General features: G+C 40.7%; 2 protein-coding genes and 1 long non-coding RNA gene across 13 annotated transcripts; 2 read left to right on the top strand and 1 right to left on the bottom strand.

Moving 5' to 3' along the window:
- The first annotated feature begins 55,342 nt into the window (after positions 1-55,342).
- LOC102081861 (uncharacterized) lies at positions 55,343-90,535 on the top strand. The gene is made up of 4 exons (XR_269320.4): positions 55,343-55,454; positions 55,547-55,617; positions 56,420-56,554; positions 90,150-90,535. It is a non-coding gene; the product is annotated as an uncharacterized LOC102081861 (long non-coding RNA).
- A 22,867-nt stretch (positions 90,536-113,402) lies between these two features.
- Positions 113,403-285,887, bottom strand: sorcs1 (sortilin-related VPS10 domain containing receptor 1). 10 transcript variants are annotated; one of them, XM_013277139.3, is made up of 28 exons: positions 285,004-285,887; positions 212,984-213,051; positions 189,763-189,862; positions 171,858-172,016; positions 163,945-164,018; positions 161,177-161,241; positions 159,317-159,435; positions 159,040-159,129; positions 155,941-156,120; positions 154,776-154,922; positions 152,606-152,708; positions 149,294-149,370; positions 147,876-147,970; positions 147,426-147,533; positions 143,443-143,560; positions 141,844-141,977; positions 137,419-137,532; positions 132,851-133,022; positions 131,067-131,253; positions 130,290-130,423; positions 127,214-127,340; positions 125,842-125,954; positions 123,120-123,254; positions 119,936-120,035; positions 119,402-119,507; positions 118,659-118,813; positions 118,467-118,536; positions 113,403-117,227 (listed from the first exon to the last, which is right to left on the bottom strand). In XM_013277139.3, the coding sequence occupies exons 1-27, from the start codon at positions 285,694-285,696 to the stop codon at positions 118,508-118,510; spliced, it is 3,702 nt and encodes a 1,233-aa protein (XP_013132593.1). In that variant the 5' UTR covers positions 285,697-285,887; the 3' UTR covers positions 113,403-117,227; positions 118,467-118,507. The 10 variants fall into 10 exon arrangements, 6 of the variants coding, with proteins under 6 accessions (XP_013132593.1, XP_019215029.1, XP_019215027.1 ...); XR_002062292.2 differs by lacking the exon at positions 118,467-118,536 and having other exon boundaries at positions 118,659-118,809; positions 285,004-285,886; XM_019359484.2 differs by lacking the exon at positions 118,467-118,536 and having other exon boundaries at positions 127,214-127,337.
- On the top strand, positions 193,322-194,374 carry LOC112847143 (collagen alpha chain CG42342-like). Of its 2 annotated transcripts, none has more exons than XM_025908121.1 (2): positions 193,322-193,383; positions 193,657-194,374. In XM_025908121.1, the coding sequence occupies exons 1-2, from the start codon at positions 193,345-193,347 to the stop codon at positions 194,140-194,142; spliced, it is 525 nt and encodes a 174-aa protein (XP_025763906.1). In that variant the 5' UTR covers positions 193,322-193,344; the 3' UTR covers positions 194,143-194,374. The 2 variants fall into 2 exon arrangements, 1 of the variants encoding a protein (XP_025763906.1); XR_003220517.1 differs by lacking the exon at positions 193,322-193,383 and adding an exon at positions 193,449-193,476.
- Positions 285,888-288,358: the final 2,471 nt, after the last annotated feature.

Here is a 288,358-nt window from a genome sequence, read left to right as displayed (position 1 = left end):
TTGTGAACCCAAGGGTGCAAAGAAAATGATGTTCGCTGAGCATTACACTGTTTGCCTGATGACTCAGTGCACCAACCTCCAGTGCAGAAGCACAAAGCGAGGTCGGAAAAGCACCAGCAGTGTTGTCGGCCTTGTGTCTGGCCTGCAATCGCGGTCAGTGTCACCAAACCGTCACGGCACGGTGTCAGCTCTCACAGTCTGTCAAACTAATGGAATAAACACACAAGTGAGGAAAAATGCACAGAGACAACAGCTCGAGCACATTGTTTCCAGTAATAAAAAAGATGGACGCAATGAAAAACACTTTAAATCTAATCAGGTTTTACTGCATGCCTCTATTGCATATGTAGATATGCAACAGTGGCTGATCAAACTCCAAAAAGCTGAGCCAGTGAGCCAAAGTAAAACTGCTGGAAATCCAAACAATTAACAGAACCCCTAAAACCTGAAAATCACGTTGATGAACTTTGTAAAATCCTTTGACAGATGAAATAGTGTGATGAAACCGGAAATGTGCCATTAGATTCCAAAAGCAAAATATTTTTGGTTTATAGGGCTTCTTTTTTATTTACCCCTTACACAGGAAGTTCATTTTAATTCTGCATTGTTAGTTTTGAAAACAAATGCCCTCGCCTATCAGTGACAGTCATTATAACAGGAAGTCACATGGCCCGTTTACTACATGATTGGAAATAAAACAGAAACCAAACATAAGAAACTTGCAAAACATTTTATTGAACTTTTTTTTTACCTTTGCTCTGCCATCTTCCATTAAACCCCACTAGACCTTTTAATCATAGCTTTAGCTCTCACCGAGGTCTGGACCTGTATAAAGATAGTAAAAATTGGCACAAATCAACACGTGACACTCTATATGGGAATTCTAAGGGAAGGTTTTAGGTTTAAAAAAAAAAAAAAAAAACAACCCACAGAACCAGGTTCAGTTGAAATCCTGAGCCTGGTTCTGCCGGAGGTTTCTTCCTGTTAAAAGGGAGTTTTTCCTTCCCACTGTCGCCAAAGTGCTTGCTCATAGGGGGTCATATGATTGTTGGGTTTTTCTCTGTATGTATTATTGTAGGGTCTACCTTACAGTATAAATCGCCTTGAGGCGACTGTTGATGTGATTTGGAGCTTTGTAAATAACATTGAATTGAAATTTTTAAGGGGGTTAGGTTAAAACATGACTCATTGATTTTGGCACTAGTAGTGAAGGCACAATAGGGGAAGAGCCACTAAATAAGTACGTTTTCCCCGTATGCTATTTTAATTTCAAGTGAAAGAATCATTTTTTTTACTAATTTTGTTCTATACATTTCATTTTTATACACATAACACACATATTGCATATTTCCATATACACAGTTGCTCCTGCACAAAATAAAGCCCTTTACAGTTTTATGGGTTTTTTAGTGTAAATGACTTCACTGTATTATAGGACCTTGTCTGCTGAAAAGTGTAGACTTTTCTGTTGGACACTGGAGTAAAGATGCTACACCTTATGTTGCAGTAAGAGAAACATTTATGAGCCTCACTAATTTCCAAACCTGCTTATGTCAGACATTAAAACAACAGTAATTACTACAGTGAGCTTTTCTTTCAAGTGATGCTTATTTAATCCACAAAACAATTACAACTTAATCAAAAATAATTATTTGAATTAACTAAAAAAAAATTAAAAAAAAAATCAAGAAAATTCTAAAAATACTTAAAAATATATGAAGTTTACAGAGTTGAATCTATTTAATTACAGTGAGCTTTTGGGTTTACTGTGTGGAACTTCAGGTTCTGTTCCATAATTAAGAAATCCTCATTTAAAATTGCCTCAACATTTTTAATGATTCAGAGAGTTAAAACTCCAGTCTTCAAACTTCCTTAACCAAATTTTGTGTTTCTGACTCACACATGGAAAGATTGCTGTGGAATAAATTTATCAGTTTATTCAATATTTTCTTTCCGCTGGTGGTGATGTGAAAAACATAATTTTCCTAATATAAATCTGAATCTTAAAATAAGAACAAAGAATTATGAATGGTCCTGACAGCTCTACTAGCCAGATGGCCCCACTCCGTGCATTAGCAAAGGAAGGCTGTTGCTTTTTGTTTGGTGATTATTAAAAGGTTCTCAGCCCGAGCTGCCCAATAAATTGTTTTTGTGCCACTACTCGTTTCCCCAATTCTCTGCAACAGAAATCATGCTAGCCACATTAATGGGATTAATTATATTTTAAATCCTAATAAAATGAATCCAGTCAGAGCAGATTTTAAATAGTGGAGTGTTAACCTACATCTATTTCTAAGTGAGTAGTCTAATGTTATATTTATGAATGAATCTAAGCTTGCTGCCATAGTAATAATAATGTATACTTTATTGATCCCCAGTGGGGAAATTACTTGTTTTTCCTCTGCATTTCACCTATTCACTCAGTAGGCAGCCACTAAGCAGGCGACCGGGGAGCAGTGAGTAGGGACGGTACTTTGCTCAGGGGTAGCTCAGGGTAGCCGTTCAGTGGATTCGAACCCCCAACCTTCCGATCATGGGGCGACCACTCTGCCTACTGAGCTATCCCTGCCCCCAGAGGTAACAGTCATAATATAAAATTCTGTGGAAAAAAAACAAAAACAACCACAGCTAAAGTTGTGGTGCCATTTTATCATCAACACAAGAACAAGAGCTTTCTGAGACCAGTTTGTCCCAGAAGGTTTTATCCTTCCGCAAATGAACTATTCATCTATTATAGATAGCTAGAATTTTATTTTCGAACATGCAAATATATTTCAAATTTCATTGCTTACCAATCCATATCCAGGATTCGACATTATTTGATCGTATATGTTTCTAACACACTGAACATACACAAATAAAACCATTTTCAGCATGTAACCAGAACAACAACAAACTACATTTTTACATTAACTAACCTGTCTTTAACACTCGCTTAATCTCTGAGCTTATTTTATATCTATGTGACAAACACCTTAATGAACACTTAAGCTTGGGGTACTCAGGCCTCGACGTATAAAAAATGAGGACATAATGAGACGACTCAGTCACTGAGAGGAAGATTTCCTATATTCATGCAATTTATTGTTTTTGAACAATCGTGTGAATTTTTGTATTGATGTACTTGTCTTGATTTCATCTGTACAGATGTTCCACACACTAACTCCTCTGACTGTAATGCTCTGATATTTACATTTGTCCTTACTACTGGCTTGCTGAACATAAGGATTCCTCTCAGGTCAGGAGTATTTGGTCTTATTTGGAACTTATTTGGCAGTTCTGAATGTTGTGGGGCAAAGATTTATTTGTTGCTTTGTACATTGTTTTCGCAGTTCAAGAGAACCATCAAATCCACTTTTTATCAAATTAAATATTCTCAGATTTAAAGATTTGGTCTTTAAATCTGAGAATATTTAATTTGATAAAAAGTGGATTTGATGGTTCTCTTGAAGTAGCTTTATTTATTATCCTTATTGCTCTTTTTTGCAGAATGTATATTGGATAAGTGTGTTTTATACATGTTTCCCCACACTTCCACACAGTATGTCATGTACGGCAGTATAATAGAACAATAGAGAGTATATAATGATATTTGATTAATGAGATCCTTAACCTTGGGGGCGATCGTGGCTCAAGAGTTGGGAGTTCGCCTTGTAATCGGAAGGTTGCCGGTTCGAGCCCCGGCTCGGACAGTCTTGGTCGTTGTGTCCTTGGGCAAGACACTTCACCCGTTACCTACTGGTGGTGGTCAGAGGGCCCGGTGGCGCCAGTGTCCGGCAGCCTCGCCTCTGTCAGTGCGCCCCAGGGTGGCTGTGGCTACAACATAGCTTGCCATCACCAGTGTGTGAATGTGTGCGTGAAAGGGTGGATGTCTGGATATGTAAAGCGCTTTGGGGTCTTTAGGGACTAGTAAAGCGCTATATAAATACAGGCCATTTACCATTTGTAGAGAATTGCCAGAGACTTCGATATTTTGCTTTTGATATGATTAATGTGGGGAATCCAGGATAGTTTGTGATGTATTATCACACCAAGGAATTTTATCTCAGATACTCTAATTCAGTGTTATTTATTGTCAGTTTACTATTAGTAGAATATGTGCGATTCCCAAATATTATGAATTTTGTTTTGCTCAGGTTCAATGTTAATTTATTATGGTCAAACCAGGTCTTCAGATTATTTAATTCATTTTGTAGTTCATTCAGAAGTTGTTCCAAGTTACTTCCACAGCACAGTAAGTTTGTATCATCCGCAAATAATATTATTTTCAAAGACTTTGAAATTGCACATATCTCATTAATGTACAATATGAAAAGCAGCGGCCCCAAAACTGATCCTTGGGGAACCCCCCACACAACAGGTTTCAGTTCTGAATTTACCCAAATAATGCCATTTATTTGGGTAAATTGTTTACGGATTTTAAGGTAACTGTTAACCCATGATAATGCCACCCCTCTGACCCCATATGTACATAGTTTGTCAAGTAAAAGGTTGTGATCAACTATATCGAATGCTTTCTTCTCTCTTCTCTAAAAAACTCCGACAGCATATTCTTTGTTTTCAATAGCAGTTGTTACTGTATCTATAAACTCCATTAAGGCATGCGCTGTGGTCTTTTTGGGTCTAAATCCATACTGCTGTTCATATAGTACATTGTTTTTTATGATAAAGTCATATAATCTATTGTAAAATATTCTTTCCAGTATGTTAGAGAACTGTGGTAGTAGAGAGATGGGCCGATAGCTTGTGAGACGATGTTTATCTCCAGCTTTATATATTGGAACTACCTTTGCAATTTTCATCTTATCAGGAAATAAACCACTTTGTAATGACAGTTTACAAATGTAGGTAAATGGTTTCACACTACATCCAAAAATATCTTTAATTAAGTGCATATAAATGCCATCACAGTCAATTGATTTCTTGGAGTTAAAGGATGTAACTACATCCATAATTTCCTCTTCATCTACTCCCTCATAAACATTGAGTTTGCTACATTAATAGTTTTAGTTTTAAGAGGGTGCCCAGTTTTTACAATTTCTTTAGCCAAGTCAGGACCAACATCAAGAAAAAAGTCATTAAACCAATTTGCAATTTGTTTTATGTCACTAGTTGTTGTATTTTGTATTTGAAAGTTATTTGGATATTCCAATCCTTTAGTTCCTTTATTTACAATATTATTTAGTACTGTCCACATGTTTTTCATATTTTTTTTATTTTCATCTAAAAGTTTACTGTAGTAATTTCTTTTGCTGCTTCTCATGATCCCTGTCAATTTATTCTTATACCTCTTATAAGTTTGTTCAGCTTCTATTGTTCTTTTCTTTAAAAATGTCTCATACAACAGATTCTTTTTCTTGCATGCGTTCAGTATCCCCTTTGTTAGCCATGGTTTTTTTCCTGAGTTTTCAGTTTTCTTTGTTTTAAAGAACTTAAAGAAGTTCAATATTTTTTCCCCCCTAACTTTCTTAAATTAATCTATTGGCGTCTCTTTATGAACGCCTGCCTGTATTCAGTCAGGATACAGTGTGGAAGGTTTATGGGTGGTCTTTATTGTAAAGTATGTTTATGAGGAGTAAGTTTTGAACGCCATTTCTGCTGCTGATGATGATGACATTATTTTTATCAAATCAATTATTGATGTCTGTATTAAGCTGCTGTGGTTTAAACTTTTAAAAAGTGTAAATTTTAAAGATTTTGAGATATTAGCAACAATCAACTTGAGCTCTGTCAAAATGATTAAACATTAAATCGTCATCAGTATTTTATGCCAGTTTAAACCTTTGAATTATAAATTATTTATTTAAAAAAAGAAAAAAAACTTTCCATGTAATAAATGGTGCGAGGGACAGGCCATTGTTGGTGATTAAAGTCTTGGACATGTCAAAGATCTGCAACAAAACTGATTTGTTTTTATTAGTATTTTTTGTGTAGTGTCACATACTTCCTCTCCACACCTTCATGGCCAAAAATAGCTCATTCACTTTTATTAAAAGTAATAATTTTTTTTTTCAATATCTCTGCCCTTGCAGTATGAAACTGCATTCTGCAATGTCACCATTTCATTTTGAAGAAATGGAGGGATGTTTGAAATTTTGTATTCCACCAGATTCGACCATTTGATTTGTTTGTATGTGTGTGCGAAATATTTTTTAAATCAAAATCTGATTCATCAACGTGAACATTTAGTCATGTTTATTGACTGAAGACTTGTGGTTTTGGTGTCAGACCGCACCGAAACCCTAGACTCTTTTTTGGTTGCAGTTTGCATTTATTGTGCAAACTGCAACATCTTTGAAAACTTCAACACAATAGAACATATGAAATATTTACAAATTTGAAACTAATTCAAACAGTCATGCTTTAAATATGCACACCTTTTTACTTTGTCCTATAAATTTGAACATCTTACTAAATATATAATATATATTCTACATTACATTGTAGGAAACAGTTATACATTACATGCTATAATGTGATATTCCTGTTGTTCTCATGTCATGTATTCATAGTTTCAGGTATGAAAATAGATCTTTTTTGAACAATGTAAAGTCCAAAAAATTAATGAATTTTTAGAGAAATATTCAGACTGGTGATAATTTTTTTTAAATTTTTTTTTTAATATCCGTCGTCTCTCAGTTGTCATCAATGCCAAAAGCAGGACACATTTCCTTCTTGTCACCAAGTGACATTTCAGCAACTTTAAGGGCTCACTGATCCACGAAAGTATTAAAATGATGAGCAACGAATTTTGTTCCTGAATGTGGTGGTGACCTAAAAATGAGCTCAAAGAAAAGTCTGACTCACTTTTACCAGCTGGTGCGCAGCATGTGAACGGTTTGACAGAAAGTACCAGAAACTACTGAATAAGTTACTGTAGTGCATTATTGTTACCATGTGAGCCACTCTGAGTGTAAAAACTGTTCTGTCACAGAAGTCAGATTTTACCTATTTAAAAATGCATCATGCAGAGGTGGCTGAGACACAGAATAAAACAGAGCCAGCCTCCACAGCTCCCAAGCAGCCACACAAACAACTTGTTCAAAGTGAAATATGTTGTTTAAAAGTTAAAGAAGCTGCCGGAGTTGAAATCAGCTTCAGGGTGAGTAACGGCTAGAATAACAAATAAATGTATCTAAAGAATTGTGACGAAGATAAAATAAGAAAAATAAAAATATAACAACTTAGTAATTATACTATTTAAATCCTTAATAACAAAACAAAGACTCCTGCACCATATCAAAAGAAGTCCTGAAGCTTTATAGTGTTATTAGGTGTCATAAAACAGAGGAGCCATCACTGCTTGTCAATGCAATACAGAAAACACTGGTCATGCATCTGACCTGTCTACTGAAAGGTTAAAAAAAAGAAAGATTTGTTCTACAATATAAAAGCAAAGTAAGATAGCACAGTGTCGTCTCACATAGATACTGTGACAGTTAAATGGAGGATGTCTAAAGTGGTACAAAAGTGGTAAAAAAGCACAAAAGCAATGATCAAGTACTTCTGTTTGAAGGAGAAAATATCGGCCTGCATTGCACCCTTCATGAACATGTCAGCAAGTGTCGAAAACTACTTTATGTCTATGATTATGTTGTTTTGAAGAATGAGAGGATGCGGCAAAACTTCAGCTGCTGATAAACTCTGTCAAAATGACAAAGATATAAAACCGCTCCATTAACTGTATTAATCCAATTACATTTAATTTAGTTTTATTATGTTTTATTTATTTACCTCACAAAGGTCGCCTCAAGGTTCTTTATAATGTAGGGTAGACACTTTAAAATTAGAGAGAAAAATCCCACCAATCAGACAATCTTGGAGACAGCAGGAAGGAAGAATTCCTTTTAACAGGAAAATGCCTCCAGCAGCACCGAACCCAGGGAGAGGGAGCGCTCTGCCATGATTGGTTTGGGGTAAGAGGGAAGAACAGGAGCAGGCTCCTCATTCTGGTTGAATAAAAATGTTTTATATTTTTGCTTACTAGAAAAAGAAAATAGAAAATTATACATTGTACAATGCACAAAAAGCTCTTTATAAACATGCATTTACTTTAATTATTTGCTATAAGAAAATCTTTCATGTAAAAGAAATCGCAGTGAGACTTTTTCCTAAATAAAGGTTAAATGAATGAAGCAACAGAGGATGAGTGTGGACTCTGTGTGGGCTGGAGGTCTCATCGCTCTCATTGCTGGGTCATTACTGTCAGTCTTCCAATTAAAGTTAGTTCTCTGGGTTCATCAGTCACTAAGTAACTTTACAGGCAATTACAGCTGTGTTTTCTCAGGCATAAGGGACGGTAGAAAACAAAAGCATACAAAAATAAACCACGACATTAAAACCGCTGCAAAGAAATGTTCTGCTGCTTTGACACACCCTGCAACACTGTAACATCACTCAAGAATGAAAGGCCAAGGCACAGATTTTAACTTATTGAGGATATGCAGGATATGCCCCCAAATCGAAGAGGATAGAATTTTTTAACTAATAAAAAGGTGAAAAAATTCAAATAGCTCTTCAGTTCTATTTATTAGCAAAACCACTTTTGATAAATTGTACATGGACGCACAGGATTTCATATTGTTTGTGCTTTTTAGGGGAATCAAATAACAAAAGAGTTCTCTGTGACAGAAAAGAGTTTTGGAAAGACCCAAGGTTGCACTTATGCATTAACGCTTTGGTGTCATCAGCTGATCGGGTTTAGGGTCACATGGCGACATGACTGGTGCAGCCCATTTAACTGACCTCAGCAACTTCAAAACCGCACCAGTGATTTGAGAGTGCGAGAGTGGGGCTGCGAGGGCCAATGGAGCAATTATCGTGATTATTGATTGGGGCTTTAATCATCACCACAGTGAATCTATGACATCACGGTGGGACAATTTGATCTGTGCGTCTCGTCATCCTGACAAGTTACATCTTTAATGTGACAGCACCTATGCCAGACCCCTGCATGCAAATCTCCAGTCATCTCAGAGCAAAGTGATTGGAAGCGAGATATTTGTTGTGCTCGATGACAGACTGTTTTCCAGAGAGAGGACAGCATTGTCATCTCGTCTCCCTCTCCCTGCTTCCACCCACCCGCCCCCCCGGGATTGCTTCCACTAGAGTATGAAAATACCCTGTCACTTAATAAAAGCCTCCCTCAATTACAGTTTATTTCACTTTTTTGTTGTTTTCTCCGCTGTGGCAGATGAGACTTGGGCATGAAATGGAATTATTGGAGTTATCAATGCAAGATGGCAAAGCTGGCACAAACAAAAGCCATTTGTCTTTATTCACCGGGGAAGTCTGAGAGCAGCCTCATTATACTGTGGCTCGAATTAATCTTGGGCCCCTGTCTCTCCCTTTCACCTTGGGAGCCTGATACAATGTATTGCGTGCTTCTTAAAATCCCGAACACATACTCTAACCCTTGGTGCAGGTTACTGATAGACTTTTGTGTCAGGTGGAGGACAGGGAAACAGAGGCGGTGCAAGCCTAATGTGAAAAAACAGGAAAAGGTTGAATTCCTTTCTCTGTTTCAGATTCCGCAGTGTTACATTTTTGACACAGCAGAAGGAAAATCAGATGGGGAAGGACTATAGCCATACATATTTATATTCAGTGTCACAAACCGTCTTTGGAAACAGTATAGAACTACTTTGATTTGGGCTCAGATTTTTGTGACACATTTTTACAAGCCCCGTCAGTGAACCTGGTGTTGTTCTCACCTTGTAAGTCTGTCTGTCTGGGTGCAGACAGATTTTGTCGATGTGAAAGCATCACAACCGTCTGAGATGCATTCAGGAAACTCCACAGATATGCAGTTGAGATAAAAATCAAGGCCAAGATCAGAGATGGGTGTATTCAGACTGGATGACTACCAAAGGGTGCCAAATGTAAAATGGGTGAGAAGACTGTAGGTCCTACATGTTTCATGGCTGACTCTCATTTTTTTAATAATACATCATAATCACTGTAAAATCTGGTCTTGAAGACGCTATAGCAGAAACTACCACAGAGATCATTCAGAGTCAAAGAAGACTGTTATTGCCATCTTCTTTAGTGATCCCATATGTGTCAGGAGTATGGGAGCAGTTGAGATTAGTTTTTTTCTAAAACTGCATCTCTCTGGCTTTTAAACCGCAAAGATTGGGTCCCCCAGCACAAACAAAGTAATATACTGTATGCTGTTAAGTGCCAGGAGGAGTGCCGTGAATTATACATAAGGGAAACCAAACAACCTCTGGCACAACACAGAAGAGCAACCTCATCAGGCCAGGACTCTGCAGTCTATTCACACCTACAGGCCAGTGGACACTCTTTCAATGATGAGGATGTGCACATCCTGGACAGGGAGGAACGCTGGTTTGAGTGCGGACTCAAGGAAAAGGGAAAGACCATCTCTGAATCGAGGAGGGGGCCTAAGGGTCCATCTGTCACCATCTTACAATGCTGTGATTGCAGCCATTCCCCAACTCTCTGTGAATGGTACTCATGGCCATTGATCAGTGGTTGTTGATCAATGGTCATGGCAATTTGCATATTAATGATCAAGGAACTGACCTCACAGCTCAATGTTCATTTAGTGAGCTAGTTTTAGACTGAAGAAGTCACTTGGACCAGAAGCAATTCTCGTTTGGCTCTCAGCGAAGGCGGTCGCACTTTTCTCCTCTCTTCCTTCCCCTATCTTCCCTGCTTAGCCGCTTATGTCCTTGTCTTGTCTCGTGTTTTTCTTACTTCCCTGGAACACTGTCTCACAGTCTGTGTCTAAAACCTAAAGAGAACTATGGATTTGATCAACTGGTCTCTGAATGCTATTGACACCCTCTTCTCAACGAGAAGTTTGGGCTCGGGAGAGCCTGAGTGCCCTGGTGGGACTTTCCCTGCTGGTTACACGATGGACGGGTGGCAGAAATGGAGGGTCGTGTGCCTGGCGGGACTGTCGATCGAGGACGCTGAAGATATCTACCTATTCGGAACCATGATAACAGGGTTCCTGCTGATCGGAGCTGGCTTGGCCCTGGCTTATCGGAGAATTAAGACAGCGGTACCGGCTGCTCAAACCCCCACAAAGCTGCCCGCTGAGATTGAATTGACGGGACGAGGCGCGGCTTCTCAGAAAGGGCTCACAGACGAGGACATGGTCAAGAGCTTGGAGGCTATTGCGGCTGCAGTGAATACTCAGAATAACATCTCTGAGCGGATACTGGGTCACATCAGGGAAGAATCAGCTCAAATCAACAACTATGGGCGGAAGCTGGAATACATCACGGATCAGTTGGCTGCAGTCGTGAGGTCTCAGAATCTGCTCTGTGAGCAAAAGATTGACAAGACCACGAAATTGAAGGTAAATAACATCATGGAGAAACTGGCGGCTATCCAACGGGAGATGGAGAGACCAGTGTCGGAGTGCTAAAGCAAAAACAGCTCGAAATTCTCATGAGTTGTTGGAAAGAAATCACCATCTTAATGCGGCTACCCCTCCGGCGCCAGCTGTGGGCTCAAGGCTGGAGCCGAACAAAACAATCCCTGATAACGACTATGTTGACACTGTTCCTCCCCATTCCATGCAAGGCCACCTGGGTTGGCTGGTAGACTGTTTACTTAGCCTGGTAGGGCGAAGGACACTGTCTCCGCTGAACTATGGACACCCAAACACATACACTTACACTGATATGCAGACAATCACCCCCCTCCCTGTCCAAACGCCTTCCACGTTTGTTTCCTCTGGGGGAGCACGGCGGGTCTACGTGTGGCGCTGGATAAGATAGCGACGTGCGAGGCGGCTGCTGGGTTCGCTTCAGATTACTGCTGACCCATCACCCTACTGTGTGGCTGGTTATGTCTTCACAACGTTGTGCTGTGGACATTTATGTGCTTTTTGTGCAGAGGAGTTTTTTTGCTTCCTGTTCCCATGCTGTTCCACCATGGAATCACAGCATGAGAAGGGGTCTCTTTTTTTCCTCTTGTACTTTCCCGTTGTAATGTACATTTCAATGTTTTTCTCCAATGCTACCAATCTCCGACCTGTATCCCCATGTAATGTCTGTGTGTATATGTAAGGTCGGGGGGGGGGGGTTCCATTTCACCGCAGGGCAACCTGCATGTGACAAATAAAGCCTTGATTGATTGATTGATTGATTGATTGATTGATTGATTGATTGATTGATTGATTGATTGATTGGATGAGTGACAAAACGTTTCTCCCACTGAAAACGTCCAGATGAACAGAATCAACCTTTTGGGATTTCCATTTACAGTAACTGATCTTGGTTCTATTGCTTCTGGTCTTGTGAGGGTACACCTGTCTGCTCCTCCATGTGCATACACTGAAACCCAAAGAAGGGAAAATCAATTCAACTTACTTCAGTTTAAGTGTATTTATATAGCCCGTTGCACAGGGGTAACAACTCTGATAGGTTCAGGGCAGATATTTTGGTGGGGCTTACCATTACGATATACACAGCATTTCATATTCTCTGTCTCACTTACACACACACACTGTAACTGCAAAATAATAGCATATAGCAATAATCAATAATATCAATAGCATGATTCAGGTGTTTGATCAGCACCATGGACAGCAACTGCAGCCAGCGGTCAGGGGAACAGACACATATTTCTAAGGTTCTGCTATAAACTCACACCATCTTCTTCAGGTAGGCCCTAAACACAACCACAAGCCCCAAACAGACTGAGCTTCATTAAAGTAACATAAAGGCCCCTGACAGACTGACTCCATGACATCACAGCACCACACTCGTTTATGGAATTCCTCATCTAACAGTCATTTCCAGACATGTGCCTCTCACACACACACACACACACACACATTATAATTTATCAAAACACAAAGACAAACCACTCACTTCTCAGAGGTGAGTAGCTTCATCTTTCAGGCCTTGTCCTGGACAAAGCCACTAACAACACTGCTCAGATTCAAAGTCCTGGTGATATTCTCATCCTGTTCTCTTCGCTCTTACTTTTTTTGAGCACCGCTTTTTTGCATTGTCTTGCTAAACATAATTCAATATGCAGCCGCGCCGACTAACTACTCTATAAGACACTGGATGAAAATCAAACGGTTGCACTGGTGAGGTCAGGGGCAATTTCCACAAATGACAAGGTTAAAAAGTACAAGTAATATATTTCCCAGCATGCCTTTCCGCTATTAAAATGTCTTCAGAAAAGGTGCCTATTTTAGTCAGTGAAGTGTAAAATTACTGAGTAAATATTTCCAGGGCTAAAATTGAATCCATAAAGAACATGTATACTGCATAAAAAAGTTGGGCTTTGGTTCAGAAGATCAAACCATAACTTAAATCTAGAGAAGAACTCTTATAATCTGTCCAGTTTTCCATAAAACTGGGAATATGAGCCTCTTACCTTCAGCGCTGTCTTTGTATAGTTGCCTATACAAAGGCAACAGCAGCAGCATAACGGATGGATGGTTCAAGGTCACCTGATCCAGTCCTAGCAATGTTTTATCCAGAATTTTTTTTTTCTTTTTCGAAGCAAGACATAAGCAAATAAAGGTGAGCTTAAGACTTGTTAAATGTCTTGTCTTCATTGCCTCGAGCCAGAACAGGACAGGTCAGAAGAATGAAAATACCCAGGAGCCTCTGACTTTGTCTCTGTAGATGTCACTGTGAAAAACAATTTTCAAAGGGGAAACATTTCATATTCCAAAACATATTCAGACAATTCTGAATTCAGACAATATCTTTTGTTTTTAAATGAGAAAATACTTCAGGGATTAACACTGACTGGTTGGCTGGGGAAATGCAAGTCTGGTCAACTCCAGAACCTCTGATAAAGAGCAGCAAGGAGCTGCTTTAATAAACCTTTCTTTGGGAGCCATCTGGGTCCCATCTGTCTCCCACACCAAGCTCGAGACACACAGTTGCTTTGGATCCTATTAAAGGAGCTTTTGCCTCCACCACTTCAAGCTATTGCCGTAAATGTGGATCAAGCATCATCAGCAAGATCAAAAAATGTCCGTGCTTTTTGAAGGTACCCCAGAAAGAAAGCTATTAAATTGAGGGGAAGCACTTATTTAAATACTAAGATGTTAGTTCAATACGTAAAAGTGAGAGCTTCATATCCCATTTTTAACACCTGCTCACTATAAGCCAACTCCTGCAGAAAGCTGACCTGGCTGTCAGAGTTTCAGCTCAAGGAGTGTAATTATACACACATGAGATATATGTTCGAGGGCATACAGAAAACAGCTTCAGGGAAGACCACAGCACCAGCACAGTAGTAGTCGCTTAAGATATTCAGCTTTTTACCATCATACAGGCATCAAAGTCATTCCAGACAGTTCATAGACACTGTATCTTACTTTGAACATGAACACATTTGTGTGGTATGATGGTCAAGGACTTTAGGCAGTTAACAACAAGAGAAAATATCACGAATAAAGAAGAATCGTGTACATTTTCATGTTCTTGATCGAGTCAGCTTGGTAAGAGTTTTCATGCATCATGTTTAAAATCTTCTTTAAAATGCCTTAGGCCTCAATGAATGCAATAATATGTTAGTGTTGACTCTGGTGAGTCATCTGAAGTCAATACAGAGATTTTTGTTTTGACACCAGAAGATCATAAATGCAAAAACTGTCAGTATCAAGATTTACACCATCTTTTTTTAACATTTTCAATCAAAAATAAATAAAGAAAGAAAAATAATATTAAGAATGTAAAAAAAAAAAATCTGTAAACTTTTGGCAGGGCAATTTTTTTTAATACACCCTCTCACAGGGTTGTTTTTGGCATGACCGTAGAAGAATGTCCTCACAAAGATAAAACCAAAAAAATACCTGCGTGTATGTTTAGGCAGAATATGAGAGACAGAATACACTCTCCAAGTTTGAGTTGGATCCAGTGAGCTGGATGCTCAATCATCCAGGAAAGGAAATCCCGAAAAGTTGATTCCGTCCAGATGAACAGAATCAACTTTTTGGCACTTGTGGAGACGTGTGAAGAACAGGTGTATGGATGGATGGAGATACAGAGATACGTTGAATGTTGAGGAGAAAATGCTGTTACCCTAAAATGCAGCTGAGATTGCTGTTTAGCTAAACAGCGAATGTAAGGGGAGCATCCTCAGCACTTTTGCTGAACAAGCCGTGTAATGAATTTGCCATGCTTGTCACTTTACCCAATTTTCTGTATAAGCACATATGACTGGATCATGATTTCCTGCAATTTCTTTCTCGTTTTGTTTTTTTATCATGGGGTAATCAGAGTTGAACTAATTTTTAATTACTTTCAATCTAATTACCGAGCGTGTTTAACCAGCTCTCACAGCTGCAGGACAAAATATCATTCAATCATTTTATCTTTACAAAACCGCATACATTTCACATGTAGAAACAGCAACGTTTGATTAGCTATAAACAGCATATCCAGTCAATCTTGCCAAATGTTCCTGTTGAATTGCTTTAAGATAATGTAGAAATTATTAAACATGTCAGTGGCTCCAGTATCTACATTTGCCTGAAACTGATGGACATGGTCTGTTGGAGCTGCTTATTCAGATGAACATAAACTCAACATCTTTCAGAATCTGTAACATAATGAACAAAGTTATAAGATAGGCATAACACTTGTGTTTCCTAAAGCCCTGATGAAAAGTATGAGGACTCTTAATATGTCATGTTATCCATGAATGCCTCGAGGCCCACTAGCTGAAAGTATGCATATTCAATTATTGTAGTAATAATAATAATAATAAAGATCAATTTATTAAGTGTACCACCAAATCACATTTGGAGGGCAAAGTGCATTACACAAACAGAAGCACTCAGTGAGATCAAAGTCTCTTTACTCATTCAGGAGATTTGCCAGCACTTAGCCACCGAGGCAGCCACACTGACCTTTCTAATGCTGTCATTAAAAAAAGCAGGCTTCATACTCAATTAAGTACACCAGGCTTCACAGAGAGGAAACTTTGCCTCTCTCCGCATCAGTTACCATATGAATAACATATGAGCAATGATCCTCTGCTGAACAAATTTTAATTTTCTCTCTTATTTATTCACACAATTATGTAATCGTTATTCATACCACTTGGACAAAGACAACAGGAGTGATCTCTGCATCCCAGCGCTGCTTCCGAAAAACTATTGAGATCTGCAGGAAATGTGGATGCATAAACTTCCCCTTTGAAAAAAAAAGAAGATGTTTCATTATTTATGATTTTATACTCACAGATGGAAATCATAAATATGCATCATCTACCTCGTGTCAGAGCTGTTAGAGAGGCTGGCATTTTTGATCAGTCAGAACGGCAAGCTCAGAGCTATTTGTCATTAATTCAAAGCCAGAATATTTATTATTGTTTAGTACCGGGCAACACCGCGCCAAAGGACGGCTGTCACTGTGATCGCCATTTAGGCCCGGTTCGAAAACATCAAGGATAACTCTTACTTACCTTTGACTAAAACAGGGCAGATTAACATTCCCACCAACATATTCTAGATTTCATGTTCATGACAGTCGCCAAGAAATGACAAAGTAAATACAGAAAACCATATTCCACTCGTTCCACCCACAATTTAGCTCCCAGTGCTCATCTCAAAAGTTTCTTCACCTGCAAAGAAATGCATAACAGCGAGTAAGAGTTAAAGAAAGTCCCAGAAAAGCATTAACACATGGTGCTTCATATTGTAAAGACCCTACAATAAATACAGAGAAAACCAAAACAAGCCTCTTTGAACAAGCACTTGGCAACAGTGGGAAGGAAAAACTCTCTTTCAACAGGAAGAACCAAGTTCAGGGAGGGGCAGGGATTTGCCGTGACTGGTTGGGGTGAGCGGAGGAAGGCGGGAAAAAGACATGCTATGGAAGAGAGACAGAGATTAATAATAACTAATGATTAATGCAGAGAGATGTGAAAAGAACACAAACACGGTGAGTGAAGAAGAAACACTCCCAGCAGCACAGGCCTATTGTAGCATAACTGAGGGAGGATTCAGGGTCACCTGATCCAGCACTAACTATATGCTTTATCGGAAAAGGAACGATATAGCCTACTCTATGTAGAAAAGGTGTCTGTCTCCCAATTTTGAAACTGGGAACTGCCTCCCATTCTACTTTTAAATACTATAGGAAGAACGAGTAAGCCTGCAGTGTGAGAGCGAAGTGCTCTAATAGGCTGATATGGTACTACAAGGTCATTAAGATAAGATGGGGCCTGATTATTTAAGACCTTGTATGTGAGGAGCAGGATTTTGAATTCTGGATTTAACAGGAAGCCAATGAAGGGAAGCCAAAACAGGAAAAATCTGCTCTCTCTTTCTAGTCCCTGTCAGGACTCTTGCTGCAGCATTTTGGATTAACTGAAGGCTTTCAGGGAGTTTTTAGGACATCCTGATGTCTAACTATGATCAACACAACTGGGACATGCCTCTCCGTGACCCTGAATTTGGTGGATGGACAGATGGACACAATGGCATTCTAGGCAGAAACAAAATATTCTTGTAAAAATCAGCTTTAAATAATCCTATCTTTTGACAGCAATTACTACATGCGTTCTCTTTTCATTTTTATTAATTTATTTTTTCCAGTCAGTAATATTGATCCCAAAAGGGGAAACCCGGTTAGACAAGATACATCCACAAATGTTAAACTACTGCAGTGTGAAGTCATAGTTACTGCATAAATGTGACACCAAGTTTAGAGCAGAGTAAGTAAAGGATAATAAATACCACTGGGATTAAAATGTCATAAAACAACATGTCTTGTTGCAAATAATTAGTTTCATCTCTTTGGCGAAGCCTCAGAGCGGGATCCGCTTCTATGAATAGAAGGTCACGGAGGCCAATTAGAGGGTTCAGCATGGCTGCAGAGATAGATGAGGCAGATACATCAGATGCAGAGACTTACATCAATATGATCGCTGCATCTTGATAATAATTTAGATATTTGGATTAGCACTTCCCATTAAAATAACCCATTAAAAGATAAGTATAAGGGATACTGAGGCATTTGCTAAGTTTGATTACTTTTAAGAGGGCTAAATGGATTGAAACTTATTAAAGTCTTTAATCATAAAGTACTTCATAAAGAAGATTATCTATCTGAAAGTGAAAAACACTTCAGAGGTGCTTTAGCCAGCCATATCTTTTCATATTTGACTGACATATGAAATGTGATGAATTTGGCTGCCATAAAAACAGGGATGATGCACTAAGTGAAGCTGTCAGAAGGTGCCTCTCCGAAGCAACACTAGTCACAGACTCGTTGCCACATTCTGACAGTTCTAAGACTCTTTGTTGAATCGTGATCCCCGATGTATTGCGACAGCATCTGTGCTTTCATTTCCAATTTTACCGGTTCCAACGGCCCATATGGAGACTGTCTGAAGTTATTGTGTCAATGTGTATGCAGATCTTTTAGGTCTTCATGCTGCTGCTTGAGTTTCAATCTTTGCATCTTGTGTTTGGTTGCAGATTCATTAGCATTTTACCTTAAATCCTTTATTTTTCCAGGATTAAAAAAAAACTGTTGGCTGTAGGTCTATTTTGTGTTGTCAACAAACTGGAGATAATTTCCAATACAGTGAAATACACTGTAATCCCATTCACCCAGGTCGCTCAAGATAAACACTGAAAGACTTTCCTTGACGTTTATTTATTCCCCCTTAAACTCTGAGTTTAAAGGCAGCAACAACAATCAAGTAAGCACAGAGCCTGGCTTCTTTGGGAGTGTGCACCTCTGCAGTGAGAAAAACCTTGAAATAAGGTTACACCCACCAGTGCAGACTCTGCATAGCAACGCATGGGAGAGATCCAGTTCTTTGTTTTTTAAAGCTGTGTTGGTAACAAATAATTTGATGCTCTTTTTTTATTTTTAAAGCAGGGAGTTTATTTCTAAACTGTGGTGTTAAACAATGATGACTTCATCCCTCATGGGTCTTAACAGCCTGTTTACTGTCCCATTAAAATAGTCCTAATAACAATCCCAGCAAATCTCAGCAGTTACTTTGGTGACTAAAGTACTGAAGTCCTGAATGATCAGACCGTCATGAACAATCTTAGAATCTCATATCTCGGTCTGCAGGCGTACTTCTGGTTCCAAAAGTGTCTTAAAGTAGAACGAGGGGGAGAGCCTTCAGCTGTCGGGCCCAGTTTTGGTTCAGCAGACAGACACCCTCAATATTATTGAGATTAGGCTTCAAACTTTCCTTTTTGGTAAAGCTTATAGTTTTGGATGGATCAGGTGAGCTCAAAGAGTCCATCCATCCATCATTTTATTTTCTTCTGCTTATCCAGGGCTGGGATGTGGGGGCAACAGCCAGCCACCCTTTGGAGAAAGCTCATTTCTGAAGCTTGTATGCATGATCTCATTCATTCTCTTAGTTGTGCTGCTGTAGGGTCGGGCTGCTGCTGGACTTCCCATCATGCACATAGCACACCTCCTTCCTTTTAGTCCTTCTAGTCTCCATGTTCTTATATATTACCACCACCACTACCACTACCACTACTACTACTACTACTTAACCTTTGCCTCCTCTCTCCTGTTTTTTCCTACCACTGTGTCTTTCTGGGCTTCTTTTTTCTCCTCTTTGGTTCTCACGTCACATCCGGGCACAGCAGATGGCTACACCACCCCACCCCACCCCTGGTTTTATCAGAGGTGTACCTGTTAAAAGGGACTTTGTTTTTTCCTTCACTGAGATCAGCACATGCCTGCGTGCATGTGCAGCTTTAATTATGGCTCAGTCCAGAGGGCTGAACATTGTGGATGCAGTAACGGAAGAAATTCTGCCTTATCCAGACGTGCAATATATGATTCAATAACGTGCAAGATTTTTAATACTGTAGTCATTTAAGTGTAATATGGAAATTACTTGACTTTACTTGAAATATTGTCCCCTTACTTTTCCTTAGTGTGCACTTTGTTTTATATTTGCATATATATTTGTATTTATTTGGCTTTAACTCTAAACCTTCTGTTCCCAGACCCACTGCATGCATCCAAATTACTTTTATCTTTATCTAAAAGCTCATTTTCATTTACTTATTTAGAAGAAAACAAAAACAAACCATGGTTACGTACCATTTTGAGTATGGCAAGAAGTACAGAGATATGTCGCCACACAGCTGAAACTGTGGTGAACTGTAGTTTGTCAGTGCAACAGTCCTGTGTTTTCCAGAGGGGATCTCTCTTTTCATGGTTGATCGAATGATAGGTCTTCTACTTAAATTATGTCTATGGTGTTACGAAGATGGCTTTCTAATGACAAGACTGTTTTAGGACCAAAGTCCATTAAGAACTGAGTCTACATTTCTCTGATAATGGAATCTAATGTGCTTTTTAAAAAAAAACCCACACAAACAAACAAACAAAACTGCTGACCACGGACTAAAGATGAAAGTGAAACGTTTTTGTTTGAAGATTCTGAGCAAAACAAAAAAGCAGCAATCATACAAAACAGCTGACCTGCAGAGTCGTGTACAGTTTATTCGTCAGTGTGGCTGTAATTACATGCTTGTCAGGTCAGGCTTGTTTAAGAACTTCAAATGTTATTTGTTTCCTTCCTTCCAAATATCTCAAGGCTTTATGTAACTCCAGTAAATGTCAGCTATTAATGCCTCTGATCCCTTTGAAAAACCAGAAGACTCGAGAATCAAGCATCTGGGAATTCGTCTACATCAATGTATCTGTGAGAAATCAAGGTGTGAATAAGGTTATTTCCACTGGAATCGTTTTGAACTTTGATTCCAATTGACATGTTTTTGTTTGCCATGTTGTTCTAGTCCTGCAATGATATTCTGTCAGAGTGGAAATGTGTGTCTGACGCCTGCTTGCGCCTGTAAATGGGCAAAGACAGCTGGAGTTTCCTCTTCTTCATTGTGTAAGTTATGCACTCTTTAGGATCGGGCCAACTATGTCTTTTCGCCTTGTGATTTCTCATTTTCAATATTTTTTTTCAAAGGCTGTTTATTTGCTTTTTGATGAAATGATTTACATAAATAACAAACAGTGTGAGAAGAGTGCAGATGCTGTGTGCTACAGAATTACATGAAAGAATAATGATGAAAGCCATCAAGTCCTAATGAGGCATCTGGAAATGCATATAAAAAGGCAACCTGGTGTATTCCTTCACTCCCTGGGAAATTGGTGCTTGTCCTTGTTGCCTTGAGCCTCACTGCAAGACTGAATTGCTGTGATTTGGTTGCCAACTGGAAAGATTATTTTTTCCCTTTTTGAGCCCTATTTGATAGTTTTCCTGTAAATGGTCGACGTCTTCGATGACTTCAAAGTACAAAGAATTCAGACCACACCAAGATATGTAACTGTGAACAGAAACTAAATTACGACTCATCATGAAACACATTGGCAATGAGATTTGTTCCGCCCAAATACCAAGAGACCCTCACTGAGATTGGCTTTTATGCAGCTGGCTGTAGAAAACAACCGAGGCACCAACAACTGTCTACAGCGTGTGATTGAGAGTGGATGCCGCTTTTAGAGTCTGCGTTGGTTATTTACGGCGACTCGAACAGACAGCAAGCAACAGGGTTAGAGCTCCTCCAACGCACAGGCTGCACTCTGGCAAAGATTAAATATCAGTTTAAAGGTCAATTAAGCCTGATTTTCACTCGTGCGCAGAACAAAACGTGTCTCTCAGGAGCTTAGGAGGCAGTTGAATTAATTACCAAAAAGGTCTTGCAGATGAAACTGCTCCTCAGATGAAAGGGCCACTTGAATGGATTAGCCAAAATCATCGCATAAAACTCTTAGAACCATAGTCTCTCTTATTCCGTCCATCCAACTACAGCATGATATCTCAATATAAGTCTGATTGGTGTGTGTGTGTGTGTGTGTGTGTGTGTGTGTGTGTGAGATCATGGTCCTCAGAGGATCATTTGTGTTACTGACCTCTCAGCTGGGGCTTCCAGCACCAACATTAGTCTTCAATGATCACCAAGATTACAGCTGTGTTATTGTGGTGCTTGTTGTGTTGTTGTTGTTTGGTTTTTGCCCAGTGCACACTGGACAATACCGTAGTTTACGGGTCATAAGCCGCTACTTTTTTCCCCACACTGTGAACACTGCGGCTTATATGGACGTGCGGCTAATGCATATTTTTTTTTCATATGGCCAAAAACACTTTGCCTGGTAACAATACACCAATAAAATTGATAAGTAGTATATACACGGTATATATTTTTACCGGTTGTTAAGAGACATTGTAATGTTGTTTGTGCACTGTTCCGTAAAAAAACCATAAGCAACGTAATTTGTGTGTTACCGATACGTACGTATACTTAAAGGTAGCCGTGTTACAGGCGCTGTTCGAGGAAAAAAAAGCATTTGCAGTATGTATTTTTGTATGTTACCATAACGTTTACGTTACCATGTTTATGTTACCTTACGGATTAAATTAAACGTTGAAAATCCTCACGTGTAATATTTCTGTGTAAATATCTCATATTACAAGTGAAACGCATATGGCTTAAAATGCGGTGCAGCCTGTACAAGTACAAAATTGATTTTCTTTCTACAATTAGAGCATGCGGCTTTTAATCAGGTGCACTCTGTAGTCCGGGATTTACGGTACTTTCCATGAATACTCACGTCTCACCGAGATACTGCCCGCATTACTTTTGAGCTGGACAAAAACAGGTGCTGCTTCAATTTACTGGTTGTGAAATATTTTGTTCCCATTCATTTTAAGGAAAATGTTGTATAGACAAAAGTGAACTGGTGGTGAATGGTTTTAAAAACCCAGTAAACTTTCTTCCATACATAATGTAGCTGTCACGGTGCTGGGTCTGCGACCCAATATTTGTGTTTCAGGTTCTGAATTACTATTCTTTGATTATTGTCATCTTTATTTTTTAGGCTCTGAGTGATCGTAGTTCTCCCTCCCTCAGAGTTTATCCCGATGTATAATCTCTGTCTTCGGGTTTTTCTCTGTGCCTTGTCTGTGTTCCTCGTTTCATGTCGAGCCACCCTCGTCTCTATGTTCATGCATCTCTTCTGTCTCCCCAGTCTGGTCGCAGTTTGTCACTCGTGTCTGTGCTCCATGTTCGCTCTGTCTTCCCTGTCAGCCGTGTCTCTTGTTTCCTGTTTTACTTTGATAGTCTTGCGTCCTTTGTTTTCAGTTTTGCTTCCTTCCCGTCTCATTATCTCCTGTTTCCCATTCCCTCGTTACTCCCTGGTGTATTTAAGCCCTGTTTTTTTCCTCTGTGCTCCTGGCAAATTCCTAGTTCTCTGTTCTGGGTTAGTTTTCTAGTTTGAGTTTCATGTTTCTTTAGTGTTAGAGTTTTTCCCAGCAAATATAGCTGCTACTTTGAGTTTACCTTTCCATGTACAAATTCTGCATTTGGGTCCTTCATTCTGCCTGCCACAGCATCAAACCATGACAGTATCATCATGAAAACACAGGCTGTGTCCAAATTCAGGGTAGCATCCTTCGAAGGTCGCATTTCAGATTCAGATGAATTTATTTATCCCCAAGGGGCAATTAAGAGACTGATTGTAGGCAATGACGTAACAGCAATCCGATGAAGGCTGTCCAAATTCGAAGAGTCCTCCAAATGTGTCTAAAAATGTGTCCTACTTCACCCAGATTTAAAGGATGGGTCGGGTGAATCCTTTGTGGCCTACCATACCCCAGGATTCATTGCGGGTCATACAGAAGAATGTTTCACATAAATTTAGAAGAAGAAGAATTCTTCGCATAACAATGGCGGACGAATCGGTAGTGACACCGGGAGAGGAATACACATTCAAGTACATGAAAATCTGGTGGTACAAAAGTTAAACTTTTGTAGCGGTTGTGTTGTTAGGCTTTGGGCTACACTTATGGTTATCTTTTAATTTAAATAATCTCCCTAAAATTGCCCGTAAACTAGCTTGTTTGGTGGCTCCAGCGGTTTTTCATGTATTGCCGCGTACATGAAGTTAACTTTGATTTTTTTTAATTAATCTTTTTTGATATGTTTTAGGGAACAAACAGCAGATTTATCAAAATGTGAGGAGAAAATGATCACCTCTTCACTGGGGTGAAGAATTCTGTCACTGTGGCATGGAGTGTAAATGAACTTTAAATTTGGCAATATTTTCACATATTTGTTTTAAAAATATTTCTTTTATTTTGATGTTCATGCTTTTATTTTGAAACAGGAAACTAGCGCAAAGAACAAGATAAAGGCTTGTTAGTAATGTGTGCTTTACAATAAGGTAAAGGTTTTCCTTAAGGAGGAAAATATGTATGGCTGTGCTAATTAGTACCTGGCTGACAGTAGCATAAGCTTTGTTAATGTTTCCTTTAATGTAATAAGTTATGTGCAATCAAAATGTTGTTTAATAGAGTTTGTGTAATTGTAAGCTAGTGATGTAATATAGTGAATTTATTGATGTAACTTACTGCATGCTATAGTTCATATGTGAGCAGGAGAAATTTGTGCTTCCTTGATATTTTAATTTTATGGCAGTAATATTTTTGTTTTTGGTTTTGCTCCTAGCTCTGTCTTCACTAAATGTTTCAGTGAACAACATCTCTAATACTTCCAAGCTGGACTACTGTAATTCTTTATTATCAGGATGTCCTAAAAACTCCCTGAAAAGCCTTCAGTTAATCCAAAATGCTGCAGCAAGAGTCCTGACAGGGACTAGAAAGAGAGAGCAGATTTCTCCTGTATTGGCTTCCCTTCATTGGCTTCCTGTTAAATCCAGAATTGAATTCAAAATCCTGCTCCTCACACACAAGGTCTTAAATAATCAGGCCCCATCTTATCTTAATGACCTTGTAGTACCATATCACCCTATTAGAGCACTTCGCTCTCACACTGCAGGCCTACTTGTTGTTCCTAGAGTATTTAAAAGTAGAATGGGAGGCAGAGCCTTCAGTTTTCAGGCCCCTCTTCTGTGGAACCAGCTTCCAGTTTGGATTCAGGAGACAGACACTATCTCTACTTTCAAGATTAGGCTTCAAACTTTCCTTTTTGCTAAAGCATATAGTTAGGGCTGGACCAGGTGACCCTGAATCCTCCCTTAGTTATGCTGCAATAGACGTAGGCTGCCGGGGATTCCCATGATGCATTGAGTTTTTCCTTTCCAGTCACCTTTCTCACTCACTATGTGTTAATAGACCTCTCTGCATCGAATCATATCTGTTATTAATCTCTGTCTCTCTTCCACAGCATGTCTTTATCCTGCTTTCCTTCTCTCACCCCAACCGGTCGCAGCAGATGGCCCCGCCCCTCCCTGAGCCTGGTTCTGCTGGAGGTTTCTTCCTGTTAAAAGGGAGTTTTTCCTTCCCACTGTCGCCAAAGTGCTTGCTCATAGGGGGTCATATGATTGTTGGGTTTTTCTCTGTATTTATTATTGTGCGATCTATTGTACAATATAAAGCGCCTTGAGGCGACTTCTGTTGTGATTTGGCGCTATATAAATAAAATTGAATTGAATTGAATTAATAAAATTCTGAAGCAACAGTATAAGAGACCATCATTCAGCCAGGGATGCTACATGGAGGTACAAGAATAAATCAAGTTACACATATTCATATGAGTATGGTTTTATTAACCTTCATGCTGTACAGAACTTCTGATGTCCAGACGGTATTTCTCTTGTGTTCTGCTCTGAAAACATTTGGATTTAGGGATTGACATAGTTGCCATGGTTTCTGTCTTCTCTTATTTTTTGGGTGTGATCAGGACAATTCTGGAGAAGATGGGCCTGCAGGGGAAAGTCGCCCCCTTGCAGGACAGAAAGAAATGGGATAACAAACAATGTTGTTATCAAGAACAGGGTTCGTACGGGTGCTTGAAATCCTTGAAAATGCTTGAATTCTAATGTCGTCTTTTCAAGGTTTGAAAAGTGCTTGAATTTCAGATGTGGTGCTTAAAAGTGCTTAAAAATGTAACTGTATTTCATTCACAGTAAATAGCTATCTGATTGAATTGTTTTCTTATCAGATAGAGAAATAAAATGAGTCGCATAAAGCAAAAGCAAAATTTCCCGCCTGGGCTGCCTTGCGTCTGTTTCAATGAGTGTTTGATGGAAAACAACAATGGTGGAGTTTGCGTTCTCCAGTCGCATGATAGGTGAGTGCTAGTAAATAATTTTCCAGTACGTGTACGTTACACATGCTATTTTTTTAAATTATGGTTATTATTTTGCTAGCTATCAAACTCGCTGGAGAAATGATTGAAATGCACTGAGTGTGATGCAGTATGGCAGCGCTATTACGGAATATGCTGTGAACTTAGCTAACATTACTTAGCAGTAATATGAGTTAATTTACTCAAGTGAAAGCTTTAAACATTAGCCCGATACATAACTAGCTAACATAAGGCTTTCTGATTAACCCTCTGGGGTCGACGGACCCAGAGTCTCCATTTCAACTTGGGTCAAACGTGCGGACTTCAAGCTATATACCAGTTTTTAAATTGTGTTGATAGGTCACGTAAAACCGATGTTTTTGGGGGTATATTCTGAATAAAACAGTGGCGTTTACTACAGGAAGAAACGGTAAAAACGGCGTTTTTTATGGCGAGCGCTACCAAACACGTTTTGCTTGTGAGTGAAAAAAGAAAAAACGCTCCTTCCCTATTGGTGGAAAAATGTACCATGTCAACCAATCAAAAAATGATAAGGCAACATGTGGTATTTGGTTGTTGGGAAGAGAGAGAGAGCGAGTGAGCGAAAAAGAGAGAGAGAGTTTTGATACGTGAGAGATTTGTGACGTTTATCATGTTTGGAGTCTCAAGTTAGTGTGTTGTCTTGTGTAGTTAGTGTGTAGTGTAGTCGTTTTGTTTTGTTTTGTGTGTCAGTTCTACTAGTGAACGTCACAGTTGCTGCAACTGTGTGCTGGAAAAGCTTAAAAAGGGACCTTGAAAGTGCTTAAAAAGTGCTTGAATTTGACCCTGAAAAAAGCGTACGAACCCTGCAAGAAGATAATTCTTAAGGACACGAGTTAATAAATGTACATTTACTAAGAGTTGTGTTGTTATCATTTGTCAACTGTCATTTTTGATTTCCTCCGCCTTCAGGATTGCAAGTATCCAGCGTCAGGAGAGGGAGTCAGTGGAAAGTCCACTGCTACTTGGCCCTGGTTTCCCCTCATGGATGAGGTGATAGGACAGAGCCCTTCCATTAGGCCTTCTGTCCTAATACAGCAGTGGGTGACCAAAATGAAAGGGAAGAGGACACTGATGAGGAAGCTAGTCAGCTACCTACAACAGGGAGGAAGAGGAGAAGGGATAGGGACGATGAGCTACTCGACCTCATCAAAGAGGATATGAGGCATCAAAGGGAGGCCAAGGAGAGGATGGACCGACTTTTCTCCATTCTTGAAAGATTAGTCCCAAAGTGACAGATTCGTTCATTTGAATAAATTTGTTAGATTATTATATTTTTTTGTAAGTTAAAACAGGTTTGATGCCTGGAAGATTTCCTAAATGACAGATGTATTGGAATATTTGTTACATTGTTATTTGTTTTGTGAGTGTAAACATTTTATGTTATCAATAAATTGATTGAAACAAACAGTAATTTTCACTGAACCCATTTTATTAACATGTATGAATATAATGCTAAATCTTGACAATTTTATGGATATTTAGTCAATGACATTAAAGTAAATGTCAATACTAATAAAAAAAAGAATATTTGTAATACACCAACAATATTTGAAGACGGGGAAAAAAAGAATCTTTGCAGCCATTTCCAGGTGTTCACACAGGATTAACCTGAGATGGTGGATGCTATTGTCAGGGTCCTGGGTCTCCTGACCCAGCGTTTTTAGTTCTTTGTGATTTTTGTGTTATTGTACTTGTGTGATTTATTCTATGGTTTCTAGTTTTGATCCCTTGCCCTTCATGTCTCTCTGTGTCCCCTCTGTTCTGTGCAAGTCTGTGTCTGCATGTTTGAGTTTCCCTCTGTGTCTTTTGGTTCGTCGAGTCCTCTGCCTTACTGGTTATGTCTCTGTGTTTCTTAGTTGCTGTCTCCACCATGTCAAGTTCACGTCTCTGTGTCATACTTCCTGTTTTACTTTGAAGGTCCGTGTCTTATGTGAATGTGTTCAGTTTACACTTCCTTGTCTCGTCAGTTCTGATTTCCCCCAGCTGTGCTCTCCTTCTGTGTCTCATTCCCCTCGTTACCTCCCAGTGTATTTAAACCCTGTGTTTCTCTGAGTCAGTGTCGTGTTGTACCCTCAACAAGCTGTGTGTTCTGCTTCCGTGTTTCTAGTGTTTAGTCACCTGCTCAGGTTTAGTATTTATTTTCCAGTGTTTTAGTCCTCAGTTCCTCTGTTCAGACTTTTGTTTGTCTTTTGGTGAGTTTAGTTAGTATGAGGTTTTTCCCCAGCAATAAAGCTGCGCTGTAAGTTGTACTTCCGTGTCTGAGTCCTGCATTTTGGATCCACCACTCCTGCTTGCCTGCCTGCCACACTGCCAACCGTGACAGCTATATTACTACTAGTATAATACGTGTAACTTTTTAGCAGACTGTCAAATACTGTGTGCAGGCAGGAATGGTGGACTGGAGGGGGTGAAACAGTGCAGGCGAAATACACAGACCAAAGAAAACAGGGCTTAAATATACAGAGGGAGCAATCAGGGAATGGGAGACAGGAGGGAAACACAGCTTTGACAAATCAGGCTTAACGAGACAAGGGAACAAGACATACTGCACACAGGACAGGGACTATCAAAATAAAACAAAATCCCTTACATTACTTGTTACTCGAAAAAAAGTACTCGAATTACACCCTGGAATCGTGCACCAGGCCAGCCCACGTACGTGTCGATGAAGCGGCCCTGATGGTCACAAGTGGTGATAGTTTATATAGTTGTGGTCTCTGGCCTGCTGCAGAGGAGGGGTGATGCAGTGAGCTCACAGAGCACGTGGAGGCGGGAAGAACAGGTGTGCCTGCTTTTTTGATAGTGACAGCCGGGCAGGAGAGGAGTGTGTGGCAACGAGCCAGGAGTGTCTGCGTCCTGAGCTGATCAAGGCTAAAAACCGCAGTTGCATTGCTATAAATAAAAAGGATTGTTACTCCAACCTGAAGCCTGTGTGTGTGTGTGTGTGTGTTCCAGGTGTCCTGTGTCACAATATTTTATATAATAGAGTAAATGTGTACGAATGACCAGCAATCATTCAGTCATTGAAATTATCCATGAAACTAGCTAGGTAATTCCTAAATGCGTGTAGATTAGGGTAGATTATTATACCTGGATATGACTGGCTCTGATGAGCCTAAGGTATCAAACATACAGGTGACGTTGATACAGGTTTTGTAGCTCCTCGGAAAATAAGACAGTACACAACACATGGAGCAACATTTCTTGGTCCATTTTACAGTTTCCACGCTGTGGCGCTAGCGACTGGAAAAAACCCCCCAATAAAAACACGGAAGTGAGGGCGGACTTGAACGTAGGCTGGAAGGCTGTCCAGTTTCACAGCCGCTCACTTCCGGCTTACCTGGTCCACGTAGGGCGGGTCCTTCAAAACATGCTACCCCTGAATTTGGACACAGCCTGAATCTCCTCATTTTGTTCGTCATTGTCTCATTTGCATGTTCTTAAATTTGTGCTTCTTCAGTAAAGCTCATAAATGTACTATTTTTATGTTACACACAGAGTAGATTCAACCCTCCTCAGTTTGAATGTTATGTGCTTTTCCTGCTGGCAGCAGGTGTAATCAGAACCTGAAAGGTCTGTTTAAGGAAATGGCTCCTGACATGAAAGTGCTGCTGAAATGGATTCACCTAAACCATCCTATAAACTCTGAAGCCATTGAAATGTCCCTTATTTCACTCTTCTCTGTGCATATGTGTTTATGTGCCACAGTGATTGCTGCTGTCTGTGGTTTCACATTAGTGCCATGAAATCCATTGAATGGACAATTTAACTCATTAATTTAATTTGCAACTTTTTTTTAAATATAATTGTGTTGAAATGTGGCTCTTCACCTGACATATGCAGACTTCAGCTTAAATTAGTGACAGGACAGGAACTCAACTTTAGATCCTGTTTAAAGAAGAATTACTTATTGTTACAGCTGGGCGGGCCGATGTGTTTGAGGTGTGGACGCAAAGGCAGACACAGGAGAGAGAAAACTAAGGTGTAACAAAAAGTGAGCAGTTTATTAAGGCTGATAACAAAAACAAGGCGAACTGGGGAAAAAGTTACCTAATCTGGGAAAAACTAAAACATGAAAACTAAGACATAAACGTGGCCTGAACATAAACACTATGACGTGAGATCATCAAAACACGAAGAAGAATCTGAACAGGAGCATGAGGAAAACCTGAGACCTGAAGAGCTGAGACTCACAGAACATGTAGCAAGACAAACAGGCAACCTGACACAGAGGGCTTAAATACACAGAAGGGTAATGAGGGAAGTGGAAACACAGCTGACACAAATGAACCTGAACGCCACAGGGGAAGCAAAACTAAACACACAGAACATGGAAACACAAGGCTTTCAAAAGAAAAAAAAAGAACATAATGTGACGTAGACATGACAACACGAGCTTTACAACATGGGACACGCAGACATGAAACACAGGACACATTGGGGAAACAGAATACCAAGAGAGACACAAGAGACAGATAAGAGAGGTGAAAGCACTGACAAAACTAAAAGTAAAACAGAGGACAAGACAGACTCATGAATAAGGAGAGAGAGAAGAAAACAAACTAGGCTAAAACGCAACTAAGACAAATTAATAATAATATTAGAACTTAACATTATCTCAATATAACAAGCAAATACAACAGTCAACAAGGCTGGGTCACAGACCCCGCCCCCTGACACTTATTGTCATATTTCAAATTATCTCAAAAGTTTGGACTGTATTTTGGATATTTTCAATTTTATTAAGATTGGTTGACCTTGAGTTGTCTTTAGTTGTGTGAAGTTTTTGCTCTTCTCCCAGTGTACACCCAGTAATACCGAACATGGCTGGATAAGTAAGCTTATCAAACGGGACATTGGGAAACCAGTCAGCAGCCAGGAAGTGGGGAAACCAGTCAGCAGCCAGGAAGTGGAGCCACAGGTGGAGCCAAGTATTTGTACCATCTGCAAAGATGCCAGAGAGGAGGAAGAAGGAGGGAAACGTCAGTCCAGAAGCTCTGCTGCCTCTGCCTGCCCTGTTGCTACCTCATCTGTCAAGCCTGTTGGACGCCAGTCAAGATGAGAGCGGCCTGGAATTAGTATCTATAGGAGAATTCTACAGTTACTGGGCAGAGACTGGAGCCTGCCTGCCTTCTGAGTAACGGGAGTCCGGTACCAGGTAGATATACTAGTGTCGGGTTAGCAGGAGTTCGAGAGGAATAAATTAAGTGATTAGTAGCAGCTGGGTCAGCCATGGAGGTGACAACAGTGAGTGGAGTGGGAAGTAGTGTCGGGAGGGAGCTGCTATTCTGGAGGAGATGGGCTGCTGGCTGTCGGTCAGCTGTTTGGTTGTCACCAAAGCAAGAGTTTAGGAACGGATCACGCTGAAAGAACCTGTTTGAAAGCTGTTTTTGGTTTGGACTATAAATACTTAGAAGACACTATTAAAATCCTGAAAGCACTCAGAGATTAAATTGAAACTTGGTGTGGCGTTCATACTCCTCAGTGGATTCCTCATCTTCAATGGACCATTCCTACTGGTTTTATGACCCGCTGACCACTGCTCCACCACTTTATCTGTCATGTGTCAAATAATGTATCATAATGAAAAACACAGGTTACCAGATAATCTGCACTTTTGCTTCAGTCATGTGCTCTGAGTTTATACTAGAGATGGACCGATCCGATATTACGTATCGGTATCGGTCCGATACTGACCTAAATTACTGGATCGGATATCGGCGAGAAATAAAAAATGTAATCCGATCCATTAAATATCAAAAAAACACCTTACAAAACTTGCGACACGGCGTAACTCGGCTCATAACCGTTGCACATCGGAGCAGTGTGCATCATGTGATAGACAGGCTGTGTGTATTTGTAGCCTGGCTACCAAACCAGCATTTCATCTCCGAGGAAGTTATCCCAAAGAGAAGTAAAGCAAGTGTGCAAGTTCATCTCTGAATGTTTGTAAAGCGTTCCCGCGTTAAGCTTAACAACCGATATATGGAGCGACTGCCTCCCTCTCTCTCTCCCTCTCCTGCTGCTACTTCAATGTGAAACTGATCAATGATCAGCTGATCGGCTTTTCTGTCGCGAGTCCGTCTCTCTTCTTTGTTTTTGGCCCACTTTGCACCAGAAGAGGAAACCAGCGACTGAACAACAGCAGCACGTTTAACCTTGATAAGCTGTTGTTAGAATGTATTTAATATTACTTTCTACACCAGGATCCTTTTCTACGTAGCTGACGGCTGGTAACTGTGCAGGGGCGGATCTAGCAAAGTTTAGCCAGGGGGGCCGATAGGGCATTAACAGGGAAAAGGGGGCACAAAGACATACTTTTCTTTCTTATTCTCATTTAAAATGTCTAGCTTTTAATAAATAATTATCTGAATCTTACACCCAAAGTTTTAATCTGATGTAAAATGTATAGAAGTCCATTACTGTATATAGTAACTGTTAAGTCTATATACCCTAGTAAGCTATAGTACTTTTTCCTTTGGGAAGGTACCATCTGTGCAGTCTGCAATTCTGTTGAAGGAAGATGTTGAATCTATTTAATTATTCTTGAAAAATAATTTATTTCTGTGCATTTTTTTTCACACTGCATCAAATTAAAGTTGATTACATCGATTAAGCATCATGAGGTGGAGGGTGGGGGGTGGTTCCCTATTTTTTTTTGCTGGGAGTTTGCAACCCTATTAGTTAGGTTGCTTAATATTTCTGCTAAGTACTCTTTAAAATACCAGAATAGGGAGGATGGAGCAGGTTTAAGTTTATTAGATTGATCAGTGTTGCTGAACTATGAAATATTTTGGGTGCAGTGTATTTTTTACATACAGGTATAACAGAATAGCTTTAGTGTTGTTGTTTATTTAAACTTGAGTATGAACTTATACAAAATGCAGCAAGATATTAAAAAAACAGTTTTATTGATTAAAAAACACACTATATCGGATTAATATCGGTATCAGCAGATATCCAAATTTATGATATCGGTATCGATATCGGACATAAAAAAGTGGTATCGTGCCATCTCTAGTTTATACTGCTCTTTAAATGGAAAGGAAAGATGAAATGGTGCAAGATATGTTACTACAGGGAAAATTCCCCAAAAGTTTGGTGTGGCTGTACATCATTCTTTGCCTTTCATGACCTTTTCATCAGCTACACCATTATCCTCCTACTCAAAATTTATCATTATGAAAAAACAGAGACAAAAAGAAACATTTCCATTTTTGTTCTCTAATATGAACTTTTTTATTTCCCACATGCTGAAACTGCAACATGTAGGGACTGAAAAAAAAATTGATACAGAAAAAAAAGAAAAAAAAAAGAACATTTTCCTCTCGATCACAACAACATGTCAAGGGCAACAAAAAGCTGGAAATGTAAATGGAACTACAAGGAAACAGCAGGAGGAACATTTTGTAACTAATCAGGTTAATTGGCAGCAGGTCAGTAATATGACTGAGTATAAAAAGAGAGATGGCGCTTCTCAGAAGTAAATATGAGCAGAGGTTCACCAATCTGGAAACAACTATAACTATTGTGGAATAATTTTAGAATAGTGTATCTCATTATCTATGGTACATAATATTACCAAAATCGCCGTGTGCAAAGGACAAGGCTGAAAATCAATATTAGATGCTCATGCTCTTCACATCCTCAGGCAGCGTAGCATTAAAACATGCTTGATTCTGTCAAGGAAATCATTGCATGGGCTCAGGAACACTTTCAGAAATGTTTCTCTTTGAACACTGTTCACCCTGCAAGCAGCAAATGTAGGTTCAGTGTGTCTATAGAACCAGCACACCTGGAAAAGCACCATGACTGTTAATGATGATGGAAATGCATGTACTGACATATGGTCCCATCTCAACATCACATTTTTCAGGAAGAGCCTTGCATATTTGAACAAGACGATGCTAAACTGCACGCCACAGCTATTACAACAGCTCGGGTTCCTCGTGGAAGAGTCCTGTGTGAAAGTTGCCTGCCTGCTGCCAGCACGAGACAAATACTGTACTTGTTTTTATTGTTTTATAGATCTTTGTTTGCTTTTATGTTAACAATAAAAACATCAAAGCAACCATATTAAGTTTAAATTGCTTTCAGTGCATTTATTCATTTCTGTGTGCAGCACTTTGTATTTGCTGTGGTTTTCTTTAAAGAAGCCTAAAATTTAAATTTAAATTCAAGATGTCTCAAAAAAAACCAAACAAGCAGACTGTGTTGAAATTTGCACTTGGCACAATCTCAGCCTGTTAGATTTCAAGTTTTTTTAAAGTGTTTAAAGCACATAACTTTAGAGTTGAAAGTGTTGTCAAAGTCTTTTGCCAATATAACGATGCATTTCCACCTACACAGCATGCATTTGCACTGTGGAAGGGTCACTGGGTCAAGTAGGATCAAATAAGCCAACAGAACTAATCAAACAGCCGAGAAACAGTTTCTAAACCCTGACATGCAAGTACAGTATGGGTTATAAAGGCCAAAGGTGCGATTATTTTTAACCTTCGAGGTCCCAGGCTATTTGGCATCCCCCAATTCACTTGACAACTGCTTCACAACTGTAGGACCAAAATGAAAACCTTCTGACTGTATAAAAAAATAAGTTCCGTCACCAGACCAGAGTATAATTTTATACACTTGAAATGAAAAACAAATGAATAAACTGTTCTTGAATTCAACATCTGAGCTATCAGATCTGATGAAGCAGGACTAAAGCGCAGCCACGTTGTATCAGTTTTACTGACAGCAGCACTACACAGCCTCTTCATTTCACCACACTTCTAAAAATAACAGTGGGTTACCTTTTAATTAAGCTACAGGAACATCCAGGGTGAAACCTAGCGCAGAGGCTGGAGGCAATATTTAAAAACCCTGTAATTACCTGTAAAATTACAAATTTAAATGTGTGCGCCTATTGTGCAAAAAACATGTTCTTTAGTTAAGAAAAATCCACTATCTTAATGCTAAGCTAATAATAGCGGACTGTGTTCTAGTGTTCTCTGGAGAAAATTCATCAGACATTGATCAGAAATGTAAGAAGTGTTCATTTATGCACGCTGACGGTGAATGTGAGCCAGTGATAAAAAATATTGCATTTCTTTCATTTGGAATTTTATTTGTTTTATTTTATAATTGAGAATCATCACAGCAGTGTGAAACTATACAATCCTCAGTACGTTTACTGTTACAAGCTTACGATTTGTGTCATTAAAGATAAGATAGATCGTCATTGTCACTGTTACCAGAACAATGAAACACAGTTTGGCATCTCTCCAAATGAGCTGTGGGTTACTGCTGGCACCGTCATCTCATGTGAGGGCCACTTTAGTGTTCAAGTAGTAAAAAAAGAAAAAGAAAAAAACAAGAAACCACCACAAAAATATTTCCTAAAGTGTAGTGTTTTGTTTGTTTTTAAAAATTTTACATATTGTATAACAAGACAAAACTGCAAACGTGAATGCATTTTTTTTCTCACTCTTAACAAACTGAAGCCTTTCATTGAACTACCTAATAAACACATAGGTCTTCTCTTTCTGCACAGACATGTGGCAGCACTTCTGCTATCAATTTGTTCATATTTAACAAAATAAAAATGCAGACATTAGTTTTTGACTCTCTCACTGAACTAACACAGCCACTCCCTCAGCATGTTTGTACTCTCTGCTCATATCGCCTTCATGTTAAATCATTTTTTGGCTTTTTAAAGAACTTATTTTAACATTGCACTCAACAGCAAACAAAAAAAAATTAACTTCAAGAGCTAAACTGAGTTATATTTCTTCACGTCAGCATATGGGCCACAAGTAGGGGTGACATTGGCTGCAATTGGCCCCCGGGCCGCGAGTTTGAGACCCCTGCATGAAACCGATATTAGTGACAGTAGAGTGGAATCAGGCTTGCTGTTTAAAGCACAAGAAGGCAAGTTTAATTTTCTTCGTCTTAGTACCTCACCATTTTTTTTCATCGTATAAAATCAATACAAATCACTTTTACTGCAAAAAATACAACGTAGCCTCTGTGATCATCTGTCTGTAAAGCTTCATAATGAGTTTCCTATAGTCTTCACTTACTGGTGACCTCATGATTTTTGAAGGGATAATTTATCCAAAGCAGTGTAAATTTAGGTTGAGTTAAAAGTTTGCACTTTAACTGGAATTGCTAAATTCTGAATACATTAAGTAAGGGTTCAAGTAATGCATGGATAAAGTAGGAAAACAAATGTACAGCTCCTCTATGCTATCATTTGTAAAATCTGAATCGGCCTAACATTTCATGATTAATAGAGAATGCTGTGCGCAGCCATGTTTTTAATCTCAGTAAAGCCTAAATGTTGGTTCCCCATTAAAGCGAAGCCTCGTATTTATTGACATTATTTTCTTTTTAGGTGATCCTGAATCCAGACAGAATATTCACCTCACATGAAAACTGCATGTGTGACACTGCTCACCCTTCTGCTTTGTCAGCAGTGCGAGAGTTAATGTCTGTGACGAGAGCTGCTGTCTTTAATTCAGCCACGGAAATTTAAATGACATGCAAATGCTGCAAGACCCCTTCATATGAGAAAGAGCACCGTGACAAGGAGTCTCAGGCAAGTTTTACAGTGAGACACTTTTATCCAGTTAATATCAAATCTGAAAGGTGGTTATTTTTCACTGAATATAGTTAATAGAAATTTGGCAGTGGGTCCTGACAGACAGCTGCCTCTCAGTGAGCCAGGATCCACTGGAGGTCTCTTCCTGTTAAAGGGGATTTCTTCCTCACCGCTGAGGTGACTTGCCACATGATGCATCTACAGATGAGTGTTTCTGGGAGCTTGTGCCACAAAAACAAAATTGGACTGGAGTAGAAGGCCTGCAGGTTAAACGGCATCGCCATCACCTGCCAAAGTTGTGATTTAGTGTCTGATTTACAGTTTTGATTAGGTTCAAGCAAGAATGACATTTATTTTGAAATCTCATTTTGGCCTGGAGATTAAGAGATGGAGTCTGATTTCAGAACTACAATAAAGAGCCTGTGGTTGTGCAGTTCAGTCTCACAGGCGTGACGCTGTTACTGACTGAGGAGAGGATGTTTTTTTCCTTTTCTTTAGGTGGAAACTTCAAAACATAGCCTAAGGCTTAAGGGGTTAAAACTAGATTACACTCTGCTGAGTGCTTGGTCAGGCTTGTCTGCTGACAGCTGGAGCTGAAAAATAGATTGAATACCTCACTGAAACAAATCCAGACCTGTTACCTTGAAAGAAGTGTAATAACCAAGTGGTGCTTGACAAGATATGTTGTCTTTTATGAAAAAAAAAAAGATTTTATCATCCTAAATTAGAATATCATTTCCTCTTTACAATCAAGAAAATGTCTTTGGAGCATGATTTCTCAGATTTGATGTGTTACCAATTAACTGCTCATCTCCAAATTAAAGAATCACAACTTTAACTGGTGGTTAAACTCACTGTGCCCAGGTTCAGCTTTATGCAGTGGGGATGGTGACTGGCTGAATCATGTTTTCTCCTCAGGGTTTACCTTGTTACGGAGGCTCTTCCGTACTGCAAAACCATAAACTCGACTTGACCTGATTTGATCCAGTTAAGCTGAAAAATACCAAAGAGACCACTTGGGGGCTTTTGGGCTCAACGGATTCATTCATGTACCAGATTCAGTCGGCACACCTAAAACCCCTGTTAGCCTGTGAAAATGATTACTGCTCTATGCTTGTATTTCATAAAAATGTCCTAATAAATCCTAATCTAATTGTCTCTTTATGTTATGACACAAGATACAAATGAGTAACAGACATATGTCAGTTTACTATAGAAAATCTCAGTGTAGGTAAAAAGAAATCTGGATTTAAGTTGCATCAGCTCTACGAAACAGACCTTCAGATCTCTCTAAAACAGCAAGACCTTTAACAAAAACATGGGAAAAGTCCAAAAAATGTGAATATACCATTTGGCCCAAGTATATGAATAAAAAATGTTTTGTTTTTTTTTGTTTGGCTGAAGACAAGGTAAGAATAGCAACTAAATTTAGTATTATTAAGTAGCCTATATTTGATGGTAGTGTACAGTTTTGGGTGGGTGGAGTAAATACTGCCATTTACAGATATTGTACAGTATAATAATTTTGACCTGTAAGGGTGACAGTCTGGGGGAATTTTGCTGTTTCGGCTCTCAAGTGACCCGTAGTGCCTGCAGGAGGGGAGGAAATGGAAACGCAGACAGGCTGGAGGTCCAAGATGATTTTTCCCGCCTGCCTCTTCACACTGGAGTAGCATCATATCCTGCAGGGGGACACCAATGACCTTCTGAAAATCCTCACTGTCTGTCGTACTCTGTTACTTTGCTGTCAGGTGACAGAAGACCACACAGGGGTTGAAAAGAGGAGATCCTAAAAGAGGTTGACTTTTTGAACTGCTGCCCCTCCCTCTAGAGGTGTGGGGTGTGCTGTACCACCATAGGTACAGATGATCTGTAGATGAGGCCTGCACTGTTTGAAAGCTTGCAATATCGTAATGTCAGTTTTACTCGTATAGCACATTTCATTATACATAAACCCGACGTGCTTAGCACAGAAGATAAAAACGTAAACATCCATGTAGGTTTTACGATGCCTTCAGGCAGTGAAAAAGCAAAATAAAATATAAAACTGCAGCTCCTGAGTGTAAGCATGTGAACAAAAAGAGTTTGAGTCTGTTTTTGAATGTTGGCACAGATGCAGCTGATCTCAGGTCAGCAGGCAGCTTGTTCTAAAGAACAGAGCAGTAGTCACTGAAAGGACGTCATCCATCACTGCAATCAGTGATTTGTTTTGCTCAGCACATACAACGATTTAGCTGATATTGTGACTTCCTAACACTTTTTCATAATAACACTTTATATTAGCAATAATTAGAAGCTTATATTGATCTAATAATGTCCACTATCGGCTACATAATGTGGGCCTTAATTTTTTGTGCCGATGTCTCACACTGTAAGTGTAACACACATGCAGCTCTGTTCAGAACCATAGACTGTGTATATAAATGTTGTCACCATGTGATTTGTGGGTTCAGCTTTAAGGGTGTGAGGGTGGAGTGCTGATTTACTTAGCTAGCAAGCTTAGTTATAGAGTCAGTGTGTTCATAGCACAGATAGCTGTATTATATATAATACAATAGAGTCATTATGATGGGAAACGTTAACTATAGAGACCTGATTAGGTTTTTGTATCAGAACCTAAATAAGCTGGGCATTGTAACAGGGGAGTCTATGCGATTGGCTCCATATTGTAGTGGTTAATGCATCTGCATTAATATGCAAAAGATTCCCAGTATCAAATATCCTGCAGTGGTGACACCATATGAAGGGGTCAGCTGAAAGAAGCCTTTAGTTTATAGGATTTATTTGGATTTGGATCCAGTCTCAAATGGCTATTCTTCCGTTTATTGTACTTCACCCCTGAATTCACTTTTTAATTCCAGCTGTTGGTCTGAAAACTGCTGGCATCCTAAATTAATTTTATGTAATCAGGATAAATCATAAGGAGAAGGACATGGCTGCACCAACATGCGTATCCAGGACCAATTGTTGTGGAAGTTGTGACACGATTTAAAATAAAAAGGCGAGTTATGCCAAATATGAAGGTGCTGCTCAGCTTCATGTTGTTTTTAACTGATTGTAATATCAAAAAGCAAAAAGTGCACGGGCCTAAAGACAATGTGACTGACAGCAGTCACCAGAAAATAATGCAAATAAAATTGTAGCTGGAAGGTTTAACGGTAAGATCAAATTAGAAATGCATATGTAATAATGCTCGTTTCATTATAAGCCACGCCTTTGTTGTTGTTGTAAAATATTAGTATATATGAGAGAAAATCAAAACACATCAGTGATGTTAGTCCGCCTTGAACCATGTCAGCACTTTTTGACTATTAGTGCCCTAAAAATGATTTAAAATGAACATTAATTAGTGTTGCAAATTATCACTGGGACTGTATCAATGAGGAGGACACAGGCCTGAATTGGTCATTCCTGTCAGTGCTTGAACGATGCTGCTGGGTCAGCATTCCCATTTCCATTTCATCAATAGGGTGTCTCACACATTTTACAAGGTGATTTGTTCATTAAAATGAGAATGGGCTGCAGCTTTCAGGAGGTAAGTACCCACTTCAAAGCACCTGGAGACACATATCGAGATGAACAGCAGAGATAAACATAAAACTTCCCCAGCTTTTTCAGTCACACCGGGAAGAAGACAACACTTGAGAAAAGCAGTTTGGTGCAATAATTTGTATGCCTGGTTACCTGCAGACTGCTAAACAGAGCCGAGGCTTTGAAGCTCCTTCGCACTCGCTTTCCCTGCACTTATGGGAATAGACGGAACATTTATTGAGTTCATTTCAGAATATTTTGGATTTAAAACCATCTCACTGCTGTCACATGTTTAAAAAAAGCATCATCAAGGAAACTCGGCGGCGAGGCTGGGTGAATATTTCCGTCTCTACGTCACAGTTTTCCCTACTCCCTTCCACCTCTGCTAAATGACTATAGATTCTTGGTCACTTCATCAACCTCTATTAACATACAAGGAGAATTCTTAATGGGACTTGAATTACTCCAACTCCAATGCATAGCAGGTCACACTACTCACAGGGCACAGTGAATTAAAAATTCAATATCTAGTCCTCTCCTCCAATTATTCCCCCAGTAGAGCCAGATCGCCACAACAACAACCGAGGAAGGAATATTCCAATCATTATCTGCTGTGCGTCCTCATGAATCTTCTCTCAATTAGCATTTAATGATAGCTGTAATCTACTCAAATAAAATGCCCCTAGACTTAATAGGCAGGGCAGTCAAACAGAGCTGTGAACGACGCTATCGATGATCAGGAAAAATAGACGCATGACTGAGTGAACAGACAGCGCGGGGCGTGTGATCGCTCATCAGCTGAAACAAAAGTTTTTTTACTATAACAGCATGAATTCAGACAGCCGGGTGCACTGCGGACACGATGTTAATTACTGTTAAAAGCTAAGACTGTTTCTACAGAGTTCATGTGGAAAACTTTCTTTTCTTCCTCTTTGAAAAATGAGTTTTAATGTGCATAAAAATAAGTTTTCTAGTTACGAATGTGAGGAAAAAAATCTGCTTCTTGGCTTGAACTTGGAGACAATCTATTTTTAATAGCTGGATACTAAAAAAGCTAAAAGAGCAGAGGTGAACATTCTGCAATGCGTTTCTTTCCCTTGCATAGTAATTTCATCCATTGTTAATACAAAAATACGAACGGCCTAACTTAACTGATGGCTAGTCATGATTTTATCTGTGGTGGTTGTGCAGTTTCCTTTTTCTAATACGGTTTCTTTCTGTCTGGATAGATTTTTCGACATCTCTCTCAAAGCCAGCGTTGAATATGCCAAGTACTTTTGTACATGACTGAGTTGGCAGTGACTGTATGTACAACTGAATGATCATTGCTTCTTGAATTTTTACCCAAAGAAGTGCCTAAGTCAAAGCAAAGTTATTTGTTTGGAACCAAAACGTGAGCTAATTCCATTTCTGAGTGCCAGGCCGGATCTGGATACGTTTTTGGTGGTGGGATAATTTGGGCTCCAGTCAGCAGGACATGCGTCAACTTTGCCCTCCCCGGAATGGGCCCATTGTGTCACATATACAATGGATATTCTGGCAAGTCATTCACACAGTCTTTGTTGTGTCCAGCAATCTGGCATACCCAAAGTCAGCTGCCGTTGGGATACAGCATTTTGGTGCAAGCTAGGAAGCTTTTAAGACTGTAGTTATAAGAAGTTTTAGAGACATTCCCACCTCCGGGACTTGGACTGTTTTATACATTTACTACAAAGTCCCACTCACTATGGCACTGAATATTAAAGAGATTATATTAAAAACACAGAAGGACCGACAATTGCTACAATACATTTCATACAGAGCCCAAGAATGAGGCCAGTGCATGAGCAGGTGGCGTGGAGGCAACATTAATACAGACGATGTCAGCCCTCAGTCACAAAATGATGGAAGAGCACACTGAGAATAGAAAATGCTTTTGAATGTGAGCAGAGCTGCAGGAAGAGATTACGTTGGTGGGATATTAGGCAAATTCATTTCATGGGAGTGAATGTTTTAGCAGATACAATATCACTAGAAAATTCAACATTCGGAAAACAGACATTTCTCCTACGAGAGAACCCGGGTATATATTATTTAGGACTTTGGGATACAGTACAAATCATTTGATGTAACAGTTTCTGCTCTCTCAAATGACTGTATGCTGAATTTCATAAAGGAAATCTACTTCTCTTTCCCCGTCACGGGATTCCTGCTCTGTGGGAGGCAGTTTTACTCGAGCTTCCATGACAGATGTACTTTTCCAAACTGGGATTTTACACCCCTCCCCTGCACATTCTCTTCCCCAAGGGACAACCTGGCTGAGCTCTGAAGTGTGACAGCAGGAATAGCAAATGGACTGCAATGGAAGATGTTTGTCACAGAAACAACACTGAAACACTGATATCTGCGAGGTTATTGTGTAGATGGCCTCATTATCTCGAGCAGTTCAATGAGCTTTTTTTTTAAACTTTCTTTCTGTTGTGATTCTTTTTTAAACCAGGAAATCCCTAAAAGATCAAGTTAAAGAGTCCACAGACTGTCCAGATCAAAAATGACACCATCTTTCTGTTGTTTATTTTAGGATCATCACCCCACTTTTGTCTGAAAAAGTAAATTGTAAAATTACAGTCTTTATATAGCTAAAAGCCTGTAGTTTGATTCGTTAATTTGTGCCATTGCTTCAACAGCTGGACTCTCTGGTAAGACTGTTGTCAGTTGATTCCATATAAATAACATTGAATTAAATGGAATTAAATTGAATTAAATTTCAGGTGTTCTCATGTTAAAGAACTGGCTAATATAGAAGGTAAACACATTCTATATTACATAACATAAATTTCTTTTCTATTTGCCATTTTGAATTTTGAATGGTTGAGTCATACCATAAACACACATTAAAGCAAAGTCAGCAATGATACTTTTACTAGCAAAAAGGAGGCGACACACACAGAACTGGTGATGAGAGAGATTCTGATACAGAAGCTGTGTTATGATGAACTGATGTGATGTGTGTAGTATTTTCCAGGGTGTTTTTGGTTTAATTTTTGATTGGTTTTACTGCGCCCAGCCCTCATTAGTATCACCTGTGTTTAACCAATTAGCCAGTCAGTCTTTCCAGGGATTGTCTTTCACCTCCCACTTGGCAGATTTTAGAATCTTAGAAGTCTGGCTCTCCAGCAGTTCCTGGCATTCTTGTGGTTTTATTCATTTATTTTTCTCATGTTTTTTGGTAATAATTGGTTGCATCTCCAAAGTCCTCTACATGGAAGTGGATTGATGCTGAAGAGATTTAAAAACAAATAACAGAACTTTAAAAAGGATGCTAAAATGTACAGGTAGCCATTGGAGTGAAATTAAAATGGGGTAATGCGCTCAGACTTTTTTATTCCAGTTAAAAGACGTGCTGCAGCATTTTGCACAACCTGTAGATGCCTAATGGATGCATCACTAACCCCACAATAAAGTGTGTTACAATAATCCAGGCTAGATGTAACAAAGGTGTGGGTTACTGTCTGAAAAAGCTGCTTTGATAAGATGAGCTTTATTTTGGCTAACTGCCTTACAAAAGCTCAAGTTTAAGATCTGCCTCCATTTTAACTCCCAGATTAGTGATGATTGGTTTAACATACTGTGCAAAGAAACCCAGATCCATAGTAGTGATCTCAGAAATGCCACCAAAAATCATCACTTCTGTCTTCTGCTCATTAAAATGTAAAAAGCTCAAAAAGGCCCTTATATCATCAAGACATCTGAGAAACCATTTATCTTTTTGAGAGGGAAATAGTCTTCGGCATAACAGTGGAAAGAAATCCCATGTTTCCTAAAAATAGAGCCAAGGGGTAGCAGATATAGGGAGAAAAGAAGTGGGCCTAAAACTGAACCCTGTGGGACCCCACGTTGAAGAGAAGCAGCAGAGGATACAAACTCACCAAGTTTCACAGAGAAAGTTCGCTCTGTCAAATAAGAACTGAACCACTGCAGTGCGGTACTCCTAACACCCACCAACTGCTCTAAATGAGAAATAAAAATGTTATGATGCGCTGTATCAAAGGCAGCCGTTAAATCTAAAAGCACGACAATAACACCGTCACCTGAGTCAGTTGCTAAAAACACATTAAAAACTCTTCAAAATGGCAGATTCGGTACTGTTTAAAGCTTTAAAATCAGATTGAAAAACCTCTAAAATATCATGTTCTGCTAAAAAAGACATTAATTGTTTGTAAACCACCTTTTCAAGAATTTTTAAAATAAAAGGCAGTTTGGAAATAGGCCTGTAATTTGCAACAATATCAGGATCAAGAGCGGGTTTCTTGAGTAGAGCCTGAATTACTGAATTGAGAAGGTGCACCAAAGGTTACCAAGGAGGTTTAATGAAGTACTATAAATAAAGCAGTGAGGTCAGGATAAAAAAAACAAAACTCTATTTATTATTTTCTAACTTATCTTAGTTAATTGTTTATTTACTTGTGTCAAGGGAACTTGCAAAGTAAGAATTTTATTGCTCAGTGTAACCATTTGTGTTGTGCGGTGTATATGACTTCTTGACTCTTGTTAATCTGTAGCCTACTGTACATAATGAATCAGCATATTCAGGATTAATGGAAAAGGGGTGTATTTTTGGTTATGCAGAATTTTTTGCATTGCAACAATTACTATTATAAGAAAAGTCATTAAAGATGATCTGGTCTCATTTTATTTATGACCCATTTTGGAATGGATGTTCAAATTAATGATACATTTGGAACATTTCCGTTCTGACTGAAGTAATTTAAACCACTTTTGATCAGTGTGGTTTTGTTAAAGTCACCAACAGTCCTGGCAGAGACGCATCCTCGCAGCAGATAAAGTACGTTCTGAATGTGTTTAAAGGAAAAACTGGTTATTCAAGCTTTAGAAATGCAGTTGATGCTTCTACATCTTCAACACATTTTACTTCAAGCACTGCACACGGCTGAGTGGTATTCAGCCAGTGTAAAGGAAAAGTATTGATCAGAGGATTAAAAAGACACCAGTTAAGAATCAAGGTGCTTAATTTTCTTTTAAAGCTCGATATTTGTGAATCCTCTTAAATCTGTCAAACACGATTCATGATTCCCCAGGAGGACAGGTTTGGACAAAGACACCAGGATTAATGTGAAGGTGAAACTCTGGTTGTTACAATACAAAGAGCTGAAGGAGAACACATGCATACTGTCCACTGAACACTATCATTCAAGAAAATGTGAAAGGGAACTTAGTGATGATGTGACCTTGAGTCTACCTTTGATTCTTACACCTTCATTCAGTGAAATAGCATGGTACACATCACTCATCACCCACTTTGACTATTATGTGCTCAGTGAATGACCATCATCGGTTACGACCACTCCCACAGATTTAATGAGCGTACGCTCTCATTCACCTACTCATGATCGGCGATAAACAGAAAAAACAAATCTCAAATTCAAATTTTTATTTGTCACATGCACAATCATACAACATGCAGTGAAATGCTTGTTGCTGTGCAATGCCTGACCATAAAACTACAGTAAAAATGTACAGAAAAAAAAACAGAAATAAGAGATACATAATAGATAAAAAATGAACATCAAAGTAAGGTCTAAAGGATGTAAAGAATAATTTTAGAATTTAACTCAGGAAGTAAAGTCTGAACTATGAATTAAAGTTAAATTTTAAAATAAAATGTGCAAATAAACACATTTAAGAAATTATTAAAAGTGTGCAAAGTTACAGTTTACAGTGGAATAAACAAGTTACTGAGGTTTATGTCTTGATGCATGCTCAATCATTTGGGCAAGTAAATCCCAAAAGGTTGATTCTGTTCACCTGGACGTATCTATTATTAATTAATCTATTAATTATACTACATTCTAATAAAAAAAAATAAAAGGCACAGCAGATATACTAGAGGCCTTGTTTTTTTTATTTGTGACCTTTAATTCCAGTTGTTCACGTGGAGAAATTGAAACACTGTTCTTCCTATCTACTTGTCACTACTCTTGTGAAATCACCTCACCGATGGGCAAGAACAGGCCTTCATTTGGTGACAAATTAACCTAGGGTCTCTATTATTGTTCTTAATGCTCACCTTCCTCTCCATCCACATAAATCTATGTACCCACTTACATACCTGTAAATGCAGCATGTACACATACCGTTAAACCAAAAAAACCCCATAAAGAAATATTTACAGGAGTATCGCAGCAGGCGTTTTTTATTATTTCTCTCCACAGTCATTTGGTCCACGGTGGATTTCCTAACCTTATTCATTATATTTCTGTACCTTACATTACAAATAGAAGCAACCTGAAAATAAACAACGATGCAAAAACCACATATAACGAATCTTCCTATTTGGAGAGGAAAGGATGTCAGGCCAGCATCTGAAATGGCCACATTAAGTACCCAGCCTATCCATCCATCCCCTCTCCATACTCTTCTGCTGACCGCCAGACCATCCCGAGTTAAAAATTGGCTCCTGGATAACTATCCACTTGTATTTTTCAGTTTCTAAACGGCAGCACTGTTCACATTAGAATCACCCAAAAACACTACAGGCTCATTCGAGCTCGATGATATGTTGGCGTATGCCACGCAATCGGCCTGACCTCCACATCACCCTCACCCCCCCAGACTCCACCTCAGCCTGCAACAAACCCAAGCGGGGAAGTCCCCCGACCGTGCGCTGGCCCTGTGGCTTGTAGTTCATTATTTACACTCACGTTTAAGTTACAATTAAAATTTAAATAGTGGGGATCTGGGCGGTCCAGTGAGTCGCTGCTCATATTGACCACCTGGTCCCGATGCTCTGGGACCTCTATCATCATTTCCCCTACTTCTTTTCTACCTGTCTCAGTTGTTGTTTTGATTTTTAGGCGCTTTTGCTATAGCTGTGGGCCTACCCTCAGCGGAAAGGTACCGCCGCTGATCCGCACAACAGAGGAGAACATGGAGGAGCCAACCGAGGACGCACCAAAGTGGGAGTCACGTCCAGTCTTGTTCTGAGACTGAAGAAGTCACTTGTATGAGTGACGAAATGTTCCTCCCACTCAAAACGCTATGTCCAGATGAATAAAATCAGCCTTTTGGGATTTACTGAGGTATAGTAATGAGGTACATTATTGTTATTAGAGTGCATTTGCAGTGATGTATGAGAAAGTCCAGTCCTATACCTGGTTCAGAGACCGACTAGCCTGAGGGAAGAAGCTCCTCCTCATTCTCTCTGTTTTGGCCTCAAGGGAATGGGAGTGCTTCCCAGACCTCAACAGTGAGAAGAGTCGGGATAGGAGAGATCTTTCATAATCTTCCTGGCTTTGGTCTTGGACTGCTTAGTGTAGACTCAGGTCAGGAAGCTCAGACCTCTTTGAAGATCTTGTCAGTCCTGCTTGGTGCTGTTCCCATACCAGGTGCAGATGTGTCCCGTCAGGATGCTCTCAGTGCAGGAGTAAAAGTTCTTAAGCACCCTCAGTGGTAAATAGAAGTCTCTAAGTTGTCTGAGGAAGAAGAGATGCTGACGAACTTTCTTGACCAGGGTGTTAATGTGACCCTGATAGGTCCTGAGTGATGTGGACACCAAGGCACTGGAAGCTGTCCACTCTCTCCACTCCTAATTCCTAACCTGCTTTGTACTGAAGTCCTCAATCAGCTCCTTAGTTTGGAAAAATGTGCATTTTTCTGTATAATTCTGACATAATGACTGACTCGATGAGTTAAAATAAAGATGGACTGCTGTTTCTTTTAGCTGAATGGTTCTTGAATGGTGTTGATTACTACTGTAGTTAAAGGTGCCATTACTTATATTTATACACACACAGACAAAAGATGGCAAGAAGTTCCAACAAATTAATCGATGACCTGATAAAGCTAGTTTATATTTTTCCAAAATATTACCACCGAGGCAAACAGTGGCTACACTGAAGTAGACCTGCTTGCCTTCAGGCATGAATTCACTGTTCAGTTTGTTCAGATATGATAAAGTCAATATTAACCTCTCACTCACAGACATTCCTCTTCTCTCCAGAGCTTATCTCCACCTCTCTGGGCTCTCAGCTGAGTATCATCTGTGAACATCATCACCCATGGACAGTCCTGCCTGACCTCATCTGTCAGTCTGTCCATCACCGGTGCAACAATGAGTGGCTCCATGAACCACCTGTCACTCCTACTGCACACCTCACCACTGTCTTGTTGTCCTGTCACCCTATCATATACTTTCTCTTTAGAAACAGAGCCAGCTGTCTCAGACCTTAGCTATACTTTTGTATCAACACTCTTAAATACAACATTTTCCAATGCAGATGCTCGTTTAAGACTAAGAGAACCACAGCGTTGTCCAGTGAAGTAGCAGACACCCTGAGTCTCTTTCCAGAGACAAAGAGGAGTTGAAAAGGGTGCAGAGAGAGCTTAGGGGACTGATAAGGAATGGGAAGGACAGCTACAGGCAGAAGATGGAGAACCAGCTTCAGCAAAACAATGTTGGTGAAGTCTGGAGAGGCCTCAGAACCATCTCAGGCCACAAACATCAGAACTCTCTGCCTGGGAGGGATGTGAGGTGGGCAAATGAACTGAATCATTTCTTCAACAGATTTGATTCAGCCATGAGGCAGTCTCCAACATCGGCTGCAGACTCACCCACCCCCACTGCTGCTGTTCCACCTCTGACACCTCAGACACTTCACACCTCCTCTATTCACCCTGCTCACTCCTCCCCACCCCCAACAACAGCATCCAATACACACTCAACACAAGGCTCCAGCCTGTCTCTCTCAACCACCCAGGTTAGGAGGGAACTGAGGAGGATTAAAGCCAAGAAGGCAGCGGGTCCAGATGGCATCAGCTCGAGGGTCGTCAGGTCCTGCGCGGACCAACTGTGTGGTGTGATGGAGCACCTCTTCAACCTGAGCCTGAGGCTGGGAAGAGTCCCACAGCTCTGGAAAACCTCCTGTGTTGTTCCAGTGCCAAAGACTTCACGCCCCAAGGACCTCAACAGCTACAGGCTGGTGGCTCTGACATCCCACCTGATGAAGACCCTGGAGCGGCTGGTCCTGGCTCAGCTTCGGCGCCTTGTGAGCTCATCACTGGACCCACTTCAGTTTGCCTATCAGCCTGGCATTGGAGCGGATGATGCCATCATTCACCTCCTACATCGTTCCCTCGCTCACCTGGAGACCGCTGGGAGCACTGTGAGAATCATGTTCTTTGATTTCTCCAGTGCCTTCAACACCATTCTTCCCTCGGTTCTGAAGGACAAGCTGGAGAACTCTGGAGTGGACCATCACCTCACTACCTGGATTTTGGACTACCTCACCGACCGACCACAGTATGTGAGGACTCAGGGCTGTGTGTCGGACAGGGTCGTCTGCAGTACGGGGGCCCCACAGGGAACGGTTCTGGCTCCGTTCCTCTTCACCATCTACACTGCAGACTTCTCCCACAACTCCACCCAGTGCTTCCTGCAGAAGTTCTCTGATGACTCTGCAATAGTCGGCCTGATCACTGATGGGGACGACAAGGAGTACAGAGGACTGACTCAGGACTTTGTGGACTGGTGCCAGCTGAACTACCTCCAGATCAACGCCAGTAAAACCAAGGAGCTGGTGGTAGACTTCCGCAGGCACAAACATCCTCCACTGCAACCACTGAACATCCAAGGTATGGACATCGAGGCTGTGGACAGCTACAGGTACCTTGGTGTTCATCTGAACAACAAACTGGACTGGACTCATAACTCAGACGCCCTCTACAGGAAAGGGCAGAGCAGGCTGTACCTGCTTCGGAGACTCAGGTCGTTTGGAGTGGAGGGCCCACTCCTGAAGACCTTCTATGACTCTGTGGTGGCCTCAGCCATCTTTTATGGTGTGGTCTGCTGGGGGGGCAGCATCTCTGCTGGGGACAGGAAGAGACTGAACAGGCTGATCCGAAGGGCCAGCTCTGTTCTAGGATGCCCTCTGGACCCAGTGGAGGTGGTGAGTGACAGGAGAATGGTGGCTAAGCTGTCATCCCTGTTGGACAACATCTCCCACCCCATGCATGAGACTGTGAAGGCACTGAGCAGCTCCTTCAGTGGGAGACTGCGGCACCCACGGTGTGGGACGGAGAGATTTCGCAGGTCTTTCCTCCCCACTGCTGTCAGACTCTACAATAAAGACTTTTGCAGCTGATCAAACACACAAACCCACACATGTGCAATAAGACTGCTATACGTGCAATTCTTCTTCTGACGAAGTTGTGTTTTTGTATTTTCCTACTCAGTTGTATATAGTATTTGTATTTCTATTTTATTCTATTGTATATATTATTCTATTCTATTTTATTCTATTGTATATAGTATTTTATTTTATTTTATTGTATTTTATTGCATTCCAGTGTTTTCTAATTTCTGCTACATAACTTTGCACTTTTGCTGTAACAAAACAAATTTCCCACCTGTGGGACTAATAAAGGCCATCTTATCTTATCTTATCTTAAATGGGAGTGATGTTACCCCAAAGTTAATGCGTTCCAGTAGGAAAACCAGAAATGTGAGAAAAAGCAGGATATGTTTTGCAAGATAGACTCATTCAGAGTCCTTTATCACAAGCAACAGAATGTTTTTAATTAGTGTTAACGCTGTAGCACATTCATAGCTGGAGACTGATCAATGATCAGCATATGGCCTGTTTAGTGAGTCACAAATATGCAACAATGACAAGACAGACAACGTTTTATTGCTTGACTACTGTTTATGTCCACTGCCGCCATCTTGGATTATTAATTCGGGTAGGTGGGGCTGCTTTAACTGTCTGAGTGTGAAATCTGAGTTGAGGGAAAATACCGACTGGCAACTCAGAAATCTAATCTGAAATTTAATCTTAAATGCATAGAACGGTGTGATGCTCTTCCCGGGTAGGAAGTAAACTACACACACTGCCTTTAACAGGTTCATAGCAATGAGTTGTTGAAGTTTTCTTAAAGTTTTGTGAATTTCATGATGTTTTGTCTGTTTTGTCGTAAACAGTAAATTTACAATGAACCATTAGGTATTTAAACATTTTAAAACATTGTGTTCCTTTTACTATTCACTCAGCTGACATGTTATACTGGGTTACACAATCTTAAACATGACATGACAGCTCATGGCTGCCAACTGGCGAAGCAATATCACACAATTTCTGGCTTGTGAGCTTACAGGTACAAAGTAAAAAAAATGTTGTTACATTCGCATGAAGCCCATTTTTACTGTCCTCTATAAAAAAAGAAAAAACAGAAAAAGGCTCTCCATAAACCACTACAAAGCATACAGGCCACCCCTTCCAAAACACAATAATCTGATAGCCGACAATACACATGCTGCTCGACTCTCCTGCTCTCTCTTTTCCAGTGTACTTGGCATATGTTGGTCCACAGCTCCTAATACAGCGTCAACTCATGCAAGAAAGGATCGTAACTCACATTAAATAATACCTAGCCCTGATTAAATGTAAAATCTTTAGATATTCCCTAAAACACCAGAAATATTTAGCAGCACTATTCTGAATAACCTACTGTCAGCTATTATTTTTCATAGCAAGGCTGTGTTTGGGTGTGTTGGGGGGGAGGAGGAGGAGGGTGGGGGATACATTCCCAACTGAAAGGAAGGATCAGAGGGATGAAGCAGATGTCTTTGTGCAGGTGAGATCAACGGGGAGGCTCACCATCTGTGTCGCCCGGATCCACACAAACTGTTCTGTGTGTTTCACAGGTTTAGTGAGAAGTTTTTGTTTTTTGTTGGTTTTATGGGTCAACCAGCATGGCCTGAAAGATCCCAACCTCAGAATTCAGTAACATCACAAAACACCTCAAAAACCACAAACTTTACTCCCATTCAGTGTGCATATGAAATAAGTAAAGTACCGAGCAAGATTTGGGGAGCCTTGAACTTCTTAAACACTTCATTTAATGCTTGAAATATTACTGGTTAAAGGTTTGAGTGATGACAACGTGATGCCAAGGAATCCATTATAAGTATTCATAAGTAGCAAGTTCTCGAACAGTGTCACTACTGCCATAAATAACCTGCATCACTGCACCAAAGCCGAAAGACACGCTGTGCATATCTCTGAGACCTCAGCAGTTTTTATCACACAGCAATATGTGACACCAAGAATGAGAAAAAAGTGGTCGGCTTGGCCCCTGCAGATAAGGTTGAGAAGGGTTACACTTACATGGAGTCCATGCACCATAAAAACACTCCAGTCAGTATAAACGGGCCCAAACTTATTTATTTATGTGGCAGTATAATAATGCTAATCCAGCAAATTGGATACCCCAACATGTTATCTAATCTACTGTGCAGTTATGTATAAAGTGATATGAAATGGGATGCATTATGGATAGAAATAGATTAAAAGTTTTTTGATTGCAGATTGCAAAATACCTCGAGTGGTTCAGTCGGAGTGTTTCACGAGACGGAGTAAATGCTAAACTGCATGACTGATTGCATTAATATGTACGTGAAGGGAAAAAAAGACACTCCACATGCATCCCAATAATGCGGAGCACTAATGTACATGCAAGTGAACTAGCAGCAAACTTTACAGTCGGATGAGGTCTTCATTTAGGTCTGGGTTTTTTGGAAGTTTATGTTTGATCTTTGAGGATAAGAGGAACTTATTCAAACTATTGACTTCAACCATTAAAGTTTTTTCCAAGTTATGTAATCCCCCCAAAATGTAACTCAGAGACTTTGTGAGAGACGTTCAACCTTTAAATGTCATACTCAGTAGTGGAGAACATAATGCAGAAATGCATTCTAAAGAATGGAGCTAGGTGGTGCGAGGATCAGGTAAAAATCCCACATAAAGGGGTAAATGTGAACCCATTTGCATAACTTAAAGGGATATCTTACAACAGAACAACTCTAACACCAAGATGCATGCAAGAGACTTGATTTAAAAGGCTCCATCTTCTAGAGTCCTTTCAAATAATCCAAAAAAGTTACCTCCTATCTCCTTTTCCTTTTTGACCTCAGTGGAAAACGCCATGAGGTCTAGGAAAGGTATGAAGGAGAATTCAAAGGACTTAAGAAAAGAGAAGCGAAAAGCACAATCTGTCCACTCTTAATAATTTGTTGCCAGATGTCTGCTTTTGAAACTATAAAGGCAACAAGATGGACTCGAAAAAGCACATCTTCCCTGCAACGTGTTCTTACTCTGCTCTGGGTTCCTTTAAGTGAATCAAAGAAAGCAAAGCCTGACATTAGACATTATATTTAATGCATGAATATATATTTTTGAAAAATAAATCTGTTTGAATGTTATTAAAAACATTTTTGAGAGATGAAAAAACCCCTCACAATACTACAGTCTGCTCTCATTAATTCTGATCAGTAAAGGGCACTGTGACTCTGACCTTAATCATTTTAAAGAAATAACAAATAGAGAATGCCTCTCGCTGTCTATCTCGTGTTCTTCAGATATCCATATTTTGGTGGGAAGCAAAACAATGGCTATCAAACAGAAATGCAACAGCTCAGGAAACTGTACTCTGATTACTGGAACCCATCACACAGTCAAACATTTACTTCAGTTTTCTTCTTCATCCTCTCTATGGAGGTTTCCACAGCAGATGGTCTGCCTTCATCTCACCCAGTCTATCACTCGTACTGCACACCTCATAACCGTCTTGTTGTCCTCCTACATGTCCTGCACCACCCTCACATACTTTTCTGCCACTCCTGACTCCTCATGCAGTACCACAGTCTCTGTCTTAGCACCCTATGCTTGCAAGGACACTTTGCAGCTCCTTCTGATCTTTTCTATACTTCTCCATCAGGACTCTGAAAGCAAACATCGCATCTTTCTAGGCAGGAAGCCACAACTGCTGCTCATTGATTGTCACCTCTCTTCTTAATGCCACTTCTTTCCTATTTCTTCATTACCTTTATCCCTCTGTAGTTACTAGAGCTCTGCACATCACCCCCGTTCCTAAAGATGTTGATTGATTGATTGATTATACTTTATTCATCCCGAGGGAAATTGGGTTAAGGCTGCCAGCCGTGCCAGTGCCGTCTTACCCTTCCGACCATACATACATTACACAAACATCACATGGGGAAGACAGGTCAGAGGGGTACAACATGGAAAAAGCACAACATGAGGAAAGATAAGGAGAAAGAAATTACTAATACCCCTCTTCTCTATTCCTCAGAGACCATCTTCCTCTCGCTTTAATTTTCTTCATTCATGAGCACTCCTTCCAGTTTCTTAGCAAAATCTCTTCACTCGTTAGTATATTTGCATCTTGATTGTTAATAACCCCAACCTACTGCACATCCTTTCTAGCGCAATCTCTCCGCCTAAGCAATCGATAAAAGTTTTTTTCTCTGTGCCCCACGTAGAATTTACTATAAGCCTTTTCCTTTGCCATCTCTCTCTTTGCTGTATGCCTCCTTTGCTATATGCATAGATATATAAAATCAAGCAACTAGGCAACCTGGATTGGAGATCGGTCAATTCCAGTTTGGTACTGTGATTGGAAGTCAAGTGTAGAGTTTGTTAGAGGGGATTATGGTGTGGGATTGTTTTTCAGGAGTTGGGCTTGGCACCTTAGTCCAAGTGTGTCATATACTGGCTGTGTGCGAGGCAGAGTGAGGACCCAAATGCAGGACTCAACAAAAGCAGCTTTATTGTTGAACAGACTAGGAGCAGGATACAAAACAAAAGCAGATCCGGAGCTGGAACGAGAAACGAGGAATGAGGGACAAAGAAACAGAGCACAGAGTGTGAGGGAAGAGACAACGACGTGACAAGGAACAGAGGAAAACTGAGGAATTAAATAGAAGGGATAACGAGAGGATGGGCCACCAGTGGAACAAACCTGACTAACGAAACAGGGGAAGCAAAACAGAACATAAGTGTAACCCAGTTCCTAAAATAATTTCAAACAAAAGAGAAGAAAAAGTAAAACATTTTATGTTCATTGTTCCTGTTCTTACTGTCCTTGTTTAATGAAAGTGAAACGAGATCAAAATATTTATTTAAACATAGAAGGGACGCAGATTATATATGATATGCTCTGGTCAAACAAGGGTTAAGTTTCTCCGAGGGTTGATGAGCTCTGATGAGAGTTCATCAGAGTTCATCAGATGAGAGTTCATCAGGGTCATGAGAGGAGCTCCACTCCTCTCATGTCAGCCAATCGGTGAAGCTCTAGGCAGCTCTTGTCCCTCCTTAGTGCCAGCTCCCAAGTTTTCAGTCTCTTGCTTCTACAGCCGAACAGAGCAGGCAGACTAAAACTTTGTTATCGGTAAGCTGGAGAAATTAATCTCTAACGAGTTTAAAAAATACCATGTAAACTGATATTGTTCACAAAGTATGGTTTTGCACTTGTTGTCGTAGAGGGCAGAGCGAAACCGGAAGGTTTACTGAGCTGTGGCTTCATGTAAACGCTGAGCATCCATTCCACGGAGGTAAGCTAAATGTGGCTAATCAGACACGTGATGTGCAGAGTGTGGGTACAGTTGTTGGGTGTCTCTGAAACGCACTGTTGTTATGCTAGTTAGATTGTTAACCAAGTCATTAACATGTGAAAAGCTGTAAATGGTTAAAGCAGCTGAAAATAAGTTTATGAGAGATAATTGTAAGCAGACTTTATCCTGCTTCCTGCTTAATTTTTTGATGTCAATCAGTTGTTTTACAATACTCAGTATTGAATACTTGGAGGTAATTTTTAGTGTGTTTCCACTTGTACTAGTAGGTATACAAGCGGGATTAAGCACGTCTATTTTAATACTCCTATTTGTGGACTGAGTCCTTGTATTTACATGTTATTGAAATTATTTGCACTTTGTTCAGTTTCTGATAAGCATTTGTGTATTGCTCCATTTCTTAAAAGGGGTAATATACTTATTTATTTGTGATTAGATATATATGTACAGTGAGTTTATTTTGATGGATGTAATTAATGTTTACAATGAAAGTGAATTATATGGTGACTATAATTCCTGAATGTTTGAAACCTTGTAGATAATCTTTAATGTTACTGCAGGTTACAAACAAGTATTGAACCTTGATACTGTGAAATTTTGGATATTGATACTTTGAACTTTGAAACTTGATATTTTAATGTTGTACAACATGACTGAACTGATGATGATTGAATTGATGATAGCTGATCTGAATAGTAGTTACTGCACTGTGACACTACTTTAGTTTAATTTGTGAAAGTTATTCTTAAAGTGGACATGACATATATTTGACCATTGTTTATAGGTCAGGTTTTTTATATGGGATGAATCCAAAGACCAGGTCAGCGATTCCAGAACCCAGAGTGTTCCAGGGTTCACTGGATGGCGAGCCGACCCAAGATCCTAGGAGACGATAATCCTCTACTGTACAAGTAGTACGGTAGGACAGACAATCACACACACACTCTTACCATTGGGCGGACTCGGATGCAATACACCCGTTTGTCATGGGCCCCACCGGTATCATTTGGACTTATAAAACACTAATTCTTTTACTTGTGCACAATTTTATTTTATTCTATTTTTTTTGCTACTTTGGGGGAAATTTTTATACTTGAAGTTCTGTTAAAACCTGTTGTAATTCAGTGTTGGTTACAAAATTCTTTTAAAAGGCTTAACATCACTAAAGTGCTTTTAAGCCACACAACTGTTTGTCTGGTTTCTGTGTCATTCATATACCAGAGCTCTAAGAGTTGTTCTTAATCTTCTGATACTAGCCCAAATTACTCATTACCTTGGTTATTATCCATTGGTACTGTATATAACTCCACGTAAGTGCTACATAAGGCACAAAGGACAAGAGACTATCACAATAAGACAGGAAGTAACACACACTGAGACCCAGGCTAGGATATGTGCACTAGACACTAGGGCTGGGGATAAACAGGCATGGAGATGCAAGAGGCTGGGGAGACAGAACACAGACCAGCCCGGGATATGACTGAGCTGAGAGAGAGAGACAAAAAAAAACTAGACACAGACAAGACCGACTACACACAGGAAACACAGAGGAAGACGCACAGAGGAGAGACTAAGACGGACTTGACATGAAAAGGGGAACAGACATGAAAACAAGCTTCAGCATACCAAACTGACAATTTTTAAGTCAAGTCAAGTAGTTTTATTTTCAACCCAACAATATACACTCAAGTATACAGTGGGATGAAATATCGTCCTCCTGGATCAAACTGTAAAAATAAAATGAAAAAATTCAAATATACAACTATACAGAAATAAGATACACTAAGAATCAGTATAACAGCATTGTACTTGAATAGACATAGAAAAGAATGAGAATAAATAAATACAATAGCACACAGACAGAGTCGAATAGTGCAAGTGAGAGGAGAGTGTTATGTACACTGTTAAGTAGTCCAAGAAGTGTGTGGAGAGGAGAGTCCGGTGTGGAGGAGTGCAGCATGGTGTTCAGGCAGGGGCGTAACTTCCAGGGGGGTTAGGGGGGTTATGACCCCCCCAATAATCAGACTCAACCAATATAACCCCCCCTAATAAAATTATGAATTATCTTGCATAAATAGGCTGTTGATTTTCTTTACTCATTTCAGGTATTACCAGCAAAATAGTTGCATGTTTAATCATCTGGGAATTTACCCAGATTTATTTATTTATTTAGACAGAGATCTGAATAGAGAGGTCAGAGAGCCCTGACCTCAGCTCCTGTTCTAATTCAACCCAAAGGAGTTGAATTACACCAGAGACTGCAAGCCAGGCCTTCTAGTCCGACTTGAGCCCTTACAAATACACTTCTGGAACAATGGTCAACTTTCCCATAAACACACACTCCTAAACCTCGTGGAAAGTCTTCCCAGTTGAAGCTGTTAAAGCTGCAAAGGGTGATGGTTGTTGTTAACCTGTGCCCAAACCAATCAAATATGGAGATATCATTCCCAATGATCTGCATGTTTAATTTGGCAAATATTTACTTAGAACAGCCTTCCTGAAGCATCCCTCCCCATTTATCTGGGCTTGGGACTGCAATCAAGTTCTGTTCTGTCTTTGCAATTTTTGCACACTTACACTTTTTCTAGTCCTGTGTTGATTGTCTGTCATAAGTAGCACTATGGTCTTGGAGGAACATGGTCTCATTTCTCTGTATACTGTACCGCTGCACATGGATGGAAGGACAATAAAGCCACTTAAGTAGAATGTCATGTCAAGTTTTGTCAAGTCTTTATTGGAAAAAAAACATTGCAACTTGCAATGTCATGACAAGGGCATAATATTTAGATTTTTTCATTATAATCAGGGAGATAAAGTGGGGGCAGAAATATTGTTTATTACATAATTGCAAAGTGTAAATAAATATTATTCTTCCCATCAACAGGCTGGTGACATTCAAAAAACTCAAGCAAAAACTGCAGTTTTTCTTCCACCTAATCAAAACTGTGAGAGTAAATAACAGCTACGACAGTTAATTGACATAGAAGACAATTCTTAACTGCAAATCCTGGTCAGCCTGGTCAGCCTGGTCATGGTACAGGGATGTCTGTGGTGGAAAGGGACATAATTACAAGTGTCTGCAATGTAAATGATAAGCAATATGAATATAATAGCTAACAAAAGAAGCTTTGCTGTGATGAGATTATTATGATTGTTGTCATAATCGTAATGCAGTGTCACAAAAAAGGAAGTATCTAAGAGCTTTACAGGTTCTTGGTTGCAGCCACAATACGTATTGTAACAGTGCTACAAATAATTGGAAATGACTTTGGACCAAAATGACTGGGCGCTAATCCAATTCAATCAAGTCAAGAAGTGAGAAGGCATACATATTCATGGCTTTCCTTTGTTTGTTTTCTCAGTCGCTGAACAGTAAAGACAAAACCACAGTAATTGTTTTTGTGCTGAGATGTATTTGAAAACAATAACACTGTTTGCAAATGTGCTAAACATTAGCTGCAGTCTACAAGTCGTTTCTGTAAACACTCGGTCTCAAAGCCCCGAATTATTGTCAGGTTAAGAAGTGTAAAGTCAAACTCTGCCATCCGCTAGGAAGTTTCCACCAGGGCTTCAGAGATTAATAACAAGAATGGTTATAGATGTCCTGCAGAGGACCCATGAAGCCATTCCAGCAACAATCTGTTTCCTCGCTGTCAGGTGGAAATATTAAATTGAAGAGATTTATCTCATGTTGTCTGCTGCACTCAGGTTTTGGCCACCTGGTTTGTTTTATGACCACAATGCTACGAGCAGCAAATATATTTATTTAAATGTCTAGTCTATCATGTGACTTCTGAACCTGTATTTTAATGTGTGATGCCATTATAACCGGGTGTCAGGAGCCAACAATACTGTTCATATGCAGATATATATATATACAGATTACAGCAGACTATTTGCACCAAAACACACATTTTCTGACATGATTTTAGATTTAAAAAAAACTGTAAAGGTTTGGGCAGCCAGATTGCTGGATGTGAATCCAGAATGACAGTATAACACATGGATGTAGCCACAATGGTATTCACTGGTTAAGCATAAACTTCCTGAACCATATTATTGTCGGAGAATTTATTCAATAATGCTTGAAATGGCATCAACAGCACAAACACTACAGATGGATTCGGTTTGATGACTCCAAACATGTTTCTGACTTTTTTAAAAGTTGGTTTTTAACCTGGGGATTAATTTGCTTTTGGACTGAAGCTCAAGATGTCTGCAGTTTTTGGTATTTCCAGCTGTTGGCTGCCCACTTTAGCTTTGGGAAAAAGTGAATTTGTCCCCAAAACTAAAAACAACATAAATGTTTTAGAGCCTGAACTGCCCTAGTAATGTCAGTATGGTTAAATTCAGAACATAAACTAGGCAACTTGTAAATCATGTATAACAATGGATGACATGGCAATTACTTAAATCATAAGCCAAATTTAAAATTACATGACACATGAACCCTTTTAAACACATTTCATTCATCCTTTTCTAGAAACTTAGAACTGGTTTTATTGTGGTTTGTTCACCAATTGATATATTCTGAGCGTTTCTTTTGTCTTATCTTTCTTCCCTGATCCAAAGCCAAACATGACAGATGGCCCCGCCCCTCCCTGAGCCTGGTTCTGATGGAGGTTTCTTCCTGTTAAAAGGGAGTTTTTCCTTCCCCCTGTCTCCAAGTACTTGCTTATAGCGGGTCAACTCATTGTTGGGGTTTTCTCTGTATGTATATATATATATATATATGTCTTTACCTTACAATATAAAGCACCTTAAGGCAAATGTTGTTGGGATTTAGAGCTAATAAATAAAATTGAATTGAATTACACATTATTGAACTATTGTTAAATAATGTGATCAGTATGCAATACAAAAAAGGGCCGTGTTGTGCTACTGCAGAACCCTTATTTAGCTGTTCTGAAACATTCATAAGGGGATTTGAATCATTCTGTGAAATCATGTTCACTACATGGACTGTCGCACAAAGTCATTTTCCACCAGCACCTCTCAAGGATCTCGTTACAGAGGCAGCAGTCTTACCGAGCCTGTCTATGTATCCCAATCCTGATCCAATTCATCTGCACTTAGGCATTCAAAGATATTTCAAGGAGGATATATCTCTTCAGCTTATGGATTTGCTGTGTGTTCTCTGCCTGGATTTACACAGTAACATACTCAGAAGGCATCTAAGTGAAAACCTGGTCCCCACACCGACACACTGAAACCACCATACTGTAACAATGTCCCTGTTTTCAGTAAGATCCTCTTTCTGTTCCTCTGTCCATATAAAGATTTCCCAAGAAGCTAGAAGATCGCTATAGCATGTTGTGACATAACTGAGGGAGCCTTCATTTTTTGCTGCTGGCTCGTATCCTGAACACTCACAACATGACCTTGGTTGAGGTGAAATAGTCTGCAGTTACTTGGATGTTGTGCTTGGCTCCTTTGTGCATCCTGGGAAAGCTGTTGTACTGCTCTTGGTTGGCGACTCCAGAGAAGGCTCACTACTGTGCCAAGTATTTTCCATTTAGTTAATACGTCTCTTTTTCTATCTGTGTGATTCTTTGGAGTCACAGAGCCTTTGGAAATATATTTGTGACCCTTTTTTCCCCACATCTTTTTCTATGAATGTAGCATAGTGTGCTCCTGGCTCAGACCTTTAAGGTAACGTCATGTAGCGAAAGGAGTTCTATTAAAGTGATTTTTGAATTGAATTGGACATAAAGGGAAAATATGTTTTATACACACGTCCTCTGTGTTTTGGTGCATTTCTGTGAGCCGTTTTGCTAAACTCTATGCAAGGAAACAATTTTCAGGCTACGATACAAAAACTGGAGAAATGTAGATGGAGGAAAATACATTTTGTCAACACTGAAATGAATTAGCCTAAAAGCTTTGGAAGATTTTTATATAACAGTGCACCTGTGCTGTTAGCCAAAATCACACTAGAGCGATGTGTCCCATCTGCACTAATGCAGGATCTGTAGATCTGCCACTTTTATACAAAACATAGTCACATGTTCAGAAGACAAGGCTGCAGAAAGCCTTGTTAAATCTCCAGCACTGGTTCCAACAGCCCTGCCCAACAAAACATAAAGGGTTAAGGTTCATGTATTTCACAGAGAATAAGTAATAAAAATACATCTCATAAAATGTACATTGTGTATATCTTGTATCATATTTGCCCTTTTAAAATTAAATAACTAAAAAAAAATATATTATTCGATGAAAGTGTAATTATGTCAGAAATAGGCAGGTTAAATATGTATTTAACCTTGGCAAAACCAATACTCCTTATCCAAACAGTAACCACAAATACCATCAAAGCCAAAAAAACTCAGCCATTAGCATAAAGCCCGAGGACACTAATTTCCAGGTGTGTACGATGTAGAACCATTATAGCACAGCTGCTATGAACCGACTGTTTTAGGAGTGAGAAATTTCCAGTGTACAAAATGTCCTGATAATAAGGACATCTAAAGATTACACAGTTAAATTCACAGCCAAAGAAAGAGCATTGGACTAGAAAATAATAATATGTTTGGAAAACTAGTCTTACCTGCATGTGCTAAGAGCGTCATTAGGTCACGTGCAGTTCCCTGCTGTCCTGATCGTAAAAAGTTAGCTGACTTACTCATCCTGCGTACTCAGGTTCCAATGATTTGCTAGCTTTTGCCTTTTTTTAAATATTGTATATTTGAGCACCTGTCAACAACAAGTGTGATGACTACACTGTGGTCAGGGATGCAAGTGACTACAGAGATGTCATCTGTTAGCACCGTTTCCCTAACAGGAAGAACCCTCCTGGCTCGAGACGTTTGCATGTTCACCCTGTGCCTGCCTGGGTAGTCCAGAGTCTGCTGGGCTTACTGGTGATTCTAAACTGGCCGTGAATGCGAGTTTTTTTGTACAGAATAAAGCACTGTGTGAATGCATGGTTTGCCTTGAGTAGTCACGAAGACTAAAAGATAGTTCTATACACTAAGTGTGAGCACATTACATATGGATTAAACTTGACATCCACTATTAACAGCACGTGCAGGTCATCTACCAACTGCCAGAGGATGCTGCAGCGGTGCCTGTGCTTCCCACGGCCCTGATGGATTGTAAAAAATGTTTAGACAGTTAAGCCACAATGAACTGTAATGATGGTAAACCATTAGTTTCTACTCTCCTGCTATATTTACATTTGTTCGGATTTAAAAATAATTGCAAAACAAATGAGCGTTTTTGGACTAATCAGTAATTTGTTTAACTCTAATAGCAAAAAGTTTAGCAGGCATTGCAGTGCACAAAGCACAGAAGACAAAGCCACCACAGAGAACACAAACTGTTGTGTGTTGGTTGTCAAATATGCGACTGACAAATCGCACACATTTTAAAATGGGAAAAACAGGACTGAATATAGGATGGGGCTTATACATAACACTGGGGTTAATTTGAGCTGGATTTCACCAGAGAGGCGCTCCACTCCCTGATATTCAAATGCTGCTCTGTCGGAGTTCTGTTCCGTCTCCTTCATTATCACATCATTACCAACTCACACGCAACTCTTGTTTTCTGCTTTCAGACTCATGCCAAATAAACAAATGTACCATGTCTTGTGTTCTTTGAATTTATTAAACAGCTGCACCAGGATGAGACGGTCTCCAAACTTAGAGCGAAGCTGTGCGCAATTTACACAGGTGGCACAGCAGCCGTATCTTCAATGATTATTTACGTCCTCTGATGTGTCGTTGTGATCTTGGGTAGCTTTATTAAGGAAAACTCTTCACTGCACAGTAAAGCTCTGAGCTGCTATAATTTCTTCAGTGAAATCATCGAGAACAAAGTGATCAGGATGGATCCAAAAATATCGGAGCTGTGGCCACTATAAAATTTTCACCAAAGGGCCAAAGATCAGTGTTTTGGTTTTTTACAGTTTTCAGATTTTCTGCTTACCAATTATCACCAGAATAAAACTTACTAAACTAATATTCTGGTGTATAAAAAATATCTAATAATAATATAGCTCATAATGCTGAACCTATGAATTACTAGAAACTGAAGATGGATGTTGTTGGTGTTGAAGATAAATCTTTATGTTCAAATTATATAAAAAAAGAAAGGGAGCGAAACACGCATGGCAGACCTGACCACTCGTTCATGCTTTTCAGCATATACTTTATTCACTTGGTTGCTGTTTCAACACTACTCGGCTGTAGCTTTGCAGCTCCCAGCCACACACACCACCAACAACCACAACAGTCAGTCAGCACAGACTTTAAGGCGGCGAGGCGGGATTGCGGATGCCGTGCAGGTGCGACACGGCAGACCGCGCCACGCACCAGTTTAATGTCTGACAATATTTTCATCGACCGGCCTTTAAGGTGTCGCGGATAAATACAACAAAATAAAATGATACAACCGAGACAAAAACGGTGGTATTTTGTAAATATAATAATAAACGTGAATTCACTGTAATTGTGTAACTTTATTAGCAGCGTCCTCCTGAAATGCGCCAACAACATTGAGAGTAACATCCTCCTCTCTGCCCCTTAACGCTCTCTGGTCGCTATGGTAACGGGTAAATATTTCTTTCAAAATAAGACACACAGCTACAACACAGGAAAAAACTGAGTTAACGATAAAAACCCTGAAAACCATAAATTTCACACCCGAGCCTCAACTTTTGCGGCCCGGTACCAAACGACTCCGGTCCGTGGCCCGGGGGTTGGGGACCACTGATCTAGGGTTTACCCCGTTGGGAAAGGTTCCAGCCATCCCACGACGAGAAGGATAAACGGAAGAGAATGGGTGGATGGATGGCAGACATAACAATGTTAATTTAATTATATGTTAAAATTCTTCATAGAAATTCCTTTTGGTTTTCCTTTTTTACAAATGCTATTAAAAATCCAGATTCAAACATGAGTGTAAAATGTAACCTTTTGCAACCATCCAGTGTGGTTTCAAACAGGCTACATGTCAATGACAGTGACAGTTTTAAGTTGTTGGACACTGTGACCAGCGGTAAGGAGAGCTAGTCTTTCCCACCAAAACAAACCCTAACACATTTAATCTTAACCTAAAGTGAGTCTGTTTATACAGTGACTAGCTAAGTTAGCATTAGCAAACTAACTTGATGTCCAATAATGTTGACAGCACTGAGAACAAACACATATTACAAGTTGGATAACTTACCTTATTGTTCTTGAAAAGAGAAAAATAACTGAATGTCTGTAAATTATTATTTTCCATTTTAATGTGTGCAGACAGTCCACACCATAGCCCGATGCAGGGATCAGGCTATGGTGTGGAGAAAGAAGCTGCATTTTTCACATTTACTCTCTGAGCAAACCGACCAGAGCTTGCATCCTGTGCATTGGATGACTGTGTTAATAGTGATTTAAATGTATAATAAGCTAAAAAACCATTAGGCAAAGGCAAAATGAATTTATCTGTATACCACTACATTTCATACACATTGGAGGAAAGTTGTTGCTGGGATAGGCTCCAGCCCCCCACCTGTGACCCTGATACGGAAAAGCGGAAGAGAACGGATGGAGGAAATTCAGAGTTGTTAAAAAAAGAAGATCACTGCATACCTACTGCAGAGTCAATTGTGCATCGTGTTGTTGTGATGATATCTTCTTCTGGCACATATTCTGGCTGCTGAACACATGCACACAAACACAACGATGCCCCATACTGCGCTGCCCTATATTTGCATTACAAAAGAACTGCAAAGCTGATTGCGGTTTAAAAATGTTTAAATAAAATACACCGATTACGTGTACAATAGAAAAACTCCAGTGTCTGTTGACTGGAGTGTAAACACTTGTGGTTACAGTGGTGGACTGCGACTACATTTCCAAAGACGTAACAGAATCGCTTTTCTCCACTATAAATTATACTAGTACTTTTAATTAAGGACAGATTATGATGGTGGATTAATCAAGAGAAATGCCACATAATATACAAAGTGTGTGCAGCGGTGTTGATATGTTGATGTTTGGGTGGGAGCTGCAGATGAAAAGATTTGCCCCATAATTGAACACAGGTCCAGACCTGCCGCTGGGGAGTGACGACAGGTGACTGTCAGGGTGATAAGAAGTAACAAGTGATAAAATAAATAGAAATACACCGATGGCGCAGATTGCAGAGACAGAAGCACCATTCATGTTCTCAGTGGTTTATGTTCACTTGTGTTTCTTGCTGAGCACACCATCTGGATGGCAGAGAATAACAGTTACACCTGCCCAGTACCTGGCATACTTTCCAAACATCTGGCACCGTGTGGATTCTTTCACGCTCTTCACTGGAACAAAACAGACAGTCAGTGAAATCTGACCTCATGCTTTCTTTTAATACAATCTTATCTTTAAATATAATCTTATCTAAAGTTTCTGTTTTTGTGTGTTTGTTTTTCTTTGAATTGCAGTGTCTAAATTCGCCTCCTCACAAAAATTCTTTGTCCGACCAATGATTAACTAACCTTTATTGTTTCCAATACAATACGACACAATAAACAAAAACATCTTTCTCCACTAAGCGAGATAAATTAGATCAGATTAAAACATCTAAAACATACCATTTGTGCTTCCTGTCTGCACTCTACATGGACATCTTCACCTTTCTGCGCTCCTTCCTGGCTGAAGAACTGGAAAATAATATTCCTTCTATAGTTAAATAAATACCTACTACTATTTTCACACAACTCCTTTAGGAAAATGAATAATAAAAGGCTTCACATAAAACTATATTATGAAAAGTAAAAAGAATGACTCTGCAGAAAAATGTTACAGTGTTAAATTGATTAATATCACTGCTGCATATGTTTAAGTTAAGCTCATTTTTAATACTCTATACTCTGTTTAATGTCCACTATCACATTCTATAAATCATATGTTTGCAGTGGCTGAAAGTACTGCTGAGCCTGCACCTGCTCAGCTTGTCTGTTTTATTATAGACCAGACACGTCAGAGCTGCTGTCCCCTCTCCAAGGTCATCAAAGTTTTCTTTGCCAGTGTACTGAAGGAGTTATTAACTACTTTATCTCTGCATCACACATGTTAACCCTGAGGAAACTCATCTATTATGATGCTAAATTACCGAGGCTCATTCCCTTGCTAATGCTAGCTGTCTTTTCATACAAAGCACAGGTTGTAACTGATCTCAGAACTGCACAAGGTGAGCCCGCGGCAGCTTGCACTCTGCGGCCGACCAGCAGTTTATCCACAATGCACATGTCCAAACCACGAGAAACACGCTGCTGGCCTCTCAGCTTGCTCAGCTCCAGTCAGAGTTGATGGGAGACGGAAACACTCTCAAAACTTAGAGAGCTGCAGTTTTCTATGAGATTGAAATGAACGCAGTTTACACAATAGTTGACTGCAACCACAAGATGGCAGTAATGTAAAGGATGGATGCACATGTGACCTTGCTGTCTGAGATGAACGGAGAGAAAATGCTTTACTTTGGCACTGCTTGCCTTGCTTGTCCAGAAGGAACGCCGGTGCCATATCCAATCAACAAGATGAACCAAGAGGCTGCACCGAGACAAAAAATCAGAAACACATAGATTGTTTTCAACTGTGGATCATTCTAAGCTAATCTAGTAGAGATCGAAGATAAAACTGTGTTGGAAAGAAGACCAATAGGTAGGGCTGCACGATTAATCGTTAGAAAATCGCGATCTCGATTCATACTTATGTGCGATCTCATTTCCAAATGACAACGATTTAAAAAAAAAAAAAAAAGACGACAACGATTGTACCGCATTTTGATCCGGGACGTAATCTGCATGAAAACAAGCGCTCCCTCTTCCTGCTCAACAAATGACAAGGGCGGAGCCTTATACCACGTGATACAGAAGCTGTGCCGTGATGCTCAAATTGGCAGGGAAAAAACAACGGAGAACACGTCAGGGATGACGAGAAAATGACAGGAGAAAATCCGTCCCGGTCAACCACCCAAACATCAATAACAGGAACCTTATACAGCGCTTTCCTATACACGTCGAACTCCCGCAGGCACAAAGAAATTACGGAGGCTATCACTTATCACCTGACCAAAGATATATCAACACTGTGCAAAACGATCGAGGGATTTAGGAAAATGATCAACACCCTAGACAAACGCTACACAGTGCCGTCCCGCAACTATTTTTCTGTTGTTGCACTACCTGTTCTATACACGCAGTGTCCAGCAACGGTGGAGACAGAATTTCAAGCAGTACAACATTTTGCGGCAACCACAAAATTTGAGGCATTTATTGTTTTTATGTTTATTTATTGTTTTTATGTACAGTCTCAACTGTTACGAAGTTGATGTGCAGTTAATAAGTGCAATAAATATTTATACTGGTAAAGAAAATCGTGAGAGAATCGTGATCTCAATTCTAAGCAAAAAAATCGTGATTCTCATTTTATGCAAAATCGTGCAGCCCTACCAATAGGTCTCCATTAGCTGCTGCAATTTGTCAGTTAGCGGGGTTCCAAATGTTAAAAATGTTCATACCAATAAAGGTGTAGACTTTAATATTTATAGCAGATAATCTATCAATATTTAACTTTAATTTGTGAAAGAAAAGACATTTTGAAAGAAGTGACCAGGCTTCAGCACTCCTGGTGCAGAACCTTTAATAGGTAAAACTCAAGTAAACAAAGTGGAAAATCCCAGTGTTCATCTCACAGAGATCACTGTATTACTACAGAGTCGAACAAACAGTGTAATGACTGTATAAAAATCCTCAATGACGTGTTTTCTCAATCTAATGAAAGTCAACTTAGATCTCGCTCCCATCTCGTCAGTGCTGTAACTGCAAGCAAGACGGAACACAACTGTGCTATAAATGCGCCGGGTAATTGGTGCACCATTTTGTCATCGTATGAATTATTCATTTTTGGTTGTTGCTTCTCCATGTTGTAGTTACCTCGTCTAAAACGGTCCAAGGAGAGATTTGTCACTTTGCCTGCTGTCAGATGAGAATATATTAAAGTGAGGTTTGTGGATCGTTTCTGAGATAAATGCCATATTTATAATGCCCTAGGAGAGATGATGGCAGCTGATAATTTGCCTTCTTGATATCTGCCCCTATATGCTGACTTTGACTACGGTTTGCTCGGAGATAGATGTATTTAAAAAAAGGGTAAAAGTCTACCAGCGGAGCATGGGTGATTGTAAATGAATAATGGAGGTGAAATTCCACTGTGACAGGAGGATATATTGTTTAGGATCTGAACAAAGCAGGCGAGATGCATTTAGTGACTCCAAAAAAAAAAAAAGAAAGAAAAAAAATCCAAAGAAAGCAATGAGACATTTATTAAGTCATTTGTGCTTTCATTTGTCACCGCTGTCTCACAGACGTGGACTTCTTGTTCACCTAAAGGGCACGAGAGTTGAATTTGTGGTGACTAATGAACTGTAATAAAGCTGAAGTTTGGTGAGAAGTAAGAACTTGTGTTATCTTGTGCTGTGCTAAATTTAATTCATTAAAGTGGCAGGGGCATCTATTTTCAGATGAGGGTGTTGTTTTCCTTCCAGCAGAGCTTTGCTGCTATGTGAGAATTTCATAACCTTTAGATGGAACCTAATGGCTTTGATTCTTTCAGAAATGCCAAAGTGAGACTCACTGACCTGTTTGTTTTTGACAGTGCTCTGGTCAGATGCCCTTTTGTGTCCACTCATGGCTAATGACAGAGTGTCAACTTTAAAACCTGGCTTAGGTTTTTTTTTCTTTATATTCTGGCATTTAACCTATCACACTGACGGACCAGAATCTTTTTCTGCCCTCTTCACTCTGACTAATACATATATATATATACACACACACGCACACACACACACATTAAAAAAAAAAAAAAAAACCCCTTTCACCCCTGCGGACGCTCTGCCCTTCAAGCTCGGGTCCTCGGCTAGAGGCCTGGGAGTGTGAGGGTGTTCCTAGGACTGCACTCTTCTGGACAGAGATCTCGGATGTTGTTCCTGGGATCTGCTGGAGCTACTTGCCTAGCTTGCGGTCACTGCACCGAGTGCTTCTCCTATTCATGTAACCTCTTCCACCGGGGTTACATGAATAGTAGCATTCTGACAGTGCCCTATTTTCGCCTCTTGTCCACCGATGCTGTCTTGTTCTCATCAGGGTGTCCTGGTTCGTCAACACTTGATGCGAATCTTGTTTATCCGGGTGATGTCCTAGCCAGTATAGCTTCATATTTATGTCTCTCACTCATGTCTAAGGTAAGCTTGGTTAGCATGGGGGGTCTAACCTATGACCCTTACTGGATACAGACGCCCCAGTCAGAATCCAACCTATGACTCCCGTCTTCCAAGTACCGACGGACAAGCAGAAGATGGCCGCAGTGAAAGATGTAGCGATACCAAATGAAAGCAACATCAGGAAGAAGGAACACAAGAAGCTTGAGAAGTACCAAGGGCTCTGAGAAGAGCTCGAGAAGATGTGGTAACAGTGGTCCCAGTCAGCGGTTGGAGGCGAGGTGACCCCCAAGCTAGTCGAGTGGCTCGAGCAGAATTATTAGTTTCAGGGTCATGTCGACTTTCACAATAAAGAAACTTTTTGTCTTTAAATAAACAGCTGAATCACATCACATGATTATTTACCAACTTGCTTCACATGCAAGTAATACCAATCAGTATAACCAGCTTAATTAAATGTGTGTGTATTTTATCCCCATTATTCCTCTGTAATAATTATCTGTTTATATGCAGAAATGCCTTAAAGCTGCATTTCCTCTCATAGCATCAAGATAGAATCTCCTGTTTGCAGATAACCTGCTGTTGCAGAATTCAGTGGAAAATTCGGTTTCTCGATAAGCTAAACTCCTACAATGATGTAGCCGCTGTGATCTCAGTTAGTGGCCGGTGTCAGTCTTTTAAAAGTGGCCAAGATTTTAACATTTCACTCATTTCTTTCTCAAGCACCAGTTAAATTTCCTAGACCCACTGAGGAAATGAAGATAACTGAGCTTCTGCAGTTTCGTTACACATAGACGGGTTTGACTTTTCTTATTTGTTATGAGCAGTTTGTATCTATCAACCTTCCTGTGAGGGGACATGTTCCCAAAGCTGATAATGAATTAAAATCACTCTGTGCTGATGATTATGACATGCTTGTTTATTTGTCGGGTTTTCCTCTGGGATGATTTACAGTGGCAGTGTTCAAAATGGCTGCTCGCATAAATCATATTAGTGAAATGAAACCTCATTACTATAAACAGTCACATCTCAGACTGATAAGAGTGAAGACTAGGTGAGCTATTACGTGGCATGGGATACTTTTCCTTTCAGTTACAGGGAGGTGTGGAGGTGTGTGGGAGTCATGCTCAGCTGTTTTTTTTCTGTGTGTGTTTTAACTATATCTCCTGTGTATCTCATGTTTCCTGATCCGAGCGATTCTCGGTGCAAAAAAGCTACATTTTGAGCTACAGTTCCTCTTAAGGGGCTGAAGGAAAGTAGCAGTAGCTTTTCTTTTTGCTGATGTGGAACGGGCCTCGTTGGCTTGCCTCCTACAACATTAATTAACACTACCGCTCATGATGGATGACCTCAGCTTTAGCTACCTAGCTCCCATTCATCACAACACGTAGGAGGATGGGACTCTGAATCTTTTATTTCACTCTTTTCTTTGTTCCCACAACACAAGCAAAGTCACGCTGTGTTTTTTTCCCCTCGTAATCACAACGTAAAGATGATCTTCTGTCAGAATTTCAACAAATAAGGTAGCTGCTTAACATTTATGGGGTGTATCATGAGACATTTGATCTATTACCAGCTATAAATCTTCTTCAGTAATAAATGCTGTGAAGTTCATACTTTTAAAACTTGTTTTTTTTTCACTGTTGAAGAATTATCTCTGACAAGTCTGGCATGAAGAATAATGTAACATGAAATTATTATTTTTTTTTAAAAACAACTGTGGGAACACTTTGGATAGGTTCCCCCTTTTAAAGAGTGTAAGTAATCACTTTATTAATGTTTAATTAATCATTATTGCTAATGTATCTTTATGTAAGTCAACTTTTAACCGGGTCACGACTCATGTCGGATTTTTATAACCATAATAAAGCCACCTAACATGAATTAAAGAACATCACTTAGGTGTGATTTTAGTTATATTTATATGTAAAATGACCACTAAGTGAGAAAATTAGAAGCAGAGAAGGTCTTTTACTTTTTTGAGTGCTGCTGCCCTCTGAAGCCTCGCTGCTCGCTCACAGCAGTGAGAGAGAAAAAGAACTGAAAATGGAATTGTTCCATGAATTATCAGAATAGTTAAAGCAGTGAATACATTTATGGTCAATTCATTTTTAGATTATTTTAATTACCTACATCGGTTAACTGTGCAAGTCTGTGCAAAGCCCAGCAAACCTTGTCGTCTCAGCATAAACTGGTCATTTGCCAGGAATGGACACGTTAGTAAAGTTTAGTTTTCATTTGCTTGACTGAGCTTTGAATACAGCTCATGCACAAAATGCCCAAACTTAGACAAAGCTATGACAGCAGTCCTAACACTTCTATAGAAAGCATATCATTTCAGATATGACACCAGATTTCCCTTCGATAACGGCACGAGTGAGCCGTCAGTGAGTTTTGTTTTTAATTTAATGACTTAAAGGTATTCCTGAAACAACAAATTACATCGAGTACATGTAAAAGACAGCATTAAATCGTTACATTACAAAACGTGCATCCCTCTCCTGCCTACATTGTTCACACTTCAGTGAGGACAGATTGTGCACAAGTTCCAGATCCATGAGTGGGTAAGCAGACTACTCTCGAACACTCCATAACCAACCGACTGTGTGTCATTTTTAACCTGTAAAGTTTCAAACACCATCTGCAGCGTTCTCTGAAAATAAGCACGACACGGTGAAATTGCATGCGCCTTGGATTCAGCAGCACAGACACCACGCTGAGCGGAATGTCAGTTACTTCGGTCCCTGACTGACATCCTGGCACCGACTTTCAGAGAGGCTCTGCAGGAAGTGTGTTTTTAAATGGTTCTCATGATGCAAACAACTTACAGATAGCTTCCATAAACAAGTGCTCTCACATCAGTTTGCATTTGTCTTCATGTTTTTGTTGAAGATCAACTTGAGAATGTGTGTTTAATTCAGTGGTTCCCAAACTTTTTTTTGCCAGGCCCCCCTTTTTTACAAGAAAAATGTTCGCCCCCCCCGCACAAGCACATCCTCCAAACACACACACCCATATTTTGTTTACAAACTCCATTGCGGTTTATTTCACACCTCAAACATTTAGTAAACAATTAAGCAAATACAAGTAAACGGCAATAAATTACAGGTAGTAATAAAATAAACTACTAACTCTTTTACGTTGTTTTTTTTCCTGTGTAATAATATTCAACATTGCTGTCAACACATTTTTCAAAACATGCCTCTCTGTGCAAAATGGGTTTAAACACATAAACAGCTGTGGGATACTGTTTGTCCGTGATTTGAACCAGGGGAACAAATTACAGCAGGATCAGCCTGATATTATTTGTATCCCGCTGTAACTTTACTGCATAAAGAGCTAACATGTCCAAAATGTCAGGAGTAGTTAGTTATTACAAGAAGTGTTTGTGAACTAAAAATCAAGAATGTGGGATCCTGTTTGTCCGTGATTTGGAGAGCCCAGCGCTGCTCCCGACGCAGGGAAACTAATTTTGCAGGGGAGACCTACCTTGGCACTTGTGCAGGTGAAGCCAAAGGGAAGATATGCTTCACCATATTTTCTAGTGTTTGGCTTGGAAGGAAGTTGGTTTGGAAACATATTCAGCCATGCTTCATCTCCTGCTTTGCGTTTGTGTGGGAGCCCCGTCAAAAACCTGTCCACAGTGTCCAAGCGCTGTTTCTTTTTTTCTTTTTTTCTTTTCATACCGCGCCCCCCCTGCAATGGCTCTGCGCCCCCCCTAGGGGGCGGGCCCCACACTTTGGGAACCTCTGGTTTAATTCATCATGCTTGAAATAACATATTACTTTGCAAAATAGGCTAAATCACCTTTATCACAATAACTGTTTATTATTAAAGTGGTAGTGAACAGCTGCGTGTGCTGGACTGCAATAAGCTGTGAAGCATTCATTCTAAAGACATTTCTTTTGTTTCATTGTGAAAAATGCCGATGTCACGACAATTTAAATATTTATTCACGTCCTTCGTAACTACTGCTTGATTGCCAAACTGTCAAACAATCAGGATTTATGTGGTTGCTGTATAGCTATATTCATTTTCTTATTTCATTGTTGAGAACATTTCCCTTTTCTCTCATTCTCTGTAATTGCTGCAAATCAGAAATGAAAAATTAGCTTGTAAACATTCACATAAACGTGCTGTGGGGTCATGATGACTGAGCTTAACAAAGAATGACTCAGCAGTGAAGACATTCACATTGTGGATATAACAGATATATTCTTGACTAAATTAAGAATGCAAACTGCACCAACATTTACATTTTAATACATTTAGAATGAATTTGCTAAATTTCATCGTGTACGTTTTTACTACTCGTTTCCATCTTTGGCCTCCAAAATATTTGGGCAAATATAGATCATGTAATTTATTATGACATGGATATATATATGCTTTACTATTCTGGAAGTAAAGCCGTAAGTAATCCTTTGTCTTCAGCTCTACAGCTGTAAGCAGTGGAAGTAATTAAGTAAGTGGAAACCATTAGGTACTGACAAGCTTAAGACTGTCAAATGAATATATCAAAAAATGATTCTCTTTCATTCACTGCACACACACTAATTTAAAGATAGGAAAAATATAATGTGTAGTTTATTCCTTTTTATTGGTTGTTTGTTTGCCTTTAATTACCTTTTCAATTTCTAACTTGCAACAGTTTTACTAACTTTGTCTTTGTGAGACAATTGCTGATGCGTATGACATGAACAACATGTTTATATAAGGCATCTTTAATTCTAATACCACTAATAATGTCATAAAAATAAATTAGTTGGGGTCTAAAGGAGTCTCTTTCAGAGTGCTGGGCTGCTGCCATGGTTCAATGACAGCTGACCCCCAGGAAAATGAAGATGGTTCTTTTAATCATAACGCTTGGATGACACCTCTAATGATTACCTGTTACTTCTGCCAGTGAGAGATAGATTGAGCTGGCTCCAGAGATGCTTAAGGTGTATCATTCTGGAATTTGTGTTTCAAGTTACGATGGCATATGTGGTTCCAAGAAGCCAAAGGGTGGACGTATGCAATCTGTATCCAGCTTCTGAGGTAGAACAGACTTCTTTAGAAGAGGTGAGAGCCCAGTAGGGCCTTAGGAATGCTGAATTATTTAAAGCATCCATGCAAAAAGATGTTCAGGATGTTCTTTCCTTATCTTAGTTGTTATACATAAAAAATGTCAAATTCCAAATGATGCACTTATGAAAGGATCCCTACTTAAAAACATGAAACTGGCACTACCTCTCTGTAAAGTGCTCCAATAGAAAAAGGCAGCATTCAAAATAAGAGTATTTACATTTTATCATAAAAAGGGTATTGTAATGGATATGTTGGTGAATTTCATTTTGCTGTATTTCCGATTTCTTGACCCGTTGTGCTACACCTCTGTGTTACAGTAGAGTACAGTATAGCCAAAAATAAACCCAAACTGCTTCCCGCAGTGTGCAAATGAATTATTAAGTGTTTGAGTTCAAGTATTAATGAAAGTAAAAACAGAACCACCTGATATGTTTGCTTACTCGCTGTTTGATAAACTCCACAGTTTCGCATTCATCAACTTTACGCCAAGTTAAAATCAACCAGAATGATCCTTCAAAGCAGAATCTTTTCATATAATGACGACTGAAAGGTACATCCGGAAATTTCAGCATCAACTCCTCCCATGTTCCTGCTGCAGTTACATACTCCCTGGAAGCCCTGTGCCACAATTTCAACCTAAACCCTAAATTTAGATTGAATATATTATGTCCACATTATGGGTCAGTCTGTTATGATGAAGAGTGAGGTGAGGTGAAAGTGAAATGTTGATTCCTACTTGGCCACAAGCTGTGGATGGTGCCCCCAAGAGTGAGACTGAAGCTCCACATAGTGGAAATGAGATTTCGATTTGATGGGTGTTTGTGCGTAACCGTTCTCAGATGTGCTCGGCCTGCACTGCTTGTGGTGAACGCTGGGAAAAGTAGTATCAGCATGGGAGTCAAACACTCATCGTGGTGGGGATCTTTATGGTAAGCAAATACTTTAACATACATGACTTTTACAGAAAGGCAAGTAAAGACAATTTACTTAAAGATAATGGCCACAAAGGCAGTAATGTAAAGGATGGATGCAAACAGGTGAGGAGTTTACGACAGCGTTGTCTGGGATTAAAGGAGAGAGACTGTTTTTAGAAGTGACAAAGCAAACACTGCATAGATGGCGTAAAAGGAGAAAAATCTATGCATACTTGGACCATCATTCCATAGGGGGTGTGGCTTATGACATAAACTGTCACCTACAATCCTGTTTTGGAATCCCCTCCCAAGTGCCTCAGCCACCACTCATTTCTTGTGTCAGGTGACCTCTATAAGGCTATAATTCCTAGAGTATTTAAAAGTAGAATGGGAGGCAGAGCCTTCAGTTTTCAGGCCCCTCTTCTGTGGAACCAGCTTCCAGTTTGGATTCAGGAGACAGACACTATCTCTACTTTCAAGATTAGGCTTCAAACTTTCCTTTTTGCTAAAGCATATAGTTAGGGCTGGACCAGGTGACCCTGAATCCTCCCTTAGTTATGCTGCAATAGACGTAGACTGCTGGGGGATTCCCATGATGCACTGGGTGTTTCTTCTTCACTCACTATGTGTTAACAGACCTCTCTGCATCGAGTCATATCTGTTATTAATCTCTGTCTCTCTTCCACAGCATGTCTTTATCCTGTTTTCCTTCTTTCACCCCAACCGGTCGCAGCAGATGGCCCCGCCCCTCCCTGAGCCTGGTTCTGCCGGAGGTTTCTTCCTGTTAAAAGGGAGTTTTTCCTTCCCACTGTCGCCAAAGTGCTTGTTCATAGGGAGTCATATGATTGTTGGGTTTTTCTCTGTATGTATTATTGTAGGGTCTACCTTACAATATAAAGAACCTTAAGGCGACTGTTGTTGTGATTTGGCGCTGTATAAATAAAATTGAATTGAATAGAATTATAAGTCACCTGATAGGATGAATGTCTCACAGTGGTTTCAGCCGAAACCTCTGATGATAAAGGCCTTTTTTTGTGATGAGGCACATGATTAATAGTGTTTCAACGACTGTCTCAAGGAGTTACCCAAACTTGGCTATAAATAATTGGTAATCTTGACCATTTGGATTTTGAACTAAACAACCCTCTGAAACATCCAGTCACCTTCTTTCCAAGCTCCTTTGTGAATCACTTAAAAGAACCTTAGAAAAATGTGTTCATTGGATCGGCCCTGTCTGTATTGCAAAGAGATTTTTCTTCCTATTTTTTTTTCATTCATTTCTTTTGAAAATTGAAAGAGAGCAAAGTTACAGAGGTTTCATTAGAGACATAGCTAAGTGGTTTGCAATTGGGCTCCATCTGTGGAAGCTGAACATTTCTGAAGTATTGAACAGCAGAAATTAGGCTTTCTTGTCAGAGATCATTTTTCCAAAACCAAAAATTAAGAAAGGTGAGAGCAGCACTGTACGATAGGCTGCTGTGCTGCATAATGCATCTGTCAGTAAACAAGGATACTCACAGGGGCAGTGAGGTTCAACAGGTTAAATACATATCAAGAAACCATCTCATGCATATCATATAAAAGGGCACATTTGTAATGTTTTTAATACAGCAGCCAATGATGTCACAATGATGCAGACGTCAGCACGTTGCAATAAAAACATAAAAAATCATTAATATCTCTCTTATCTTCAGAGGGAGCAGCGCTCTCCGAGTGCTCTGTTTTTCTTTGTTTTTTCGTTTTTCTTAATAACAAAGACTTTCAAGTCAGTGACACAATACACAGACGACTGAACGGCCAGTACCAGACTGCAAAGAGTGCAGCTGTCTGTGCTGCATGCTGTGCAGAAAGCCCAAGATTCAGTTTGTTCTGTAAACGGTTTACGTCAGGCAGAATGGATCCTGTTATGTCACATTTTGACCCTGCTCACCACTTTGAGAAAAAGTGTCTGTTGTACCATGAAATGATTTTCTGTTTTTCTATCGAACATATTTGACCCACTGAAACCTCGTTGAGCTTAATGCGGTCTAGGAAGTCAGAGATACCAGGACAGCAGCAGTGCAGCTCCCAGCGGATGCTGTTAAGACGCTATGAAAAGAGAAATTGCATCAATAAGGAATGGAGGGATATGATAGCAAGTAACTGTATATGATTTTGGTCACTAAAATGAAAAATTATAAACGCAGTATAATAAATGTTTGACGGGCAACAATTCATTTCATCAGTGTCAAACACTGCAAATCCATCTGATGGAAATATGATTATTGTGAATGAACCTTTCCCAGCACATCATCGACTCCATGTGCCGACTACACCAATGTTCATTTAGCCTGCAGGATGCATGTTAGGCACGTCATAATGATCATACCAGTTTGTCAAGTATTCATATTAAAATAATTTCTTCATAATCATTTCTACGACACGATCACAGTTTCAGAGTTCAGGCCTGTAGTGAGCCCTCCTTTGACTTTCCCGTGGTTGATGGGTTTGTTGCTCTGAGGTCATCACATTTGTTCTTTGCTTCAGTCTGTGATGCGTTCTGAATCCTTTTACCAAAACTTCCCACTATGTTCCAACGTTAACCACCAAAAACAGTTTTAACGACGTGAAGGGCTCTTGAAGATGAATGAAATAAATAATTTATTTATTATTATAATTATATTATTATTGTAGCCTTTACCTTTACCTTACAATATAACAAAAGCCCAGCCTTTATATTTTATGTCGTATTTTTTTTTTTGTCATTAAATCAATTGATACAATTGTATCAATCAATTCTTTGCCGATCGATACAGCAAAGAACAACAACAACAACAAAGACAAACACTTCTGGACAAGATAATAAACTGATGATTGCTAATTAGCTGTATTAAAAATAAAAAATGTAATGGTGTAGTAAAACCCAAATTAATTATCTGTATTTTTGTAGTTGTAAGAAGAAGACATTTTATGAGAGCAGTAGTTCCTTATATTTGACTAAAAACTCACATCTGCATGAAGGATATTTGGAAAGTTGAAGACGGGCTGGATTTCCAGTTGCTCGGTTAATCTGAAAGCTAGTTTTGAAATAAAAAAAATCCTTCTTTGAAGTGCAATTTAAACATGAATTCACAAAATCATTTTTACAAGGGGCTGAAGTGAGCAAGATGGGATGCAATTCTGCCAAAATGTTTTTGTAAGAGAAAGCTTTTGTGAAGAGATGTGGGAAATGTGGTTAATACAGCAAAACAAAAAGCAGGGATAGATTAAAGAACAATAAAAAAAAAAAAGGTATGGAAGGTTTTACTTGTCTGCAAAAGCACCCACTCCCAGTTTCCTGCTTGAGAATAGTGATTATGCCTCAAGGGCCAAAGCCTAAATTCCTGCAGAAAACATGTTACATTTTTTTTTTTTTTTTTAAAAAAGCTAAATCCATTGATGTCACTGGGAAATGACATAATGTTCAAGACATGGATTTAGACCATACTAAAATAAATAAAATCTCTCTGAGATCTTTATTGTTTAATCCATATTGAAAAAGTTTGGCCCTTATTTATCAATTGTATTCATTTCATAGTTTCACCGTCTGCTGTTGTTAAATGAAAACTTGCTGCTAATCAGGCAGCGTGAAGTCAGGCTGTTCTTTGGTACCAAGGGGCTGCACCACATGAGCAGCAGGGAGCGGTGTTCCTGTACCTACTAACATTCTGGTAAACAGCCTATACAGTGTATTTTTAGCCCACATGTCACCATGTGTCCTCTGTGTGTCAGCAGGGTTTCTCATTTATTTATATATTCTTTTGCCTGTGTTTTTGTCACCCCCGCTCTACCCTGGGCAGGTAGTAGGGTCCATGTAAGTGCTGGTGAGAAGGCATAAGGTTAACTAGAGGGAGAAAGGGGTGTGGTAGCTTTCTGTGAGGGTGAATTCTGATTGGTACTTTTTCCCCACTTTGGGGGAAACGCACCTGGATTTATTTAATTGGTTATCAATTAGTCTTTTAACCAAATATTTACTGGAAAATGATGTTAACCATGGAGCTCCCAGTACATTCATAATTGTAGTGAAAGCGAACAAGAAGAAGAAACTACCAACCCCACCACTTGATATCATGAACACATCAGGCACTATGTTCATATCATCCTGCTGTTGTAGTTCCTTCTTCACCCTTCTCTGATGTTCAAGAAACTGGCCCCTGTAGAGTCTTCCGTTACTAAGGTTACTTCCAGGTGAGTTTCTAAGGCTTTTATCTGAAACTTTTTGTGATGTTTTAGTGTGAATTAATAAAAAATAAAATAAACTATTTGGAAAAGTCCATGAACTGCTTGACTCAGCTGACACATCTAATGTCGTTGGTGGCCCCTCAGTTTAAATGAGTTCAATAACGGTTGGGTAATTTAGTAAAGCGAGCTGCTTAACAGCTCAGATGTGAGTGGAATCATGACATAACTGAAGTAATGTTCTCTTATAAGCTAACTATGTCTGCAGTTTGTGCAGGAGTGACAAAGTGAGAAAAGAAGGAAATGGGAGAGCAGCAAATATCTTTACCACCACAACCTAATGCTCCTTACAGACCAGCAGGAGAGCAGCCACAGAGCATGAGGACAAAGAATTTACATAACAAGAAGTGGAGATTAATATAATTCTCAGTCAAAAAACATTCTTAAATATTCTTTACTTTGTGTTCTTAACACTTTACAGCTGGGATATCTGCTAAACTCTCAGCTTTGATTGGGAGAAAGTAGAAGTAGCTATAATTACTTTTACTGCAATTTCCCATAAAGTAACAAAAAGACAAAAACCAGTCTGTGTGTTTTGAATGCTTTTTGACATTTTCTCTGCACAGCATCAGTGTATCAGTGCTCATAGTTTAAACGTTACCACTGTGTGGCTGGCTGCTCAGGTTCATTAATTTTGGCAAGTAAGCAGAGCAGTTGCATAGTGTTGTTTATCCTATCAGCAGAGTTGTCCCATTTCATCAACGCGGAAACCTGACTTTCTCATGGCATAGTTAGACTTCATGTTATACACCCCTGGAAATGGGACACCTGAGTTCAAAGATTAGGAGGTGTGGCCCAATACGTTTGTCCATATAGTGTATATATGAAACCAACAGGAAGTTAAACTTAAATTCAACTGTATCCCTGTTTTTTCAACAATCATGTAGGAAAATTACACATACTTACAATCAGTGTTGGTCAAGTTACTTGAAAAAAGTAGTTACTAATTACTGATTGCTTCTCCAAGAAAAGTAATCCCATTACTTTACTGATTAGTTATTTTCAAAAGTAATTAGTTACTTTTTAAAAACATGAATAAATAAAGCAGTAGACTGTCACAGTCTGGCTGAGGCAGACTGTATGGAGTGAGGAGTGGACCCAAAATGCAGACACGAATGACCATGAAGCAAAACTTGATATAAACAAAAAGGGAGCTTTTTATTGAGGGCCAGCAAAAAACTACAAACAAAGAGGGCAAGGGCAAAACTGAAACCTAAACTGGGTGAACTAAAGCACTATATGAAAGACCCTAACATGAACACAGATAATCTTGGACATGAATACCTGAGACGTAAAAACACAGAAACCTAGGAGCATGGCACGGAAAACAACAGACGACCTGACAAAGACTGAATGACTAAATACACACAGGAGGCTAATGAGGGAAGTAGGAACACATGGGAAAACAGCTGAAACAAATGAACATAACGACGTCACAGGGGAAGTGTAAAACTAAACACAATGAACACAGGAACACAGGACCTCTTCAAAATAAAACAGGAAACATAATGAAACGCAAACATGACAACAAGAACTTGACAACGAAAGACATGCAGACATGAAACACATAAAGGACAAAGGAGATTTAACACAGGGGTTGAAAACACAAAGGGAATCTAATAAACAAATGAACTTAGCTAGCCTAAAGAACTTAAACATAAACATCCAAATAAACTAAAACTTAAAACGCTGGGTCAACAGACCCAGGAACGTGACATAGACCTGCCAGCCCAATTAAATTATATGCAACAGTCTCTGACTTGAAGAAATCCTTTACCATTTAAACCTATTTCCTGCAAAATCCAGCATATAAGATAAAATCATGTTTTGTGTTTACACTCACTCTTTCAAATAGATGCAAGTAAAACAGCAGAAAATAAGTAAAATCAAAGATTCAGCAGCACTGAGTCCTGTCACTCTTAAATCTATTGTCACCTGTTTAGCAGGAGTGGGGCGGGTGGAGGTTTGCCCAGTGCCACAGAGGTCATTTCAGTGGGGGGATCCGGGGGTTTCTCTGGGAATGTCACATTCCCGTGGCAGCGTGCTCGGTCTTTGCTCAGATTTGAAATTTAATTTTTCACAGTAGAAAGAAGTTTTCTTCCCACGCGAGTGTACAGCAGACGCTAATGTTTTTGTCCCTTTTACGGAGTCAGTACTTCCACGCTTTAAACGCTGCACGGTCATACTCTCTCCTGCACTCTATCCATTGTTGATCTGCACACGTCTGTTACCACGGAAGTCGCACACACTTACATCATTGTCATGAGACACTCTCACAAGCAAAATCACAGTTTAGTAACGCAGTTACGCAGCGTGCTTACGGGAAAGTAACAGTAATCTAATTACTTTTTTGCAATAGTAATCCCTAAAATTACTCATTACTTGAAAAAAGTAATTGGATTACCGCTTTACTGCCCATCTCTGCTTACAATATATACTAGAGATGGACCGATCCGATATTACATATCGGTATCGGTGCGATACTGACCTAAATTACTGGATCGGATATCGGAGAGAAATAAAAAAATGTAATCCGATCCATTAAATATCAAAAAAGCACCTCACAAAACTTGCGACACGGCGTAACTCGGCTCATAACCGTAGCACATCGGAGCAGTGTGCTCATGTGATAGAGCGGCTGTGTGTATTTGGAGCCTCGCTACCAAACCAGCATTTCATCTCCGAGGAAGTTATCCCAGAGAGAAGTAAAGCAAGTGTGTAAGTTCATCTCTGAATGTTTGTAAAGCGTTCCCACGTTAAGCTTAACAACCGATATATGGAGCGACTGCCTGTCTCTCTCTCACCTTCCTGCTGCTACTTCAATCGTGAAACTGATCAATGATCAGCTGATCGGCTTTTCTGTCGCGAGTCCGTCTCTCTTCTTTGTTTTTGTTCCACTTTGCACCAGAAAGAGGAAACCAGCGGCGGAACAACAGCAGCACGTTTAACCTTGATAAGCTGTTGTTAGAATGTATTTAATATTACTTTCTACACCAGGATCCTTTTCTACGTAGCTGACGGCTGGTAACTGTGCAGGGGCGGATCTAGCAAAGTTTAGCCAGGGGGGCCGATAGGGCATGAACAGGGAAAAGGGGGCACAAAGACATACTTTTCTTTCTTATTCTCATTTAAAATGTCTCGCTTTTAATAAATAATTATCTGAATCTTACACCCAAAGTTTTAATCTGATGTAAAATGTATAGAAGTCCATTACTGTATATAGTAACTGTTAAGTCTAATATACCCTAGTAAGCTATAGTACTTTTTCCTTTGGGAAGGTACCATCTGTGAATTCTGCAATTCTGTTGAAGAAAGATGTTGAATCTATTTAATTATTCTTCAAAAATAATTTGTTTCTGTGCATTTTTTTTTCACACTGCATCAAATTAAAGTTGATTAGTCGATTAAGCATCATGAGGTGGAGGGTGGGGGGTGGTTCCCTATTTTTTTTTTTTGCTGGGAGTTTGCAACCCTATTAGTTAGGTTGCTTAATATTTCTGCTAAGTACTCTTTAAAATACCAGAACAGGGAGGATGGAGCAGGTTTAAGTTTATTAGATTGATCAGTGTTGCTGAACTATGAAATATTTTGGGCAAGGTGTATTTTTTACATACAGGTATAACAGAATAGCTTTAGTGTTGTTGTTTATTTAAACTTGAGTATGAACTTATACAAAATGCAGCAAGATATTAAAAAAAACAGTTTTATTGATTAAAACACACTATATCGGATTAATATCGGTATCGGCAGATATCCAAATTTATGATATCGGTATCGGGCATAAAAAAGTGGTATCGTGCCATCTCTAACATATACTATACATACTATACATGTACCATAGGTTTTTCTGATGCTCTTTGCTAAGTGTTTTCTTTTTTTAATTGGCTTTTAAGGGAAAAAATAATTAGACGGGTGGAATCACAAAAATATAAAATGAAAACTAACATGCAAAACTGTTTATTAAAAACAATAAGTGCACGAAATATGTAGCAAAACCATGAAACTAATGAAGAATGAACCAAAAGGAAATAACATGGCAGACAGCCAGGACAGCAGTAAATATAGTTTGGGAACACTGGACCAGGTGAGGCAGAGAAGTCAGCTGACAAAGGGAAACTGAGAATGGAGAGCAGGGGGCCGTTGCAACAGCGAATGAGGGTGACTGAAAGCAATGACCAGGAATGAAAACACAATCCTAAAGAGTAATGTGTTAAATTATGTGAAGGAGAAAACCACAACTTCACCCGAAGCAGCCAGCAATCGAGGTAAAAATCCATTTTTGCCAAGGAAGAGTAATTAAGTTGCACTAGGTTCAGATTATGGATGTGTTAGCTCGATGAAGTGATGATAAGGTGCAGCGTGGGTTCTGGAGGTGAGTGGGCCGAGGCAGTACGGAGCCTCATTGTTTAATCCTCCTCCGTAAAAAGAGATCTGGTTTCCCTCAAAACCAGATTAGTTTAAGACAAATCTGACTCGTGACTACTTTGTATATAAAACTTTGCAGGGATGTGGAGCAGGAGAGTACAGCATCAGCTGACTGCATGGCCAATAAAGAGAATATTGGATGAATGAACACAGGGAATGTTATTGCCACAGTAATTGTTTGAGAACCAGGAAGGAGAAACAAGGAAATGAGATGCGCACTTTGCATCTAATATGCATTTGAGTGCCTGGGGAAGGAACATTTTCATTCAGCTTGCAAATGGTCTTTTAATGTTTAAGACTGGTTTGAAATCCTTCAAGGAATCCAAATAGTTTTGGTAAATGGGGTATGCACCCCGTCTCCCTTTTTTTTTTTCCTTTCATTTTTTTGTAATAATAATATAATTTAGATTTGTACAGCACATTTCAAGGAAGTCGAGAATGCTTTACAAAAGAGTAAAAATAAACAAGGTTGAAGAGGTGAGTTTTGAGAAGTTTCTGAAAAGGGTCCGTTGATGGGGCATTGCAAAGCTCAAATGGGAGAGTTCCAGAGGGTGGGGGCTACACTGAAGGCTCTGTCCCCAAAGGTATGAAGGTTGGAGCGGGGGAAGGAAAGCAGGTCCCTGGCTGAGGACCGTAGCATTCAAGACTGTAACTGTGCAGCAGGTCAGACTGAGGGCCCAGAGCACTGAAGGATTTGTGAGTGAGAAAAAGGGTCTTGTAAGTAATATGTGACTTGACTGGGAGCCAGTGGAGGTTTATGAGGGTGGGGGTGATGCATATATATTTTTTCAGTTCTAATATTAATTCCCAGTTCTTTTGTGGACATGTAGTGCTAGAGGTACATGGGTGTAAGCCAGTTTCAGGGAACATGGTCCACCTGACTGATCCTACAACTCTTCCTCAAAAGTGTGAGTTTTTCTGCCTCTTAAAGATTCGCACTAGAGGAACCCAAAATTCAGTTCTAACCCTCACTGCATATTGTACCCAGACTCAGACTAGCAGCCACATTAAATACAATGACAGGGCCAAAACAAAAAGAATACGCAAAATTTAAATCATTAGTTTTAACACTGATTGTCTTTATTGCCATTTTGCAGCTTGTGCAACCTGTTCCCATTTTAGGTTTATGGTCCTTGACATAAATCGAAAACTCAGGTGTAATCATCATCGAGGCTGTGCCTACAGTTACCACCTGCTAGTGGAGTAAAAGACCCAAACCAGAATCACCCTGCTCAGTGCTATATGGTTACCAGATACTGCTGATTGATGTCATAAATTAATTGTCAGTAATTACTAAACCAAAACATTGCAGAGACTAGAGTCAGGTAATATGGTGCGCTGCAGAGATAATTAGAAATACCCAAGGAGTAAAAGTCACTCTTTATTAGTTCATTCGGGAACACAAAGTTAAAACTGTTATCAGGAAAAACAAGTAATTACCATTATGCAAAAAAGTTGTACTTCCAATAAGAAACTTATTTGATTCAGAGTTGAACATCATACGACAACATATGATGTTTGCAGAAAATATTGTTATACAAAAATGCATGGCAAAATTATGTGCATGTGCAAAATATCCACTAATTTAAGTTGAAATCAGAGACATTGCATCAGATATTGACTTGCATGTAGTTCAGAACTTGATTTATAGCCTCCCAGTGGTGGCTGTAAACATATGACAGAGCTATCTACTGGTGATCCAGAAAGATGCTTTTTCTATACAAAAACACAAAGCTTATATATTACAGCAGCAGTGGGTGTCGATGCTGTTTGTCACAAGCAGCGAATAGACTAAAGCTCATGCAGGGATATTTCAAAATTTTGGCGCCTAATACCAAAACTTCCTTCATGGTTCAATAACTAACTACAACGGGCATTAACCAGCTGTTCTGTTAGTACAATGGAGGACACAAACGTGTCTGTTATTGTGAACATATTTATTTAGAGATGTACTTTTAAGGGGAGAAAATAATGAAACAATGCTCATTGCCTGAGCTTCCTCTTTTAAAGTGCTTCGGCTAATGGTTTGTAACTGTAAATTGATATTAAATGCACTTGTATGAACATAAAACCCATAAATCTGCCAGTCAAAAAACTGCATAGAAATGCTAACTGACCCAGGTCTGATAGAAGTGATTAAATGATAAAGAACTCTCCTTATGTTGTGCTGATGGAGGTATTAGGCCTGGGGGAAGAAGCAAGGAGACCTCAGCAACTTCAATTAGATGCAGACTCGCAGTCTGCTACCTTCTAAGCTCATTTACACATCTCCAATCCCATCTCTCATCACCTGTGGCTGCTTTTTAATAGAATGAAATAGAATATGGCTCCCAGTATTCACATAACTGCGTGGTTGCAGCACCAGTCCAGTGCTTCTCATCAAACTGGTTAACAAGGTTAAAAGGATGTACAGCAGCCCTGTTTTCAATTTACCTTCTCAAACAACTAAATGCAATCTTGAAGTAAAACATAGTTGCTTGATGTGTTATAATTGGGTTTCAAATTAACTTATCGCCACAATTTATTGTCTTACTTTGTAATAAGGTCAGTTTCAACCAACCCACAGTTTTCTCAATGCTAACACAAATGCAAATGGAAAAGTGATAATTCAAAGGTTCTCAAAAATCCCATCCCTGGAATTTTATCCAGTCTCCTGAATGATGGTCCAGAATTTGTCTTGTGTCATCACTGCTCCATAAGGATTGTTTTTACCTTTCTTATGACATCATAGTGGAAGTGACTTCATAGTGTTTCAGTTTGCTCATTTGCCCAACAATTCGAAGATCCATTGTTTCATGATCCTTTGGAGTTGCATCAGAAAAGGTGTAAAAATCTGGGTAAAAATCTGCAAAAACCAATATTTAGAGCTTCCCAGGTGGTGAAGAGCTACCCCTGTTCAATCATAGGTGAGGGTAGGTACATGGGTAGACTACTAGATCAACAGCTTTGCAAGTACAAGTAAAATAGGTGCAGGCTCTGAAATGTGTAAGAAGGTAAAAAGCAGCTCTTTGGAGGAGGTTTCCTTTTTTGTACAAAGTGAACTGAACCTTAGTGACAAAATAATATCAGTAGATGGGAATACAATCATATTTTTTTTCCTTCTTTTTCTTCACATTAATTAAGTGAAGAAATTAGTTTAATTAATTAATTAAGAAGAAGTTAGACTACAGTTAGACTACAGTTAGACTAACGATGACTCACAATAATTTCTACTGAGAGCTCCGGTAGAGTTTCTTAGTGTACAGGCTGTGATCAGCTGACTTGCTGCTCTTTTTGGATGTATACAACTGAATTCAACCAGATGTGAGCAGATGTTTCTTGAGTTGTCCTGGCTGATTTCATCCTCTACACTGACACTACACTGTTTATGCTGTCTGTTTTCTACATGGTATAAAGTTGGTATGAAGGTGGAATTCAGTGAATGAATCTCTGCTACACTTGATGTAAGCTAGCCAGTTACTAGTTATTTACTTTAAACCCCTCACAGTGTAGCAACCTAACCTGTTTATCCTGCTCTAACCTGCAGAGGATTTTTATGCAGCATAAATACCACAGTTAGTCTGCCTCAGTTTGATTAGCAGCAGGTTTCACAAAATGAAAAAACATAATGTCACATATACAGACCCAATATGTGATTTAAAAACATGAGGACTTACATGTAAGCTTTAAATGTGCATCCTCCCCTTTAACTCTAAGCTCTCTTCTTCCCCTCGTGTCTTTCTTATATTTCTCCATCTCTGAGTGAAGCCTCTCCTTCTTTTCTCTCCCTGTGAAATAAGCAGCTGGACCTTTAGCTGCAACACACTGTGTGACAAACTGCACACAAACAGTTTGTGTGTTTGCTGATGTTTGTTGAACTGATAGGAACATTTAGTTTGAAACTACCTGAAACTCATAAAACCTCATTCCTTTCATGCTCGCTCCTCTTCAGTCGGGCGAGCTAGATCATGAAGTACCGCAACCAGAACTTGCAAACACCTGCCCACCCACTCTAACTCCCAAGTATAAACGCTACAGGTGATTCCTGAACCCTATGAACAAGCACTCTGAATGGACAAAAAGGAGATGGGACAAAAAACATTCTGTGGAAGAGAGCCAGAGATTAATAATAACTAATGATTAAAGGCAGAGAGGTGTATAAACACATGGTGAGTGAAGAAGAAACACCCAGCAGCCTACACCTATTGCAGCATAACTAAGGGAGGATTCAGGGTCACCTGGTCCAGCCCTAACTATATGCTTCATCAAAAAGGAAAGTTTGAAGCCTAATCTTGAAAGTAGAGATAGTGTCTGTCTCCCGAATCCAAACTGGAAGCTGGTTCCACAGAAGAGGGGCCTGAAAACTAAAGGCTCTGCCTCCCATTCTACTTTTAAATACTCTAGGAACAACAAGTAGGCCTGCAGTGTGAGAGCGAAGTGCTCTAATAGGGTGATATGGTACTACAAGGTCATTAAGATAAGATGGGGCCTGATTATTTAAGAGCAGGATTTTACATTTGATCCTGGTTTTAAAAGAGAGTCAAAGAAGAGAAGTATGGGCAAAATCTGCTCTCTCTTTCTAGTCCCTGTCAGTACGATCACTGCAGCATTTTGGATCAATTGAAGGCTTTTCAGGGAGTTTTTAGGACAGTCAGCGTTTATTTAGTAGTTGAAGAAGTAAATGGTAAATGGTAAATGGCCTGTATTTATATAGCGCTTTTCTGGTCCCTAAGGACCCCAAAGCGCTTTACATATCCAGTCATCCACCCATTCACACACACATTCACACACTGGTGATGGTAAGCTACATTGTAGCCACAGCCACCCTGGGGCGCACTGACAGAGGCGAGGCTGCCGGACACTGGCGCCACCGGGCCCTCTGACCTGAAGTAATTATTTCTCCGGGATGCAGAATACCTACAATTAAACTTTGCAGCTATTACAATGATGTGATATGATCTTAATCCTGGAGTGGGAAAAAAAACCCTTTATTTTCTTGAACTCACAAAAAGCCAATGTCAGAAGAGTTTGACAACTATCAGGCTACGAGTATATCGCCCGTCACCTGAGACAGTCAGTGTTTATACCTCAGTGGTGGTTTTCATACTCAGCTCTGACTCATGGTGAAACCTCAATGATGTACAACTGGTTCCCCTGAAAGATAATTACTCCAAGTCCCATAGTGTAGGACAATCACTCTGGCTCAAAGTCTTTTTATTCTGCCTACTGTGAAAGCAGCCAGGCTTCATCACCTTGAAAGTGCAAAATAAATACAAAGATGTTACCCACTTGTCTTCAAACTAAAAGCAAAAGGTCCTGCTTCTTGTGTGCGATCAGTGCTTTGATGGAAAAGATGAGAGGCGGGATGTTTGTGTGCATTTTAATGCATCCCAAATGCTGTTCTTCTTCATTTTGCAGCATGGATGCAAATTAAGCACCTAAGCTGACACATCTAAATACAACTGTTTATATTTGCATGCATATATAGTGTGTGAGCATTTTATGACAGAAAGTGTGGCACGCTCCTATGGGAGATGCTGAGAGGTAATGGCTCATGGCCAGCAAATTTACAAGGAAAATGTAACCGACTACACCAGCATGTCAAGTAATTAATCCTTTGTTTTTATGATGGTGTAATGTGAATGTTTTTATTTCTTTCTTTCTTTGCTTTTTCTTTTAAAGATGCCAGACGCAGAGCATATGGAAGCCTTCCCATACTAATCCAGTCTTCAGAAGCTAACAGGGAGCAGTAAGAAGGAGCTGAATCAACATTTGGTTGCATTATTTTGTCAATGAATTTTAAATAAGATGCTGAACTTCAGAAGAAGCTCTGTTTTTGATGTCTTAATTTCACTGTTGTGCTCTGCTGGCCTTATTCATTTTTACCCAGTGAACAATAACCAGATATGTGAGACATTACATTTTCGATATGATAATAAGATCCTTTATATGATTTCTGACAAGCCAACCGTGGTTATATTAAGACTTTTATAACGATATCTCTGTGATAAAAGATACAAAGCCTCTGCTGAATTAAATATCTTTGACTGATATGAGCGAATTATGCATTTCTGATGTCTGGACCATTTTTTGCAACTTCCATCATTCTTTAATATCCCTTGAAAATCTAAAAATAATAATAATAAAAAACATTTCTGAGATGCATTATCAACAAATTCAGCTGCTCCACAAACTAGTTTGGATAGGCTTTGTTAAGCTGCCCACTCCACCGATGATGTGTGTTTGTGTGAAGCGGCTGCACAAACAGATGGAGCCAATGATATGCGGATGAACTCTTATTTTGAGCATATGAAGTCTGGGGCAGTACCACAGATGTATTGAACAGGAAGCCACAGCTTTATTATTCTCAAGACAAGTATTCCGTGGAATCTCTGAACTCGCACCACCTGTTTTCAGTCCTTTGAAATGTACACGTCTTTTTTTTTCCACTGAATGCTAAAAGCAGCGACTCGATTTCTCTATCTTTATTCATGAGTGTGCAACCACAGGCGCCGGTTACTTGACAGACCTCGTTTATAAAGCATAATCGAGACCAAGCTATGCATAACATAAAAGTAATTTTCATTATTTTTTTTTATTACAAGTATGAATTTTAGTCATGTATATTTGCAGAAGGTAGACAGAGTCATGAGTACTCTATATGTAAAAATATATGTATGTAAATATGTATTTAGCTTGTCCATCAAATCCCCCCCAAAATCACTCTGTTCATGTGGACGTTTTTAGTCGGGGAAAATGAACGAAACTATCACCACCGATCAAACACGATTTCATGTGTCAGTTTAGAAGAAATGCACAATGTAGAGACTGAAAGGATCAGTTCACCCGTGTTACATCATGAACTACAGAGTCCTCATAAAGGGCAGCGTTCAGGTTTCATCTCTCAAGGTGGTTTCTTTTAAAACCTGAGGATCAGTGACAATCTGAAGCCCAAACTTCATGTGGCCTTCAGATTAGCTCAAGAACATTGCATAGAGAGCTTCATGGGAAGGGTTCAAATGATTGAAAAATACACTCTATTGCCAGGGACATCCCATTCTTAATCCACAGGGTTTAATGTGAAGTTGGCACAACTTTGTAGCTATAAGAGCTTCAACTCTTCTGGGAATGCTTTCCACAAGGAATGTGTTTATGGGAATTTCTGGCCATTCTTCGGAAGCACATTTGTGGAGTCAGACACTGATGTTGGAGGAGAAGGCCTGGCTCACAGTCTCCGATGTTCTGTCAGGCTGAGGTCAGGACTGTGTGCAGTCGAGTTATTTCTGAAGCATTAGGAGTTCCTTTCAATGGAACTGAGGGGCTGAGTCCAACACCTGAAAAACAGCCCCACATCAAAAGTACTGGAAGCTGCCAAATTTAGATGGAGAACTGTGATTCATCACTCCAGAGAACACATCTCCATTGCTCTAAAGTCCACTGGTATTTTACACCATTGTGTTTGCATTGCACTTGGTAATGTAAGGCGTGGAGGCCACTGCTTGGAAACCTAATCCATGAAGCTCTCTATGCCCTTTTCTCGAGCTAATCTGAAGGCCACGTGATGTTTGGAGGTCTGTAATGACTGACTCTGCAGAAAGTTTTGACCTCTGTGCACTATGCTCAGCATCCACTGATCCCACTCTGCGATTTTACAGGGCCTAGAACTTTGTGGCTGAATTGATGTGATTCCCAATTGCTTCCACTTTGTCATAATCCCACTAACATTTGGCTGTGGAATATTTAGTACTGAGGAAATTTCACGACTGGACTTGTTCCTACCATGGTACCACCCTGGAATACACTGAGCTCCTGAGAGTGACCCACAAATGTTTTTGGAAGCAGTCTGCACACCTAGGTGGTGAACTTTATACACCTATGGCCAGGAAGTGGTTTGAACACCTAAAATCACTTTTTTGGATGGGTGAGTAAATACTTTTGACAAGATAGTAAATATCAAGTGTAAACATACCATAAAATGTGACACAATCAGGATGGGAGTCACCAGTTGGCACCAGTATCTAATTTCTATTATAAGAAGTTGCTTACTGCCCCTGCTTTAGGATGATCACTTTAACTTTTTCAGCATTGATTAAAGGCACAGTAAATAATGTCTTTTTCAGCTTGTTGCTAATTTTGGGGCTAGTATTGATCGTCGATACTTCAGGCTTTGATCCACCCGCCTCTGAACACATGTCCACTAAGCTGAGCTATCAGCACAGTTGGATGCAGTGTTTGAAAGAGAGCCTGCACTAACTGGTCTCAAGTGTGACCTATTTGATTTTTTGCCAACAGGAGAGGTTGTTTCTGTTCATATCAAATCCAAAAATGAGATGCAAGGACTCTGAGGACTTTCTATTAGCTGATTAAAAAGATGCAACTTCCTGCGTTAGCCAAAGTGCACTATCCCGAGCAAATAACCGAGCTATTAAAGGTCTTATGGTCCACACCCAGGACAAGCACCCTAACCCACTTATCATAGCAACAGGATATTTCAAGATTAAAATCAGAATAATCATGCATTGCCTTTAGTTGTGTCTTTTATTGGTTTTATTTTTGAGAAAATAACATACTATTAATATCCAGACTAGAATCTGGTCTCTTTGCTGTTTCTGATCAGTTTCTGTGAGGTGGTGGGATGGTTATACTGCATACACTGGATACATAGCTGTGTTTCTTCAACTCGCAGATGAGGAGGAAGGCTTCTTCTTCTGCTTCCTGTACATCTTGACATGGCTTCCATTTAGAATGGAGCTGCTGCATATTTTTAGCAGCATGTTAAGAGCTGCAGTACATCCAGTTGAATCCTAAGTAGTGCACCGGTGGCCTGGTGTCATGTGTCAAAGTCACGTCCCGTGAACAGAACAATGAACTGCTATGAGATGATCAGTGTTATTCAGTTCACCTGTTACAGTTTTAATATTGTTGCTAACTGGTGTATCATGTATGAAACAAACAGCATTTTAATATTTGTGAAGATTTTACCTTCCATATGGACTCCATGAAACTGTGGATACAAAAACAGACCGAACAACAGATGTCCAAACGTCATAATACACGCGGAAACATACTGGCCAGCTTCTAGTTAGGCATACTGGGACTTTTCTGCCTTAGCTAGATAACATAAAAGGTCATTGAGGAAATATGATTTTGTTTTTTGTCATTTGGGTGGACTGACCCTTTGAAGCCATAAACTTGGCCATAACTCAGCCTGGATGGACCGTGGGCTGGTGGCCCAGCTGCACTGCATAGCATTGGACAAAGCAGCTTTACTGTGGTGCCAAACAGGTGTGCTGAGCCAGGCTGACATTTTATTCAACTCCTGGATTAGCTGGCCAGCACAGTGTTCAAGTTAGACTTGGCTTTTACAGGACATTGGTTTCCAAGACTTGACTTTTATCACCTGGCCGTAAGCCAACGAGGGCTCAGCACCTGGTTCTGGCAGGGACCCCTGGCTAATTCACTCTCTGAGTGTAGTGTCATCTTCTGTGACCTTTGCTGACTCAACCAAGCTTCTGTATGTATTACACTGTCTCGCACTAAGATACTGGATGGGGAGCAAATTACTCTGTGTGGATTTGTGCAGTCCATTTTAGACCTGTTCTGAGAGCAGCAAAGACTGCCTGATGGGGTGAAGTCTAAATACAAAGCACTGTGTCAATAAGTGATCATATTGGATGTTTGTGTGCTTTGATCCAGCCACAGTGTTTAAGAGGCCTTTCACAGGCATGTGCACAGTGCCATCTAGTGCCGGAAACTGAAATGCCTCTGCAACTGTGAAAAGCCAATGTGTGGTGGATGATTACACATGCAGAAAGAAACGTGGCCTAACTTGGCAAAGATACAAATGGATAGCGTCACTTTGTGTTGAAAATGGTCAGGGAGCAGGTAACAGATACAAATCAGTTTTTACTTTTCTTTAATTATATTTTTGGTGCTTTTTAGGATCCAACTTGAAACTCATACTGAATCTAAATTTAGTCCTAATCATATCTCAGCTAAACCTTCAGGGCAACATCAAAACAGATAAAAACACATCCGCTGCCATAAGAGCCAATGATGTCAAGCTTCATCACTCAGTTTGATTTTTGGGGCACCAAATAATTAATGTCTGACCTGCGAGTTGTATCGCCCACTTTTTGTTCTGCATCACTGAGAAGCAGCTCATAATCTTCAGTGCGTCACTTTGCAGTGGTAATTTTAACCCAATTCAAAAAGGAAAAGTGGCAGAAGGATGAGTCACGGAGGCCATGCTGCCTGTCTGACCCGCTGGTCGTTTCATCTGGCTTGTTTCTGCTCACAGCAGATGAAAGCTATGAACATCAGCACAGCGATATTCTTGTCATCCTCTCCTCTTTTTTTGCCATCCACAGAGAGCTGCAGTGGTTGTCTGAAGCACGTTGTCATGGAGCAATGTAAACTGCACACAAGGAGAAAATTGCGTTGTTGTACTTTTCTGTTAGTCGTCTACATCTTTAAATCGGTTATGGTGTTTATGAGCCTGTAGACACGCAGGCATGCAGTACTGCTTGTTGCGTGGGTGCACAGTGGTCGTAGCTGGATTTCAAAACTGCACAACTTATGCAGGAGTGATAGCCACAGGGGTGAGAGCATATTATGGAATGAAACAGCTGATTTTGAAACCTGAAACAGTAACTATTAAAGCCACTGCTGCAGCAATATTAATACAAATATGCAATTTTCTCTACACTAGTCACTTAAGCCAATGTCACTGAGGTGAAATGGACATAACTGCTTTTGCTAGTCCAATTTCTGAAGACTAACACATCACTGCAGGCTTTAATAGACCTGCCTACAAAAATTCTTAATTCTAATTGGATGGATGTAGTTGATAAACTTTCATTTAGCAGGACTATTATCATGGAGGTGAAGACAGCAACAAGAAGAGACAGCTAAATGGTTTAGCTGGTGAGTTTTCTGAAACCAAATAAAAGACAAACTAAAAATAAGACCTTGAGAGCACGGGCTCGTTAACTGTAATTTACTACATATGGGTCTGTAGAGACATAGGTGTAAAGGAATTTCAACATTTGTATGTTATGTGGTGTATTTGGATTCTACTGGTTGCGAGGCTCATTAGAAGCCCATGACAGGGTGCCAAGAGAGGAACTGTGGTCCTGAACGGGGACGTCAGGAGTGGCACAGAAGTGTGTGTGGGAGGTGCAGGACAGGCTGTTTGCAGAAAATACTGTGATCTATAATGAGAGTAGGAAGCAGGTGGCTGAGGACTTGGTGAAGTGGAGGTATGTTCTGGAGAGAAGAGGAACAAAAGTTATAACTGTGAAGAATAAGAATCAGTTGGGACCTCAGGTAAAAAACTGCTAGCAAAATTTCAGGGCGCTGGCAAGACGGACTTTTGGCCATTTATAACAAAAAATGTGCTTAGCAAGGCTCATTCTATTGGTAATTGCTTGAACCATCCACTTCACAGTGAGTTTGACGTGTTGCCCTCTGGTCGCCGTTTTAGAGTTCCTGTGAGGAAAACCAAAACACTCCAGGTTTCTTTTATCCCTGCTGCAACCCATCTCCTTAATGGCAAATAACTGTCTTGTGGCTTTTTATTACAATTATTGTTATTTTTATTATTAATATTATTGTTTTCTTTACTCTTATTGTTGCCTTGCTGCAAAACTGCAAAAACACCCACAGGTCTGTACTGTTCACTTCTGTTAAGTACTAATTGTGGATGATGGCAGTGTTTACTATTCTTATATTCCTCTTGGCCTTTTTGGACCCTCGGATAAGCAATTGCATATGGACACATAGCAGGGGAACCTCTGAAAATTATCTTTATCTGCAAGAGAATTCTGAAAAAGGCACATGTTCTATAATGTTGCAAAAAACTGAGCAGTTACCAACTCAGTTGGATTATGACATTAGTTTCATGCCTGTTTTGCCCAGAGACTTCCCTAAACTTCAGTCTACTATGGCCTTGCATACTTATTTCATTTGCCCATTTAATGGAGGCTTCAGCTCAGGTTCAACATATCAAAGTTCTGAACCCAAATCAAAGGTGAAACAGAGGTTGTTGATTGTCTTGCTTCTATTTTTGTCAGGAAATGTGCAACCAAATCCTGGCCCTGAACTGCAATATTCCCAGACTCCTTCTGATTTTAAAATAATGTCTGGTGTCAAATATATTCATCTTAATGTGCGCAGCCTACTACCGAAGATGGACATGGTCAAAATTTGGGTTAAATCTACAGATGCAGATGTTGTTATAATTTCTGAAACTTGGTTAACTAAATCTATTACTAATGAAGACATTAACATATATGGGTACAATGTATATCGTACTGATAGACCAAAAAAAGGAGGCGGTGTTGCTATTTATGTCAAATCAAGATTTAATGCTTCGATTGTTCTGTCCCAATCGATATGCAAACAAATTGAGTTTTTGGCCTTGAATGTAGATATTGCTAATACTCTTTCGATAACCATTGTTGGGTGTTACAGGCCCCCATCTGCTTCAAATGAGGCATTATCTTCATTAAAGCACCTTTTGGCTAAATTAAATTACACTGAACTACTAATGGCTGGAGATTTGAACTGGGACTGGCTAAATGCAACTTCTGGTGAATTTAAAGAATTTTGCGATTCAGTTAATCTTACCCAGCTAGTCTATCTTCCTACCAGGCCAAATCTTAAATGCCCTGAAAAGTCCACATTAATTGATTTGGTTTTAACAAATGTACCTTATAAATTCTCTTCGCTTGGTGTCTTTTGTAATGACCTAAGTGATCACTGTGTTGTTGCTGTTTGTAGAAATGCTAAAATTCCAAAATGTAAGCCGCGCATAGTGTGTAAAAGGAATCTTAAACAATTCAAGGAACAGGCTTTTCATCATGATTTGTCAGTGGTTAATTGGGAAAAAATCGGACTATTACCAGATGTAGAGCTAGCTTGGACATATTTTAAGGAAAGTTTTATGGAAATTGTTAATAAACATGCCCCCTTACGGAAAGTTAGAATTAAGGGTCGAGAAAATCCCTGGTTTTCGCAGACACTCGCAGATAACATACACAAGCGTAACAGAGCATGGGACAAGGCGAAGCAAACAGATACTTCCACTGATTGGTCTGTTTTCAAACAGCTTAGAAATAAATGCACTTCTCTTATTAAAAAGGCCAAATCCGAATACTTTTTGTCTGTCACCACTGAGAATCTCAACGATCCACAGAAATTTTGGAAAGTAATCAAGTCTTTTTCTGCCAATAAAATGACTCAAACCTTTCCTAAATTTGTTGTAAAAGATTCAGTCTCAATTAATGATAAAACTGAAATTTTGAATTGCTTTAATGAGCACTTTTTATCAGTGGGTTCCTTGTTTGATTCTGCAGAAACTTTTTTTAACAAATTCTTGCCCAGAATTCTCTATGTTTTCTGGAGACCGTTTTAACTTTGTACCTTTTAGTGTTTATGAAGTGCATAAAGCTTTAAAGGCTTTGGATCACAGAAAACCTCCTGGTCCAGACTTGATGGAACCTTATTTTTTGAAGTTGGCAGCGGATTTTATTGCAGAACCACTTTCAATTCTATTTAATTTTTCAATTAAAACCAAAGAAATTCCATCGGTTTGGAAATCAGCTTTTGTTTTGCCTTTACTGAAAGGAGGTGATCCATCGGTGTTGACTAATTATAGGCCAATATCAAATTTGTGTATTTTATCCAAAATCATGGAATCTCTAGTTTGTGACCAGTTGAAGGAGTTTTTGTACTCTAATGATATTGTTTCCAAATTTCAGTCAGGCTTCAGGAAAAAACACAGTACTAACACTGCCACTATGAAAGTGATAAATGATATTATTATGGCATTTGATAAGAAATTGTACTGTGTGTCACTCTTTATTGACCTCTCAAAAGCTTTTGACACTGTTGATCATGCTGTCCTAAAAAACAGACTGCTCAGCCTTGGATTGTCAGAACATGCAATAGCGTGATTCTCAAATTATCTGAATAATAGAACCCAGTGCATTAAACTTGAAGGTCCTTGTTCTAAATTTGTTGCTGTCCACAAGGGGGTGCCACAGGGCTCAGTTTTGGGTCCCCTTCTGTTTCTTTTATATATCAATGACTTGGGTCAAAATGTCTCAGACACAAATGTGCATTTTTATGCTGACGATACAGTTATTTACTGTTATGGATCATCTCTTGCTCAGGCCATTGAAACCTTACAGAAAGCCTTTGTTGCTTTCCAGCATTCACTTATCCAGCTAAAATTAGTTCTCAATGCTGACAAGACTAAGCTAATGTTGTTCTCTAAGTCAAAGAAGGTCCCGGAGCCTATTCCAGTGGTGTCCACCCTTGAAGGAAATGTCATAGAGATAGTTCATGAATATAAATACCTTGGTGTCTGGATAGATGACTCCTTTACCTTTAAACCACATATAGAGAGACTTGTAAAGAAACTGAGGCTGAAACTTCTTTTTTTTTTTTTCCGTAATAAACAGTGTTTTTCTTTTGCAGTAAAAAAACATCTTGTCACTGCAACCTTTTTATCTGTGTTAGATTATGGTGACATTCAGTATATGAACGCTTCTTCTTCATGTCTTCTAATGTTGGACACGATGTATCATGCTTCCTTGAGGTTTATCACCAACTGTAGATATCTGACCCATCATTGTGACTTGTACTTAAGAGTAAAATGGCCTTCTTTGGCCATTAGAAGACAGGGGCATTGGTACACTTTTATTTACAAAGCTATGCTTGGATTGCTGCCTCCTTATATTTGTACTTTGGTCACAAGGACAAATAGTGGTTCTTACTCCTTGCGTTCAAATGATCAGCTGCTGCTGTTGTTCCCCTTGTCCGCACAGAGTTGGGTAAGAAAGCCTTTGTCCACTCTGCGCCTTTTTCGTGGAACCTGTTACAGAAAGACTGGAAACTGACTGAACTGTTGTCTTTAAATGTTTTTAAAACTAAACTCAAAGGCCTACAGACTGCCTCAATAATGTGTAATTGTTTTGTGTAATTTTTAACTTTGTTTGTTTGTATGTATTTGTTTGGAAATGTGCTGCCTCTTGGCCAGGACTCCCTTGAAAAAGAGGTTTTTAATCTCAATGGGACATTCCTCGTTAAATAAAGGTTAAATAAAAAATAAATTAAAAAAACTAATTTGCCTTTCTGGGACAATAAAGAATTTGAATTGAATCAGTAAAAAAAAGATAGAATACACTTGTCTGAATGAGAGATGAGAGGGAGACAGTTGTAGTGAAGGTGTCTCATCCCTTGGATGCCTTTTGTTTTTTCTTTTTTGTTTGTTTGTTTTTTAAAGAGGCAGGTAATTTCTAATGAAAATGTTTAAACAAAGATGACCAAACACACACATTGTTGTTTTTTTTAATGAATTTATTTTACTGTCATTTAACCAGGAAGATCCCATTAAGATTAAAAACCTCCTTTTCAAGAAAGACCAGGCCAAGATACCCGCGCAATGTTTCAAAAGTGTGTTTCCTAGCTAATGTATAATAGCCGAATTTCCCAAGGAGAGAAAAAAATGTTAATGCATAACATACAGCAATGAAGAAAGACAAAGGAAAGGAAAGGTGAGGACTGTTCACAACTTATAAAATAAAAACTTAAAGCTTGCATGTATTGTCTTACTTCATATTAGAGTTTCTAAATCAGGTATTGGAGTTATACATGAAATAAGCTAACTGTAACTATAGCAAGTATGCTAACTGTGCTACTAAGTTCATTCATTGTGTGATTTTCAAAGGCTGCGTGGCAGTTTGATGCAGGCTAAACTGGTTAGTTTATAATATGGTGCTGAGGTTCACAGTGATCACAGTGATGTTGGGTTGGTGGAGAGCAGGCTGTACGATTACATCACAGGCAGCACATGTCAGTTTACATTTAAACTCATGACGCTGATTAGATTCACTCACTGAACCTTTTGTACCATCTTTATAGTGTCTAGAGGATGGAAATCAGCCGTGACAGCTCATTAAACGTCTGCTTACATTCAGTTGGCTAAATCCTCAAAGAGCTGTGAATACCAGCAGGTCAGCTGATCGCAGCCTGGAGCTCACAAAACAAGTTATTGTGCCACTATATAAGTCATGTTTCTGACATTTTGGTCTGCCTCTTTTTACACATACTTGTTGATCGTATTACTGTAATTGTGTGAAGTGAGTTGTATCCAGTCAACTCCTTCCTGTTTTTCTATTTCTTTTTTAACCGACTATGATGTGGTTCCAGCTCCTGCTGCTGATCTTTCTCAGGCTGCCAGTGTGCCGTCTGTTATCTGTCACATCTTTGAGCTTTTTGACCGTGGCAGATAAAAGCTTTGAGGTTTCTGCTATTTTGATTTAACAAAAGATTGGCCGACTTTGTAGAGACAACAGCGCTTGACCTCTTCTTTGAGCTCACTCCACTCATCTTGGCTATTTCTGTATTTGCTTTTAGCTAACCAGTTAAGTAGTTTATCAAAGTAAATCACTTTGAAGTTAAGATAGATATGCCAAACATAGAAACTACACCTACTCTTCATTAGAGTAATTTTTGGGGCATTTATTTTATTTATAGTTTGACCCACCAAGTAAATTTTGAGGCCACTGTTTAGTATTTAAATCAAATGTTAACACCTAACTGGATCATTGGAAATTAAATGTTAAATCTGGCAATAAATAAATATAAATAAAAAAATAGTACCTTGTAGTCTGAAAAGCCTGTTTGTTCACTTTTCATGGTACCTTCTGGTCTTACAGGAATGTAGAAATGTATTTCCCTTGTGACACATCAGCCATTGGAGAATGAGGTCAGGGCTTTTCTCATGTGTAGCATCTCACAATGAGTGAGACGTCCGACGAGTCTCAGTAGTGGAACTATACCTCTTGATTTACGCAGTGTGTGGATGAGGCGTGTAACACACGCTTGTTTGTGGTGAATTTTCCAAGTAGTATCTCTGTTCTCGCTCAGACGTCTGACAGTCTTTGTACTTGGTAGCTGACAGCGCTAACATCAATTTACAGTTAGAAAACCTTTCAATATTTAATAACCAGCAACTGTCTTTACTTGATATCTAGTCTTGTTTGGAAAAAACATTTCCACAGTGAAAGTTGTACTGCTATCAGAGATATAACCTCCCCCGTCTGCTGGGTATCCTTCTAAAACACTGCCCATATGTCCTTCTTGGATTCGAAGGAAAGTATATTTACAAGACATTTTGTATATTATCCTGTTATCAGAAGGAAACGAAACAAAGAAAATATTATCTCTTCTCTATAAAGACAGGAAAAACCTAATCTGCCACAAGATTCGGCTGCCATAGGAGACTTTAACTCTTGCTCTGGAGACTGAGCCTACTCAGTAAAACTAACACACACAAGGTGTATGCAAACAGCCTGAAGCTGGTGGCTGGGGGACTTGAACTGACCGTCCAATTAATTGTAAATCAAATGTAATAAAATTGTGGATCTTCTTTCTAATGATCTCGGTGATATTTCTGACTTTGTAAGCAACACTCTGGAGTGTTTAAGGAGCAGGTTTTTTGCCATCTTACTGGGACCATTTTGGATGGTGGAAATCTTCTGTGATACATCTCTGCCTGGTAATGTCTGCAGTCTGTGTATGAAAACTCCTTTTGACATCACTGTTGAGTTCTGAACATCACCAATCAGACTTTCAAACCCAAGACTTCAACAGAAAACTTCAGCTTGGTATTAAGCTACTTTCCAAGTTTCTTAGAAGATTTTCAAGCTTCTGCTGCTGGGAAGAAGCTCGCTACAAGCTTTTCAGAAGTCTTTAAAGCCAGCAGGAGGTTAGTGTTTGATGCTAAAACAGATCTGAGATGAAGTACTCTTCCACCAAAGTCAAAATAGATGCATCAGACTGGTTTGGAACAGGTCGTGTTGTCTGTGGCTCTTGTAAAATGAGACATAAAAGACTAATAATCACGGTTATTGGTAAATCTGAGCATAGTCGTGGAACATGAGAAAAAAGCACAGAAGTGAAGTGTGCGGGGCAGGTGGGAGAGAAGAATGATGAATTAAGTGACTTCGCTGAATTGTACAGGAAGTGACGAGAGCTCAAATGCTCACTGATGACTGCGTCTTTGACCACTGAGGCACTTAGATATAAATATCCCTCTGAGATGTTGACATAGATTTTCCTCAGGTCATGGTCCATTTCAGTTATTTGCTATGCTGGGCTCATTGAAGCATGTGTTCTGTGCGAGCACTGCAAGCGGCTAACATGCCATGGCTTTAGCTGAAGCAATTAACCTTGCTGCTCTCATTTGACATGTGACCCAGCATGTCACGAGATGTGCACGCTCAGTTTCATAATATCCAGTGGACCCTAGGAGCTAACGCTGCCTACCCAAGACATATATTTTCTAAGTCTCCTATAACTGCAGCATAAGCTGAAGGCACGCAGAATCAGTTTTTCCCTGTTTAGACAACCATGATGAACTCCCGGTCCGTATGCACTCAGTCAGTGGAAGTGACAGACTGCGGGGAGTGACACATTGCTACGAAAAGCCTATTAAATAACATAAAAACAGCAAGTTCAAACCAGATCAGCAGCCTGCGGGTGGTGTGGCAGGACGGCTGCACTCATCACTGTCTGGGAGCCGAGGTGTCTCGACAAGGTGCGCGTTTCACTGACGCGGGGCTGAGGCAAACATGACAGAACCACATCTCCCCCTGTTGAGGGAAAAGTATACTGCTTGTCAAAACTCTGCATGCGATGCCACACACTTTGGCTGATGCAGGTGGAGCTGGATGGTTGTTGTGTTTGGTTCACAGAAACAAACCCAGTGAGATAAGTCATGCACTTACTGGCAACGCAGTTAGGTGAATGCAATCAAATACAACATGTCAGCCATAAATCCTGCTTTTAATAAAGATTCATTTACACTTAGCTGAAAGAGGAGATTTTACTTTGTTGATTAGTGAGGTTGTAGTAGCTGGGGATGGTAAAATACTGCATTGTATTACAAGAAATAGCATTTGTGATATTTTGCCTTCCTCTCATATGTTTATGTGGTATAAATAGAGTTCATGGCAATGCATTTACTTGTTTAAAGAAGTGGATATTTACAATAATGTAGTAACGCATGTGTATATTCTCATATGGATTACCTGATTAAACAGTCATTCACTCAGGTGAGTTGTCTACTTGTTAATGGATAGACTAGAATAGAAACAGCAATATTCAGCTATTTTAAATTGAGATTAGCAGGGAGATAGAACGCTGTCAGAATCATGGTGTGACTCGTCTGCTAACATACAAAGCACCACTGCACATGACTGAAGGTGACACTACGGTCCAGTTCCACTGCACTTCCACAGACTTAATGTGCTACAAAATCAGATATGCAGCACATTAAGCCAACAACAGGTTCCTGCCAGGAACTCAGTGGGTAGCTCCATAGCTCATTTTCCATAGGATTTGGTTAATCCTTTAGGGTCTATTTCTTATGTAAGGAATAATGACATCTTGAAATTCTACATTTGCGTGCAGGTGAAGTGACCTTTGAGCAAAAGAGTTTGAGGCCCATCATTGTTGGGGTAGAGTGAGCTCTGCAGATTTTTCTCATATGCAATAAGCATCTCGTGGACTTATCAAATACACTTGCGTGCTGTCTCATTGTGTCTGTTTCTGTCATCGAGGGACTCACTTTGAATTCCTTTGGACTTCAATGCAAATTTAAAAATTACACTAAAGGGGTGCCTAGTGTGTGGCAATGTGAAGCCAACCGTGTGTCATGATGTGACAAGCTGGAAAGTGGGATTTGGCCTGTCAGTTTTGACACATGAAATAACTCATTCAACCTGTGCAAGCAGGTTCCGGTCAGCTGACACGGAGCCACTTTACTTTCAGAGTGTCAAATTTAAATTGAGACAAGGCAAAAAAAAATAGTACAACGCAATTATACAATGCAAGAAAAACATAAATTGTGACAAAACAATCATATTTTGTAGCTGCTATTAAATGCAACAGTGGATTCTGCAACACATGCCCTCACAAGTATAAACTTACACCCTATTCACAAACCCAAATCACACTGCCTGCACCTCTGATGGGGATTTTAATGAAACATTGTCTGTTTGCATTGTTTACACCACCAGTCACGTCCCGACGGGAAACAAAAGCAGGCTGAATAAAGTGCTTCAAATGAAAGACGTGTGTGTGTGTGTGTGTGTGTGTGTGTGTGTGTGTGTGGGCGTGTGTGCGTGTCCTGGAACAGTGACAGGAATTAATGGCAGAAGCCTCTGAGGAATTCCAAGTTCATCAGTCGGTGTTCTGTGCAGTCCAGTAATCTACCGAGTAAGTCTGTTGAGCTCCAGATTTAACTCGCTGAGTTTCATTTGAAGAAGACCATTAAGATAAGCCTGCTTCGAGCCTCGGTACTGTATGCTAATGTTCTTGGGTGGAGGTCAAAACCTAAGACAGACTAAGCGTGGTCTGTATAACCTACACATGCATGTGATTACACACTGAGTGCTGCATGTCCGTGTCATAAGACGCTTCATGCATGTGCAGCATACGTGTACTTGTGCTCACACACACGTTTATGCAAATCAGCCCGTGGTGACACAATAGCGGTGCTGCTTCTCGTTCGTAGCCAATTGCAAATTCTCCTGCAAGCTATATTTTATTGTCAGCTCCTATTTGTGCTAAGGCCAGGGGACAAATATGCCCTTTGCAGTCAAAACAAAAGATCCTTCAGAGCCAAAACAAAAGATGCAGAGAAAACCTCAGCTATGAATTAAGGAGTGATCAGCAGAATGCAAATGTTCGGCTGATACAGTGTGCTTGGGCTGCATTTCCATATCAAACAACATGATCAATTCTTTAACCTTGTCTGAATGCTAAATTTGTTGTGTGCGTATCTGCAATAGTTTAATCTGATGAAAACTTGAATGGAGCTCAGTGGAAGCAAATCATTTATTAAACACGTGTACGGTTCACAGTTTGTGCGCCGTACGTGTGTATTCCTGAATACGTCTACAACGCTTTTGCTATAAATCTTTCATATGCAGGAGCTATTGTGTCAGTTATCTGTGGAAAAAAACACATGTAAAAATGTGCAAACAAACTCCAGAGACTGAGAGTGTGAGTGTGCGTGCGTGAGCAGTATTGACTGCCGCCTTTCAACATAACAAGGTTAGGCACAAAGACGCCGCTCCCTCCTTTTCAGCAGCAGTGAGCCGTGCTTTCCCGCTGGGACTCCCCCCTCTTTAATCAAATCAAGCATTTCCAATAGCAATTAATATTAGAGCATGCAAATTGCCCAGGAGAACAGCGTTCCCTCGATGGACTCCCAGGCTTCAGCTCTATCTGTCCTCTCTGTGCCCCCTGTCCTCAGGGGACAGTGGAAGTGGAAGGCTGTCTTGTTAGCTGTGGCCTTTCTCTGTAGCTTTGCTTTCACCATAAATAGAAGCTGCACGGTCCCTGCTGTCCACGCTGCCCTTCACTGCTAAAACGACTGCTAAAATCTTCATGGGACTCATGCAACAAAATCTGGCATTAACTGGACCTTAAATTCAGGCTGGTCTAAAAACAAATCTTTAACCACTAAAAACCGTGCATCCAATATCCAGTTACCATTATATTTACCTCTATGTAATTTTTTTTAAACATTACTAGTCCCTTTACAGTTTGTCCTCACCAGGTCGGTTGAGTTCATAGTTCATATTAGTAAATGAAAAACACAAAGGCTGTGAGTAAGCAGTGCGTGTAAGTACATCCCAGCTGTGTCTAAAATGAGCACAGAAATTCTAGATATACTGAACTGACATTTATTGAAGTAACATAGAGAAAAAAATGTCACTATACTCATTTCAGAAATACTGTGAAAAAGAATTTCATTTTCACAGTATTTTCATTCCATTTACTGTTTAAGGTGCCTGGATGGAAAGGCACATATTCCAATGTACTGACAGGACGTATAGAACAGCAGCAGAACCTCAGTGGGAGCTAAACTATCAAGGTAAAATGCATAGACGGTAAGATGCAGGCAACTTTATGAAACTCTGCAAACTACTGTATATGACTGCATAGCATTTCTCCAGCTGCTGTGACGTCTCCCAACAGTAAAAATGGATGTTCAGGTTCTTAATGCATCCACTAACATGTTTGTTAAAGGGGACCTGCAGGCTCCTGTGACAGATTTCTGTGGATTTGTCACTGTAAGCAATGTTTCACTTGGGTGATTGTTTATCAGCCGATTCAATGGTCCTTATCTATCCCACACATATAACCCGTAGGTGGCCTCATCTGTCTGTTGTTAGTTGTTAAAACCACATTCATTAATGAATGTTTCACTCTTCTTAATGAACTTGAACTTCCATTCAGCAGGCCAAAGTTACGACTTGTAAGTTTTTGCAGCATATTCGCTTTGTACCCTACACAGAACACCGATCATTGCGACAAGTAACCAAAGCATTAGACAACACTTGCAGTCCAGCCACTCTGGACAGCCCTAGTTGTACCTGCTATTCTGTAGTCAACTTAAAATTGTTTTTGAAAAGTAAAGTTTGTCGGTGATACAGAAGAACAGACAAATATTTTTCTAAGCTGAAGTAACAGGCTGTCAGTTTGTTTCAGCAAAGCAAAAGTGTACACTTGGACAGACACACACACACACACACACACACACACACAATGCATGCACTCACGTAACCCTGAGCTAAAGTAACAGGCTGTCCTCTGCCTGCCCTTCCCTCTCAGACTCTCCCTCTTGGAGCAATTATGTCCGTTTCCTGCAGCGCTCGGGTCCTCGTCATTAAGTTCAGTCTTTAATTGAGTATGACGTCACGGGCCTTTGAATCTGACACTATGAGGTGTGTCCAGAGAAATATTTCAGGACATTAAACTGACTCTGTGTTCATTGTAAGCAGAAGGGATCTACCAGTCGATCAGCGAAACATCCAGGTTACAGCTGTTCACAAGTATTTTGATTTAAATATTTTAAAGGAGAAGTTCAGTGCTAAAACATTCTGATCTATTCAGACATTTGAGCTGATTTTAAATGTAGAGAATATAGAAATGCACCACTCAGCATTTAGTGAGGATTTCATCAGGAAACTCCAACTCCACCCAATCGACGCAGACCTTATTAGATGACCCTGGTGCAACACTCATCAACATAATAAGGTGGAACACATTATTCACGAAGTACAAAGTAGCTTAAAAAAAGTTCAAATCCCTTATACTTAGTTTCAAATTCAAATCTTCACTTTTATGAGGCAGGCAGCTCAGGTGTATGAATGGTTACTTGGATACTTTGGTTACTGACTGCAGACTGGGTTTATATTGAAATCACATAAAATCTACAAAAATATTTACACCTGAATTTATGACTGTACAAGGCTGTACGATGACGGAAATGTGTGTTGCAACATTTGGTCAATATGTCATCATTGTGAAAAAACATTGTGCTAATGCAGTAATGACGACTATTATGAACTCATGAGCTTCAATGTGTCTGTTTGACCCCGTTCTTAGAAGACTGTTCAAATATGTCTTCTCTTTTGAAATCACATTAATTTATCTCTGTTAATAGATTATATACCACAGACCTTTAATTTGATTCTTTAATGTAAACCCATTACTTAAAAACAACCTTTCAGTGATCCTGTTGAATCCAGGATCCTTCTTCTTACATACAGTCTTGAATAAACACACCCCTCAAAGAGCTAGTACCATATTCCTCCAATAGAACATTTTGCTCTCAATCTTGGGGTTTCTAGAGTTTCTAAAGGTAGTATGGAAACGTTCATCTATCATTGTCTTCTCCTATGGAACCAGCTTCAAGTTTGGATTTGGAGACTTACGGCCTCTTACACCAGGTGTGTTTAACACTATTGCATGTAATTATGTTCTTCTCTTCCCCCTCAACCTCCAACAGGTAGATGGGTGCTCCTCCATGAGTATAGTTCTGCTGGAGACATCCCTCTGTTAAAGGAGAGTTATTCCTTCCCACTGTTGGCAAGTGCTGGTCACGGGGGGGGGGGGGGGGGGGGGGGGTCATGTGATTATTGGAGTTTTGCCTCTAATGTTGTAACATATTGCAGAGACAGCTTTAAGGGGTCTGTTGTTGGGCACTGGTGCTATATAAATGAAAAATTAAATAAAAATAAAAAATGTTTTGGTGTACAATAAAAACTGGGAGACTGCTGAACTTGATGCAATCTGCTGATGGCTTTACAAGGAAAGACGCCTACCTCTGGAGAGTCATGTGACCATGCACAGCGCACGCTCCATTGCTTAAACAGAGGCTGTTCACTCTTTATTATAGGTTTGGAGCATAAGCAGACTGCACACACACTGAGAGTAGGTTGTCACATTTACAACAACACATCAGAGGCATTTCCTGGATTCTTTTAAATAAGGACGGTTCAAAGGGGGACTAAGAACAAAGCAGCTGATCCACATAAAATCAGAACATTTGATCAGAGCTGAAGAATGTGTAGAAACTAAGTATGGGACATGCTGGCTAAGCAACGCTGTGCTTTCATGTGATGTTATTACATGAAAATTGGCTTCTTCAACAGTGGCTGTGACTTTTTTTTTAACTTATAATCCCACTAAGATGTACTTATGCAGCATCATAAAGATTATATTTTTACATTAAATGTTAATATTACTGTAATAGAACCCACCTTGTTTTCAGGCTGTGCCTGATGTACCTGATGCCTGATGTTTTCATTGATACCAGCTGTTATGTCCTGACGTCATGGCTCCCCTGCTTCCAGTGTATGCACAAATATCATGGAGCCAATTATACAGTATATTACTGCAGGTGAGAATAGCAACAATTTATAATTTGTAGTCCTGGCTCACACAGAGTTGCTGACTTCTCTTTCCATAACTCGTGTTTACAAAAGTCAAAGTATCTGCAATACCTGAACCAACATGTTTCCTCACTGATGAACAGCGTGACATGAGGATAAAAACCCAGGAAATGGTGTTAAAGTGGACTTGAAGATTATTTTGGTTTGAAAACTTTTTTTTTCTTTTTGCAGCTTTAAATTAGCGTAGTCAGGCAGTTCCACCCTCGTTACACTTTAACATTTTATGTAATCCTCTAGCTATTAACTCTTACCAAAAGCCTCCCCTGGCCTTTCTCGAAGTCCCCTTCACAGTAAATCTGCAGTAATGCCAGCCTGTATTGGCAGCTGTGTCCCAGGGGGGCACCGCGGCGCACTACCTTGAGATGTCAGCAGAGCCAGCCATGTGCTGGAATTGATCTCTTGGTAATCTTCTCTCTCCCCTGGGCACCCCAGCCTCCTCTGGCAAAGAACGATTAAAGAGTGCCTCGACCACACCAACGCTGCCCTTACATCTTCCCTCCTCCTCCGTTCCCAGCCACTTTGTCTGGACCTCCCCCTCGACTCATGCGCATCAGTGATGACACGTTCCTGTGGCCTGTCTCTCTTTTGTTAAGGACGACGAAAGCCTTTGGATATGTGCATCATTTGAACTATGAGTAACGCACTCATCATCATTGTTATTCAGATCATAGATGCTCCTCGACTCCCGCAGCTCTGATAAGTACTGTGTACTGGCAGCAATGCTATGGTACAGTCAAACAATGATTCTTTATAAGCTTTGCTTTTTGCTGTTGCCACCATCATTATCACCAGCACCGCTCCAACCACAGCTATTTTGGGAAGCGCATAAATAAGCGTAAGAGAGCCGGCAATAATTACTCCCATCCTTTATGCACAATCGCTCACTTCAGCATCATTATATTCTGCACTGGAACGTTAAGGTTACATCCATGCTGAAATTAACATCCTCATCTTTAATGACTCTCTTCCTCATTTATGAGAGTATCCTGTGCTTGACAAACTGGTCTAAATTACCCTCAGCAGAGGAGTGAAGGAGGAGCACCCGGATTTTTTTTAGAGTGAAATTACTGTCAAGTTTCTCTCAAGTAAGTTTTCTGTATAATAAGGAAAATACTAATCGTCTTATTAAAAGTGGCTGAGACTTTAAAGTATTTAGATTTTCTTACACTGGGTTTTGTTGCCGATAAGAACATAATTATTATTTTACTTTTTTCAAATTTTTATGTTTTCTGAATGTTATTACTGACAGTTATTGATTTTTAACTATTTCAATTCAGGGATGTAGGTGCTGGAGCTCATCCTAGCAGTCATAGGGTGAGTGGTGGGGTACGCCCTGAACACGTTGCCAGCCTATCACAGGGTAAAATAATCCTACTGTCATTTTTTAAAATTCATTATATCATCATGTTGCATTTTTTTACATCTTAAAGCCTTTTTTTCTAATATGCCACCATTGCTGTCATGTTAAATTGGAAATAATTACAAAGTCTTTCAAAAGCCCATAAAGAAGCTGAGTAGTGCAACAAGTTCTAAATCACTTCAACTGATCCAGTTTCCAACAAAATAGTCATGTAGACCAAAAGTTAGCCAGGTTTCACAATGAGCTCACCCGAAACCCTGGCTGATTGTGACCCACACCCATTTTCACACCTTGGCTCATGTGATTAGGTAGAGGATCATCAGGGGGTCCTTTGTCCCTCTTTGGGGGAAACGGGTGTGGGTCACAATCAGCCAGGGTTTCGGGTGAGCTCATTGTGAAACCTGGCCCCACCCTATCATGTGATTTCCTGAGGTCAGATGGCCCAGGATGTGAGTGGGCGTTAAGGCGTCTGGGAAGGATCTCAAAACTGGATTATAGATGGCAGACAGTTGGTGTCTGCCATCATCAGGGGGTCCTTTGTCCCTCTTTGGGGGGAAGCTCCCACTGGGTTTAAATCTCGGACTCTCCACCATTCGACCCTTAGAACTGAAGAAGCTTCTCGGATGAGAGGTGAAACGTCTTCAAGCAACTTAAAGAAGTCCAGACGCTTTTCTTTGCAAACTCCTTTGACTACGATGACCTGGATGACTGAGAACCTTCACAGACATTGAGATAGTTCAATTCAGTTTTATCTGTACAGCTCCAAAACACAACAACAGTCGCCTCAAGGCGCTTTATATTGTAAGGTAGACCCTACAATAATGCATACAGAGAAAAAACCCAACAATCATATGACCCCTATGAGCAAGCACTTTGGTGACAGTGGGAAGGAAAAACTCCCTTTTAACAGGAAGAAACCTCCGGCAGAACCAGGCTCAGGGAGGGGCGGGCCAATTTTCATAAAGAAGGAAAAAATCATCACCAATCATCATCATCATCATCATCTCTGTGTTATTGTAGGGTCTAGCCACAATCACTTGGTGGCGAGTACAGCAGTCTTAACCACCATGCCAAAAACCTTTAGTTTTCGTGTTCAGTAACTGAAATGTGCTCTACTGGGCAAAGAACAGATGACTGACTTGGCCACTGAAGAACATCCCATTTCTTTGCGTTAAGAAACTGTTGGCTTTCTTTTGCAGTTTATTTTGGGTCTTTATCCATTCTCAGTTTTGCAGAATTTACCAAAAGTAAAAAACACTCATGAGCAGATGCGACATGCTTTGGATCATGAGCTCTTTATCTCCTTCTCAATGTTTTTTTCTTGCCATCATTGTGGTACATATTAATCTTGAGTTCTTGAATTCATCTGACAAAAACTATATAAATAAAAATCAATCAGAGGTCTGTAGGCTCTTTTAAAAGTTTTCTGACGAAGGCTAATCTGCCCTTGTTCTTGAATGTAATCAGTGGTTTGCACCTTGTTCTAAACTTTTATTTAACCATACTTCCTTTCATGAACGTGTCTCTTTATTGTAGACTTTGACATTCATACGCCTACCTCCAAGTCAAGTGTATTCTTCAGTCACTTAGATGTTGTGAAGTTGTTTTTCTTTAGCACGGAAACAATACAGCAATCATCCACTTGAGTCGTCTTCTGTGACCTTTCAGGCCTTTTGATGTTGCTGATCTGGTCAGTGCATCCTTCCCTTTAACAATGGCCACAAGCAGAGGGATATGTCTTGATTAGACTCCGATAACTCATCATCCCAGTAATGAATTCACAACAGGACCCCTCAGAGACTAGACTTTGGTGAAGATGGAGGCTCAGATGTGTTCTGAGTGACTGGGGGGGGGGGCAGAGACAGACTGACAGTCAGAATGACAGAGGTACATTGAGATGTAAAGCACACAGGATGTAGGCTGATTGGCTCACTGAAGGTAGGGAAGAAAATGATTGGACTATCATAATGATGTCAGTATTGAAAGTGGAAGTGATGTAAAAAACAGACCAACAGTCAAAAATGAAGAAAAGCAAGCAGATGAGTACTTAAAGATCATCATTACTGAAGATATAACCTTAGTTTCATTACTCGGAATCCTCTTAATTTGTCATGGAATAACGAAGGAACCGGCCACACCTGGCCATGAAACTACTTTTCAGTCGATTTTCCAATAACTTCTGAGCCTCTGAATATGTGGAATGTTGATTGCAATGTTTTGGTTAAACCTCTTTAGTTAAAGCTGAAAGTCTGCAGATTGGATTCAAAATCCAGCGCAGTGGGGTAGAGAGAAAATTCACTGTCCACATACTTATGGACTGAACTATATAAACACTTCAAAGTGGATGGAGTCTGTTTTACAAAGAATCACTGTCAGATATTAGTGGCAAAAATATGAATGTGAATGTAGTGAGACAGTGAAACACTGGAAATATTAAAGTGTACTGCACCGGAGTTGGAAATCTCACTTGGATCAAATCCAGCCTAACCAAGTAGAAACAGCACTTATTTATCTTCATGGAGGAGGCTTCGTACTGGAGCCAGGTAATGAGCTCAACACTTTTTGGAACATTGTCCTATCATTCCATGCTGGGATAACTTGGGCAATCAAGTATGAAAAAGCCCGTGGCATCCATGCATGCTGATAATTTCATTTAGAATGAAAGATTTAAAGCCATTAAATTCAAAATGTCTCCGACTCGTGAACCCGGTGTATTTACGGTATGTGTGCAGAAGAAAGAACCAACACGTGCTTGTCTTGTTTTCTTTATAGGTTGATTATTACTTTTGCAAATACATAGTATTTCTTTACAAATATTGTAAGAAAATGAGAACACAGTTAACAGACTTCTTTCCATTTAATAAATATGATTGTAAATGCATAAAACAATTACACACAGCACAGTTGAGGTCGAACAAAAACACTGGAACACCTTACCGTCTGTTCTTATACAAAAGCTGTACAGTAGTAAAACTCTTTTTTTTAATCATTATTATTATTTCTCTACAAAAATAATAATCTTGCTAATTCTGCAGGGCGGAGGAGATGGGGAGAAGGAGAGAGAGAGCTCAGAGTTAGGCTACAACTTGATTTTCCGCACCCTTGGGTCCTGTCACATCACAGCTCGCCCTAACCAGGAGGCCAGAGATCCACCTTGTTAACATGGCTTCCAGGCTGTTCGACCTGTCTTTCTCCCTGTGAAACTCACAGGCAGGAGGTGCTGTTATTATGACGGCCTTGCTGATCTTGTCGGGTCAGAGTCATTTCCTGTTCCCTGGAGCTAAGGTTCAGATTAGAGCCCTGCTGTTTCTGAGCACAGGCCTGTGGTTACAGGCTGCTGTAAAGTATCTCCCTCAAGCTATGCAAAACCAGAGCCAGACAGAGAGATGGATATTAATGCTCTCAAACACAAACTAAGTAATTCGTAAGTAATCCCAGCACACCTACGTTACATTCTTTACATTGAAACACTAGTAAGATACTCTTTCAGGGGGGCGATGATGCTCATTTTCAGCTCCACAGCTTTAATCTTGGACTCTACTAGAGTAGCTTTGCATGAGTTGGTGTTAAATAATACTTTTTTATTGGACCCTGGGTTTACCTTCCATCTGAAACAAGCTGATTTGGCACCATTCGCCCTGTCTTTAAGACAACTTCTGATTATGAAGAGTTGAATGTCAGGTAGATGGGTCTTCTGCACTTACAGCCATAGATTTGCACCTGAAATGACCATAATGGGGATGTCTGCACTCACTGAGCCAAGATTAGAAAACGTATGAAACTGAGCAGTCTGAGCTTTTAGCTAACAAAGATTACTTATACATATTCTGACCGCTTTCTTTGAAACCTTGGCCATGTCTGAATAAGCAAACACCAAAAAAGGCCCCTCAAAATGTCTTAATATATTGAAACACTGCATTTACAAAACCCCAATCACCAGTTTGTAAAACTACCCATGTACACTGTGCACAACTCCATAAACCGAGCTCATGGCTGAGTACAAACACACAGAGCCACAAGACAGATGAAGATGTAAGCTGACTTGTTCCCCAAATCATGTTTGCATGCAGCTCTGAAATATAAACACTTCCTCTTGAACAGACCTACGACAACTGAAAATATCACTGGTGTTTGTCTGTGCACTTTTCAGTTTCAGGGCAGGACACACTGGCTGCATACCAACACATTCATGGCCCGATGTCTGCATGCATCATTTCCCTGTTAAGTATATGGATTCAAACACTTCAAGTGCGATAGGGTGCCAATAAGTGTGACATGGATCTCAAAACACATGCAGATGTAGCCCACGGCCACTCGAAAATCCAGAGGCACCCAGCAATGCAAAGAAAGGAGGGTGAGGAATATTCACATCTTCAGACATGTGATAGCATCAACCTGGCTATAACCCTGTGTGCTTGAATTACAGCACTGTCTGTAACTCTTCCATTCAACAGCTACAGATAAAGCTGATGATTACAGCCAATTACTTTCAAGTTTTCTGTGCTAAAAAACTATCAGCACTTGAACACCACTAACCAATTTTGCTCCAGTATCGGAGCACAACAACAACCTGTGCTGCAAAACTACCTGCTGCTTTTACAATTTGCATAAGTTGGTGACAGAACCCTTGATTCATATCTGTTTGCACATGTAACCTTAACACCTCATTACACGAAGAACCCCAGAGTTCTGAACAGATAGACCTTTACAAGGGCAAATTATCCCGACTTATATAATGGCTCACTTACACTCGAGTAAAAATAGGATGGCACCCTCCCTGCGACTAAGAAAAATCAGTGCTTTCCTGCTGATTCCACTTTTGGAAAGTCGCTGCGATGACCATCTTTGCCCAGAGGCCGAACAAGGAACACCCACAACCTCTGGTGAGCCATTGGCAATCTGCAAATAATTGTTTTTGGAAAATATTAGTGCCTCAGTCAACAGCATGGAGATTTGGACCAAAATTGGAATCGTCCAATCATTAGCTGTTCATCAGTTTCCCCAGTCACTCAATTTACAGTCAAATGAAACGATGCTGCACAGTTTACATCCCATAACTCTGAATTTTGGCACATTTGCAGGAAAGATGATGCAAAGCTAACAGAAGCAACTTCCTCTGTGCTGTATTTCTCCATCCCGCCGAAGTAAAAAAGAGAAAAGAACATCTTAAAAGTTGCCTCAGAAGATATGAAAGGCATCAATCAGGCATTTACATCTGTCAGATTTCACACACACAGAGTACCAGAGGGCTTGACAGTCCTCTGAGGCTAACCATCCATGTAGCCTGGTAGCATCTGCGCTCTACTTCTCCTGCTCCTACAGCATGAAATAATGAGCTGGGATGAAGACGGGTGCTACTTCAGAGCAGGTTGGGATATTACCCTAAATGTGTAACCAACCTTAGCCAGCCTTGAGCTTGACAGGCCACATTAAGTATTCAAGAAGTCAACCTCTTCTTATTCTGTCCAATAGAACGCCCTTAATGCGTCGTGTCCGCTAAAAGCCGTCTTCAATCTCTCTCAACCTCTCTCTGTCTGTCTCTCTCTTTCTCACTGCCATGCTCTTTGGATTCTCCCACAAAGTAGCTGTATCCCATTCCAAGTGCCACCTTAAATCTGACCCGCGATAAGTTGTTCTCTGCATCTTGTAGTAGCTCCTAGACTGTGGCCATGAATGACCTTTCTTTGTGGGATCATTGCCAGGTCATCATCTGTTGTATCTTGTAAAGGTCTAAAAGGTCCGGTGATATTTGGAGGTCACCCGCAGATGGATGGTGCCTCAGCCATCAAGTGATGTTCTGAAGCACAAAACATTTTACAAACTGGCGTGTATCATAAATAGTACCAGAAGCATTAGATTAACAGCAAGGTTTAAATTATTCCAGAGATTCACACCCTGTTGTTGTTCGGTTGTTAATAAATTAAAATTGGGAAAAAAATTAATACTTTTGTAGAAAATGTGTATTGTGCCATAAATCAGCTTTCTGAGAGACAATGGACCAAAAGCTTTGAGGTGCCCTATTCATATTTTATAACAGCATCTCTTTTTAGTATGACATTTGTTATTAAAATACACAAATTATTTCTAACATAGACATTCATGATTTACAAAATAAATGTGTAATTCACTTCAATAACATACTTCATGTATATTCATGAATAAATAATACACTACTGCTGTTAACTTCATAGAACAGCAAACCAATCTCAGATGTGTAACCAAATCCAAAACACTGCTGCTTGTTACACATTCCCTCCTCTCCGGTTCACGCTGCCAATCCTTCTCCATTATGGATGCGACTCGTATAAATAAACGGGACTTTTTTCTAAATGTTTAATTTATCGGAGACGTGTTAAAATAAATTGAAAACCTGTACACAGTTTCTTCTGGTTTGAACAGAGCACAGTATGTGTCAGCGGGGTCCAACATGCACAGGTATAAAGCTCAAAACCATTGTGTCCCAAATGGTAAAAAATATCCATGACAGAGCTGGAACAGTAATCCAGTCCAGAGTTTAGACGATGTACGTGGGGAGTTCTGTGGAAAATTTCACATGTACATGAGGTTTCATACATCCTGATGGAGAAAAGAAAGAAACGTGTCAGCGCTTATTTGGTACAAGCGGATTACACGAGCAACAGTATCGATCATTAAATACTCTAAATACGTGTTAGGAACAGTCTGGACATCTACGAGCATAATGCCTTCAATTGGAGTTTTATTTTGAAAACCCCATGAATTAAAGTCCTGCATTTGAGCTCCTTTCCCTTGTTTATTGTTCCCCACCAAGCACCTGAGGACTCCTTTATCAAAGCAGTGCTGGCACTTCAGACATGCATGGATGCATCTGGAAAAAAATTGAGTCTAAAACATACAGCGAAAACCCCAACGTTTAGATGACCCTGTTGGAGCAGACACTTGGCAACAGTGGGGAGGAAAAACTCCCTTTTAACAGGAAGTAAGCTCTGGCAGAACCAGCCATCTGCTGTGACCAGTTGGGGAAGGAGACAGGACAAAAGACGCATTTAGATGGGGAATCAAAGCCTTTCACATTATAGTCGTTTTGACTCATAATCTCACCGAGCCCAGGTGTCAGTTAGACATCATGAGGTCAGACAATATATGATTTTTAAACAGCAATGAATAAGCCTACAAGTGACAATTACAACATAATGATTAATGACAAGAAGCTGTTTAAATGCGTGAGTGAGATGACATGCAGCTACACAACAACAGAGCAGAAGCTCGCTAAGACTAGCTGACGTACACAACTGATAACACCAGTGCCAGGAATTCTGGGAACAATGAATTTATTCTGATCTATTTATTTTCATTTATTCATTTATTTTGCCAAAAGTGGACACTTTAAACTTTAAATATACCACCAACATTCAGAGGGATCCACAAAAAGATAAGAAACTACATCTCCCACCCCAGCGAAAGGCTTGTTATGTGTTAACATGTTAGACAAGCAAATGTTGTCTCAGGATGTACATATGGGTGACAAATTGGAAGAAAAGCTGAATGAATGAGACATGAAATGAAAAATGAATTAAAAAAATGGTATGAATCATCTTATAGTCTTCACATCACTAAACTCGGCTGGGCCGATGCATTTTCTTGACAAGTGTAATAAATTTCAAGCTGCATGTTGAAATTAAAGGTGCTATTTGAGTAAAGTAGAGCAGAACAGTTATAGATGTTCCTGAGCAACTTCTTCTGCAGGCTGGTTTTCTTTTCTTTCATTTGCCACCCATCAATATTCTGAGGGGATTAAAGAGGGACATGAAAAGAAAGAAAATGTGTTAATTGTACCACTGAGAGGCAATTCCACTGTTTGTCATACTCATTTTTGTTTAGTTGTTCTGCTGACTGGACCATTTCACTGAGAAACACACAGCACAGTGTCATGAAACAACGCGTGAACATGATGGTGTGAAATAAACAACAGCGTAAAAGAAAAAAATACTGAAAGTGAGCTGAGAAGAAAAACCAACGGATGTTTACCGATGGGCCGCGAGTTAAACTCTGTGTCCAGAATCTCCAAAGAATGCACCAAGTCCTGCTGAGAGCTGGGCGTGGCCACCGTTGGATTCGCTGGACTCATTTCTTGTTCTTTTTCGTTCTGCATCTGCGCATAGACGTTGAGGCCTGGGATCTTCCTTGAGGAAAGATTTACAGTGAGGCAGAGGAATAAAGAGCACGGCCTAAACTAAAACAGTGCCAGCAGTTTGCAGCAGTGCTGTTTTGATCATTCGCATCTGCAGTTCTATTTATTTTGAGCCATCTGGCGATGTTTGCGTGCGAATAGGCAGGAACATTAGAAATGATATGGTCTGTAAATGTGAAGTTTGATTCTGTCTCTGCTTGTCTCACCATGACTCTTTACATCATTTTCCCTTGGAACTGCTTCTTGGCGAGGAGACATAATTTAACATTTGAGAAAGGTCAACTGCCAGTGTTCAAAGGGCTTAATATTGATAGCAGCTGAAGACTAACTGACATTTCTTTTGTAAAGACTGACCTGATAAAAGAATTCTGCAGGTGTGTGTGTGTGTGTGTGTGTGTGTGTGAGGGGAAAAGCCAATTCTCCACCCAGGAGCACTGGGTACGGCGGGGTAGACATTTGACAGGCACCTATCAACCTTCTCTTAGCCCCGCCGACAGCTTTTGTTTACCAAGCTGTCAGGATGACTCGACAACTCCCTATCGCGCACAATGTGACGACTATATAGACGTGAACACTTTACCTCTTGAATTTGTAGATGACAAATACAGCTAAACCCACAACCACTACTGATAGCAGCATTAGCATGGCAGAGCCACTGTGGTTCTCGCTGGTGTCCACTAGGGGCGCTGCAGAGATAGGGGAGACAGGAACCCCAGAGCGTAAGCATCACATCACCAACACCACCCGTATTTCCACCCAGCTGAATCATGCAATGAGCAGTCTACACACATGAAGCCTATGTGAATCAAAGATGAATCATTTTAATATACAGTAGTATGGACTTCTCTTACTCTTTATCTTATTAGCCCCTTTAGGACAGTAGCAGCATCCCCAATAGGAAGAGGCACACATACTTGTAACGATGTTCACTCTCTGAATGTCTCTGTGTAGCTACATGGTGGGAGCCAATCAGACACAGAGTTGGTGTTGTTAGTTAAGTAATAAAATACACCTGACTGACTGCTGTTTCTATGTTTTGTCCCGCTTGCTACAGAAGGTACAAAGGCCGTTCTGGGCAGCTGTGAATGCACACACATGCAGGGGGGTTTGTTACCTGCTGATAAGTGCGCCGCATACACGGTGACTTGGACCCCGGGCCGCAACGTGAACTGGACGAGATTTTGATTGAGTGCGCTGAGCAAAAGCTCGGAAAGCTGTTGAGACAAAGACGGAGACGAGCTTCAATTCCCTTTGTTGCAAATCAAATAAATAAAAAAGGAAAATGTTACAAGTCAAAAAACAGGTAAAGTCAAGATCATCACACTACAGTCTCATCCATCTTTCGTATTGACTTGTCATTTATTATCTGTGTTTTGACATTTAAGAGCAAATGTGGTCAAAGTCACGATCAGTCCTTTGATGCCAGGTTGAATAATTGAGTCCAAAACTCGCTTGCCTTTGACAGCATTTCTAAAAGTTTCAGAGTCTGCTCAGTGAGTTTGTAAATGATAGCAAAAAACAACCAAAGTGAATTATGAAAGACGACTTATCTTAAGTTAAGATACTGACGGGGCTCAGGACAAGATATATATATATATATATATTTTTTTTTTAATTTTTTTTTGTTCTACTTAAAAGCCTAAAATGATTTGTCACGAGCAGCAACCTCCGCAGCTGAAAAAGGAAGCCAAAGTAAAGAGCCCATAACTGCAGTTCCTCGAATGACCACTTGAGGCTGGCGCTGAAATCGAGTCGGCCCCCTTAGACTCTGATGTCAAAATACCCGACTCAAAAGCAGAAATATCCTGTCTTCCTTCTCTCAGCCCAACCGGTTGCAGCAGATGGCCCCGCCCCTCCCTGAGCCTGGTTCTGCCGGAGGTTTCTTCCTGTTAAAAGGGAGTTTTTCCTTCCCACTGTCACCAAAATACTTGCTCATAGGGGGTCATATGATTGTTGGGTGTTTTTTCTGTATGTATTATTGTAGGGTCTACCTTACAACATAACGTGCCTTGAGGCGACTGTTGTTGTGATTTGGCGCTGTATAAATAAAACTGAATAGACATTTGCAGCCTTTGTAAAATAAATAGAAATAAATACAAACCCTACAGCAATGTTATGCACGACGGCGTAGTGGATAAGATAACACACATAGCAGGTGAACGCTAAAGAGGTTAATTTTATTCACTGAATAGGATAACCTTTGTGGTGCAGAGGCCTCGTGGAGCATTTTGCATGATTATCTGCAGTTAATTGTATGTTTAAAGCATTTGTTGTATCTGCATCTATACGATGCATGGATGCAGCTCACTGATCAAACTTGACACAATTTTTATGGCTCAAAAAAGTCAAGAGATGGCCAAGAGGATTCATAAACCATTGGGTGAAATTGGTGATGTCACCGTGGTTACTGCCATCCTCTAAAGGTCGTCTGTGCATAAGACCCACTAAAACTACCAAAAACACAGCAGTGACATACAGTTCTTATCAGTTTAATACACTGGTTTGAGAACAGGTACATACTGGGCAGGTGTTGCGCTGAGTTTATCTGAGCTAATTTTTGGAGATTTTTGCTACATGATGCAGCTAGAAAAGTGTTCCAGAGTGAAATTTTTGGGGCAGAAATAAAAAGGTGGTGTAGTTCAGCAGCTGGGTGATAATTATCTGTGGTTTTGTCCATTTGAGAGACACTTTATGATCGATGTTTGATTTGTTTCCAACATAAAAATATTGACTAATGCAACTTTAGCTTGCCTGTGAAAGATAAATGGAAGCAGTTACATGCGCACCTGACCTGAAGTAGGTTATCACTGCATGCAAATTACCACCAAACTGAATATACTTTAAATACCAAACTTTCTAAATGTAATGCTTTTTGCAAGGCTGCTGCATTATTTGTAAGCGCCCATGACCCGAAGAAACCTCCCTGCCACCACCAACAACCCCATCCGAGCTTTCTTCTGTTTACGTAAGAGCCTTTGTCTGTGGGACCTTTCCAGTGTAATGCATAATGCATACCATGCAGTCTCACTTGATCTCTGCTTTCCAGACAGGCGAGTAACCTTCTGCATTGAGAAGATCTGACTCTGATATAAATTGAGCAGATTATCATGACCCAAAGGTAAACTATAGCAAGCAGGAGGAAGTCTTACTTTCCTCACACAGATCTTTTCATTTCCATGAATCTCTGTCTCAGGGCTCCAATTCTCAGTCAAATGAGCCTCTTTATAAATGACATTTCACTATCATTAATCTGTTTTTTCTCATTTATGAAATCAGCATATATACTGCTGCATTACTCTGCAGAGCCAAACTAAACAAAATTCTCCATTTTCTCCCTGCAGCAGCCTTTTCCCTCTGTAGAGGCTTCATCTATCTTATCTGCCTCATTTGCCAAATTAATTGTGATATGAGTAATTTCTGTAGTCCTTCATCCTCGCCTTTATACTTCTTAGCTGTTTAAATTTAGACTATGCTTTGACTAATTACTTTTTCCCACTGTATACCAGGGTCAGTAAATCTATTATACATTCTAATAAGCGGAGCTTGCGCTACACTTTAAAGATGCCAACCTTGAATGAAGATTTATCACCGGCTTGTAGGGCAGAGGAACTTTCCAGGCGATCAACCAGGTGTGAGCGGGGAGGGAAGAGGAAAATCAAATTGATTCTGTTCCCAGCTTCCTTCTCTGCACATGCCGTGGAACGTTTCCCACAGAGAGCACGGCCAACATTATCAGTCATTATCTAATACGTGAAGCTGAGGGCTATTTGAGTTCATGTTGATATGCTGGTGATTTAGTGACTGATCGACCACGACAATTTTCCTTGTGTGGCCTTTTAGGCTCTTACAAGATGCTGCCACCCTCAGCCCCCCCCCCGCACCCCACAGGATGTGACTTAAGTAAGTATAAAAGTCATTCCCCCCGATAACTTGTTAATACTTGTCAGGCTTATTGATGAGTCTATTGCAAAGATATTCCTCAAGCTTATTCCAGAATTAGACTTTTGGAGAAGAAAAAACTGGACATGCTTGAGTAGGTTAATACTGACATCTGCTGGAGGAAAGAGCAACTTGAAATGATTTTTCAGGGAGCAATTACAGGCGAAGCTGCTGCTGCTAGGAGAAGAAAAATTCCTCTATGAGTCATAAAGCAGAAACGGGGGAACAATGCTTCAAACCTGGTACAGTTCGAGGGAGGATAACAAGGTGAAATCCATCCACCTACACTGTGGAGCTGGGGAAAAGCAGCGAGTCTGGAGGACATGCATCAGGTCAGAAAGCAGGTGTTGTTGCCTCACCTGATCTAAATGAGCTGAGCTCTTCTCTGGTTTCCCCTCAGTTATCTGTTTGTCAGGCAGGAGGAAAAACTCTGCTGCTGTGGGTAAACCTGGGAGGACAGTGACCAGGAGCTGATCCTCTCTCACGCCTGTAGCCTAGAGGAGGACAGTAGAGTGGATCGGGTCAGACTGAACTGCAGCAGTCAGCTCACAGAAATGAAACCTTGACACCAAGTACAAAAAAGCTCTGACAGTCAACGTTCGCTCAGATATTTTTGGTCCTTTGTTGACCAGAATTTAGCCGGATTCAGGCTGCAACCATTTATCATTCGAGCTTAAAGATTTACTGCAGTCTGAGGTTTTTGGAAATGTTCTCACTTACTCACGTGAGAAGATCAGTACAACTCTTACCTCTCCAGCAAGAACAGAATGGGAAAACAACAAAGAAATGAGGACTAAAGGAAACTAAGTTTCTAAAACATCAAACTACTGCAAAACATGAACACAAATATCCCTCAAGGTAACAAATTCCATCCATCCATCCATTTTCTTCCACTTATCCAATTCAGGGTCACAGGAGGAAACAAACTGATTAAAAAAAAAGTGATTACACCATTTTTAATCATAATTTTAAATGTGACACACAGTACATTTGATTAGAGGATGTCTGCTACTCCTGAACCCGACTGGAGTCCAAGCTGCATTTAACTTCACTCCTGTTTTGAACAGTGCTGCGTCAGCCGCCATCTGCTGGATTAAATGTGCATTGCAGTCCAAAACGAACCTATGAATATAATTTTCAAAGTGCTGTTTCTGAGTGATGAGCAGTTTTGCAGGAGAAAGATTATAAAAGCTTAAAGCATAAAATTACAATTCCACAATTACATCAAAAATGATCATTTCCCGTATCAAAGTAATTAAAATGTATTAATTATACCAATGAGCTTTATTTGTTTTTTCAATAAAAACAGGGTTAAAATAAATGAATCACAGATGATTTAATCAGGTCTCCTTTAAATGTCCTTACTGTTACTGTGTTCATTCAAAGGTGCTGGAGTTAATGTTGTATACCCTGAGAGGTCTGGACACGTGTCCGTGATTGTATTCCATCCTGCAGTAAACTCACCACAGTGGGAAACAGATTGTTTTGATGCCATATTGGAAAATATTTTGTTTAAAAAATTAAGTAGTTTGTGTTTTTTTGCTGTCATAATGACGGCTGGACTGCAAGGCAAGACTAAAGGATATTGTTATTGACGTGTTCTAGTGAACATTGTTTTCATTGAAAAGCACATATTAATCATACTTCTTATTAATCTGTCTCTCTTCCACAGCATGTCTTTATCCTGTCTTCCTTCTCTCATCCCAACCAGTCACAGCAGATGGCCCCGCCCCTCCCTGAGCCTGGTTCTGCCGGAGGTTTCTTCCTGTTAAAAGGGAGTTTTTCCTTCCCACTGTCGCCAAAGTGCTTGCTCATAGGGGGTCATATGATTGTTGGGTTTTTCTCTGTATGTATTATTGTAGGGTCTACCTTACAATATAAAGCACCTTGAGGCGACTGTTGTTGTGATTTGGCGCTGTATAAATAAAACTGAATTGAATTATAATACGATACAGCAAAAATATTATTTTTTCTAAATAGATAGTATTTTTTTGTCATAATATCTGTTTTTTCCATGTGACAGGCTTGAAAGATGCAAACAGCGTGGCCCGGCTTTAAGAAAATATAACCCCACCGCAGGTTTTACATTTTAGGCTTTTCTTACACTGATGCTTTATTTTGCATGCTGGCTCGTACAGAATCTCGTATGTAATTTGGAAAGAGGGACGTCAGGGTTCACCTTTGAGAGAAGTTTTTCATATCGAGCATGAATGAAATCTTAAAGGTCAGGTGTGGTTTTCAACCAATGGCGGCCCTTCACTTGGAGCTCACTTTCAGATCGGCGTTTAAAGAAAGTCAAAATGATGAGCTGGGTTGGGAGGACTGGTGTAATAAAAAAAATGAATTTATGGATCTTATTGATTCCAGTTGAGGCTGCCAGCTTTTCCTTGTTGGGTTTTCCTCCCGACGCGCTGGGTTTTAACCAGTGTGTCGTGTTTTTGTCTGAAAGTTGTTGTTGTTTTTTCGGCATGCGTTCTGGCCTCCGGGCTGTGGATGTCATGGAAAAAAAAGATGTCAATAGCGAACTGACGTGTTCAGTGAAGACTGAAGACAGGCTGTATATTTTTAGCATCCGTTTTGATTTGCAAGATCAAAAAGTGTGAAAATATGATGGAAAGCTCAGATTGCTTCCTCCTCTGCTTCAGAAAACATATTGACACTCCGAGGATGCTGGAAGAAATAACGGCACGTTAATGAGGCAAACTCTGTACCTAACATGTCATGTGTGGGTTTGAATCATGTCGTCCGTTTGACGGATCGCAAAGCACTCGTCTCCGAGCGCTCCTTCGGGTCAGCGCAGAACACGCATTAGACCCGCGCTGACGTTTATTCTTCTGTACACAACCTCGTTACTGTACGGCCCTGAACTCGGAGGGTGTGCGAGCCACAGCAATCAGCCAGCTCTTGAACTATATTTTTCCCCTCTTCTCCCTCTTGCCTTGTCATTTATCATCATAAAAGTCAGATTCATTTCTCCAAGCCTCAGGGAGGTCACGCAGCACTCAGAGGTCCAGCTGAGCGCTGACAGTATTTACCAAAGGAAGGCGACGGTTGCCACAAAAGAGCCAGAGAGAACTTTACCTGGATCAGAGAGTTCTTAATGACTCGGCTCACATCCAGCCTCCATTCTGCAATATCGGGGTTGTGCTCATCCAGGTTTGATGAAAAGGCGAGCAGATGAGATCGGAAATATTCTGCAGGAAGAAAAGTAAATGTGTGAGGGGAGCTTATGCCTTTCATCTGTCATTAAATGCAAAGTTTGAATTTTAGATTCAGTTCGTGTACGTGTGCTTTTTGCTAAATTCTGGTTTTATTTTCAGGTTCTGCCTCCATTCAGATCTTACAAGGGGAGCAAAAGCTGCAGAATGAGAACATTAATGATAGAGTGCTGTCCTTCTGTACCAGCTCAGTCATTTTTTTTAGCTGCTGATTTTCTTAATAAACTATTCATCATGCTTTGTGTTGTAGTTGTTAAGAAAAAGAACTGATAGATAAACTAACACTATATAATCATGCATCAGATGTTAATGGATCACGTATGATCACTAATTCTTTGAAAAATAAATCTTGGGAGTTCAAAGGTAATGTATGCATCAATTTTCTGCCAATCAATCAAAGTCCAGTATCAGCGGCAGCAGCTAAGAAGGTTATTCTAAAATCAGTTTCTAAGCCTCATTTTCAGGTTCCTCCTAGCGGGTCCTGAGGCACTCCAATGTAAGATGAGCTATGCAATCTCTCCTCAGACACTCCTGGGCCCCTCCTCCAAACTGGTTGAAAACCTCCAAGAGGATGTAGCCAGAAGGCATCCTGATTACAAACCTCAGGTAGTTCATTTCAGTGTGAAGGAGCAGCAGCTCTGCTCTAAACTCCTCCAAGCTCGTATCAGTTATTTTCTAACACAGTTCGTAATGATTTGTAGTGTTTACTGAGCCAATAAAAGCATGTTTTCAGTTAAAGCTTAGATGGTGAATAACTGGGAAAAAGAACTGGAATTTGCAGCTCTACATGTCTCAGAGACCTTCATCATCAGTTATGCATAGCGTTGAGTCAGAGGAAACACAAGAGAAATTTAAAGGCGAATATGAACATGTGGACATTCACGCTTGGAATCGACATTTTAAAGCTTTAATGTTAACATTTTGGACGACATCATTATTGTGTTTTGGAGCCACAGAAGGCCCTATTTGAACAAAAGAAAAGCTACATCTGTCATTTATATACAATTTATGCTATAGCTTAGCAAATGAAAAGTTTTAGCATATGGTTAAAAATGACCTCTAAGTCTGGAGAATGGCAGATTATTTTAAAAACATTAACTAGAAGAATGACGTCTAATAAGTATAAGATCATCAAAGGGAAGCAGCATTATTATTCTACTGTGGTGACAAAACTCATCAGCCTGTTTACAGAGCAACAGATTCCCAGTGGACACTGAGTGAGAAATTCGGCTCACCGTGGACAGCGATGGTTTTTCTGTCCTGCAGAATAGTATTCCCTGCAGACACCTGCACAGTGACTGTATTGATGCCTTCCCGGGAGAATGTGTACGCCACACTTCCCTCTAGGGTGATTACTGGCTGCTGGGGGAGCGAGAGAGAGAGAGAAGGAAGAAGGGGAGAGGGAGATGGGGAGTCAGATTGTAGGTACTCCCGTGAGAGACCCTTATCAACGGCTGGTTAACATCTCACACTGCTGTTATTTACACTACAGAGGTGTCAGGCTGTTGGCCGACTCACAAAAAACACACACGGACACACACGCACGATGACACACAGCTTTGCTAAAGTCTGTGCTGTGCTGCATGCAGCACAGAGGCCTACAGGGAGTTTCTGTGTGACACCAGCAGCTCCTTCCTGTCATTACTCACGTCTCCATTTGTTCTTCAGATAGCTTTAAGATGCTAATGCTGCCACTGTTTATTACCAAGCGACAGAACTGGTTGTCCTTGTGGAAAGGCCCCTGTTAGTGCTGAGCAAACACATTTACCCAGCTACAATTACACCGACAGAGAGGAGTGGAGCATTTCTACAGCTACAGTGCATCCTCAGACCATAATGCTTGAATTGATTTTTTTTATTCTTTTGTAATATAATGTTATGGTTCTCTAACATCTGGTTTATTGATTACATTAGTTGCTAATCCCATTGATGCTACTAAAGCTGGGGTCAGCGTGTTTGCACTCCGACAGTGACTTGCTATATTTGGAGGAATACCGCTCTACTTTTTTAGGAAGTTCTAATAGAATCCTAACAGCAGCAATAGGTGTGCTACTTTTCCAACAGCACAAGGAGCACACCTCTTAGACAGAGTGAAAATGGAAAACTGGTGGTGGGAGGAAAAGTTTGCTTGAATAAAGCATGAATTTGTCAGAAATCAAAGTTTAGGGTGCTATTGCATATCACCATCATACCACAATGGGCAAAATGACTCCAGGAATCACCTGCAGCCTTTGAGCAGATACAGCAACTTTATTTATCTATTGAAGAGCTTTGCTGTGTTTGTCCACTTTCTGGTCGAGGTAGCATGAGATGCTGTTTAGCCTTTTACATGTAAAACCTTTGAATAATGGCTAAACTGAAAGTCAAAGCAGCGCTGCTGTGTGTAGTATGCTGAGAAGTGTCAGTGTCTGACAGCCAAAGTTCTTGTTTGATGATGACTAACATCACTGCTGACATCACTGCTGACATCACTTACTAGCAACCAGCTGACCAGTGGTGAGTTGCAAAGCTAATGCTAAGCAACTATAGCAAGCTAACTTGGTGCATTAACTTAATAGACCTGATTTTCTTCTCGTATCAGCAGTTGTAGGCGTGGAGTCAACGTTAACCTTGTGGCCTTATTCACATTTACTTGGCTAACTACCCACTCATGAATCATCAGGATTCCCCCATGCTAGGAGCTAAGCTAGCTCTTTACACCTCCACACTATGTGGCAACTTAAGCACTTTGAAAGCAACTTCATCAGACAGTGATACACAGGGCAGCACCATCCTAATAGGTCACATGACCATCATCAATAGCAATTATAAAAAAATTTTCACCAGCACCGTGGCAGTGAGAATGTACGAGGATACGAGGCATACGGGGCGACCGTGGCTCAAGAGTTGGGCGTTCGCCTTGTAATCGGAAGGTTGCCGGCTTGAGCCCCGGCTTGGACAGTCTCGGTCGTTGTGTCCTTGGGCAAGACACTTCACCCGTTGCCTACTGGTGGTGGTCAGAGGGCCCGGTGGCGCCAGTGTCCGGCAGCCTCGCCTCTGTCAGTGCGCCCCAGGGTGGCTGTGGCTACAATGTAGCTTGCCATCACCAGTGTGTGAATGTGTGTGTGAATGGGTGGATGACTGGATGTGTAAAGCGCTTTGGGGTCCTTAGGGACTAGTAAAGCGCTATACAAATACAGGCCATTTACCATTTATATACAAGGTGGGCCATTTATATGTATACACCGTAATAAAATGGGAATGGTTGGCGATATTAAAGTCCTGTTTGTGGCACATTAGTATATGTGAGGGGGCAAAATCCTCAAGATTGGTGGTGACCATGGTGGCCATTTAGAAGTCGGCCATCTTGGATACAACTTTTGTTTTTTCAATAGGAAGAGGGCCATGTGACACATCAAACTTATTGGTAATGTCACAAGAAAAACATGGTGTGCTTGGTTTCAACGTAACCAAGATGGCCGACTTCTAAATGGCCACCGTGGTCACCACCCATCTTGAGGAGTTTGCCCCCTCACATATACTAATGTGCCACAAACAGGACTTTAATATCACCAACCATTCCCATTTTATTACAGTGTATCCATATAAATGGCCCACCCTGTACTTGTTTTATATCTTCTGCCAAGGCCAAGGGCCTTTTTTTTGTTGCAAAAATCAGTTTATCCATGCTCAGTTTTTGGCCTGGTACTTTTGGCATAATCACGGAAATTCTTTGTAAAATAAATGACACTAAACATAATCATCACTCAATCCACCAGCAAGGTGAAAGCTGATTAATTTTATTTCGTAAACTGATTTTGAATTTCAGTGTTTCCAGAAGTCTTTGTTCCGTTTTAAAGTGTCACATTTTGCTATTCTGAACAAAATCCATTCAGATCTTTTGTCTTCAAAGGCCGATATCTCCAAAGCTGAGTTCCCCAAGCTGAAACTATCTGCATGGCTAGATGCTGCAAAGGGATTAACAGAAAAATATGTCTTTTCTGACCCTTTAACTCTGTGTGATTGATCAGCTCTGCCTGACTGCAGCAGGCCCTATAATTGGAGGATTTTTACACTAACACTAAGATGCATACACTTCACTGGTTATCAGTAATTAAGGTACTATGTGAATAGGTCAGCACGTTCCACCATTTTTATTGACGCTGATTAACAAGGCTACAAATTTTCCAACCTGCATCCACAAAAATAGCTCCACAAAATAATGATTCTCACATTTTGGAGCAGAAGAGTCAGCAACCTACTTAATTGCAAATGGGCAAAAGAGTAAGAGAAGTAGTGAGAGAAGTGGTGAATTTCTTGAGTGCGCTGTACCTCTGTGTTATTTCCGATCCACCAGATGTAGGTGACCGTTCCCACTTGGCTGGGCCACAGAACAGCAGTCAGGTTCACTTCCTTATTCCTCACAGCCACAAAGGGAGCTGAGAGATGGATATACTCCAGCTGACCTACTCAGGCACACATATACATCACAGTGTGAACTCGACGCTCTGTGCTATAATATGTGAAAAGAGGATAAAAATAAAAGAAATAACTTTATCGGTTCAAATGAAGGGAAAAAAGAGGGAGGAGATGGGGTTTATAGGTGGGTAAGGAGGGTGAGTTTGTTCAAGATTCGCTCTTGCTCTGGGACTGCCGGCTGCCATCTGTGTACTATTTTTCATCCGTGGCACTCTGGAGCCTGCAGTGGCTCTATTTGTACGGTTGGCACATAGGATTGACAGATTGGTGGGGGCAATGTTGCTCCCTGATCAATAAGTCAGCTCCGTTACATCTGTCACCCCCTGAATACACGGGGGTGGTCAGCCCTGTTACGTATGAGGTTGCCGTGGCTTCTGCGGGCTGAGTGACTGCGAAGCAGAAGCTGAACTGAGTGGAAGCGAAATGGGATTTGTTCTATCTCACTTGTTTGTTTGGCTAAGGGAGGGGAACGTGTTCTGTGAAGAGATAAAGGATAGAATGTCGTACAAGCAGAAAACAGCAATTCCATAGACTCTGATAAAAAGTGGAAAGAGCTGAAACTAAGAGCAGACAAACTGAAGAATCTAAATAAATGCACAAAAACATCTTTCAGAAAACTCGGTATCTCACATGTGACATGCAGGTAGAGCATGGCGGTCTCTGAGCCCAAGCTGTTCTCCCCGGTAGCAGTCACTCGGTAGATTCCCACAGCTTTGTAGATGTGTTTGATCCCATCCTCGATGGAGCTCACATTGGAATATGTAAGAGCGTGGCCATCTCCAAAGTCCAGAGTGATGCTCGTCCTCGCCCCGTCACCCTGAACAGGACAAACACTTCCAGGAAATCTGCAGGTCTTCTATGAAATATTCACTCTGGTTTGCGTTGGCTTATATTACATTTGACCACACAGAGCACGGTTTTCCCTCTACACACAATATGTGTAGGTAATGCTTATCATACTCCCTGCTAAGGGCTGCTATTGTCAGTGTGCTCAGCTCAGCTCATTTTAAGGGCGTGTAATACTTTTGTCAGACACTGACTTTACTCCAAGGTTAACAGTGTCCATAGTGACACCGATCTCAGTCCTAACTCATCATGTACGGATGCTTGTAAACGACACTGTGAGTCACAGTTTGCACTTTGTCAACTTTTTCCAACAGGAACACAGATCACGATCTGCTGCCTGACAAAGTCCTCCAGTCTTTACATGCAGACGCTGTCACCCTCGCAGAGGACAAAGGATATTTTCCAGATATAACAGTTTCACGGCAGCAGATAGTAGTTCAATGTAAATGTCATTCTACTTTTCTATATATGAAAACAAATGTTTCAGATTTTTGGGGGGATTTTTGCTTTCCAGAAGTCTAAGGAGCTTGGAAAGAAAAGCGTCTGGACTTCTTTAAGTTTCGTTGAAGACGTTTCACCTCTCATCCGAGAAACTTCCCATGACCCTCTTGGGGACACTCCCATAGGGCTTAAAATCTGGGTCTCGCCATCAGTTGCTCTTAGATCTGAAGAAGCTTCTCAGATGAGAAGTGAAGCATCATCAAGGAAACTTAAAGATGTCCAGATGCTTTTCTTTCCAAGCTCCTTAGACTACGATGACCTGGATGACTGAGAACCTTCACAGACATGCTTTCAGAATGTTGTGTTCAAACACTGGAAAGAAATAGGAAGTCACTCTTGCTAACCAAGTCATGGTCATCAATTACTTTAATATAATCTCTATGTTTTTGTATGAATATGCAGAAACTGTAAAAAGAATTCTGCATTTTCTCCTTCTGTGGTTGAATGAAGGTATAGCGGTAACATAGTGGCGAACAAGCTAAAATCACCTTTTTTAAGGTTTGTTATGATCTGCATTTAAAGACAAAGACAATCCGCACAGCTGACTCCATAATCACGAGGAAGTCCCACCTAAAAGAATCTGTGCTACTGCACTCAGGGCTCCTCAGGTTTGCAGTCCCTGTTTGAGTATCTTCTTTGTTTTCAACAATGATGAGAAGTAACTTGAACCCTAAAGCCTAACACTACTACTACGACAACACCTCTTAGGATCACTAATAACTGTGTGGACTTCTCTGGAAGTGTTGATGTGTAACTATGTCAAAGTAGGTGAGTACTGTTGGTCATAAAGAGCAAAAAAAAGGTGTACAATGGCATTTCTTCACCCTTTAAACATGTATGTTCAGTTTAGAGTGTGAACAGGAAAATATGAGAGGATACAGCACAGTCGAGGCTGAGGATGCTGGTGTTGCTATAGAAACAACCCAGATAGCCATTTCCAATCTAAGTGTACATTTGAAACAATCGACTAATATTTGCTAACAGTTCTGACTTCCCCCTTATTTACACTGTAAATATAATGACACTGACACTGTGTGACTTCATGGGAAACACTGAAAACAGCTCACCTCCTCCAGAAAAACAAGAAAGGTGACATTGGTGCCTAACACGGCTGTCAGCGAACCCTCACTGGTAACCAGGTGGAGACCTTTGGGTGCTTGGATAGGACACTGCTGCCTCCTGGCTGTGTACTCTGCGCTCACACCAGCTGTACAGTTATTGGAGACCACTTTTCTGTAGCTGAAGGTGGAAAAGCAAATGAAACCAATTAGATGTGCCATCAGACAAACACAAACTTCATATAAGGTTCGTATAAACTGCTCTTTGTAAACATGTAACTGTATTTATGTGTAAAATAACAGCAGACCCTAACCTGGCTGCACTTCCCTCATTCAGATTCTCAAGAAAACTTAACAGAAAAAAGGAAAAAACCCTTTTCAATTTGAAGTGCCAGGACTGCTGTTTGTGTGGTGAGGGTGTAGACGCTAACACAAACACGGTGCCCTTTGACAGAAAATCTAGAATGTGGTGGGAATGTCAATGTTCCTGCAACAAAGAGCCGTGCTGAGGCTCCTTCAGAAATTTTAAAAAGGACTTACCCTGATTAATGTTCCAGTGACAATGAATGTGCCATGTTTTAAACACAGAGATATTGTGTAGCATGTTTTTTTAATCATGGTGCTTGTTATATATATTCAGAGTACAGCATTTGACATTTTACAATCCTTACTACATGTCAGAAAATTATTTATGTTTCATATATATAGAATAGAATAGAATTCAACTTTATTGTCATTGCACATGTCACAGGTACAGGGCAACGAAATGCAGTTTGCATCCATCCAAAGCTGCTCACAAGCTCCACAGCCGTCCCTTTAATGTGGATGGGTGGATGTGGGTCAGCATTCCTCCTGTAGTCCACGATGAGCTCCTTGGTCTTCTCAGTGTTAAGCAGCAGGTTGTTTCTGTTGCACCACTCAGCCAGATGATCCACCTCCTCCCTGTAGGCGGTCTCATCGTTGTCGCTGATGAGGCCAATCACCGTGGTGTCATCTGCAAACTTAATGATGGTGTTGGAACCATCAGCAGGTCTGCAGTCGTGGGTGAAGAGGGAGTAGAGAAAAGGGCTCATCACACAGCCCTGTGGTACACCGGTGTTCATTGTGATTGTTGATGAGCAGCGGTTATCCAGTCGGACATGTTGGGGGCGGTTGGTCAGGAAGTCCAGTAACCATTTGCAGATGAGGGAACTGATGCCCAGGTCTGTCAGTTTCCTGATGAGTTGTGAGGGGTGGATTGTATCGAATGCTGAACTGAAGTCTATAAACAGCATTCTGGCGTAGGTGTTGTTGTTGTCCAGGTGTGAGAGGACAGAGTGCAGTGCGATGGAGACTGCATCCTCTGTGCTCCTGTTCTGGCGGTATGCAAATTGGTGGGGGTCCAGGGTGGGGGGGAGACAGGATTTGAAGTGTGCTAAGACCAGCTGCTCTAAACACTTAGTGATGATGGGGGTGAGTGCTACTGGGCGGTAGTCATTGAGGCTAGATGGGTTGGAGTTTTTGGGTATCGGGACGATGGAGGTGGATTTGAAGCAGGCCGGTACCACAGCGTGGGCCAAGGACAGATTGAATATGTCTGTCAGGACTCCTGCAAGCTCCCCAGAACACGCTCTGAGAACACGCCCGGGGATGCCATCAGGACCTGCAGCCTTGTGGACATTGATCCTGCTCAGCACTGCTCCTACATCGGTGGGGGAGAGAGTCAGAGGTTGGTGGTCTGGCGTCATGTCTGTTATGGTTGTGGTTGTGGGGTTCCCTCGCTCAAAACGAGCATAAAAGTTGTTGAGCTCGTTGAGGAAGGAGGCATCAGAGGATGCCTTATGTGTTTATATATATATATATGTTCTTTATCCAAGTATCTTTAAATATAAAGGGAGGAAGGGTGTGTGACAGTCCTTCGGGACACGAATTATGTAAGAAAGCTTAGAGTTAGCTTTTGTTGCCTTGCTGATCTTTAATTTATTAAAAAAACAAATAAACAAAAAGAAAAACACATCAGCTGATCTCAGTGTGAGCCTCAGCAAGTTACACACTGCTCACCAATTTCTCATCCTGTAGGGAGCGCTGTTGAAACTGCTGCACAACTGCAAGCCACTCTGCAAGCCACCTCTAGCCTGATTCCTCTGTTTCATGCTGTGCCTGACTAATTAATATCATGTCGACTGCCACTAACAGTGCTGCTGATTTGCCTCCCTTAAGCTTTCCACATGTAACTGAAGGCTGGACGGTCATCCCCAGCACCAACCTTCCCATCCAACTACCAGCCAATAACCTACCACAGTACCACATGGAAGCTCCTGTCAGGCATCATAGCGGCTAAAATGAACAGGCACATGGCAGGATTGGCAGGAATACCAGAGGAGCTCAACACCAGCTGCTAGCAGACTGAGCAGTTGTTCGAGATTGCAAGACCAGGCTGACCAACCTGTGCACTGCCTGGACTGACTACAAGAAAGCCTGTGACTCGATGGCCCACACCTGGAACCTTGAGTACCTAGAACTGTACAAGATCAACAGGACCCTATGAGCCTTCATCAGGAACTCAGCCCTTGGTATTTCTTGCCACATGCCCACTGAGAGAAGGAACACCACCCAAAGAAGCTATATATAACAGTAATAATCCTATTTTCATAAAAGTTATTCTATTCGAATAGAATAGAATAAAATAGCCCTTTATTGTCATTGTACACCTACAATCTAATTTTTTTTGTTTTTGCAACTCAAATCTTTATCAATTCTAAAAAAAAGTGCCTTGTTTCACAAGGCATAAAATATTTACATTTACATGTGTTCAGAAATGAAAGTCAGTTTCTTTTTGGGATGAGAAAACAACATACACCCTCCTCACCCTCCACAACTGTGCTGGAGTGTACAACCTACCATCCATTCATTAATTCACTTTCTTAACCACTTATCCAGCTGGAGTCACAGAGGGTGATAGATTATCCTAGCTGACACTGGGCAAGAGGGGAGGTACACAGACAACTATTACCATTCATCCACACCTCTGACCAATTTGGAATCATCAATTAAACGAAAACACTAGTTTCTGTTAGGAACAGGGAAAAAAATCCAATCTCCACACCTCTAAACCACCCGTGTGCCATTCTAAAGAGATCACACACAAAAAAAGCATCAGGATGCATCGTCTGGTGTCTGGAGTGCAAGACATAAACAACCAAGCCGGATGGATACAGCAGCTCACTGCTGCAGAAACACGGCTTCATGGCCATGTGATCAGGGCAGCAACAACACAAATGTTTCCTCTTGTCACGCTCACATTTATTTCTGATTGTAGGGATGTGATCTAATTATTTTTCCTAACATCTTCTCCATGTTAAAAGATTCTGTCAAAAAAATAATAAATATGGAGAAAGGGAAAATTATGTCTGGTGTAAACTACACCAGATAATGCTCACATGTCACCAGGCTGCCAAAGTTATTTACAGTCATGTAAGAAGGGCAGTTCTCTGAATAGTTTCCTGTAAACTTTGAATAGTTTTTGCTTTAATTGCCAATCCCTATTATTCTTTTCTCACTACAGAAAAGGATACGCATAGTTATCTTAAAGTCTAGTAATGAACCTAAATGGTAGATTTCTGCAGCTGAGAGCGCAGAGTGACACCTTCCAAACCTTTTAGTCAGAGAAATAATCATTAATCAGTTATGAGCTTATAGTAATTATAGTAATCCACTCTTTCCAAAGCAGATTTTTAGCAGAAGCAGTTTTTATTCTGGGCGTCCAATACGCTAAAGCTGGCATAATTCAAGTCTTCAAATTTGTAAAAAGCCTTCCTCACATTTCTGAATTCATGGCATGACGTTTCCAAACTGCCCCAGCTGTCACAGGGAGAAAGGAGTTATTGCAGGGCTAACTCAGAGAAACAGCTTTCATTCATGCTCCCAATCACACTTTCAGGCACTTTAGAAACACAAATGAAACTAAAACTTAGGTCTTTGGACTGTGGGATGAAAATCCCACGTTAGCACAGGAAGAATATGCAAGCGCCGTACATTTGATCCCCAACAATCCTGCTTATGTTCTGGGTAAGATGGTGAACATCTATCGCCATCGGTTTTATTCACAATACCTCTGCTTATGTTTTCCTAAGTGGACAAAATGGACTAGTCCCATTATTATTAGCATTTTTTTATTTATTTCTCCTGAGGACGATTTAGCTCTGAGCTTTATATCACACTGTGATCATCAATGTTAAATCAGACTTTTCTTCCTGGGCACTTGAGTTATTTTTGGAAAAAGCCACCGCACTTCACACACCCTCACACTGGATTCGGCATTGAATTTTTCATTCATCCCTCTTTGAAATTCTTGACACAATTTTCACCCAAAGATCTTTTTATTACCAGTGCTTTATCCTTGTTGGTTCATGATTGTTTTTTAAAAGTGCAGGTTTGATCATTCAGCCCACATTTTCCTCGGCCCGACCGTGTCGTCCCTGAGAAACTAATTAAAGCACCCGGAGCTATTCGGCTCAAATGCACCATTCATTTTATCCAATCCCTGTGAGTCGCTGCTGAGACTGTGCATGCTGATTCTAGTCAGCTCTCATCCTCACCCGGTGCTGTTAAGGAAAGTCATCCCCGTGGTGCAACTCCTGGACATCGATGATGGATGGAACCAAAAGGCGGGGGTGCACTTGCCGTCCGTCCGTCTCTCAAAGCCGTAATCACTGCAACGATCCGACAAAACAGACACCGTCATTAAACCGGGACACAGAGGAGACAGCGTTTGGAAAATTCAATTCGAAAATTAGATACAGGCTGTTACAAGTGTGACACCTGCTTATAAAATGGCTGATAATACTCACAGGGAAATCAATCAAAAGTTAATAAAATATTCTAAACTGAAAGGGGCTCCACATGTTGTAAGATCATTCCAGATTGAAATTCAACATGGAAACTTAAAGTCATCTAAGTATCGACTTCAGAGGAGCCGCAGCAGCTGCTTCTTTGGTGCTCTTTAAACACAGCCCACGAGTTGTTTGTGCCATAAATTAAAAGGCAGAGCAGCGCTGTGTCCCCAAAATGATAGGGACAAATTGCCCCAATTAGCGCGACATGCACACAGATGCAAAAGTGTTGTGATTGTTAATGAAAGCTATTAGGCTCAGTGATTTATAGTTTTGATGGAGCTTATTCCAAAAGCAGTCCTCCTCGAGAGACCTGCAGATATGGGACCAACGTGAGGAAAAATAAATACACAGGAAAACAAACATTAAAACTGCTGATCATTCAAAGAAAGCATTTTTTGTCTAATGTAGAAAAGCATTCTCTGTGACTGCAGCTGTGATATCAGGAGTCACCAGCACAAAAGCAGGTGTGAAATATCATCTTCTTTTCCTCTGAACACTTTGTCCTTCAAGAGGTGACGATGCCACACAGTTATGGGAATGACTACACACACACACACACACACACACATACACACACACACATACACACACACACGCAGTTATATGTTTGAGCAGCTGACTGGTTTCCATTTAGCAGCAGCAGCCACCGGGAGAATGTGCCAGAGCTGCTCTGCAATTATAATCTGGAGGATGTTATCCTTCACGGTGATCTCTTATCTTTTAATCCCTCACTTAACCCCAGTTTCCTTAAACCCCGGGACATATTGCAAATGCATCTCTGCAACTCATAAGACCATGGCTCTGTGCCAAATACAAGAAAACACCTCGCTTAACAATTAGCCGCTGCTATTTGTTGTTCTCTGTCCTCCAGGTGATGCCATCATACACTCGGTGATGATGTACGCGACTGTCCCACAAAACAGAGCCCTCGCTTTCCTTTGAGAATTTTTGTATCCTGACAGTGCAAACATCGCCGCCCCTCCCTGAGCCTGGTTCTGCCGGAGGTTTCTTCCTGTTAAAAGGGAGTTTTTCCTTCCCACTGTCGCCAAAGTGCTTGCTCATAGGGGGTCATATGATTGTTGGGTTTTTCTCTGTATGTATTATTGTAGGGTCTACCTTACAATATAAAGCGCCTTGAGGCGACTGTTGTTGTGATTTGGCGCCGTGTAAGTAAAACTGAATTGAATTGAAACACCATACAATGAAAAATGGGACCAGGCTGATAGGCACACTAATAGTGTGTAATACTGTGAGTGAGACACAGTGTCACTCCTGAACTTACAGCTCTGGTTACTTTTTACTTGTGTCTGTGGAGTGCAGAAACAATAAGAGAAAAATGAAACACACTCAGTTTTACACTCTGGCTCTGTCTGCTCTCTTCTCTTTCCCATCACCCCCAACCAATGGAGGGTGAATGGCTGAAATCCAATAACTGTAATAAAGTAGATTATTCTACCATTTGCTGGTAAATTGTATTGCTGGGTCACTCAGTAATTGACCTTGACAGGGGTTATTTATTTCAGATATATTTTAATGTACTTCAAAGACCCCTCTAATGACAGTCATTACAAACACTTCATGTTACATAGTTTTCATCCGACAAGCTTCTTCAGTTCTAAGAGCAACTGGTGAAGAGTCCCAGATTTTAAGCCCTATGGGAGTGGTTTGAAGGAGGTTTGAAGGTTTGAAGGAGGAGTGAAAGAAGCCATCTATGTCCACTGTGAACGGACATCTTTGAACAGAGGGCGGGGCTTACTACACCAAATGTCTGCCATCTATAATCCTGCCCAGACGCCTTAACGCCCACTCACATCCTGGGCCTTTCGACCTCAGGAAATCACATGATAGGGTGGGGCTAGGTTTTACAGTGGGTCCACCCGAAACCTTGGCTGATTGTGACCCACACCCGTTTTCACACCTTGGCTCATGTGATTAGGCAGAGGATCCATAGGGGGTCCACAACCCTCTTTTGGGGGGGGGGGGGGCTGAAAACTGAAGGCTCTGCCTCCCATTCTACTTTTAAATACTCTAGGAACAACACGTGATATTGTACATGTACTATAAGGTCTTTAAGATAAGATGATGCCTGATTATTCAGACCTTGTATGTGAGGAGCAGAAGTTTAAATTCAATACCGGATTTAACAGGGAGCCAATGAAGGGAAGCCAATACAGGAGAAATCTGCTCTCTCTTTCTAGTCCCTGTCAGGACTCTTGCTGCAGCATTTTGAATTAACTGAAGGCTTTTCAGGGAGGTTTTAGGACATCCTGATAATAATGAATTACAGTAGTCCAGCCTGGAAGTAATAAATGCATGAACTAGTTTTTCAGAATCCCCAATAAACTTTTAATTACTAGAAAGTCTTTTGTAAAGAATTCATATTCTTCAATAAGATTAAATGCAATATTTTTTGCACTAGAGATCTAACTGTGATTACATTAGGCACATTATAGTTTAGGTGAAAAATACCTAATTGCAACATTAAAATTATGTTTAAAGCTACCTAGTGCATCTAAAACACTACATACAAAACATCATTACCAAATACAATCTAACAATGGTTAAACTAATGAATATGATGCATAAATACTAGTACTGCTAATGATTATTAACAATAATGAATTATCATTGTGTGTTCACAGTAAAATTCATAACCTGTTAACATCCACCAGATCTCAGTTTAGGTTAGGCTACATTTTGGCCACATGCTAAACAAGCAGAGTTTGAAAGACTAAGGCGTTTGCTTTGAGGTCATAGTTTTTTTTTAAGGCTTAACAGGTTTACAGGATTTTTCAAGGTCAAAGGCAATAACAAAGTGGATGGTGAAGTGTTAAGAGTTCCAGCAACTGTGGTTTAATATTGCAGGCTTCCTAGTGCGCGCGCACACACACACACACACACACACACACACACACACACACAGACACACACACACAGACACACACAGGGCTCAGAGGAGTCAGACTTCTTTGCAACAACAAAAAAAATCCCAGCAAAAACACAGAAACCAAACACTCTGACGATGTTTGCTCCAGCTTTTTTTTCTTTTTCTTGTTTAAGTCCTGACCTCTCTGGCAGCTTTTACAATCAGAATTATGATCTGAATGCACTGTGTGCCAAACGCATTTTTGCTTTTCCAAGAGCAGCTTTATAAATTCTCTATAGGCTCCTCTTGTTCAGGGTTTATCTGTTTACTTCTTCATTTCTATTCCTGTTATTTCAGTTATTCTATTATATGTGGTATACAGTATGACAATGTCTAAAGCAGGACAGGCAGAGAAAAATAGGAGAGGATTGGGGAAGACATAATAAAAGAATAGAGTACAAAAAGAAATACACAATGTATCGCCAACTACCGCACCTATAAGAGAACAAACATACAACACCTGGAACACAAACACTCAAAAACGCACAGGTAGCACTGGCAGAGCCACATGAACGGCTCTACCCACTGTGACCCTATGTGTGCATGTGCTGTATGAGGGAGTGTGCGTGTGTGTGTGTGTGTGTGTGTGTGTGTGTGGGTGTAAGGAGAGAGCCAGGAAACAACTGGCTCAGTAGGCACCCCCATTTCCCACACCCAGCCACAGGGAGGTGTAGGCTCTGCAATGACACCACCCAGTCCGGGGCCTCCACCCAAGACAGTAGACTGGAGTGTTCAGATGAGTCTTGGGACACACACAGGAAAAGGACAAGACACCCTGGTCTGGGTCTGGGACAAGCTGCACTCAGCAACGGATGCTTCCTCACCTGAAAAAGCCCCCCCCCCCAAAGGGGCGCAGACCAACCCCTCGCAAGAAGGGTCTTACCCAGAGACCCCGGGAACCAGCGCCCCAGGCCCTGTAGCCGGACCCACCCAGAAGAGGCCACCCCGCCACCACAAGCACCCCAGGCCCCACACCCCAAGACCGTTAGAGAGCACCAACCCCAGTCCCCCACCAACACCAACTGATTCAGAGACCCAGGCACAGTTCTCCAACCTCCAGGGAGCTGCCAGAGCCCAGTAGTCCCAGATTATATTTATTCAAATCTGATGAATTATTAATGCACAGTTTAAAAGTGGGGATTGTAAAGTGTTGGCACATACAAAGTGGACTGAATGAAAATTTAAAAAAAAAAAATACTGACCATTCAAAGTCAGCCTCTGTGCAGTCGCATGGTGCCGATGTCATGGTCACTGAGTATGTCTTTCCCATAACGCACCTGGACGTGGGCTTCAGCTTTCGGTAGATTCTTTTGACTCCCATCAGACACGGCTCACCCTGCAGGGTCCAAAAACAAAGCCAAGCGGAAAGAAACAGAGTTTGAAACTGAAGTGATTTTGTAACGCTGTATCCACAATAAATAATTTACAGCATACAATCAGCCATGTGTGCAAAGAGCACCGTTCTCGGGCTCGTGGCGTGTGGCGTGCTCAGCTCAGCAACTGTTCCTCCGTTGCAAGCGTCACACTGTCGAATGTGCTGCTTGAGTTCTTTTTTAAGGGATTTTTTTTGTGATATTGAGATGAACGACTGTGAAGGAGTTTCAGCTGCAAAAGCTGCCAGAACCCGATCCATTTTTAGCCACGTGGCTATGTGTGGGAAGTGAATATAAAATCAGTCGAGTACAAAAAGATGTGAAGATATCAGCAGCCTGTTTCCACTGCATCCTTCATCCTACACTGCTGCTCTCTTTTTATTACCAGAAGATTCTGTCTTTGTGCATTAGGTGTCACTAGTGAGATGGCTAAAAAAATTCTTGCCAGCATCCACAAATACAACTGCCAGCTCCGTCCCTAACTTAAACACAAAACCTCTCCTTTGTTTTCAGGTGGTGTTTATTTTTTATACCCACACTACCTCTACATTTGGGCAGTTTAGCCCTGTAATTGGCTTGGACTCTTGTCATCTTCCATGCTATATGTTTTGATCATTAGCCTGCTTTGAGCATATGGGCGTCTAAACCAATTACAGAAGTGGGCCATGAATAAAGGCAAGCTTTAAACGTCTGGCTCTGCTTCAGGCCCGACCAGGTTGAGGAGCTTTCAGAGCAGGTTTAACGTATGCTGGGAGGTTCACTTAAAGCACGAGGGAGGAATCGTAAGGATACTGCGCTGGGAGGTCTCCAGCTTCACAACACAGCAAAGCTGAAAGCGTACAGCGAGGGGCTCTGAATCAACCAAACTTAAGAACTTGTGTTTGGAGGAGATGGTCTCCACAGACTTCAGACTTCCTTCAATGAATTTACTTCTCAGTTGGAAATAATAGCTCATTAAGTAACAACTTTGATTCCTTTTGGAGTGTTTTTTCATGCAAGGCTGAGTCCTACCTTTTACTTACTACCATTTTATTCCATGATTCCTAATCCTAATTTGAAAGCTCTAACCCTAAGGTTTCAGAATATCAGAATTTTGGCTTTTCAAGACATGCAGTCAAAGGGAAAACTGTTTATAATTCAAAGTTATTTAGTTTTTCTGCTAAACATAGCACTTGGGGTTAGTACAGCTAGGGTACTTAGATGTCACAGGGTTAAAGACCTGGTTTCATAATAATGTGTTTTACTGAAGCAGCTCATTAGCAAACATCAAGAGTATACTTTTTAAATTAAAAATCAATTTAATAGTCTGCCTCTTTGAAATGTTATTTAATTAAAAAACTAATTTGAAATATAATTAAATGCTCTAAAACATTTTGTACAGGGTGTAAAAAATTCAAAACTCTATTCTGATCTGATTAAATGCCGTACCTGGTTGTGCAGGTGCCATGTCTGATAATCTGCCTCTATACACCTCCTGTTGAAAATGGACCTGAAGTCTATTTTCACCAATTGCCACTCCGATCGATGACTGACATGTCCAAATATCCTGAAAAAAAAACAGACACACACGCTGCACTCGTTAAATACAAAACACGATTTGGATAATGATCGAACTAAAACGATGTTAAAGGAAAAGTCTGGCGAGCAAATCCCACACGAAGATCGAAGCCGGGAGTGAATTCATCCTGCTAATAAGCATTGTCTGATGAATCTTATCATCTAGGCCACAGAGCTGATGTTTTTTTGACCACACATGATTAAAAACGCATCTGTGAGGCTCATTGTTGCACTGAATGTCGTGAGCCATCATTATCGTGAAAGGAAGCATGGAGGTCTATTAACGCTGATCCCGCACATTCAGCTTTCTGATGCCCCAAATACACTTTAGAGCATCAAACTGAAAATGCAACCATGAATAAACGACTTCATTAGCTAGCAGTTGATACTAGCAGCAGTGGACAGCTGTTTTAAGAAATTACAGAGAGCCTTTGAAAGTGAAATACTAAACAGCTGATAAAGACTGTGAGTTAGAAAGAGCCAAATGTTTCAAAAATGATTCGTGCAAGAAAACTGCTGCAAGCCATGGATATATATCCGAAAGCAAAAGTCTTAATCTTATTCTAAAAGATTTACAGGTTTGTGTCAGGGCGCTGGGTCTTTTGAGATTATAGTGTTTTTGTGACTCTCACATTATAAAGATGGTTTAAGTTCAACTTTTACAGTTTAGCCTCGAGTTTAGTTCTTTCTATGTTTTGAGTTTTTCGGTTCTCTTTGTGTCCTTGTTCTTGTGTCCCTCTCTCTTAGGATCTCTGGGTCTTAGCCTTGTTGGTATGTCTCTTCTCCCTTTTCTGTTCTCATGTTCCCCACCCTGCCATGTCTCCCTCCCTCTCTCCTCTCCGTGTCTCTCGCTCTCTCATTCCCCGAGTCCTCGTCATGTCTTTGTGTTTGGTCTCCCGTTTCTATTTCTAAGTCTGTTTCTCTCCCCGGTCCCAGTGTTGAGCCATGCATCTAGTCTGCATCTTAGTCTGTTTCCTGTTTTATTTTGACAGTCTCGCATTCTGTGCTCAGTTTTGCTTCCTCCTGTGTCATTATGTCAATTCGTCCCAGCTGTGTTCCCCAGTGTTTCCACTTCCCTTGTCTCTCTCGTGTGTTTATAATATGTGGTCATTGTTGGGTTGTCTGTTCTTATCACGCCATGTTCCAGGTTTCTATTTCTAGGTTCCAGGTTGTGTCACCATCCAAGTTCCCTGTGTCCCAGTTTAGTGTTTAGGTTCTCCCAGTTCGGTTTATCTTAACTCTGACTTTGTTGCCTTTTGCCCTTTGTTTTGTCTGTTTTGCCATTAGCCCGAATAAATCGGCACTTTTGTTAAAATCAGTCCCGCCTGCGTTGTGTGCATTTGGCTCCTCACTTAAAACACACAAGATCTGCCGCCAGCGATCCATCATTGGAAGAACCAACAGGTAACAGAAAGGCACTTTTTTATCCTGGAAGACGTTAGAGTTGGGTAGTTGTACAAATCTGTCGGCTATCTGCAAATCCATCATGTTTGGTTTTTGGGGCATTGTATTTTTAATTTACTAATCTAGCAGTCTGCCTCTTTGAAACTTTATTCAACCATCTAACCATCCACTTTGTTAACCACTTATCCAAGTAAGGGTCATGGGAATGCTGGAGCCTATTCCCGCAGGTGTAGGACGAAACGTAGGGTACACCCTGGGCAGCCTCCTCATCCATCACAGACGAGACGTAGACACAGAATCACTGGTTGACCTAACAAGCATATCTTTGGACTGCAGAAGGAAAGCGGAGCACCACAAAGAGAGGCTATAAGAGGTTTGAGCCAGGAGCCTTTCTGCTGTGAGAAGACAGTGCTGACCAATGACGGGAATTAATTAAGAATTCAGCTCGGTATCTTGTAAAGCACAACTGCTTAATATTCCCACGTGCTGGTGCCTCTTTAGATTTTGTTGTGTTGACCTAAAGATATGAGGCAATCTTAGAAGTTCGCATTATATTTGATACTCAGATGTAGTGCTACAGAAACCTGACCATTGGTGAGGTGGTGTACAAGTCTCGTTTCCACAACGACAAATTTCTGAGCTAACAATCTATCACACGTTGTTTATCCTGATCACTTGATAGCATGACTGAAGTCAGCTGTCAAGCTGGTTTTGTAAAGTTTAACTCTTGAAATCCATCCAATCACCAGTGATTTGTCTAGGCTTAGGGTTTAGGCTTTTGCAACATGCTAAAAAGATTTCAGGGACTAAATGTTGGATTTCAAGTGAACTGTCATTCATTTTGTAGGTACAGTTTTTCTATTAAAAGTGTTTTGATGTAAGTGTTCCAAAGACGTGAAAAATCTATGAAAAGGAGAGCACATTAACCAAACCCAAACCCGGCCTATACTCACAACCCTAACCCTAGACAGACTGCCAGAGACATGGTGGAAGTTAAAACAAAAAGAGTCCCTGTTACATGGCTCTGTCTTGCAGCAAGTGATCACCAGTTGCTGGATTCTAGTAGGGAGCTGGAAAACTGGAAAACACATTAGACTCGAGAAGGCATCCAGCTTTTCGTTCAAAGCACATGTGACAGAAATAGTTGTGCAGTGAATACAGAGAGCCAGCTTGAAAGTTCAACCTTAGCTTACTTTGTCACCTCCACAAAGCTTCCCTATCCAATAAAGGGTTTGTTGATTTTATTTTATGGTTACAGCACAGACTGAAATGAAACATGGAAAATAAGACATATTGTGCAATAAATTGTTCTGCTGGAAGGTTTTGGTCTTTACATGGGATTCGTTAACAGTGACTAACACTCGAAATCCACAGTATATAATTTCCAGCATTATGCTGTTACTAAAAAAACTTTCTTTTAAAGTTTAACTTAATCAGAACGAAAAGCCATATTTTTTCATGTACTGGTCAGGAACAAAACACAATCCAAGGTTATGAGACTAAGTGGATAAATATTCCATCTCTAGCTAAATTGAGTGGCTGTGTGTCTTTGCACTGACCCCTCCTCACCATTCATACCACAGCATATTTATCACAATCAATCTGTCAATTAGCTTCTGAGGCACCCAGCCATGACAGGCACTTACTGTAAAAATGAGTACAAATTGATAAGAAAACAGTGCATGATGGTCTTATGAAAACTAATGGTGTGTCTGCCAGCTGAGAGGCTCTGCATTCAAGAACTTATTCTGCCGCCATCGCCTTTAGCCCCCACCCTCGAATCCCACCAGAAAAAGAGCTGCATTTTCCTTTTCTCTCTCTCCAGCTGTGCCCTATCACTCTCCTGTAGAGCTGACTCCACAGCCAGCTGTCAGTCTGTCATTTATGGCAGGTATCATGAAACATTGATGTAATGGCTGTGGTAACATGTCCCAAAGTCCTAAATCTCTGCTGCAATAAGGGAGCAGTGCTGCGTCATACCATATGCACGCACTTCTGCTCTGGGCTGTTCTAATAATAAATTTGAAAGAACACAGAAGGAATCTTCATAAATCTGATTTCTGAGGGCACACTAAATCATCCCCACGCCTCTCTCCACTTTCCAATGCAGTTAAAACTTTATAAAAAAAATAAAGTTTCTTGTCTGTTTTCTCTGGCGTTTTTTGATCATTTTGATCATTCTTCTTCACGCTCTTCAAATGGGCAGTCACGTTGTCGCTGAAGCATTGATCTCCTGTGATCATAATCAGCAGACAGCCAGTTTTGATGTTGGCTAGACCTTGACAGAAACCTTTTTTTTTATTCATGAAAAGGAAAACACACAGTCAGGAATTCTGAATAGAGCAGGCTGAGCTATAGACGGAAGCGGCACAGGCTCGGGTCACGACGCGAGAGAGCATGCATTTAAAGACACCAGCAATTTGCTGTTCCTCTGTTTTTTTTCTACTCACGTCATGATGAGAGTCTCCTCCCCGGGCTCTCCGAGCACCCCGTCCACAAACAGGGGCGTGTTGGTGAAGCTGTATTTGTTCCACTGCCGTCCTTCGTCGAAGCTCAACCTGGGAACACAAACAGCTGCTTCACCAGGGGCCGCTGCTAATCCCTCAACTGTGTGCGCACACTAATGACCCTGAGACTTGTCTAACAACTTTATTTTATATTCCGCGCAGGGCTGAAGGTTCTCTGCTCGGAGAACGCTGATCAGTGAGAGCAAAAGTCATCATAGTCTCAAAACCAGAAAGCTGAATGACAATCGTCAAAGGTTTTCTAAACAGAGTCGTACCGTCCCTTCGTTTCAAGACAAACTCATTTGCCTTTACTTCACTAACTTAGGACTTGCAGTTTCCTCAGAGAAAATTAGTCATGCTGTGACAAATGGCGTCTCTGTCATAATGACTCACCACAGGTGTCGGATGGGAAGCGGAGTGTGTCTTATTGCCACCAAGGCCCCTCCTTGGTCAAGATACAGCACTGCGTACTCCTCATCAAAAATCTGCTGGGACAAAAACGCTTGATGTACTCTTACTTGTATACACATTTGCACACACCCACCCTGTCATTTTTCACAACAGACACACACACGCATGCAAATCATGGCCCTGCTTTGCTACATTACCTTCCAAATAATTATTTTTCATTGCTGTGTTTAATTAGAAACAAGCCCCATAAACTGAAGTGAATCAAGTGATGTAGAGGCCGTCTAATGCGTGGTTTATGCAGCCAATGAATTCAGCCGCTCTTTAAAATTAATATGATTGCTGACCTTAAAAAAAAGCTGCCTGTTGTTTGAGGACTCATATTCTAAACTTGAGGATAGGCAACGAGCGAGAAGGAGGATGTTTTCAGCGAGAGGACGGGAGGTCAGTCAGTTCATTGTGCTCCATATGGCGAACGGCTGTTTGTTAAAGATTTAACGGGGCACATCGTTGGAAAAATTAATTATCAGACATGAGGCTGTAATATTAATAAATATAACATATTTGCTGCACTGCACGATTGTGTAATTGCAGGAAGTTGATCTTCGCCAACAGCAGTGACTTGGCAAACTTTGTGACTCTTAAATTAAAATTTGTTTGTGCTTGGAAACGAGAACAACTGATCTGATTAGAACGTTGTGGAGCCCGAATAGAAGCCGTGGGGATGGGTTTGTTTCTGAACAATGATGTTGATTTTTTAATTGGTGTTATTTATATGTGGATGAGCATTTCTTTCTGCAGTAGCCTGACAAATAACATGGCGCAGTGCATCCAAGATGTGAACATTGGAATATCTTTTTTGTTATTACCTGACACTAATTAGTGGACATTTGTGTCTGTGAGAGTCCAAAACTAGTGAAGGATACGTTGGCTCGACTTTCATACATCTTTTATATAAAAGTATATGCTGATAGAGAAACCTTTAAAATAATTAATATGAACTCCTTAACCTAAATTTTTAGAGGGATGATTATCTACTAGTCTGAAATGATGGAATAACAAGATTAAAAGTTTGAATATTCCATACAACCACACTATCTCCAAACTTTATATTAAGTGGTGTTAAACTAAAACACGGAGCTAAAGCGTGAGAGGACTCGCTCTGTTTAACAGTCTGGTCACTTGTGATCAGCTGGAAAAGAAAGTAATGTTCTCAGTCAGTAGGACACTGCAGAAGTTGACAGTGTGTTTCACACCGACTGTTAAACGTCAGTCAGCTGTTGCCATGTGAAACGCACATCAGAGACTTAGAAGCTTAGGTCCTTTTTCCTCAAATGTGACACATATGCAGAATTAGTTTACCAGCGAGACATTGCAACAGTCCAAAAACAAAGTTGCCTCACCTGTCTCCATGTGTTTCCTGCGTCCGAGGTGATGAACACACTGACATTGCTGGTGGTCAGTTCTGCCCCAATGGAGCCTGGACGTGAGGCCAGTTCACAGAAAGGATAGAAAACAAACTTGATCAAGTGCTTCGAGGTGGAGAGACAGTTTGATGCACAAAAAGGAAATTAATTTCTGACAAAATACACCACGACTTTTACACAGTGTGTTCAGACAAGAGGTGGTTCTACAGCGGGAGGCACCAGCTTGCAGCTGCAGACAGTTGCTGTAATTACAGTCCTCTGAAAGATCTATTGTGCAGTGCAACATTTGCCCATACCCCTAAATTAACCAATAAATCCCGATTACTGCATCCCTCATTCAGCAGTTCTGACCACATTAAGACAAGCTTCCCTAATTCTGTGCAGACGGCTGTAATTGCTTTAATTTAGCCCGTAATTGGCGCCAGGTGGCGGTTTTTACAGTTGTCCCCTACTCTGAATGGCTCCTGAAAAACAATAAGCTTCACACTCATCATAACATACGAGAGCTACACGAGTGCTGAATGTTTAGATTTCTGCTGAGCTCCAGTTGATGTTGTCACCATGCTGGTCTGATGTACAGGTGTGCTGTGGATACAGTGCATCTGTATCATGCACTAACGGGGTAATACACTTATAATTCACAGAACTATAATTGTATACGTGCTAATGTTTAGCATCTCCTCTAGCCTCATGTCGTCTTGTGCTTCGTGATTCTTTCTTCTTTTACTGATTGATAATGATTTCCTGGAGTCTTCCACCTTGACAGTGGTTCAGGGTCAGGTTTAATTAAAAACATAAGATTAGGGAGAACTCAGCAGATGTCTGAAAGACATCGTTGGTAACCAATTAATATTCTAAAATACAAATTTGCTTTTATCACTGTTCTGCTTCCTGTCTTTGAAAGTTATAAAGTCTGCAGTTTGGGGGCTCGGGGTCCCATATGGCACTACAGGTGGTCGAAATAACAGATTTACTTTCATTTTGATTTCAAAAGACAAGCAACAAATGCTGTAATGAACAATTTAGAGTTGAGATGAAATCTTGGGATGCTATTATTATAAAGGTCTCATTTTCTCTACCCACCAGTTCTGTTTTAATGTGTCACAAACTGCACTGCAATCCAGACATAGAAAATAAAGATCTACTAGATTTCCTAACCCTCACATTGCACAACTTACGAGCATAGAGTCTTGCGAAAGTACTGTAGTCTACTGCCTACAAACTCCACAGGACTCCAAACAACAGTCACCATGTGACCATGTGGATTATAGTCCAGTTTCCTACTACTGACCAATAAATGAACTTGTAATAGCAGTTAAATCTCAGCTAAATAAAGGCCCATTAAATGTTGATCCCTTATCCGTTAGTGAGCTCAGTGTTTGGTCTTACTACTATAAAGGCTATTTTGCTATAATACTGTCTAAGTATATGTATATGCAGTTTTAATAAGACTATAAGTTGGGATAAATTGTGCAATTAGGGTACTGGTACTACTGTTAACTGTCTAAAAAGAATGATTATTTCTAGCTTTGTCTAGAAGTTTAAGCAGAAATATCCAGTCTCATTCCAGCTTTCAGCTCAGAGACATTCCCAAACATGTCAAAATCTCATCAGCATGTCCTGGTTCTGCCCTGTGAGTTTCCTACCAGTAGGGCAAAGATGGAAAATCTCACCTAAACCTGTAGTAGTGGCTTTCCCCTGCCCCCCTCCAGTATGGCTGAGCTCTTCACCCTATTTAAGGTTGAGTCAGGGCCCCCTACAGAAGAAGCTGTCCTGCTGATAGTATCCTCAATTAGTCATGACCTACAGCTTGTGGTCAAACATGAGGATAGGAGCTGACCAATAAATCGACAGCTTTGCCCTCATGCTTTTAACCACAGAGACTGGACCAGTGATTGATTGCATCAGTACTAATCCATCTGTCAGCCTCCCGCTCCTCTCTTCTCCCACTCATGAACAAGACCACCAAACCATTGGAATGTTTAAAAACCCATCCCAGGTCACATTGTGAATGGGCTCATGTTCATCACATAACATGAATTAATCACAAGTGTATGAATAGACTCGGTAAATAATTTTAACTTTTAGTGTGTCTTTCAACTCATGGACTTGATGACCCTACCTTACCACATAACTCTGGAAAATGGGATTTTTACACAATGCCATGATGTGTCCCATATCATCTGCCACCTTTTTACTATGGCAGAAAAAATGTAAAACTGAGATAATTTCATTCAGAAGCCAGGACTTTTAATAAGTTTTTCTGTTTTAGGACTATATCGAACATTTTTATTCCCAAAATAACTTCCAAATGATGGTCTGGGACAGAAAAGAAGAAATAAGTAATCATTCTCATTCATTTTCACCATTCTGTAGCTGAAATAATGACATAGACTGAAATAAACAAGTTAATTGTTTTACTCCCAAATCAGTGAAACCGGCTTACGCCACAGTGGATCATAAAGGTCATGGCATTCATGCTGGTAGGGTAAACTTGGCCTTCTCCAGACACCCGAGGCCGGTGCCTGCATGTTATTGACAGAGCCGGTCCACACGGGAGTAAATATCACAGGTGTGAATCCACCTGGGGGCTGCTGATCTCACATTACCTTATTTTTTTCTTCACAGTGAATCAATTAGAGTCCTTTCCTATTTTTCACGTGTTCTCAGGAACAATGCTGCTCTGAGGGCTTTCTGTTGTCAAGTTATCTGTTTGCGTTTTAAGGTGAGTTGATGCCAGCATGTCAAATGCTTGCATTTACCTATGCTAAATGCAACAAACACCACAATGCAACTGCATAGAAGAACAAGTGATGGAAAATGCACAGAAACGATTAATAACTAAGAGAAACAGAGGCTTTGTCTCTTTGAGTGATTTTTATGGCCTTTGACTCTTTAAATTAGCATAAAGATACTTAAAGTTAACACGGAAGAAACAAGAAAAACACTAAAGGAGAAGCATTTCTTAATCACTAATGTCCCTGCAGGTTGGAGGTTCTTTCATGTCTCCTTTGCTGTATACTAAAATCTAAGCAAACCATAGAATACCTTACTTTATTAACTGAATAATCCACATATTCTTCGACTTTCCTTCTACAACCCTGGCAAATCAACAACAGTCAGCACTGGTTAGATGTTTTAACCTTTCAGTCAAGGACTACAAGCACTTCTTTTATTAAATGACAGATAAAAACTTGAGCTTTGTTTTAAAGAAAACTCATCAGAAGTCCAAGAAGATACGGAGAATGTAGATGGCGTGCGGCTCGAAACATATTCCCTCTCACCCACCTGATGCGACAATGATCCCCGGCGCCGAGTCCCTGCTGGCGATGTTTCCAGATGTGTAGGGATTTGCAGACACGTGAAGATGGAGATGTAATGAACAGTATGGCTACACAGGGGGAAAAAAGAGAAATCAAAAACTCAATTATTTAAAAAAAAAAAAACTCCAAAAGATGCTTCTGCGCAAAACTGCTATTGCCCCAACTTGGATCGGCAACCCTCCCAAGTCTTAAGTTTTATCACAAACACCATTTCCCCATTGACTGGCCTCACCATTAATTTTGATTGGGTTAACCTTTACAGACACAATTCTCATTACGACCCAGCAAAATGCCACTGGTGCAGGCCATGTTGTGACGGGCTGTTTAGAGGTTTATTAAAACTCTGACATTTCCTGACAAATGACTGTATAATATGGGTGGAAGGCGAGGCATGCCACTGAATCACTAATTGGTTTATCAAAAAAGGTGATTATTTCTGTACATACAGTCATTTCAAGAGGACATATGCGAAGGTGTGCTACAGTGACACCAACTGTCAAACTGTGGTCATCTAGCGACACGTATTAGTAGAAGGTGATTAAAATGAGACGTGCTCATCCGAAACTTGTACTGATGAAAAGTGTCTAACCCTCGTTCTTTGACACTTATATATTTTGTTGCTGCCACAGACACTATAACAGATGGCTGTAGCTCCTCCTCACCATGACACACCTATCTAAACGCATCTAAACGAAGCATTTGTTAAGCCTCACAATTAGCATTTCAGCGGCTGCCACGTAGGTTCTTTTTGAGCCAGAAACCATCAGATCTGGTCCAAGGGCAAGTCTGATTACCATGCTGCACTGACGTCATTAGCCGTTTCCGGGTCCAAACTCCGCTTCAGGTCCCAAAGTCAAACGAACACTGTGGCATCACTGAGAGTTACAAACTGTCCAAATTCTTTCATCTTTAATAAAATGATCAGCGTTGCTGCTTTACCAGGTGTAACAATAAAGTTTAACATCCAGGCATCCATGAAAACAGGATTTATGAAGTTTAACAGAGTTTGAATTTAGCAGCAAGTTAGCTCGCTAGGTATGTAATCTTTAGATGGAAACATCTTTTGACTGAGGGATTTCTGAAAAATTCAAACGTACAGCTCTGCTATCACTTCTGACATAAATGAAGACAGAAAACTAAACAGCAGTGACGGTTGTAGGGTTACTGACGTTGGGCTAGCTGCTATATAATAATGTGCTAACGTGGTGGCTAGCTACACAGCTTTAGTTAGCATAACATATCAACATTAGCACAGTGAAGCTGGAGGATGGCAGGATGCTGTAAACGGACCAAACTTCAGTCAGGAGCTGTGCTGTAGTTATATCGTAAGGTTTTAAAAACTGAGCTTTTTTTTAGGTTCTTGATCAGATTAAATAGGAGAAGATAAAAAGCATTAAAACATGTTAAAAACATGACAGCCTTAATATACGCAGAGTAGAAGGGTTCATACATCATCACTTAAAAAACGGATACACAATCTGTACTCCATCCACTGACTGACTTCGTCTTTGGTCTCTGTATAAATGTCTTGCTCTGCTATGGTTCTTGCATAAGTGGTTCTAGCATCTAAGGTTACTTACTCTACCTTGCTAGAGTATTGACATAACTCTAAAAATGTTAAGGACTTTTGCGTTTTCTTTCCCTAGCTTTTCTCTTTGAGTCACTGGTTTTGCAACATTTCATTTAACAGAGAAATACACAAAGAGGTAAAGTATTGAAAAGAAAATGGCCAACAAGAAATAAGTGGTTTCCAGTTTCAAGGGTAGGTTGTTTACTGGGAATTCTGAACTTTACAAGTGAGTGAAAACTCCACTAGAGTATGAGAAGCCTCCAACTTTCTAGAGGCTCTCAGGAAGAAAGGCAGATAAAATTAAAAAAAGCCTTTCTGTCTGACAACTCTTTCTCTCTGTGTTTCTTTAAATGGGAGGTCAGCTTATTGGACTGAATCAAAATGGCTGACCTTTCAGCTGAGCAGCCTCAGAGCACTCAGCTTTGACGGGCGCTGCTCTTTCCGAGCTCGGGCTCTCGTTGCTGCTGGGATCAGTCAACTCCTGTCAAGGCCTCTCTTTGATGGAAGCGCACACATATAAAAACATGTATGAACGCATCTCGCTGGCAGATGCAAAGAAACTCACCAGCACACAGTGAATGCTGTTGCCTCTCAGGTCTTTGCTCGGCGCCTGCAGTAACCGCCAGTCTCTGCCTCTGTTGTAGGTGATGTACGTCTTCACTTGGTTGTCCGTCCTTTTGTTGGCGAGGAACATTCCTTTTATTCCCGCTACCTGGAGAATCAGAACAGTTCACGGCTTATGTGAAACTCGGACAGACTTTATTTGACCCAAAAATATGATTACTTTCCTATTTTCAAGTCACGTTGCAGAAAACGATCTCAATGTATTGCAAAAGCAAATCAGACACTTCAAGGAAATGCAGCCTACTTCTGCATTCCCAACAAAAACCAAACACAGCCACAAACCCTGAGTGGGAAATGATCGACTGTCTGGAGACTTGTGAATAATCGATGTGTGTCTTAAATGAATCTGACTCCTTGTTGGAGACCTGCAGGACGGCTCAGGGATACTGAAGTGAGTCTGTGACAGAGGCATCAGGCAATGAAACTCCACTTTAGTAATTGACAGATACTTCAATCTCGCTCGGAGGAGAGATTTAGCACATCGTAGGTTTCGGGTGGCGACCCCAATCAAGACAGTAGATTCGATTCTATTGCTTGGGCCACAGCAGACATGAGCGGCATCACCAACGGCTTAATTATTAGATTCACAGATATAGTTCTATTCTACGTTAGACTTAAAAGCATCACGAGTTCCACAGAGCCTCAACACCAGCTCATAGCACACTTTTTGTTTTTGGATTCGGTATGTTGTGCGAAGTGATCTGCAGTTATTAATCAAAGGAAGAAATAATCTCAGGCTCCTAAAAATCTATATCGCTGGCACAGTGCCCTTTGCCTTTGTTGATGTCAGCACTTTGAAGCTGTTTCGTATTCACACAATGTGCTCTGAAAATTGTAGGCCTACAGCAGCAGGGTTCCTTTGCAAAATGACAAAGCAAGTACATTTCATCACGTCTGCCTCCTAGCTCCAAAGTATTGATCAGCGTTCATAATAAACCTGCAGGCTGCATACTCATCGAGCAGGCCTGTTATTTAAAAACAGAGAATTGTCTAAAATGAATACTGCAGGCTCCAAAACTAAAGCGGAGGTTTCTGCATTTGTGCGACGTTCCTGCTTCAGACACAGAGTTTATCTTCCTGTGGATACAGCATCAGTGGTTTTTCACCTCATAGAGGTCGACCATGACGTTTCCCTCGGGGCCCATGCTGCTGACCACATTCTCCAGAGCCAGAGTGTAGTAGACCCCCGAAGTGTCTGACACATACAGGTTGTAGGTTTCATTCTGGTTCCACTCCCGCACAGCCGCGACGACACGGTTTTCATCCGTACTGATCACATGCAGATCCTGGTAGGAATAAAATGATATCACAGACCCTTGTTAGCCCGGCGTTTTTATCTTTTCAACTTATGTTTGTGCTGTTCTGTATCATACAATAAAAAGTCTTGACAATAATAACAAATTGACATACACCATGTGGACAAAACACATTACACCTCAGACATGGAAATCCATGCATGAAGCTCCTGGAACACCGTTTTTGTGTCACTGTAATGCATTACTGTAATCCGATTACTTTTTTCAAGTAACAAGTAAAGTAAGGTATTACTTTGCAAAAAAAGTAATTAGATTACTGTTACTTTCCCATAAGCACGCTGCGTTACTGCGTTACTAAACCGTGATTTTGCTTGTGAGAGTGTCTCATGACAATGATGTAAGTGCGTGCGACGTCCGTGGTAATAGACGTGTGCAGATCAACAATGGATAGAGTGCGGGAGAGAGTACGACCGTGCAGCGTTTAAAGCGTGGAAGTACTGACTCCGTGAAAAGGGACAAAAACATCAGCATCCGCTCTACACGAGTGGGAAGAAAACTTCTTTCTACAGTGAAAAATTAAACTTCAAATCTGAGCAAGTACCCAGCACGCTGCCACGTGAATGTGAAATTCACAGAGAAATGACCGCTGTGGCACCAGGCAAACCTCCACCCGCCCCACTCCTGCTAAACAGGTGACAATAGATTTAAGAGTGACAGGACTCAGTGCTGCTGAATCTTTGATTTTATTCATTTTTTGCTGTGTTTTACTCGCATCTATTTGAAAGAGTGAGTGTAAACACAAAACATGATTTTATTTTATATGCTGGATTATGCAGGAAATGGGTTTAAATGGTATACAAATTTCTTCAAGTCACAGACTGTTGCATATAATTTCATTTTTGCTTGATGCAATGTGCATAAAGTTAAAAGATTAAAACTAATAAAAGAAGTTGTAAAAAGAGACTTCATTTGATTACATTTTATATGATGGATTATGCAGAAAAAATAGAATTGGGCTGAAAGACCTATTGCTTTAGGTTGTGTATCATGTTTTTGAAAAGTAACTAAGTAACTAATTACTTTTGAAAATAAGTAATCAGTATAGTAACAGGATTACTTTTTTGGAGAAGTAATCAGTAATTAGTTACTAATGACTTTTTTTCAAGTAACTTGACCAACACTGCTCAGCACTCACAGAGCCTGCTCTATAACGTCCATGGTCCGGCACTTCATGGATGAGTTGCTGTAGTCCCTAAACAGCTGCACTTTGCAGCAATAGCACCTACAGCTGATGGCGGGAAATCTACGAACGAAGAAATGTCACAAACTGACTTGCAGCAACAATTTCATCCCATTACAGTTTCACACTGAAATTCAGTGAGATCTTTAGAACGATGCATGAAGACAGACTGCGTGGGTCAATGCTGGACTTTATACACCTGTAGCAATGGGAACACACACACCTGAATTCAAAGATTAAAAGGTAGCGCTCAGAATTTTTGCCCATGTATTGCAGCAGTCCCCAACCCTCGGGCCACAGACCGGTACCGGGCCGTGAGTCGTTTGGTACCGGGCCGTGAGAGTTGAGGCTCAGGTGTGAAATTTATGGTTTTCAGGGTTTTTATCGTTAACTCGGTTTCCCTGGGGCTTTTCCCCTGTTGTAGTCGTGTGTCTTATTTTGAAAGAAATATTTAGGCGTTACCATAGCGACCAGAGAGCATTAAGGAGCAGAGAGGAGGATGTTACTCTCAATGTTGTTGGTGCATTTTCAGGAGGACGCTGCTAATAAAGTTACACAGTTACACAGTGAATTCGCGTTTATTATTATATTTACAAAATACCACCGTTTGTGTCTCGGTCGTATCATTTTATTTTGTTGTATTTATCCGCAACACCTTAAAAGCCTTTATTTATTTGGTGTTATAAGCAATGTGTCAATTTGGTTTTGGTGTAGCACCATATTGCCCTGTGTCAGTTCTACTATGTAACCACAATGGGAAACACCCATGATCTTATAGTGATGCACACAGACTTACAGATGGTTGTTTTAATAGCAAAGTGTTGGAGCTGCAATAGAAACATCATAATAATTAAAAATCCCTCTCTTTATAAAGCAATTTAAATGTTTGTTAATATCTTGACAGAGACGACAAACAGTTTGGATTCACTGTATCTATTGTCAACAATAAGCTTCTGTTCCGTGTGCTCCCGACTCCTCTGTGCATTTTGTATATTGATATTTTTGTTCATTGCTTTTATCCAATAAAAGTCAACATCCCCTGTTTATGCGTGCTCTTAATATCATCATCAGTTTGAAATTACACTTTAAAAGAGCATTCATTTACTCTAATTTGTAATGGAAATTTGTAAAAGCTTTAATTTGCTTTTCTGAGGCAACACGATCTCTTCTATGCTAATAGAAATATAATTTTTTTAGTGTATACATATTGTTCTCACCCTCCTGCTGGGCTTAATCATATTCATTAATCAGAATCGCTTCACGTTTAGTATTCATGTATTTCCACTAAGAGGATACAGCAATCATTAAGACTACGTCGGGCTTATTGGGCAGAGTTATGCAGCTGAGGCCATGCTGTTTAGTTGTGTGCTTCATCTACCTCTGACTGTGCCAGCAACACCTTGCAGTGAGCTGGCAGCAACCTGGGCGCCCAGAGCTTGATTGAATAAAACATGTTTAATTGTCAACGGGGACGTGACAAGCGAGGCCACGCGCACATGGAGCAGCACGGAATAACAATTCTGGAAACACTGCGAGAGCTACTTCTGCCCTTGATTCGCCCATAAATAACAGAGAGGGCACCACACGGAGCCAGCACGATCTGGAGCGTTATTGAAAGTTTCGCCTTCGTATTGAACAAAGCTCAAAGCCTATTTTTTTCCCCTTAGAAATGAGAAAAAAGAAAGAAGCCGACGAGGTCTATTTGTTACCTTGGGCAGCGTATACTTGGGCAGCTTCATAGGGGTGAAGACATCTCTTTTAGCTGACACGTAGTAGATTGGCCTCCCCCCAGCTGACACCTTAAGGTGAGCCAAAAAGTTTGCAGACATAAATAAAGCAGATAAAGGATTTTCACACGTATAGCTCAACTAATAGCATCTCTCTGTAAGAATGACCTTGAAAAATTCCCAAGAAAACCCAACATCTTTTCTCCTCCACACACTTTTCTGTAATATTTCTCACTGAGCAAACTGGACAATTACCTACCTGGACAAACACATACTCATCTTGCACCACCAGAGAATTGGGGTCAATGTAGCCGGGGAATGGTTTGCCCTTATTGGCGTCGGTGCAGTTCTGCAGCTTGCAGGTGACATACAGCGCCTCTGCTCCCACACACACACACACACACACACGCACACACACACACACACACGTCAAGCCCTGGCATCAGCAATGGTATTAGCCAATGAAGAAAGGCAGCCTTCACCCAGAGCCAAGCAGCCTCTTTTGGCCCCTACATTACTCGTGTCAATAAAGTGGTCCCAGTAAGGGAGGAGCTGGGTGGAGGGGAAGACAGATGACCAGAGAAACCAATTGCTTTCTTTGCCTTCAATCGCAGCGCTGGGAGAGAGCCTGTCCCCACACGTTAGCCTCTGCCAAATATGTGTCGGCTCCCCCCACACGCACATGATCAATAGTGATAGTCTCTGGCTGTGTGACTGTAACATCTGACACGATTGATGTTTGCTATGCACGTTTGGATGATTGGCTTTCCTTTATTGTATTGGCCTCAAAGAGGTGCCATACAAACTCTGTGAGATTAAAAAACTAACTATAATCATTTAAGTGTTAAAGGGAGACTAAAAGAGCAGTTCAAACTGAAGTGGCAAAGGCTAATATATCCTGACTTTAAGTTCTTAGTAACACCAATAAAGCTAGACTTAACTATTTAAGGCACCGTGTTTATTAACAAGTTCTTTAAAACTGAATTTTATCCGTGAATTATTTTTCTTACAGAAACAAGATTAAAGAAAAATAGCTCCAGCAAATAAATAAGCATCGGTTTGTCTGACAGATTGTGGAATAAGAACAGACTCTTACTAGTTTTTATACAAACTTTTTCCCCATTTTTCCACTTTGGACTGAAAATGAAAAGCCAATGACAGTCCACCCAAACATGTATATTTACATGAAACAGGAAAAGAAGAAACGTTGTTTCGGTTTATAAGAGTAGGAAATAAAAGGCCAATCTATCTCACTTTTCAAAAAAGCTGGTTTTTATTTGTATTTTTCTGCAAAAATTTGATTTGTTTCGTTTAAACTCAAATAGATCCGCCTAGATGGCAGTGATGCAATTTTGAGAAAGAAGGGAGGAGAAGTCTGTGGGAGTGTTGATTTATTAATACAAATCACAGATCGTCCTCTGTGAAAAAATAGCAAGAAAACTTTCAGAAAGCTGTCATAATGATCGTTATCTCAACAACAGATATGTACAAATAAATCAAGTCATGTCTGATTTAGTCAGAGTTACTTTTGGGGTTCAGTACTGAGGCCTAAAATCTGATGTACAGAGATTATATCTGCAGTGGCTTCAAAACTATTCAAATGTACTTTTGTTTTAGAACATGCTGTTTAAATGAGTAGATGCTGTAAGTTTCTGTCTATACGTTTTTAATCAGTAATTTGTGCTCTTTGCATTTAATTCAATCCTTTGCTTTATTTATTTTTATTGGCATTTTGGGTCGCTGCTGGAAATTTGAAGAAAAATATTAAAAACATAAGAACAAGGAGTTGCTCCCAGAAAAGTAAAATTAGACAAGAGAAAATGAACCCCAAATATCCCAGTGTTCATTGTCATTCAGGACGAAGAGTGTTTCTTTATACTTAAAAGAGCCCCCCTGAGCTAAATCACTTGCTTTTAAAAGCATTCTAATATATGCATTACTTTTCCCTCCGTTGTCATTGTGTGTCCCCCAACTCGGCCATTTCCGCTGTCCCTTCGTATTACCCTTCAACGGAATTGTCCACACAACTCCCAATTCTTCTCTACTTTAGCACAATGTTCACGATACAGTACAAAGACGGCGGAAAATGGAGCACTGGACTCGGAATTCAATTACTCACGTCCTTCAGTGATGCTGGTTTCCAGGTGAATTAAGCCCGGCTCTTTGTCCAAACCCATTTTCGACCTGAAAGGCAGACAAATGTGTTTCAGGAACATCACTATTGGTCTTTTGCCTTTGGGCAGATGTCACCTATGGCAGCTGCTGTCTAACCTGAGAGATTGCACGTTGCAAAGTCAGACAAATTTATGACGACGGAGAGGTTAAGTCAAGTGCTATGACAGTCGTGGTAAACATCAGCAGGAGCTGGCTGCAGGAATTACCTCGTCTTTGTCTTCACCGTGAAAGGCAGTTTAAGTTGTAAAGGGAAAAAGAGGGCCTCGGGATTACTGTGCGATCTAAATGTTCAGAGTCCCCACAAGGTCCTTTTTCGCCCAGAAAAATGGAGAAAGATGTTTCCTGGCATCATTAGGAGAGGAAAAGCCATTGATTTTTCGCACTACAGTAGGGATGCCCGCAGATGGAATAGCATATAATCATTACGGCATTAAATATGTATTAAAAAGACTGGGGGATCAGAGGAGAAGCAAAGGCAGCGCACACAGAGGGGAGAGAACGGGGGAGGTGGGGCGAGACGGGGGAGAGAAGCTGAGAAAGAGGCTGTGTCGACAGGTAGAGTGCACACACAAACGAGGAGGGAAATAAAGGGGAGTCTGTGCAAAGCAGACACAATGAGAGGCAGAGACCACTATATCGTCTAATCATTATTATACTTATTGGTAGTATTGGTAATTTCCCAGATGAAACACAGCTGTGAATAGCATGGCCTAGTTATCTGAGCCACATTTCCATTTTCACTGAATAATCCATTCAGGTACCCAGGAACAGTGTGAGACGGGCACAGAAGAAGACGTGGTTTGTTTAAACTCGTGTATTTTCAGTGATGGCACACCTACAGCGGGGTGTCTGTATGTATGACACTCGTCTGAACAGCTGTGTGGCCTCTGAAGAGACTCGGAAGAGGCACGCATAAAAACGAGATGCAGCCGTCGCCTTGCAAAAATATATCGCATACAGGCAGCTTCGCACGCTTTTCACATCTCTAATGTCACAGGCAAATTGCACACGTTAAGCTCACAAACTTATTAAATGTGGCCAAAGTTAGAGCGGCGTGTGGCCAAGTGCTGCTCAGGTTTACCAAAACATGAAATGAGATTACACTCTTGGTGGCTATGTATATAACACATATAAGCTCGCTCTGCAGCCTCATTACCGGGACTACCACCACACCTACTGCACAGCGAGCGTCCCAAAATAGAACTCTGACAGCTTCTGCAGCATCAGCCCTTCAGGCTCCCTTCACTCCTGGCTGCCCAGCTCGTTACTACCCGACAGTTCCTCTGCAGCTAGTCGAGGTGAAAGCTTTTTGTTACGTGTTAGTTACCGCACAGAGGGCGGACGTGCTAGATAACACCGAGTTGGACAGCAACTGCGCGGCGGTGGCAGCAAGGCAGCGAGGGAAGGCCAGGGAACATTGTAACAATTATGAGAAGATGAAGCAATGCAGCAAAGTTCAGATGACAACTTGTGTTGCTGTTTAAGGCCCCCTGAAAGAAATTAGTAGATTATTTCAGTTTATTTCATCTCAGTGGACGAGAAAACTTTCAGATTCACTCCAATCCGGTTCCTAAGCCTTTTTTTATGACTGAACTCTGTCGGTCACATGGAAGACGATCGGGCACGTCAGACACATGAATAATAGAAATCTTAAAAACCTCTCTGGCTCATCTGCTCCCTACCTTGAGAAGAGGCAATGACGTTGAGTGTACAGGACACTTAATGTATATAAACATGCTTTTCATTTTGCTGGTAAGTTTCCTGGTATATGTCACACAATTAGTTTTTGTATCAACAAAGAATTACATGTATAAATAAATGCATACATACAAAAAATGGATCTAGGGTTTTGAGTTTTTGAGGTTCTGTTTTTCAAAATGTATTTTAAGTTATTGGAGGTTATATTTTTTGTGGTATCTGCATGTGTGGATTTCATTCAGACTAAACATGAAAGCTCAAAACATTTTGAATGAGTTCCGATGTCGAGTGGGGTCATGTTCAAATTTGGTGCATGTCCTCCAAGGTCTTCAAGGTCAGCTTTGTGTTTTATTGGTCTAAAATTGGCAAAAAGCATTAACTTTTTGCCAATTTTTTGCCAAAGACTTAGAAAGTCACACAGAAAATGAATACTACAAGTTATTCCAGCTAAAGCTGATTCTACAGGAGTCCATCCATCCATTCGCTTCCGCTTATCCTTTTCAGGGTCGCGGGAGCCTATCCCAGCTGTCACAGGGCGAGAGGCGGGGTACACCCTGGACAGGTCGCCAGTCTGTCGCAGGGCCAACACACAGGGACAGACAACCATTCACACCTTATCCAATTAACCTATCCCCACAAGCTGCATGTCTTTGGACGGTGGGAGGAAGCCGGAGTACCCGGAGACCCCGGCCTGATGGTGGAATTGAACTCAGGACCTTCTTTCTGTGCGGCAACAGTGCTAACCACCGTGCCACCGTGCTCACAGACATTAAACAATTGCTAAATATGGATGAGCTGCATGTTTTCTCCTAGAATTTGAATAATGTTATCAGCTGGCTGGTTTGAAAAAAATACATATTTTTAAAAATTTACAAACATTATAAATTAAGAAATATTTGGGCTCGGTTGGATGTGTTGTGCAAACAAATGCTGTAATTTGTAAAGAACAAAAACTGTTCTGCATCATGGCTGATTTTAGAACTTTTCTACAATATCGAGCGCACCAGTACGTACCAGTAGAAACGATTGGGAGCCACTCGCTCGTGCACCAGCTGCCACCTCCGTCCAAACTCCACCGAGCTGTAGAGCTGTAGAAAGACAACCAGACATGAGTATTTCTTCACATGCATCTTAACACCTGATGAAATTGACCGTTTTATATAACACTGGCCTTTTTCAGATCACGAGCTGTGTTTACTCTGGTAATGATATGCATTTGCCCAGGACTTTACTGTGGGTTTGTTTTCACACCTTGATTTATTCGTCAATTTAACAGCAGCAGCATAACGAGGAGTGGGAGACGAGCTTTCTCACAATATCTCACACACATATTTGGCTCGAGTCGAAGGTACTAAATTAGATTAGAATTTACATAATATTCAAACACTGCAAATGAATAACATGGCTTAAAAACATCTAGCAATGTAATCACTGTCTGTCTTCCCACACGACTGTGCGTTACTAGAGAACTCTTACAGAGAATTTTTGCCATGAAGCCATTAACACAATGAAAAACACGATAAGAATGAAATGTGTAGGGTGCAGCTTTTCACACACTACAGAAATGTGCCTCGCTGTAACAAGCCTGCAAATTGGAGTGAGATATGAGATATGAGGAGCCAAAGCATAGTGGGTGGTCTCCATACAGACATTATTCACTGGTGGGTAAATCGCTGGAATGCTGAGATTTTATCGTTTACACAGTAAGCAGAGAATACATGTGAAAATCTGTGTGTAATGCATCCAGCTGTCCACAAAGGAGCCCTCAAGTGTCTCCATTCGTTCCAGACTCACATCCACTGAGAACTGAGAGACTTCAGCTTATTCAAGTTGTGTTCTTCAAGCAATTATGGAATTACTGAAAGACTAATTGACTAATTATCTGTCTTCAAGATACAATGTATTACACTGAATTTGTATTACACTGATATTCTAGATTTTGTTCATAAAGTTAAAGATCTGTTCTTCAGGAATAACAGTAGGAATAATAACAGTAATAACAGTGGTAGCAGTGTGTGTCCACTCGCCATGCGGGCGGTCTTTACCAGCAGAATACTTTCAAAACCTTTCAAGCTGTCACGTTTACAGACAGAAAGATGACAGGCGCACACGCACACGCTACCACAAGCATAAATAATGGGATTTTATTGTACCATAGTGCTGTGTTAACCAAGAATCTATCTGCAAAAGGAAGTTATTAAAGTTCTAATCGTTTTGGCCAGATGGTATTTCATAATTAATTTGACTGTTTTTAATTTGTTTTTTGTTTTTTTCATATTCAGTTTCATATTTCACAATGATGTTTTTATGTTATAAGCTTTTTCATGACAGTAATGTTGTCCGGATCTGCTGCAGATGATGAGTTTGAGACGGGCAGGAGGGAAGTGATGGAACGGTGGGACGGCATAACTCATCAAGAAGACGCTCAGATTTAGGGCGCAATTTGTATTAGACATGCTTTCATTGTAATACAGTCTTTTAAATCTATATTCTTTAGAATTGTGCATAATGTAATGTATTATGAAGGATAACTGGATATAAAATGCTTAAATATTAATATTATGGAAAAACATCTCCCAACTAAGAAACATGTTTCTCATATTTACAAAATAAATGCCAAAATACAGTTTATATTAAGGAGAAATGGCAACTAGAATTAAATGTTATAATCACTGATAATATATGGGAAGCAAAAACTGTCACAAGGGAATAAGCAGTCGATTGTGGAGAGAATTTGATTGGAAATTTAAAATCAGATTTTTCAATACGCCTCTTGTTATCTCCTCATGGTATAAAGAACCTAATATAGATATGCTGTTGGAGAAAATGATTCAAGGATTCTGGAAAAGAATCAAAGAAGAAACAGAGAAAATCCTACAAGTTAATCCTTCACTAAATCCAACCTTATTTCTTCCCCTTGAGATATTTTATTTTATTGATCTTTGATATTGATCTGTTTTTTTCTCTTCTGTGGTCCTTTAACAGAGAATGTTAACATTCTGTTTGTTTATTATCACAAAAATTACTAAATTAAAAGTTCAAAAACATAAATAAAATGCTTAAATATAACAGTTTGTAATACAACAACTAGTTGAATTCTTTTTTAAAATAAGCACAAAATATTATTTCATTAAATATTTCATAAAGGCTTTTAAAATCTATTTAATATTTCATGAAGTGGAAGCAGAAATGTCACAGTCAAATATCTGCAAACCTCTGCCTCTTACTGTACCATGAAAACTATATTTTTTATTATTTTAATCCTACTCTGACCCTTTATGTGCTATTTTAAATCAAACTTAAAAAATCACATCAATCCAGTTTTTCTGTTTGATGATTATGCAGGCATCTGCATGCTGCTTGCTCAGTATATCAACAACCTTGACGGTCTTTTTGTCCCCAAACAACTGCATTCTCTGACAAATCCGTTTACTCTGTAGCTTACAGCTGGAATTTAATGAGCCATGAAACTTATTTCAGTGTTTCACGCTGGACCTTTTTCCATTTTAAGCATGGCCAGCCATGCAGAATGTGTAAACAATCATTTATTAGTGGATAACAGAAATGTGACTCTGTTTGTTTATATTCATTTATTTTCTAATTGCATATATTTACTCTGTGCTGAAGGGTAGCATGGAGGCTTGCATTCAAAAAACATCCATGAGACTGTATCTTGATAGATTATTACTGATGTCAAACCAATAACTGTATTCTGTTTTTGAAAAATAGTATTACTAATTACTCTCTAACAGCATTTCACTTTAAAAGCCTTAATTATATGACTATATTGCTCAATATCTTTAAATGAATAAAAATCAGCTAAACACTCAGCATGAGGGTGACAGCAGAAACCAGTGAGACATGCTCTTCTGAGACACGAAGCATACCTGCCTCATCCTAAGTATATGCAAACTATATGTTCACTATCGCATCTGGTTCGTGCGCATTCGCATATCGAACAGCGACGAGACAAATGGCAAACAGCACGGCTGATAAGATTTCCATGACATCTATGCAACGCTGTGCTAAGCAGATGCCAGAGAAAGGAAGTGGGAGGGGGCAGGAAATCACTCTGACTAATTACCCTCCTACAGCAAGTTAGTATGTAGCCAAGCAAGTGACGGTGAAGAGCAGCAACTGTTAAGTTGGGTGCAGGGGGTTGACGCAGTCTTTGCAACCTCCAAAAGGTCTCTCAGTCAACAAATTCAACAGCACTGCCAAAAAGGAGGTGAGCAGATTGAAAGAGAAGCACTTTAGGGGTGGAGATAATGCATGTGGGTGGGAGCACAGCTGGGTGGGGGAGGCAGAGAGTGTAAGAGCAAGAAAGAGGGGGGGTGGAGCAAGTCCTGACACCTGACATACAGCGAGGAAAGAAATGGCACAGACACAGAGCATGAAGTTTTAATATACTGTTTGCTACATCATCTGGTGGGTGATGCAAGGTAGGACATCACCTGACAGCGCCGCGTTGGTGCTGTTCCTGTGACATCAGGTGTCGCTCCACCACCATCAGTGACCGCGTCCCGGCTTTGCTTTCAACACATAATTACCTTTATCAGAGCGGATTTTAACCATAATCACGGCCTCTTAAAATGGGACTAAAATCTGAAAATTAAAACCAAAACAAAAAATGCTGAAAAATAATGATGTTTCATAACAAAGTGTCACAGATACACAGAGTGTGCTCTTTGCTGTTGTGCGGCAGCAATACCACATGCAGAGATCGACTGTGTTGGTTCCTCCTTTGCTGCTAAACCGCCCCGACCCATTAAGGCATGGAGTCCAATAGATCCTTGAAGTGCTGTGGTACCTGGCACCAACATGTTAGCAACACATCCTTTAAATCCTGAAAATTGTGAGTTGGGGGCTCCATGGATCTGACCAGCAAATCCCACAGGTGCTCAACTGGATTGAGATCTGCACAATTTGGAGGCCAGACAACACTTCAACCTTGTTGTTGTGCTACTCAAACTATTCGTGAACCATCCATCAGGGAGTACTGCTTCCATAAACAGGGGTACATGTCCTGTTACAATGCTTAGGTAGGTGGTATGTGTCAGTAACGTCCACATGGATCGTTGGACCCAAGTTTTACCAGCCCAAAGCCGAACTGCAGCCCCATAACAACAAACGGCACCATGTATTCCCTTATATACTGTATGTCACCCACTAATAGTATATTATATATATATTTTCTGAATATAGAAATATTCAGTGGTCATAATTATTATCATAATCATCATTATTATTATTATTATTATGCCTAATTGGTGTATAACACTCCTGTATTCTCCCAAAAATCGAGAATTGGGTCAAGTTTATGACCAAGTGATCAAGACCATAAATGAAACAGTATTTTTCATTGTAGTAGGAGTTTTTGTTTTAGTGCTTAAGGACACATAAACATCTAAACAAATAGAGTTGTAGATTTTTTTTTCCCACAAACAAGCAATAACCAACTTTGTAAAGAAAAAAATCTGATTTGTTCAAAAACCATGTATCCCACACATTTTTAAAAGAGGACAATTCAGATGAAACATTCACAACAATACTATTCAGACATTATTTATTAAAAAATCAAGGTCAACAGATATAACGGTGGATTATTCAATTTTCTTTTCGGCCCCTTCAATGTAACCTCAATATGAAGAGATTTTCTGCTCTGAAGTAAGAAAAGTAAAGTCTGGAAAGCTTTTTTTTCCACTAGAGGTTAGCATCATGCATGCAAACATATATATATATATGTACATGCCCTTAATGTTTTATATACATATATAAAATTAAACATAACATAATTTTGTCCCCCTAAATAAAGTTTTATTGCACTGAAAAACTAAATTTTTATCATTTCAGGACCATGGAGAGCACACATGACTGTTTTTTGTTGTGGCGGACAAATTCATCTGTGTGCACTTTGACACTATGTGACATATACATTTCCAGTTGGTTTTATCCCCTGAAGTACTGTAAGTTTTCCTAATACATCAGTGCCACAGAACGTGATAATAGAAAACTGTTGCATGGCTTGCAGTACTACATCGGAGACTGACACCCGTTTCCTTCATAATAACTCTGTATAAGTCTGCATTTACTGTACATGTGTATGGCCTATATGTCTATATTTATGTGTTTTCCTGATTACAATTAACAAGCTGAGCCTGTCCTGTTGACCTGCAGCTGAATATCATCTCTTAGTTTACAACCTTGTGCTAACTTGCATGGCTCTTGGCAGACGAGGCGTGTCATGTTGAAATGAACTGACCTCACCTGTGTTTAGAGGTGAAAAGGTGGTTTGGTCAGTCATCCATAAAACTACCCACACCTATCAGCAGCACATGGGATTTGCACTCACACCCTATTTAGTAAATCTGCCCCTACGACTGATAGGCCGACTTTGTGTGTGTGTGTGTTGTGCGCATTTGAAGCATCAGTAAGAGTGTGATTTACTTTCATTGTAAAGGAGACAGGCAAGTTCACCCACACTCCACGCATCCTGAGCAAAGGAGAATCCCTTCATTATTCATCGCAGCTGAAATATTAGACCCAAATGGGCTGAGCTGCAAGAAAAGCATTTTTATTAACGCAGACGGTCATTTTAAAATGTCTATAAATTCCACCTCTTTTTGTTTCTCTTTTTGTCTGCCTCAGAGATACAGCTACTTTCTCCCCACATTGCTTCCTATATTAGATGAGTCAGTGTTTTCTCCAGTCTCTAATTTTCAGTTTGTGTGCTAATAAAATGATGACTGAAAAAAAAAATTCAGTGTCAATACTGAGGTTTAGTTCATAGTTATTTCAGTGTAGTTTTCTTTTTTTGACACTTCTTTAGAAACTCGAGAACTTTAGACGGAAATGAGGAGCTGAATGAATCTACAGCAGAGAGTTCACTATACTCATCAAATTGGGTCAATAAAACACAAAAACCTTGACTCCCCCTAACGGATCGTTAGAAAGTTCAGAGTCTGAACAAAGCAGCAATAATGTAAAGCTACTGTTTGCTTTAATACAGCTCAGATTTAAGTCAAAGCTGTTTCATTTCAAAAGAACAGAAACAGTCATAAGCATGACAGAGGTCACGAGTTCAGCTTCTACCACGCGCACAAATTCCCTGGAAATGATTTATTTATTTTATTTTATTACCAAAATGGTTTCAGGTGCACTTTCAGAGCTTGAATGAAGAACAAATCGTATATACTGAGAAAATGCAAAAAGAAATGGTAAATGGCCTGTATTTGTATAGTGCTTTACTTGTCCTTAAGGACCCCAAAGCGCTTTACACATTCAGTCATCCACACATTGGTGATGGCAGCTACATTGTAGCCACAGCTGCCCTGGGGCGCACTGACAGAGGCGAGGCTGCCGGACACTGGCGCCACCGGGCCCTCTGACCACCACCAGTAGGCAACCAGTGAAGTGTCTTGCCCGAGGACACAACGACCGAGACTGTCGGAGCCAGGGCTCGAACTGGCAACCTTCCGATTATAAGACGAACTGCCAATCGTACTGCCACGATCGCCCCAAAGAAAGTCTCTTTGAACATCTGGGTCACCAGTTGGCTTAACTGATATCTGTCATTTTAAACTAAGTTCAGTTTACTTAGCTCAAAATTCAAAAGCTATGAGACTCTCAGTATGTCTGTGGCTTAAAAAAACCCAATAAGCTAGAAAAACTAAAGAAATACTCCATATATAGAGCTAATACCACCTGTGAATTATTTAGGTTCAACAAATGTGTTGAATAAATAAACAGGTTGAGGATGAACAGGTGTTTGTTTGTTTATAAAAACAGAAATAGCAAATCAACAGACTCTACTTTGTTTTATAAATGCAACATGTTTATGAGGTTCTCAAAATGCATTTTCTATTAATTAATATCACTCACAGTGAGCCTGCCCCCGTGGAGTTTTAAAGTGGCTCATTCTCCTCAGTGAGAAGCCCCGTTTTAGCCATGCTGGAGGTGTGTTATAAAGTCTGGCTTCATATGAGTGATGTGGTGGCATCATTTTGAAATGCAGTGCATTCAAACCAGGTGACTTGTTAACAGCTAAGATGCTTAAGAGATTTAAAGGAATTTCTCAACCTAAAACCGCTTGTTACGTAGCTGCAGGCCCGCGTGAGCTGAGCTGTGTGGGTTCTGGATTATTGGGTTGGTGCATTTTAACTTCGGAATCACTTATCCGTGAACATGGTTCTTTAAACAGCACACAGCTGCAGTGTATGGAAGCCCAGTTCCACCAAGAGGAAGAAAAAAGGATTCTCTGGGTTGAATAAAGCAAATAAGGAAATTCATTTAAGAACTATGGAGCTCCATGTTGTGTAGAATGGCCTTCCATAGAGGGTTTGTTTGTTGTCTTAGTTTTGCTTGACTAGTGAGTGCTGTCAGCCTTTTTCAGAGTAACTTGGCATTTCTCAAGTCTAAAGTACTGTCCCTGTGAAAAACAGAAGAGTGACTATATTATATGCTGTTTTGAATTCCTCCACATTTGCAAATGATGACTGGTCACACAAAAGAGGAAGGCTTGAAGCTGATATCATATATTATTTGCTATCTTGATGTCTTTGTGACTCCGGCCCTTGCCTCCAGAGGTAAAGTCAGAAGATGAGCCGAGGAGTCACCAGATTTTTTCAAAGCGAACTTCAGCATATACGTCTGACTAAAAGCATCATAATTCCCATCTTTCTCCTTTTCTCCTGGTTAAGCAGGCTTCCACGCCAGTTTTAATATTACTATCCTCACTTATCCGCTTCCCTCTCAAGTGAAACTCGTGAACTCTGACCCGTGCTTGAGCTAAACTCTTGTGTAACAGGTTTATCCGTCTTGCTCCCGGCCACTGTAATCCTGCTTTTATTGTTGCTTATCTTACTTAATGCTCCTTTTGATTCCTTTTGAACAACTGGCCACTGAACTCGCCTTGCCCGTTCTCTCACCTTTTGGTCATGGCTGTAGGCGAGAATCCAGTCCTCCTGCTCAGGGTGGAACAAAAGGCTGAGGATGTAGAAATTCAGCCGGTACTTCTGGTAGGTGGCTCCTTCATCAGAGCTGATCAGAAGGCTGCTCTCTACCTCTGGATCGGTTAGCAGCATGATCTGAAAATGTCACAAAGACGAAAGATTAGGGACATTGCAAGCAGGCTGAGAAAACAGCTCACAAAACAGCAAAGCAGTAACAGTTAGCCCAAACAGAGCAGAAAGAAATGCCAGCGGAGGATAGCCTACAGTGAAACATTTGCGCATTAAAATGCAAGCGTGTGAGTATTTGTCTTTGATTGTGCTGAATTCTTTGTCACTTTTCTTCCAATTCACCCACTTGTAAAAGACAAATACACAGAGACAAGTCAATCAGAACTGATTACCATATCTGAGATATAAAGCATATTATTACCAGTGAGGCTGCAGATTAGCATATAAAAACTTGTCATCCACAGTCAGTTTTCCACTGATGATACCATATCGCGAAAAATAATTTGTATCTGTTAGGTTTGATGATATAATCAGTATGATACATCTTGCAGCAAATGGGTGTGTGTAACAGCGGCAGCGTGCACCCGCTGTTTGTCTCTGTCTTCATGCTCACTGCCTATGCTCAGTCAGGCCTTAAGAGCTTTGATTTCCCATGAGCTTCTTTCTCTTCTTAGAGGTCCAACTTTTTTTGCCAAATCCTGGCACAGCCCCCAGAAAAAGGACAAAGAAACACCCTCCAAAATTCCTGCTTATTATCAGATGCAAATATAATTGAATCGGTGGACCTCAACTGCCACAAGTACTGTCAGCATCAGGAGTAGCAGTAAAGTAGCAGAGAGTTTGCTGAGGATAGACACTAGAAGGTGTTTGTGAGTAAAACACAAGCAAAAAACAACCATCAGAACTCTGGTTTAAGCGTCAGGACAGTTCTGACCATGAAGGGATTATCCATCCATCCATCCATCCATCCATCCATCCATCCATCACTTATCCTGGTCAGGTGATGTGTTGGGTCAGCAGTCTATGCTGAGACGCCCATAGCTCCCTGCCCTCATCTACGTCTCCTCCCAGTTGGACATGCTCAAAAAAGTGAAGTGACTCCACTCTGAGCTACTCCTGAATTTGTCTTCTCACAATATCTACAACGCTCAGCTACGATAGCCAGGGTGGGGGAACTCATTATTACAGCTCCACTAAGCATGGCATGAATATCACATTCTGGACTTGCAAATTTCCATTTGGATGTCAAATAGGTGACAATTCCATATAAAGGGGTAGATGTGAACCTAAACCTATCCCTAACCAGTTGGCCAACAGCTTCATGGATGTTAAGAGGTTAAAGATCGCAAACACCGACTTAAGGGGCAAAATGTGCTGTAAATGTTTTAGAGAAAGCACTGCTTCAGCATCTTTACCATCTCTGGCAAGAGTTTAATTTCCACAGGAGAAAAACATCCCCACTGTTCTCCTACTTTCCTGTCAAGGCTGGAGGGAAAGGGATTTGTTACAAATGTGTTACTGTGTACCACAGGCAATACGCTTGCAGAGGAGCTCCACGAGCCCTGGTAAATTTTACACTACAGGCTGTACTGGCTGAAAAAGTGACGAATATAGTTTTATTAGCTGAAAATATTAATCTAAAAGTGTTGGGATCGAACATTAGGAGACAGTAAAGCACAGTGTTCCTGGCAGAATACAAATACAGCAATATCTGGGAAGTATATGAAAAAAGTTTGCAGGATAAGACAGAAAACACAAAACTCTGAGCTGCTGGAAGTTCTCCAAGATGAAAAAGATAAGTGTGTTTAATTTTACAGACACTTCTCAAGGTACCTACATGTAGATATATAAGTATAGGTACTGTAAGACAGATGTTTAAGCCTAGAATGTTTGTCATGTTGCTATTTTGCTCAATGCTGTTTCTGTTGGTCAGTGTTATTGATGACAGGTTTCCAAACTAAGAACCCAAAACAGGCCAATGGGAAAACTGCAAGTTCACTTATGTGCATGATGATCATTTTACCTTTAATATTAGAGCATTATTACTGAATGTTTCGGTGTTTAAGTTCTATTGTTAACAGAGTCATATATTTCTACTGTCCTATCCTAATGGTTGCCCTGTGTTTATAAGCTTTTATCCATCCTCTCTATGGTCTGAGTCTTTTTGGTGACTAAGAATATATAAGGTAGTATATAAGGCAGAGTTTGACTCCTTTGTCACCCCAATTATATTTGTCGAGTTTCATAAGTGTGAAAGCCTAGCTCTGTTTTTTCTCAATTACAGGCTGTTAAAAGTGCCGAAGCTCTTGCAACGTTTCTGATGCCAACGTGTTGATAAAAGTAGTTGTGTAAAGTTGTATAAAGAAAAGTCCCTGCGGCTTACATTAGGTTTAAAGATGGCCTTTAGCATGACAATCTCCGTGTGGCCATTATGTCACCAGACAGCCGAGAGAATGAGAAGACACACTGCTCTCACAGTCAATATCCGTCTCAGTGTGGCAGCGTGCGGTCGAGTGTTTCTGTTCACTCATGCCGGTGAGTCATTTGTCAGCACTCGCTCGGGTAACAGCAGCCGTGGTGGGCAGACCCACTAACGCCAGTTCATCAATCACAGAAGGCAGATATAATGTTACATACGTGAGCCACATGCTGACCAATCCTATCAAAGGCACTCGAATCCTGTCTGAACTACAAATCCCAATTAAGGTTTTTCTCATTCCCTGGAACAGCGACGCAGGTCCAATAAAAGACAACTTTATAATTGCTGTTGTGTTTGTGGTGAGTGGAGGATTACAGGAACATTAAACACTTTTGGCATGCTTGCAGAAATGTGTAATCCACTAGTATACATCAAAATACGGAGATCAATACAGCCTGTTACAATGTGTAAATACAATATGGAAATTACTACAGCTATGATGCATGGCTCTGTTTTTTGGGGGATTTTTTTCCCCGCTTTGCTCTCTTGTATTAAAAAAAGACCACTTCATTAACCTTTTCAGACACGGACCAATAATGGATGATGCTGTCAGACAGACGCCACAACATGAAAAAAAGGATTCTTGTAGCATAATGTTGTTTAGCTCCACAAAATGATGGTGTGAAAATAGCTTGGTTTTGCCTTGTTTGCATTCAGTCTCTCGCCTCACTCGCACCACGTGCAGCATCCCAGCATGCAAAAGAGGCTCGACATTAAACTTCTGCATGTAGATGTTCACATGAGCTCTCATGAATTCATTTTGTGCGGGCTCCTCCCAGCGCAGAGAGCTAGCACATGCACGAACAGACTGAATACAGATACTGGATTCCTCACTCTTATACAAAGAAGAAATCACACAGACAATGCAGCTAATAAACGCTACATTTTAGACAAAGTTTAAAGAAACTTGTCAGATGAGAAAATGTTGCATCCTTTTCTGATGCATTTCAGGTGTGGGCTGTGGCCTTTGCTCATTCTCACTCATTATAATGAGTAAGCTCCACTAATCAATATTTTTAATAAAAGCAATGGCTGACAGGATTCAGAGACAAACCTATGGTTGTGGTTTTTAGCCTCTTTTTGCTGGGGGGCCTGGTTTTTAGAGGAACTCAGATACTGTCTGCTTAAACTTAACTTTGCCTTTAGCGGCAAGAAGCTGCTGTTTTGCACAAAATTTTTAAGAAATCTAAATTTATCTGGTGCACGGACAAAAGATTAGTGTTGAGTATGGAGGAGGGTGAAGATTTTACTTACAGTCCTCAGATGGAGAGAAGACTGAATCTGAATTTTCCCAATTTTGTTATAGATAAAGTATATCTTGTCTTTTGTCTTAATGTCTGCGTAAAAAATTATAATTTCTAACAGTAAATTATAATTTGGGAAAGAATATCAGCATTAGTTTCAACTATATCTAGCTGTTTTTTTTTCTTTTTTCTTGTTAACAAACCCAACCAACGATCCATGACGGCGTGACTGTTCAACACATTCTGATCCCAGTGCATCAAATAATTCTCCTCATATCTATCCTGTTTTCCTTCTCTCACCCCAACCAGTCGCAGATGGCCCCGCCCCTCCCTGAGCCTGGTTCTGCCGGAGGTTTCTTCCTGTTAAAAGGGAGTTTTTCCTTCCCACTGTCGCCAAAATGCTTGCTCATAGGGGGTCATATGATTGTTGGGTTTTTCTCTGTATGTATAATTGTAGGGTCTACCTTACAATATAAAGAACCTTGAGGCGACTGTTGTTGTGATTTGGCGCTGTGTAAATAAAGTTGATTGGAATTGAATTCATAGTCCCGTATGCCACAGCCACTGGATCTCCAAGTGGTTAGAGGTTCTTCGGTTTGTCAGCCATGAGACGTGTTCGTGTCTGTTCTTGGTAGTTTCATATCTTGGATTTTCTTTCCTTGGCTTTCACTTGCCAAATTTCATTTCCACCAACTTTTTTGATTACCCTCATTTCTTAGGTTTTTATGCAAAAACACAGCACAAGAACAATATATGACCCTTGTGCTGTTGGTATCACATTTATTTATGTCAGCAAAAAACAAAACAATTGTCTCAGCTTTGCACATAAAAATGTATTCTTCATCACTGAAATGGTGTTTTAACAAAATGATAGCAGTTTCAAAGTACAGTGAATGTTAATGACCGCTGCATTCTTGTAACTGTGGAGTCCATCCATGACAAAGACTGAAGATTTTTAGATTTTCTTTTTTATCATCAGGAAAAATGTCTCAGCTCACTGCTCAGTGTTGAAGCGCTATTCAGCTCTTGTGTTTAATACTCCTACTGCAGAAAACTACAGTCAAACTCGGGGTATTACTTTCAAACAGATCTGTGGCATCACATTTGTAATCGGTAATATAAACAGAACTTTATTAATGGTGCAGTAATGAACCCACAGTAATCAAATTCAAAGTAATAGATTAACATTTAGTGCCCTTCTGAGCACTGAACAGTCGGGTCACAATTCTTAGGAACTTTGCCATAAAACTTTTCTTATCAGCACTCACACTCTGTGTGTGTGTGGGAGACTAAATTATGAGGCCAAAAAGGTTGAATATGACAAAGGTTAATGAAGCATGTGTGTGTCTGCTGGAGGACATTTATGTGTAAGGAGTGTAATCCACCTCTGCAGCAGCATAAATACTCTGTGAGAGAATATTAATAAAATTAGCTTCATATTTTCCATTTCATACATTCAGCCTGTAATTGGATACCAACTCCTCTCAATAAATCTATGACTAATTTCTTGCAATACTCAGCAATAAATAGTTTTCGTTCCTGAGACTTTAAGCAGGTCCAGATTGGGAAAGCAGAGGAACAAAAGAAACAACTTGAGATTTATTCTCTCTCTGGGGAAACTCAATTTTCGAGCTTTGGGGATGATTTAATAGAAGTTACTAGACTTGTTTCACCCTTTTTGATTGCAGAGCAGAAATAATAATAAAAAAAGACAGAGAAAGCGAACACGTAAACAGAGCAATGCACCTGAGGTTACAGTTTAGGATTGACGGAGCCAGCAGGAGCCCAGGAGCCAGCAACGATCTTGTATTTGAAATCAGACACAGCAGCGTTACGTTGGGGGTCAAGGACAGTTCAAACTTTCCACAGACTTTTTGATGAGCACTTTCTTCATGTTCAACAGTTTTTCAGCCGTAAACATTTATTTGTATTGTTTACTTCATACTTATTATTTACTATGACAGAAAGACAGTTAGTGACAAGAAGATCACTTTCCTAAATCGCTTCTAGTGTTTGTCTGTTCACTTTGTCCTGAAGTGATTGTGATTCTGTTGGTTTTTTTGTTGTTGTTTTTTTACAAATGTTCCTCAAAGCCAATGAACTCTGGATTATTTCAGCACAGGCTGAAGGGAAGCAGAAGTTAGCTTCAGGTGCTACTTAAGCCAGAGAAACTGAGTCTCATAATTGAAGCCAAAGGGCAGTAAAGGGGGAGCAGCTTCAGCCAGGAGAGAGTGAAGCATTCACAAGAGGTTGTTAAAATGTCAGCGGTAAACATGTGCTGGACAGGCTAAAGGTCCCGGCACCTCCTGCTGTCACTGCCAGCACCTTTAACCATAAATGCAGGGCAGGAAGAACCCGTAAAAGATTAGCTCGTCCATGCAGGAACACGTTCTCACAGATGTTGTCACACACCTGATTCAGTCATTTGGCCTTACTGTGTGTTTTCTGAGTTAGGGTTGTAAATGTCTTACATGACAAGTCTGGACACAAACGTGTTGTTTTTTTCACAACACGCTCAGTATGTAATGACCTTTAGTGTTTTCAGACACTTTTTGGTTAGGTGTAGATTCGAAAAACTACTCAGTTACGATTAGAAAATATTTATGGTTTAGGTTTAAATATGATGGCTGCCACCTTTGTTTATAAAACTCATTACGTGCATCATACAGGCATGACCTCTGTCTGAAATATCTGTCAGTCGTTCTGATTGTAAAGAAAAAAAAAAGAGAATATTTGCAGTAACAGCAAAGCCCCACACTAAAGTTTTAACCTCCTTTTTGAAAGTAATGTAAGGACCATAATTTAAAAACTGATAATGCTGTATCCAGTAAGGCTTGAAACCAATAGCTGAGACCATAAACTCATCAGTAAAATACTTACCGAGGTCAAGACAGCCAAGAAGCCAAGGGCCGTTTTCCCTTAAGCGTCTATACAACCACATGAGCTTCTCTGTGCTGGTCATTAAAAGTGTTCACAGATCTAAAATTTCTAATCTTAGATCTTCAGGCACTTCTGCACTGGCTTCACTTTGACTTTACAGCTTCCAAGTCTTAAAGTTTTACAAAGAGTTGATGGATTTTAACTCGTAGTCTTTTATAAACTTCGGTGGCATGGCACGACCATGACGCAGCTCTTTCACAGTGACAGTTTTCTTTGCTGTGGAAGTACACGAGCTCGTCTTTGCCTGTCCATGTATATTAAAAAATATATTCATTTACTCCACTGAGGTTGTCTTGGATGTACATTTAATAACTCTGCAATTAGGATCACATCTGCTGAAGTCACACTCGGCAATATTTTTAACGTGGACTGCAAATTTGATGCTTTTCAATTTGTCTTAATTTGGCTGCTTTCACATCGTGCTGTACGACAACACAACATTTAAAAGCATAGTTCTGTTTTCTCAAAATGCAACAGCATGTTAAATGTTCTGACTTTATTCAAACCACATCCATGCAGACATTTGCATGTATGTGGATGTTTTTCTAAATATGTATGCAGTCAACAGTTTTTATTTACACTTGCTTATCAACATCAGCATTTAAAATTCACAAACACTATAAATGTCTTTGTTTTAATCAAATTTTTGAAAAAAAATCCTTTAACTTCTTTATGAAATAATGCAGTCTGGTGATTTTTAGCTAATAGCTGAAACAGTCTTGGTCGCAGTGAGATGAACATCGGTTTTTTTCAGCACCACATGAGCTGGCGATGGTACGGCAGCATCCAGCATGTCTATATGTTTCTGAGCCTTTGAACTGATCTTATGTTGACAGTCCTGCACACTCGTGGACCGCTGAGCTGACTGAAAGGGCAGATTGTCGTCTTCCTCTGTGATCGGGGTTGGGAAAGAGCAGGAGAGAGTCCAAATTTCCCTTCTCGATTTCCACTTGTTATGCCGGGGCACTCTGACTGCTTCTGGGCAAAAACTGCAGACATTGTGTTTAGTTTTAGTCTAAACACAACACAGTTTAAAAAATATACTGAATGCATCAGAGGAAATGTTCAGAGAGCACAGCTGCTGGTCTCTTGAAAGCATTTTCTCATCTTCGTTTTGAAAGGAAAGCTGCACAGACTAATACCACTTTCTTGTTTCCTTTTGACTGGAAATCACAACCAGTGTGGCATCTTTGGATCCAAACTCCACTTATTTTGCAACAATAGCTCCAGAGTGCTACCAGTTTACACCACTGACTCAGAGTACACTGTACTCCTGGTGTAATGGTGGTTTCTGATAGCTTGAAATAAAAATATTTCATGTGTTTTTATGCTCTTTGACATGAGCAAGCATTTACAGCCTGCAGGAAGAAGTACTGTGGCTTATTTTTTAAATTACTCCAAAATAGATCATGTGATTTACATGAGCCTTGTGTCAGTGTTGATAGCGCAAACACGCCGTCCTCAATCAGCTTAATAACCACAAAGCTAATGCTAACATATTTGAGGAGAGACCGGTGAAATTAATAATGATTTAACTGTAGTCCTCAAGCACAAGACGAGCTACTGTGTATCCATGTGGAGCCGTGTTAACTTAGCTAAGTGTCTGCATAGACAGCACGTACCAAGTCAAATCCCTGTCACTACTTTCCTGATGAATATTCAAGCTATCACACTCCACTGTGCTACGTGTCTCTAAGTGCGGGACATGAAAGCAAAGAAGAGTCGACGCACATATTCATAATCATCACTTCTGTGCTCGCTCGGCGCCTCGTCGGCTGCATTGACCAGGTGCTTTCAACTGTTAGATCCGTTCTATTAGACGAAACTCCCGTCTGTTGATCGGAGACATTTAAGCACGATGCTAATTGAACGCCGCCTGACATTTTAGCTCACCTAGACTCCTGCCAGACCTGACAAACATGTCAGTTTCTGCCTCTCAGTATAATTGGGTTTTCTATCTTGGCTCAGCTAGCTGCCCCTTATGGCAGTACATAAGTTGGAAGCTCACAAGCTGCGTGTGAAAACACAGAGCTACACGTTCATTATGAATGAACAGAGACAAGACAAACAAGATCCGTTTAGATAATTAACCAGCAGCAATCCCACTTCAGACATCTTCATCTGTCTCGAGTTACTGAAATAATGAATTCTTCACAGCGATCATCAATAAATAACACAACAACATATGTCATTTGGAGATGCCTTTTCCACAACATTTTGCATTAGCATGCTTTTCAAGGGGAGCTCAGCTCTCTTCCTCTGACAGCAGCACACACTGACTTGTATAGCTTTCAATCCCCTGCTGAGAAAGTGGGCAATGTCCCGTGAAGGCACGTAAAAGAATATTGATGGAATATCCCCGGCTCACCTAGATTTACCCATCCTATCTTCTTTACAGCTCCCCTTCTCTCCCTCTTCCATCTCAGCACCTCACACTCTGTCAGCCCCGTCTCCATCTCCCTCCATCTCTCTGTCCGTCTGGATTTGCGTCTCCGAGTCTGTCTCCCCTCCTCTGTCGCCGTGTCTCTCCACGGGCTCCGGGGCGCTCGTCTCTCCGCTCATCGCAGCCATTTGGAGATTGTGCCTTAGGCCTGACAGATGTTGCGTCCCCTCTGAGCAACCAGAACCTCCATCACCATCCTCACCTCAAACGAAACCACTGCTGTGCAGGCTAGGGGAGCATGGCTGATTCGCTGTGATTATTTTGGCATGCACCGTGTCCTTAAAAAGCTGGTGGACCAGACGACACTTTCCCTCTCTTTTCCTTTTTCTTATCTCCATGCAACACGCAGCTCTACGCGCTGATGTCGGTACACTGAACATGCACCAGGTGGTATGGCTCCAGGTATGTCTGGTGTAAGTAAGCATGTGTTGCAATGAATTGACCTGTTTAATTAGAAGTGACGTCGCAATTTTATAGTAGCACTAATTTAGCTCTTGGCGAGTTTATGCAACATTTTCTGCTGAAAATATGTAATAAAAGCTTTTTGAATATACATTCTCCATAAATTGCGATTCTCATTTTGATGTTTTTAGTCTTGAGGGGAAAACTGCATTTTTCAGGTTAGTACTGTCCTTAAATAAGAGTCTGTCTTTCTTTGCATAACAAAAACACTAAAGCAAGTTTGGAAAGATTCTGAATCTTGAAATGTGACAATGATTTTTCATTGTATCATACATAGCTCACTAATAATAACATGTTTAGAGCTTTTCATGCCTCCTTTTCAGCAACGTTTGTTCGTCCTGGACTGGAGCTGCTGCATGAATGACAGATTACATTCATATATCTTTAAAGGCTTCCGATTAGCACATAAATCATATTTATGAGCAGCATGAGGCCATCAAGCTTTAACCTGCATTGCAAAGACACAATCAAGGCTTCATACACAAATGTTTCCCACCGAGAGCTTTAAGTGCTGCATTTTCAAACAGCTGAGTTTATTCTTATTTTAAATCTATTTATTCTGGGAAACACTTCATTAAGTATGATTGTTTGTTACCATCTGAAGTTAAAATTATGTACAGGAATTACAAATGAATAACTCAAGCAATAAAAGTATTTGTCTGTAAATCTGTGGAGCCGAACAAACCTGTCAACATCAGCGAGTACACAGCACTCACATTTTGATCTCTCTCCTTCGGCGTTTCTGTCTCTTAGAGCGGCGTGTTTGTTTAAAAAAAGAAGCATTTATTTAACTTAAAGCAGATATTTTATTTGAAGAAAAAACACATGATGCAACATTTTTGTCCTATTTCGCCGTTCTGAGTGTGACTGTAAGAGAATACAAGACAAACTGGGAAGAGCAGAGCTTTTAGCTTCGGTTAACCTTATTTAACCTTAACATATAACAGTCTTTGACTCTGCTCAGGATTGTTTTGCTGCCACATCCTTTTAATGTTCAACACCGAGTAAAAGAATTAGAGTCTTGTACTTCACGAGTGATTCACAGGCAATGATGCACGCATGTTCCAGTGTAATTATATCTTATTAAACAGTGTCAATGCTCGCTGTCTTCACACTGTCAGAGCTGGATGAAGTTATTGCTAATGCAAAATCAACTTTTCTGCTCCTGCTGCTTCACATTAAAAGCACTCAACTGGCAAAACACAAGCTGGCTGCTATTGTGAAGACATCATGGGAGACAATGTACACCACTCATCAAAAATGCACCAACAAAACCACTTTTCTCATCATCAAATCATCTTTAATATCTGACTTTAACAGTAAAGAGCAGCTACACTCAGCTGTGACACTTGGAAAATAAAGCACCAAGTCCTGGTTTCCTTATTACTGCAATATAACTACAAAAAAGCTACAAATTAAAGTTAACTGTTCATTTCATGTGTCAGGAAAGTGACGCATCAGTTGGCCTGGCTGATGGAAGTCAGGAGGTCAACCCTGTGAGGTCAAAGTCATCAATGGCAATCAATCTAACCTGATGCTATTAAAATTTGTTCTCACAACTTCTGCAAACTTCAGATTTTTTTTAACACAGTCTGACAGCTCGACTGTTTGCAGCCTCTCTTCTGCAACAGCACCTGAAGAAACCACTGCAACCCTGGAATAGACTGCTCCGCATCTGTGCTTCACAGCTTGATTTAGAAAGTAGCCGTGCCCCACTTATTCAGCACGTCCAGAATCAGAGAGCCATGAAAAAGGCTGTCTTGTAGCATCCAACGCCAAGAAAACAGCTTCAGCTCAGAACAAAGGAAAAGCAACATAAAACAAACTTGACTTTTACTCATTATTTTTCTTATTTTGTCTCATTTGGGTGCTTTTCCCCACTGTTTTCAAACATTCTCTACTTTTATTATTTGATTCGATGAAGCCATCCTTAAAAAGTTAAATTCATGCAATCCTTTGCTAACGTGCTTCTCTTCGTTTTGTGCATTCCACTTATGACTTCTGTAAAAATCCCAGTCTTGTGACTTGCTGCGTGTATTCCAAGACTCCATTCAAAAAAGTGACAAACTAAACATTTGTTATTCCTCCAGGAACTTAATCCCATCATTAAACTACGTGGCTGACAAGGAGTCGCCCTACACATTTCTATTTCAATCATAAAATCTGTAAACTGATGATGTGCGTTTGGGTATTTCACTAATGATGGTAAAGGAGTGAAAAGAATAAATGTTTTTTTCTTTTCCTGTGAGGTGACACTCACTGCTGCTGCACAGAAATGCATCAATGTCATATAATGCTTGTATTTATGTATGAAAGCGTTTGCATGATGATGCAAGTCTCGGGACATTTTTCGTATGGATTCCGTTTGTCTTCCTGCGAAACATTTCTCTTTTTTTATTGTTGTCATTGTTATTTTGGGGACACTTCGAGGACATGAAATATTTAAGTTCACTTTTAAGTCTTGAACTTGTACAGAAAAGCGAGACAATGAACAGAAGTCTTTGAAGCTCGACTGTGGGAGAGAGGTCTCTTCTGAGGTGAATTCATATTCCACCCACCTGCCTATTGTTGCCTTCACAGCTCCACAAGGCCATGATTGTTTTGAATACTGCACATACAAACACAGGCATGCACTCCCACAAATGGGTGAGCATTCAAGGCCTTTGTCACGAGAGAACATTTGAGCCCTGTGACTTTTCTTTTACTCAGTACATTGATGAAAAAGAGTCATTATGTATTCCTTAAAGAGAAGGCTGAGACTGAGAGGAAAGCAGCTCAGACTGACTCTGCTGTCACTCAAATGCTTCCCCTGGAAAAATCCCTTTTGTTTTCAAACCATTAGAGGCAATACCCATTTGTATGACTGCAATCTGTGTGCTTTTTTTTTTTTTGTTAACCAGCACTCACCATCCCCAGCCATTTACTGTAATAATGTGCTCTCACACAAAATCTCAGGCTAAAACCCCAAATTACTTCCCCTAATGTGTACTCGAGCTCCGTTCTTTCATGTACAGCCTCAGCATGAAGCCACAATATGAAAATTGATGTAATTGCTGTGTTGTCAGACTGTTTTCTCCATGAGTGACCCCCGGGCCATGCCTCTGTTTATTTATTTTTTTGCTCTGTCATTTTTTCTCCCCGTTTCCTCCCATCACCACTCTTCCATGCTCACTTGCTCCCTGTCAGTTTATGTGCTGTCTCTTTCCCCCCTGCTCCCTTTCTTTCCTTCGCTCCCTGTGCAGTTTCTCTCTGTCCCTCTCCACTGCTTTACTCCCACTATCCCCCACAGCCACACAGGCCTGATTTACTTCCACTACTGGATGAAGAGAGGGGCTTTTGTCTGCCACCGGCAGTAGTCACATGGTGCTGTGCCCGGGGTGACAGAGACTGACGAACCTGCAGTCTCTACTGCTTCCATACTTTCTAAGTATGTGGAAACAGCAACAATGGAGGAAAAAACACTTTGAGTGTGAAGTGCTTTATAGAGAAAGTTGCTTCTTCTCTGGTTCCTTTCTCCACTGTTTTTTTAATTTAATGTTAGCGACGCTAGCAGTAGATAACAATGTCAGTCTATCCTGCTATATGTCAGCCTAATGCTACCATTCAGGATGAAGTATTACAACAAATATTGAATCGACTGCAATTAGATTTGGTTCAGACATATTATCTAAGCAAGATAAATGCTCTCTTGTATCAGCTCATGACAGGATAATTGCCCTATTTCACAATGACATCGTGAATACTGTCTTGTGTCTTATCTGAATAAAATGAAAATGGTATCCAGGACAATGATGTCCAGGATCTGATCTGAGAAATGAAACAAACTGCCAAAGCTGCAGTTCCTCTGCTGTCCACTTGAGGCTGGATCCAAAGCCTCAAGTGAGCATCCTACAAGCATATTCTAAATGTAGACTTGTAGATTTGACTGACAAAAGGAAACTTACCGTTCATTTCCACATCAATTACATCTTACACATTAACTGTATTTTAGGATATCTTAAATCAGTAGCATTTCCCCGGGGCAAGCAGGGCAAGCAGTGCTTGCCCAGTTTCATCTTAAAACATAAATTAAGACCAAATCTCTCTCCTTACGTCTCAAACAGTGTTCTGTCCAGTAAGCTTTTCTCATCGTCTATCAGTGCCAACTGTGGTCCCAGTTGGCCTTGAAGGAGGTTTGACTCTCCCTCCAATCCCACTTAAGTATGTGTTCATTTCATTGGTGTGTCTGTGGCCCATTAACGAAAGTTTGAGCTGGGCAAACTTAGAGGTCAGCAGTGTTTTTTTCCTGGTACTCTGTGCATTGTGGATAAACGTCCAGTCTTACAAGAAACTAACAGGAAATTAACATGCTAGATACGTTTCTATTGGCTCTGCTTTCACTGCTCTGAGATCAGTTACCATATGCACATTTGCATAGCACAGCATAAGCAAGTACTCAAGCACTTTGGGATTTATCATCTTAGAGGTCTCTATTATGAACCACGCTGGCCAGCATGTGTGATATAAGAAACTTTTAATAACCCACTAGATTATGATTTTCTTTTAAAAAATATTTTTTGGGTTCAAATCCACTGGGGCCTTTCTTTACATTACATTTTCTCCCCATGTGCACGTGGGTTCTATCTGGGTGTTCCAGCTTCCTTCAACAGTCCAAAGACATCTAGTTCTAAATTGTGCATACGTGTGAATGTGTGTGAATAGTTGTTTGTCTCTCTGTGTTATCCCTGCATCAAATTAGTGATTTGTTGCAGTAGCTAAGACAGGTTCCAATCCCCCCACGACCCTCAGTTGGATAAGTGAATAAACACATAGCAGAAAAAACAGTTTATGTGGAATCCAGTTTGAATCACTGATTGTTCCCACAGAAATGCAGTGTGAAACTCTCTACTTCTCTACTTCTTTGTATCTGATTAGCAACTATGTTGGAAAATCTTTATTTCCTGACTAAAAACTTGTAGATACAGGCTCTATAAATGGGTAGTCTCCTTATTTCAAGGAGACTAAAGCACCCCGTGATGTCCAACACCCATTGCTTGGGCTAAAGAGTGTCTATACAATCTAAATCTATAAAATCTATAGTCTTAAGCCATTCACTTATGAGTTCTGTGTTACATTATTTGTCAGATAAAAAGTGAATTTGATGTGTTTTGCTAGTCTATGCATGCCTAACATTATCAGTGAGCACAATGACCATACTGGTCTCAAATTCTACTTTACATCTTGCAGATGACACAAAGCCAAGGCTACCAAGTCATTGTTCCTCTGCTCAGAATTACTAGTATGTTTTGCATCTAATAAACACTCTATAGACTGACAAGGATGCTTTCAGTCGCATTTTTATTTTACATGTCATATTTTGGCAATATGGTGATACTATGGATGTGTGAGAGAAAAAAGTGTGAGACAAAGAATATTTGAATGCGTGACTTTGTGTGAAATAGCTAATTTAGGCTCATGTTTGTGTATATCTGGCACGTGATGGTTTGTATGGGTGACTGTCATTTTGGCTATGTGGCAGGAATAGTTTTTTAAAAGTGTGTCTATGTGTGTGTGTGTGTGTGTGTGTGTGTGTGACATCAGCAACATGTCAAGTTATTTGCTGGCCTTCGTCTGTTTTCTGCTCTGTGAAACTGGTGATTGCTGGTTTCTGTGGACTGAAATGCTTCTGTGATCTCTCTCTGTGTCTCTGCATTGATGCATCATTAGACACATCTTCTTTGGGTTTGCCCAGATCCCACCACTCTACAAGCAATAAAACAGAAGATAGCCTAGCTACTACGAACATTTCTACCCCAGTCTGCCACTCATTTTGATTCAATTAAGAGGCATGTCATAAAGACTCCATAGTTGGTCAAATATGTATTGTGAAAGCATGAATAATACAAACATGCAAGAAGAAGAGATTTTACAGCTTACTTGCACCAAGTCCCAAACAGAAATGTTTAGAATGGGGAACTTAAATCGGTAATCACTAGTGTTGTTGTTACTCTTTCCAAGTACACTAACATTTAGATGGATGTGACAAATAAAGACAAGAGAAAAAATGGATATTTAGGGTCTGGTGGAAATGTGTGGATTAATTAAGGTAGTTCATAAACCCAAATTGGACATGGACAAAGCAAAATTTAAAACATAGAAATACACAAACACACAATCAGAGATGCCCAAAACCCTAATGGATCAGAGCCATAATGGAACCTGGCAAAATTGACCCAAATGGACCTAGCACAGAAAAAGTGGTTAAGTCTGACCATTTGCTGATGTGCTGCCTCTAATTTATTTTAAGCCTGTATAGAGAGCATGCCTCAGCAACCCCATCCAACCCTAAACCAACTGAGAAAACCTATGATTTATATCCAAGCGGCTCCTAATGATTAGGCTGAAAACATCCACGTTCAGGTTCAGTTCATCATCTACGTTTTCAGTGGTGGGGTAAAGAACGTGTAGATGTGTTGTATAAAGGGATAAAGCAGCTCAGCTCTTTGTAGGAAAAACTAGGCCCATCTAATGTATTTGACTTGGTTGACTTAATGAAAAAAGCAATCACAACGCATAGGGCTGCAAGGACAAATAATTGGCTTTTGCCAGAAGGCAACGCAACAGTTCTGGCAAAGGGCTTTTAATTTGAGGTACTATATACTGCTTATGTCTGATTGATAACTTCCCATCATGTATTTTGTCATCAGATGAAAGGCTAAATTTCTCCTTATTCCTGCACCACATTTTCTTTTTCCTGTTTTTGTGTCTTTCATTGATTAACTATTGTGGTCAGTAACAATTTCCTGTTTTGCTGTGATTATCAGACTTGATTGAATTTTGCAGATATAGTGGGGTAGACAGATGACATCTATCAAACAGTATCATTGGAAATTTCCAGCATCTCTGAAGCAGAAATAAAAATGGGAAAGCCAATTATCACATTTACTCTACGGTGATGAGTTTCTACACCGATCGTTTAAAAGTGTAAGGTTGCTAAACCTGTGTGTAAATGCTGTCATTTCTCATACTGACCTATATAACACAAAGACAAGTCAAGCTACAGACTGTGGGATGTAGAGATCTTAGGACAGAATATGATAAACTTGTTTTTCTGGAGCATCACTTGATCAACAGGAAGTCATAGCCTGAAGATATTTTGATAAATGTCATAAGCTGCAATTCTCAGACTTTGATTTCTAAGATTTTCGGTTCTTTTGTCACCACTGTAGACCACCTGTAGATGACAATGGGTTTTAGAATGAAAGGTTGGGCTTTTTACGTGCTAACATGTGCCAGGTCATTGGTGAGGTGTCTAGGGTTAGTATTGGGGTTGCTTTTTGCAACATGTTCTCAGAAACTAGAAGATGCTGAATTATTTTTTTGGATTTGGAGTATTTATGTTGTAGGGGTTTTATTTGAGTGTCCAAAACAGGAGAATATCCTCACCAGTGGTAATTCTGGTGAAGGACAGAAGGGAGTTTTCATATACAGTATAAAGAGATCTTCTCTGGTGGAGCAGGGGGTCATATCTTGCAGATTGTCTCCAGACTCCCCAGGTTTGTGTGTTAACATAGACAGACTGATCTATAGTTGTTTTCCTCAAAAATTTCTCACTAAATTATGCTGTAGAAAATCCCACAATCAGAGAAAGTCTCTTAATGCTTTGCTGACGATAACAGAAGGACATTGGAGCCTTTCTGGCGAGTCCTGGATGTCTCTCTCTATGTTCAGGTTCATCATCTCATCATCTGGTTCAGCACCTTTAACAGACCTCAGGGGCGTAACAGTCACTGCCCGACAACCTATCTGCATCATATGGCCAGCATCTGAACTGAACTGGGGCTGCATTCCCTTTTCATAATTAGACGGTAATTAACTGAAAAACCTCCTGATTAGAGTTGTGTAAAGGGAGTCATGTAAAGCGAGCATGAACACAGACAGGTGGTTAATACCATCAAATGACCCAAACCAAAGGAAGGGCAGGGGCGCTGATTGAAGGAGGGTTGTCTGACTTCTAATTGATTTATATTCATGTAGAACTGGGAGACAGTGTTCCTTTCTGTCAGCTAACTGTCATTTTGGTTTGAACTTGTTAATAAATGAGTGAGTTAAGTGCTTCTTACTGAGACTGTAGGCAGCGACAGAGGAAAGACGGACATCAAACCGAGACCAGTGAGTCAGATGACATCAATATGTCTGCCTGCATTCAAGACTGCATACTGTGTGACTGTCATGCCAACAGTGAGGAGCAAACAAAAGTAACTCATACAGTCAAGACAATTTTTAAAATTGGATTCAGAAGAAATGACAAAAGAGGACCATTACCTTTCTCTTGTTGTTGGGGCTCACGTACAAATAACTGAGTATTGTCTTTGCTCCTACTTTGTCATTCAGCTTCTGGTACGTTGCTCCGTAGTCTGTTGACCTGAAATTTAATCAGAAAGGTCTGATGAACACTTGGTGAATTACTTGTTGCAATTAAAAGAGTTCTCTTGAGAATTCAGTGTTGGAGGGGAAAGAGCACAGACTTGATTAAGTCCCTTTTGTGCTCACAGCAACATGAACCTCAGCAGGACTATTACGGTCACTGCTGCTGTATTTATAATCCAGACATAGAATGCACCCTTAATAAGCTGACGTAGACATACTTGAGTAAATGCAGACATATGTCTCAATCTTACCATCAGTGAACTCATACTTTACCACCCAAGAGCTGACCACTGCTCCTGGTCATTTTGAAGATAGAAAAATGAACTGGATTGTTTTTAACTGTTTTCATTCAATAATTAAAGCAAAATATTCACAAAACCAATGTCCGAATATCAAACCGAATATCAATAAAACCCAGGACCACATGCCTGCAGACCAGTTGGCAACCAGTTGGTAACCACTGATCGCTAGGAAAAACAAGTATTCTTCAACTGTTTGCAGGTAGCTGCTGGATATCACTCGACCTAGAGACTGGTCAGTGATAACCACTGGTCACTAAAAAAGAATGAGATCATTCCCTGACCAGTAGCTGCTGGAAGTAGTTTCTTCTTGTTGGTAGGTGAAACTGGTTGCAAAGAGGTATACAGTGCTTCACCAATAACCATGTTATTATTTTTCCCGTAGTTTGTTTGGAAGATGGTGTCATGTCTGCCAACTACTTGCTAATCTGTAGTTAAACCATGAGGAGTGTGACACAAACACAGATACAGTTCACCTTCAAAGCAAAAGTTTTGTCTTTTGAAACATGTTGGTTTCAGCTGTAAGGCCAAACTTTCACTCTAAAACATTCACTATTTCCGTTTTGCATCACACAAGTTTCACACGAGTTAGCAAGTGTTTGCTGACAAGTCGCCATCTTCCATGCAAACTACAGGTTACATCAGCAGTCTGCAAGCAACCAAAGTCATTACAAGGAGGTTTATGGTGCAGCACAGTCCATGTTATTGATTTCACACATCCATCTAAACACATCCACTCGCCAGCTGATCAGAGAATACACACTTTTCCCTACCGATGGTAGGTTGCCCAAGGTATTGCTGACCAATCTCTACACCTGTGTAATGAAGTGGTGCAATGTAACAGTGTGAGTAAATGCACACTGAAATCGTTCACTGACATTCTTGATGTCTTTCAAAAAATGTTTTTTAAAGTTTTAAGTATTTAAAAATGTCACAATTACATAAATATGCAGAAGGTAAGCTCTGCTTCACACAGAAATCTGTTATGAATATTCTTACATGGATGCAGCAACATTATACAAAAATCCAACATCAGAAAAACAAACAGACACACTGTAAATGTTCGTTCATGAATCCATGAATATCATTTAAAAATATAGGGGTTTTTTTCACTTTTAAACTGTACTGATCATGACTGTAATACACAATATCTTTGCCTGCCATACTGAAAAAAGACAGTACAGGGAGTTTTTCTGACATTCATGCAAAAATGTAAACAACTTAAATACAAGTGTGAATAAGGATCTGAGAGCTTTAAAGCACCCAGCTGAAGACGAAAGCAACAAAGGGAACACGACAATGAACAGGAAAACTGAAAGACTGGAGAAATTTAAAAAAAGACTGGATTAAGATAAAAGCTACATTTTTTAAATTTGTGCATCAGAAAGGGAGAATGTAAAACAATGCTTTGCTAAAGGCTAAAGAGTGTCTTCATAAATCCTTTATGGAATGTTTTCTATGCAATTTAAATATATTTTATTCTCTTTTAACTACTTACATGGATGTATTACATATACCATAGAACAGACGAGACCACAGTACACTTTAAACTTTAGCCCTGCTTACGTCCAAAAATCATAAGCTGTCACGCCCGGTGTGGCAAGCGTGTGGAGATTGTAGAGAGGACCCAAAAGGCGGCAGCTCTGGTGCAGGTGAGTCTTTATTTACACACGTGGGTACAAATAACAATGGCAGGTGAACAAGAACTGAAAAACCTAAACTGGGAAGAGCTAACAAACAAACCTGAAACCTTGGGTCGAGAAACGGAGATGCGGGGGGAAAACACGAGAACACGGAGGGGAGCAACACAGACGAACCAGCAACTAACAGAGGCAGACACGAGGTTTAAATACACAGAAGGATAACGAGGGAATGAGACACAAAAGGAGGGCACAGCTGGGAGTAATCAGACCTGACGAGACAGGGGAAAAGTAAACTGAACACACTAAGATAAGACAGAGACTTTTAAAGTAAAACAGGAAACACATACAAGTAATGACACAGACTAAACACAGGGATACACGGGTAGAAAAGAATGAACACTAACCGAGAAAGAACAGAACCAAAATTACAATAATAGAAAACACAAAATGCTGGGTCAAAAGGACCCAGGATCATGACAGTACCCCCCCCTCAAGGGCTGGCCCCAGACAGCCCAAAACAAGAAACCAAGAAACGCCCAAAACAGAAAACAACCCGACCAGGGCGGGCGGTGGGGGCCCAGGAAGGAGGGCCCGAAGCCAAAACAAAACAGGAGCACCAGAAAACACAACACGAGCTCAAAACCAAAAGAAGACAAAAAGGAAACACACCAGAGCACAGGAAAACAGTCCAAAACAGAACACCACAGGGGCTGGCCGTGAGGATGGCGACGTGGACACAGTTCAGGGGGACGGCCAGGGGCCGACAGCACCAGAACCCAAACAGTTCAGGGGCGGGCCGTGCGGACGGCAGCGGCGGCGACGTGGGCACAGTTCAGGGGGCGGGCCGTGCGGACGGCAGCGGCGGCGACGTGGGCACAGTTCAGGGGGCCGGCCGTGCGGACGGCAGCGGCGGCGACGTGGGCACAGTTCAGGGGGCCGGCCGTGCGGACGGCAGCGGCGGCGACTCAGGCGAAGGCGGTCCGGGGGCCGCCCACGACGGCAATGTCGCCTGGCCCGTGGCCTGGAAAGTGGCCAGTTAGCTGCAGACCCAGACGGGGCAGGACCAGGCGACGCTGAAAGCGAAGACTCGGAGGCTGGACCAGACGGGGCTGAAGACTCGGAGGCTGGACCAGACGGGGCTGCAGCAGGCGACGCTGAAGACTCGGAGGCTGCAGCTGGCATAGCTGATGAGGCTGCAGGCGACGGCGTGGAAGCCGGAGACGAAGGCGCTGCAGGCGACGGCGTGGAAGCCGGAGACGAAGGCGCTGCAGGCGACGGCGTAGATGGTGAGACTGCCGCTGGCGTGGAAGCCGGAGGCGGTGGCGCTGCAGGCGGCGGCGTGGAAGCCGGAGGCGCTGCAGGCGGCGTGAATGAAGAGGCGGCAGCTGGCGTGGAAGCCGGAGGCGGTGGCGCTGCAGGCGACGGCGTGGAAGCCGGAGACGAAGGCGCTGCAGGCGATGGCGTGGAAGCCGGAGGCGGTGGCGCTGCAGGCGGCGGCGTGGAAGCCGGAGGCGGTGGCGCTGCAGGCGGCGTGAATGAAGAGGCTGCAGCTGGCGTGGAAGCCGGAGACGGAGGCGCTGCAGGCGGCGGCGTGGAAGCCGGAGACGGAGGCGCTGCAGCTGGCGTGAATGAAGAGGCGGCAGCTGGCGTGGAAGCCGGAGACGGAGGTGCTGCAGGCGGCGGCGTGGAAGCCGGAGACGGAGGTGCTGCAGCTGGCGTGAATGAAGAGGCGGCAGCTGGCGTGGAAGCCGGAGACGGAGGCGCTGCAGCTGGCGTGAATGAAAAGGCTGCAGCTGACGTGGAAGCTGGAGACGGAGGCGCTGCAGGCGGCGGCGTGGAAGCCGGAGGCGCTGCAGCTGGCGGCGGCGTGGAAGCCGGAGGCGCTGCAGGCTGGACGGATCCCTTGGATCCTCCAGCGACGACAGGAAGCAAAGGCCGGACGGATCCCTTGGATCCTCCAGCGACGACAGGAAGCAAAGGCCGGACGGGCCCCTTGGACCCTCCAGCGACGACAGGAAGCAAAGTCCGGAGCGGGCCCCTTGGACCCTCCAGCGACGACAGGAAGCAAAGGCCGGAGCGGTCCTTCGGACCCTCCAGCGGAGACACGAGGCAAAGGCCGGAGCGGTCCTTCGGACCCTCCAGCGGAGACACGAGGCAAAGGCCGGAGCGGTCCTTCGGACCCTCCAGCGGAGACACGAGGCAAAGGGTCTACTAGCCGACATAAAGGCAGCTGGCAATGCACTGAGCACTGGCTTTGCCCAGGCAACGCTAACACGGAGGAGTTCTCTGAGGGCTGCTTAATCTTCAGGGGTCCAGTAATAGCTGGGGGGTGAAACCTAGCTTCTGGGGAGGCCCTGGAGTGCATTACTTCGCCTGAAGCAGCTAAAGCGCAAGAATCTCCCTGGGAGGAACTTAGACTTTCTCCCTGCATGAAGTGAGTGTGTGAGACTGGTGACGGAATGAGCGAAGGAGCTACGGGGGACACTGGAGCTACGGGGGACACTGGAGCTACGGGGGACACTGGAGCTACGGGGGACACTGGAGCTACGGGGGACACTGGAGCTACGGGGACACTGGAGCTACGGGGGACACTGGAGCTACGGGGGACACTGGAGCTACGGGGGACACAGGGGCCTGGGCTGCGGGTGAAACTGGGAGCACTGGAGGCTGGGCAGCTAAGTGAGCTACTGGAGGCTGGGCAGCTAAGTGAGCTACTGGAGGCTGGGCAGCTAAGTGAGCTACTGGAGGCTGGGCAGCTAAGGGAGCTACTGGAGGCTGGGCAGCTAAGGGAGCTACTGGGGGCTGGGCAGCTAAGGGAGCTACTGGGGGCTGGGCAGCTAAGGGAGCTACTGGGGCTGGGCAGCTAAGGGAGCTACTGGGGGCTGGGCAGCTAAGGGAGCTACTGGGGGCTGGGCAGCTAAGGGAGCTACTGCGGGCTGGGCAGCTAAGGGAGCTACTGGGGGCTGGGCAGCTAAAGGAGCTACTGGGGCTGGGCAGCTAAGGGAGCTACTGGAGGCTGGGACGGAGTGGCGGAGCGAGGCTGGGACGAGGAGGTGGGGAGTTTGTGTAGCTCTGAACGTGGAAGTCCCAAGAACAAAGCAAAGGATTGCAGCGGAGTAAGCCCAGTGTCTTCCACCACATAATCCTTCTTTCGCCGCTGCTTGCTCCTCCTGCAGGGCCTGACTTCTGAAAGCAGCGGTGGAGTGACACCAGAAAACTGAGCTGAGAGCGGCTGCTGAGCAGGCGATGAGCTGTTCTCATAATCATCTGCCGCACAGAAGACAGCCCCAGAATGAACAGTCAAATAGTCCGAAAACTGAAAAGAGTCCTCACTCACCACAGCCGGCGAATTAGAAGTCCGAACGTCCGGCTGTGGGTGGCGCGCCGGCGGCGCGATCGGCGTTTCCTCCCCGCAGATGGCTCCGACGGGCCGGGCAAGATCACATCCGGCGAGTCGGGCAGCGAGGCAGGAGTGGCTGAGAGAAGGTGAGGAGTGCGCCGGAGAAAAGCCTGCATGGTCGGAGGAAGAGATTCCAAAAGCCATGGCAGGCCAGAAAAGAGCCGTTGAAGCCGGCTTTCAACAGCGCGGCGAAGCTCATACGGAGGGTCCTCCAGCCATTTCCCGAGGAGGATCTCCACATTATAGGTGATGTCATCTTGGAGCTCCTTGGACGGATTGAATGCCGCAGGGTCCATGGTGGCTGGTTCGTGCTGTCACGCCCGGTGTGGCAGGCGTGTGGAGATTGTAGAGAGGACCCAAAAGGCGGCAGCTCTGGTGCAGGTGAGTCTTTATTTACACACGTGGGTACAAATAACAACGGCAGGTGAACAAGAACTGAAAAACCTAAACTGGGAAGAGCTAACAAACAAACCTGAAACCTTGGGTCGAGAAACGGAGATGCGGGGGGAAAACACGAGAACACGGAGGGGAGCAACACAGACAAACCAGCAACTAACAGAGGCAGACACGAGGTTTAAATACACAGAAGGATAACGAGGGAATGAGACACAAAAGGAGGGCACAGCTGGGAGTAATCAGACCTGACGAGACAGGGGAAAAGTAAACTGAACACACTAAGATAAGACAGAGACCTTTAAAGTAAAACAGGAAACACATACACGTAATGACACAGACTAAACACAGGGATACACGGGTAGAAAAGAATGAACACTAACCGAGGAAGAACAGAACCAAAATTACAATAATAGAAAACACAAAACGCTGGGTCAAAAGGACCCAGGATCATGACATAAACACACACTGTTTATTTGTCTGTTTTGGGTTTTACTTTCCCTGTTTGTAGCAGAATTTGACTGGTCTGACCTCAAACCCAGCTAACTGGATGAATTTGTGTGCCAGGTATCATAATGGGAAGATCTCACTAACACTGCTGACTGAACCTCCCAAGAAAGACTGCTACAGTAGCAAATGAAAACTCAGAAGAAAAACATAGATGCCAGGTTGCAGATGCATAAAAGTTATTTTCTCTCATGCATGAGCTTCAGTCTGCAATCATCCGCGTACTTGACGATAATATTTATATCCAACAGCCATCAACTGCACTTCGCCCTTAGATGTGTTTTTTTACCACTCCGCTCTGAGAGTCATACCAGGAAGATGGCTTTAGAACTCACTGCGACTTGGCTCTTTCTGTCACTCTGCACCGTGTTGTATACTGTATATTTATACAACACTTGAGTGCAGTGCATCTCTAATGAAGTACAAACAAACCTGCTGGCCCAGGAGTGCTTTATTCAAGAGGTTATTGCATTTAAAATACAGCTCTGTAAAAAGAGCTATTGAACATGTTCGTCTATTCAGATGAAATGAGGCTGGTTTCAACATCTGACCATCTGATATCCTTGCCAGATTTTTACTTTCATTTAGTCCACCACCAGCTATCCCTGCACAAACAATGCACAGTGGGTAAAATAAGTATTGAACACCAATTCTCTAAGTAAATATATTTCTTAAAGGTGCTAGAAATGTTCACTAGATGTTGGCAACAACCCTCCAATCCACACGTGCAAAGACATGAAACCATAGATGTTTATATAATATGAATATTTCTCATGAATAAAAAGAAAGAGGGGAAAAAATACTGAACACACAAAGAAAGAGAGGTGTAAAAAGGCCCAGGAAGTCATGGCATGAGCGAAATCTATCAGTAACTAGAAAGCAATCCTGACACTTAGTGCAAATTATTATCAGCTGGTTCAGTCCCAACTGATGGCCTATAGAAAGCTGTCTCATTACCATGGTGTCACAGATGAAACATGTCATGATGGGTAAAACCAATGAGCTCTCTCAACACCGGCGCAACGTTATTGTTGTAAAACATATGATAGAATTAGTTAAGGAAGAATTTCTAAACTACTGAAGGTTCCAGTGAGCACTGTTGGGGCCATAATCCAGAAATGGAAAGAACATAATTTCACCATAAACCGGCCATGACCAGGAGCTCCCTGCGGGATTTCAGACAGAGCAGTGAAAAGAACGATCAGAAGAGCTGTACAAGAAACAAGGACCACTTGTGTGGAGCTACAGAAAGACCTGGAATCAGCAAGTACAATAATTTCAAAGAGAACAACAAGTAATGCTCTCAACCGCCATGACCTTCATGCACGCTCACCACGCAAGACTCCACTGCTGAAGAAAAAGCATGTTGTAGCACATTTAAAGTTTGATGGACAACATTTAGACAATTCAATTCAATTCAATTCAATTCAATTTTATTTATATAGCGCCAAATCACAACAAAAGTCGCCTCAAGGCGCTTTATATTGTACAGTAGATAGCACAATAATAAATACAGAGAAAAACCCAACAATCATATGACCCCCTATGAGCAAGCACTTTGGCGACAGTGGGAAGGAAAAACTCCCTTTTAACAGGAAGAAACCTCCGGCAGAACCAGGCTCAGGGAGGGGCGGCCATCTGCTGCGACCGGTTGGGGTGAAAGAAGAAAAACAGGATAAAGACATGCTGAGTATAGTCTGGACAGATGAGACCAAAACTGAACTCTTTGGATGCCATAATACACACCATCACCCCAAAAACACCTACCTACAGGCCTCAATGTTTTTACAGTGAGGCCTGTAGGTGGGAGCATCATGGAGCGGGGCTGTTTATCAGCATACAGCACTGGCACACTTTATATAATTGAAGGGAGGATGGATGGAAAAACCTTCCAGTTTCTTTGGTATAACTTTGCACTGGTGTTGCATTTTCTTGGTTGCAGGCTGGTTGGTACAGACATGAAACATTTTTCCAATTTCCCTGCATTCTTTCATCAGTTTGTGGAATAGTTAATACTCAGTATATTTAATCTATAGATTTGTGACCATGATTCCTGTTTTAATCCATCACACTGCTCTCAAATCCACTTTTAAAAGGCAAAGATGTTCGCATTTGGAAACAGGAGGGACTGGTGGTGTGAATCAGCTAGGCCCGACACAGAACTGATTTTTATACCTTTTTTCTAAAACTTTCTTTGGTGTTTTTAATTTCTTTATATTTTCTGCACTTCAGTTATGTTTTAATTTGTTTTCTCCTAAACTATAGTTAGATTAACACAAAAAACATCTACTCAATTACATTTAGACATTTAGAATTAGATGTTTAGAGCGACGCAATACTAGAAGTATTTGGTTATGAACATTAAAATTACCAAATAAAAACTACTCAGCTAGGTTTAAGAAATAAATTATTTGCTTGGGGTTACAAAATTATGATGGTTTGTGTTACAATAAACGTTCCTTTTTCTTGGTTTCCAGGGAAACCAATAATAAGTCAAGAGCATAAATGCTGCACGTACAAAACATAATTCCAGTGAACAGTTTCAAAGTTGTGATGTCCGTAATCAAAAAAGGTCCATACCCACATAGCAGGCAGGTCTGGCCCGGATCTGGTGTCAAGCCGGCACTGCTGGCTGACTGGTGTCATGGCAGGGTGTATGTCAGCCAGATGTGGGCCAGGTCTGGCAATGATGGGACTGTTTATGTTCCTATTTTCCTATTTTAGTTAGAAGACCCAAATGCCATGTGGCGATACCATACTGCTATGGTAGCCAACGTTTCAAATGCTGGTTTGACAGGTTTGTGAGTGTACACTTTATCCAAAACCTGGTGAGGGTTCACTCATGTTTCCCTCTGGGTGGCTGTAGCTCATGAGGTAGAGCAGGTCACCTACTGATTGAAGGGTCGTGGTTCGATCCCTGGCTCCTCCAGTCTGCATGTCAAGAGTGTGAATGTAGTTAGGAAGCACTCAGTTAAGAGAAAGTGTGTTAATGTTACAAAATGCTTATGAGCACTTTGAGTAATGCGGGAAAGTAGAAAAACGCTATATAAGAATCAGTCCATTCACTGTCTGAACAGATTTTCTTGTTGTTACTTTTGCACTGTTATGTTCCGGCACATGTTGTTATTACATGGCTCGATTAAGGTACACATTAGGCGGACATCTGGGGCCAGAGATGAAACTGTTCTGTGCCAGCACAGGACCAGCAGTGTGTCTGCAACTGGCCTTGTGCTGGCCCATGTGTGGGCCACCTCTGGTAAACCAGGTCTGGGCCACCAAAGGGCCGTCATTCTTTGCGGTATGTGGGCCATGTGTAAGCACATTGTGTGGGCCAGATCCGGGCCATACCAATTTTGCTATGTGGGTTTGTGTCCATGTCAACAAAAATAGAAAGCATTTTTCTGACTATTTTACATTTTGATACAAGATCACTCTTAAATTTGACCAAATATGTTTAAAAACGTGAACATCTGCACAAAGTCTTTGTTGTGTTGCTGTACTGTTGCTACGATAAGGTAAGTGTTACGAATGTATATAATACAATCCACAAGCATAAACTACGATTCACATATATGTGCAGTGATTTGTATGTAACTTTTGAGGACTCACAGGCTCATGCGCCAACCCACAAACTCAAACACTCTGATCACACGTATAACTATTTTACAAATGATTTTGTTAATTACAAATCATAAATAGTGATTATTTATGCTTAATTATTTAAGTCCAGCTTCACAAATCGGAAATTTTTCTCCCTCAAAAACCCTTCGGTGCATACAAAAGTCTAAAACTACACGTAACATCCCTGTCGCTCGTTTAAAAACCTTAAATGTGTGTGCACCAATCACCTGATACGCAGAGATGACGTCGCATGCCCACTCAGGGTTTTGACACAAATTTCACGCTGTGAGCTTCGTACAGATCAGCAAATGTAAGCTGCTTTAAAGGCCCAGTGTAAAACTGGGACATCTGGGCTTCCTCTCTTCCTGCACGATGTTTATCTTTTTCTTATCTTTTTGTTTACTATTATTATTTAATTCAAGACAAAATTAGCTCGTATCATTAAAAGGAAAACAACAAGACAAAACTTACAAAATATACAGACGCTTATTGCAATGTTTATAAAACCCTGACATATACCTTGTGTCAGTGTTATCACTGTCAAAGCTCATCACACATATTTGTACAGTTCCTCAGTTTAATAAAACAGGCATTCTTTTTTCTAAATAAACAGAACAGCTCATCACTCCTACTACACTGAAAAAAAGAACATGTTGGATTTACTCAATTCAGTCATGGCCGTTGGTTACACACTTATGTTTTTGCTTTGGCAGTAACTTAAACAACTGAGGTAAATCAACAGAACTCCTCCATATTCAATAAACCTGTGCATGTTGTGTTGATAAAACATGATTGGTCACGTGTTCAACAAAGCCTAGAGTCTGTTTAACATAAATGTTTAATAGATTTACAACAACATCCCCTCCATCCATCCTCTTATCATTATCAGGGTTGCAGGGGGGCTGCCTGGGGCCTATCCCAGATGTGATAAGGTAAGAGGCAGGGTGCACCCTGGACAGGTTGCCAATTTATCACAGAGAGGCAAACAACCCTTTATACTAATAACTGCACAACTTTTAACTGTGGGAGGAAACCAGAGTAGCCAGAGAGAACCCACTGCAAACTAGACAGATTGCAGATTTGAACCCAGGCCCTTCTTGCTTTGAGCCAACAGTGCTGACCCATGTGTCACCAAGCTTTCAATAAAGGCTTCACAAAAGTAGAAAAGCTATGATTACAAGGCTCGATACGTAATTTTCTTTACATTTTTGTCTTTGACAGGTTAAATCACAATAAATAGCAATAGCACGTGGTGTGTGTGGTTGGTTGCCTCTTAGAACTTCAGTGATTTTCCTGTGGTTTAAAAGCTTGTTTGATTTTGTGAATTTGGTGAGTCCAGGCAACTAACCACTTACTAGATTGTATCATCTCATCTCAACAAGAACAAATTAAGTTGCTGAATTTCATCCACATCCTACATGATTTAATTAAGTTCACCATAGAAACATGAAATTATTTTGTACAAATTACAAATTAGATTTTTACAAATGAGTGTAGAAAACATATTTTTACCAGTTATAAACACTACACAATAACCTGCTAGGAAAAGGGAGTCAGTGCACGGCTGCAGATGAGGGAACATCATGGCTGTACATCTCTGTGGGTCATCCTTGGACCGTGTGCTTGTGAGTCCTTCTGGAGGGAGTATACGCTAACTAACCTCTGTATATCTTGAATATAGAAATAATCTAGATAATGCAGAATAACACTTTAATGTTAATCTTACTGGTCCCTGATAAGAGCAGGCTAACATTGATGTTAGCTGATCCTGAACACTCCAGAGAGGGATGTTACGTGTAGTTTTAGACATTGGTATGCACAGAAGAGTTTTTGAAGGAGAAAATATCCAATTCGTGAAGCTTGACTTAAATAATTAAGCGTAAATAATCACTATTAATGAATGCATTTGATCAAATTGCTTTGTATTTTTGCATGGACTCTGTGAGTTACACACAAATCACTGCACATATTTGTGAATATTAGTTTATATGCTTGTGGATTTTATTGTATGCATTCAGAACACTTTTGAGGCAAATTTCTGTCCTTATTTAATGAGCTAAAGGGGAAGTGATCTTAAAGATTAACAGCAGCTGTGTGTGACAGACACTGGAAACAGTCACTCCTTATTCTGCATATAGTAACTGGGTAGCACAACGGCTGAAAAACTATGTTTTCAATCCCATTTGCACTTCAGTTACCACGGAAGCAGTAACATCTAATTAAGCTGTAAACACACAAACACACAGCGGTGTGAGGATTACACATCATTATTACATTGCCACTACCACGTCATGTTTTGCCTCATGCCTTTACTATCCCAGCACAGAAAATACTTCATCTCACTGATGTTCACATGACTATTGCTCAGAAGTCTCTCGAGAAATGATGAGAAACTGCAACTTCCAGCTTGTAAAAAAATATCAAGACCTTCAAATTCCCACTAATACTTGTAACTATGGTAAGAACTGAAAATACAGTCTTGGAACAGAATTCAGTGGTACGAAGCAAACCTGCTGCACAACCTTATGTATAAAGACTGCGTGACTTATTATGCATAATTTAGAAGTCAATGTTTTCTTATTATAAGATCTGAAAGTAGCAGAAATGAGGATCAGATAATGCTGAGAACTCTCACACTGTTTCACTACGTACAGGAACAGGAACAGGAAGGCTTCCAAACCTGAATGAGAATCATCAGGTTATAAGATTTTATCAGTTACAAACTGATGCAGGTATGCTTATCAGTATATCAAAGGAATATTGTTCATCTGTGGCTCGCAAAATATGCTAAGCTCAAAGCTTACACTGCTGCTTACAGCTGTGTGCATGGAACAGATTTAAATGCTTCAAAACTTTTAGGTTAACAATTTGATTTTTAAGGCTGTTGGTTCAGAAAAAGGAAACATTAATAGCTAAAACGGGATTCAGCCTCCAGAGAACAACAATTTCTAAAATGATCTTGGACAAAGATCAAACTGGTTGATGCCAACATATCAGCAAAAAGGATGCTATTTACTGTGAACGGCAGCATCAGTTTTGCTCTGGGTTATTGTCAAAGAACTAAACGCTATAAACAAACACAGAAAATAAATAAAAACACAAAATCATATCAGCACCATCAGCTATCCACTAAATCATTATTTCAAATGTCTGTCTGAATTTCACTTACCTGTGCATGCCTAAACTCTGGATGCTATGACCATCAGTTCATGTTTTTTATGATTTTGAAGCCATAATGACCAAAATGAAAGACTCAAAACATCCATCTTCCATCTTTTTCATATGAAGACCTTCACAGATGATAGTGGGCTAAATGTCACAGTTTGACAGAAGATTCAAGTCCACGAGTGAACTGAAGGGTCAGAAGTGGCTCACACGTGTCTGTGTGGCATGGCTGAGCCAAACACAGAAATCTGAGTCCTGCAGAAATTATTTTTTAAAAAAGTTAAAATGGAGCTGTATTTTTCCCAGGTTCAGTTATACATGTTTAAATTCTTAAGTCCATTGAAGCCAGATTGTCCTCAAATGTGGAAGGAAAACTGAGGAACTTGGTTATTTATTTTCTCGCTGAGTGATCGATGCGTTCACTCAAAGAAGCGAGTAAGAGCCAGCCTATCCTGACTCCAGTTCCCTTTGTTCCAGCGTATTTCACGCCACCCTCTGAACTGCATTCAGTAAAAAACAGTTGTGCATTTTGTCTGACATGACTGGCAAGCAGAGACACTTCATCTTTTCTTAAACTTCATTTACATAGAAAAGAGTTATAAACCCGTTAAATCTTCAAATGACAGCTGAAATATTCAAATGTTGGTCAAAGTGCTAATGCGAAATTTGTCTTCGGTCGGATTTTTGCATTTCAGACTATCTCTGAAAGTTTGAGCGACTTATCTGAGCTGTCAGCTCTAATTTATTTTGAGAGGCCTGAGGCTCAATCAAGGAGCTATTCTAATTTCACATGAAGATAGAGAAAAAGCCCAAAGCATACAAATCTTTAAAAGGCAGCAAAGACACCGGAGAATGTCTTGAGTGACTTCAAATAAAGCAATCACTTACATCGACTGATGTGGGGGGGTTTTTCTGGCGTGTTTTCTGTGGAGCCGTTAAATCCACACTGAAGTCCTTGTTTAAAGGATTTGGCGATTTCTGAGAGCGCGACACTTGAAGTTTACAACCAGCCGTGAAAATATAGAAATATTCATGGGAAATTGTCAATTTTGTCTCACTCAGTAACCCTTTGAGATTTACTTGCGCTAGTTTCCATGGTGAGCATATACTTTCCCATCCGATGAGCTCTCCTGGAGGGGTCTGCCGTCATTTATCAGAAACCATCAACACCTAAGACCGGTGGACAATGACATCATCGGTCTATTGATCGGCTCCTGTCACAGAATCACTTGATTTAGGGCCCAGTGATTCTGAACATGAAGCAATAAAATGGCGCAGCCCCAGCAGATCCCAGGAAGATGAAAGCTGCGTTAAATGAAAAATGATAGTTTCTCAAGGACGATAATTCTGAGCGAAACTGTCTCGGTGGGGACTTCTCAGACGCTGTTGGCTGGTTTTGCGTGCATGTAAAGAGCAGCTCTGACCGCTCTGTGCTGTGAGGACATTAGCTCCTCAGGGGCTGCAGGTGAGCAGCTCCACACTGTCCGCACGCTGGATTAAACAAAGGGGGAATTAATGAAACGCCGTGCGAGGACACCAGAATGATATCAGTCCTATTACGGCGATATGGCTCAGTGAGGAAAATGGATTCGGGATATGCTGGGAGGATGACTGAACTCCTCCCCATTAAATCTTGAAACACACTCTTACACACATAGACGCTCAACTAAAAGCCTCAAACCTCCTTTATTCAACGGTTCTTTTTTAACTTTCTCTCTAAAACAGATTAAAATTATGTCTACAGCTGCATATTAACAGACTTATTAGATGGAGTTTCAATTAGAATTTTCAGAGTCTAGTATAAGTTGATAGGCGGCCACTAGACATTTACATCCTCCGTGGGGATTTTGATTAATAGTGGTTCAGAGGATGGAGAACTGCACGCGTCCCGGGATAGTTAACGTGAGGTCACTCGCTGCATTAGCGCGCTCAAACTCTGCGGCACTCTTTGAAACACTGGACAAATGGCAGCTGAGCTGAACGATCCAAGATGAATTTATGAAACCTTCAGCGCGCTCACACAGTATATCTTTTGAGTAGCAGACTGAATCATAGCCTTCCCTCCCTCGCTCTATATCTGCAGTCCCTTTCCATCATGTTACTGCCCATCAGGGCTGGTGGCAAACTTCCACACTTAAAGCTACACCGGGCAGGATTGTGCTTTTTAGGGTAAGAAAAGAACATTCTGACGCCCTGCACAGAAAAGTTACTTTTCAGTTAAACCTTTTGTTTATACCAACATGCACAGCCCCTTAGAAAGGATCACATTAAACTGATTTCACCTTGAAGTCAGAATATACACATGCTGCAGCTGCTGGAATCCACTGAATAAGGACAGAGCAGCCTGTTCCCGTTCCCAGGGTATCCGAAAACCAGGTTCTTCAAACCTGCTGGCATGTCACAGTTACCAGGTTATGGCAAGTGAGACAGGTCATTTTTATTCTTTTGCTCAGTTTTATTTATATAGTGCTGGTTCATCTCAAGTCATCTCAAGGCTATTTATGTTACAAGGTAAAGGCTTTACAATATTAGAGGGAAAATCCAATAATCAGATGATCCCCTATGAGCAAGAACAGTGGGAGGGAAAAACTCCCGTTTAACAGCAAGAAACCTTAGTGAGAGAGAGCCAGCTGCTTTGACTGGTTGGGGGTGAGGGGCGGGAGAGTTAGCCAGTTCAATAATTACTAATGATGGTTTGGAGCAGTCAACACGTGGAGAGCTCAGTGCATCATGGGAAGCCTCCAGCAGCTTAAGCCTATAGCAGAATAACTAAGCGAGGGTCACCCAATCCAGCCCTATGCTTTATGCTTTATCAAAAAGGAAAGTTTTGAATGCAATCTCAAAAACAGAGAGGTTGTCTGTCTCCCGAATCCAGACTGGGATCTGGATCTGATAGCTGGAGGCTCTGCCTCCCACTTTACATTTAGATATCCTCTGAACCACAAGTAAGCCAACAGTCTGAGAGTGAAGAGCTCTGTTGGGAGAATATGATCTATGAGATCATTTAAGATTTGATGGGCCTGATTATTCAAGACCCTGTTTGTGAGGAGAAATATTTTAAATTAAATTCTGGATTTAACAGGGTGAGAAGCCAATATGGGAGAAATGTAATCTCTAGTCTCTGTGAGAGCTCTAGCAGCAGCTTTTTAAATTAACTGAAGGCTTTTCAGGGAGTTTTTAGAGAAACCTGCAAATAATGAACTTCAATAGTCCGGCCCAGAAATAATTACTGCACTTTTTCCAGAATCACTCTGAAAAGGATGTTTCTAATTTCAGTTGTACAGATGAACGAAAGCAGGGCTTCATTTTTCTTTAATTTTCACAGAACATAGTTTTCACTCAAAACTTGCAAAGGACCCTTAGTGTGATTTAAACACAGTAAATAGTAATGACAAAAAGTGATTCGATGTGATGTGAATGATTTAAAGTCCTTATTTAAAGTCAGTGATGTGAATGATATAAAATCATTTCTGAAGCCTAAAGATGTTTCCTGAGCCTGAACTAAGGAGGATCATTTATCTGCCCACCTGAGTCTGGCTGCAAAAGTGAGTCATCCCTACTTCTCATCTTAAAATATCCAACTTTGCCATTTTATAGCGCACAAACAAAACATGTTGGACTCCCTGGATGGCTTCTGCCCTCATAACAGCTTTAAGCTCTGGGACTGACAGGTGTCCTGACAGGCGGCTGCAGCTGCTAGCTAGACTTCACCTCTGCTAACCTGGGTCACTGGACCGGACCTCTCAACCATGTTTGTGCTGTCGATGCCTTTTGGAGCATTTTAATGGAATTACCTGAGAAATAATGTGGCTTGCTGCGTGATACAGACTGTCCAAAAAGCACCCTGATGTGTTTGATGACCCTGATGAAATCCACAAGCAGAAATGTATTAGCTAAGCAACAAAGCTGTTCCATATACTACAAGTGTCACTGAAGCTTTGAACTCGACACACTCTGTATGTTGGCAGACGTCTGAAGTAGGTAAAGTTGTGCCAGAAACTTTAGCTCTGCAGAGGAAAACATCCATAAATCTGTCTGAAATTTCCAGGCAAAATGTTAACACTCCATATCGTCAGAATAGTAATCCAGTTGAGTTACAGTGGCAAGAAATTATTACTTTAGAGAGCACTATATTAACTTTCTGCTATTTTATTTGGGCTTCTGAATTCTGAGTGTGTAAATGTGTCGACTTTATGATCCTTTGAAAGATGACACAATGGTGTGAGGCCACATTTCAAGGCTCATTGTACAGATGACTAGACACTGGAAACAACACAGAGGAGTACATAATTCCTGGAACAGCGACACTCACCATCGGAGAAGGTCCCTAAACCAGGAATTGTAATTAAAAACAAAAGACTGTTTTTACCAAGCGGCAGCATCATGGGCTGCAATGCTAAACTGAAAGTCGAAGAAAGTGCAGTTCCTGTAGTGGCCACTTGAAGCCGTCTTGAGGGTGTCTACATTTTAAATACAAGCTATGGTTACTATATGGTGTTTGGGCCTTATGCTCAATCTTTAATTGGATAAGTTGAGGATTTCTGAAGGATTATTATCAGTGCTTATTGGCTGATAGTTGCAATGTTGCTGATTAGTTTCTAATCCCTCTCTGGTGTGATGATGTGGAACATGTGCTATTAATAATTCTCCCAAGTATCTCTTTGGATAGACCCCGAGCTCATTAACTGAGGACTTGCAATTGTGAAATTGTCACAGACTTAATGTGTTTAAGTTTGAGTTCAGCTTTGTTGGCAGTCCAGCCTTTGCTTTAGAGGATCATCTGCTTGGTCGGGGATCAGAAACCTTAAATGTCAAAACAGACATTTTTGGGTAATCGTTAACCAAGAAAAATGGAACTGCAACCATAATTGAAAATCACAATAAAGCTGAGACAGTCTATTATCAACATTATTAATAGATGAAAATAATTAAACTCTGTTGTGTGCCATGAATATTTGATACTTTATTTTATATTTGATACTTTAACATGTTTTTGCTGCATTTTATGAAATGATAGACCTGAAATAAATAAAACTTTTAAGAATTTTTTTTACCAAATAAACAGAAAAAAGTAGTGGTAAAAAATCATTTTAGGCCTACTTTGAATCAGAGGCTCTAAAACTATGAAGGCCACTGCTACTTGTTTTTGTGCAAACAAAATTCAAAGGTCCAGATCAGTGTTAGGCAATTCAACTTTTTCAGTTCAATTCAGTTTTATTTATGCAGCTCCAAATCACAACAACAGTCGCCCCAAGGTGCTTTATATTGTAAGGTAGACCCTACAATAATACATACAGAGAAAAATCCAACAATCATATGACCCCCTATGAGCAAGCACTTTGGCGACAGTGGGAAGGAAAAACTCCCTTTTAACAGGAAGAAACCTCCGACAGAACCAGGCTCAGGGAGGGGCGGGGCCATCTGCTGTGATTGGTTGGGGTGAGAGAAGGAAAACAGGATAAAGACATGCTGTGGAATATTAACAAGTATGATTCAGTGCAGAGAGGTCTATTAACACATAGTGAATGAGAAAGGACACTGAAGAAGAAGAATAAACTCTTATATCTGTAAACACAACAATATACTGCTTGTTCTAAAAAAAAAAAAATCACATTAAAATTTCCATCCAGATTTTTTGTTTGTTTGTTTGTTTCTTGTAGATGACCTCCATAGCTATGGAAACTCAAGATGTGTCTGCTGATTTCCAGTATTTTGTACCAAAGCTCACGGATGTTGAACATTTGTAGCACCAGGCGACAGTGTTAGTATGTAAATGGAAGTGGTGCACGTGGCCCCTCTCAGCTGAATAATCGCCACTTGTTAATGACCATAACAGACAGTATTGGACAAAAAAAAGAGAAAACATTGTGTATTTCCAAGTCTTTATTTGGGACGAGGCATTTGGGTCTTTAACACTCCCTTTAAGCCTTCTGTATCAGTAAAAGAAGTGAAAACAAGCATAGAAAAAACATCTAGTTATATCAAGGCATATCAGTGTGAGGCTTTTACTTTATTTGTCTGTTATTACTATAACAGGTTGACAAGCACCCATCACATCACATGACAGGTATACGGCATGATGAAGTTTCAAGCTGTTACCTCATGCTGCTATTTGGGGCCGCAGCAGGCAGAGATGCTTCAGACTCTGTAAGGGCTTCTGGATTGCCGGCAGAGCAGCGGGCTATCTTAAATGTAGTATATGTGGCTTTGCTCCACGATCTATCTCCCTGACTGTAAATTGTCCACTAATGTTCTACACTCTCATTATCCTCTTCACTAGCTCAAAATGTGCATCATCTGTTCACTCATTTGTCTTTCTGTCAATCTGTCTGGCTTGTCCACATGTACCTTTAATCATGTGTCCATTACAAGGGGCTCTGTTTTCGCAACGCATCAGATTTATAATGATGTCAGTGAAGCGTCAGTAGCAGATGCACCATTACCAGGGTAATGCGGTAGCGTGATCTGAGACACAAAGCTACAGCCTCACTTGATCCTCTGTGAGGTACGTGCTGTCATATAATGGTACATTTACTATAGCCGTGCATAAGAGCTTAAGCCTTGAGGCTGTCTCTGTGGAAAACTGTGTTGTTTAGTCTGTGAACCAGATGGCTTTTTACTCCACAAAGGGCGCGAGTAAAAACAGACAGTCGAAATACTTTTTTTTTTAAGTATTTGGGAATAAATCATTTAAGCATTTTATAGTTAGAGTTAACTTTCATCCTTCACATTTCCATTGGAAAACAGCAAAAGCGACACCCTGTGGACCACTTGTAAAGTTTTCACACAGAAACACAAACACAAATGATTGGTTGCATGTATTTGCTGAAAACAATACTAATATCCTCTCTGTTTTCAGGCTAGCTGGTACTCTCCAACACTCCTCAACTTCAAAAAGGCTTGAAATATTCTATTACCTGTTTGAAAGTTCATAACTTCAACACAGAGGCAGGAGAGCAGAGCAAATAACCCACAAACTTTGGTGAAATTGACAATGATGACAATGCAGATGCTGAAGACACAGACAGGCTTGAATCCTGAAGCCAGATTTGCTTAATTTTGACTTACAGCAGATCAGCAGGTGCCTACTAACTGTGACAGACAGTAGTGTTGGCCTTGCACTCACATGTAGAACAACTCTACTCTGATGTAACCGAATGATAGAAACTGAGGTACAAGTGGATCGTTGGCCCATTGGAATCCTGAAGTTTCTTGATGGTTCAGGTTATGACCATGCCACTGCCACTGTATTAGCTGTGGAAGCTAAAGTGGAGAGCAAAATACAATCAAGTCGTAAAACTTTAGAACTATTTAGAAGTATGAACATGCAAATACAGTGGATGAACTCAGCCAGAATTCCATGTGAATCACCGATACAGTCAATCACTCACTCAGCTACAGATGCTCCGGATCTCAACTCATTATGTCTATAAAACACACCTGTCCACAGAATCAATGATCAGTTTCTCCCATTGCAACCTGCCCACCAACATGGGGAGACCAGAGAGCTGTAGTGTGTAGTGTGACCCAAAGAACACCGTCGCAACAGTCAAGCACAGAGGTGGAAACATTATGCTGCAAGGCTGTTTTTCTGTTAAGGGCGCATGATGACTTCACCACACAGGAAGGCCAATGGATTTGACCATGTACCTTAAAATCTTGGATGAGAACTCAGTCAGAACCCTGAACGTGGGTCAAGGATGGGTCTTCCAGCATGACAATGACCCCAAACTACCAAGGCACATTAAGGTTATGAAGTGACTTAGTCCTAAATATATGGGTGGCTGTAGCTCAGGTGGCAGAGCAGGTCAGCCACTTAGTGCGCCTTGAGGCGACTTTTGTTGTGATTTGGCGCTATATAAATAAAACTGAATTGAATTGAATTAACCAGAAGATCGGTGGTTCGATCCCAGGCTGCTCCAGACTGCATGCCAAATATCCTTGGGCAAGATACTAACCCCATGTTTGCCTACTGGTGGTGGTCAGAGGGCCTGGTGGCGCCAGTGTCCGGCAGCACGCCCCAGGGCAGCTGTGGCTACAATGTAGCTTGCCATCACCAGTGTGTGAATGGGTGAATGACTGAATGTCAGCGCTTTGGGACTAAGTAAAGCGCTATACAAATGCAGGCCATTTACCATTTACCATTTATAGAGACTTGCTATAGGACTAAATCACCTCGTAACCTGTGTGTGTGTGTTTGGGATCACTGCCATGCTGAAAACATATCAGATGCTTTCCAGCTGGTATTGCTCCGCAGATCAAAATCTGCATGAAAAATTTGGAAATCTCTACAGTTTAACCAGGTGGGCATTTTTAAAGTGATTTAGATCCTCTAGACAAACTATAGTAACCCAATTGCTTTAATTTACTGCGCAAGCTGGTCTGTGGTGTATCATGAAAAATGAGTATTAGTCAGTTCTTGTGTTTACCTGACATTATGTAGATGACTCAAAGTGAGTTTTTGGAATCAGTGTTTTCTGTTTTCTAACAGAAGGTAAAAACTGTAGCAACATACCAAAGTCTGTTCAGGGTTTTTGTTTGTTTCATTTTTAAATAACCTTGGAAGTGTGAAATTCAATGAACAGACCCACAAAATCAAATTTAGATGTACCATCTCGAATCAGCCTAACCTTTATGACTCGGTACACAGGCGCACTTTTCTGAGAGTTTTAAAGTTTGATATTCTTTAAAGAACTGAGTCCATCAGGAAAGTGAAAGGTGCAGGTTGGCGTTTCCTGTCGTCACACGCAGTGAACAAGCTCTCGATGCTGTACATTGTCACAGTGAGTAGAGTATGAATTCACAGTATTTAGTGGAACTAACATACATAATACTTGATCGTTTCTTTAACATCTCACAGAGAAAGAATCTGTTTTTACTCTGACACTTGCTGACACTCGGTATCATCGCAACACAAGGATCAGCTTGTTTCAACACTTTGCTGAAGCTACATGAAGTTAAACATTCAAACCCACGCTGCTATATTTTTATGGCTGCAACACTACATCAAATGGAAATGCTCTAGATGTTTTGTGCACGTCTCCCTCGTAATTCTGTCTGACACGCAGTCTCTCTTATCGCCACTGGAATTTCAAATCAGTTCTGTGGTTTGGAATAAAGCTCAACAGCAGAGCTGGGAATCCAGCACAGTCACCGTCAAGCTACTGGTGGATCTTTGCACACAGGTAACACAGTAAAATGATGCATTTTTCTGTGTGTGATTTAAATTGAAGCTTTTGTTACCATTTCACTCTGAAGCTTTATTGCCGTTTAATTTTTGCTGTTCAGTTTCAGGGATCTTACACAAAAGCTTTACAAATTTGGCCTTTTAAATAAAGAAAAAAATCAAAAGAAGAGATGCGAGGCACTGAAAACCTCTGGTGATAATTCTTATTTGTGCAGCACGAGTTATGGCCAGCAAACTGCAGAAAATTGGTTTCCATCTAGTCTGAGACTTGGGCTCAATTACAGAAAATTAAGAGATTCTTCATTTTTGCTTTCATTGCTATTAATCGTCAAGATTCTCTCCTAACAAAGACGTGCTTCTGTCCCAGGTTCTGTATTTTTAAGTTGACCGTTGAGTCTCTTTTTCAGACATTAATATATACATCCTCTTTCCTGAATGGCATCTGCAAATATTACATTAGAACAGAGTCTGAAATGAGGCTAGTGATTTAAGCAAGGCTACACTTGTAACAAGGCTGGTCGAGGTAATTTGCCGGATAAGACCACCAGCTCCACTGGCAGTGATTAGTGACTTTCATGTGAGGGATTTCTGATGCCCACAGACATTAAAACCAACCGAGGACATTGCTGTTAAGGCTCGCCAATTAACAGATCTTTCTTTCCTTTTCCTTTTTTTTTCAGGCTGTGAATGTTTCATTAATTCACATTATGAGATCTTTGTGAAAATTGGTTTCACTTATTCCTGCGAACAGAGCTGGGAGCAGCTCAAACCCCAGTATTAAAAACATCAGAAATATATAGAACCGCATTCGGTCCCCTTTGACCAATTTGTTGTGTCAGACTCTGCTCTGCTTGAGGCTTTTCTGAAAATGTCATGAGCTCATGTAGTGTGATAAGCTTACCTCCATAATGAACTCTCAGTCACGCTGTTGAGGTTAAAGTCAAATAGTTTGGTCAGCATCAGAATCACCTGCAAAACAAAAAGAGCGTTGCAATTAGCGGCCTATGCAGACTTATTAATCCAGTGAGTGGTGGCGTGTCAAACAGCAGCAGCGTGACACCAATGCTTTGAGGAAAAACACAGTTTGGCAGAAGCCATAAGTCATACCCCCTCCGCCAAGTCAGCCTCAGACCCTAATTTTTATGTATACTGAAATACAGGTCTATGTTGTGACTGTATAACATACAGCGGTCACAGGAAAAAGTCCTGGTGTGGTCTTTCTCTGCCTTCAAAACCAAGTTCACCTGCTGGGCAGCCTGCCTTGAGTTTTGGGTGCGTTAGGCTAGCAGATGCTAATGTAAGCTCAAGTTGATGAGTGTTAGTTAGCTCAGTTCAGACTCCGGTGACATCATTTGAGGACAGCTCACTCTTCTGGTGTTTGCTTTCCTACAGAGGAGGAAGAGGTGGGAGTCTCCACTTCTGCTGAAGTGTTTCAGGAGAGCGAGCAGTGAAAAAAAAGAAACATTTCTGGGCAGTGAACGCAAGCTCTCTGCAGCTTTTCAGAAAATACACATGAATCCGTTTCTTTTCACATAGTGGCTAAAAGTAAATACTCAATCTGACCAGGACGTTTTGCAAACAGCGTTACGGATTTCCATACCTGCTTCTATATTTATTCAGATGGGATTTTGGGACTACCGGCAACACATTTACAGCCAAACGCAGCTTTTGCATGTTGTGCATGTTGTAGGTTGGAGCGATGTGCTCAGGAGATTGTGATTGCAATCTTTTCTCACTCACTTCCTGTTGTGCCATTTGTCTCCCGCAGATGTGGCTTGAAATCGGTTCAAATTAGAAGAGGAAAGCAGGGAGTTTCTCCACAGAGCCCAAGCTATCTAAACTACTCCAGCCAATAGTATGATTAACTGCTATCACTAAATCACTTTATCAGAGCATTTCCAAAATTAAATCCATCCATCCATTTTCTGCCATTTATCCAGGTTTGGGTCAGAGGAGCAGCAGTCTAATCTCCACCACCTCCTCCAGCTCTCATGAGATACTGACGCATTCTCAAGTCAGCTGAGAGACATAATCTCTCCAGTGTGTCCTCAGTCTGCCTCATGAGGTCTGCTTCTAGCAGAACTTATCCGAAACACCTCACTGAGAATGCCTTTTTTCTGCCCTGACCACCTTAACTGGCCCCTTTCAAGCCAGCCTGAGCCCAGACCCCCTTAAGAGGGCAATAATTTCTGTCACTTATGATCCTGATCATCTTTGTTCAGTCACTAGCAGCTGGTAAAGGTTGAATCATAAGTAAATTAAGAGCTTTGTGTTCATGCTTAACTTTGTTTTTCCCACAGCAGGCTGCTAAAATATCAGCATCACCACAAACTTTTATTGTCTTTGTGGAATAACCGCAAGACACCTGATCTCCTTCACCTGACGCAGTAACTCATCACCAAGCCAAAGTTATGACTTTTCTGCAAACCTCATCCTAGCCATCACAAACAGTGAAGCCAACCATAACTAAATTAAATTTCTCTAGCGTGTCCTCAGTCTTCTTCATGAGCTCTGCAGATGTCCCGTGTTTCCTGTCTGTGCAGGAATCCTGTCTGTAAAGATTGTGAACAGTATTGGGAATAAAGAGCAGCCCTGGTGAAATCCAGCAGCAACTGGGATCAAGAGTCTGACTCCCTGAGCAGCCCTCAGAGCACACCCCAAGAGATGTCGCCTCCAAGTGCATGCAACAAATGGAAACTCCAGCACGTTATTTGTCCCATCATGGATGATGAAGATTCTCCAAATTCTTTTTCACTGTAGCCTTGAAACCATAACCGAAACTTGGAGTTTTGTTTTCATGAGAAAACACGAGTGAAACACGAGCTGTCGGAGTTGGAAGCGTACATTTAAATGTAATTTAATTTCAACACCACCCATACGTGTGAGCAGCTTCTTCTGTACACGCTGCAGTTGCTTAGCATGATCCTATCTAATTGTTTCAAAGTCATTACTTAATCGCATCAGGCTGATTCTAAACGCCATAAATATTCCTTATTCCGTTCAGACCCCGAAGGTGCCGGCAATGAGGAAAAGTGGGTCAGCTAAAGTCTGCGGGGAAAAACAGATTGTGAGTTTCCGTGCTGCTTTACTTCTTTTACCCTTTGAGCAAAATGTGATGTTTCTGCCTCTGTTTACTTTGTGACTGGAGGTATATTTGAAATGGATAAAACTCAGAAGAGGCAGGAAAATGTTCTCAGGGAGCGCTGCGGTTTCATTTTAATATACTCTGTTTTTTAACAGTTGTGCTGAGTCCTTCCTTTTCCATTATGTTTCCTTTTGATAAAGCTGTGTATTTTGCCGTGACCTTTCCATTATCAGATAACCCCTATGCATTGTGGGTAACCCAGGGCGCAGCAGTCTAGTTATATGAGGTGGGCGATTCTACCGGTTGTGTATATCTAAATATCTATTCACGTAGTGCATTGTTTGTGACGGCCTGGTTCATCCTTATCTCTGACTTTGCTGTCGGGGATATCGGCTGTATGTGAAAAGCAGGCAGTGTTGCTTCCCACTGCACACACTAACATAAAGAACTTAAATCTGGGTAGTTTATACTTGTTGCCTTTAAGACATACCACACTGGGCGAGACCAATATCCAGCCGATTCCCCTCGGCCTGACTGCCTTTGATACCTCCGCACTGCCTGTTACGGAGGCAGCAGCTGAACCGCCGAATGACTTGTGTGACTTTGTGAAACAGCTCCACCAGCATGGGGTTCCTGTGAGTACAAGCAGAACAGATGCACCTTGGGTAGCAGAATTACATCGCGAGGTTGGGGCTCCTGTGATCAGGCTTATTAAGTATGCGCTAACATCTGCAGCCCCCGAAACACTCGGAACGTGCGGTGCACTTGGCCAACCCGCGGCTGGCGGGGTTTCGGAGTCGAGGATGTGTTGTGGAAAATAACCGTCAGGACAACAACTAGTAAAAAGGCATTGATTAAGAGCGGTTCAGGAAGTGGCTGGCTGTTTTCAGTGTGGGGAGAATTAGCCCGGGGAATGAATAACCTTAAATGTCCGGACTAGACCTTTGCATGCTAATGACTGACCAAGTCCATTTAGCTGCCCAGCTGGAGGCTGAATTCACAACCGCGCCACACAGTTTCGTTCTTTCTCTGTACTCGCTCTCTTTATTTCCTTTCGTCTTCACATCCCAACACTGTTTCTGTGTAGGAGAGGGAGAGAAGGGGGGAGAGGGAGGGAGGTGAAGGTGAGGGTAATGATGCAATTACGTTTTTAACATCTCTGAGCCACTTTGCTGTGTGTTTGTGTGCGCGCCTGGTTTCTGGGGAGGTGAAGGAAGCAGTTAAGCTTTTACGACCCTAAGTCATCCCTTGTGACTTGTGTACATGTTTGTGCATGCATATTTGTGTGTGTACACGCTGTGATAGGTAGAGCTCTGGACTCTGGATGGAGTCCTCTAAAAGGCTGGAGTAGTAGCCCGATGACTTGGCTGCATTAGTTGAAGGGCAGTGTGCGTACAGGCCCTTCTGTCTGCCACATATGGAGACTGTGTGGGCTGTCATCAGCGAGCGGCCCTGTCAGATGGGCTCCCACTGGAAAGTGCATATGCTCCATCACTGCCTGTGCCAATTAGGCCTGTGGGCTTCTCCTACTGTAAATACTACAATGAGGCAAGTCTCTTCTCCATCAAAGCCAGAAGAAACCACCTCTGCACAGACACGCACTAACTTCTGACAGTTTGGAGAAGTGCAGAAGAGCATGAAGGCATCAGAACGAGATGGGACATAGCTGGTGTTACAGCAAGAATCAGTGATTAGGAAAAGCTTTAAAACAAGCTTCATGCAGGCTCACGCTCACACCTTTACAAAATACTGCATCGTGTGTCTTACAATGTCGGTGTATATTCGTATGGACAGGCGGCGGTGTCACGAATGTACAGTATGTGTCCCGTACAACGACTGGAATGATGTCCACTGATGAAACAGTTGCTGCCATATGTCAAGAATATACAATAATGTGGCTTCAGGATCACCAGCCATCCCTGCCTGCCCGACTCGAGATAACAAGACAAACAGAAACAGCATTGTTATGGTGGGCGCTAAAGCTAAAGCAGCAAGCTGTAACTTTTACTCACTGAAACTAAAACAAGAACAACAGCTGAGCTAATGTCTCGGGTATGAAGCTGCTTCAGCTTGTTGCTGTTGACAGAGCAGAGGTTTGTTGTTCATTAGGCAACTTAACACTGGCCTATGAACCTTTAAAGCATTAATAAGCACCCATCAAGGGATGAACCAGTGTTGTCTACATGTAACAGACCAGTTAGCAAAGAGCAGCTTTTGCAGCACGTTACAAAAACACCTCATTTGTTCTCATTTCTTTTGTTGAATCTATGCAAAAGAAATGCAACAGGTTGACAGGCATAAAATAGTGTTTTTGCACCAAGAAGGTGATTCCCAAAGTGCTATTAGCCTAAAAACTGGCACATCTCAGTACAGCGTGCAGTATGTGTGAAAAAGTGACAGGCCTAAAAAAAAAAACTAACTATGGCCAGTGAACACTGAAAGTCACATCCTTAAGAAATAGGGAAGAAAATCCAGCAAAATCCTGACACAGGAGCTAAGAGATTCATCTGGACCTTCAGATGGATCTACTGTCAAGAAGCCATTCTTAATGAAAGGAAACACGGAGCGAAGGCTGAGGTATGTCATATTGTAGGAGAACTGCAGGGGAAATCTTATTGAGTGATAAACCCAAATATGCAGCTTCAAAATTGTTGTCAGTATGTATGTAGGAGGTCAGCAGAGGGTGTCTGCAGCTATTTGTAAAATAAGAGCTCTGAAGATCCTTCAAGAGGCCTGGAGAACTCCTGAAGACTTTTAAAAGAAATAATAAGAAAGGTGCTGAAGACAGTTCAAGCTGTGCTGAACAATAAAATACTGACTTCTCATTAGAACTGTAGAAACTGTGTAGATTTGCACATCATTCCTCTTTTGTTTCATCAGCATTAGATATTATATAGCACAAAAGGGATCAGACAAAGCAAACAGATGTGTCTGTTTTCAAACGGCATCACTGCAGTTTCCAAGAGGTTACAGTTTTACTTCAGCTCAGGGCTGAACGAAAACAAAATAACTTGTTTCTTTGGCCATAATCAAACCATCAAAATTTAATTTAGCCTTGGCTGAAGTCCCAAAATTGCGATAAACTCGACAAGCTTCCACTGAAGGACAAAGTTCAAAGAAAGAAACGAGTTTGTCTCTCACAGTTGTTCAAGAAGGCCTTCAGACGTACAAAGAAAAAGTCCAACGATTTTAGTCATGCAAAGGGAAGCTGTAGCTCGAGGTAAGGATCAGTAACAACTGTGTCTGTGCAAAGCTTTAGGTATTTAAAATATCTCCCTATTATTTCTTTTTAATCAAAAGTATGCCTTTGCTGCTAGCAAACACTGTTATCTCCTATACTGTTTGGTAATTGTCCTTGGATAGAGGAGAGAAAATATCATCATGGATCAGAATTCCCAAACATGCATATACAAACAACAATTACCGTTTCCTGGGGCGTGAGAAGGCAGAATAAACAAATATGAAATGCAGAGCATTAGCACATATTCTGAAGCTTCCAAAAGAAGGAAATGTGCTGCGTTCATGTTCTGCAGGGCATTATGAACTATTTGTTTTTCTCATCTCAGTTTTGTAATCACGTGAGACCAGATTTCTCCAGGGGACGGGTCCTTGTGCACCATTTCATTACTGCGAAAAAAGACGATTCGAGCAGAAAACGTACATATTCGGCTCGACAAAAGTTTGTTGCCACAGAGACGCATTTAAGTTTCCTTTTAATCTACAAATTAATTCTGCAATGAAGACTCGGGGAGGAAAAACAGCGCAATACACACACGAAAAGATGTAAACAAGTTTTACCTGCCGACATTTGGAGATGCCTCAAACTGTCAGGCTCATGGGGGATCACTGAGTCAGGAACGCGCCTCTCTGTGGATTAGCCTGTCACATCTTCCTTTGGAAAATGCACCACTGTGCCTATTGCTAATATAAAAGTAAAACATGCCTGGGAAACATAGTTTTCAGCTGCTTGTCACAAATCTAAAAATAATGTATCTTCATCAAGATCAGAATTTATCAAGGCCTGTCTGGCAGCAGGTCCCGGGGAGGATATATACATATACCCACACCACTGCATGCTAATGTTCACCAATCGGGGGGTGCTTATCAGTAAATAATCAGTCTTCTGTGGTCTCATTTGACCTGATTTCTCTCCATCATGACACCTAGAAGCTGTAGGAAAGTTACGCAGTTAAATTCATATTTCCTCCTCTCTTTTGTTTTTAAGATATCAGAAAACGTGCATTTTTCTATTTTCACTTCCATCGGAGCAGATTATTTTGTGTGTGCGTGTGATGTTTGCAGAGATGTTTATGGAATACTGAGGAAGTCTGCAGCCTGCTGTTTCATTTGTCGCCTCTTTGATCCCCGCAGACCTGTCAGCTTTGTTTCATTGTTTCTTTTGTGAAGACGATGATGCAGTCTTAGGGTTAACCACTAGTGTTTTCCCTGAAACGTGGCCGTTTGCAGCCTCTAATTGGTTGTTACCCTTCTTTGCAACTTGCACATTTTCTTTCGCAGCACATCTAATGGATGTTGTGTATGAAAATTATCGCAATTAAGTAGCCAATCTTTCAAGTGTGGAGCTGCTAATGCATTTGAAGACATGAAACGGCTTCAGAAAGATATTAACAGGATACTTGCTGGTAATGAGCATTAAAAGTATGCAGTTACTCTGCATAATAATTGCGCCTTCATGTTCTTCTTTTATGATGGGACACACGAAAACTACAAGCCCTCCTCATTTTAAAGTGTTCTGTCGCATTTTGCTGTGAAGTAAGAGGCGAAATAATGCTGCGCTAACGTATGAGCGATGATTTATCATGCAAAGCCACAATACCCTTACCTTCTCACATCACATGTTCAGTGTATTTGCATCTACACAGCTGCTTTTCTCACCACTCCCATTTGACACAAGAAATCTTCTCCTGAACCAGGAAACGCAGAGTTGGCCAAGTGATTGTATTTTATTTGAAATTATGATTATTTAATCCCATAGAGAGCTTAGGTGGGATTGCTGGTAAGCTGCCAGTGGATGCTGGACTTGGCTGAGGCTGCCCTTTGTCACCAATTCTGTTCATAACTTTTATGGACATAATTAGGTGCAGCCAAGGTTCACTCTTCAGTGACCTCAGGATCACGGCTTTTTTGGGGGGAACAATGTGCTCCACAAATTGCTTTGGCTCACACTGGGACAATTTAAAGCAACGTTCGAAGGAGCTGGGACGAATTAACGCCTCCACGTCTGAGGTCATAGTTCACGACCAGACAAGAATGGATTGACCACTTCAAGCTGGGAACGCCCCAAGTGGATGATTTCAAGTATCTTGGGGCCTTGTTCAAAAGTGATGGGAGGGTGGAGGAGTGCCGTTTTTCCAGTCATATGGATTTTATACCAGTCTGCTATGGCAAAGAGAGAGCTGGGCAGATTTGACCCGAACACGACAGGAAGGTTAAAGCAAAACTGTTGGTAGTGACCAAAGAATAGGATTGCAGATACAAGCGGCCTCTTGCTCCAAAGAATGTGTGAGCACGCTGCCAAATGCCAGTGTTTAAGCTCCTTAGGTCTGCCAGCAGGTGCTGCTCATCTGCAAGCTGCTTTACAACCCACCTCTGCCACACGTTTTATTTACATGCCGTTTCTGGGGTTTGTGTTGTCTCCCTTCCCCTGGCTTTTCCTGTATGTACATAGAAGAGACAGAACCATATCACCAAATATAAATGATTGTAGGTGAAAATAATCTTTTGATGATAACAGTTTTGACTGAACTGTTTTCTTCTTAGCCATCTTACCTATATCATAATCTTATTGCTAAATGGCACACATCTCATATGATATATATATGTGTGTGTGTGTGTGTGTGTGTGTGTGTGTGTGTGTGTGTGAAAGCATGGAACAAAACCTGCTCAGTGTGGAATTTGTGTACTTGCACAAGAATTGTGTTGCTGCTGATGTTCCTGTAAACAAGGCGCATTTAGACAATAAATCACTGTTTAGCACTTTGTCATAAAGAGGAGATAACGCCTGACACAATTATTGAAAAGAAATTCACGGACATTCGTCCTGCTGATAACAGACGGCGCATCACTCCACGCGCATATTGGACTCACTGTGCTGAATGGAGAGCCGAACAACAACCTTACCTAACTTGAGAGAAACGTCATCTTCCTATGCAGGTCATTTAAACAAACAGAGTGAATATATGAATTTTAATCACAAGTATTGCTTCTTGTGTTGCCCTGGGATATTTTTTATATGAAGTAATAAAAAAAATGACTGGATTCATGTAATGCACGAAAGACTATCGACTTTTGGGAAGTTTCTGAGAAGCGCTGCAAGCGGTGCCTTGCCCAGAGACAGATGTATTTGTCCCCAAGCGGTATTAATAAAGTAGAATCAGGAGTTTTAATACAACAAAGGTAGAGGTCATGCTGTGAAGAGGCAGCTGGATGCTGGAAAACACAGTCGTGGAAATCTGTCATGTCATCACTTTGAAATCTGTTATCATATGTACAGTAGATGGACTGTAAACATCACACGAGAGGAACTTTACTGCTGAATGTGATTAATTATTTAAATAGGTGCTGTTAGAAGCACTGCTGGTTGGCTAATTGTTTAATATGCTTATAAAGAGATTTATAACAACGTCATTCCCAGACAAGACACGGCGGCAGCGGCAGGAAAAAAGAAGAACTAGTCAACTTTGTCAAAGGGAATTAGGCTCACTGATTTTGTGTAACTTCATCCCGTTTGGATGCTTTAGGGCTGGGTAGCTGATGCCCACGGCAATGCTAGATTAAAAGAAGCTCCCTTAGGACCTGCCTGGAGAGCAAACCGATGGTGGTAACTAACAAGCTCTTATGTTTTCTCCCTTTGTTCACATAATTCAGAATTAAAGATTCCCCGTTCTCATCATTTGCATTTGATTAAAGATGATTAGATAAGCTGTGATAAAAAAAAAAGAAAAACACTTCAGAGACTTTTACCTCCGCTGCAGCTTAATCAACATGGACAACAATGTAGAGCTGACATTGACCCTCTTTTGTTGTCGGCCTTCTTCTCCTGTATCATCAAAGCGCCGCATAAATTGCTCTTGCAAATGTTGACATTTTACATTTAATTCATTTGGTGATGCATTTCTTTAAAGAGACACTGACGGTATTTAAAGTGAAGATGGAAAATTAGACGATGATAAGACAAAAGACGATAAGGCTTTTCAGGGAGGAAATTGACACGTCTGTTAAGAGGAATACATCGTAAAGGGATGTAAATTAATCACACTGGTGACCTTGTCTCAACGCTGCGGTAATGAGATGATCAAGCATCGTCCCCTGGGAGTCTGGACGCCTTTTCCCACATGTTAATTGACAGTTGTATCGCTGCCCACGCAATTAATAGAAGCATCGAATCATGCAGCACGCAAAGTAATCTACAGATTGCTTTGCTGCAGCAGAAACATCAAATGACGTGACGTGTGCGCTGCGGTCGCTGCTTTCGAGAGACACGCCGTGTAGCCAGGAAGGTCAAAAGCAAATATTCAGACTTCGCTCGGGCCGAGATAGTGTTGGCATTTGATCCGTCTCCTCGTGATACCATTCCTGACCAAGAATTCAACCTAGCCCACACAGGAAGTCATTCAAGGCCAGGCAGTCGAGCCAGCCGTGGCCTTGGCTCCAGTGTGCGTGTACAAGCTGAGGCAGAACCCATGCTGGCTCCCCTAATGCAGGAATAAATCCAAGGACAAATGAGCAAGTTTGGCAGGACTGAAAGTGAGAGCAAAGCAGGCGAATCAGAGGAATTGAGTCATTTCTCTCTCTAAGTATCAGCTGTAGATGCTCAGTGGCTTCTAACCACAGAATCCATTTGCAAACGATGCAACGAGAACTATTGATCTGAATAGGTGTCATTACCTGCAGGTTAATGTAGAGGACAAGAGTAAACATGATCAATGTCTGTCTGCTGTGGCTTGTCTGCTTGGTGTCAATGATGGGCCTACACTGTACCCTAAGCTCAATACGACTGCTTCTTACACTGCTGTGATAAATCCATCCAAAGAAGCTCCTAAAATTAGAATCCTTAAGATATATTCGTTACATCAAACTGCATTTTATCTTTTGGATTCAAGATGTTTTCCGGTGCACGCTGGACTAACAGGAAACGCTGTACGCACATACAGGATGTGGGCTGGAGGACAGACGTCATCAAATGCACACATTCACTGTAAAGTAGAATCCTTTTAAATAAGGGTGGAGACACTGAACACACTGGTGGTGTTGCGAGTGTATCTCTATTCTAAGGTGTCCACATGACATCCACTCAGAGTCCTTCTTACATATTTTTGTCTTACACAGAAATAAAATATATATAAAACTACATTTCTATAATTCTAGAGCCAGTTTGCTAAAGAAAAAGCATTCTACGTGGTCATAGTCGTTCAGGTGTATTTGTCGTATCGTGAAATTTCTTGCCGTGACAGTCATACCCACTATAAACCACCACAAACCTCCTCAGTATGCTCAGTGGAATAAGAAAAGGACCACAGACAGACGGCCGTAGTGATAGATGTAGCTATACCAAGTGATGGCAAAGTCAAGAAGAATGAAAATGAGAAACTCCAGAAATATAAAGGGCTGAGAGAGGAGCTAGAGAAGCTGTGGAGGGTGAAGGCAACAGTGGTTCCTTTGGTAAATGAAGCACTCAGAGCTGTGACTCCCAAACTGGGCGAGTGGCTCCTGTAGATTCCAGGAATGACATCCAAGATCTCTGTCCAGAGGAGACCTAGTAACAGCAAAGATACTGCGCAGAACCCTCGAGCTCCCTCTGATAGACGAGCCGAGCTTGAAGGATAAAGACCGTCCGTATATTTAGTCAAGTTACTTAGAAAACTTATTTGTTAAGGATACCTGTTAAATTAAATTTCTTTAGACTGTATGAGCATATATCACGGTTATGCACAGAATGATCTCAATTATGAAATTACAACTAAAATTCCCATAAAAGACCTCCGAACTTCCTGCTGATTAAAAGAAAGAAACCTTTTTATTGACCTGGACTTTTATCCCCCACAGGCAAAAAAGACTGTTCTTGCGTTTTCTTCCACTATGGCTTGTGTGTGTGTGTGTGTGTGTGTACATGTTTAGACAACTTTGTGAGGACAGAAAATTGGCATGCTACTATACTTGTGGGGACCGACAGTCACCCATCCCCATCACCTCGAGTTTTTAAAGCTCAAAATGTGGTTTTAGTGTCAGGGTTAAAATTAGGTTATGGTTAGGTTCAGGCTGAGGGTTGGGATTAGGCACTCTTTTTTGATGGTTAGGTTGGGGTAAATGGCTAGGGAAAGCATTATGTCAATGAAATGTCCTCACTAAGATATGAAAACAAGTGAGTGTATGTGTGTGTGTTCAAATTCGTTATTTAATGGCCAATGGCCTTCAACCAACATGAGCTCAATGGAGAAGGTCAACTACTCTAAAATAAAATAAGAACTACAGGACAGGTGAAACACTTATTCCAAGACAGTTTTTATGAAATAAACAAAATTTCATAAACTATTCAAGGTTTTTTTTTATAGCACACATACTGTGCAAGGTTTTTTATGACAAATGTTTGCTATCGCTCTCAGAGGAAAAGGACCAAGCACAGGACACAGAGACGAAATAAAATTCTTGAAATCCGAAAATAATTAAAATAAAATAAAAAATAATAAATGGAACCAGGTGAAAGGTCCATGAAAATAGCAACCAACTAAAGTTTCCCAAGAGAAGTGGTAACTTCAGCACAAGTGAGACAGATCAGTTGGGACATACAGTTATCAGGGACAAATAACTACCAAAGGAACACAGTAAGACTGACAGCAGTGTAAGCAACTAGACTAATTACCAAATAAAAACAGGAAACTTACTAGAAATCAAAAGCACGACAGTCTGCACATCAGTTATAAAAGAGTAAAAATGATGGCTGTGCTATACCTGCATCTCAAATAATCTCTCTGAAAGAAAAAGTTTCTTACTTTTTTTCCTCACACGCTGTGAATCGCCGCTCTCTGTCACTCTCTGAAGCCTCAGTGCTCACTCACCCAATGAAACAGCAGAGAGGGGAAGAAACAGCTTTTGCCAAGCGAGCAAGATGATTTTATGAAGCAGTAAGATGGGCCTACAGTCTGGAAAGGTTTTTTTAGGCCTTTTTGAAAGAGAAATATCTGTAAAGGGATATAAAAAGTGGCTAAGTCTAAAGACAAAGTCACTGCTGAGAGAGAGCGATGCCAGGCGTTACAGCAGGGAGGGTTCGGAATTTCTGATTTTAGAAAAAGACAAAAACTTGAACGCCAAACACAAAACCCAAATAGCCAGATATTGCTTCATTGCAAAGTTATGACACAGATGCCATCATTGGGTGGGTCAAACACAGCATGTACTTACCATTGGTCCACAACAGGCTGGATGCAAACAAGGCAAATTCCTATTAAAATGTAGCTCTAAGCAAAGGAAATGAGTGAAGATGCAGGAGTGATCGATGGTTGACCTGCTTCTGCCAGCCTCTCTATAGGATTTAATGGCATTCCTAACACCATCCAATTACTTACCATGGTATCATTTGGGCTTGCACTGACGCCTGGATACTGTTGGAAATTTCACACTGGACCTTTTCCAAGTTCATGCATAAATTAATAAGGGGCTGTGGGAGGGGGCTGTGGAGTCTATTGCCGAGCAGAGGATTGAGGAGTGAACTCTAAAATACAGCTCTGCCATAGAGAGAAATACACGGCAGAGTTGGTGGTAAACCATAACTTTCCCGTATGTTATCTGCAAGTATATTTATTGCTTACTGTGGCTTCCTATAGCCACAAAACAAAGGCTCAGCTCACTTCTGCTTATTATAAAAGAGTAGATTGAACCAGCAGGATTCTCTGTGGTCAGCTAAAACCAGCAGAGGGAGGGAGTCCTCAGGGAAGCCGGCAGTAGATTGAGAAGAGACGAATTACCAGCTGGCAGGTGTATAAGTAGCTTTAAGTTTTTATCAATAATGATTTATTGACCAAGAGCGAGATCCATAACAAGGGGAACTGACCCTGTAACAGTCATTTAATTTTTAGTAACAAAATGAAGGCCTGAACAGATGAGTTTAGGTGTGGATGTTTTCCATAATAACTAAATGACTCATCAGTGAAATGACTGGAAGCTCTGAATAAGACAGCAAACCTTTTACCTGACTAATATTCGCAGCAGTTGAGCTGTCAATTTCAATTCAGACTTGAAATGAAACTTATCCCGACTAAGATCAAACCACAAAGTGAATCTGTGAAAGGTCACCGCCTAATTTGTCAAACAGTTATGAGCAGACTGATTTGTGGGCTTTGACAGCCGCTGTAAAATCTGCACGTTTTTCTCACAGTAAATGACATTTTCAGATCTTCACTGTGGCTGGAGAAATGCGAACGGAGGAGCTTTATTGTACTTCACAATGGCGTATTCAGTGAAATGTAATTACTGTTGTGTATCCAGGAGATATTGTGATTAGGAAAGGATGTAAAAGCGCCTAAAGGAGCAAGGGCCCAGCTCAGCGTTACAATTCTTTTACTCTTCTCACCGTATTTGCCTTATCAGCACTTACATGTAATTTGCCTGATCAGTTTCACTGCCTGCATATTTACCTTCTATAATTAAAAATTGGTTCAGTGCTGGAGGAGGTAATTGCTAGTCATGCGTGAGGCTACACCATAAATGAGGACGTGTATAAAAGAGCATTTGGAATTCATTTTCTGATGGTTTCAGAGACAATAGGCAGGAATGCCTTTGAGTCTCAGGTAGAAGCACTAAAATTGTCACCAGATACACAGACAGCAGCCCACATCTCTTGTAAATATGCTACTCGTGTACAACTGGTCAGTTCTAATGCCTCAGCCTCAACCTGAGCTTGGGTCCATACTGAAAAGCCAACATCTCAAAGCTTTGCAGAGATTCAAAGAGGTCTGGTGTTGTGCTAATTGGCTGCTGCTTGGCAGGCTCAAGAATTGGTACATCAGCTTCCTGTGCCAGACCTTTAAAGTTGCATTCAAAAACACCCATGGGCCCAGAGGATCATGCAAACGGATATCAGCTTACAGAAATACCTTTTAAATCAATGTCAAAAACATTAACTGCTATCAGCAAACTGATAGCAGATATTTTGGTTTTATGTCTGGGAGCTGTCATGTCATTCATGGGTTAGAGACATCTATGGGTGAGATCAACTGTACTGATCCTGTACATCAAGAGCGGTATGACTCTACATGGTAAAGGTTTGTTTCTTTTATGCCTAAGGCAAATTTTGCTAAAGCTAGATTTATGGTAACTTGGTGTCCATTTGTGCGACTTTTGAGGGGCGCCATTCCACTTCCTGTTATTCCCATTGTATAGAAACAGGCTGCAATTCAGCCGGCAGGGCTCACCAAATAGTAATCAGCGAATGAGTCTGAATAGAGCTAAACAGCTAAATTAATTACACCTTCTTACGACAAACAAGCTCTTATTTTATTTAAGGTTTTGCAAATAAGACATAATGTATTCTGCCTCAATCCCAATCACACACGAGATAACTGGAAGTTTAAAGCATAGTTATATGAAAGAAATTTGCATGAGGTTTCATGTGTATAAGAGATGATGCTGGTTGTGATGGTTCAAGGTGACACTATCAGGCTGCTGCTCTTCATATCACAGCTCAAGTAAAAACGACAGATTCTGTAAAGTGTCTCAGGGTTTTGTGATGTTTCCATTGCTAACAGAAGGATATTCCACCACAGTACAAAACTGTGAAAAAAAAATCTAAAACATGAAGGTTTGATTTCCATCCAAACCATGATGAAAACTGGTACCTATCTAGCGAGCAACCTCCGTGAACCCTGAAGCCCATAAAGGGGAAATTCTTGAATATTTCAAAATTCTGTGGCAGTCCTTCAAAAAGCCATGAAAACTTCACTCAGGTACGCTGTGCTGTGCGTAGGTTCAGAGCTCACCGATTGCTGTTAGACCATCTTTTCAGAGTTCGCTGTGAAGAGGAGAAAACACACAAAGCGTGGAAAAGAAGTAGACAACTTTAACAGTTATCTGTATAGGATGGCATCTGCCTTCTACATCAGGGACGAAGCTAAAAGAGCCAAACACTGCACAAACAAACGGTAGTAGATGACATTTTCTATGGTACCAAGCTCAAAATTCATGCAGGGTTTGCCATTTCCTAAGAAGAAAAAAGGCTGCAGATTAGTGCTCATAGCATGTTAACGCTCCAGCCGCAGTCCATCTCTCGGAGCTACAGAAGTGGATGGGCAGCAGGTGGCACGCTGTAAAAAGCAGCTCTTAAAGTAACATGATAGGAACAACTTTGTTTCCAGGTGAGGTCAGTCGAAAGACTCTTAATGTCCTGATACTTTAATTTTGTGTAGACTTGTTTTTGCCAAAGGTTGGCAGTCTTGACTTATCTGGTCCAAGAGTTTAGCTTGTGAGTTCATGTCTGGATAGTCAGGAGTAGCTCAGGGGAGACTGTGGTGTGTAGGTGGAAGAGGATGGACAGGAAGTCTCTATTTTCTCTTTTCTTTTTTAGTGTTCGTGGTGCTCCATGTTGCCATTCTGCTCTGCAATCTAGACTCGGTATTGTCAGCGTGTTGCACGCCCTCTCCCCACCTCGCACCACCCCCATCCAATCTCATTTGAGGTAGCACCTCTCCTTCTTGTTGTTGAGACAGCTTCTCTCCAGCCCCTTTCACCATCCCATCATCCCCATCTCTTTAAGCAGGGATTCAGTGACAGCACAGGCTGATGTTTGGAATTAGGCAGACTTCTGTGGTGAGCTGGCGGCGAGCGCTCACCGGAGCAAGCTGAGCACAGCCCGTCAACATTGCGTAGAGTGATTGTTCTAAGGACCTGTAGTGCTGGTCTCTGCGGTGGCTACGTACAGCGGGTTCAAATGAGGGGCCTCGAGATGTCCATGTGTCTTTTACTGCTTGCTCTTTCTACTGCATTTCCTTCACTCACTCCGTTGAGTCTTTTAAAACTAGACTTTAAACTTTTTATTCATTGGTATTTGAGTCTGTCTGGTTTGTCTGGTGTCTCCTGTACCTCTGTTGGCCATGACTGTATCTGTTAACCACCTACTAGCCTGCATTTTACTTGTTTCTTATTTATCTCCCTTTTTATTTCCATCCATTCTGTGCTTTTTAAATAAATTTGAGTTTGAGAACGGTGGCTCGGGGTTATGCGAGCAATGTTTAGACCTTCAGCTGAATCTTGATTTCCTCGAATGTGTCAGCCTTTACTCTCATAAAGAAGCAGAAGGTCTACTCCAATTTACTTTAACTTAGACTCGTGAAATCCATACTGTAAGATTTTTAAAGAAGTACTGAGTTTTAAAAAAAGAGCGATGTGGATTTATATACACAGGAGGAGAAAAATAACTCCAGTAAAATGAATCTCCTTAAATACAGAAATATAGTTAGTTTTCTAATATAACATAACATATTACCAACATTTTATATTCCGATAGTATATCACTGTTATGTTTACAGCCTGTTTCCCTGTCCCCGACTACAGCTTACTGTGAAAGTAGCCCCGCCCCTAAATTTAAGCATAATGCAATAATAATAATGATAATAATACTACTACTAATAATAATAAATAAGCAGGGATAGAAGCAATCTATCTCTAATACACGACACCATTTCTTGTATTAAGCTGAATATCTACAGTCCCGTGCAAAAGTCTTGACCCCTTTCAGTTCTTTATATTTTATTGGTTAAATGAAAAATAGGTGTGCTACATTTGTGTCCATAATTCCATCATTTTTAAAAAGATTCCCAAAACCACCTGCTGAAATGCAGGCCCAGACCATGGCAGAGTCTCCAACCCGTTTTAAAGATGGCTGCAGGCAGCCACTGTTGTGAGCGTCTACATTCATCAGTCCATAAGACATGTTGCAGATTTTCTCCACACCTCTCTTGATAACAGCCATTTTATTGAGAACATTTCTGATGAGGCTTCAGTGAACAACTGAGTTTGAGGGCTTTTTTTTTTGCATTTTCACTTAATTTTGCATGAGGACTTTGGTGAACTGCACTGTAACGTGTGAGCCTCTTAAACCTGTTAAACCAACTAAAAGAAAGAAACTGTTTTACTGGTTTGACCAACTTGAGGTCAGATTGGTTCAAATGGACGTAAGCTGTTGCTTCAAACCATGAAATGACAGTTACAACTTAGAGTTATTACATTTAGATGTGGGCAAGATTGTATTTAGTTATAGAATAATCAATACGTCGTACACATGATCAAGACAAATATTTTTATTTTATGGTTGGAATTAAAGTTGTCGTAACAGCTGTGATATCTTTGAGAACCTTTGATAAATTAGACATGGAAACATGCACTGCCCAGCCACAAACAAACTGGAAGATGATAATGAACCAAATTAGTCCAATTATGTTAATTATTGAGACAAATTAACTGAATGGAAATGGAAACACAGAAAAGGTTTCTCAAGACTGTGAAAAATGTGTAATTCCACTTCTCAAGCTGTTTGGCTTTCTCCAAACATGATCTAATCATCCCAGTGATTAAAGCAGAATTAATGAGAGGATTATCAATGCTGCCTGGCTGCTTTTAAACCGGGGATCATTCCAGACCCAAAAACATGTAAGGAGCAAATTAGCATTCAGCTACAAAAGAAAGGACTCGTGTTCAGCAGGAGTGTTATACACTGTCCCAATTATTACTAAACTGCTCTCAATGTCCTCAAAAAGAGATAATCGATAATAGAAAGACTTTCAGTTTCACAGGAAACCTTCGATTAGATTATCAGATGATCACATACTGAAAAGGTCAGTTACTGCATCTTTAGTTTCATTCAAGTTTCTTATTGTCAGAAAACAATTTAAAAAAAAGATCTATTTTTGCACGTAGTTCCTTCCTGCAACTGAAGGCCATTAGATCACGTATTCAACACCGCAGAAGCTTCTCAGCACATTATACTTTCACACGAGGTCTATGTACTGCAACATAATGTCATTCCTTTACTCATTCTTCCTTCTTAACCCTTCGTGGCTTAGAGTGCTGCCATAGCACATTTCTAAATATGCGTGAAATCCCTCGACTATGCTTTCTGAAGCAGCAGACACGCTCTCCTCCCAGTACGCTGAAGACTGGCAGTCTGATAGTGGAGTTGTTTCACTGCATAGATCTCATTACTTAAAATCCTCAGCTCTGAAACAGAAGGTCAGGGATCAGCAAATCCTCACTTCTGGCCAGGCTTATGATTCCATTCTGATGCAATTTTCCCTCTCCAATTCCCTGATTATCACACTCCTGCCCGCCAATTTGATATCTCATCTGTCTATGTTCAGACGCATTCACTCTACTTCTATTTTCACCGAGCTCTGGCAGGAGACAAAGCATCCCACAGGCTGTTTTTTTCCAAAACAATTTATAGCTTTCTTTTCTTTTCTCCTTTGGCACGCGCTCACTGACACACTCTGAACACTTTCTACATCTGAGAAACTGACCTGTTAAGCGCTTCATGTTCCCGTTTCATGACGAAGACTGTAAACGCCAACATCTAAGCTAAAAATATTTGGAAATCAAAGGTTAGCACAACGAGAAACTCCTACATTCTCCGCTGATATGAGTTATTCACTTTGATTTTATTTATTTTCATATCACATCTGATGATTGTAATATGAAAACTGCCTGGAGGTTTCATTAAATTTGATATTTGTAGTAGTGGCATGTCAACAGACGTACAGATGATACTTTTAATTTACTCCATGTATATTAAAATCCGTTATAGCCAAGTTTAATATAGCCTTTTGAAAAACTTTATGAATGAAATATTCACTTGATGCATGTGAACAGCAGCTGGAAAATGACTTACAACAATAAACTTTTAAAATTAAATATCAAACACATCACGCGTTATAAAAACACTAAACAAAAAAAGACGAAAGCAATGACTTGATTTTGGGGGTTTCCAGTTTTACTGGGATGTCCACTTATGGCATTATGTTTAAATATAAGCTCCAGCAACATGTCCAAATCTCTGCTTTTCTAGAGGTCATCAAAGTTGCTGATCACATAATTTATTAGCAACATCTGGTTGCTATTTACGACCCCTTCATATGAACAACCCACAATTGTTGTGAATTGCACCGGTCACTCCTCTCTGCCTGTGCTACATAATTTTGTGGTCACCAGTTGTCTTTGTATGTACCAAGCAGTGGTTGAAGGAAGTGAAAGAGAAGGAAATGCAGGCATGTTGAGCTGAGGGTAGAGACTTTAAATCTAGGGACTAGGATTGGTAAAGACAGAGAGGTGGTGATGTGATGGAAAGAAGGAAGGTAGATATATTGTGCATAGGACCAGGTAGAAGGGAAGCAAAGAAAGGAGCATTAGAGGCGGATACAAGCTGCTTTAGCATGATAGAAGGAAGCATATGTCAGTGTGTTGTGGAGGTGAAGAGAGGATGATGAATTTCAAACTGGAAATCGAAGAGTTGATGTTGAATGTTATCAGTGTGTGTGCTCCACAAGTTGGATGTCAGAAGAGGAAGTTTTAGAGCGCGGTGATTGGAGCAGACTTCAGTGGACATGGAGATGAAGGGGACAGAGTTAGTGAAGGATTGTGGATAAACTCGGCAAAAGATGTTGAATACGGAGCTGCTAGGCAGGAACAGAAGAGAAGATTCATGGATGTAGTGAAGGAGGACATGCAAAGGAGGTGGATGGGGCAGATGATCAACTTTAGTGACCCCTAAAGGAAGCAGCTGTAAGAAGAATAAGATGTCCATGTTCTCTCCCATTCTGCATTTCGATTGCTCGTGCACGTGTACGTCACGCTTGCACTGCACTTTGCTCGAATCAACGGGAAACTGTTACGGCAAAGTGGAAGTCCACAAAAAGATTGGGAGTCAGAGCGGAGTGGTGCTGTTGTCATGTTCCATCTGAAGGGCCCTTTACTCTCTAAATCCCTATAGAAGCTGTAAGGAGCTGTACTTTCTATCCTTTCTATTTCACACGATCGTATGTAACTAATTCTAACATGAATCAGACAAAAATTCCCATCTGTTTCCTCTTTGTTCTTGTTGTTGGCAGAAAATACATAATTCAAGGTTATTACAGTTAAAACTAAAAAAATCAAAACCTTTATTTTTTAAATATAGAAAAAAACCTGGATTACAGAAAAAACTTATGAAAGGTGCCAATACTGGTTACATTCAAAGCTAACTGAAAAACAATTACAATCTATGGGAAATCTATCTTTTTCTTTTTGTTTTCAGTCTTTGATGAGTTGTTTAACTGTGTCGACACAGCAGGCATGTTGATGGGGTGTCTGCATGAACATAAACAGTGAAACTAAGGAAAACTGCACAAAAAAATCATTTTAAATAATAAAAACTGGAAACTGGAACAATTAAGACTATTCTACAAACTAGAGTTAAAAAAAGACAAATTCTTTTTTTCATTTTTATTTATTCTACAAATCTTCAGCCAGTTGTGTCCCATTTATAATTTAACAATTTATTCATAATTGAAAACATTAAAACTCCAATCATTACTGTACATTTTTTTCATAATGGCTCATTTCCTTTTTTAATTTTAAAGACAGTTGCTGGACGCATCTGCAGCAGATGATAAGCGTGTTGGCTGAACACAACAGGCAGATATGTGATTGGCTTAAAAGAAGCTACATCATTAAAATGTGATATGAAATTAAAAGTATAATGAAATGAAAGCAAGGAGGAAATAAAAACAGATGTTTGGAAAAAGGCATTTTGAAACTATTTTTGCTTATGAAACAAAAGAACCTTCACTTTGCTAAAAGTGCTTATTATCAAAGATTAGTTTAGATTACCATTGGCTTTCACTGATCTATGGGGGAGGGGCTATTAGTTTTGCAAAAATTACAACCTTTCACAACGTTGAAAAAATTAAGGATTCAATAAAGACTTTACAATATGATGGTGTCACCACCATCTCAACCACAGCTGTGGGGTAACGATGAAACACTGCAGTGCACAGAGCAACAGTGCCCCCAGCGTGGCTAAAATTAGATTCCCTATGGGACGAATGCCAAGAGGGACTTTTCGGTCACTAAGTTACTGGAGGTATGCCATTTCCAAAAAAAAGGTTATGTTCTAACACAATAATATCACTGTCAATTTGATCTAAATGAAGTGAATTACACTCTGAGCAGAAAAGAAAATGATGAACAAGCGCACATGGTCACTCCCTCGCACAAATCTAATGTGGAAGCCGTTCCAACAATCCCATAACTTTATCACACAAAGAACATCAGATGATGCATAATTGTGAGTCTCCGAGGTGAAAAACATCCCAGCAGCAAGACAAACAGGTGGCGAATCTGATTACAACTATGTCAAGGTGGAGGGAATCTGTATTAGCTCGGAGCCATTCTCCGAGGTGCAGCAGATATGATTTATTGTGGACAGAGTGAGGAGCGTTCACATGATACAAATGAATCCCCTGTGCAACATCAGGAGAATGCACTGCTATCCTGTAGGCGAGGACACAATGTAATTTTGGGACAGTTTAGTATACACGAGCCAAGGTTTAGCTTTTGCTCTAAAATAGATTTGGACGCTAAGAAAGTGTTAAAAAAATACTTAAAGCACATCTCCCAAACATACATACACAAGTTAAGCTGCAGTTTGTTGTCGTTGCACACTGACAATTGCATAATGCATCTTTAATGTTGCCTATTACACTACAACCCGATTCCCTTTGATCCCGCCTTCCTTAAAGGAGCTGCTTAGTGAGAGCCATAAAGACTCAGGGGTGAATAACGTCCCGACTTCTCTTATCAGAGTCTGACACACCAGCTGACAAAGTATTACCATAACAAACTGCAGTGCAGTTTCATGACTTGGCAGAATTGTTGGTGTCAGCTAAACAAAATATGTTTCTGACAACATGCACAACCCAGACCTGCAGACATTAGAGGGGAAAGGTAGAAGACAAGGCCATCGTACATTATAAACGTGTGTATCTTTCCTCATCGATAAACTCTCCAGAATCCAAATTTCTCAAACTGCATTCCGTGTTTTTAATTGAAATGACCTGAAAGGCCTCTAAATGTTGGTATTTGAGGGAAATTTGGGACAGTAATAGATAAATTTCAGGGGCATCCAAAAATAAAAATAGCAAGTCTTTGTCCCCTCAGTGTGTGCGCCATACGAGACATGACTAGGAGCCGTGCCAGGCACTCGCAAATGAGGTCTGAGCCCCTCAAAAGTGATCCTTTAAGCTGCTATCAGCACAAATACAACGGAAAGCCACTGCTTTACATTTTCATTGATTGAGGATTAACTTTTCTTGTGATTAAAACCCCTCTTTCAAAGGAGACCACAGTGTGGCCATTAGGCGGCATCTTGCCTTTCGCGCCCACCGCCCACAGCCCTCGTTACTGTCAGCAAATCTACGATATCCACGAGCCGTGCTTCGCAGCACGCCTGGTATCTCTCTGACCGTCCTGAGTGGACAGACGACGCCAACGTTCTAGCCAGTGCTTCTTTAAAGGATATGCCCCATGATGTTAAAGGCTGTTACTCGTTTACACACAGTGATCATTGATCTAATTATGTCTGTGAACACATGCACGATCAACTGTAGGCTGCAGATGGACTTTAAAAAAATCACTATTTCCCAAAGTGCTCGCAGCAGGCAGCTGTGTTTGCTTTTTATAAATAGAGTTTAGCGATCACATAGTGGGGGGAAGAGCTGAAGCAGTTAATAACGTATAATATATGCAGCCCATTTTATAGTAAGCTGGGGAATATTAGGTGATAGCTTGGACCAGAAATTGCACGTATAAGCAGAAGATGCAAAGAAATTACCGCAGCCAAGCTGGTCTTCAGCTTCATGCTAATTCAAGTCCATCAGCTAAAATAGAATAAGAGAAATTCAATAAATGCATTTTAAATGGATTATATGCAAGTTTTCTTTTGATCTTTTAGCCCTTTGCTTGTCCTTTCTTAGTAACGTAATGTGTTGTATTTAATAGAGGTCACACAGCTGACATTTTGTCTCATTACGAGACGTGAAAATAAGAAGAAACAACCGAAACAAGATTGTGAAAGCAGAATGTCGCAGAAGCTGTGGACGCTTTTCTCTTGTTTTCAGATTTATTGCTTGTATATTATTATTGCTCATGAATTAAACATTACAATAGATCTGAGGGCAATTTTATCAATATAGGGATTATGGCTTAGTTAAAATTCTCTAACTAATGCCATAAAACAGCCACTTTAGATGCATTGTGTGGGAAAAGGAGAGACTACAGACGCTGCCTTCCTGTCACTTTGCAATTTTCAGGTAAATGTCTAATAAAGATTAATGGCCTGCATAAAAGAAAAGCTCGGGAGCTAAACTGCAGTTTTAGAATGGCAGCATATCATAATGACACAAGCATTTCGACCGCCTATGACAAACAGCGATCTGCACTGCAGCCTCACTGTAACTCCCCAACAATTAAAAACGAAATCAGAAACATTATCAAGGATTGAAATTACACAGTTTGAGTGGAATCTTTCTGGGAGGATAAAAACTCATAGACGTTGGAATTACAATAATTAACAAAGCTCAAGCGATATAGTTCAGAGTTAACACCTAAAGGACGGTACTCAGAGTTATACTCCGGGACATAAAACCGACCCTATGTAATCAATTTAAGCAGAAACATCTCATTAGGGACCAGCGACGCAGCCGCTGATCTCCATACAACAGCTGGCAAGGGCGCTATAAAGGGGCCACCGTGGCTGATGCTTCTCCCATTAACTTTCAACTTATGGATACTGTGGCTCTTCTCCAGCGATATCTTCTGCCCCACCATTATGACTGCCAAGGTCATATCTGATGAAAACATGATGAAGCAGCAGTTTATCTTTCTGCTTTTTCCTCTCTTTCCTTCCCTCTCTGGCTCCATCTACCTCTCTCTAAAGCCCCCCACCAACCACCACCTTTCAATCTCTCTCCGTCTCCTGGCGCAGAGTTATTGAACAGTGGGGGGCTGCTGAGTTTTAATTACAGGAAGATTCGTGGAGTTAATTGAACATAGCGAAGGCCCTAATTTCACTTTACAGCAAATCAAGATGTTAGTTATGTAAATTCTGTCCTCCGCGTCCCACTGGGGGGCCAGGGACTTCTGCCAGACATCAAAGTCATTCTCTCCCCATTGGCACCAAGCTGCTGTCTCTGCAACTTACCTGAAGGACTCTTAATAGAATACCCTCTTAAAGACACTCCATATACCCAGGGTTTCCACTCAGGCAGTCGTAAAGCTGCATATGAAGTGCATAACTTTCATTATTCTATCAGTCGGTGTCAGCACAGCGTAGACTGAAGTCTGTTAGAAGTATCTATGAGAAAACAACGGCGCTGCTTACTTGATCTGTGACCTCGGTCAACAATTTCCTGGTGGATTTATGGTCTTTTTACACATTTCAGGTCTTATTTAATACAGAAGTAATGTTCATTGTGTAAAATATGGTCTCCATTTTGCAAAAATAGGTAATAAAGCAGCAGTTGCCATCCTGTGCAGTGTCCTCAGTTTTTCAAGCAGACTCGCCCGTCTCACCACATTCAGTTTGCCAGGGAAAAGATCAGTTTGACTCTTCAAAATGAGACTTCACAGTGGCCACATCCATCTTGTATAACAGATGTGTTTGGGACCAACCCATTCTCATTCCTCGAGCACCAAACACTGCTGCCGTGTTAAAGCAGCTGGTGTCTCAAAGACACACACAAAGTGTTCTTTGCCATTGCTGCCTTGATGCATTGGCCACTGCTGTACTAGATTTTAGCCTGTCACAGTACCTACATGTATGAGTTGACGTTCTCATTTTAATTATGACAGTGCCAGCCTTTATTAGGAAACACATACAGATGATTACTGTTAAAATTACTCAGAGCCATCAAACTGAAACTTTTGTCAGAGGGAAATTTTGTGGCTTCAGAAAAAGCGAACGTGAGGGCAGAAAAATCCCATCCTTATTTTCTTCTATCAGTATTTTTCCCCAAATTTGATTGTGAGTAAACTGAATCAGCGTTACCAGGATGATCTGACGTGGGGTCACCAGGATGAACAAAAACTGAAGACACGTAGGGACACCGTGTGGTTTTGGTGGCTAAACAAAAGAGAAGATGTGTCTTGATCATTGGTTTCTGACAATGTGGTTGATGCCCTGAAAACAGAATAGATGATTAATACAAACAGTTGGCTCTGGGGATAAACTCAAGTTTACAAAAACTGGTCCTTCCACAAAATCCATCAATGAAAACACAAGAAGTATACCTCCATCAGAGAAGAATAAATGTTGGATCTTCTTCCTGTACCTTAATTATAGATCTCTTCATCTGAAATCTAGCATATATAGACATGTGCTTTAAATACATTGTGAAGACTGACAGCTGTAGGGTGAATGCACAAGCATTCTAATGAGACTGAATAGATTAGAAGGAATCCTTTACTGCTGACAAAGTGTAAATTGTACGCTGCATCTTAAGTCTCCAGTACACCAAAGACTTGTGGGAACACAATGAAATACTGAAAACTGTGATCCAATTTGGAACGATAAAGCATCATTAAATTCATCAGTATAGAAACCTGAACATAACTGGGGATTAAGTTCTTTGGGATGATTTGATTTAAACAACAATGAGGTCTAAAGGGCTAGGACGTGTAAATGAAATCCCTGCATTCTCCGTGTAACACAGCACGGTAAGAAGCTGCAGCTGCACACCATGTGTTGATTGATTTAAGCTCTCTGAGGGACTGATTGGCTAGCGCTATCCACTCGGGTTTCTGTTTAAAGTCCCATGATATCAACACCGCTGCCCTATTGGTTCTGCAAAGGGTTGTTCACTCGGTTCCCCAGAAGGTCTGTTTCTGCTTTGGACCTCATGGGAAATCCCATAGAGCCGCAGGCGTGATTGATAACAAACGAAAATGGCCTCCCTCCCCTCCCTTACCTCGCTCTCCATCTTCACCACCAGGGTCTTATCTTAAACACCTTGCAGCGGATAGAGGCACCAGTCAGCTGGAAGCTGTCGGTAATGCGACAGGGGCCTCTCTGGGGTTGATGGGACTGTGGGTAGCTCCACACTCAACACAACACGAGGCTGTATTACACAGTTGGAGCTTGTACATTTTCCATATGCTGTAGATACATTGCCTTCAAAAAAACGACACTTACATTCCATAAATATGGAACGATGGCTCAAGAAATGACAGAAAAGATAGTGCAGGCTGCTGGCCTCTCCTTTGTTTCTGGGACTTCTTGGACTCAAACAAAACTCAGAAAAGTTAACAAATTTCTCATTTGAGGTGTAACAATAGATGTCAACCATCTTCCACCGATTTTCTTCGGTCCTCTGTGCCCTGACCACAAGTTGTAAAGAGCTCAGTAGAATCCCTCTAAAAGCCCGGAGTACTCAATGCGGCAGCAGGAGGCCTTGTGATTTGCCACATGAAGTGCCTTCAAAAAGACAGCACAGCCTCGTTTCCACGCTGGGCCAGATTGCAGACTATTTTGCCAATCTGGTGTCCCGGCATAAGTGAAGGATACATGTTCCATGTGTTCCTCTGCCAAAGCTTTCTTGTCGACGACTGCCTGCATCCATGCTCAGGACAAGACAGCGTGAACGACTAGAGAAGAGCAAAGTCAAAGGCGCAGATATGGCACTTACTTAAATGTCATACTGTCTATTTAATTTGCATGTGGGAAGCATCAGGACCAGAGAGACTGCCAAGTCGCAGACAGCAACCTTCTGCTTATTGGTGACGGGGGGAGAATGCAAACCCTCGAAAGACAGCCAGCCAGATGAAGGCAGATATGCGAAAGTTGAGTCGTAACGGTACCGATAATAATTCTGTGTACGTTTTGCGACTCTGGGACCCTTTAGAGCCAAGTGCAAGGAGGATTTCTTTGCAGGTGTCTCACGCAGCTGCACCTATTTCTCCTCTACAGTCACGAGAATCTTAAATGTCATCTTAAACAACAGTCACAGTACCACATTGTCATCTTGGCAAAGGCTTCGTACTCAGCATTTAAAACTCACGTGGGTGTTACTTTGCTTCACATCTGTCACTCATGTTTAACGCAAATTGTTTGGCCCAGAAAAGATCTTAGCGGACAAAGAATAGACCCCCCCCGCCTTAGCTTCAGCACAGATACACACAAAGCTGTAATAATTACAACCGCTAGAATCAGAGCAAACAGATCTGAGTATCACAGGTAGGAGAAACAAACCGATGGCCGTGTTCTCTGGGAATGAAGAAAAAAGGCTCAGCACATAACAGGCCCAGCACTTACAATGAAACGCTGCCTTGCTCTTCATCCCTGTCCTTCTCGTGGTTTACAGTCCTCTTTTTTATTCTCATCCCTACAGAGACTAATTATTTTCTGAAGTTCTACCCATTCCTAGTCCTTTGTATTTCACTTTCGCTTCCCATCCAGATCTACTTTGTTTTTTTTCTCTCTCTCTCTTTTTGGTAAGTTGCCTGAGGTTTATTTATGACTCCTCATGCTGTCATCTGTTTTTAGAGGAACCGAGAGAGTTTGGATGTATGCACAGAAGCAGACAAGCTAAAGGTTTACGTCACTTTTCTTTTTGCGTCTTGTCACTATGTTCACACAGAGGTTGCATCGCTTAGCGGTGCCAATAAGTTTTGTTAATATTATAGCCAATGATGACATTGGTGTGCCTCCAGGAAGAACGGGTAAAAAGTGTTGTTGTTGTTTTTATGTTTCTCAGTCACGCTTTCAGCACTGCTCCCAGAAACGTGAGAAACCCTGAGACGCCAACACGCCGATATGTTTTATTTGACTTATTCAAATCTCCAGACTTGGGCGGATTGCGGGTGACATGACATATGTGTTTTTGTTTTTATGAGAAGCACATCTCTGGCTAAATTTGGAGAGTAATTTGCAGCCAGGCTCACGCAGAGTTTCATGCTAATGATTGATAATGTTTTATTAATGCAAAATATTCTCTGCCAAGGATCTAAACAAATTGTGGCAATTTAGTCCTTCCAACGTGTGGTATCAATCATTCACACCGAGTAGTGATCATGCATCAATGCTGCTTTCCTCTAAGAGAGGTTCAGAGGTCCGCAGGCAGCGGCGGCACATTTCTGACAGAAGAAAATCAAAAGTTTTCTCCTCCAAAGCCTGATGATTGTTTCTGAACTGTCTGTGTGCTAAATGATTTACCTGGAGCGTAAGCCTTTAATTCCATCACTCGTTATGTATACAGGAAACGATTTACGAACGCAGACTTTTACATCGGGAGCAAGCCAAATGTGGGCAGGTGGGCGTTATCCACAGGCCTAATGAGTAGCCAGCCAATGACAAACAGCAAATGAAGCCTCGGGGCATATTACGCTGGGGAAAAAAGCTTTTTCTTCTTTATGCGTTTTGGCAGGGACATCATTTAATAAGGGAGTCTCAATTACCGGAAAAGGTGTGCTCTAATTTGGGCTACGTGTTGCTCAGAGAAATGACAATAAAAGCACCTGTGATGAAACTAAATGTCCTCATTTGCAAAAAGCATTTCCTGTATAACTCGATTATAATCGGTTCATGCCAGGCTGCGAGTCAACACCATGTGTAGCAACATCATGTACACATTAAAGCTGTTTGTTAGAGGAATTGGACATAATTTGTGGCATTATTATGTCTGGATGCTAAATTATATAATATCTATTGATTGATTTATTGTCTTTTGGAAGTTTCCTTGTCTTTGTCTGTCCTGCTCCTAGCCTCGACTCCAACACAAACTAAACACAAAGACAATAAAGGCTGCTATTTTGATAGAAAAAGCAACAGATGGAGGGATTATTTGGTTTTGGGGATGAATTCTGACCCCAGCTGTCTTTCTTCTGGCTAACCTAAGCTAATACTAGCATACCTGCTAACACAGACATGTTGCAATCCATCTCGCATAGCAAAATGGTGTCATGTGGACACAGTTGGCTAATTCATCCAAACTCCCAGGGCTGCTGTGATCAGTTGGCCTTCTTTTAATTTACTAAGAGATTATTGCTAACTTTAATCACAGAGCCTTTGACGGCAGTGACTCGTCTCTACTGAACAGAAATCGGTGTATTCTCCAATTATTTCTCTCCGTCTAATAAACAAAACTATCTTTTTCACTTGAATGCAATTAAACTCAAATATTCCCTTTTTAAAATATATCTTGGGGCTTTTTGAGTTTTTATGTGATAAGACAGTGGAGTAAAGACAGAAAAGCTGGGAGAGAAACCATGAGGAAGACATGCAGTAAACAGCCTCTGGGCAGACTCAACTGGCCTCTTCATTAGCCTTACAGCAAATGGGTCACCTGCTCAACCCAGTGAGCTAAACTGGCACCTAAATCAATTGTCTCATGAAAAAACAGATGACTTTCCTTTTAATTAAAAGGCTGTTGCCAATTTTTTTGATATATTCAGAAAAACCTACAATAGTACAATCTAATGGGCAGCGTTGAAGGTCACAGTATACCCAATGGTTGCATGTGATGTGCGAGCACAAGAAACAGAATGATGATTCCGGTTCACGTTATAGGTTTAGGTGTCGCCAATACCCCCAAAACCCCACAAACTATTTCTTAAAATTGTTTCTAATACTTTCAACAATGCAGACAACAGAGGACTTGCTCTTGACCCTCATAGTTTTCATTGTAATGACATCAGAAAAAAAAGAAAATCTCAAAAATACATTTGTGCTGCTAAAATGAATCATTATGATATTCAAAACAAATTGCAACTGATGAATGGCTTAATTTCAATTTTAAAAGTCGACATCCAAAATTCTCATGGCTTTCTCCCAGTTTGCTAAGAGCAGCAAATCGGCTTTGGCGGAAAATGAAATTGCAGTGTTCATTGGCCTTTATGCAAACTCTCTAAGAAAGAAGGCATGATGACAAAGAAGAGATAATCTCAATCTTGAGTCAGCGTAAAGCTTTACATTGTGAGTAGCAGAATGTCCGTATGTCAGTAAGAGCAAAAAAGTGCTTCTGATGTGTGTGTCGGATACTCCTGCACTCACTTGTGAATGATGTCTGCCTCCCTGACCTTCACAAGTCTCCCTGCACATTCAGCTCGAGGAGGAGGAAGAAATGGAAATATGTCGTCCAGCTGCCAGTTCAGGGAGATCAATCACTTTAGACAGGTCATTGTTCTCCTCAGTGCTTAAAAGCACAGAGGTCTATCCCTGAAGTAAGGAAGGTGCTTCGGGCAGGAGCCTTGGCTGCCAGCCGGAGCACCAGAGCACCCGGATTAATCATGAAGCTACACAGCGGGGATGGGACAGAAGGGCGACAGGATGGTACTTTTTATCAGTGAAACACTTTTTTTGTTTCCCACTTTCAAAGATCTTCTGCATGTTTAATATTTATATGTAAAGTGTGTTTAACGTTCATCTGTTCCTTGAACATCGTATAAAACTGCGGCACTTCACGATATTTCTGCAAGATTCAATCTATTAACAAAACAGCAACTTAAAATGTAACATTTTGTTATGGCTGCATCACCGCAAACAGATCACATACGAGCTTAATCAAATCAAGTAATCTCTGGTTTACAAGGGGGACAGCTCGGTCTGTGCTGTGCCCAGTTAATTGAGAAGCATATGGCTAGTTGGCTAATTAAGCACGAAACCAAAGTCAATCGTGCATTATCATCATATCTCCTCTGAGCTAAGACTGATTAGAAAAATACTCTGTAATGAGCATGACTTGATAGACGGTTCAAGCTGTAAGAAAAGCTCTTCTTTATGTTGGAGAAGAATGTCACACGCTGCGCTCCAGATTTGCAATAGAGATGGAAAATTTAATAAAACTCTGATAGTCTGATAAGAAAATCTCAGCTTTAGGAACGAATCAAAAAATTACCCCTGACTCTCTGTGAGCGGCTGGTTGCATCATTGGTTATCAAAGCCGACCTCTAAACAACAAGCTGGTTATTTTAACCAGTCATGAAGGCAGCAGTTGGGATTTGCTGCACGATTAAAGCAGCCGCGTTCACTTTATTTCCATGTTGCTATTTTTATACACAACTGTGCAGGTCTTGAGCTAGACCTTGCTTCTTCACATTTAGGAAACAGATGCCGTGAAACACATGAAAACATGTTTCAATAAACACAAATAGTACAAAAAATAGAGTTTGGACAATTCCAACAAGCTTGAAAGTCAATATTATTCTTCAACACACAGTGAAACAAGACGACGCTCCTCCAAGACCATGGTGCTACATATGACATATAACAGACAATCAACACATAAAGTACATAATGTGCAAGTGTGCAAAAATTGCAACAAAACAACACAAAGACAGTGCAGACACAACACAAGGTGCACATCCGGTTAAATTTCCACCTCCAAATAAACAAACAAAGTTGCTTCTCACCAGCTCCCCAAAGCACTAGATAAGACAGTCTTAAACAGGAGTAATGCTCAGAACTCCTTCATTAACCAGACTGTTTTCTCTATCTCATATATAAATCTATATTTGCATTTATACAAAAATCTGGAGTCAGCTGGGTGCTACACAAACTGGAACAGCTTTCATATGAAACAACACCTATACTGGGATTATTCTGAGTAGATTTATTTTGTTTCCATATCCACCTAATCAATAACCTCAACTGCAGGAGATGATGCAACACAGTGCAGAAAACAAAGGAGGCAAAAACAAACAGAGTAAAATGCCTAACTTGAAAAAAAGAAAAGAAACACTTTTGCTGCACTGCATCGGTCAAAGTGTCAGAAGCTGCTGTATAATAGCAGTGCTTTCTGTTATCAAGGTGGAATAATGAACAACACAGACTCAGATGAAAGATACATGACTTTAATATTTTGACAGTACTGTATACTGCGTTTTATACATACAGTACATTGCAGGGGATCAAGTCGTGTTTTTGTTTATCTCGCTCTATATTTACCTCGGCATCAGTGGATGACAGGGAGACGCAGTGTTGCTTGCAGACGTATATATAAATGACTACACTGCTCAACAGGGAGGAAATGGGTAGATGGGGCTGAATGTAAATAGCATTAGAAAATACTAAGGTTGTGTCTATATTTATGGCAGGCATAAGATGTGACAAGCGAACGGGGAGAAGAGGGGCGGAGAAGGGAAAGAAACTTTCATCTGTGAGAATGAGGGAGGGGGTGGAGAAAGTTACAGCAGCTGTAATGCCGTCTGAAACTTGCCTGTGATGGAAAAGGGGAGAAAGTCTTCGTGACTGTGTTCATCATTGATCTGTTGTGGCTTGTCATAGGTGCTACAGGAAAAGTTTTGTCTCTCACACTATTTTCACACTGATAAAAGTCTGTTTCTGGGCTGTTATAGCAGCGCAGGCGTCATAAGAACTGAGCGACTGGACATCAAGAAGCTGGTGAAAGGATGCTTGAGTGGGAAAAAGAGGAAAAAAATCACTGAGCTGCGAGATCAAATGCTCCTTGAGGAGCGTATTGACTGATAGGTTCACAAAGATGGGAGCCAGAGTGGAGGTAATAAGCAAGCACATGACGAAAACTTGCACAATTAGCTGAAGATCAGGGCTAAATCTTTCTGTCACAAGTTTAACTAAGACTGTGTGAAACCCTGGAGATTGAAAAAGCTTTGCATCGATATCCGCTGTACCACTATGCAGTAATTGAGGTAGTGACATGCATAATGACCACGTGTGGAAAAATATCAAACCGTATCGACCGCTAATGTTTAGACAGAGGTTTGGAAGGTCCAACATTTCAAAAATAATTAGCAAGTAAGCATTTTAGAGTCGAGAGGAAGTTTTCAAAAATATGATGGTTGGCAAGCCCTCCAGCACCCAATGAGATCAATATGGCCTGAATTAATGAGCAACTTAACAGGGCACTTAAAACCCTCTTAAGAGGACAGATAAAAACCCGGTGAACTTTGAAAGGTAATGAACATTTTTTATCCCTATGAAGCTGCTGGCTTTATTAGCCGAAACAAATGGAACAGGCACTTAAATCGGACAGTAAAACTAACTTCTAAATAAAGCAAGGTGGTTGAAAATACAACCGAGATAGCAAATCCACAGCTGCGGTTGGAAAAAAAGCGAAGATGTGAGTTTTGTGTTCTCCAGCTTCTTCCTCTCGAGTGCTCCACAAAGACTCCTCAAAGGCAGAGATGATCTAAGACCATCAGACGCTTCAGGCTGCGTTTTGACATTTGAAGAATGGAGGCTGAATTCGTCATTAATCTTGTTTCTTGTGATGATAGAAGGCAGCTGGTTTGCTGTCCATCAGATTCTGTTCCAAAACAATCGCCTCGCCATTCAGTTCAGTTCAGTTGGGTTTTACAATTAGGAAGTTAACTTTTCTGTTTTACCAGCATTTCTGCAGGTTCATACCCTTTCAGATCTCTGTGTACTGCAATTAAAAACTGACTGTAATCAACTGTAACTTTGTCCTAAAGCTGCTGTTTTTAAAGATGAACCAATTAGAACATGCAGTGGTGGGCCCAAACCAGCAAACATGATGAGAAATAAGCACTGGAAATGTTATTGTAGAGCGAATACTGAATATCATAATCCTAATTCTATTTAGGTAAAAGAAAGGTGAAACAAAAGTGCCTCTTTTTAAAAAAAACAATCCCTGCAGATTCTGGCTGCCACCCACAGTCCACGGTGAATGGTTGTCTATATTTCTGTGCTAGCCTTGCAATAAACTGGTGTCCTGTCCAGGGTGTACCCCCTCCTCACCCTAGTGAGACTGGTGAGAAGCACCAGTCCGACCGTGACGCTGAATTGGATTAGCAACATAAGATGGATGGATAATAATTTCACTTTTTTTGTTTTTTTAAGCAAAACCACTGGATACTTTCTGAAAAGCTTGACTTATTTATTCATAGGTGAGCACTCTCATCAAACACTTAGAGGGCTGATGGTTTGATCGTTGTCGGGGGCACTGATGTACATGTGTGACAGATAAAGCTCTGAGGGATCGGTAAGAATATGAATGAATTATAGTGAAAGTATAAAACTAACGTGTACCATCGTACCTTCATGTAAAGGCACAAAATTGCCCCCGGAGGTTTAAGATCTGGTCTCCATAAGGTAAAAAACATGAGCTTATCAGTAAGTCGAGTCTGTCGAGTCCCTTGGAGGTAAACCACTGAACCCCGAAAGGGGCAATGAGATACTTTATTTTCTAATAATGTTCGGCACTATAAAACTGTGTATTGCAGAATAACATACACAGAATTGAATCGTAATAATGAATTTGTTTATATGTCTATAATGGCGCCGTATATTATTGTAAATACAAACAGTAATGTGAAAAATAAAGTATTCCCTGTTTCAATTCAAAGATTTTATAGGACATAATTTAAATAATCACCTGGTCCTTAATTTAAAAACGAGAGTTTCCCACCAGAGTTTCAGGTAATGATATTGCAATCAGCAGACAAACACATAAAACATCCATCTGTGTCAGTGTCAGTAGTATTAGAGGGTTTTATAGAGAATAATAATAGTACAGCTGCCAGCAAAATGTCATCAGAGCAGCTGTACTGTGACAGAGGGAACGGTTTGTGCTACATGAAGTTGGACGATAAAAGAAAAAACAAACAAAAGCAAAGTGGCCCATGATTAATATGAGATGCAGTCAAGGGAACGACAATCACACAGATGTGAAAGAATATTTGAAATCGCCTCCGGTAGCTGATGTTAGGTGCAGCAGAGGATGAAACTGGACAGTTAGCTGCAGAAACACCACAAGGGAACTGAAAATGTTCATAGATAAAAAAACAACAAAAAAAAGCAAAGAAAAACACAATATGATAACAACACGGTGAAGTGAATTAAGTTGGTCTTAGTTACAGGATAGATTTGATTTTACTTCATTTCATTCAGATTAAAGCTTGTGTGCCAGACTCTCTCTCCAAGACTCACGCAGCAGGTCTGAAACACTCCTGAGCACCGCATGTAGTCAAGGGAAAATTACAGGAAAAAGTGGTGAAGGCCACAGATTCTCTCAACTCACATTTTCCACTAAAGTACAAATCTGTTCATTTGAGTGGTTCTTGAATAAAGTCCAGGGAACCCCCTGATAGGATGATGGCCATTTCCACATTAGAGTAAAATGGTATGGGGCTGATTAGGCACCAGTCTAATATATCAGACCAGTAATATACGAGCCACAATCAAGTCTGATTGTGGCTCGTATATTTCAGTTAATGCCCACTTTAAAGCACAAAAATCCTCCCTTAACTATTTATAACTGACTACTTCACAATTTTTGCTTGATTACTTTAATTATTGAATTATTTCTTTGCTGTTTAGCTTTTTTGTGAGATAACATAACTAAAACTATAGACGTTTGTTTATTTACATGGCTTGATGGATGGATGATGTCAGCTGCAATACGGTTTGCAAATCTGCAGATTGTTTTGTGAGTTTTTACAACAATTTGGTTTTCAGTAGTTTACACTCTTAGACATTAATCTGCACTGATCCATTTTCTATCACTTATTAAAGTATACTGTTGATACCCAGAGCCTGCATGTCTCTGGCTAACACCTCCTACCAGACCCTCCAGGGCAATGCTGACATGGTCCAGCGTGTCCTCGGTCTGTCCCGGAATCTCCTCCCAGTTGAAGAACATGAAACTGTATTTTGTCCTGTCTCTCTCGCCTCACCCCCAACCAGTCGTGGGAGATAGCTCCACCTGAGCCTGGTTCTGCCGGAGGGTTCTTCCTGTTAAAAGGGAGTTTTCCCTTCTCACTCTCACCAAGTGCTTGCTTGTTGGAGGTTCTCTTTATTATTGTAGGGTCTTTACCTCACAGTATAAAGCGCCTTGAGGCAACTGTTAAAGATTGGGCCTTATATAAACAAAACCAAACTGAATTGTAAAACCTTCTGAACATCTGAACCTCCTCAGCCACTTCCATTTTTTGTGGCAGTGCCGTGGCTTTACTACTTAAACTTATTAACATCCACCACATCCACCCAATGGTGGAAACAAGCCTCTTTTCTGAAAACAGAAGCTGTTACAGTTAAAATGAAATTCTGAAATATTTAATTATTATAGTTTTTTCTGTTACAAGCTTTTACATTAGGTGAACCACTGTTGGAAAAAATTTTTGTTGGAAAAAAAATAGTAGGTTACCAGAAACCAAACCATACTCACGCCTAATAACCTTCTCATAACCTAACCTGTCATAAGATGTATTATCAGGAAACAGACTGAATTTACCAGCAAAGCACGGTGGTGTTGTGGTTAGCGTTGCGGTTAGCGAGCAACAAGGTCCTGGGTTCAAATCCTCTGTCCTTGTTGAATTTGTTCACCTGGTGCCTGCAGCCTCTGTCTTTCTCCCACAGTCCACAGATGTTAGATGAATTGGCTGTGAGTGTGAATGGTTTGCCACATTTCCAGGGTCTAATGAATATAATCTAAGTTTAACTTGTATATTACGAGTGTCAATGTAGATGTTTGACAGATGGGATTAGTAAGATTATAAAAGCACTATACCAGTCTATATTCAAATATATTAATGAATAAAATACACTATTGGGTATCATCGTATCTTAATGCGAAGGTACAAAATTGTCACCAGAGGTTTAGAAAAAACCACCAGGATATAAACAAGTATCCTCTGTCAATTTCTTTGGAGGGCACCACAAAAGTGGTAAGCCACTGAACCCCTGAAGGGACAATAAGGTACTTTGTTTTCTAAGAAATTACAGCACTATAAGAAGATTATGTTATGTCTTACTGTGTATTACATGGATAACCTTATCCTAATATCCATTATAGGAGTAACAGGAAGCTAAGTATATAAATTAAAAGACCAAAAAATGAAGAAATAAAGGAAAATTAATTAGCACTCATTACAGCCGTAAAAACCTTGAGGCTCTTATAGATATCAGTCCAGAATGTTAGCAAGGCTAAAGAGAAATACGCCAATGCATCCACATTGGAAGGCCCTGTGTAAAGGCTCTATGATACAGACTTTTAATGAGAAACAAGTCAAGCTCATTTCTCAGTAAGCCAATCCAATTTTCAAGAACAGATTAATAGCCAACTCCATTAATTGACTCACACAGAGAGCATCAAGGAGGACCCCACGAAAACATCATCTACATAATATTCATTCACATGTGGTACACCTACACCTCTCAGTTCACCGGGTGACACAAACCTCTGCTCTACGCATCTGGATTGCAGATTTTTGACGATAGCGACAAACTTTGTTTTCTAAATTATACAGAGCTGTGATGGGGATCTCTGCTCCCCCCAAGCAGATGGCTCTTTTTGCTATAATCAGTGTGCTAAACACTGGGTAATACAAACTTTAATGAGTTCAATGCAAACTTTCCCTCACTCTCTCACAGCTGCTTTGCCTCTGAGTCGCAAATCAATCCATTATTACAGGTAAAACAACAGCAGAGCGAGAGGGAGGGAACTCTGGTCATTAGTGTTGACAAATGAAACGCCTGGGGATCTGGGGTAATTCATCTGCAGCTGAATATTCTGCATCCTGGGCCAATAAGGAGGAGGATTTGGTCCAATGCTATAGACCGCACATCCCAATGAGATTCTCTATTCATTTATAATGTAATTAGTGCAAACCTAACCGATTAGGAACATTTTAACACACCACAATTCAACTGACCTTTGAGATAAAACTTTTTATGACGACACTGCAGGTCAGTCATGTGATCTTGGTGAAGAGAGAGCAACCATTTGATGTTTTTGTACACAATGAAAACATTTATTACACAAGAGTAGAGCTAGTTCAACATCTGAGGTGCTTTTAATTGATTAGAATGACGCTAGGCTTCGCCGGTTATAACATTAATTAATTACTTTATTTCACGTCGTATGTTTCGAGCTTTTGGCTCGATGACATATAATTTTGTCTGGCCCTAATTCCCATATATGCACTTGCTGACAGCCTACAGCCATAATTCATTTTCTATGACAAAATATCCTATGAAAAATGACAGCCATAGGGCAGAATGGCTTAGGTATGGATGAGGGTGAAGCTGTCGGAGTCAGCAGATGTAGACTGTGTGGAGTGGAGAGTAGAGGACCTGAATGCTGGCAAAACAAAGCATGGAAACAAACTTAATATTAACTGAAAGCCAGGCGTTTATTATGGCTGATGGAGAAATGCAAAACAACGCACAAGATGAACCGAGACGAGAATAAACAATAACCTAAACTGGGAAAACTAAGACTAAACATGAAAAAACACTAAATGTGAAACTTGTCGTGAAGATAGCTGGGATATGGAGACATGGCACAAAAGACAACAGACGACCTGACACTGAACAAAGAGAGACAGAGGACCTAAATACACAGAAGGGTAACCAGGGAAGTGGAAACACACGGGGAACACAGCTGACACAAATTAACATGACGCCACAGGGGAAGAAAAACTAAACACACTGAACATGGGAACACGATACTGTCAAAATAAAACAGGGTACATAACGAGAAGTAGACTGTGACAACATGAGCTTGACAATAACACAGACATGAAACACATAACAGACTGGGGAGACACAATGATACACAAAGGAGAGGAATGTGGAAACGGATAAGGGGAACACAGACATTACTAAAAATCATACACAGAGGACAAGACAGACTCACACAGGAAACAGAAAACGACACATAAACTCGGGAGCATGGATGGATGCAACTTTAACTAAACAAAACCTAACTAAGACCTACTAATAATAACACCAGAACTTACCATTGCTCTAATACATCATAAGAAATTAAACATACAAGTAAGCTCACCCTGATAGAAGTGGTCTCTCTTGTGGTCTAAAACAACCGAACACTATTTCAGGAGAAGTTTTAAAAGGTGCATCACACGAGTTGTTGCTTTTTACCTTACACTAGAAAATGAAATGAGATCTGCAGAAGATGATACGTGGTACAGCTTCACTTCAGATCATAACTTATGTTATGGTGCATGTGGAGTCTGCTCTGTTTGCAGTCAAGCTGAAGTACAAAGCAGCTCAGCTTTTTGCATCACATTTAGAATTCACTAGTTAACTGCAAAAACAGGCCAAAAAAGATCAAGAGAGTGTCTCGGGTCCTGAAGGGCACACAAAACTGTGACTGTTCCACCCCACAGACTGGCTTTTCTTGTATTTCTTAAGTGCCTGGGGACTTTCAACCCCAAAAATCCACATTAATCATATGTAGTAGCCTCTGTGAGGCTCTGAAGTCCCCGGGTTGAGTTGCTCTCTGTTCCTCCTTGTCCCAAGTCCGACAGCAAATTTAGCTGAGGCCTGTAGTACTGGATCTCTTGGGCACAAAGTGACAGATTTATCACTGGCTGCTAAGACTACTCTTATTTAGGGCTTCATTTAGACAGATCCGTGCTCATTGAGAGTATGGATGGCGGTGGAATGTAACTCACTGAGTGAAAAAGGCTGAGGAAAACTTCTCAGTTATATTTTCAAAAATAAGAAAGCTAAAGCGAGTCGTCAAGTATATTTTGGCAGCTGTTAATTTACCTGGGCAGCCCACCCAGTGAAGTCCAAGTGTGCTAAATGCTTCACCCCTCGCAATGAAATGTGACATTGTTCTCTGGTCGGGCATTAAACAGCGCCCCGATTTTAAAAAGGAAGTCAATCTGCTCCACGCACTTTTTAAAGTAGCTGTGGACTCGACACTCGAGCGCTTGACATGATGCAACTCATTCTCAGGACTATAAATAATGAACTACTTCTTTAAATACGAAAGCTTTATGAATATATTAAGATGATGTAGAGAAGGCGTTGGCAGAAATCTCTGCTATTTCATACGTGCTGCACCTGCCATCATATTTAATGAATGTGGTCTAAAATAAAGAGCTCCCAACTGTAAGGGGCTATTTCTGAGGAGCCATTCTGTCCTTAAGAACAGGAAGGGTTAAAAAAAAATGTAAATGTCATTTTGAGTCATTCTTGTGTGCTGACAACTACTTTAAAGGTATAATAGCATGAGTATACTGTAAGCAGAGTGAAGGCAGCTCATTCTCTTTGTGTGAACACAACCAAAATTCCTACAAATTACTTGACAGACTTTGCTGCTCTGAAGAGAAAGTTGATATTATTACAAACATTTGTCTGATGAGCTTTTTAGCCCGGGATGACAAACGATCATGCATAATTTGTCGTAATTATGCAGACTAATGCAATTCTCCATAAAGCTCTATTCTCTGCAGCCTTTTGATAGGGAAAACAAACCCAAAGCAGAATCGGCTGCAGCTCAGCAGTCTGTCTGAGCCAGCTGTTTAACGGGGATAACAAAGAGCCACCATTCAAACTCACACACAACACCGAAAGGGGAAAAAACACTTTTGATTTGCATTTTTCTGTTAAATAGTAAGAAATCACATTTGATGCTATGAATGTCTTCAGAAGTTGTGTTTGTGTCACTGGTAATGCCACCTGGCTGCACGTTTCTAAAGAGCCAAGTGAGCTCGAGTTGCAGTGAGAACCTGATCCAGAGAAGTCTTATCACAAATTATTCCACTTATATAGATAAGAGTTTATTTTTCCTGGCTCTTGATCTGTATCAGCAAATATGTTTTCATTATCAGCTGTAGAAGCATATGGTAGTGTCTAATTTAAAGTCTGTGTTGACTCATTATCACTCTGAAGCCAGCATAACAAGAAGAAGCTCCAATACACGTGATAGTTTTTACTTAAAGCTGCATTCAGTCAATCAGTTTAACGTTTATGTGAGCATATGTACTTTTTCCATGCAGGTTACTGAGGTTCAAACTGCTTCATGGATGATTGGCTAACACCAAAATGGAAAATGGTATGCAGCGTTGAGCAGCTTAAAACAAATTAAAATGATAACAACTCATAGAAATACAATTTAAAAAGCTTCTAAGTACAACGAAAGCATCCCAGTAAAAGTAAGAGCAATCAGTGAATAATGGGAAAGTAAAATAAAAAAAGCCAAAATAATAACAATAAATTCTCTTTATATGACAACCATAATAAAATGAGATAAGTAAATCAAGCCTACCAACCAGGGTTTTAAGCTGCTCTTGGATCGTCGCATTCGGACATGTTCAGCAGCTAAAAGCTGGCTCCTCACTTAATGTCTGTCATCCATGACAGATGACCCGAGGGGCCCTGTGGGTTTATATGCTACAAGTATGTGAGAGACCTCAGAGCAAAACCATGAAATACTTTAAATTTAAATGTACGACTAACATTTCAGTTTTGTGAAATCCAGAGAAACGTGTAAACTCATACAATTGTCACCTATCTTTGTCATTGAAAAGTTTTACAGCTAAAATATTGGCTTTCAGTTTACACATCCAGGAGGCACAAAGGCACATTAGCATTATTTAATTAGAGATGCGTTTCTGTATGTGATGCAGTTTTAAGGTTAATGTTCCCTTTAGCAGTTTTTTGGTTTCTAAGGTCTTTTTAACTGCAAAATAGAGAAACCTGAACCCTGGACCCCTGCAGTGAGGAGCTCTATATGCTGTGACAGGCATTTTGATGGCCTCCTGTGAGTGGTCACCTTTACTTTCGATTAAATATTTCTATTGGGATGGGAGTGGTCTCTTTCCCCCTCAGAAAGGGCATGAAGGCATTAAGACCTTCTTAATGTCATAGATATTGTTTCTTCACATACTGTTGTAGTTTGTCAAATTATGTCCAAGACATCTTTCTATTTTGTTCCTGAGATATCTGCTGAAGCTGAGATAGGGCTAGGCTGTACTACAACTTTGTACCCCAAGATTGTGCTGTGAGCCAGTGTAGCATCGACCTTCCCTGACCCGAAGATGACACATAGCAATAACTCATTTTTCTATTTTACATAGATTTGTCATATTTTTGTAGCTGGAAGAACACAGATTTCTAACAAAAACGGCATCGACTATTTAGATTAGGTGACAATTAAAGATAGGAAGAGATGGTCTCAGTCGCAGGATTTTTTTAAAGTCTCACAATAAGAAGTTTGCTTTGAACATTATGATCCAAAAAAGACAATAAAGTAGGGCTGCATTGTGCGTTAGACATTGTAATCTCAATTGTACTCCCTGATTATTGAATAACATAACCATTTACCATTTAATGAACTCCAAATGTCTTTTTAAAGAAATCTAAACATCATTCAAACGAAGAACAAGCAGATAAAGAGTTTGGAGTAATGGCTGATGTCTGGTAGCCCGTCCTGCTGGCAGTCTTTGACCAAAAGCCGACATTAGCAGTATCTGTGAGTCCAGAACATGCAGAGGTCTAAGCACCTCGCTCACTGATCTCAGGAGCACAGTGGGGCGGAGGACGGAGAGCAGAAGCCAACAAGTAAACAACGCCTCAGTTGTGCACCACAAAAGTGGACCAGGTGACTCTGGAAGACCCACAGAGTTAAAAGCAGCTGCTTGTCCTTGACTTGTCCTTCTAGATTTGAACTAAACTAAATCGGTGACAAGGCAAAATAAGAGCTTAGTAATGAAAAAGTAATTATTTTTACCAAAAGCCAAAATTGTGATTATTCATAGAACAATGTTGGCAACGTTGTAGGGTTTGCCTTCCTCGTGGTTGATACGTCGGTAAAGCGTGAGAGCACAGCTTCTGACTGTTTCCGACTTTTCTCACACAGCTTGTGCTTCAAAAGGGGACTTCAGAAACCACAGGGTGGCGCCACAGTGGCATACTATCATTTATATACAGGCTATGGGTTTTCTTTTGATTTGTCATCCATGTACATATCAAACCTAAAAGTCTGTGCTTTTATTTTGAAGCCAAAGAATGAAATGACTCATTTATTTCTAATTCCCACCATGATGGCAACCAAACAGCTTCCAGTCTGAACCCAGAGATGAAATGAAGCAGCCTTTATTCTACAAGTCTCGGCCTTTTAATTTAAGAATATTTTCAGAAATGCATTTAGTCAGAGTTAAAAGACTCGCGTTGTCATCACTCACCGCTTTAAAAAACGCACACGCATGAGTAACTTTTAGGTCCTAATGAGATGTTAACTCGGTGAGATGTAGACTGCCTCGGCTTATCGCACCTGCTGCATCGCCCAGTTTCCTCACAAGCTCATAAACAGTGAGTAACTGCTTTCATTTTATCTTTAATAGAGGAATAATTCTGTTAATATTTTATGACGATGGGGAACTCAGTACATTAAACCATGACTTGGTGAGTGTGCCGCATGCTGATTGAATTCAGGTTTTGGTGATTCTGATGAGGACGCTCATTTGGCAATGAGAGAGATTAAAGAAGAAAGTTTCTAAACCAAGCTGTGCAGCAACATTAATCTTCCTCCGATGCAACGAGGAGGTGTGAAAAAGAATTACAAATTACAATATGGTGCACATCACAGTGCTGAAACTCCTACCTGCTTCATGTAATGACTACACTCAGTGACTGATGGATATACACAACCTGTCCTCTCTGCTGAAGGCAGAATAAAAAATGCCAGAGACATTATACAGAGAGTTATGGTTCTCTGGGGGGGAGATCCTACAGAAGCATCGCAGTCACACGCTGCAAGGATCAGTACGAGCATGCTATTCAAATGACAGCAAAGAGCTGGATTATCACCCCCACATAGAGGATGGCGGGATGCAGGAACATGCCAATAAGAAAGGAAAAGAAAACAGCTGTCTTTCCGATTTACAGCTAAATAGAGTTAGACTGCAAATTATTCATTCTCCATTTCATCCAATTTCTCCATTTGTCACACACAATGTCTAGTTGTGAATGCAGACAAGGAGGCTACTAGTCAAAGTTCTCACAACGCACAGCTGCCTCTTCCTACATCTGATAGAAGGAACACATTGATTCATCAGAGTGCCACGCACACCGCGCTAATGCCGTCGTGACACGTTGCTGCATCTGCTGCACTGTAATTATAGCAGAACAACATCAACACAGAGGTGTCGGAGGGTTCAGGCAAAACGCTTTAATAATTCCTGACATGTGCTTCTATATTAGCCGACTTCCACTTTTCACACACGAGATGTTGTCACTTAAATATGCCAAGGCTGCGCTGCCAATAACGGCAACATAATTTAAGCATCCTCGTGCTGGCGCGAGGTTCCTGTAGCTCAGAGGAACTTAGAAGCACCTGCAACACATTCAGTTTCTTTCCTCCTTATAGCAGCAGCATGTTAACTTGAAGGTAATTCGTTTAGGTTATGTGCGGCAAAAATATAGATAAATTGATTAAACTTATGTACAAGACTACTGCCAGTATCTGCTTTTAACATATATACAGGTAGCGTCACAGCTGGAGGTTAGATTAGCCTTAAATTTGTGTCCAGTTTTCTAAATTTCTTTCTCCTTTTTCATATCTGCAGAAAAAAAACTTTGCACAAGAATAAATGAAATAAATAAGTGTATTTTTAAGAACAGGAGGAGGAAATGAAATAACCTGAGGATCTGACTGCAAGAAATTAGTTTGGTTTTTTTATAGGGGGTCTGAAGAGTCTATGATTAAAAAATGAAACAGAAACTCATAAAAAAAACAGCCAATAGTTGCTTCTGGCACCATATTTATTAATTTAATTCAAAGATAAATAAAGTAAAAACTGTGGATGCAGTGCAACAATGTTTAAAGCAAAACACACATATTTTAGTTGCACTTGTATCACAGTCCCTAACCTTGATACATTAAATTACCCTTTTGAAACAATCCCTGATTAAAACTTGTTGAAAGTTTTTATTTTTTAGCAAATTTTACACCTTTTTCTGATTTTAAGTCCGTCACTTTACACTTTTGAGACTGGATTCACTCTATTCTGCACATTTGCAATTATCCCTAGTTTGGGGTTTAAATTGGAAACTTAATTTTAAACACTAGATAACCAGTGTGTTTATCATTATTATTATTATTGAATAAGAATCTCAAAGCCCTGCTTTAATATGGTTTAGGGGTGGCTGTAGCACAAGCAGTAGAGCAGGTCATCTATTAATCGAAGGCCTGTGGGTCGATCCCTGACTGCTCCAGTCTGCATGCCAAAGTATCCTTGGGTAAGACACTGAACCCTGAGTTGCTCTTCGATGCGTTCATCGTAGTGTGAATGTGTGTGAATGTCAGATAGAAAGCACTTAGGCATAGGGCAAAGTGCTGGTGTGACTAGGTGAAGGAGGCTTGTAGTATAAAGCACTTTGAGTGCTCGCGTGGAGTAAAAAAGTGCTACGTAAGAACCCGACCATTTATCATTTAATATTAGAGCACGGCATCTGAGAAAAGGTTAAAAAAGCTGCAAATATCTTAATATCTAAATATTCTGACTTTAACAATGCAGGAAACAGTTACCTGGATTATCACCAACTGATGGAAACACTTCAATGTGCTCAAGACTCTCTGTGACATTCACGCCACATTCACTGCTGAACGATGTGGTGTCTTTAACTTCCTGTCCGAGGCAATTCAAGGCAACATGAGGAGAAAAAACAAGCTTTACAAATATGAATGCATGTTGCTCCTTCAGACTTTATTATCTTCTTTATCTATTGTCTTCTGTTACATCACTTGTAGCCAATCATATATTCCAACAACAGCTGCTAACATGTGAAATACCAAAACAGAGGCGTAAGAATGCAACATGTTTTATCCATCCGAATAAAATATTTCTTAAACAAACATTTCATTTCTGTTCATCATTAAGTCCCGAGTTGCTCACCGTTAATGAAGACTTCTAATTATCCATTCACATTCATTTCTGCAACATTAATTCATATGAAAAAAAACCCGTCATTTCTCCTTCCTGTGACATTGCTTTGGCTGGTCCCATCCCTATGAGCTAAATATGTGTATCGAGACAGGCAGAAATAGCAGAGGAGACTGAAGCAGACATTAATCACTGAAATTAACAATCTCATGATTGATGCTAATGAAAAAAACTGCCTCCACTCTCCTCCCCCGTGACTTCCATTTGGAAAGTTCAGCACCCTCGTGGATGCTGGAGATGTCTTTTTTATCTGTAGCGTCATAACCATAATGAGAAGTTTGTGTTATGTTCGAGTTCTGCGTCTCGATATGTAAACGGCAAACTGTCAGACCGAGAGACACAAATGTACTGAGCTGCAGCTGCTGTCTGGGAGCTTTCAAAATGAAAAGCAAAAAAATGCGACAGGTTTATCACAGAGGAATCCAAACCTCGGGATTGACAAGTTACAAGTTTTAAAAAGGTTTCTTTTGGATGTCATTAACATAGCAAGACATTGCCATCTGTCATTGGGAGATATACTAATTAAAGCTGCTGCAGTTACGCTTTCCATATGGATCCACGTTGACAAGACAGAAAATTTCTCATTCCGTCTAATGACACAATGCAGGCGTCATTCTGACCTGAACCTCAATTCTCCAGCAATTAAATCCTGCACAGGGCTGGTAAGACACAACACGCTGCATCTCTCATCATCTGTGAAGGAAGCACTTTTTTTTTTTAACCCTCAGATCAACTCATCAGTGCAGCACTGAGGGATCAAACAGGCTGGAATTTGCTTGAGGTGTGAATCAGAAGAAGTCCTTCGATTGAGGAATACGGTAATAAGACCTCCACTTGAACTAAGCGAGGCGCTTGAAGCCCCGGGCGAAGGGAAAGCGCAAGGAAATCTCATTAGGCACAATACTTTTTCAGCACAGCTGCCCCATCACAGTGTCGTGCTTAAGGAATCCCAGCAGTCAAGTTTAAGGGGAAAAAAAGCAGCAACCCGAAGAAACAAAGACATCCCGCTCGCCTCGATGTGCCTCTGTGGCACTGAAACAGACATCTTTAAAAAAGCTGCCGAGCAGCAAAATTCCCACCGCGAGATGAAGCGAAAGTGCTCTAACCAGCAATATTTCAGATTCCCAGGTGGAGGAACGGAAGCTCTTGCATACGAGGCACATATAAACAGAAAAAACGCCTACCCCAAGATAACAAGAATAAAGTCACTGAGAGATATAAATAGACAGCTTCAAACAAGTCTAGACTCTGTTCAGATGCTTGCAGTCAACTCTCCTGCTGTAGAGGTGTGTGTGGAACAACCTCTAAGGCCAGCTACAGTTTTTGGTGCGAGGGAGAGATCGTTTTTTAAAAATCTAGAATGTTTTAGTCAATGAGAGACTTTATTCTGTAATACTGTATAATCTTTATTAAAGCCGAGTCACTGAGATCCTAATGCTAATGAAGTCATGTTAGACAAATTATCAGTTCTTTGCATGTGGCTGATCTTTCGAAGGAGTGTTGGGGCAAAATTATCGATCATTTTGATAATTGCACAAAACTGCACGAGCATTGTCACATATACAGGGATTATTAAAAGCTAGATCTTTTTTAAAGATTTATTACAAATTGAAATTCTTTGGAATTTTGTATTTGACATTGTGTAATCCATTTATGTTTGTTTTACGTGTCACGTTCAGGATATGTTGCCTCAGGCCTGGTGACTATTAGTACAGTTACTACAGTTGTGATTTTGGTCTGATTGTATTAGAGGAAAACTCCAAAACTAACAGGGTTCATCAGCTGAGGACCATGAATGCAGGAGCGATATGAAAATTTAACCAGCACATTTCAAGAACAAACACTGATATGGGCAATGCTTAAAGGCACCAAAGTATAATCTCAACTCCAACACATCATTTTAACCTTACAGGAACTTTATTTTAAATTACACATATTCTTCACTTGTTATCTGTAGATTTGATTAAAACACTTTCTACAAAGTATAATTAGAACTTCCAGGTAAAATTTACTAATAAGGTTAACTGTCAAAGGTTACTCAGAGCTCTTCATGGCAATGCCAGCTGGGTAAAAGATTGAAGAACACAGAGCTAGAAAACCAAAATAATGACATATGCTGTTAGAGAATAAAAGTGGTCCAGAGTGATACTCTTCACATTACAGGATTACTGATTAGATCAGCTTCTAACTTTAAAACGTAGTATTGCTTTTGGCAGTGGCAGGAAGCTGTTTTCAGAAAAATTAAACAGATAAATTTTAAATCCACTGTAAACCACCAAAGACTAGCCAGGTGCGGTCAGCTACCTGTTGGTGAACATAGTGTGGTATTTGGAGCCAGAGAATTTCCTCAGGTGATAGTATGAGCTAAGGGAAGAGTGAATATTAGGTTTGCATTTGCCAAGCAAGCAGCAACCTCCAGGGCTAAAAAATAAATAATAATAACAAATAAATAAAGCTAATGCATAATATGCCAAAAACTGCAGTGCCCAGAATGTCCACTTGGGGCTAGCTTAAAAGCAAGCCAGTCCCCACAGAATATCACATTAAAATGCCCATTTTTACAGCAGATAAACACATCTACTGCCATTATGATCGATCAGTATCCTATTTATGTCACATTAAATTAAAGCTGCCTCACTAACCAACCGGGCTATCCAGCACCTAGCATTGACTGAAAAGTAACAATGGTCCTAACAAACAGTCCTAGCCCACTCACATCCTGGGCCTTTTGACCTCAGTAAATCACATGATAGAGTGGGCCTAGGTTTCACAATGGTTTCAACCCAAATCTTGGCTGACTGTGACCCACATCGTTTTCACACCTTGGTTTTCCACGACCCTCTTGGGGACACTCCCATAGAGCTTAAAATCTGGGACTCTCCACCAGTTGCTCTTAGAACTGGAGAAGCTTCTTGGATGAAACTTCTTCAAGAAACTTAGAGAAGTCCAGACACTTTTCTTTCCAAGCTCCTTAGACTACAATGAGCTGGATGACCGAGAACCTTCACAGATATACGATCCTAATCCTAGTTTACTATTTTTGCCATGAGCGGACGGCAAAAATGGCAAACAAGAGTTTTTACTCTGATCTGATCTTCCACCAAGTGAGAAAGAAACTTTTAAAATACTTGAAAGATACTGTATTTGTTTTAATTGACTAGTTAAAAGAAAAAGACCCATATGATAATGATAAGAATTACATGAGTTACATGAAAGCATTCACACAGACATTATTAACACATTGTTTCATTGCTTAATTGTTTCTGATGATTAAGGCCCTTGAATGTACTTCATATGTGCTTTGCTACGACATCTTGGCTTTACTGTGTAATCTCCTCCTGCTGGTAATGCATGGACTGGTGTGTCTGTTACATGTTTTGTTGTGACACTGGGTTGCCAATGCACTTTAAGATGTTCTGCTGAAACGCAATAACTGAATACATTATAACGGATGAGGTGCATCCATCAAATGACTGAGGCTGTGCGATCACAAACAAAACACCTGTTTTCTCATTCCACTTGCAGCTAATTGAGGGTCATCCGGAAGTTGGTTTACAACTGGGACGAAAGACTACCGCAGCAATTACCACACAGTCAAACGTTTAAAGCTCATCCCTGGTCTTAGATCGAGTACAGTCTGTCTCTCGAAACCCTCCTATTATCACTATGTGACCCTGAATCGCAAAGAAGTGGATGAAAACAAATTATAGCCAATTTTAACATTTAAACATTAGCCTGTAATTATGCTGCTCTGTGTGGTCTAAGGTGAGCACAACGTTGAAAACAAGCAGAGGAACACATCCTGGCGAGAAGTACAGACTCCATCAGTGCCGACAGATAGAGCTCCTTAACGTCAAGACTATCTGCGCTCATTGTGTCAGACTTTATTTGAATAACAAATCAGTAAATGTCACAGTCACATCAAATAAAACCTGCACAGCGTTCCATCACAGCACCACTATCTACAAAGCACTTTATTACTTTTTATCTCGAGCTACTTGTGAATCAGAAAACATTTGTTTCATCATACCTTTGGATTTTGGAAGTGTTGGAGATTATGAACGTGTCAGACTAAAAGTAATATTTTATAGCAGTCTTTGTTTATAAGTTTTTAATCCATCTGTTTTGCTTTTTGATTACACCTGCTCAGGCCCGTGTCACATTCACAGGTCTGTCTTTCTTTGCCTTCTGTATTTTTTACAGGTTACATAAGCTTGCGTTTTCCTGGGGAAGGAGGCAAGTTTGTGCATCTCAATAACCAAACAGGGGAGAAGCATTGTCATTTTCATCAGCGATGCTTCTGTTTCTGCGCCTCCCCTCTCTAACCTGATTCAGTCAACATCTGACAGCAGAGAGTGAGATGGAAAAAGAGACGGTGGAAGGAGGGAGAGAGGCAGATGTAAGGAAGTACCCCCACACAAAGCAAATACTGTTCCCATCTTTTTCTCTGCTGCTGCCAAGTGCCATGTTGTGGGTAGCGGTTCCTTTTTAAGGGTTTTTTTGTGTTGCTGCACCACAATAATAGCATATTCAGTGAGAAATTTACAAGGACAAAAGCAGTAAACAGATAAAAATACATCTTTAGTATGCATTTGAACTGATCTAAATAACCTGTATGATTTGACTATGTACTCCCACACATTATCACTTCCTGAAATCTTTGTGTTTAGGTCTCTATCCTAATCTCCATCTGCAGATGGACAGCATTTCATCAACAGCTCGGACATACCCGTCCAGGGACACTTCATATGTGCCACCAGTTCTGCTGTTTTTTGCAGATATAAAGCGAATAGATATGCTTGTACAGCCTCTTCTGTTAGCAACCTTGACCTTGTCTGCAGGGGGAGTGTGCTTTGTGTAGAGCGAGTGGCCAGATCACTTTGAGCCCCAACTTCCCTCAGCATGCTATGCTGCAATGCAGTCTGTCATTTAAGCATTGATCATTCCTTTCATGATTTAGAGCAATCAAGCACCAAGCGTAGTATTGAAAAGGGGCTACATGGCCAACGGCTCAGTAAAGTGCATTGATGGACTTTGAATTTAAATCTGTCCTGATTGGCCATACTGTGTGAAGAATTGCTGGCATTTCATTTTGAAGCGTTGCCGGGTTGCAGTGTGCAGGTAGACAAAGCATTCATACTTCTCATATCGGTTTAACATTTCTGTACGGGCCGTCTAACTAATACCAGTTTTTACAAGAGACATGCAGCATATTTCTGGACTGTTTACAAATCTTACTCCTTTTTTGAGTATCACATTTCTGCCGTTTCCGTAGTCAGTGGTCTCCAGAAGGACTCAGGGGGAGGGCTGAGTGATGTAGCCCCATGAAGGGGCCATCTGGCCTGAAGAGCTCTACCTGACTCTGCCCCCTACACCAGGGCCACAGGCACCTGGTAAAGTTGGCAGGCCACTCTTTGGCAATGTTCCAGCTCTGGAAAGATACCACTTTGATTTGGATGGGTCCGCTCAGCAGGGAGTCCCTCTGGCTGGAAAATTACCAAATGGAGCACAGGAAGTTCAAAGGGCAGCTCCGCAAGAACTTCATATGCATCTCACGCTGGCAGAGACCATGAAGCTCAAAACGGGATGCTTTTTAGAGATTAAACTGCCTTAAAAGGAAATGAATTCACAAATATAACCTCAGGAATGCAGTTTACACTGAAATTATTACAGAAAATTTAAACTGTAGAAAATAACAGTTATTCAGAAACAACACTTGGAACAATTGGAAATGTCAAATTGGTGAAATATTATAACATCATTAACACTTCAGGAAAAACAAACAAACTCAACTTTCCAATCCTTTAATAGTTTTTGAGGATCCCTATCCTGTCTACAGACTCTAACACTGGGAATACGCCAGATGCGGGGGCACTGACTGTCATGTGACCACTGGAGCTGATCGCACCCAGTGTTTCCAGCAGACGCGCTGCAGCATGTTTCAGGAGCATCCCAGAAGAAGTATCATTGAGACTATTTCTTTACTGAAGCAAGCTGCACAGAGCAGGTGAAGAGGTCATGAAGTCAAACATAGCAATGACAAGTCAGTCACTTTTACAAAGACGCAGACCAAACTTCTGAAGCAGCCCTGGTAGGACTCGTGTAAGACGCACACCTAGTGTATTCACATATGAACGTACATCAACAAGAAACAATTTTCATAGGAACATATTCAACACAGTACACACATACATCAGTAAAAAGCTTCTTCCTAATCCCTTGAAAGCAAAGAAAGGACCAGATCTTTAGACTTTACCCTCACGTTCTTGTCCTTCTGATAAATTCAAAGTAATGTGCAAATCTCCACCCCTCAGAAGTTCCAGATCCTTCTTTTATCTCCAGTCAGACACTCATTTGGCATCTCTATCCCCACATTTTGAAGATATCTGAAGAAATTTTGCAGAGCAAGTGACATGATTAATAATGTATTTCCATCCATGCGCTACTTTAAACTGTGTAACCTCCGACACCGCTTTTAACTATAGTGTATTTTTTAGAACAGCTGTCTTTTTCGTTTTAACATTTTTGGCATTTTGGATTTATTACACAGGATTATTAATAGATAGTGGAGACAGTTTACAAGAAAGTGGGTACAGGGAGTGAGGCAATGTCACGGAGGAAATGAGCTGGGATGGGCTCAAAGCTCTTCCAATAGCCTTAGCCTCAACACACTGGTCACCTGTTCAACCAGGTGAGCTATCGCAGCAACCTTGTGCCAATTTCCAACAGCAGGATGGCATGACTGGGATGGGAGCAATGTTCATGGCAATGAAGGAACATGTTAGCATATTGCTACACATAGGCAGATGCTAAATTAGGTTTTGGCTGCACAAATAAATTGTGCAAGTTTGTTAATTTGGGCTTTTTTCTCTCATTTGTGTGTTTTTACTGCTATTAGCACATCTAAGAGAAGAAATGCTAATGCTAAAAATGACATGATTTTTACTACCTGGTAAAACTACAATAATTGCTGCAACTTATGATGTTTAATATTAGTAAATTAATGAGTACTGTTGCCTCAAATTCAGCATGTCGTGAAATTTATTCTAATGTCTCTATTTTCAAATCAACAGATTCCTAAATTGTTTTATTATTTGAATGCTAAAAACACAGCCTTGGTTACTCAAAAAATATCAGAAGTAATATCCGAATTCACCAATCTACTCCTTTTATCTACCTCCCACTATCACACACCTCCACATTGCACCTCTCGGGCAAGTGGTGAGTCAAAGATGTGAAGAGCCTATCGCCGCTCACACAATGGCAATCGCACGGAGTATCGCCTTATCTCACAGAGCTGAACTCGAGCTTTCTTTCCACTCTCCGTGCATAACCTCAGCGGTAAAAAGAAGCATGAGAGGTACAGCACGTGGACACAGCGCTCAATTAGGCATGACGGCCACTTTTGTATTTGACCCGAAGCGCTACGATGTCTTTTCAGTCCTTCTCTTGCCCGGGTAGGATTCCTGCTATGATATAGTCCTATTTTAAAAGGTCCTCTCGGCCCCCTGGACCGACTCGCTGCTGAGAAGATGAATTGATTATACTGCTGTATTCCTCTTGTCCAACAGGAAGACCTGAAATACTAATGAGCTAACTCCTGCTGTAGTCAGATACACTTATCCAATTTATCATCCTGCCATTCGCAGTCCGCTGATTTACATAAAGATTACAACCAAGCAAACATTATTTTCATTGCTGAACCAGTTTTGTATACAAGGTTTGGTTGTGCCTTCATCTCTTCAGTAGAGGATGAATGACAATGAGACAGATTCCAATTAGCGAGCCAGCCTGTCCAATTTAAAATCCACACATTTTAATTGTATGCATTTTTCCCCACTTTATAAAAGTACATTTGATTGTACTGTACTTCATTTTGTTATGTGTTTTTGAATATTTTTACTGCAATGCCAGTGTTGAAAACATCTTTTCTTCAAAATGATAATTTCTACTGCATTATTTATTCAGGGTGGATGGATCTGGTATTTGGATCCAAAAGGTCCAATCTTGACTGGAAAAACTGAATTGGATATTGGTGAAAACGTGCTACGGCTGATCCATTTTCATCTGATATATACTTTTGTGCCGTTGAGATGTTGTATCTTTACACATGACAATAATAGACATGGAAGTGATTTTAAGTAGAACATGATGCTGTCTTGGATTGGTGCTGAGCATGTTGCATTTCTAATAAATATTCCTCTCATTTACTAATCAATGGTTTATTTCTATTTTGGATTTCTTTCATCGATGCTGAAGTAGCGTAAATGAAAACCTCCTGCAGAAGTGACCCAAAACGAGCATTAGGGTCTCGCCTTTCTTGGTGGGCTTTTATTGTGAAACATCTTCGGAAAACTACAACCACCCAATTTTTCCTATAGCAAGCGTAAAGGGAAAACAAATCAGATTCAAGACAGTGCACTGGTCAGAATAGATAGATTTCTTCCACAGCATGTCTTTATCCTGTCTTCCTTCTCTCACCCCAACCAATCACAGCAGATGGCCCCGCCCCTCCCTGAGCCTGGTTCTGCCGGAGGTTTCTTCCTGTTAAAAGGGAGTTTTTCCTTCCCACTGTCGCCAAAGTGCTTGCTCATAGGGGGTCATATGATTGTTGGGTTTTTCTCTGTATGTATAATTGTAGGGTCTACCTTACAATATAAAGCACCTTGAGGCGACTGTTGTTGTGATTTGGGCTGTATAAATAAGAGTGAACTGAAATTGAATAGGTATTTTTTATTAATTTTTTAACTTTCAAGGTTTATTCTTTCTTTTTCTGTCCACATAGACTTTTTACTTGCATGTAACCAAAGTCTTCTTGAACGCCACAGGTCATTAGATTGTATAGTGACCAGTAATCTTGTCCCTCGCCTACAGATTTTATATTTTCATGCACAGATATATGTTTTTAGATGTTACCCTCACAGTACCTTAACATTGGTCAGGAGGACAAAGCAGAAAAAGTGAAATATTTAATGACTGAAAACTGTATTTTCTTTATTGAAAAGACTAACTTAAAGCTGTGAACTGGTCAAAATGACCCTACACAAGTGAAGAAACCTCCTTAAAAAGTATGTACTAACTTGGAAAGCACGTGTGCATGTCTCAGAGCTGTTAATAGCATATGGATGTTTTCTACATCTGATCCAGAGGTGCTACTCTAGACAGCAGTAAAGCGAGGCTGTTGACACTGCAGCTAATGCGCTGTGATTGTTGGATGCTGGCTTCAAGAGCCGTGACACGGGGAGCTCGGTCGATCAAAGCGTCGTCCAAGAGATACATGGTAATTCACATGGTAATGACAGGGTTGAGGTAAATTTGTTTAGACATCAGCAGATGTGGCAGATACTGTATCTCCAGATGTCTTCATCTTTCCGTAGTGTGTCTTTTCAAGGATGACAATATACACAGATGGGACCTGCCAAAAAGCAGGAAGTGATTTCTTTTTCTAGAAAGGTATTTCAGGTTCGTAAAACTCCTGGGCACCTCTTTCAGGGCATTGCCCAGGGCAGAACAAAGGCAAGCCTGTGACAAATGTGAACAACAGTGCAGGACAATTTGATTTGCCCACATTTTTGGTCTGAGCAATATATAATGCATGATTTCACAGCTGTTCGTGACATGAGCCTCAGTCATGAAACGGCTTCCATTCAGTCACTACAGAGCCACGGTTTGATTTTGATTCCACACAGTTCTACTTCATAAATCCTCAATATTGCTCTTGTTCCGTTATTCAGTCTCATAACCGAGTGTTCATCAATTACCTGCAGCCATAACGGAAAAAGAAAACCGAGCAGCAGTACGAAGCATTATTCTCTGAAGTTCTTTTTTATAAACACTTGACACAAAGTGATAATAATATAGAAATAATATATTAAGCCAACTGTTTCCTAATGACTTACTACATATTATATAAGCATGACATATACATATAGACTCATGCAGCATAACATCCAGCTGTTCAATTAAATTTCATGTCTATAGTGCTAAAATGACAACATCAGTTCGATTCCATGGCAAACACATCTTTTGCACACTGCATTCCTACACAGCTGCTGAAATCTTGTATAGTGTTATTGCGCAGACGTCAAATTGTGATAGCATGGAGACATTACACATTGTGTCTGGATCATCCAGACACTATAAACCGTCAGCATGCTTAGTTGGTATGGTTTTACATACGCTCGGATTGGCCCATTAATTACTGTTATCTCTGAAACACCCATCTTCCTATTGATTGTTATATCAAATGTGTTTAAATGAAGTTCATAAGTGTGATCACACGTACGCGCAGACGAGAAGAAATAAATGTTAAATAGCAACCTTTGGTTTTTAAAGTGCTCCAGAACATACATACTAATAAAGACGTGATAATTTGAGGCATTTCTCAACCCCAAAATTAAGTCAAAACAATAAAGCCAAAAAATGCACTTCCTCTAACTGCCACTTGAGGTGAGCTCCAAAAATGATTCAGCCCCCATAGACTCTCATGTTAAAACTGTCCAACCTTCCATTATTAAAAAGCCTTTTTACACCCTAACACAAATGGTTTTTCATATGATAGTTTTAAGCTCCATAGCATCTATAGGGTGGGTACATTCTCATACAGTATATTGGATCTATTTGGATACTGGAGTTTGGGGTGCAGCTGTTTCGGTCAATAGATGTCCCGTTACAGGCATCTGCCAGGCTTCACCTCAGCTAATATCAGAGACTGAACTACTCGTCCAAGAAGTCTGTGCTTCAGTTTTAGTAGCATTTGCTAACTATGTTTGCTAGCATTCACTGACAACTTAGCACTCCACCCACTTGTCCAAATATGGTCACTTCTGGTTCCAAGAAAAATGACTTCATTGCAGCGGCCCTGAACTTGTGGCTATATTCTTCCACAAACACAAAGTCAATGGGAGTTCATTGCTAAAAGATAAATCTGTAAATAACCAAGAAGAAAGGAGTGCAAAAAACACAGCCTAAGGTTTGAGGTGTCAATTCTCCTTTGCAGTACATCTGACAGCATAAGCTCACAAAGCATGTTACCTCCAGCAAGATGGTAAACCAAGTAAAACACTGAAACTGTCAGGTGATTCTCTTTCAGCAGTCAAGAGCATCCTGACATTCAGCTGTGCTGAATCTCTGCGATCTGGAGGGAATTTCTATTACAGCTGTAAGACTATCATCCTCTCCGCAAAGACCATCTCTGCTTTACCTTTTACATCAGCAAAACATCATAATTACAGGATCGGCTCCGAGTGTGCGCTGTGTACTCTGACTTTCTCATTTTCAATTAAAATTCATTGTACTGATTTGCAGCGCTAATGTGGTATTATGCACTTCCACTAAACACAGGTGTTAACTGGGCTAATGGATGCTGAAAGAAGTATTTAAATGGCATGTGTATGATGAATTTACAGTCACGTTTCATAAATCTTAATTATAAAGAACCACAAAGTCAGTTCACTGTAACTTTTTTTAATCATGTTGAAAGATATAAAATGTTAAATACTCCACATGGGAATTATCATAAAAAAGCATGATTCTAACATTTGATTCTCTGGTGTTTGATAAGGTTTGTTTATTCTGCTACAGATTACACTCAGGTACACATGGACACTCACACCAGCCCTTAGGAACCTTGGCAGCTTCTATAGAAAAGAAACACTGTGTGAGCTTTAGCATCAAAGAAGATAAGAGGAAAACAAGAAAAATGCATTTCAACATATATTCTTGTTATTATACTTTTTTCGAGCAGCGGCCTTTGTAGCAGGAAAACACATTGATCATAATGAACAGCACTGTGATATGGACTCATTATAAGATTTGTCAATTGCAGTGTTAGGTCACCTCTGCACGCACAGCCAGGAAGAGTGTGGGGCTTTTGTAAAGGCAAAGAAAAGGGAAAAAGGATCAGTTTGTTGTCGCCTTTAAAGAGAAACTGTTCGCTATGCACCATTTCAATTTCAAGAGCATGAGTGGGCAATACAAGGTCTCCTCTGAAGCTGGATTCTGCTATGAATGCAGACAGAGAAAAAAAGCAGCTGCTTATCAAATGCAACCGGCGCGCATTTAAAAACCAGAGCCTCCTCCATCCATCGCCTGTTTCGCCATCTATTCCTACCGCCCTGTCTCCATGTTATATCAGCCTCGGTCAATTAACTTGACCGGCCGTCTCATCTGCTTCTCTCAGTCAATGCGCTTTGCTCTTAGAAAACACCTTTTTCATCTTTCAGACACATTCCTGTGGTTTACAGATTGCCAGGGATTCAATTTGAGCCACACAAATGTCCCGTGCAATTCTCAACCTGATCAGCGAGTAAGATGGGACCGCAGCCTCTTGGCTGCCTTGCAATAGCTGCAAGAATCACCCTTGTCAATCTGAATTGCTACGTCAGGGAAGAGGTTTCAAAGGAAGCGCGTAATATATAAACACCACGACCAGAGATTGAATGTTTGTGCCAGACAGAAAATCTGCACTCGGAGGGTATCTGCTAAATCTCTGAAGCTGAACTTTTCCAGATATCCCAAAGTAATTTTAACTCCTTGCTCCTGCTTAATACACTCTGTGTGCTGCATAAATTACATTTGCTTCAACAACTTCCACAAATGTCCAGACAAAATCTGATCTGTGAGTGTGCTCCACCTCGCAGCTCAGCCTTTAAGCCACGCTTCAATGCTCTCCTAATAGTGTGCAGAGCTCTCCTCTCCCGTACACCCATCACTTCCATCACCGTCATTCACATCAAAGTGTCAATCACATCACGGGGGCAGTGGGGCAGCTGCAGTACTGTCGCCAGCAGCAGCAGAAAATGAGTGCGCTGACAAGAAATGGCATTGTGTTAAAAAAATACATGTGCTGTATCACAAAGGTGCACATAGAGGCATTTGCAACAAGTCAAGGCCAAGGCTTGCAGGTTTTAATAACGGGTTTCATTATGACAAAGCTAACAAATCTTTAATGAAATCTTTTATTGCTATAAAATCTCACACTCTACGGCACTGCTGTATCAGACATGTTAGGCGACCCAGCTGAACTGAACCAGTTTCTGAAATGATCCCTTTATTTCTGAACTATCAGGAAATGATTAAGTGAACATACAGAGACGCACTCAGCGATTCAAGACATTCAAGTCACTCCCGCTCAAGGCCATTCTTTTCCCTGAGCTAATACGTAACGTTGCTGGGACTCATTAATTATGTTGTCCTAATTTCTCACACTTTTACACTACTTGCCCAGTCATTTGGCTGATAAATACACACTTAAGCTGAAATATAAATCAGTTAAAAAGATCATGTAAAGACAAAAAACAAATCGACACTTTGGTCCATTTGTCTTTTAGGTTGGAAACAATGATTTTAGTTGAGTTAGCCTACGCTGTAGTCAAGTGAACTGACTTTAAGATTGGAAGCAGAGGGAAATATTGCTCTTACATACGTTTACGGGATTTAGTTAAAACATCAGTGTCAGTCAGCTAAAACAAAGAGCCACGTAGCACAGTACAGATTATAGGCTTGTCACAGAGCGAAAGAGCTAGCTTGCAGTATGCTAACCTTCCCGCTAAAGTGAGAAGGGTCTGGCTGCAGCCACTGTGGAGCTCCACAGTAGGTGGAAACACGTGATACAGTGGAAGTCGCGAAAGTGGATCGTAAAGGCTGGGACAGAGTCATTCATATAGATGCCGCATGGCTGAGAGCGGCTGGCCCAGGTTTGAATCCAACCCATGGCCTTTTGCTGCATGTGCTACCCGCTCTCACTCCCTCTGCTTTCCTGTCACTTTTCACTCTGTTCTTTCAAATAAAGCCTTAAAACGGCCAAAATACCCAACATGGAATCCTAACCATACAATTTGTTCCTCTCCCCACAAGAAAGCTTTAAAAACCATCGATATTTGTAATATTTTAATGTCTTTATTTGATTATTCAATGTCACTGTATCACTCGCTTTTTTCTTTTTTAATTAAATTTTCTATTTTTGTCTCCCTTTTAATCTTTATGTCTATCTTATTTGTTTAATTATACATACTCTCCCACTTTATTACTATTTTGCACTACAATTGTACAATGTCTCCTCCATGTATTATGTTTGTTGTTATTGTTCCTGTTGAAATAAAGCTGGAGGGAAAAAATACGTTCTGTGGAGGTCACGTGTTTTCGTCTACTGTGGAGCTCCACAGTGGCTGCAGCCAGGTGCTCTTGGCTAAGGTTGTGGTGTGACTTTGGGAAGGCGTGCTACACTTCTGGGAACTGTGACTGTGAGGTGATGTCACATTATTTTAGCAGGAATCTTCCACTGATGTACAGATGCTTTGGATGCTCTTAGTTTTTTCAGCTTAATGTAGACAGTAGCTTACAGATCAATTTGGAATTTTAGTCTTTTAAGACTTTAATGTTCATATTAACTTGATACTGTGGCTTAAATTGATGCATTTCTACTGTTTCCTTGCTTGCCGTTAAAGACAATTACGCAATGGGTCAATTAAAAAAAAAACCCCAGAGCATTTTAATGCATGAATCAATTGATGATTTCACAGTCAGTATAAAAGGAAGAAACCATCAACAGTCAGCTCCTGTATGAGATCCTCAGTACTCTGTGCTGTGTATAAATTTACCCACTTTCTGCAAAGTCAGAGGGTCACAAATTGAGTGGGAACCGTGCACAATTCAAAACTAAAGGATTGTAGGAGTAATACTCTCAGGATCTCCTGAGAGTACTTATTAAATAAAGTGTCTGTTCTTAAGGGGCTCGCAAGCTTGGCTGACAGTGTCCCAATATCCCGCATTATCTGCAAAATGTATATATTTTGTGAAGAGGGAGCTTGCCTGCAGGAAGACAGAGTACTCAAGAGACTGAGTTTACACCATATAACTTCAGACTGAAAGAAATAAGGACTTATTTGTGTGGGGCCCACTTGGGATTTTGCTCGTAGAAAGACAGAGAGACTAGGAACCTAGTTTGTTTATGAGCATGTGCAGCTTGATGGCAAGTAAACGCTGTTCAGCGGAGCGTGACAACGTCCCCCCTTCCTGATCACTCCCAGGCACATACCCGAAGGATCGCTTAGCCCACACAGCAGCTTCGGTTATGTTTGTTGTTTCGATGTGTCTTTCATGCTTCCTCTCAGCAGGATGTGCTAAGTAACAGGTCTGAAAGCACACAGATTAGACTACACTCGCATTAAATTTGGATGTTCACAACCTCATTTGGAAGCTCACACTGTAATTGCAGCATTACGCAGGAAGAGTCTGGCCAAGACACCGGGTGCATGTGAGTAAAATAAACAGAAAGAAACAGACATGGATACAGATTAAGGAAAATAAAAGCACATGAAACAGAGAACTGGCTGTGTACAAATATCAAATGTGACCGAATCAACTTAAAAAGATGTCATATGAAAGGGTAAGTCGCTCATGGACACTCTCATGACTCAAGTGTGTAGGATGATGTAAACCTGTCATGTATAATGTATAACTAGTAATTTGAGGCATATATTTATTGGACTTTTTCAATTTTTACCCAAATATTTTATATAATTTATTTTATTCTTCTTGCTGTTGAGGTCTGGGAAGCGCTTCCGGTCCCTTAAGGCCGAAACAGAGAGAATGAGGAGGAGCTTCTTCTCTCAGGCTATCCGGTCTTTGAACCAGGTGTAGGACTGTAGGACTGGACTCTCTCACACACACTGCACCACTGCACACACTCTGTGTATTTGCACATTATAGTAATCTGTAAATCTGTCAATTCTTACTGTCATTTAATGATCGGGCATTGCACAGCAATAAGCATTTCACCACGTCGTACTGTGTATGGTTGTATGTGTGACAAATAAAATTCGAATTTGATTTGATTTGAACAGCGATGCTACCAATATTAATTAATTTCCGATCTATGGGTATCAGCATTTACAGCGACTAGTAAACCAAAAAAGAGGCATCGGAGGAACACCGTTAAATTCTGCTATGCGTGTTGCTGTTGCATCGTTTACCACCAGAGGGCACTCACTAACTCCCTGTTAGCAGCAACAACTAGCTGATCTGAGCAGACTCAGGCAAAGGCTAAACAAGTAAATAAATATACCTGACAAAATTTAGGGAAATCTGTGCGTATTTAGTGTCTGAAAGAACACTAAATGCAAATGATATATCGGAATGTCTGATTTTTAAATCATCAAAGATCAGCATTGGTTTTAAAATCCTGTATCAGGTTCTACTAATATACATCTGGATTTTGTTAAAACATCCGTGACTTTATTTGCTTCAAAAACACACATTAGTGTACAGAATACAAGTTCTCAAACAACAGCTCAGAAACTGTACTTTTATATTTCTTGATAAAAAAAAAAAATCTATATCAACAAGTTTTATACATTTATCTCGTCAACAAACACAAATGAAGGCATTTGTAGGTTAATTGCTTAGCGAACCTTAAACTTTGCCTATTTGGAAGACGCGCTGTTATACCTGTGAAACAGTTCAGCCACTGCCTCGACTTCACTGTCAGGAACAAGCCAAGGAAACATCTATAAAAATGCATTTTTAACACTGTTACATAAGAAATTGATTGAAGTTTTTTAAGGCATCTGAAGATTCAGCGTGTACACCTGAAAACATGTTAGTAAGGGTCAAGTGAAGAATGAAAACTAGAGACATGACAGTGAGAAATGCTGGAAATAAGCTTTAAAAACATTCAGTTTAATTAACGAAAGCGCAAACGTAAAGGTTATTTTCAAGTTTCTTACTTCCCTTCTTCAGGATTCTTTTAAGTAACAGTTGTAGCTCTTATTATGTTTTAGGATTGATACTTGTGATTTTTCACTTGGTGATGAAAAGGGGGGGGGGGGGGTTCTGGGTGACCTGCACTCTGTCACATTTAAAAAAAAAAAAACATTTACCTTGAAAGAAATGTGACAATAAGTCTAAAGTGACTGTTGTACTTTATTTCTGTTGTATTGAATGTGGCTCTGAATTTTTACAGCTGGTTCAGAAACATCAGTGTGTATTCAGCTGTTGTTATATGAAGGGTATTTATCTCCTTCATCTTCCTCCCTTTGGGGGTCATCACAGCAGTCTACTTTGGTCTACTTTCTTGCTCGACTGTCCCGCTTCTTCTTTGCTAATCCCTTACCTTGAATGCTTTTCTGTACTTCCTCATTTCACCACTAAGTCTCCTTTTCCTCCTTCCTCTGTCAGGACGATACACCAAACACCTTCTTCTCAGTTTTCCTCACTACTCCAGCTGTACTGTCACAGCTATCTGGCATCTCTCGCTCCACCCAGAGCCTTCTTCCTTCTTCAGCTTCCACCACTTAATTCTTGTCTCTGCCTTCACTTGCTTCCTCTTCTTGGTTTCCAAAGTCATTCTGCAGATTAACATCCAATGCTGCCAAGCTACATTCCGACACCACTGTACAGTCTCCTATCTGTTTCAGCTTGCACCTTCTGCATGAGATGTAATCTCATGCAGAAGAGTTTCTCCACTCTTACATGTCACCCAATGTTTCCCCTTCTTCTTAAAAAAATGTCTTCACCATACTTTTTGCAAAACCCACTACCATCCTCCATTCTTCTACGCCCTACACCATACCTACCCAACAGCCCCTCATCGCCTCTGTTCCCCTCACCTACACGTCCACTCAACTCTGCTCCAAAAACAGAAACAGTCACCATAGTGTCCCAGGTCAACTTTGGCACAGAAACAAACATGTTTACAGTTTTCTGCAAAAATGGCTCTGTGGCTAATTTCCCCTTCATAACAGCTGTGATCTTTTTCTGAATTTATCAATTTGTCGAGGCTTAAAGTCAAGAGCACAGAGCGATGCTGCAGGAAGCTGTTTGATACGGTTTGATTTGATTCAAGTCACTGAAATGGACTTTTTTACCATATTTGTATTGTTTAGTCTGTTGCTGCACAGTTAGTAGGTATGTGTAAGCAGGTAATAGCTACTACAATTTGTATTCGTGTGTGTGTGTGTGTGTGTGTGCGTGTGTGTGTGGGAAGGGGGGATCAGTACCATCTATCTAAATGCTGTAGGCCTGAAGACTACAACACTGCAAACACTTGCTGCTGTTAAACAAGAAAACTTTCAGGAATGAGCAGTTTCCTTTCTAATCAGTTCTCCTGCACTCAGTTGGCTTTAATGCTTTACGAGCTTTATTTTGAAAGTTTCTAGTTTCTGAAGCTATGCTTGTGTGGCTAAAATGCAATCTTGACCAAACTTGACGCGATTGAGATTGAGGAATATTAAAAGTGTTAACATGTTGCCAAACTTTACTCCAAAATAGGTCATTGTGTGCAGTTTAGAGCGGTTATAATGACTGATGTGATGGTGTATTTTGTGCTATTTTTTTCTTATGAAAGCAGATTTTCTTTGAATTTGATTTTGAGACCTTTCCGACTGGTACAATTAGAGAAAAAATATAGAGTCTGGCCAGTCAGTCGGTATTATTCTCTGGATACAAAATGTTGTAGCAGTTTGTCCAATCCCAAAGGTTGATTCTGTTCATGTGGATGAAGCGTTTTCAGTGAAAGAAACGTTTCGTCACTCATCCAGGTGACTTCTTCAGTCTCAGCTGACTGCAGGTTTCTCCAATCTTATAAACAATGCATCTGCATAATGACTGAAACCAGAACCACTGAAGGAACAATGGGCTGGGAGGTCAGTTTCTTGATCATGGAACGGTACATCCACATGAACAGAATCAACCTTTTGGGATCTATCTACCTGGATGATTCAGCATGCATCAAGACAGTTTGTCCAGTACGTTAAGATATTTTGCTAAAAGGTAAAACTTAGATTACAGCCATTATATCACCAAAGTCATTGAAATTCATTATCAGGGGACCATGAATTTGGGTTTAAAAGTTCATGTCATACAAGCTGTGATATTTCATTCAGGATCAAAGTTGGGGACCAATTAACGAGACAGCCATTACTGTCCCTGAGGCTGCGCTGCGAGCAAATGCATTCCAAACTTTTATGACTGATAAATCATTTAATTTAAAAACCTTTAGTGCACTTTCAAGAACAGGCTTTTATACTTAGGACTTAATATGTTGCAAGCCAACAAAACAGAATTGTAAAAAGCAGATGAGCTGTATTGCCCTCTAACCACACCAGTTTTCCCTTCTTCACAGTTTCTTTTAATGTGGCATATCTGTTCTAAATGACATGTCTGATGAGCCGGTTGTGAATGTTTTCCATCTACTGCTCGTCTCACAACTCCACGTGGTGTCGACAGTCCTCAGATGTCTGAAAATGAGCAAATGGTAAAGGCTCGGTGGTGTCGAGAGAACCGGCAGAGACGTGACTTTGGTAAAACAGATCTGGGGTCTGCGGTAACCTGGGTGTTGCTATGGCTATGGGAACGCATGCACAAATAGATTCTCTCAACACCTCCGGAGATGGTGTGAGACTGTCAGCTGAGACAGCATATGTGAGTGAGCTTCTCACAACTCTTCAAAGAGTGTCACGTGATCAACTCCTCATTAATTGGTGACAAAATCTTGTGATGCGTTACTTTTGTGTTTGTATGAGAGAAAAAAACGGCACGCTGCGTCGTCTCTACGGGGTTTCATTTCATAATTTACCTGCTTCTGTTTGCTTTTATTAGGTACGTTCCCACAGGGCTTGTCCTATGTCTCTGCAAGCTCAAAAGCAAACGTCTGAGACTGACAGGCAATATGTCAGCCCGACTCTCTCTGAGTGACAGACCAAGGTACTTAATGCCTGACATTTCATAATGTAAATAATGCTGTGGCGGTGCATGTCTTACATCCATCTGAGCAATATGCCACCAGTCCCAAAGTGACTCTGCTCTTTACCTGTAACCTTTTTTCATAGAATTTCAATGCTGCTCCTGCCAGTACCAAGAACACAGTCAGTATTTCATCAGTTAGATCTGCCGCTCTCTATCTGTATTACTTGTAGATGTCAGCTGAAAACAGTTGGCAGTTTGAACAGTGATGTAGAAACATTGCAGTACTTAACCATTTCACTGGCCCTTATGGTGCCTCAAATGAGCCTTTATTATAAAGGCCACTCCTGTGATTTAAATCACTCTTTTTAACTCTGTGATCTAATCTACAAATATTGCACAAAATAAATAAAGTAAAAGTACAAATAATGAAACACTCAAAAATATTAAGGAAAAAGGGTGAAAAATTGAGTAGAGCTGGAAGTGGTGCAGGGCTACGAAAGGACACAACGAGGGATGGGAATTGATAAGAAGGTAGCGATTTCAGTTCCATAATCAGCATTATATTATCACCTATCATTTGATTCCTTATCGATTCTCACTGGGTTCTCATCAGCTTCCCTTTGAGAGACTCCATCATCTTTAAGCATCCTGTCAAAGACGTTACATTAATGCAAATTAAATGTATGCTGTGTGGTTAGATGTGTTTGTGCATGTCGGAGGTATTTGCCCACTTTGTTGTGATCAGTGTCGTGGTTGTTACTCTAAAAATGAATTATTGCACATATTACACTGATACTTAATTACTCCAAGGAGAAAGTAATTCATTATAATACTTGTTACATTACTTTCATGTTACACGGTAAAATTACCTGAAACACACTATGGTAATTATATAATTACCATTTAACAATATAAACCTACAGGCTACGGCTCCACACACAAACACAAATCTCTATCCTGGTAAGAACATACATATGATCTTTTTCTTAGTAGAACACAAAGACGATGAAAACCAGCGCAAAGAGAGTTTTTACAGAAACAGAGGCTGCAGCCTGACAGCTCATCAGTTTGTTACCTGTTAAAGTTCAGGGTCTGGGTGCTGAGCTGGGGTCAGCGTTCACTCAGCTTTCACTCAAGGTTCTTGGCTAGCCTAGCATTAGCATGCTGTCGGCTAGCTTAGCATTAGCGTACTGTCTGCGCAGGTGCTTAAAAAGAGCGAAATTATGTTAGCAACTTAACGCAGATGTTTCTGTCCTGGTTGCAGTTTTTACTTTACCATCGCCCTCTCGTGTTTTTGTGCAATCAAAAAAAAAGTTATGTCCATATCCACGATGTAGACTGCACTTATATTTTCCTCCTCCAACATATGAACTGAAATCAGCTGATTGTTGCGCCAGTACAACGACCAATAAGCAGCTCAAAGGGCAGACAGACTAATAATTCCAAAAAATCGGACTATTGGGAATTGCTCTCTACAACAACCAGTTCTCAGTTCTTTTCTTTTAAGGGGATAACTTCCATCAATCAAGGTTGGCTGTTTCTTTTCATGGGTAGGACCTGTCAGTGATGATACACCCTGCAGACTGGAAGCCTGGTATCATTAAATGTGGCAGGTTTTACCACTACACTACTGCTGAACCGTAACCTTAATAACCACAATAATAACCTTTATACTTGTCATTCAACACCATAAAGAATACATACATAAAAATGCAGAGGCATACAGATTGCATTTTAAGTACACAATATGCTAAGTCTGTAAAATCACATAGGGAGGGATAAACTGTTCAAAAGTTTTGGCTGAATCAACTCTGAGCTCTACGTAGACCTTAAAACAACCAAATGCATCTGCTCACGGTTCCCAAGAGGAAGAGAATACATCAAAGCTCAAGACGCAAGTCTTCACTAATCCATTTAGTGAACTAAAAGCAAACACTACAACATTAAAAATCAATCCTGTAGCAGACCGCAAGACAATGAAGAGTCAAAAAGTAATCAAGTTGGAATGAAACGGGGGTGTTTTTAAAGTTAGAAAGAAAAGACCCAAATTGGAGGAGCTCAGGTCACAGTTTGGAGTTACAAAACTAGATTTTCTTCAGTCCTGGAATCACAGATATTTTGTTCTGCATTTTTAAACTTCTCACCAGTGCCAGTTTAATTTGATCCTGCATTCTTATTGGTCGGTCTGGAGACATAGATCATAGCAGCCATTAAACTGTAAGATGGTAATCCTAAATTTCTGATATATTCAGGATTTTTTCAGAGGGTTTCTTTGGTCGTAGCGCTGTTACGTTCAACCTTTTTCACTGTGCAAAGTAATTATACTTCTGACTTGATTACACTTCAAGCCTGTGATGTAGCCTACACATGTCTGCGTTTATAACTGATGGTGACATGTGGTTAAAGGTTACAACATAAGTTACGGTGTACTGTTTCAGAAGGGTTTTTGGTTACAATGTGCACAGAGCATAGAAGGGTAAATCCTTTACTAGAACATTATTTCTGAAACCAAAATGAAAGATCTTGAAAGGATTTTTTGTTCTTGCTCATTATACAAACTTAAAGCTAATCCAACAGCCAAATTTGTTGTGTTGAAATGACTGAATGGTGACAGAGCAGTGAGAAAAAAATGTTTGTCCTGTCGTCTCCTGTTAGCCCTTAGCTCAGATTTAATGCTGAATCAACACTGACAGTTTGGCAGTTACATTTTTTGTTTTACTGGAAATGAATGAGAAACATTTTTAATTCACTGTTTGATAGCACTACTTGTGAATGACACATATGAGTATTGACGGATTCTCAGTGACAGTCTTTAGATCTTGCCATGCCATTACTACTGCGCAGTGCTGTCCACCTACACAGCTCAACACAGCAAGTTCGCAGCAGCTCTCTGTGCTGTCAAATATCTTTCTGGCGAGTGCAAAGAAGTAAAAGAGACAGACACAAAGGAAAAGGATTGACAAGCAAAAAAAGAGAAAAATCCAACAGAATGACAAATCGTGCCCTTGATAAACACTGGGGCCATTCTCTGGGAGAGGGAGAAGTTTTAGAGGTTAAACTTTGGGCATGTGACCAAAAAAATTGAGTCCTGGATTTTTATTGAAGCTGGAAATAAGTGTAAATCGTGAAAAAAGTACAAATCATGGGCATAACATAGATTACACGTGTCCAGCCTGCCTTTTTATTATTTTCATTTTGATGCCGGGTGTATTTTTATTCATTGCAAGCGTGTTTTCTTTTGTTGTTTGAGGCTAACGTGACTCCTGTGGCCAATGTTTCATGAGTCATAATTACAACCTCCAATCCAGCCTGACATACAAGCTTTCAGTAATCTGGGACATCTGAGGGATGAGCAAAAATGCCTTAAAGGTTAAATATTAAGAGCATCAGAGCCCTTATCTGTATCCCTTTCACTTTGGCTCCGTGGCATGCCGTTGACTAATCTGTTTATTTATAAAGTGGCTCCGATTGTAAAGACCAAGCACGTCTGTTCCTGCTTATAGCAACAACTCGACATATTTAATGCAGGATGTTCTCGAGTTCGTCATCAGCATCGGCTGAAAGAATAAGGGCAAATTGTTTCACAGTCACACAAGTCTATTCACATCACAAAACCAAACAGGGCTGCTAAATAGTAATGACTGTTTGGTTTTTGAGGGTGAACGCAAGTTGGTGGAAGCAGAGCAGCAGAAACGAAAAATAGGAGGAAAAAATCCAAACCGTTTCTGACATTCTCAAGATTTTTTCCTCCCTCGGCTCCACTGTACGGTCATTTTGTGTCATGAGCTACACTAGTTTGTCAAGCCCACAGAAACACCCGAGGCACAGGATGGGATTTCAGTCCAAAGCAAAGTGCAGGCCATGGGAGCCGGTGATACGTGTTTGACTGTAATTGGTTTGGTTACAGACAGGCCTAAGTGGTGTGGGTGTAACACCGAGCTGTGCAGTGTGGAGCAGTCGGGACTTGGACATTTGGAATTGAGAGGGGGGGAAAAGACTTTCTATGTTTTATTGCCCTCCAGTCGAGGCTAATTATGTTTTGACTCTGAAGAAGAACAAGCAGCCTTGTCGAGATATCAGTGCTCACAGCAGATGAATATATTTGAAATGTGCTCTAGTGATTTTTTTCATTAAGCTTCCCAAAGTCTTTCTTCGCATCTCTTGATGTTAATTAAAGTTTCAAGCAATAATCAAAAAAGCATTTAGGCTAAGATAAAGCATGCTTTGTATAGGTTTTGATTCGTGCGTAGATTCAAGCCGAGACAAAATGTTGAGCTCTTTTCCTCCTCCTACACCCGCTCTTTGTTGTCTCTACAGAGGGAGCAAAAATGCTGCATAAAAGGCAGCTTCCTATAAAATGTGGACGACACAGCAAGGAATGACACATCCACTGCCAGCTAATGTCCGAGTAGACTCACACCACATTCACATTTATACTCCAGAGACTCTGAGTGTTGGGGTCCAGCATCGTCAGCTGGACCCCAACACTAGTTCTAGTCCATTTACATCCATTTGCTGTTAAGTGAATGGCTTAAAATTCCACGAATGCGACGGCTGTGAACCTGCTGTAAGAGCTGCACCGAGGCAAAGGACACGTTTGACATCGTCATCACCTGGACAACGGCCACGATGTGGAAACACCCACACAATTAAGACACACTCTTCATCCTGGTGACACAACAAAAGAAAAGCCAGAGTGTGTCTCTTACCAAAGTTTGAAATTATAAGCCAATTTTTCCATTAGGATGTCATAAAAATAATAACCTTTTTTAAAATATGTCTTCAGTCATTATTCCAGAAAAACATCAAAAATCCAACTATGTGAGTGTTTTGGTTTCCCTCACATTAGTGTGAAAAGGAATATTTTGGATTTAAGATACATTATAATGCATTCTCATGAATAATTAAAAAAAATGCAACCCTAAAAATGTTACGGTTGCAGCTGTGAAATTCTGAGCTGACATCAACATCTGAAATCATTTTGATCAATAATCTTTTTTTCTGGTCTAGAGAAGGTTTCTCTCTTTTTGTGGTAACTGATTTCACTTGACATTGATGTTACAGTTAAAAAAACAAAGAAATGTTCATAATAATCATAAAAAGTATGTAAACTTTGAGGTATTAATACCACTATCTGTAAATATTTTGCTCATGCAAGAAAAACAGGCCAATACCAACATTTTAGTGCAAATCTTAAAAGAACTGCATTTAAGGAATTCCACTTTTTCTATGAAATCATTTGTTTTTTTATCACACGAAATAAATAATCTGTCCAGCTAAACTCAGCCTCACCGCTAACCCTCAAAACCTGCGAGGTGTCCTAGCCCTATGCTATGAAAATATGTCATTTTTGTTTTTGCCATTGTTGTCTCATGTGAGGCAACAAGGAGACGGGCAAAAATACAATATTCTGACTGAGACGCTTTAAAAAAAATATGTATTTAATTTAGATCTTGGAATGGGGTCTAACCACAAACACACTTTTTACTCTGGATACCCCAAAACATCTGACACCTTATTTGAGATTTGACACAGAGGCTCTGCTGGTCATGTGCTCTGTAAATATGCTCCATCCTCATATTAAACTTGGAGAAGTGAAGCAATAATTAAACAGCCTGTTACAGGTGCACTTGCAGTTTCTTCCTCCTGCCTCATGAGGAACTCCAGCCGTGACCTGCAACACCATCAAACCTAATCTCCTCAGTCCTGCCATTAAAAGAAAGGGCCACGAGCAAATGCAACTGTCGACTTTGCAGTTTCTTTTACTGGCGTGTCTCAGGAAACCTGTCAGCAGCAGAGAAAAGAGGGAGGCTCGAGTTGCTTCACCTCTCCCACAACCTGCAGCACTACCTAAAAATCCTGCCCTCTGGCCACAGATACTGAAAACGAACAGCTTTATCCCGACATCAGTTGAGTTGCTCAGACTGCAGAAGCTCCTGAGATAAAGCTCCTGTACTCCCACCCCAACCCGTCTCTGTACCTTCTTCAAGGGGTCATTCTTTGCCCACCAGACCAAAACTATGTGCACATTTAGGCCTGATATGAAATTCAAATACCATGTGTTAAAAGACTCCTGTGGAAATGATGGCCTAGGACTCCTGACTTGTGTTCTATAAATTTCAAATCCTTCATTTAAACCATGAAATGTGTGGAAATGTGTAGATTATGACATATGTCTGATATGTGGACCTGACAGTTTAATTAAGAAGTGGGGATCTCTCTCTCTCTCTCTCTCTCTCTCACACACACACACACACACACACACACACACACACACACACTTTAAGCAGCGGAGACTCGGTTGGTTGTCCTGAGGCCGGTGTGCCCACCTGATGGCGGCCAGCCTAAGCGCACACTTGTCTCTGCTGTGATTTCGTGCATATGACCAGTGATGCTTTAAGCTGACACAGTGAATCACTTACGCTGCTGTTCTGCCCGGACCAGTGCACCATAGCCTGGTTGTGAGACGAATCTCCGGTCAAAGCGAACGTCGAACTGTTAAGTTTTAGCTCCTCCTGCCTCGGACCGGCGGCTCTCCGCTCCTCTCCGCTCCAGCGCAATTCAGAGCGCGTCACTCTGCGCCCAGCCACCGTGCCCGTGGCCTCTCCCCGGTCCTGATTCTGGGCCGAACGGGGGGATCCGAGTTTGTCCCCGTGGCTGTTCCTCCTGGCGCGCCTCCTCACACCTTCGACACGGCCGTTCTTCTTCTGGCCACTCGTCGACACGTTGGAAACTTTCATCTGCGTAAACTCGCTCTGGCCGAGTTCGCCTTTTGCGCGCAGATCTCGTGTATTCCGTTTGAGGCTCGTCTCCGGGTATTCCACCCGAGCTCGAGCGCATTCAGCGGACCCAACTGCGCAACTGAGCCGCGGAGTTTCCGCACTCGCAGCCCCGAATCTCCGCTCGCTGTTCCCAAAAACTTGTCCCCTGAACCCTGTTGCGGACTCACTCGTGTGAAATTTCAGCAGTAATTCCTTTCCGCGCCACTTACTTCCAGGCTGGCATGAGCGGCAAGTTATCTCAGCCTCGCCGGCGTGAAGGAAGCAGGGCACCGCGAAAAGCAGAAACCAAAACGCGCGGTGCCACTTTGGGCAAAATATGACCTCCCCGTTCATCGCGGACGGTGCGCAGGATGCCGTGGGTGCTGGAAGTCCTTTCCCCCACGACTGTCCTCTCTGGATTTTCGGGGTGTAAACTAGCGCTCGGCTCTGGAAGAGGAACTGCTGCAAGTTGTGGCGTTGCCCAAATGCAGTGTTGTAAAAAGTGCGGCTGAGCTTAAGTGGTCCAAGTTGAAGGATTTGATCAAATGAAGCCGCGCGCGCATGGGGGAGGAGCTGAGAGATCCAGACTGAGAGATGGAAGGATAATGTTGCCACTGTCTTTCTCCATATTTGTTATTTGCCACCATATGGCAGACTATAATTAAAGCAGTCAGTGATACAGTCATTTTGTTCTGCTGCTCTTTTATTTCTCCTCACAGCCACATTTTTAGAGGAAGCTGCTGCAGCTTGTTTTTTCCCTCCTCTCTCCTGTTGCTGATTTTATCACCAACCTCCCTCCGGGGAAGCACATTTCTTAATTTAGCAAATGAAACTGAGTTATTTCACCTGTGATGAACTTGTTTAGACCGGGCCCTTTCGGGTCTCAGCGGGAGCTTCGGGTAATTGGAACATATTAATATGTTTCCAATTAAGCGCACTGTCACGGATGACATATTCCATGACTTATTAAACAGCAATAAAGAATTTAGCAGCCCACACGGGAACATGAGATTTTTACACTTTACATCTCTTCATACATCTCTCACCCCTCCAGGATGTGTTTGCGTTTACTGTGCGCACCAGTCCAGCTGCGGGGAAGCTGTGGAGGCACCTGCGAGGCTCAGTGTGGACTGAGTCATGAGTATTTAAATGCTCTGGGAGACATCGGGTATGGTTTAGTGTCAGGCAACAGGGGGCGAGTGGGACAAGGCTGGACATTCATTTCTGTCTGACCCTGCAGGTCTCTGTGCCTAATAACTGGAGGACGAGCACTTAGTAGCACAAAGGCTTATACAAATGGCCACAGACTACTACAACAGCTGGCTGCTTTCTATTTTGCAGCCATGAGGGAATAAAATGGACAGATTGTGCCTGGAGAGGTGATTATTTTACCACAAGGAAAAATATCTAAAGGCAACAGATTAAAGTGTAAAGGCTCATTGAAGTATTGCCAAACAACACTCCTGTGTAGAGAAACGCTTCCTCCCAACATATTTGCTTCACGTGCTCTGAAAAAGCTGCTGAATATAAACTCACTGGGTTTGAAAAGAGTCTTCTGTTGATAAGGACCCATCTGGGGTGATAATAGTGCAGTGCTGCTCATTCAGAGCCACCTTCACTGTTTCCTGAGAGCAAATTGTCTCATTTCTCCAAGCTTTGAACCATAATCAAGCCATTTAACAGTGTCATGTCAGATGATGGTTTTAGACTTCCTGAACTGTCTAAAGCTATATTTGTTTTTCTTTTTTGCATTTACTGTTATATTGTAGCTCATGGGGTTATTAAACCCAATAAATAATCCATTTAGTTCACTGTAACCTTCAGACTGTATTCTGCAGCACTCTCCAAGGTCCTGATCCTGAAATTATCATGGTTAGTTACAAGCAGCTACATCTACGTTAGATGATCCCTGCACTCACAGTTTAATGCACTTTGTCAATGACCAGTATCAATAAACCAGGCTTAAAGAAACCCATTTTATCTATTTCCAGCTCCACTTTATTCTCTATTTAATGCAGAAAATACTTGTTTTTGATTAAAAATATTGGCTAATTTTGAATTTGATGATAGTAACAGTAACAAGACCAATTACCACTGTGTAGCATTGATTTTCAGCCTTTTTCTTTGCGCACAGAAATTTCTCCCCATTCTCTGAGTCCTTGGATGATATTTTGACTTTTACATTGAGGAATGTTATCCCAAAAATGTCTACATTTGCAGTCTGTTCCAGCTGTCCATCTTTACTACAGGGAAATTGGTTCTATAAGATGCTCCTTTAATAACCCATCATTTTAGCCCAACTTTCTTCTCCAGCCTTTGTTGGCCCCATCCCAACGTTTTTGAGTGTCATACTGTGAAATTTGCATATCAGTCAGTTCTGCTTTTATTTACGTTTTGCACAGCATCCCAACTTTTGGAAGTCATATTTCTCTGTCTATTTATTTAAGCACTCGTAGAACCCCTCAGCTTATTTTCTGTCAGAAACTTCCTGTTTTTGAGCCGACCTTCTTCTGATTGGCTGGCCGTTCTGAACAAAAGATTTTGAATATGGATGGAGCTGTTGTGCAGCCAGAGCTTCATGTTTAAGATGAGCATATGTGGGATATCCACTTGTGGGAGCTATTTACAGTCTCAGTACTCTCATATGTGTTATACTGTTGTGATGACAGGCTGATGTTTGAGATAACAGTCATTATGTTCTTGTTGTTGTCTGTGTCATAGAGTCACAGTGAGTTTAGACGTTTGTGTCACTGAAACAGTCTTTGTGGTCAATTATGCTGGACAACATGACACAAACTGTGTATTTACACTGTGATGTAGCCACTTCATAACCTCGGCTAGCTCTAAAAACAATACTCACAATAAGAATCAGACTATGGAGCGGTCGTGGTTAAAAGAAATAGAAGAAATACAGGAAAAAGCTTTTTTTTTTGTTTATTTCAGCATCGGTATTTATGTTGGCATCAGTGTCTGACTTTTATTTACAGTTTACCTTTAAAAAAAGTAATCCTTTACA

This window comes from Oreochromis niloticus, linkage group LG6 (assembly GCF_001858045.2).
Source record: "Oreochromis niloticus isolate F11D_XX linkage group LG6, O_niloticus_UMD_NMBU, whole genome shotgun sequence".
Lineage (NCBI taxonomy): Eukaryota > Metazoa > Chordata > Actinopteri > Cichliformes > Cichlidae > Oreochromis > Oreochromis niloticus.
This window is presented reverse-complemented; position numbering and strand designations above follow the sequence as displayed.

Bases quoted from the DNA above. Each gene is read 5' to 3' on its own strand.
- LOC112847143 (XM_025908121.1), top strand. From the start codon at position 193,345: ATGAAGAGGCTGCAGCTGGCGTGGAAGCCGGAGACGGAG. The intron at 193,384-193,656 runs GCGCTGCAGGCG...TGGAAGCCGGAG, and splicing joins CGTGGAAGCCGGAGACGGAG to GCGCTGCAGCTGGCGGCGGC.
- sorcs1 (XM_019359482.2), bottom strand. From the start codon at position 285,696: ATGAACGGGGAGGTCATATTTTGCCCAAAGTGGCACCGCGCGTTTTGG. The intron at 189,863-212,983 runs GTAAGCTTATCA...ATTAAATTTCAG, and splicing joins ACTGAGAGTTCATTATGGAG to GTCAACAGACTACGGAGCAA. The intron at 119,508-119,935 runs GTAACAAACCCC...CTATCTCTGCAG, and splicing joins TGCGGCGCACTTATCAGCAG to CGCCCCTAGTGGACACCAGC.